The 243,793-nt window shown below is 42.1% G+C and overlaps 5 protein-coding genes across 10 annotated transcripts; 2 read left to right on the top strand and 3 right to left on the bottom strand.

Annotated features, from left to right (window-relative positions):
* The first annotated feature begins 2,053 nt into the window (after window positions 1-2,053).
* Window positions 2,054-37,199, top strand: LOC106826932 (zinc finger protein 709-like). 3 transcript variants are annotated; one of them, XM_070492167.1, is made up of 4 exons: window positions 2,054-2,210; window positions 27,567-27,693; window positions 27,900-27,960; window positions 34,547-37,199. In XM_070492167.1, the coding sequence occupies exons 1-4, from the start codon at window positions 2,208-2,210 to the stop codon at window positions 36,165-36,167; spliced, it is 1,812 nt and encodes a 603-aa protein (XP_070348268.1). In that variant the 5' UTR covers window positions 2,054-2,207; the 3' UTR covers window positions 36,168-37,199. The 3 variants fall into 3 exon arrangements, with proteins under 3 accessions (XP_070348268.1, XP_070348270.1, XP_070348269.1); XM_070492168.1 differs by lacking the exon at window positions 2,054-2,210 and adding an exon at window positions 32,956-33,007 and having other exon boundaries at window positions 27,616-27,693; XM_070492169.1 differs by lacking the exons at window positions 27,567-27,693; window positions 27,900-27,960 and having other exon boundaries at window positions 2,055-2,210.
* A 19,934-nt stretch (window positions 37,200-57,133) lies between these two features.
* On the bottom strand, window positions 57,134-110,250 carry LOC106826931 (zinc finger protein 709-like). Its single transcript, XM_070492170.1, has 4 exons — window positions 109,894-110,250; window positions 72,271-72,397; window positions 72,024-72,084; window positions 57,134-71,391 (listed from the first exon to the last, which is right to left on the bottom strand). Exons 1-4 carry the CDS (start codon window positions 109,894-109,896, stop codon window positions 69,819-69,821), a joined length of 1,764 nt encoding a protein of 587 aa, XP_070348271.1. The 5' UTR covers window positions 109,897-110,250; the 3' UTR covers window positions 57,134-69,818.
* Window positions 110,251-115,018: 4,768 nt separating this feature from the next.
* On the top strand, window positions 115,019-139,069 carry LOC106826937 (zinc finger protein 709-like). 2 transcript variants are annotated; one of them, XM_070492154.1, is made up of 4 exons: window positions 115,019-115,186; window positions 133,398-133,524; window positions 133,735-133,795; window positions 134,184-139,069. In XM_070492154.1, the coding sequence occupies exons 1-4, from the start codon at window positions 115,184-115,186 to the stop codon at window positions 135,661-135,663; spliced, it is 1,671 nt and encodes a 556-aa protein (XP_070348255.1). In that variant the 5' UTR covers window positions 115,019-115,183; the 3' UTR covers window positions 135,664-139,069. The 2 variants fall into 2 exon arrangements, with proteins under 2 accessions (XP_070348255.1, XP_070348256.1); XM_070492155.1 differs by lacking the exon at window positions 133,398-133,524 and having other exon boundaries at window positions 115,051-115,186; window positions 134,184-139,062.
* Window positions 139,070-185,242: 46,173 nt separating this feature from the next.
* On the bottom strand, window positions 185,243-207,481 carry LOC123278742 (zinc finger protein 709-like). 3 transcript variants are annotated; one of them, XM_070492157.1, is made up of 5 exons: window positions 207,360-207,474; window positions 206,547-206,667; window positions 189,412-189,538; window positions 189,141-189,201; window positions 185,243-188,752 (listed from the first exon to the last, which is right to left on the bottom strand). In XM_070492157.1, exons 3-5 carry the CDS (start codon window positions 189,497-189,499, stop codon window positions 187,273-187,275), a joined length of 1,629 nt encoding a protein of 542 aa, XP_070348258.1. In that variant the 5' UTR covers window positions 189,500-189,538; window positions 206,547-206,667; window positions 207,360-207,474; the 3' UTR covers window positions 185,243-187,272. The 3 variants fall into 3 exon arrangements, with proteins under 3 accessions (XP_070348258.1, XP_044608368.2, XP_070348259.1); XM_044752433.2 differs by lacking the exon at window positions 206,547-206,667 and having other exon boundaries at window positions 207,360-207,481; XM_070492158.1 differs by lacking the exons at window positions 189,412-189,538; window positions 206,547-206,667 and having other exon boundaries at window positions 207,360-207,476.
* An 18,342-nt stretch (window positions 207,482-225,823) lies between these two features.
* Window positions 225,824-237,467, bottom strand: LOC106826936 (zinc finger protein 709-like). The gene is made up of 4 exons (XM_044752432.2): window positions 237,287-237,467; window positions 228,967-229,093; window positions 228,701-228,761; window positions 225,824-228,306 (listed from the first exon to the last, which is right to left on the bottom strand). Exons 1-4 carry the CDS (start codon window positions 237,287-237,289, stop codon window positions 226,521-226,523), a joined length of 1,977 nt encoding a protein of 658 aa, XP_044608367.2. The 5' UTR covers window positions 237,290-237,467; the 3' UTR covers window positions 225,824-226,520.
* Window positions 237,468-243,793: the final 6,326 nt, after the last annotated feature.

The following is a 243,793-nucleotide window of genomic DNA, read 5'->3' as shown; positions in this document are numbered from 1 at the left end:
AATCCCTATCAGAATCTTAGTTGACTTCTTTATAGAAATTGGCAATAATTTCTTCATAAAGGCAAAAGAACTTGGATAATATGAACTTCATTGAAATTAATCACTTTTGTGCTTCAAAGGACACCATCAAGAAAGTGAACCCACCCATGGGAACCCCTGTGCACTTCTGGTGGGAATGCAAAATCATGCTGCCATTGTGGAAAACTGTATGACAGTTTTTCAAAAATCACAGAGCGGGTTCATGTGACCCAACAATTCCACTTTTGAGTATATACCCCAAAGATTCAAAACATGGACTCAAACAGATACTTGTACACCTGTATTTATCGGAGCATTAGTCATAGTAGCTAAAAAGTGGAAGCAACCTAAGTGTCCATCACGGATGAATGAGTAAACAGAGGGTGGTATACACATAGAACTGAATCTTATTCAGCTTTAAAAAGAAATGAAATTCTGACACATGCTATAACATGGGTGAACCTTGAGGACGTTATGCTAGATGTAACAAGCCAGTCAAAGAAAGACAAAAACTGTATGATCCTACTAATATGAGATACCTAGAGTAGTTGAATTCATACAGACAGCAGAATGGTGGTTGGGGGCTCCGGGGCAAGAGAGCTGTTCTTTAACATGTACAGAGTTGCAGTTTTGCAGGACGAAGAGTTCTGGAGATTGTTTCCACAATGTCAGTGTACTTCACACTATGAACTATGTACTTAAATATGGACAAGATGTAACTTATATGGAATAAATATAGTAGGTGGTCAAACGTTACACACTTCCTCTTATAAAATAAATACATCATGGGGATGTAATATACAGGATGGTGACTAGAGTTAACTACTACTAAATTGTATATTAAAATTTGCTGAGAGTAGGTCTTAAAAGTTCTCAAAAAAAACTATAGCAATGTGTGGTGACGGATGCTAACCAGACTTATTGTGGTACGCCTATATTAAACGAATATAATGTTGCATGTCAATTATATCTCAATTTAAAAAAAAATGAATGCAGTATTGATACATGCTACAACATGGAATTTCTTGAAAAAGTTATACCATGAATGAAGTCAAACACAAAGACCACATGTTAGATAATTCCATTCATATGAAAGTCAACAAGTACGGAAATGTATACGGACAGACAACAGATTAGTGGTTGTCCGGGGCTGGCACTTGGAGGAGCTAGATGGGAAGATAGGGCAATAGTAGGTTAAGGGTAGAGGGGTTTCTTTTTAGGTGATCGAAATGTTCTGAAATTCACTGTGATAATTGCACGTATCTGTGAATATACTGAAGACCAGTGAGTTGTAGACGTTAAAGGGCTCCACTGTATGGTATGTGTATTGCATCTTTAAAAAAATTGTTTAAAGTGGATAATTCATTAAGAGTATTGCAATGCAAATGAGTTTTGCAATCCAATCTCTTAAGCATATGACTACCTTCCAGGTACATCCCACATTTACATACCCTTTTCTTGTTTTTTGTTGTATCAGTCCAAATAGGAATTGAATCACCTTAGGGATATTATAGCTTTTACATTTCATAGTTCTTTCAGGATACATTAAAAAAAGGGTCTAAAATAAATTTCCCTCCAGGGTAAAATGTACACCTGAGAATTGAACGAACACACCTCAGATCTTGTGGTTAGACTGAGAAAAGTCCTTGAGCGCAGCTAGGGCTGCGGGCTCCAACTTGCCAGCAGAGCTAAGGGTTTGGGAGGTCGCAGGACTCGTTAAAGTCTGATATGAGGGGGTGGGGAAGCGCTGGGTGGAAGACTCAAGACTGTCAACCGTCAGAGATCAAAGTAGAACCAGACTAATTGTTGATATGGTGAAGTGACTTTTTAGTATATGTGTTTGCAAAGGGTCACAGGTCCTGGAGTGGTCTCGCAACATTGCATTTCAATGGAAAAGTCCCCAGAGAGAACAAGGTCCAGCTCCCAGTCAGCTCTGACACAGGATCTCCGTCCCGCTGTCACTCAGGAGCGAGCGGGCGGTGCCTTTTGAATTGTCCAATCAGGGTCGGTTCCCGGGCAGGTGGGCGGGCCAACGCCCCACATCGCTTCCGACTTCCTGTCGCTCCACAGTCCTTCCGATGGCGGCTCGCCTGTTTTTAAAGGCCCCACCTTGCCCCGCTGCGGACTCCGTCGTGCCGTGACCTGTACCGAGTCGTAGGAAGGACTCGGGGGACTCAGGAAACTCAGCAATGGTGAGAGTTCAGCCACGGGCGGAGGACACGGAGGAGTGGCTGGTGGGAAGCGGCGGGGCGGGCCCGGCCTCCCGCGGTCCCCTCCGGGGTCAGCAGCCCAAGTCCGCGGCGGCGCCGCTCGGCCCTCAGGCCCCTCCGGCCGCAGCGTGGGGGCGGGGCCGGCAGCTGGGCCCCGGGCGTCCTGTGGTCCCTGCGCGCGGCGACTTGGGCCGGAGCGTCTCTGGGCCGCTGTGCGGGGCCCGCGGGAGGGCCCGCAGGACAGTCGGGCCTCGGGCTCCGGGGTCCGTGCGCGGAGGGGCTGTGGTCTGTGGGTCCCCAGGGCCTCCTTTCTTCTCAGGGGGGACCTATTTTCTCCTGAGTTTTCTAAGTGTTTGGGGAGCAGGGTCTCCAATCCGCGACCCTGTCCCCCCAGCTCTTCCAGGACTGACAGTAAATCCCTCAATTTCCAGATCCCTCCTCACGTTCCCGAACGCCAGTTTCCGGTCCCCGGTTCACGGCATCGTCATCAAGCACAAACAGACCCAATATTTTAGTTGTTTATCACTTTTCCGTAGTCAGTGGGCGACTCTTTTAAGAGGGTTTATTCCTCGTTGGTGGACGTTTTTGTTGAGAGAAAGTAGCGCATCCCCCTGGAGGCGCGTGGTGCGAGCTCTTCCCGCCTCTCCTCCAGGCTGCGTCCTGGGGGCGGACGCGCAGCTGGCAGTCCTTTGCTGCAGGTTCCTCTTGAGAAACTTTTCCGGGCGATCTGTCCCGTCAGCACCGCCCCTCCCTGGAGTTGTCATCCTGAAAAGATGGGTTCACTTAAATTTGGTCTTAGTTTTTCAATGAATAAAAGTTTACTTAATCAATACAGCTTGAAAAACAATATAAAATAGCTCCAAAGAGGGAGAAAAAGGTAAATTTTGGAAAAAATAAAATATTTCAGTTTTTCATTGCATGATTTAAAAACTTCTTTTCTCCCCTGAGCATGAGAGTAACATTCTGAGGTCTGTTCTTTTATTTTGGGTGAGTTCAAATGGATTTCCACGGTTTAGACTTGCGGACCTGAAGTGTTCAAGTAGGATTGATAGTTGAAAAAAGAATTTTTTGTCATGGACAAAATAGTTATTTAACATCTTTTTTTCTCCAGAATGCAATACATTCTAGTGGGGTTTCCTGTTGAGCCAGCAAAGTGCCATACAATTTTCTTCCCTCATTTCCACATTAAGACTGGTGTGAGTGTTTTAGCTGGACTGTTCAAACACTGGGTTTGTGTATTTAAAATATCAGTGATGGTCCAGAAAAACTCCAGTGGGGGCAGAGCCTGAGGACAGTGAGTCTAAGCTGAGGCCCCCTTGGACCTGCAGAGGGAAGGCCTTGAAGGCCCAGCTGTTCTTCCTGGGGAGCCTCCCCTGCAGGTGTCCTACTGCTCACACCCCATGGAAGGAGCCTTCATCCTGAGAGGAGCTGCAGAGCCCTGGAAAGCTGGGGGTGCACGTGCTCCTGGGGTGGGGAGTGACACCCTTTCTGAGGTTATCCCTGTGGTTCCCTTGGGCCTGTTTCTAGACATAATTGGAGTTTTGCATCCACAGTGTAGGTGCACTCAGAGAGTAACTCGTTTACACTGAGAAAGTCTGTGAGAGTCAGGAGCTCTGTGTCCTGGATTAGGGCCCATTCATCTGGGGTCCATTTGGGTCAGAACCTTAAACTGGATCCAGCTGAGTTTCCTCACTGTGAGAAGGGAGCCTGAGAGAGGGAGCATGTGCACTGTTCCCTGGGGAGGGGAGGGTGTGTGGGGCTCCCAGAGCTCCTTCCTGTGGCTGCTCAGGTGCCCTCCCCTCCTTCTCCAGGGACTGACCCTCTCCAGGGCTCTGTCTCCACCAGGAGAGTCAGGAACACGGGACCTTCTGACTGTGGCTTTCTGTCCTGTGGGAAGCAGGCTGCTCCTCTGAGCTGATTCCAGTATTTGTGTTTCTTTCCTTTGGATTCCTTTATCGATGGACTAGTGCAGCCCTTTGGCTCTAGTTTCCCTTAGCACTTGGGCCCTGAGACTGTAAGTTGATGGAGAGATAGGAGGTGAGCAAAGCAAGAAAATTTTGGAAACAAATAGAATTTTTGTTCCATTTAGGCAAGAGAAACTCAAGATGTGAGTGAATGTTTTGAAGTTCTCAGGTGCATATTTCATTTTTAGACCAATTTTTGTGTGTGCTTGTCCCTTGAGAAGATAGAAATTTAAAAGGCTAAAGCAGTTGAATTCCTGTTTTAATTAATGTGAGGGAGAATACTGAAACCTTATGTAAATCTTTGAAAATCCAATACATTTAAGAGGCTAAAGTCAAATCCCTATTGCATTATAATATGCTGCTTATTCTGAAAACACCCCAGTGTGAGATATAGGGGAAGGACATACTGGGATGCCACATGTCCTTGTAGTTAGAGATTGGAAAATTTTCATTTTGAATGCTTTATACTTTGTCCTTGTAGTGAGCAGTCAGACTCCACATTTTTGGTGACTGCTCACAGCTTAAGCCTCACCCACCCTCTTCCCTTGTGCCCCCACCTGGACAAGCTGAGGAGAAGCCTGGGTGCTCTCTCCTCTAGAGCAGGCAGGAGATTCCCACCACCCCAGCCCCTGCCTGTGTGCAGAGCTCTTGCCCCGGCCCCACCCCCAGGCCCAGTGAAGCCCCAGGCCAGGCTCCATTCCTTGCTTTCTGAGCCCTGTCAGAGCTGCTTGAGAGCCCGGCCCTGCCCTCCCCTCAGACCTCTATTATGTGAGTCCTAAGCCTTTTCCTCTGTGTGTGTGTTAGTGTGTGTGTATGTGCACGCGCGCACACACAGTCTCAGCATCAGTGTCAACAAGGAGCCACCCCTCTGCAGGTGACCACGACAGTTGGTGCCCTGAGCAGCATGTCCAGACGTGACCCCACCCCTGTGGGTCTGTCTTCTCTTGCTCTGACTTGCTCCCCTGCTCTGCCGCCTGGTGGTGACATGCACTGTGGGCTGCTGCTTGCTGGGAGCTCGTGCTGTGAGCTGTGCTGCCCTGTGTTGCATTGTTGACCCACCAACCTCAGTTCTAGGTTCAGCTGAGCAGAGTTGGCAGTTTCGAGAATTTATGTGCCTTTGTGAGCAGGACTATGGGATTGGGGCCTCCTTGAATGAGTCCTGTTCCAGTGTCTTTGCTGGAATTCCTCTGTGTGTTAGGGTGAAGTTGTGACAGAGGCTGGGTTGGCCCCAACATACCCCAGGGATGGAAGTGACACAGGGTGACCATACCCTGTGCAAGAAGAGGGCCCATCACTGGTCACTCCTGAAACAGCTGTCATTTAAAAAGAGAAAGAGAAGAGAGGGGAAGGGAAGCCGGTAGATGGAGGCTGGAGTCCACACTCCTAATGCCAGAGGGCCCACCAGGACTCTCAACTACCTCGGCTGCTGCTCCTGTCCCTGCCTCTACTGTGACAAAGATCCTTCCCCTAGGGTTCTAGGGGACAACACCTATGGCACCCCTGTGGCACAGCAAAGGGATTAGTTCAAACTTGACTTAAGTCCAGGGACCTTAAACTCACTAAAGGACCCAGTTGTCATGAGGGAAGCTCCTAAGCCTGATGGCACTGTTTTGAGGCTCTTGGGTAGAAAAAATATGTAAATACCAGGGTAGACAGGACACTCCTTCCCCCAGTGACCAAGAAAACAAAACAGGGAAGGAACAAAAGAAAAAAGTACTGAAGGAAAGGTCCACAGTTTGCCCCAATTGGAAATCCAGATATACTGCAAGAATTTACATAACAAAACAGATAGAGGTACACTGCTTGAGTTTTGGGCCTCTGCAACATAGTTCTGAATTAATTTTGCGCTCTGATGTAATGCACTAATTCAGAAACCTTCATGCAGATAATCAATACTAGATGTCAAATTGCATTTACACCTGGGATCCGACTAAATTTAAGGAAGGTGCCCCTGATGATCTTAGGGGTGTTAATGAATATACTACAGAAGACAAATGGGACAAATGTTTGATCTTTAGCCATTAGAACTATGGTCTTGCCTAAATTCTCCATGGTCATAACACCCGTTGTCCTAAAATATCCCATAGTGAGCTGGGAAGCCCTGATCCAATGAGCAAGAATTAAAATTAAACGAAGTCTCTGCCACTTACAAATTGACTTGACAAATTGGGACCCAGGGACCTTACCTGCCAAATAAAGTAGTTAACATGGCCGAATGTAAGTTACACAGGGCCTTGAAAGATTGAAAACTGTATAGAAAACCTAGTTAGTGAGGGGTTGATTATTCCCAGTGTTGCTTTTAACAGCCTAATTTGTCCTGTTATTAAACCTGGAAGGAATGACTGACACCTCGGAGTGGTTTACCTCAACTCGAAGCTGTGTTTGCACCACACAGACCTCTATACCCAGTCCCCACAGTGTGGAAATTACTGACCAGAACCAATCAGCAATTGATAAATAGCCTGCTCTCACAGGTTTGGCTAAGTCTGTTCTGTCCAGTCCTGTGTCCACAGCCTCTCAGCTGCACTTGGCCTTCCCCTCTGAAGGGACGTGATGCCCCTTTACTGGGTTGTCCTCATGGATCTTCCACAGCTGTGCCCTCCCACAGTCATTGCAGGCAGGGTCTGAATTGCATCCTGGTGTGTCCAAGAACACAGGTATGATGTTACATTATTGACATCTCCTCTGAGGGCATTCAGGACAAATATTGAAAAAAGGAGTTCACAAAAACTGAATGGGACATTGCCACACATATAATGTGAGGCCCTGACAACTTTGTTAAACTTCTGGAAATTATTTGATAAGCTGAGACCTGCTCCTTCTCTGACACCATGAAGAAATAGTTATTGTTCCTTTCAACACACACAACATCTAGTTGGTTCTTTTGATGTTTGGGAGGGAATATATTCATTGTTTACAAGTTGTACTGGAGCCCATTTGTGTTGTTACTTGTAAATTTGCCACCTTGAATGGGCACCCCCAGTACCAAAGGCTGGAGACTCAAATTGTCTTACAGCCAACACTCCTGTTAGTGCCCTCAGAGACTCCTTCACTATAGAGGCCTCAGTGACCATCTGTCATGCCTCCTGGGGTACCCATGATGGCTTTAAGTTGTCCATGGGCTTCTGATGCAAGAACCAGCCCTAGGCCCCACACTATATGCCGTTAGAGCTGCAATGACCTCTACTTACGGGGCTCTCCTGACAGTAGATGGCTCTGAGCGTGGGACCCTCTATCCAGCAACCCATTCTGACTTGGGACCTGGAAACAGCCCTCCAAGGGCTCAGCATGGCTACTGAGACACCCTGGAGACATGATGGAGCCAAACCTGGGCCCTCTGGGATATCTCCTGCCTGCAGGAGGGGGTAGTCTTCCCTGTCCTCGGTCCTATGCCAGGTGCCATGGTGTTGGAGGAGGTCACCCCTTTCCCACACCCCCAGGCTCCCTGGGGACATCTTTAGGATTCCCTGAGTGAAAAGCAGTGGGAGTTCATCAACTTGAGGATGACATCACCACATTTCTACAGATGGAGCTCAGGCACATTTGCTTCTTTTCATGTCTTAATTGGGGCATCTCTGATGAAGGACTAGACCCAAGGGTCATCACAACTGACCGTACATCAAGCAGTCATCTTAGCACTGACCAGCAGTTGGCTACAGCTGCAGACATTACAGACTCTGGACGATTCCCTGAGAGTTGCCCCTTTGTGGTAAAAGGACTCAGGGAATCTCTTGCCTCACAGTTACCTGCAATATAAATCAAAGTTAATCTTGTTTAAACACTAATGAAGGCCACACACAAAGCCTTTCCAGGACATTCTTCCACATGGGAGTTCCACACACTCCTGATAGTAACAAAGGCACGCATTTCACGTCTTAGAATATACAGTGCTGGGCTCTTAACAAGGTATTCAGTGGAAGTTTCTTCTCTCTTCCAAGTCTCGGGGTGCAGAGCAACATTATGGCTTATTGAAATAAGTTCAAGTTAGTTGAATGAAAGATGGTCTGTTTCTGTCATCAGTCAGTCATCGGGGTGAATGTTAATGTGTCTGTCTTTGTCTTTTTTTTTTCTAGTAGACTTTACTTTTTTTTAAGAGCAGTTTTAGCTTTACAGAAAACTTGATTGGAAAGTACAGAGATTTCCCCCATAACCCCTCTGCCTCCACACAGTTTGCCCTATATTTTGTATCTTGTGTTCCTGTCATACTTTTGTTGCATTTGAGGAGCCAGTTTGATGCATGAAAGCTCATAGTTTACGTTAGTGTTGACTGTGTTGTACAATCTCTGGGCTTTGGCTAATGTCAAATGATATGTCTCCATCATTTCTGTGTCATATGGAACACTTGCACTGTCCTAAAAATCTCCTGTGCTCCATCTATTCATTCTTCCTCCCTCCCACCCCAAATCCCTGGCAACATATGACCTTTCAGTGTCTTATATTTGATATTTTCCAGAATGTCACATGCTTGGAATCATACAGTGTGTAGCCTTGTCATATTGGCTTCTTTCACTTAGCAATATGGTTTTAAGGTTTCTCCATGTCTTTTTGGCTTGATAACCTCATTTCTGTTCATCACTGAAGAATGTTTTACCCTATCGATGCACCAGTGATTGTTTATCCACTCGTCTATTGAGGTTATCTTGGTTGCATCTAGGTCTTGACAGTGTTTTATAAAGCTCCTATAAACGTTAGTATGCAGGGTTTTTGTGAACATCAGTTTTCAACTCATTTGGATAAGTTTGAACAACATGGTTGCTTCATCGTAGAGTAAGTGTAGGCTTACTTTGAAGAAACTGCCTTTCTTTCAGAGTAGACATTCCATTCTCCATTCTCACCAGCAATGAATGAGGGTTCCTGGTGCTCCCCATCTTCACTATTGTTCAGTGTTCTTGGTGTTTTTAATTTTAGCCATCGTAATAAGTGTCTGGTGATACCTCATTCTTCTTCTATTTGCAATTTCCTAGTGACACATAATTTTGAGCATGTTTTCATGTGGTCTTTCCCATCTGTATATCATTACTGAAGTGTGTGTTCAGGTCTTTTGCCCATTTTTAACTGGGTTGTTTGTCTTCTTTTTGTTGACTTTTAGGAGTTCTTTGGATATTTAGGTATCAGTGCTTTATCGGATAAGTGATTTCCAGGGATTATCTGTCAGTGTGTGACTTGTGTTCTCTTTCTCTTACACTGTGTTTCACAAGCTTTTCATTTTAATGAGGTCAAACGTATTTTTTTCTATCTTGGATCTTGCTTTTGGTATTGTATCTAAAAATTAGTCCCCAAATCCAAGGTCACCTAGATTTTCTCCTGTGTTATCTTTTAGGAGAATTGTGGTTTTACATTTTATCCTAAGATCTATAATTCATTTTCAGTTAATTTTTGTGAAAAGTGTAAAATCTGTGTCTAGGTTCTTTTTTTTAGCATGTGAATTTGGTCTGTGGTTTTCTGGCATTGTTTGTTGAAAAGACTGTGTTTTCCCATGGACTTGCCTTTGGTCCTTTGTCAAAGATGAGTTCATTATATGTATGTGGATCTGTAGGAGACAATTGACTTTTGTATATTAACATTTTATCTTTCATCCTTCCTCTGCTCTCATCTTAGTTCAAGCCGTCTTTGTTATTGGAGATTCTTTAAGATTTTCTCCATGGACAATCTTGTGCCACAAGGACAGTTTTATCTCTTCCCAATCTGTGTACCTTTTATTTCCTTTTTGTGTCTAATTGCATTAGCTAATTATTCCAGTACAGGTTGACTAGGAGTGGTGAGAGGGCACATCCTTGCCTTCTTCCTGATGTTACTGGAAAGCATCATTCCTTCAGTGTAGTGCACTAACATTAAAGAAGAGCCCAGTTGATGTGGAGGGAGGTGTGGGCTGAGGGGAAGCATTCTCTAGTCCAGTGATTGGGTCTCAGTTTAGTGAGTCTGTGTCACTGGCCTTGACTTCCTGTGATATAATAAGAAAGATATTTGGTCTTTGTCCTCAGTTCTTAGCAAAAACCTCTTGATGCCCTTGGAATTTCTTGAGTGGTAAGGGTGATAGAGTGTCTTTTGTTTTAATGAAGCACTCTTGGCCAGCTCCTAGATGGCTTCAGGATGGGGGTTGCACGCCAAACACCAAGCCTTGATTAGAGGCTTGGGACTCTCAGCCCAAGCTCCCAGCCTCTGGGGAGAGGAGAGGGGCTGGAGACTGAGTTAATTGCCAATTGCTAATGATTTAATAAATTGTGCTCATGTAATGCAACCTCCATCAGAACCCTTACAGACAGAATTCAGAGCGTTTCTGGGCTGGTGAACACATGCAGGTGCCGGGATGGTGGAGCATCAGAGAGGATGTGGAATCTTTGCAGCCGCGTCCACCTCCACTCCCCTCACCCATGCCACTGCCCTACTTTGCCTTATGCCTCTCTCTCTTTTGTCTGTTCCTGAGTTGTACCTTTTATAGTAAATCAATAATAGTAATTAAAGTGCTTTGCTGAGGTTTCAGAATTGTTTCAGTAAATTTCCAAATGTAATGAGGTGTTGAGAGAGTCTATGAACTTGTAGATGGCTGAGTGGAAGTGCTGGCAGCCTGGGCATTTGTGGTTGGCGTCTAAAGAAGGGGCGGTTTGTGGGACTGAGCTCTTAACCTCTGGAGTCTGATGTGAACTCTGGGTGGTTAGTGTTAGGATTGAACCGAACTGTTGCACACCTCTTTGGTGGTGTAGAGTTAGAGAAGTGGCATTGGAACAGATACCACATATTTGCTGTCAGGAGGGAAAAAACATCCCCATCACCTTCACAATTGCCCCACCTCTGAGAGCAGAAAAGGCTAGAAGAGACTCAAGTTGGCTCTTCCCTCCTCCAGGTCAGTTAGGCTCTGGCAAAATCCCACTCAGTTATGCTCTTGTGAAATAGATTGTTTTTAGGACATGCCTGGCTAAGAACAGAATGTTTTGGGTATATTTTTAAATGGTTACTTTTTGTCTCTCTTTCTAACTGAAGAGGCAGTGGTTTACCCAGTGACCTCAATTCTCTGATGAAAGAGTTGCTGATTTCAAGTTTCTTGGCTTTTTCTTGTGAGGACTGGAACCCAGCTTTAAGCTCCTTACATCACAGACCAGGGACCTGAGGTCTCTGACTCCTTTTTTTCCCCAGTTGTTTTAGAAAAAATTCACATACACTACTGTATAAATTTAGGGTGTACAACATGATGGTTTGATTTACACATATTGTGAAATGATTACCACAGTAGTTCAGCTAACATCCTTCTTCTCATATAGATGCAATAAAAAGAAAAGAAAGAAGAAAAGAATAAAGAAAAAATTTTTTCTTTGTGATGAGAACTCTTAGGATTTGCTCTCTTAACAGCTTTCCTATGTATCATGCATCAGTGTTAGCTATAGCTGTCACATTGTACTTTACATGCCTAGTCCTTAATTATCTTATAACAGGAAGTTTGTGTCCTGACCACCTTTCCCCGACTACCGCCCCCCATCCCTTACCTCTGGTAATCACAAGTCTGATTTCTGTTTCTATGAGGTGTTGCTTTTTTTTAAGATTCCACATATGAATGAGATCATCAAGTATTTGCCTTTCTGTGTCTGACATATTTCATTTAGCATAATGCTTCGAGTTTCATTCATGTTTTTGCAAATGGTAGGATTTCCTTACTTTTTATGGCTAATACTCCATTGTGTGTATATATATGTACCACAACTTCTGTATCCATTCATCATTGATGGATGTGTATCTTCTCTATGGCAGGCAGAGGCCTCAGTGAGTGAGAATGCCTTCATCAATCATTGTCTTCCCACCATCCACTACATCTTAAACACTGTGTTGGGGGCACTGCTTGGGTGTGGATGCAAACAATAGACAGCTATACTGAAAGTCCTGCATTCTTGGGATTACCAGCAGTGGTTCCCCATAGAGATAAAGGCATAGACAGATTTCATCTTCATTTTAGCCATGGTTAAAGGTTTTACTGCATGTGCTATTTAATCACGATCCAGATACATGGGTATCTGGAACTCATGACTTCCATTGCTTTGGGCCATGGGTATTGGTGGTATTTCTGTTTCTGTTTAACATCACTTGAAAGGATTTGAATTTGCCTTTGATTCAGCATATTATTTTGCTGCTGTTCAGACTGAGTGACACAACTTATACCCCACAAGACCTTCGAGTTTCTCCCAGTGTGAGGAAGGGTTCTGGTCATCTACACGGTTGTAGCCCATCACGTATTTTCCTAGGAGTAGAATGATATTTGTGCAAGATCAATATGATTTCCTGGTTAAAATACCAAAAAGACTATGAATGTTTAGAGGGTAATGATGCAAGCAATAATTCTGAGCTGTAGACAGACACACAGAATCATTTTGAGTAATATCCTGTGTTGTGGCAAAGGAGGTAAATTTGACATCCTTAATCTGGGGGATTTTCTATGCCTTTTTATAAGAGGAGTAGCTGGGAGGTTTTTGTTTCAATGATGAACAAAGCCCCAAAGCCCATTTTTGCTGTTTTCATGGATCATTTCCATATGTTTACATTTCCAGGAGATGTTATAGAAGACATGGTAAAATGTGCCAGCTTTTGTTTCATTGAACAACAATGGAAATCCAAACTTTTTATTTATTTATTTATTTATTTTGCTGAAGAAGATTTGCTCTGCAAATCTAACTTCTGCTGTCAATCTTCCTCTCTTTCCTATGTGGATTGCTGCCACAGCATGGCTGCTGATGAGTGGTGTAGGCTTGCACCTGGGATCGGAGCCTGTGAACCTGGTCTACCAAAGTGGAGCATGCTGAGCTTAATCACTAGACCACAGGGTGTGCCCCATTCCTTTTTTCCTTTTTCAGTGCTAGCTTATATTATTTTAGCAGTATAGAGATTATGTGATTTTATAATTGTTAGTATCTCATTTGATCTCCTGCTCCCATGAGGCAGATGAAGAAAGTTAAGCTTGGGGTCTTTCACACATTCACATAACTCATAACAGGAGAATGACTTAGTTTTGAAGGCATAATGTGTACCCGCTCCTGGGCAATGTCAAAAATTTCAAACTCACAAGAACACTGTAAGGTTTGCGTAATTATGCCCTTTTACAAATGTGGCATCAGGGTTTCCAAATGGGACCTGTAACCTGTTCCACTTCTATGACGTTCTGGAAAAGAGAAAAGTACAGGAACCTAAACACATCAGTTCTTAAGGGTGGCAGGGTTCAGTACAAATGGGCACCATGAGAGTGTTCCTTTGGGGTGATGGAGTGTTCTCCATCCTGATGGTGGTGTAACTATACGTTTGTGAAAACTCCCAACTACTCTTAAAATAGTATGTGTACAGGCCTAAAACAATTAATAGAAAGCAACACAAATGTTTTCACATGCTAGGATAATTTTAAACTCTCCTGAACTTTGGTTGCTACGTGTGCAACACCTCCTTCCACCACCTTGGGTTCCTTCTTAGGAAGAAGTGGCAGGACTGGGGAAGAAGGACATAGGTCACTATAGACTATTCCTGGTACCCAGTCTGAAGTTAGAAAGCTCCCTGTAGGGCTACACCTGCCCTCGTGTCATTCACATAACTGGTGAGAAAGTGACAGGGCTCCCGGCCTCCGTCCTTGAGTTGACACCAGGTTTCCTGGGTCATGTCCTGGGAATGCGGTGGTCTGAAACATAAAGAGGCATCTGACACATCTCCACGTGGGATCTGCCTGGGCGCATCCTAATCTAACCCTTGGGCATCAACATCCTGTCTTCCCAGAGCAGCTCTTGAGGCCGTTTCCACCTCTTGAGTTTCCCATCTCAAGCCTACTCTGTGCCTCCTTGCTGGGAAACATGTTTAAATGCAACACCTGTCCCACTCTGGAAGTGTTCTCTGTTACACCCCAGGTGTCTGTGAGGTGAGGCAGTTGCAGAACCCAGAACCCATGTCATGAGGCACAGGCCCCTGGAGCACAGTACTCCCCACTGTCACGTAAACATCATCTCTGCACCAACAAGCACAGTTTCACAATAGTCTCAATACCACCAATAATGTCAAAGAGATGCCCTCCCTTGTCCAAGCTCTGGGAGTCCCTCAGGTGCCCGGCTGTACCTAAATCACTCTACCTGAGATCTCTGGAACATTCCGCCCTGCAGTTTCAGTGCCTGATGGGCCCACCACGGCTGGCTTTTTCACCTCAGGACCCGCCTGCAGAGTGAATTGAGTCATACCCACCAAGCAGAGTTCCAGCCCCGAGCCTGTGGGGAATGGTCATCTCAGCCAGACCCTCTGTAGTCATGGGGTCCCCTCCCTTCACATGGCTCCCAGATTGCAAAGGGTAACACACCAAAGTAAGTGGTGGGAAAAGACAGGTTTCCCACCTCTTCTGGAGTTGCCTGGCACAGGAAGTAGTATCCCCTGGTCCTTTGTCAGAGCCTGCGTCCACTGTTTCCTGAACAGAAGAGGCAGAAATGAGCCAGGCCACATCCCTACATGCTCTTGCAACAACTTCTGGTGCTTTCCTGGGTCCCCAGGGTGATGTCTCTGTGGTGGGAGACCTGGGGTCTGAGGTCCTGAGGCCTCCATGCCCATCAGCAAACATTCCAGGGTGGGGCAGTGATCACAGCCTCAGGGAGGATGGCCACAGGTGGACACATGCGAGCTTTGTGTGCAGGTGAGTAGGTGATGGATGGACCTCAGTGGGTGATAGCTCCCAGAGTGGAGACCACAGTGGAGGACATGGCAGCCGGGTGAGGATGCACAGATGTTTGTTGTCTGCACTGAGCTTCCACTGGGAAAGCAGAGTGAGGAAGGGGCACGTGGTGAGGGGCATGTTTCTGGAAGTGATCGTAGCAGCGTGAGGGGCTGGAACATGGTGATCACTGCAGCCATCGCGGGCCCTGACTCTCCCTCCTCAGGGCCTGGGCTGTGTGTCTGGGCCATTATCTCTGAGGATCTGTGACTTTGTGTGTCTGTGTGTGGGTGTGTGCACATGTGTGTCCAGTGAGAAAGCCTGTATGATTTTGTCTGTCTAGGGGGCTGTGTGTGTATGTCCTTAAAATCTGGGATGCTGTTATGTCATTTGGTGCCTAAGTGTCATTTGGTGCCCTGGTAGCCCCTCCCTCACCGTGTTGAATTGAGCTGACATAAGCAGACAAATCCTTGTCTTCTTTCTGATTGTATTAATCGTGTGATTTATTTTCTGACTCTTAAGATGTTCTCACATCTTGGGTGGCCTCTCAGACATAGGGAGACCCTGCCCCTCCCAGGGGCACCTCATTCCACGTTGGCGGTGGACAACTTGTCTGGAGCAGGCCTCTCATGTGCATACGGCCCGATCCAGTGCCCTGTCCCTACACACCTCCTTATCTGCCTCTCACACGCCAGACAGTATTCCCCACCCAAAACCCACCCAGGGCCAGGAACCAGATGACTGAGGACCGTCTCTAGGCCCCAGAGGCTGCTGGGATTGTTCAAAGCAGCCAGTCCTGAGCTGCTTACTCTGCCCTGACTCACATTTCCTGTGGTCCCAAATGAAGGCTGTGGCCTAGGTTTGTGTCCCCCTCCTGATTCTGCCTCCTGAGCAACCCTCAAGCAGCCCCTGGGAGCTTCCTGGAGTGATGTGCCCCTTATCTTGGGAAATGTAAGTAATAAACTTATTTCAATGACATTGGCCTGTCCGTGTTAGCACTTAGTCACCTCCATAAATTAAAATCTCAGAGGTACAAATTGGACACTGATCCTGAGGAGAAAGTGTTCAGTGAAGATGGTGGAGCCACCGTGGGAGGACGGAGTGAGGTCTGTGGGAATGTGAGTCCACAGCAGAGCTGATGTTTCCCAGGGAGCCTGCAGCAGGGGACATGGGGGCTGAGCGAGGAGATGCTCACCTTTGGTCCCCTCACTGAGCTCACAATAGAAAATCAAAGTGACAAAGGGACAGTTCATGATGAGGGAGTTTCTGGATGCATCTATAGCAGTGAGAGGGTCTGGAACGTCATGATGTCAGCTGTTTTGGACCCTGACTGCCATCCAGTCTCCCATGTTGTGTTTTTTGTAGAGATGTCCTGTTTGTACTGTGTGGTGTCAGGAAGGGTGAAATCCCTTCCCCATCTGGAGGGGCTGAGACCCCCTCTTTGGGGATTGGTTTGGGAGCTGGGAGGCAGCCCTCTATCAGGTGGTATGGGAGTGAGAACAATGCACTTTGTGAAGATCTGGGCGTGTCATGAGGTTTGGGTAGATCTTCTGTATGTATTTGTGGGTGTGTCTCTCTCTCTGAGCCCCAATATGCAAGAAGTGCTAGTGTGACAGGCCTTCTGGTAGGTGTTTTGGTGAACGGAGCAGAGCAAATATGCTTGTTTGCTCTAAAGCTGACATTTTAGGAGAGAAGAAGGAAGATATATAAGTAAAATTATACCATATGTCTAATGATTGGCCCTAAAGAGTAAAGAATAGTGGGGAGGAGTGCAGAGGGCCTGGGCCTGTGTGTCTATGGGAACATCTGTGTGTCTCTGAGCCATTAACTCTGAGGGTTTGTGAGTTTGTGTGTCTGTGTCTGTGTGTGTCCTCCTATATGTGCCATGACAAAGCATGTGTGATTTTGTAAGTCTGTCTGTGGAGCTATGTGTGTCTGTCCTTTGAAATCTGGAGTGGTTGGTTTTCCCATGTTCTTGCCTAACTGCCCTGGTAGCGCCTTTCTCACCACGGTGGGTGGAGCTGGTGAGAGCAGACATCTGTGTCTTCTCTCTGATCTGAGAGAGAAAGCCTGCAGTCCTTCATCATCAAGAGTGACGTCAGCTGTGGGTTCCTCACTGATGCTTTATTTCAGGGTGAGGGAGTTTACTGAGGGAGTTTCTCCTAGTTTATTGGGTGTTTTCCTTGTGAAGGGGCATTGAACTTAGTCTAATGCTTGTTTGTATCTATTGAGATGGTCCTGTAGTTTTTTACCTTTATTCTATTAATGATTTATGTTAATTCGTTTTCGGATGCAAAGCCAACATTTCTTTCGTGAGTTAAATCCCATGTGGTCATGTTGTTTAGGGCATTTTATATATTGCTGGATTCAGTGTATTAGTATTTTGTTTAGGCTTTTTTCATGTATATTAAAAAGAGGTATTGTGTACTATATTATAATGTGGTATATAGTATAAAATTGTCTAATGCTGTATATAGTGTGTTTCTTTGTGTATATATAAAGAGAATGTAGAATGTAGTATATACATATGGATATATATAAAGTTTACTTGGTATATTGTCTGTATATAGTATGCGTAGTGTATGGTATAGTATTATACATAATTAGTATGTATTATATATGTAGAATATGTTATATAATTAACATATAATTAGTTTTGTAGTCTATAGTATAGTTACACTTTTATAGATAGTATTACAGTCTTTGTAAGTCTGAAGCATAGTGGGCATCATTACCATGTCTGTCCACAGAATTATTTAAATAAGCCATTCACATCCTTTCCTGGGAACATGGGGGCCCCTCACTGTCCTGATACCCTGTTTGTTTTCTCTTCTGAGTGCCACTGAGGTGTGGGTGTGAGTTTCAGAAATTGTAACTAATTATCAGCCTGAGGGTTGAAGTGAGGCTCTGCGGTTTGATGTTCAGTAAGTCCAGAGACATGTGTGATCTTCTTATGTATTTGAATAATTATGAGCAAGATTCTCCCAGAGAATCTTCTCCCAAAAGGGTGACCTTGGATAAGGAGCTGATGTTCTTGTTGCCAGGCAGCTGGACCATTGGCAGTGAGCTAAAAGTCTGTAAAAATGTGAAGATGAGGTGGACTCTCGGCCAGGGCATGTTCTAGCATGATTGCCTGGAGTTTGGCTACTCCTGCCGACCCTTAGGGCCGTCTTTGATCAGGGACGGCATGGTTAGGGACAGCAGCAGCAAGTCTTCAGTCTTCTCCATCACACATGCTGGTGGGACACCACCATTGCTATGAAAATAGGTGCAGGATTTATTTTTACATAAACAAGAAAGCAAAGAACCTTCACAATGTAAGCCACGTGGCCTTTGCATATCAAAGGGAAGAAAGAAAAATATGTATGTTAAATTGCTTCCTTGTACATAAATGCTGAAAGACAGGAAATGAATTACATTGTGTCTCCATGGGCATGTGGAGTCTCGATGCCAATGCTAGAAGACGTGCTAGGAGCAGCCTTTGGGCATAGCTCCAAATCTCAGTCCAAGTTTTTGAAACCTGATATTCACAATAAACAATTCATGATAAACAAAAAAATTTGTATTAACCGTATTTTATTCTTAATAGTTTAAAAAAGCAAAAATTCAGCCGAGTAAGTTTTAAAGATCTAATTTGCTTTGTCAAGCAATTCATCAGTTGGGCAGCATCCCAGCTAGCAAGTAGAGACGAGCTCCAAAGTGCTGCAGAAAGGGAAGGGTTTTAAAGGTAGGACAAGGAAGTCATAAACAGAAGAAAAGATTATTCTGGGCAACGTTACCTCCCTTTGGGGACAAAAGGGTCTTATTAGGTGGATGACCTCATCTTCCTTTGGAGGATTGAGGGATCATGTGGCAGATTGCCTCATTGGTGCTGACCAGAAAATCCTACACTGATTACATTCCCGGGGAAGGTTGAAATTGCAGTTAGGGTAGGTGTTAAGCCCTGGTTTGGTGCCCTGGGACTAGCAAAAGTTGTTCCATTTTAGGCCTGTGGTTTTCTTTTTGACAATAGATTGTAATCAAATGACCAATGTATTTTTAATGGGAAGCCACATCCTTATGTATTAATCCTCTAAGCAATTTTATGTGTGTGTGTGTGTGAGGAAGATTGGCCCTGTGCTAACATCTCTTGCCAATCCTCCCCTTTTTGCTTGAGGAAGATTGTTGCTGAGCTGACATCTTGCCAGTCTTCCTCCACTTTGCATGTGGGATGCTGCCACAGCATGGCTTGATGAGCAGTGTGTAGGTCTGTGCCCGGGATCCAAACCCATGAACCCTGGGCTGCTGAAGCACGGAACATGTGAACTTAACCACTATGCCACCAAGTCAGCCCCTGTAAACAATTTTTTGAACTGTGCAATATGTTTTTACAACCATAAAAAATTAATTTTCTCAATTCTGTTTGTCTATAAAATGACAAGTGATATTACAGCCTGTAGTGCCATTGTATGTCAATCTGGAGAGGGTTGCTGATACAGTCAGTGTATTAAGTGCACTAGGCTGGCATAATAATATGAGGAGCTCCACAGACACATTCCCCAGTGAAACTGGAGGAAATTATTTTAAAACAACCATGCGAAGCCTCTGGAAATTGTCCTAAAGGCAAACAGCAAATGAAGTAATCTATTTAAGAAAATACATAGAAATTCAGTGAGAAAGGAGAGTGTGTGGGATTTGAACCATGTCCACTCCCTCCCTGCTCTCAGCTCAGCAAGTGAGCCCTCCTCTCCACAGCGCTGTCCCCCGAACCAGAAGACAAGGTTCTCCCTCCCTAAGCTTCCAGAAGTGGGGCTTTTCCCCAGGAGGAGCAGGACTTCAACATTACCCATCCTGCCTGCAGCTACCTGTTGCTGAATTTCAGTCCCTCATTGGTTCATGTGAATTGTGGGGACCCCTTCTTGCACCAGCCCCTCCTCCTGGTGCAGAGGCTCTGCTGTGCTCATGCTGTGCTGAGAATGCTGGGTCCTGATCCCTCTTTCCCCAGCTCATGAGGTGACTGTAACATGAGACAATCAAGAGGACTCCGGCTGCTGTCTTTCCACTGCACTGATCACTCAGCCCCTAGATTGGGATTGTCACCCAGAGAGAGGCTTCCTCATGTCCCCACCACAGCTCCAGAATCCTGGCACACAGATTTTACCTGAACACAGGGCAGACTTGAGCCGTAAAACACGGAGCTCTTAATTCCTCCCCAAAGAATTAAGTTGACCAGCAAAACATCATGAAATGTTCAAGTCTAAGGGCACTTTCAAGAAAGTAGAGAATGAGGTGAAAGGCAATTAGTTGATTTCCAATTTTTTTTTTTTTATATAAGATTGGCACCTGGGCTAACAACTGTTGCCAACCTTTTTTCTTTTTTTTTTCTTTTTCTGCTTTATTCCGCGCTCCCCCCCCCACGCTCCCTGCCACGCCCCCCCCGGTACATAGTTGTATATCTTAGTTGCAGGTCCTTCTAGTTGTGGGATGTGGGACGCTGCCTCAATGTGGCCTGATGAGCGGTGCCATGTCCGCGCCCAGGATCCGAACCCTGGGCCGCTGCAGCGGAGCGCACGAACTCAACCACTCGGCCACGGAGCCAGCCCCTGATTTCCACATTTAATGAAGATACAGCTTAGACTGTAGGCTGACTAGTTTTCTGGAAAGAACCAGGGAATTAGACTGATGAGAGGACACTTACAAGCAACAGAACGAATCAAACAATGACTTCACAAAGTGTCTCCACAAAGGAGCCAGAATTTCACTGGAGTATTTGATAGAGCAAGTTAAGGCAGGACCTTGATGAAAATAGTAGAGCAATCAGCCAGCAGTTAATCCACTGTAACCATGGAGTGTATCCGTGAAGGAGCAAGAGAGCCCTCCATTGCCACTGCCTCATGACAGTAGACACACCCAAAGCCATGCCGGTGCTAGGAGCTACATCAGAGGTTTCGCTCTGTGTGGAGGACATAGATTTAGCTAAGCTAATCCTCCCAGTCACTGAACAAGAAAATAAGCTAATAACAATAAAAAATCCTAGAAGGAAGAAGACCAGTACCCACAGTTGCTATAATATATTACCTAAGATGTCTGGTTTGCATCAAAAATATGAGACCTGCAAAGATACTGGAATGTAGGAACCATACACTGGGGAGAAAAACAGCAATTGAAAAATTTACCCAGCTTTTACAGGAGAACCCAGTAACATTAACAGGTGACATCTCAGCAGCAAAAAGGAAGATCAGGAGGCAGGGGGATAACATATTCAAAGTGCACGAAGAAAAAACCTGTTAACCAAGAATCCTATATGCACCAAAACTACCTTGTAAAATGTAAAGATGAAATAAAGACTTTCTCGGATAAAGAAAAACTGAGAAAATCTATTAATAGCCAACTGTCTTACGAGATTACTGAAGGAGTTCTTCACTTTCAAAGCAAGTGACCCAGGATGGTAATTGATATCAACATAAAGAAACAAAAACACCAGTAAAGGTAATTATGTAAATATGGAAGAGAATAAATACCAATTTTCTCCTTTCTTCTCTTAGCTGATATCAAAGGAATTGTATAAAATACTATATATTTAATGTGCTGTTGTGCTTATTAAATGTAGAAATGTAGTATCTGTGTAATTTGTTTCTCATTAAAAGCACAAAGGGTTGGTGCAAAGGTGTGTTGGGCTAAACAAGTGAGTACAGATGGAAAAGAAATGAGTGTAACAATGTATTATTGAGTTGTCATTCATAGATATAATCTGCGTAACGATAATACCACAAAAATGGCAAAAGGGAATATAGTTATCTGTGATTAAAATTCTGTGTATCACTGGAATTCAGCTACTATAAAACTGAAGTTCAGGGGCCAGCCCTGTGGCGCAGCAGTTAAGGTGCACGTTCCTCTGGGGTTCGCCGGTTTGGATCCTGGGTGCGGACATGGCACCACTTGGCACGCCATGCTGTGGTAGGTGTCCTACATATAAAGTAGAGGAAGATGGGCACGGATGTGAGCTAAGGGCTAGTCTTCCTGATCAAAAAGAGGAGGATTGGCAGCAGATGTTAGCTCAGGGCTAATCTTCCTCCAAAGGAAGAAACAGAACAAAAAACCCCCCCAAAAACCCTGAAGTTCATTCTTATATATTAAGGTGTGTATATTAAATAGAGCAAACTCTAAAAAAAAATTCAAAAATATAGTGAAGTCACTTAAAAATTAAGATGCTAAAATTGTACTTACTGCAATAGAAGGCCATAAAGCAGGAGAGGAGAAACTAAAAGGAGCATGAGAACTGTAGAAAACAAAAAGTAAAATTGCAGGTGTAATTGCGACTATGTCAGTAACACTAAATGTGAGTGGATTACATTATCACAACTGGAGGAAGACATTGTCACATCAGATTAAAAAATAAATAAAACTGTGATCTAAATATATGCAGTGTACAGGAAACACACTTTAGATTCAAAGATACAAAGAGATTCAAAGTAAATGATGGGAAAATAGACATCTGGAAATAGCACCCACAACAAAGCTGGAGACATGATACAAATATCTAGCAAAATAAACTTTAAAACAAAACATATCACTAGAGATAATGAGGAACATTATCTCATACCTAAAGGGTCAAAGTTTATGGCCTGAATCTAAAACAGTACAAAGAAAGAAATTTATGGCCATTAATGCCTATACTAAGCAAAAAGAGAGATCTCTAATCAATAACCTAAAAGTTGAGGTACCAAATCCAGTGCAAAGAGAAAGAAGATAATAAAAATTAGAGGAGAAATTAATGAATGAGGAAGAGAAAAAGCGCAGAGAAAATCAATGAAACCAAAAATAGTTTTTATGGAAAGATTAACAAATATGACAGTTCTTTAGCTAGATTGATTTAGAGAAAAAGGGGGAAGATTGAAATTCATACAATCAGAAAGAAAGAGGGATATAACAGGTGACGTTACAGAAATAAAAAGGATTATAGAAGAATTCAGTGAACAGTTGTGTGGCAATAAATTAGATAACCGAGATGAAACGGACAAATTCCTCGAAAGACGCAAACTACTGAACCTAAATCAAGAGTAAGTGGAAAATCTGAATAGAAATATAACAAGTGAGGGGGTTGAATTAGTAAACAAACAGCTACCCACAATGAAAGGCTCAGCCTAAATGGCTTTAACTCAGAATTCTCTGAAACATTCAAAGATTCTTTATTACCGATTTTTCGCAAACTCTTTAAGAAATTAAAATGGAGAGAACACTGATTCATTTTGTGCGGCCAATATAATAAATAGCAGCAGAGCAGATCCAGGAATATGTTAGAGACTCACACACCATGACCGAGTGGGATTTGTTCCAGGGATGAACGGTTGGGTTAACATCTCAAAATCCGGTTATGTAATAAAGGATATCGATAGAGTAAAAAGCAAAAATGGCAAGATTTGTATTTTGACCTTGTATTCCATCACTTTGCTAACTCAATTTTCAGTTCTAATAGTTTTTTAGTGGACATTACAGTTTTCTTAAAAGATTTGTGGAATTAGAGATACATTTACATCTTTCTAACCAATGTTTATGTATTTTAGTTTCTTTTTTGCATAATGGTTTTGGTTAAAATCTGCAGTACATTCTCGAATAGAACTAGCTAGAGCAGATACAGTCTTGCATCACTTAACCACGAGGATATGTTTGGGAAATGCGTCATTAGGCTATTTCGTCACTGTGTGAACATCCTAGAGTGCACTTACACAAGCCTACACACGTCGGCTCTATGGTGTGGCCTGTTGCTTCTAGGCTACACACCTGTACAGCATGTTACTGTACTGAATGCTGCAGGCAGTTATAACAATGGTAAGTATTTGTGTATCTAAACATAGAAAGTTATGGTAAAACTTTTGCTGTATAAAAGGTAAAAAATGGTACACTTGTATAGGTCTTTGTTATATGATCTCTGGGTTTTGGCAAATGTACAATAACATATTTATTATTTCTGTATCATAGAGTATAGTTTTGCTCCCTTCAAAGCCCTCTGTGCTCACCTGTCGATTCATCCCTCCCTCCAACCCCCAAATCCTTCACATCTGGAGATCTTTCAACTGGCTCATGCTTTTGTCTTTTCTAGAACATCGTATACTTGGGATCATACAGTATATAACTGTGTCACATTGGCTGCTTTCCCTTAGCAATGTACTTTTAAGGTTCCTGCATGTGTTTTCGTGGCTTGATTCCTCATTTCTGTTTATCACGGAACAGTATTTCATTGTATGGATGCACCACTTGTCTGATCGACTTACTGAAGGACATCTTGCTTAGCTCTGTTGATAATTATAACTAAAGCACCTACAAATATTCATGTACAGGTTTTTATGTGAACATAGGGTTTCAACTCATTTGGAAAAATACCAAAGAGGGTGATTGCTGGATCTTACTATACATAGTAAGAGTATATTTTGCTTTGAAAGAAAGTTCCTGTCTTCCATTGTAGGCCTGCCAAATTCCATTCCCACCAGCAATGAATGATGATTACCTGTAGCTTCACGTCTTCACCAATATTTGATGTTCTGAGTGTTTTGAATTTTAGCCATTAATAAGCAGTGATACTTCATTGTTGTTTTATTTGCAGTTTCCCAGTGACATTTGATGTGGAGCATGTTGTCATTTTGCTTTTCCCACCTGTCTGTCTTCTTTGGTGAGCTGTCTGTTCAGATCTTTTGCCCATTTTTAATTGGGTTGTTTTTCTTCTTACTGTTGTCTTAAGAGTTCTTTAGATATTTTGGATACCAGTCATTTATCAGGCACATGTTTTGCAAAAATTTTCTCCTCCTCTGTGACTTATCTTTTCATTCTTTTAACAGTATCTTTCTCAGAGCAGTTTTTCATTTTAATGAAATGAAATTACCATTTTTTTCTTTTATGGACCTTGCTTTTGGTGTTGTATTTAAAAATTCATCACCAAACCCGAAATAACCTAGATTTTCTCCTCTGGTATCTTCTACGAGTTTATTACTTTTGCATTTTAAATTTAGATCTATAATAATCTGTTTTGAGTTAAAATTTGTGAAAGGTGTCAAGCCTGAGTCTGCATGTTTTGTGTGCATGTGTGTTTGCGGGTGGATTTCCATTATGTCCAACACTGTTTGTTTAAAAGACTTTCCTTTTGAATTGCCTTTTCTCCTTTGTCAAAGACCAGTTAATTATATTTGTGTGGGTCTGTAAGGATTATGCTTCAGTCTTACTATTCTGTCTTATTAATTCCAAGAGTTATCTGTATTTTTGTAGATTCTTTCAGATGTTTCACAGAGACAGTCATGTCCTACAGAACAAATGTTATGAATTTAGCTACAGGATTTGTGAAGATCTTTCTCAAGAAGCAAAAGTTCCCCTCTATTACTAGTTTGTTATCATAAATGGATTTTGGATTTCATAAATTAAAAAATTTTCATTTCCCCCTCCTTTCCTTTCTGATATTAGTAATTTCTGTGTTCCATCTTTTCTTAGTTATTGTCACTAGAGGTTTATCCATTTTATTGGTCTTGTCAAGAAATCAGCTTTTTAAAAACTTTTTCTCCATTGATTTCCCACAATTATGTTAATTTTTTCTTAATTTTTATTATTTCGTATATTGTGCTTGCTTTGGGTTTAATTTGGTCTTCTTTTTATTGTTTTCTAAGGTAGATGCTTACATTGTTGATTGTAAATCCTTGTTTTTTCCGGTGTATTCGTTTGGTTGCATAAATTTCCCTCCGGGCACTGTTTTTGCTGCGTGCAAGACCCTTTGGTGTGTTGTGTTTTTATTTCATTTAGTCTAGAATAATTTTTTATTTCCCTTGAGACTTCTTGTTTAATCCCATTTATTATTTAGAAGTGTGTTTTTGAATCTCCATATATTTGGGGCTTTTCCAACTATTTTGCTGTTATTGATTTCTAGATTAATGCCTGTGCAGTCTAAGAGCATATTTTGTATGCTTTCTGTCAAATTTGTTAAGATGTGTTTTAGGTCCCAGAATATGTTCTGTCTTGGTGAATGTTTCATGTGAACTTGAGAAGAATGTGTACTCTGTTTTTGTTACATTAAGTATTCCATAGATTACAATGAAATCCAGTTGTAGAGTGCTGTTCAGTTAAACTCTGTCCTTCCTCATTTTCTGCCTGCTGGAATTTATAGTTTGTGATAAAGGAGTGTTGAAGTCTACAGCTATAGTAGTGGATTTATCTATTTTTCCTTGTGTTGTATCAGCTCTTGTCTTCCGTGTTTTGCTCCTTTGTTGTCATGCACATACACATCAAGGATGGCTGTGCCCTCTTGAGAATGGACCCCTTGATCATTATGTAATGCCTCTCTTTATCTCTGGGCTTTCTTTGGTTTGAAATCTGTATTGTCTGAAATTCTTATACCTATGCCAGCTTCCTTTAGTGTTAAACTCTTATGTTAATTATAACAAATATAAAAAGTTTTACATTTATTTATTCCTTTTTTAAATCTCCACCTTTACCATTTACATTTTTCCTGATAAATTTTTGAGTGTTTCATTCAAAGTAGGAATACTAATGAAAAATTTCCTCACTTTTTGTCTGTTTTTATTTTTCCTTATTTTTGAAGGATAAATTTGCTTGACAGAGAATTCTAGGAGGTGGTTTTTAAGTTACAAAACATTAAACATTTCTCTCCACTCTGTTCTTGCTTGCATGGTTTCTGAAAACAAGTCCAGTTGAATGCCAGTCTTTGTTTCTCTATACCTAAGGTGTGTTTTCCCCTCTGGCTTCCTTTGATATATTTCTTTGTCTTTGATTTTTGTCTAGTGTGAAGATGCTATTATTGGGCGTGCATTTTTGGTGTTTTCATGTTTAATGTTCAACATGAAATCATTGTGGACTTCGGTGAACTCACTTGCAATCTGTGGCTCTTCACCTGTTCCTCAGGCACAGCAAGGCCCAGGGTCCACTGTTAGGGTTGGCCTGGAAAGAGCTCTTCCGGCACGTTATTATCTCACTCTATGTTCTAAAGATTGGCTGGAGCCCCGAGGCACATGAGTGTACAGATTGTATGGTCTAAGTTGTCATGCCTTCTTCCTGTGTCTGAACTCTAAGTTCCAAATGACTTTCTAGCCCCATCAAGTCATAGAGAGAGAGAAAGGAAGAGCAGAGTCTGTGATAAATATTACACAAGTTAAAAGCTATGCTTCCCCGCAAGAATATTTACATTCAGGCAGCTGCCTCTCATTACTTATAAGGGCCTGAAGTACGTCTTGACAGTATAGCCAGCTGGACCTTGATAAAAGTTTAATTTTTCCGGGCCACCTGGACTCTCATGTTTGGTGATGGGAATAGAAGAGTAACCTTCCCGTTCTTCACTGTGTTTTTATTCACTGAAATGTCATGCAGATTTGGCCCTCTGCCTCATGGAGTGCTGTAAATGGTGGGTAATCAGGAAGAAGATATAAGAATATTCCTCACAAGGAATCAGTCTTAAAATGATAATATTTGGTTCATATGTATAGCATTTCCCAATTTGCTCTGGACCCTGCCATCAGAGAGAAATAAGATGAAATGTGACCACAGCAAAAATGTGTAAATAATTTCCATGTATTCATAATGCTGTTAAGTTGAGGATGAAGTGTGTACAGGAAAACAGTGAGTTTTTTATGATCATGACATAGAATAAATGTTTGCAGAAGAATCATATGTAACCTCCCTACTAACGGAGTGTAGATCCCCAGTGCCGTCAGTCTTATGCATCCTCCTCTACACATGTATGTGGTCTTTTAGGACTCAGTGACCATTGAGGATGTGGCTGTGATCTTCACCCCAGAGGAGTGGGCTTTACTGGAACCTTCACAGAAGAAACTCTACAGAGATGAAATGTGGGAAACCTTGAGGAACCTGGCGTCAGTAGGTAAGATTGAGGACATTCCTTCCCTTAGTCAATTAGAGAACAAGTCTTTCCTGCCCATCAGTGTTGTTCCAAATGTGGAATGTGGAAAGGGAGGATGTTGGTAAATAGACTAGACGTGGTCACAGCTCATCATGGACCTAGAATCTAATAATTTTTCTATAATTTCTAATATTTTGGAATTATTTTTTTCTGGGTTTGCCTTTTAGGAGAACAATGGGAAGATCGTGACATTGAAGATTGGTACAAAACCCAGGGGAGAAAACTAAGGTGAGTCACACTCACAGTAGAAAGCAGTGTCTCAGGTGAGAATCCTGGCATGTTATGAAATTTTTAAAAGTAGCAAACAGAACAAATAATCCCTGCTTCAAGTTTAATTATTATTAGAAAATTTTCAGGAAATATACTTTCTTAAATGTGACATAGTTCAAGGTTTGCAAAACAGTTCACTTGGAAACAATAAACTCTATATGAATATCACTTTTTTTTATTTTATTGAGATCATAATAGTTTATAACATTGTGAAATTTCAATTATACATTATTATTTGTCAGTCACCATATAAATGTTCCCCTTCACCCTTCACCCCTTACTCTCACCTCCCAACCGCCTGCCTTTCTGGTAACCACTAAACTATTCTCTCTGTCCGTGTGTGTGTTTATCTTCAACATATGAGTGGAGTCATACAGTGTTTGTCTTTCTCTGTCTGGCTTATTTCACTTAACATAATACCCTCAAGGTCCCCCCATGTTGTTGTGAATGGGACTATTTTGTCTTTTTTATGGCTGAGTAGTTTTCCATTCTGTATATATATATACCACATCTTTTTTATCCAAACATCAGTTGGTGGGCACTTGGGTTGCTTCCACATCTTGGCTATTGTGAATAGTGCTGCAGTGAACTTAGAGGTGCTTATGTTACTTTGGATTGTTGATTTCAAATTGTTTGGGTAGATACCCAGTAGTGGGATAGCTGGGTCATATGGTAGTTCTATTTTTCATTTTTTGAGAAATCTGCATGCTGTTTTCCATAGTGGCTGCACAGTTTGCATTCCCACCAGCAGTGTGTGAGGGTTCCCTTCTCTCCACACCCTCTCCAATATTTGTTATTTTTAGTCTTATTGATTATAGCCATTTTAACAGGCGTAAGGTGGTATCTTAGTGTAGTTTCGATTTGCGTTTCCATGATGATTAGTGATGCTGAGCATCTTTCATGTGTTTATTGGCCATCTGTATATCTTCCTTGGAGAAATGTCTGTTCATATCCTCTGCCCATTTTTTGATTGGGCTATTTGTTTTTTTATTGTTCAGTTCTGTGAGTTCCTTACATATTATGGAGATTAACTCCTTGTCAGATATGTGATTTGCAAATATTTTCTCCCAATTGGTGCGTTGTCTCTTTGTTTTGATTCTAGTTTCTTTTCACACCTGCCCATTTTTTGATCAGGTTGTTTGTTTTTTTGTTGAGTTCTGTCAGTTCTTTCTTTATTTTAGCTATTAATCCCTTGTTGGGTATATGATTTGCAAATATTTACTCCCAGTTCGTGGGTTGTCTTTTCATTTTGTTCCTGGTTTCCTTTGCCTTGCAGAAGCTCCTTAGTCTGATGAAGTCCCACTTGTTAAATTTTTTCTTTTGTTTCCCTCACCTGAGTAGACATGGTATTTGAAAAGATCCTTCTAAGACTGATGTCAAAGAGTGTAGTGCCTGTATTTTCTTCTAGGAGTTTTATGGTTTTAGAGTCTTACCTTCGAGTCTTTGATCCATCTTGAGTTAATTTTTGTATGTGGTGAAAGATAATGGTCTACTTTCATTCCTTTGCATGTGGCTGACCAGTTTTCCCAACACCATTTATTGAAGAGACTTTCCTTTCTCCATTGTATGTTCTTAGTTTCTTTGTCGAAGATTAGCTGTCCATAGATGTGTGGTTTTATTTCTGGGCTTTCAATTCTGTTCCCCATTGATCTTTGTGCCTGTTTTTTTTGTACCAGTACCATGCTGTTTTGATCACTTTAGCTTTGTAATATGTTTGGAAGTCAGGGATTGTGATGCCGCTAGCTTTGTTCTTTTATCTCAGGATTGCTGTAGCTATTTGGGGGTCTTTTGTTCCCCATATGAATTTTAGGATTCTTTGTACTATTTCCATGAAGATTGTCATTGGGATTCTGAGTGGGATTGCACTGAATCTGTAGATTACTTTAGGTAGTATGGACATTTTAACTATATTTATTCTTCCAATCCATGTTGCGTGGAATATCTTTCCATTTCTTTATGTCATCATGGAGTTCTTTCAATAACATCTTATAGTTTTCATTGTTTAGGTCTTTCACCTCAATAGTTAAATTTATTCCTAGGTATTTTATTATTTTTGTTGCGATTGTAAATGGGATTGTATTTTGAGTTCTTTTTCTGTTAGTTCATTGCTAGAATGTAGAAATGCAGCTGATTTTTGTGGGTTGATTTTGTACCCTGCAAGTTTGCTGTAGTTCTTGATTATTTCTAATAGTTTTCCAATGGATTTTTTACGGTTTTCTATGTATAAAATCATGTCATCTGCAAACAACGAGAGTTTCACTTCTTCCTTGCCAATTTGAATTCCTTTTATTTCTTTTTCTTATCTTATTGCTCTGGCCAAAACCTCCAGTACTATGTTGAGTAAGAGTGGTGACAGTTTTTCCCTGTTGAGTATGATGTTGGCTGTGGGTTTGTCATTTATAGCCTTGATTATGTTGAGGTACTTTCCTTCTATACCCATTTTATTGAGAGTTTTTATCATAAATGGATGTTGGATCTTGGCAAATGCTTTTCCCACACCTATTGAGATGGTCCTGTGGTTTTTATTCCTCATTTTGTTAATGTTGTGTACCACATTGATTGATTTGTGGATGTTGAACCATCCCTGCGTACCTAGTATAAATCCCACTTGATCATGATGTGTGATCTTTTTAATGTATTGCTGTATTTGATTTGCCAATATTTTGTTGATGATTTTTGCATCTATGTGCATCAGCAGTATTTGCCTATAATTTTCCTTCTTTGTTTTGTCCTTGTCTGGCTTTGGGATGAGGGTGATGTTGGCTTTGTAAAATGTGTTAGGAAATATTCCATTTTCTTCATTGTTTTGGAATAGTTTGAGAAGGACAGGTATTAAATCTTCTTTGAATGTTTGGTAGAATTCTCCAGAGAAGCAAACTGATCCTGGGTTTGTATTTTTTGGGAGGTTTTGGATTACTGTTTCAATCTCTTTACTTGTGATTGGTCTATTCCGATTCTCTCTTTCTGTGTGCTTTAGTTTTGGGAGGTTGTATGAGTCTAAGAATTTATCAGTTTCTTCTAGGTTGTCCAATTTGTTGGCATATAGTTTTTCATAGTATTCTCTTATAATCCTTTGTCTTTCTATGGTATCTCTTGTAGTTTCTCCTCTTTGATTTCTAGTTTTATTTATTTGAGCCTTCTCTCTTTTTTTCTTAGTGAGTCTAGCTAAGAGTTTGTCAATTTTGTTTGTCTTCTCAAAGAACCAACTCCTTGTTTCATTGATCCTTTCTGCTGTTTTTGTTGTTGTTCAATTTCATTTATTTCTGCTCTAGTTTTTATTATATCCTCCTTCTGCTGACTTTGGGCTTTCTTCTTTTTCTAATTGTGTTAGGTGTTGTTTAATATTGCTTATTTGAGACTTTTCTTGTTTGTTAAGGTGGGTCTGTATTGCTGTGAATTTCCCTCTTAGGACTGCTTTTGCTGCATCCCATATGAGTTGGTATGGTGTATTTTCATTTTCATTTGTCTCCAGATATTTTTTGATTTCTCCTTTAATTTCTCCAGTGATGCATTGGTTGTTCAGTAGCATGTTGTTTAGTCTCCACATATTTGTCACTATCCCAGCTTTTTCTTGTGGTTGATTTCTAGTTTCATAGCATTACAGTTGGAAAAAATGCTTGATATGATTTCAATCTTCTTAAATTTATTGAGGCTTGCCTTGTTTCCCAACGTATGATCTATCCTTGAGAATGTTCCATGTGCGCTTGAGATGAATGTGTATTCTGTTTTTGGATGGGGTGTTCTCTATATATTAAGTTGATCTGGTCTACTTTTTCATTTAAATCCACTATTTTTTTGTTGACTTTCTGTTTGGATGATCTATCCATTGACATAAGTGTGGTGTTAAGGTCCTCTACTATTATTGTGTTATTGTTAATATCTCCTTTTAGGTCTGTTAATAGTTGCTTTGTGTACTTTAGTGCTCCTCTGTTGGGTGCATATATGTTTATGTGTTCTGTCTTCTTGGTGGAGTGTCCCTTTTATCATTATATACTGCCCCTCTTTGGCTCTCATTGCCTGTTTTGTCTAGAAGTCTAGTTTGTCTGATATAAGCATGGCAACACCTTTCTTTTATTTGCCATTAGCTTGGAGTATCATCTTCCATCCCTTCACTCTGAGCCTGTATTTGTCATTGGAGCTGAGATGTGTTTCCTGGAGGCAGCATATTGTTGGGTCTTGATTTTTAATCCATCCCGGCACTCTGTGTCTTTTCATTGGAGAATTCAATCCATTTGCATTTAGACTGATTATTGATATGTGAGGGTTTGATGCTGCTACTTTATCTCTCATTTTCTGGTTGTTCTGTATTTCTCTTGTTTCTCGTCTCAGGTATTTCAGACTATCAGTTCAGTTTGGTAGTTCTCTATGATGTTTTTCTCAGTTTACTCTTTATTTATTGTTTATGTCTCTGTTCTAATTATTTGTTTAGTGGTTACCATGTGATTTCTATAAAAACACTTGTAGATGAGAAGTCTTTTTTCTGATAGCCTATTTCCTTAGACCAAGCTGACTATGTCCCTTTCCTCTTCCCCTTCTAAATTATTGTTGTCACAACTTATTCCATCTTGTCTTGTGAGTTTGTGGTTAAAATGATGAGATTATATTTATTTTTTGTTTTCCTTCCCTTTATCTTTAATGTTGTAATTAAGTGTTTGCTAACTTGTTCTGATACAGAGCTGCAATTTTCTGATTTTGTCTGCCTATTTATCTCCTTTCTCAAGGCTTTGTAAACTCTTTCTTTTTTTCAGGGTGAGCGCCTTCTTCAGCATTTTGTGTGTGTGGGGTGGGGGGAGGGGGGCGGTCTTATGGCAATGAATTCCCTTAGCTTTTGTTTGTCTGGGAGAGATTTTGTTTCTCCATCGTATCTGAAGGAAATTTTCACTGGATAGAATATTCTTGGCTGAAAGTTTTTGTCTTTCATTATTTTGAATATATCATTCCACTCTCTCCTAGCCTGTAATGTTTCTGCTGAGAAACCTGCTGAAAGCCTGATAGGAGTTCCTTTGTAAGTTATTTTCTTCTGCCTTGCTGCCCTTAATATTCTTTCTTCGTCATTGACCTTGACCAGCTTTACTACTATATGCCTTGGAGAAGGTCTTTTTACATTGATGTAATTTTGTGTTCCATTAGCTTCTTTTGCTTGTATTTCCAGCTCCTTCCCCAGGTTTTGGACGTTCTCAGCTATTATTTGTTTGAACAAGCTTGCTGCTCTCTTTTTCCTCTGGAATTCGTATTATCATTGTGTTGCATTCCCAATTGAGACAGATATTTCTCAGAGAATTTCTTTGTTTCTTTTTAGTCTTATTTCTCTCTCCTCCATTTGAAGCATTTCTATTTCTATCCTCTGGACTGCTCCTTCTGTCCTCCAAAATATCAGCTCTGTTATTCAGGGAGTTCAGGTTTTTATCTGGTTCACTGTATTTTTCATTTCCAACACTTCTGATTTGTTTTTCTTTATAGGTTCAATCTCTTTTTTGAAGAATTCCCTTTCTTCTTTAATTTATCTCCTGATTTCATTGAACTATCTGTATTGTCTTGTAACTCATTTTCTTTTTAATGGTAGCTATTTTGAATTCTCTGTCAGTTAGATAATAAATTTCTGTGACTTCAGGATTGATTTCTGAGTGCTTGTCATTTTCCTTCTGGCCTATTAATTTATTTATTCATATTATTTGATGGCGTGGATTTGTGCCTTAGCATAGTGACAGTATCTGGTCACAGCTTCCACCTGTTGCCATTGGGGTGGGAGTCAAGAGCTCTGTATTTTGAGCCCCCTGTGACAGCTGGTGTCTGTGCCTGTCTTCAGAATCTGTGCTGAGGTCCTGTCTGTGATTGCCAGCTAGGTTGCTGACGCTGCTGCTTTTCTAACCTGTGCATGAGTGCTCTGGTTGACCACCTGAGCCGGAGCACTGGGTGGGGGGAGGGCCGCTTGCTTTTTCCTGTGTGATCCCAGGGTCATTCTTGCTGTGCCCTTGCTATCTGCTCCTAGGGTTTTGGCTTGATGAAGATGCTGCCACAATAGCTTAGCCACCTCTATGTGGGGCCTTCCCAGAGGCTTTGAGGGAACTTGGAAAGTGAAGGTGTTCCTGCGGAGAGCTACCTCTCCCCCCTCTTTTTCCAGAGCCTCATGTGGTCCCATGCCCCAGTCGCTGTTGTTTAGGAGGGAAAGGATATCCCCTTACCCACTTCCACTTGCCCTGGGGGTGTCCAACACTTTCACCTTCAGACATATGGCTGTATGGGTCTCTCAGACGTCTTTTGTGTTGTGTGAATGTCTTCTGTTGGTTTATGAATGTCCTTTTCTTTGTATGTGAGGAGGGAGCGTCTAAGGGAAGAGCTCACTCCAGCATAATGCTGCCATCACTCTTGAATATCACTGTTTTGACAGTAGCAAAGGTGAAGTCTTCTTGCAGAGCATTCAGTATGTTCAATTTCAGGCAATTCAGACAAGGCAGAAAACCTACGTTTTTTCTATAAATCATAATAATAAATATAAAATCATTAATAAAGAAGTCAGCAGTAATGTTCTTCTTGTCTTTTACAGAAGTCATACGATAGAGAGACTCTGTGAAAGTGAAGAGGGTAGTCAACGTGGAGAAAACTTGAGCCTTATTCCAAATCTCAATCTGAACAAGAAAACTACTGGAGTGAAACCACATGAATGCAGTGCATGTGGAAAAGTCTTCATGCGTCATTCATCCTTTCATAGGCACATCAAATGTCACACTGGACGCAAACCATGTGAGTATAAAAAATGTGGAAAGAAGCCATATAAATGTAAGTACTGTGGAAAAACCTTCTGTTATCTCCAATTTTTTGAAACACATGAAAGAATTCACAATGGAGTGAAAACCTGTAAATGTAAGGAATGTGGGAAAACCCTTAGTTGTTCCCGTTTACTTCAGATACATGAAAGAAGTCACACTGTAGAGAAACCCTATAAATGTAAGGAATGTGGGAAAGTATTCATTTATCCCAGTGCATTTCGAATACATGAAAGGAGTCACACTGGAGAGAAACCCTATGAATGTAAAATATGTGGTAAAGCCTTCAAATTTTCCAGTAATGTTCACGTACACGAAAGAACTCATACTGGAGAGAAACCCTATAAATGTAAAAAGTGTAGTAAAGCCTTCACTTGTCCCAGTTCTCTTCAAAGACATGAAAGAACTCACACTGGAGAGAAACCCTATGAATGTAAAAAATGTAGTAAAGCATTCACTTCTTCCGGTTCTCTTCGAAGACATGAAAGAATTCATACTAAAGGGAAATCCTATGAATGTAAGGAATCTGGGAAAGATTGTTTAACTCTCACAAAGCTTGAAGCACACATGGTCACTCACGGTGGAGATGGACCTTATAAATGTAAGGAATGTGAGAAAGCATTCTTTTCTCCCAGTGCCTTTCAACTGCATGGAAGGAGTCACAATAGAGAGAAAGTGTATGAATGTAAAACATGTGGTAAAGCCTTCAGTCGTTCCAGTTCTGTTCAACGACATGAAAGGACTCACACTGGAGAGAAACCCTATGAATGTAAAACATGTGGTAAAGCCTTCAGTTGTTCTAGTTCTGTTCAACGACATGAAATAACTCATACTGGAGAGAAACCTTATGAATGTCAGGAATGTGGGAAAGCCTTCATTTGTCACACAGACTTTCGAAGACACATGAGAGTGCACACTGGAGAGAAACCGTATAAATGTGAAGAATGTGGGAAAGCTTTCAGTGATTACAGTTCCTTAAAAATGCACAAAAGAATTCACACAGGAGAGACACCCTATGTATGTAAGGAATGTGGTAAGGCTTTTGTTTCTCTTCGAGGTTTCCAAATACATGAAAGAAATCACACTGGGGAGAAACCCTATGAGTGTAAGGAATGTGGGGAAGCCTTCAGTTATACCAGTTCTCTTCGAAAACATGAAAGCGCTCATACTGGCAAAAACCCCTATGAGTGTAAAAAATGCAGTAAAGCATTCACTTCTTCCAGTTCTCTTCGAATACATGAAAGAACTCATACAGGAGAAAAACCCTATGATTGTAAGGAATGTGGAAAAGCCTTCATTTCTCTCAGATATCTTCGAAGACATGAAAGAATTCATACTGGAGAGAAACCCTATAAATGTCAGGAAAGTGGCAAAGCCTTTATTTCTCATGAAAAGTTTTGAGGATATGTGAGATGGCACACTAGAATAAAAATCATATAAATGTAAAGAATGTAGGAAAGCTTTTGTCATCCCAGTTCTTTCTGAAGGCATGAAAGGACTCACTTAATAAAAACCTCTTGAATGTAAAGTGTGGGAAAGACTTCAATTGGCCCACATTCTTCTATGTGAAACTCCCACCAGAAAGAAATAATAAATTTAAGTCTTATGAGAAAGGTTGATGGAAATTAACTTGTCGATAATGTTCTAGAAAACTTTCAGCTTGAAAAAGTTGTCATAAAAGTCGTAAATATATTGTTTACCAAGGCTCCTTCTCAAATTGCAGCATTGGATTTTGGATTTCTATTAATTACTTTCAGAAATGAATATTGAGGTGAGAGAATTCTGCAGGTCATCCTTCATCAATAGTACATAAAAATTAATAGGTGGTGGTTTTTCCTTTATCAGTTAATATTTTCTGTTTAATTTTTTCATAAGGTTTTAATTGTTCTATTAAGGCATCATTGAAAAATGACAGTTTGTATTTGTTGAGATTTTCTTACTGGCCTTGTATTGCGGTTCCTGGATATGCCTCGTCCACTGTATGTATCAGACCTTTCTTAGAGAAAGCTCTGTTTTCAGGCTGATGGGTATAGGAGCCTGTTTTTATTTTCCATACTATTAAACAGTTGAAACAAATTTTTATGTGCGGCAAGTTTATCAAAGAGTATAGTTTCCTGGGAATTCTTGTTTTCATATTTGGGCCTTTGCTCTTTGTCCTTCCTTCTGACTGGTATTTGGTGAAGAGGCTTTGAATTAAGTAGAGGCCTGTGAGAGGGCAAGAAAATCTAGAGCTGGGCATATCACTCTATTGTGTTATGTCAGTGAGGGTAATATGAAGAACTAGATCTTTAAGAATGCATCCCCTGGCGCTGGCCCAGTGGCGCAGCGGTTAAGTTTGCATGTTCCGCTTCAGTGGCCTGGGGTTTGCAGGTTCACATTCCGGGTGCCGACATGGCACCACTTGTCAAGCCGGGCTGTGGCAGGCGTCCCACATATAGAGCAGAGGAAGATGGGCACGGATGTTATCTCAGGGCCAGTCTTCCTCAGCAAAAAGAGGAGGATTGGCGGCAGATGTTAGCTCAGGGCTAATCTTCCTCAAAAAAAAAAAAAAAACCAATGCATGAGGTTTCAAAGGCAGAAGCAAACAAGGTGTTAGTCAGATTTTGGAGCCACCACACAGGGAGAGAGACAGTTACGTAGGAGCCTCAAGGAAACCACTTTCCAGCCCATTTTCTTGCCCTTCTAGTCAAGAGTATCTTGAAAACCACCACCAACTGTTTGATTTCCGTTTTCTTACAGATGTATTTTCCACTGATGTTTTCACAAGTTTCACATCAAAGATCCATTAGAGTTAGGATTTTTCTGTAAGGCCTCTTGTGTCCACCAGGAGACTAATCCAGACCTTTGTGGTTGGGAGTGTTCTCTGGTTCCCCTCTTCTCTGGGTGATGTCTAGTTGTATAGGAAACACCTTATGCTGTTAATAGTGCCAGTCAGCATGTTTTCCTGATTCACTGCAATATCTACAATGGGGCATAAAAGGAAAGACCTGCGAGTTTGTTTCTCTGCTGCCTTGTGCTGCCTTGACCCAGTTCTTCTGCGTGAGAACAGTCGCCTCTCTCATGTCAGGAAGATGCTGTGTGTGTTTCCTGTTACTTGTAGCTGAATGTATTCTCTCAATATGTTTTCAGTAATGTTTGAATGTATGTCATTAAACATATGTCCATTTCTTGGTGAAATGAAGACTTCTGTAGTTGTTTCATTGATTATTTTGTCAACTATTCTAATCCATTGTGTGCTAATAAATATTGTGGTTTTCATTTCTTCAGAGAAAATATTAAAATCCATTTTAATTATGGATTTTCAGATACATTTTGCAGTTTTCTTCATTTAAACATACGTTATGAGTCAATTCTATCATGTGCTTACAAATTCAGATCGTTTTTCCTGAGGCAAACTGTATTTTTTATTCTTTACAGCTACAAATTTTGTCATGAAACTAATTTTCATTCTTCACTTAAAACTCATGGTTTTTTCAGTGTCCTCTTGCCAGAGACCTGCAGGATTGCACCTGTAGGCAAAGAGCACTGTGTAATGAAGTCTGTAAAGAATGACACAGACCATAGGGGACTGTGAGGTCTGACAGCAGCAGGGTGCTCAGAAGGACTGCTTACAAGATTGTGGCCTGTGTTTGTGGGTGTGATTGCTGTTCAAGGAGGCAGGCCACTTTCCGTGTTGAATGATGTGAGGAGGTCAACTTAATTCTCTGTCCGGTAATCCTAATTATTGTCTTCTAGAAGGCAGAATCAATGTAGTGGAGCTAAAAATAATTTGTCAGAAGTTCCAGTCAGTCATTTTTGTAAAAAGAAGGGACTATCAGTCATCTTTATGGTTTAGAATTTTATCTTTTACAATTTTTACTGATATGGCTACAAAATGCTTTGAGTTTCGTCTTAGTAACTGTGTACCTTTGATGAAGGATGTGACATTTTTCTCTTCAGCAGGGTAAGACTTGGCCTTGCAGTGGATGCAGCCAGCTCCTGGTCCTCTGGAACAGCTTTGCCTTTCCTACTTACAGTCAAAACATGATGTATTTGCTCTGGTGTATTAGACACTGTTTACCATAAAGTATGTCAGTTAGCATAGATAAATTAACTTCTTAGTAGATTACATAATATTTTTAATATCTTCCTTATGACTTAACTGAGGCCTATGAGTTTAGGTAAATTGTGAGAGGAGACAAGGGAGAGAGACAGGACCACTGTGCCAATCCTCCCTTTCTTTCTCAGCGACTGTGCTCTTGATGCTAGTGTTTCAGCATCCCTCACCTGCCGTGCACTGTAGAGTCTGTACCCAACTTAGCACAAATAAGGCACAGTAGGATTTGGATATAGTGGCATAAAACAAACAAGTTCTTGCAGTCCTGGTGCTTATGTGTTTGTGGATAAAGAGATGATTTATAAATGATAAGCCCTTGTCTTATAAGGTGGAAATAAGGGCTTTGAAGGAAAGTAAAAAATAGCATTGAGCTAATAGGGAGGCTCAGGTGTGTATGTATCTTTTCTATGAGGGTAGGAGTGAGGGAGGATGCCATCATCATTGTTATCTGGGACTGGAGACTTCCTACTGATTTCAGCCACAGATATTTGTGGTATCTTTTTGTGTTTAATGTCATTTGAGAGGATTTTTATTTTTCCTTTAAATATTTAAAATGTTGTAATCTTTGGCATTTTCATGTTGCTGCTGTACAGACTGTGTGCAACACACACCCCATCAAACCATGGAGTTCCTCCCACTTAGAGAAACAGTTGCCTTCATCTACACTGTTCTGGCTCATCCTGAGTGAATTCTATGAGTAGAGTGACATCTATGCAAGTCCACTGTGTTTAGAGGCAGTCAGCCAAGGAATAATTGAGTGAGCTGCAGAGAGAGGATTTCATTTTGAGTAACATCCTAATTTAGTATACAGGGAGAAATGGGAAATTTTCAACATCTTTTCATCACAGGAGTGGCTGGAAGTCTTTAATTTCAATGATCCACAAAGCCCCCGAGCCCAGGTAGCTGATCACAGGTTTCCTTTCCATGTGCTTAGATGTCCAGCACATGGTGTGGGAAAGTGAGAAACAGCAGTCACAGCGTCAAGATTTAATAAAGGAGCAAAACAAATTATTAATTTTTCCCAATTTTTTTAGTGTTAACTTACCTGTTTCAGGGGTGTCGTTTCAGTGGGCACCACAGGACTGTTCTTTTCAGTGATGGCCTTTTTTCCATCTTTTGATGGCAAGATTAATATACATTTGTGAAAATCTACAACTATACTTAAAATATTATATATTTATATAATTAATAGGAAATGAGTAACAGAATCACTTTCATATGTTAGGAGAATGTTGAACTCTCCTGATCCTTGGTTTTTATGCATTCAACACTTCTTTCTAGTACTGGGATCCTTCTTAGGAGAATTGAAGGGCTGAGAAGAAGGACTCAGTCCTCAACAGGCGTTTCTGGCAACCCTGTCTTAATTGAGGAAACACCCCCTAGGGTTGCACCTGCCCTCAGCTCATACTCATAACAGGAGTGAAGTGACAGGGCTCCCAGAATCTTTGAGTTTAAATCAGGTTCTGTGGACGTATCTTGGGAAATTCTGTGGTTCTGAAACAAAAGCTGTCTCCTAAGTGGGACCTATCTGGGAACATCCTCACTCATGTGATTTAGCATCATTTCTTTCCATTATTACCCATAGATCATTTCCAGCCCTTCATTTCCCAACTCAAGCCTACTCTGTGCCTGCTTACTTGCAGACATGTTTAGAAGTTAACACGTCCCACTCTGCAAAATTTCTCTGAGACAATTTCCTGGGCAAGAATCACACTCATTTGCACATTTTTACTGATCCTTTGGCCATTGCCAATGATTTAGCTGTCTCATCCCACCAACAGCAACACCTCCTTACCCAAGGTCACCCCCTTTGCCATAAAGAACTCTGAGATACCTTGCCTCACATACCCAAGTACAAATCAAAGTCACTCCTTTCTCTGCACATGTTACACCTCAGTCTGCAGAGGCTCATTTCCTTGTTCAGGGCTATAAGTCCACTTGAATGTCTGAGACACATACTGATAACTCAGACCTGATGGCATTTATCTCTGCCCATGGGCCCCTGTGATATGGAACCAGTAAGAGGTCTCTAGCCCAAAGGTCTAGGCAGAATTCTAGAGACTTCCCTCCTCTACCCTGGACAACTTAGTGACTGACCAATGCACCTGATACGAAAAAAACGTGTCACAGGTAATAGAATCCATGCACATTAAGTCTTTGGGAAGGAGGGGTCCCTACAGCTGATGGCAGATAGACTTTGTTGGGCTGCTCACCCCCTCTGCTGGGCTGCTTGCTATGCTCAGACCACGGTAGAACCTTTTATACACAAATTACTCCTGTCATATGTGATGCTCCTGAAGCCAGAATCAAGAACTCACAAAGATGCTCTAGAAATTATTGATTTTATCAACAAATGTCACAAAATATAAAACACTGGAGTCTTGAAAAAGGTATTCAGTAGATCGTGTACCTTTCTTATGACTCAGGCTGCAGTCCTCTTGGGATGGCTAATGTCTTACTTAGACACACCTTACTTTCTTCTAATAGCCGTTCCTACTCTTTGCATTACATTCAATCCTCAGTCTTTGGGGCTTATTTGTTCTGATCATCAGGCTCACTGGCTTCTTATAAGTAGAGCCTTTCTATATTAGACATTTCTGTCAGAACGGTCACTCCTACAGGTCTTAGGTTTACTGTAATCATGCCCCCTGGCCACCACTCATATCCCACTCCCAGATCCTCCTCCTAACATCGCCTGTAGCCTGTGCCCTGGGTGTCAGTATTTCATTCTGGGTGTTCTCTCTCAAACTCAGGTCCATTCCACACAAATGTGCTGTTTTCCTATCATTTGCTCCTACGTGCTCATTGTCCTGGGAGTCACTGGTTCTGACCTGGGAACACATGATGTCATTCAACAAACACATCCTCAATGCCAATTAAGAAATGTCCCAAACACTCAAAATGCATGCAGCAGACAGCTAATGTTTGAGATGTTTTACCCAAAGGAAAACCCCCTGGCAGCCATGGTAGCTGCTGACTACTTGGGGTTTGGACTGTTTATTAACTAGCCAGGCAGAGCTTTGTTCCCTAAAAGGGCTGCTTGCTGCATGTGGGCAGGCTATACCAGCAAGGTGCCACCAAGAACACAACAAATGAGACAACAAATTAATATAAACAGTAGCATTACTAAAATATTTGAACAGATTTCTGGAACCACACTGACACACTTTCCTGGATCTCTCCAACATACCGGGATGACTGGAGTCAAAGATTTTTTGAGGCTTTGTGATCCTAACTATAATTTCTTGTGCTTTTCTCATGGCTTTTCAATTAATATTTGGATTCATGTAATGAGACATGTCATCCTTCAGTCAATGAGCCTCAGGAGTGAACTTTAATGAAGACACTGACCTCTCTGTTAATATCTGAGTCTTCATCAGCTTTAGATACCTGCTCACCCTGTGTGGCCCACACTGTGACAATGGATAAAGAAGTCAGGAAGGCTGACACATGCCCGTTTTCTTTTTGTGCCATCAGGTAGGAGGGTCAAACCTTGAAAACCTGCTCCTCTCCCCCTATACACCTTAAAGGCTCAAGCCATTCTCCCTTGCATGAGCCACCCCAACCCACTTACCCTTGCCCTGCTTTCTGCAGAAAGTACATGTAAGTAATATATTGCTATTCCTTTGGTGTGTGTGGTGAGACAGACTTGACATCCAATCCTATTTTATGATAAAACAGAAGGTAGCCAATGGAAAGCATCTTTTGGGTGAAAAACAGGTATTCAGCTTCAGGAATTTCTATAAGATGAGGAAAAGAAATCTGAATACAGAGATTCTGGTATGATAATGTTTTTATTTTTATTTTTCTTATTGCAGTAACATCGGTTTATAACATTATATAAATTTCAGGTATACATCATTATATTCAATTTCTGTGTAGATTACATCATGTTCATCATCCAAAGACTGATTAGAATCCATCACCACACACATGTGCCTAATCACCCCTTGTACCATCCTTCCTCCCCCCTTCCCCTCTGGTAACCACCAATCCAATTTCTGTTTCTCTGTGTTTGCTTGTCATTATTTTTATCTTCTACTTATGAGTGAGATCATATGGTATTTGGCCTTCTCCCTCTGACTTATTTCACTTAGCATAATACCCTCAAGGTCCATCCATGTTGTCACAAATGGCCAGATTTTATCCTTTTTTATGGCTGAGTAGTATTCCATCATGTATATACCACATCCTTTTTATCCATTCGTCCCTTGATGGGCACCTAGGTTGCTTCCAAGTCTTGGCTATTGTGAATAATGCTGTGATGAACATAAAGGTGCATGTATCTTTATACATTTGTGTTTTCATGTTGTTTAGATAAATACCCAGCAGTGGAATAGCTGGATCATATGGTAGATCTACTCTTAATTTTTTGAGGAATCTCCACACTGTTTTCCATAGTGGCTGCACCAGTTTGCACTCCCACCAGCAGTGTACGAGGGTTCCCCTCTCTCTACATTCTCTCCAACACTTGTTGTTTTCTGTCCTGTTAGTTATAGCCATTCTGACACAAGTGAGGTGACATCTCATTGTAGTTTTGATTTGCATTTCCCTGATAGTTAATGATGTTGAACATCTTTTCATGTGCCTGTTGGCCATCTGTATATCTTCTTTGGAGAAATGTCTTATCAGGTCTTTTGCCCATTTTTTAATTGGGTTGTTACGTTTTTGTTGTTGTTGTTGAGATGTAATGTTTTTAGATGTGTTAGTCACAAAAGAGAAACTTTGAAACCACCCACATGGCTCTAATAGTAAAATTAACAATTGAAAAAGGAATAGTCTCACAAGGGAAAACTGAGCAACAGAAGTGAATGGATGGTTTCTGTTCCAATATGTAAAGAGCCCTGAGTGATCATCTCATCTTCCCAATAAGAAAAACCTGAACCTCCTGAAAAGCAACACCTCTTCTTAGATCCAAGAGAGGTTTGAGATGACATGGCAAACAAATGCTCCCAAAATGAGAATTTTGGAGCAAGTATAGAGAGTTACCACTTACCTGGAGAAGAAACACCTGGAGCCAGCAACCTCGAGGAACACATATCCTCTTGATGGTGAATTTTCTGGAGACACAGATTGGACTAGCTTGAGAGTCAAAAGCTTTAGGGAGTCTCAGAGAACCCCCCAAAAGTATGTACTTTTCCACCAGCAACCCAAGGAAGTTCTTGTAATGAAGACTGGAAAAAGTTGTCTCATGCCTCATGCAGCAAATGGTGGGAAAACTTTTTGGTATACACACAAAGCACTCTGTGCTCTGTTACTTGGCCATCCCTCAAAGGAAACTAATTTGCCAAAAGCTCATCTGATTAGGGAAAGGGCAGTCAGACAACTCCTAGACCCTTTAGAATTTCTTTGTGACAAAAGGGGAGGAATAAATGCTAAGATGGTATTGTCAAATTCATGGTCCAGGGATTCTGTCCCATGAAAACTTTACAGGTTTAATCATAGCATGAGAACATTTTCTCACCCTGATACCTTCCCACATATCAACAGGGCTCCAGTATAAAAACAGTGGGTTAAAACAGAGAATTGCAAGACACAGACTATGCAAGACTGAGTTTCGAGGGATGCCTAAGCACACCAGGGGCAGAATATTCCAGGACACTTGTATGCAGCATGAGGTGTCATAAGAGAGAAGTTTATAGCAATAAACACATATTTAAAAAGATATCAAGTTAACAAGGGAACTGGAAAAAGAACAACAAACTAAACCCAAAGTACAAAATGAATACTCTGAAAACTACAAAACGTGGTCCAAAAGAAATTAGGAAATGCATAAATAAATGGGAAAATATCCCAGTTTCATGGTTTTCAAAACTTGTTGAAATGGTACTGCTCCACAAAATGATCTAGAGATTCAATGCAATACCTATCATAACCCCAGCTGTACTCTTTAGTGAAATGGGCAAATTGTTTAATAAATTATATGGAATTGCAAGGGAACCAGAATAGCCCAACCAATCTGGGAAAAGAAAAACAAAGTAGTAGGACTAACTGTTCTGGATTTCAAAACTTTCTACTAAGCAAAGGCAGTGTACTAAGCAAGACAGTGTGGTACTGACTCAAGGATAGACATAGAGACATGTGGAAGATTGAGATTAAAGAAATAGACTCCCACATTAATGATCAACTGATCTTTGACAAAGGTACCAAAAGAGAGGAAAGAATATTCTTTTCATAAATTGATGTTGGGCCAACTGGATAGCCATATGCAAAAGGAAGAGATTGTACCCTTAAAACCCACAAAATACAATGATTTACCAAAAAGATCAAAGACCTAAAGATGAGAATAAAAGCATAATGAAAGTATATAAAACATAGGAAAAAATTCCTGACCTTGGATTTGGCAAAAACATGTTAGATATGACACCACGAGCAATAATGGGGAAACAAAAGGAAATTTGGACTTATGCACTATGGATCAGTACTACGGTACTAGTCTTATGGGGCCACCGTGGTATATGTAGTCAGTCATTGAGCCAAACTTTGGTATGTGAGGCATGACTGTGTATGGATTATATCTCAATAAAGCTGTTCATTTATGTAAATAAATGCATTTAGAGCTTCGAGATGCAAAAGAGTTTTACAATCCCCTCTCTTAGGCTTATTAGAATTTCCAGGTTAATTGACACATCCGTCACCTGATGTGTGTGTGTGATGAGAATGCTTAGTTCACTGTCAACAGTATACATATATCAAACTGTCAGGTTGTAATCTTTACATATAGACAATATTATTAGTCACTTTTCCCTCAATAAAGCTGGGGAAAAAAGTTTCCAGGTGCATCCCACATTTACATAACGATTGATTGGTTTCTTAGATTGGTGAAATTAGGAATCACTGGCCTTAGGGATATCACAACCATTTACCTTTCAAACTTCTGTAGGGACAAAGGCAAAAATTGACCTAAAGGAAATTTCCCTCCAGTGTAAAATGTAAACTTGGGAATTTAATGAGGATGTGTCCTAGCTTGTGGTTGGTCTGAGAAGAGACCTTGCACCCAGCTAGGGCCGCCGGGTTCTTACTTCCCCCAGAGCCAAGGGCCCCAGGATTCTTTATCTTAAGAAGCAAATGAGTGGGGGTGGGGTGGGGATGGGTGGAAGGCTGAACACTGGCAAGGAGGAAAGATCAAAATGGAGCCAGACTCTTGTACTACAGATGGTGAGGTCATGTTACTGCACTAAGGGCACGATCTGCTCACCTGAAGACAAAAGCCAATCGTCAAGAGGCAAGACGGTGGCAGAGAAAGGGCATTTTATCACAGCTTGCTAGCAAGAGGGAAGATGGCCGACTAACGTCCAAAAGAACCATCTTAAGGGGGACACAGAATCTTGAAGCATTTATATAGGCCAGTGGGTTCTACGGGAGGCGGTTAGGAATGGTGCCCCTCTGGTGTTACAGACTGGGAGTTGCCACACCAGATCTTTCAGTTTCCATTGAGGATGGTTGTCAGCATAGACTCTTCTGTTTAGGGGGGGTCATCACGTTCCTAAGGAACACAGAAGAACGAAGTTATCGTCTTACCGCAGCTGGGAGGTATATGTACTAGCAGGGGTCATAAAATCTACAGAGCAGGTGGATCTCCTGGAGGGTGCAAATCGAGCTGCGTTGGTTAGTCAGAGGTCATTCAAAGTTACAACATGGTCTCTTTTCTACAATATGGCTTCCCTTATGTCAACCTTGTGTTGAGCCGGTTTCAGTCACGTTTAGCTGTCTGCATTTCTAAACAAGGGTCAGGGTTCCATGAGTGGCGATGCAGCCTTACCCCAAGCCCTTGACCCCGGGAGGACATGACCCTTTTGTTCCAGTGTGGCCCAGTCCAGGAACTTGTCTGTACTTGCTCCTGCTCCTTCCTGAAACTGACTCAGGAATTCCCTGTGCACGCCTGTTACTACGCGTTCATAAAGCGGTGGCGAAAACAATTGTCAGTCCCAGGCCATGAAAATTTCGGCTTAAACGTGAATGCACAGGCGGCACAGGTTACAGCCCACCTGCAGAAGCTGGTCGGCAGAACCTGGCGTCTTCCTGCTCCGCTGCCACTCAGGCTTCAGGGGGCGCGGCCTTCGGGAACTGTCCAATCAGGGGATCCGCTGGGACAAGTGGGTGGGGCGACGCACCGCCCCTGCGTGGAAGCCCCTGGCTCAGGCCGCGATGGGGGTCAACGGTCGCCTGCCCTAAACGGCCCTTGGTGGCTCTGCTGCAGCCTCTGTCGCGCTGTGTGACCTGCCCTGGCCGTGGGGGTCGTAGGAAAGACTCAGGGAACCCAGGAGCCCTAGAAATGGGGAGTGTGCGGCCCCGGGGTGAGGACGCGGGAGGAGCGGCTGGTGGGAAGCGGCGGGGCGGGCCCGGCCTCCCGCGGTCCCCTCCGGGGTCTGCGGCCCCGAGTCCGCGGTGGCGCCGCTCGGCCCTCAGGCCCCTCCGGCCGCAGCGTGGGGGCGGGGCCGGCAGCCGGGCCCGGGCGTCCTGTGGTCCCTGCGCGCGGCGACTTGGGCCAGAGCGTCTTGGGCGGCTCTGCCCAGATTATATTTAAGGATTATATTTGTCTGGGTATTTTACATTAGAAGACAGCAGAAAATAACCACCTGGAACTACTTGCCGTGAAATCCTGTGCCTCTCCTCCCAGGAGCTTTCTGGGCACAGACATCCTGTAGGAAGTCCTTTGGGTGCAGGTTCCTCTTGAGAAACAGTCTTGGGTGATCCGTCCTGTCAGCACTGTTCCTCTCTGGGTTTGTGGTCTTGAAAAGATTTACTCGCTTATTTAAATCTGTTTTTCAATAGAGGTAAAATGTATTTAATCAATAGAGTTTGAAAGAGTATAAAATACTTGCAAACTAGCAAGAAAGAGGTGAATTTCAAAAAACCTCCACAATTCCTGTATTAATTCCATTTGTTAAGAATTCTGATTTCACTCTTTCTTCCCCCTGAGTGTGTGTATGAGTTTCTGAGGTCTGTATTTACTTTTGGATGTTTTTCAAATGAAATTCCAGGGCTCAGACATGCAGACCATGAGTGTTCAAGTGTGATTTGTTATTTACAAACCAATTTCTTGCCATGGGAATAATAATTAACGACATCGTTTTTTCTGAAAGGAATAGATACTTGGTTTTTCCTGGTTGAACTAGTGAATGTGCCTTACAATTTTCTTCCCTCCTTTTCACGTAAAGGATGAGTTTAAGTGATTTTGCTGGAGTGTTCTAACACTGGGTTTGTGTCATTTAAAATCACTCGTGTTCCAAAGCAACTCCAGTGGGGAGCAGACCCTGTAGTCATTGACCCAAGTTAAGGCCCCCTTGAGCATGCAGAGGGAAGGCCTTGAAGGCCCAGCTATCCTTCCTGGGGAGCCTCCCCCTGCAGGTGTCCTGCTGCTCACACCCCATGGAAGGAGCCTTTATCCTGAGAGGAGCTGCGAAGCCCTGGAAAGCTGGGGGTGCACGTGCTCATGGGGTGGGGAGTGATGCCCTTTCTGAGGTTGTGGTTGTGGTTCCTTAGGGCTGGACATTTTAGACATCGTTTGAGTTTTGCACCCACACTGTAGGTGCACTGAGAGTGTAATCTGTGCACAGTAAGAAAGTCTGTGAAGATCAGGTGTTCCGTCCTGTGGACAAAGGGTTCATGAATTTGGAGTTCATGTGGGTCAGAAGCTTAAACTGAATCCGGCTGAGAGTTTCCTCACTTGTGAGAGTGGGAGCCTGGGGGAGGCAGTGCTTCCATGCTCACAGGAGAGGGAGGGTGTGTGGGACTCGAGTTCACTCCTGTTCTTGCTCAGGGGTCTCCACCCTCTTTCACCAGGGACTGACCCAGTGTAGGGGTTCTATCTCAGCCAAGAGTGTCTGGACCCCAAGTCTGGGAATGTAGTCACTTTCTGAGTATTGGTTTCCTTCTGAACTGCAGGCAAGCAGGCTGCTTCTATGAGCTGATTGGAATATTCGTGTTTCTATCCGTGGATTCCTTTATCACTTGAAGATTGCTGCCCTTTGATTCTAGTCTCCATTAGCACTTGAGGTTTTAAAATATAAGTTAATTAACAGATACCATGTAAGGCAGGAAAATTATAGAACCAAATAGAATTTTTGATCCATTTATGCAAGAGAACCTCAAGATGTGAGATGGGTGTATTCAAGTTCTCAGGTGCTTATTCCATTTTTAGGTCAGTTTTTGTGTGTTCATGTCCCTAGAGATCTTTGACATTTAAATGGCTATAGTAGTCCAGATGCAAATGAATTCTTATTTTAATGGATGTGAGGAAAAGCAATTGAATTTCTATTTTCATTGATATGAACAAAACAACTCAAAGCTTATGGAAATCTTTCCAATTCCTAGTCCAGTTCAGGGTTAAATTTCAGACTGCACTATAGTATGCTACTTATTCCTGAAAACATCCCCAGTGTGAAGTATAGTGGAGGGACAAACTGTCACGCCCCTTGTCCTTTTAGTTAGATAGAGGTGGGTAAATTTTTTATTGTCTGCAGTTTTATATTCATTAGTGTTTAAAGGATTAAATCTTGGAATGGTTTCCTATGTAGAAAAGTAAAAATTAAATTAATTTTAAAAAGCAAAAGTTAATTTACAATAATGATTAAGCATAGAAAAATGTGTATATAAATTTCTCTCCTTATTTTAAATAAATAACGCATGGGAAGGTTAAAAATATTCCTGAGAGGAAACGCCCTTAAGGAGACTCCCCGCCTGCATGTCCTGCCCCGCTCCTCTGCTCTGACTCCAGCCCCCGTCACATGACCAGTTTTGATTAGTGCTTCACTGTCCCATTAGGGTTTCTTTATATGAAAATAAGCCAGTGCACAGCCGGCCCTGGTGGCCTACTGGTCAAATTCAGTGCGCTCCGCTTCAGTGGCCTGGGTTCAGTTTCCGGGTATGGACCTACACCACTGGTCAGAGGCCAGGCTGTGGTGGTAGCTCACAAAATAGAGGAGGATTGGCAACAGATATTAGCTCAGGGTAAATCTTCCTCAGCAAAAAAACCAAAACGAAAACCAAGCCAGTACAAATGCCTGTTTTTCTCACCCATGTCTGTTCTTGTAATGAGTGGCCAGGGTCCACATATTTGCTGTTTGACTTCTGAACACTAAGCCTCGCCCTCCCTTTTCCCCTGGGCCTTCTTCCCTGGACGGGCTGATGAGAAAGCCTGGAGGCTCCTGCACTGTGGGCTGCTGCTTGCTGGGCAGCTCCTCCTGGGCGCCGTGCTGCCCTGTGTTGCACTGTTGACCCCACCAAGCCTGGGTTCTGTGTACAGAGGACTCTGAGTTGGCAGTTTCTGTAACTCCTTGTCTTTTGGGAGCAGGAGGATGAGAATGGACTCATCACAGTGGTCCTGGGTCGATGTCTTGGCTGGAGTCTATCTGTGTCTAGAATGAAACTGTGCTTGAGGCTGTTTGTCCCTACATTAGGGGCATGTCTTAGGGGAGTAGGAGCATGATCGTATCCTGTGAATGAGGCAAGCCCATCAGATGGTCAGTCCTCAAAGAGCGGTTATTGCAGAGGAAAGAGAAGAGACAGGGAAAGGAGCCAGCAGATGGAGGGAGGCATCCACACTCCTAACACCAGAGGGCTCCCCACGCCCCTTCAGTGCCTCTGCTGCTGCTGCTGCCCCTGCCTCTACTGCCACAAAGACCCTGACTTTCAGGGTTTAGGGGACAACAGCCATGGCACCCCTGTGGCACAGCCAAGGGAACAGTCAAACCTGATTTAAGACTGCAGTCTTTAAACTCTATAAAGCAACTGGTTGTTATGCTGGAGGCTCCTAACCGATGGCACTGATGTGAGGACCTCTGGAAGAACAATGTATAAATACCAGGGTTCAGAGGACACCCCATCCCCCAAAGCATATCCAGCGACCTGAAATACAGGACAGGGAAGGACAGCAGAGAGGGAGTAAGAGGAAAAAGCTACTGAAAGAAGGTCCACAATGTGACCCAATTGGAAATCCAAAATACGCTAAAAGAATTTACACAACAACGAAGATAAAAGGGTGCTCTTTGCCTTCTGAGCCTCTAAAACATAGGTTTTGAGTTCGTTGTACCATCTCCTGTGATGCAATAATTCACGGCCCTTCACGCAATTTCTCAATGCTGGGTCTCAAGTTACAGTCACACCTGGCTGGGGTCTCAGTAAATTTAAGCAAAGGACCCCCGATCTCAGGGAAGTTACTGAGTGTAACGCAGAGGCCAGATTGCGATACTTCACCTTAACCAGCAGAACTCTTTGCCAGGCCTCCCAGCCAGGACCCATTGTCCCAAAATATCCCACAGTGAGCAGGAAAGCTCTGAATCAATAATTCACAAATTAAAAGTCAGTTAAATAAACTCTTCACCCCTTCCAAATTGTCTTCCCAAAATGGGGCTCCATGGTCCCTACCCCTTAGTTCAATTAGCTAACATGGCCCAGTGCGAACTGAACAGAACCTTCAAGGACTGAACACTGTTGTAAGAAACCTATTTAGGAAGGAGTGATTGTCCCCAGGATTTCTACCTTGAACAGCTGAATTTGGCCTGTTCTTAAGACTAGAAAGAATGAACGACACCTTACAGTGGGTTACTGCAACCTGGAGGCTGTGGTCACACCAAACACAGCCCTGTACCCAGTGCCCAACATCATGGAAATCACTGACTCCATCCAGTCAGCAACTGGTAAACATTCTGCTCGCACAGATGTGGCTGAGTCTGTTCTGTCCAGTCCTGTGTCCATAGCCTCTCAGCTGCACTTGACCTTCCCCTCTGAGGGGATGGGACTCACCTTCACAGGCGTGCCCTGTCTTACTGCACTTCGCTTTATGTGCTTTGCAGACATTTCATTTTTACAAAGACCCTCCACCAGCAAAAAGATTGAGACTCACTGAAGGCTCAGATGATGGCTAGCCTTTTTTAGCAATAAAGTATTTTTTAATTAAGGAATTACATTGTTTTTTTGGAGATAGTGTTATTGCACACATAATAGACTGCAGGATAGTATAAACACAATTTTTTTTGGACTTTTTTTATTGAGTTAATGATAGGTTACAATCTTGTGAAATTTCAGTTGTACATATTCTCTGTCATTCGTGTTGCACCCCTTCACCCTTTGTGCCCTCCCCCCACCCCACCTTTCCCCTGGTAGCCACTAATCTGTTCTCTTTGTCTATGTTTTTAAATTCCTCATATGAGTGGAGTCATGCAGAGATTGTCCTTCTCTATCTGGCTTATTTCACGTAACATAATTCCCTCAAGGTCCATCCATGTTGTTGCAAATGGGGCGATTTTGTTCTTTTTTATACTGAGTAGTATTCCATTGTGTATATATACCACATCTTTATCCATTCATCTGTTGATGGGCACTTAGGTTGCTTCCACGTCTTGGCTATGGTAAATAATGCTGCTGTGAACATTGGGGTGCCTAGGACTTTTGGAATTGCTGACTTCAAGCTCTTTGGATAGATACCCAGTAGTGGGACAGCTGGATCGTATGGTAGTTCTATTTTAAATTTTTTGAGGAATCTCCATACTGTTTTCCATAGTGGCTGCACCAGTTTGCATTCCCACCAGCAGTGTATGAGGGTTCTTTTTTCTCCACAACCTCTCCAACATTTGTTACTGTTTGTTTTAGTTATTTTTGTCATTCTAACGGGTGTAAGGTGATATCTTAGTGTAGTTCTGATTTGCATTTCCCTGATGATCAGCGATGATGAACATCTTTTCATGTGCCTATTGCGCATCCGTATATCTTCTTTGGAGAAATGTCTGTTCATGTCTCCTGCCCATTTTTTGATCAGGTTGTTTGATTTTTTGTTGTTGAGTTGTGTGAGTTCTTTATATATTATGGATATTAAGCCTTTGTCAGATGTATGACTTGCAAATATTTTTTCCCAGTTAGTGGGTTGGTTTTTTGTTTCAATCCTGTTTTCCTTTGCCTTGAAGAAGCTCTTTAGTCTGATGTAGTCCCATTTGTTTATTCTTTCTGTTGTTTCCCTGGTCTGAGAAGACATGGTGTCCGAAAAGATCCTTTTAATACTGATGTCAAAGAGTGCACTGCCTACATTTTCTTCTAGAAGCCTTATGGTTTCAGGTCTCAGCTTTAGGTCTTTGATCCATTTTGAGTTTACTTTGGTGAATGGTGAAAAAAGAATGGTCAATTTTCATTCTTTTACCTGTGGCTTTCCAGTTTTCCCAGCACCATTTGCTGAAAAGATTTTCTTTTCTCCATTGTATGCCCTCAGCTCCTTTGTCGAAGATGAGCTGTCCATAGAGGTGTGGTTTTATTTCTGGGCTTTCAGTTCTGTTCCATTGATCTGTGCACCTGTTTTTGTACCAGTACAATGCTGTTTTGATTACTGTAGCTTTGTAGTATGTTTTGAAGTCAGGGATTGTGATACCTCCAGCTGTGTTCTTTTTTCTCAGGATTGCTTTAGAAATTCGGGGTCTTTTGTTGCCCCATATGAATTTTAGGATTCTTTGTTCTAATTCTGTAAAGAATGTCATTGGGAGTCTGATTGGGATGGCGTTGAATCTGTAGATTGCTTTAGGTAGAACGGACATTTTAACTAGGTTTATTCTTCCAGTCCACGTGCATGGAATGTCTTTCCATCTCTTTCTGTTGTCATCCATTTCTTTCAGAAAAGCCTTGTAATTTTCATTGTATAGGTCTTTCACTTCCTTAGTTAAATTCACCCCGAGGTATTTTATTCTTTTTGTTGCGATTGTGAATGGTATTGTGTTCTTGAGTTCTTTTTGTGCTAGTTCATTATTAGAGTATAGAAATGCTACTGATTTTATACCCTGCAACTCTGCTGTAGTTGTTGATTACTTCTAAAAGTTTTCCAATGGATTCTTTGGGGTTTTCTATATATAAGATCACGTCGTCTGCAAATAGTGAGAGTTTCACTTCTTCCCTCCCTATTTGGATTCCTTTTATTCCTTTTTCTTGCCTGATTGTTCTGGCCAGGACCTCCAGTACTGTGTTAAATAAGAGTGGTGATAGAGGGCATCCTTGTCTCGTTCCTGTTCTCAGGGGCAGGGTGCTCAGTTTTTGCCCATTGAGTATGATGTTGGCTGTGGGTTTGTCATATATGGCCTTTATTATGTTGAGGTAGTTCCCTTCTATGCCCATTTTGTTGAGAGTTTTTATCATAAATGGCTGTTGGATCTTGTCAAATGCCTTCTCTGCATCTATTGAGATGATCATGTGGTTTTTATTCCTCAGTTTGTTGATGTGATGTATCACATTAGTTGATTTGCGGATGTTGAACCATCCCTGTGTCCCTGGTATGAATCCCACTTGATCATGATGTATGATCCTTTTGATGAATTGCTGAATTCAGGTTGCCAAAATTTTGTTTAGAATTTTTGCATCTATGTTCATCAGTGATATTGGCCTGTAGTTCTCCTTTTTCGCGCTGTCCCTGTCAGGTTTTGGTATCAGCGTGATGTTGGCCTCATAGAATGTGTTAGGAAGTGTTCCATCCTCCCTAATTTTTTGGAATAGCTTGAAAAGGATAGGTATTAAATCCTCTCTGAAAGTTTAGTAGAATTCCCCAGGAAAGCCATCTGGTCCTGAGGTTTTATTCTTTGGGATGCTTTTGATGGCTGTTTCAATCTCTTTCCTTGTGATTGGTCTGTTCAAATTGTCTGCTTTTTCTTGAGTGAGCTTTGGGAGATTGTAGGAGTCCAAGAATTTATCCATATCCTCTAGGTTATCCATTTTGCTGGCATATAGTTTTTCGTAGTATTCTCTTATAATCCGTTGTATTTCTGCAGAGTGTGTTGTTATTACTCCTCTTTCATTTCTGATTTTGTTTATTTGAGCTTTCTCTCTTTTTTTCTTTGTAAGTCTGGCTAGGGGTTTGTCAGTTTTATTTATCTTCTCAAAGAACCAGCTCTTTGTTTCATTGATCCTTTCTACTGCCTTTTTTGTTTCAATAGCATTTATTTCTGCTCTGATTTTTATTATTTCTCTCTTTCTGCTGACTTTGGGCTTTGTTTGTTCTTCTTTCTCTAATTCAGTTAGGTGTAGTTTAAGATTGCTGATTTGGGATTTTTCTTGTTTGTGAAGGTGTGCCTGTATTGTGATGAATTTTCCTCTTAATACAGCTTTTGCTGCATCCCATATGGGTTGGTATGGCATGTTATCATTTTCATTTATCTCCAGGTATTTTTTGATTTCTTCTTTAATTTCTTCAATGATCCATTGCTTGTTCAATAGCATATTGTTTAGTTTCTACATCCTTGTGCCTTTCTCAGCTTTTTTCTTGTAATTAATTTCTAGCTTGATAGCATTCTGATTAGAGAAGACACTTGTTATTATTTCATTTTTTAAAAATTTGTAGAGGCTTGCCTTGTTTCCCAACCTATGGTCTATCCTTGAGAATGTTCCATGCACGCTTGAGAAGAATGTGTATTCTGCTGTTTTTGGATGAAGTGTTCTATATATGTCTATTAAGTCCAACTGTTTTAGCTTTTCTTTTAGCTCCACTGTTTCTTTATTGATTTTCTTTCTGGATGATCTGTCCATTGATGTGAGTGGGGTGTTGAGGTCCCTTATTATTATTGTGTTATTTTTGATATCTTCTTTTAGGTTTGTTAATAGTTGCTTTATGAACTTTGGTGCTCCTGTGTTGGGGGCATAGATATTTATAACCGTTATTTCTTCTTGATGAAGTGTCCCTTTGATCATTATATATTGGCCCTCTCTGTCTCTCTTTACCTGCCTTATCTGGAAGTCTGTTTTGTCTGATATAGGTATTGCGACACCTGATTTCTTTTGTTTGCTATTAGCTTGGAGTATTGTCTTCCACCCCTTCACTCTGAGCCTGTGTTTGTCCTTGGAGCTGAGGCATGTTTCCTGGAGGCAACAAGTTGTTGGATCTTGTTCTTTAATCCATTTTGCCACTCTGTGTCTTTTTATTGGAGAGTTCAATCCGTTTACCTTGAGGGTGAGTATTGATGCATGAGGGCTTAATGCTGTCATTCTGTCACTCATTTTCCGGTTGTCCTGCATTTCCTTTGTTTCTCGTCCTGTGTGTTTTAGCCTACCCATTGACTTCTGCAATTTCTTATGCTGGGTTTCTTAGATTTTTCCTTATTTATGTTTTGTGTGTCTGTTCTGTTTTTTAGTTTAGTGGCTACCCTGAAGTTTGTATTCAGAATCTCGTGTATAACGTAGTCCATTTTCTGGTGGTCTCTTACTTCCTTAGCCTAGACTGTTTCAGTCCCTTTTCTCCTCCCCTCCTAAATTATTATTTTCATCTCTTATTCCAACTTGTGTTGTGAGTTTGTGGTTAGAGTGATAAGATTGTCTTTGCTTTGGTGATTTCCTTCCCTTTATCCTAATGCTATAGTTGAATATTTGCTCTCCTATTCAGATTCTATCTATCTGTCTCCCTACTCTGTTGTTTGTGACCCCTTTCTCCCATTTTTTCTTTTTTCAGGTATGAGAGCCTTCCTGAGGATTTCTTGTAGTGGAGGTCGTGTGACTACAAAGTCCCTCAGCTTTTGTATGTCTGGAAAAGATTTAATTTCTTCCTCATATCTGAAGGATATTTTTGCTGGATAGAGTATTGTTGGCTGAAGATTTTTATCCTTAAAGTTTTGAATATGTCACTCCAATCTCTCCTAGCTTATAAGGTTTCTGTAGAGAAATCTACTGAAAGTCTGATGGGGGTTCCTTTGTAGGTTATTTTCTTCTGCCTTGCTGCCCTGAGTATTCTTTCTTTGTCCTTCATTTTTGCCATTTTTACTACTATGTGCCTTGCAGGAGGTCTTTTTACATTGACAATTCTAGGAGATCTGAAAGCTTCCTCCACACACATTTCTCTCTCAATCCCTAGATTTGGGAAGTTCTCTTCTATTATTTTGTTGAGCACACTTTCTGTTCCATTTTCCTTTTCCACGCCCTCAGGAATTCCGATGATTCTTAAATTGCATTTTCTCATTGAGTCAGCTATTTCTCTGAGATTTTCTTCAGTTTTTTAAATTCTTAGTTCTCTTTCTTCCTCTGTCTGGAGCCATTCAGCCTGTCTGTCTCCGATTATTCTAATTTGCTCCTCTATGGTGTCTGCATGGGCTGACATTCAGGGGATCCGTATTCTGTTTTATCTGATCCATTGTATTTTTCATCTCTACTATTTCTACTTGATTCTTCTTTATAATTTCAATCTCTTTTGTGAAGTAACTCCAGAACTTGTTGACTTGTTTCTCTATATTTCCCTTTACCTCATTGAATATTTTAAGGATAGCTATTTTGAACTCCTATTCACTTAGTTTACCCATTTCCAAGCCCTCAGTACCTACTTCTGTGTTTTTATTGTTTTCCTTTTGGACTGGAGCTTTTATAAATTGCTGGATGGTAGAGGAGCAGTTTTTGCGCATGATGCTATTATTCGGCTGTAATTACAGCCAGCCGCCACTAGATGGGGTTGAGAGCCTTGGTTCTGAGCCCTCCGCCTTCAGCCCGATGGCGGCACCCAGCGTGGGTTGAGGGAGAAGGGGCACTTTCTCTTGCACACCAACCTGGATTGGGATCAGCTCTCACTTTCTGGTCTCCTGGGGCCCTGGCTTGCTGGGGTTCCCCCACATGAAAGCTTTCCCCTGTTAGAGGGTTTCCACTGCACAGGCGGTGGGAGTCCTGGACGATCCCTGGACATGCGGCCCCTCCCCTGCTCCTTTCCGCACCCGCAGCAGCGATCCCAGTCTCTAGGGGAGGGAGCGAAGATCTCTCCTACCCTGTTCCAGCTCCTCCGAGGCCAGCTGCAGCCTCTCCGCCTTCCATGGTTTGGCTGCTGTGGGTCTCTGACGATTTCTGTTATTAGGATTTTTGTTTTGGTTGGAAAGCAGTTGCTCTTTTTGGTTATAATTTGGAGGGGAGAGAGTCCTGGGTGAGCTCACTCTGCCATGTTGCTGACGTCACCTGTTGGGTCTTATTTTTTAACCCATCTAGCCACTCTGTGCCTTTTGATTGGTAATTTCAATCCATTTACATTAGGGTGATTATTCATCTATGAGGACTTACCAGTGCCATTTTATCTTTTGTTTTCCAATTGCTCTATATCTCCATTGTTTCTTTTCCCTTGTGTTTCTGTCTGCCATTTTTGTTTGGTGGTTTTCTATGATGTTTTATCTTCTTTTAAATTTTTCATGTCTCTGCTCCGGATTTTTCTTTTGTGGTTACCATGAGATTTGTATAGAACATGTCATAGATAAAATTGTCCTTTTTCTGCTAATAGCTTATCTTCATTTGTCTACACAGGTTCCATCCTTTTCCTCATTCCTTTTTATGTTTTTGTTGTCACAAATTAGCCTGTTTTATGTTGTGAGTTCATTGCCAAATTGTAGCTATAGTTATTTTTAACTCTTTTATCCTTTAACCTTATGCTGTAATTAAGCTTTGAATACGCTATTATGAAATAGATGTGTAATTTTCTGGTTCTATTTATCACCTCACTCAAAGTTTTGTTTCTTTTTTGTTTCAGGTAGAAAGGCTCCCTTCAACATTTCTTGTGAGGCAGGTCTAGTGATGGTGAACTAATGTAGGTTTTGTTTGTCTGGGAAAGCCTTTATTTCTCCTTCATATCTGAAGGATAACTTTACTGGATAGAATATTCTTGTCTGCCAGTTTTCATCTTTCAATAGTTTGAATATGTCATTCCACTCTCTCCTGGCCTGCAGAGTTTCTGCTGAGAAATCTTCTGATAGCCTAATTGGGCTACCTTTGTAGGTGTCTTTTTTCCTTAAGTACATTTTAAATTCTTTATCATTGGCTTTTGACAGCTTTAATGTGTGTCTTAGAGACAGTCGTTTTGCATTGAGATAATTAGGCATTCTCTTAGCTTTGTGGACTTGAATATCCAGTTTCTTCCCCATGTTTGGGAAGTTCTCAGCTATTATTTCTTTAAATAAGCTCTCTGCTCCCTTCTCCCCATCTTTCCCCTCTGGGATATCCATTATCCTTATGTTGCCTTTCCTAATGGAGTCAGATAGTTCTCATAGAGTGTCTTCATTCAAAACAAATCTTAGTTCTCTTTCCTCTCCCACATGAATCATTTCTAGAGTTCTATCTTTGAGCTTTCTGATTCTCCCTTCCATGTGGTCTATTCCATGTCCAATGATTTCTAATGCATTCTTCATCTCATTTATTGAGTTCTTTGGCTCCAGAATTTGTTTGAGTCTTTTTTTAGAGTTTCAGTCTCTTTAGTAAAGTGCTCCTTCTGTTCATTAATTGTAATCCTGAGCCCATTGAACTGTCTTTCTGAGTTTTCTTATACCTTACTGAGTTTCTTCATGACAGCTATTTTGAATTCTCTATCAGATCACAATCTTCTGAGAATTTAACTTTGGTTTCTGGAGAATTGTCATTTGCTTTTTGTGATACCATGTTACCATGATTTTTTCAGGGTGCTTGATGAGTTGTTCTTCTGCTGCCACATTTGAAGTGATAAACACCTTATTTAGGTAAATCTTTGTTTACTTTGATTCCAACAGTTCAACAGATTGGTATTTAGAGGCGTTTCTTTTGTTTTCCAGTAGATGGAGGTATAGCACAAGTTTTTAGTTCCTCTTCCATGAGCTGCCTCTGCCTGTTTGAGAGCCAGCACTTTCAACCTTCCATTGCTTTGAGAGATGTGTTTCCAGTGCCCTCCTTTTTGTTCTTTGTGCCTCCAAGCTTGCTGGTACCTTGCTTCTGCTGGTGCCACTGTGGTCACAGGTGTCACCACTGCAGTCACTGGGATGGTGGGCACCTCCACTGTGTCCAGGGATGCATGGGTCATGGGCACTGTTGCTGCTGTGGGGGGGAGGCGGTGTGGGGGTGGCATCTGGGGTCATGGGCCCCTCTATCACATCTAGCACTGTTGGGTTTGCAGGCACCACTGCCATGGGTGGGAGGCTGGGGTCACAGGCCCACCACCACCATTGAACAATTCTCTGTGGCCCCTGCAGCAGCTAGGGGCTGAAGTTGCATGTGCCACCTCCACTGCTGCTACTAGTTTCTCTGCGGGTGTGGATACTACCACAGCTTGGGGGGCTGGGATCATGGGTCCTGCCTCTCCCACTGTTGGCTGGTTTGCTGGGGCTGCAGGCTCAGCTGTCATGCCCGGAGGGCTGGGGTTGTTGGCCCCATCTCCACTGTTACCCCTGTTCCACCTCCTCTTTGTGTTCCAATCAAGCCACCATCAAGTGTACAGATATGTGGATCTCTCCAGCATCCTGGTGTGTTAAGCAGAGGAGCCTTTGTTGACTTATGAATGTCTTACTAATTATAGATCAAAAGCAGAGACAAAGGGAGCAGCTCACCTGTCATAATACTGACATCTCTTTTCTTTCTTTAAGGAAATGGCTCACGTCATCATGGAATTTGAGTAAATTGAAAATCTGCAATTTAGATGGGCAGGTTGGAAACCCCAGGAAAAAACTGTAGTCTGAGTCAAAAGGCACTCTAGTGGCAGAATCCTTCTTGTTCAGGGGATTCAGTTTTTGTTCTGTTAAGAACAACAATTGACTGGATGAGGGGCATCCACATTGTGGAGAGTAATCTCACTCACTTAAACTCCACACATTGAAATGATAATCTCAGGAGAAAAACCCTGCCCAGAAATGTCCAGTAGAATGTTTGACTAAATATTTGGGCACGATGGCCAAGTCAAGTTGAAACAGAGATACTAGCTTGTAGTTTTCTTTTCTTGCAATGTCTTCATCTGGCTTTCGTATCAGGTAGATGCTGGCCTCAAAAAAGGGGTTTGGAAGCATCCCTTTTAGTTTTTGGAAGAGTTTCAGAAGGATCAGTATTAATTTGAATTTGTTATTAGTCTGTTCAGGCTTTATATTTTTAAAGTCTACCTTGGTAAGTTGTATGTTTCTAGGAATTTATCCATTTCTTTTAGATTATCCAATTTGTTCACATATAAATGTTCATAATAGTCCCTTTTGATTCTTTTTAGTTTTGAGGCACCTGTTTTAATATGTCCTTTTTCATTTCGGATTTTATATATTTGATTCTTTCCTCCTCTGTTCATCGTCAGTTAAGGGTTTGTCAATTGTGTTTATTATTTCAAAAAAACTGATAGTTTTGAAATTTTTCTGTTTTCCTATATTCGATTTATTTTGGCTCTAATCTTTATTATTTCCTAACTTTGCTAATGTAAGGTTTAGTTTGCTGTTCTTTATCTAGTTCCTTGAGGTGCAATTTTAGGTTGTTATTTTGATCTCTCTTTCTTAATATAGGTGTTTATTGCTATAAGTCTCCCTTTTATTACTCCTTAAACTGCATCCCACAAGTTTTCATAAGTTATTTTCATTTTTGTCACAAGATATTTAAAAAATATTGATTCCCTATTGATTTCTCTTTGACTCAGTGGTTGTCCAAGAGTGTTTTGTTTAATTCCATGTATTTGTGAATTTTCACAATAAGATTAGAGGTAAATAGTCCCTTAGTGTGAGGCTGTATGATTTCTTGAATAGGCCTTAGACTATTAATGTTCGCTTTAGCTGTAGGTGTCAGGGGCTTCACTAGCCTCTAGTGTCCTTGTATTTTTCTCCCCTGGTGTGTTTGCCCATCCCTAGAAACTTAGTCTTAAGTAGTCTGGTCTTGCAATCCTCTACTTTAACCCACTGTTTTTATACTGGGGCCTTGTTGATAGGAGGGAAGACATTAGTGTGGGAAAATGTTCTCTTATGCTATGATTAAACCTGTAAAGGTTTCATGGGACAGAATCCCTGGACTATGAACTTGACAACACCATCTTAGCATTTATTCCTCCCCTTTTGCCAGAGAGAAATCCTGAAGAGTCTGGGAGTTGTCTGACTGCTTTCTCTAATCAGATAAACTTTTGGCAAATTAATTTCCTTTGAGGGATGGTCTAAGTCACAGAGCACAGAATGCTTTGTGTGTACATCAGAATGTTTCCACCTGGAATGCTTTCCAGTCTTCACAATGAGAAGCACCGTGGGCTGCTGGTGGAAAAATACATACATTTTGGAGGTTCCCTAAGACTGGACTCCCCGATGCTTTTAATTCTCAAGTCAGTCCAAACTACGTCTCCAGTAAATCCATCAAGAACAGTTTCTGTGTTCCTAGAGGTTGCTGTCTCCAGTTGTTTCTCCTCCAAGTAAGTGGTAATTCTCTGTATTTGCTGGTCTCTCATTTTGGGAGCATTGGTTTGCCATGTAATCTCAAATCTCTCTTGGATCTAAGAGGTGTTGCTTTTCAGATTATTCACTTTTTTCCATATTGTGAAGATGAGATGATCACTCAGAGTCCTTTGCGTATCATAATGGAAACCACCCTTCACTTGTGTTGCTGTATTTTCCCTTGTGAGACTATTCCATTTTCACTTGGTAATTCTACTGGTAGGGCCATGTGGGTGGTTTTGGAATTTTTCTTTTGTGACTAATGCATCTAAAGACATTATCCTGGAGTCTCTGTATTTGGATTTCTTTTCCTTATAAAAATTCCCTAAACTGAATACGTTTGTCACTCAAAAGACACCTTCCATTGGTTACCTTCTGTTTTATCATCGTCCTTTTGGGGGCCAGGATTAACGCTCTACCTAAAATGGGATTGGATGTCAAGACTATGTCACCACATGCATCAAGTTGATAGAAAGCTATTTATTACTCATCGGTACTTTCTAGGGAGAGTAGGACAAGGGCAAGTGGGTTGGGTTGGGTTGGCTTGTGCAAGGAAGAATGGCTAGAACCATTAACGTGTACAGAAGTAGAGTCTGCAGGTTTTCAAGGTTTTACCCTCCTACCTGTTGGCACAAAAAGAAAATGGGCAAGTGTCAACCTTCCTGACTTATTTACTCATTGTGGGCCAGACAGAAGGAGCAGGTGTCTAAAGCTGATGAAGACCTGAATATTAACAATGACATCAGTGTCTTCATCTAAAGTTCACTCCTGAGGCTTATTAACTGAATGACATGTTTCATTAAATGAATTTGAATTTGAGTATTAATTGAAAAGCCATGTGAAAGCACAAGAAATTATGATTAGGATCACAAAACCTCAAAAAATTTTTTAATCCAGTCATCCCAGGGTGTTGGAGAGATCCAGGAAAGTGTCAGTATGGTTCTAGAACTCTGTTCACATATTCTAGTAATCTTATTGTTTACTTTGATTTGCTGCCTCATTTGTTGTGTTCTTGGTGGCACCCTGCCAGTGCAGCCTGCCCACATGCAGCGAGCAGACATTTTAGGGGAACAGAACTCACCTGCCTGGTTAATAAATAGTCCAAACCCCAAGTAGTCAGCAGCTACCATGGCTGCCAGGGGGTTTTCCTTCGGGTACAACATCCCAAACATAAGCTGTCTGCTCCATGTATTTTGAATGTTTGGGACATTTCTTGATTGGCATTAAAGATGTCTGTTGAATGTTATGTGTGGCCAGGTCAGAAACAGTCACTCCCAGGCCAATGAGCATGTGAGTGTGAGTAGTGGGAAAACTGCATATTTGTGTTGGATGGACTGAAGAGATTTTGAAGGGAGGTGCCCTAAATGAAATATTGACACACACAGCACACAGACTATAGGCGATGTTAGGAGGAAGACCCAGGAGTGGGATATGAGAGTGGTGGCCAGGGGGCACGATTACAAGAAACCAAAGACCTGTAGAAGTGACCATTTAACAGAAATATCTAGTATAGAAAGGCTCTACTTAGCAGGTGCCAGTAAGTTTTATGATCAGAACAAAGTAATAAGCCCCAAAAGCTGAGGATTGGATGCAACTCAAACAGCAGGAACATCTATTTAGAAGAACACAAGTTTTGTCTACGTAAGCCTTAGCTATCCCAAGAGGATTGCAGCCTCGGTCATAAGAGAGGTACAAGGTCCACTGAATCCTTTTCCAGACTCTAGTGTATTATATGTTGAGACATTCGTGAATAATATCAATAATTTCTAGAGCATCTTGGTAAGTCCTTGATTCTGGCTTCAGGAGGATCATGTATGACAGGAGGAGTAATTTGTCTATAAGAGGGTCTACCATGGTCTGAGCGTAGCAAGCAGCCCAGCAGAGGGGGTGAGCAGCCCGACAAAGTCCATCTACCATCAGCTCTAGGGACCCCTCATCTACCTGCACTTAATGCGCATGGATTCTATTACCTGTGACACGTTTTTTTCGTATCAGGTGCATTGGTCAGTCACTAAGTTATCTGGGAAAGGTGAGGGAAGTCCGTTGAATTCTGCCTAGACCTTTGGGTTAGAGACGTCTTAATGGTTCCATATCACAGGGGCCCATGGACCAAGATAAATGCCATCAGGTCTGAGGAGTCAGTATGTGTCTCAGAAATTTGAGTGAATTTATAGCCCTGAGCAAGGAAATGAGCCTCTGCAGACTGAGGTGTAACATGTGCAGAGTAAGGAGTGACTTTAATTCGTACTTGGGTATGTGAGGCAAGGTATCCCAGAGTTCTCCCAGTGACCTTGGGTAAGGAGGTGTTGCTGTTGGTGGGATGAGACAGCTAGATCATTGGCAAAGGGTAAAGGATCAGTAAAAGTGTGCAGATGAGTCTGCTTCTTGCCCACGGAATTCTCTATAGCCAGCATGATTACCTGGAATTTGACTCATCAATCTGATCCAATCTGTGATCAGGGCTGGCCTGTTTGATCTGGGGAAGAACACAGCAACTCTGCAGTGGACCCATCAGGTGGGGTGGTGCACACTGTGCACAAAGTATAAGAACTCCCTGGTCATTCATGTGTCCCCATGTCTCACTTGAAGGGGCCAATGTGTCTAAAAAGGAGGTGATCTCCTCCAGAATGCATTACATCAATCACAGAAGAGGGGAACACACTCCCCTCTGGAGACGTGATATGCCAGAAGTGCCATTTTTGGCTCAATGCTGCAAGTATCCACATCTCTTCAACGAGGAGGCCTCTGGCTAGCAGGCCAGAGGGGTCCTGCATTCATGACCCAAGGCAAATGGGAAGCTGGCTGTGGAGGATCATCAACTCAGGCCCTGGGAGGGCCTCCCTTTATAAAAAGACTCTGTCAGTTGCCATCGGTGGCTTCTCTGAGTGCAGTACTGGAGGAGAATAGTTTGGGTACAAGAATGCCTTGGGTGATTCATGTCCAGCAGGGTAGATTTGGCGACTCTTGGATGCATCATGGGAGGCAGCTGAAGCCTCTATGGTAAGTGGATGTGGGGAGACACTCCTGGAGTGACTGTTATTTTGACAAATTCTAGAGCCATTTGTTTCCCCGTTCAAAGTCAGTCACTTGTAAGTGCTGTGTGAATAAGGAAGCAAGCAGATCTGATGATTATATGACAGCTGGATGGCTGTGACTGACAGAATGTGCCCGTGACATGGTTTCTACCACTGCTTCTGTCACCCTCTCAGCTCACAGCTCCCTCGTGTTGCCTCAGAGAAACTTTCCAGAGGTGGATATGTGTGAACTTCTACAGAAGTTTCCACGTAAGTGTACACAGAGCAGGCTTGAGCTGGGAAACGAGCTGGAAGTGGTCTATGGATGGTAATGGAAAGCAGTGATGCTGATGCACATGAGCAAGGACGTCCCCAGACAGGTCCCACCCAGGAGACACTTTTTTGTTTCAGAACCACAGTATTTCTACAGGTCTGTCCACAGAACCTGATTTAAACTCAAAGATTCTGGGAGCCGTTTCACTTCACTCCTAGTTATGAGTATGAGATGAGGGCAGGTGCAACCCTAGGGGGTTTTTTCACAATTAAGACAGGGTTCCAAGAAAGGCCAGTTGAGGACTGAATTCTTCTTCTCTGTCCTTCAGTTTTTCGTAAGAAGGATCCCAGTGCTAGAAAGAAGTGCTGAATGCATAAAAACCAAGGATCAGAAGAGTTTAATGTTCTCCTAACATGCGAAGGTGATTCTGTTATTCGTTTTCTATTAATTATATAAATGCATATTTTTTAGGTATAGTTGTTAATTTTCACAATTGTATACTAATACTGCCATCAAAAAATGGAAAACATGCCATCACTAAAAAGAACACTCTTGTGCCCATTTGAACGACATCCCTCCAATACATAACGCTAAAAAAAAGTGGAAAAGAGTAATAATTTATTTTGCTTTTTATGAAACCTTGTAGCTGTTACTGTTGTTTCTGACTTTTCCACAACATAGCTGGACACCTAAGCATAAGGAGATGAAACCTGTGAACAGCTAAATGGGCTATGAGACTTTATGGATCATTGAAACTAAAGACTTCCAGCTACTCCTGTAATGAAAAGATGTTGACAATTTCCCATTTCTCCTCTTACACTCAAATAGGATCTTACTCAAAATGACACCCTCTCTCTGCAGCTCACCTCACTTGTTCCTTGGCTGATTGCTGCTAAACACCCAGAGCTCTTTGTGGTATTTCCACTGGGAGATCACAGTGGACTTGCATAGACGTCACCCTACTCACAGAGTACACTCAGGATGAGCTAGAACAGTGCAGATGAAGGCCACTGTTCCTCTAAGTGGGAGGAACTCCATGGTTTAATGGGGTGTATGTTGCACAGTCTATACAGCAGCAACATGAAAATGCCAAATACTACAACATTTTAAGTATTTAAAGGTAAATAAAAATGCTCTCAAATGACATTAAACACAAAAAGACACCACAAACATTTGTGGCTGAAATCAATAGGAAGTCTCAAGTCCCAGATAACAATAATAATGACATTCTCACTTATTGGGGCTCCTACCTTCATAGAAGAGATGTATAAACATCTCAGCAACCCTATTAGCTCAATGTTTTGTTTTGTTTTACTTTCCGTCAGAGCCCTTATTTCCATCTTGTAAGACAAGGGTTTGCCATTTGTTAATCATCTCTCTTTTCCCACAAACACATAAGCACCAGGACTGCAAGAACTTGTATGTCTCATGCTGTTATATCCAAACCCTGCCATGCCTTATTTCTGCTACACTGGGTACACTGACTCTATAGTGCATGGCAGGTGAGGGATGCTGAAACACTAGCATCAAGAGCACAGTCTCTGAGAAAGAAAGGCTTGATTGGCACAGTGGTCCTGTGTCTCTCCCTTGCCAGGTGTGTATTGTTTCACAATTTACCTAAAGTGAAAGACCTCAGTTGAGTCACAAAGAAGATATTAAAAATATCATGTGTATAGTAAGAAGTGAATTTATATAATCTAACTGAGATACTTTATGGTAAACGGTGTCTAAATACACTGTGGGAAATATATCAGTGATTTGATAATAAGTAGGAAAGGCAAAATCTGTTCCAGAGGACCAGGAGCTGGCCTGCATTCACTGCAAGTTCAAGTCTTATCCTGCTGAAGAGACAAACGTCACACCTCCTTCATCAAACATACACAGTTACCAAGACGAAACTAACGGTATCTTGTAACCACCCCAGTAAAACTGGTAAAAGATAAAATTCTAAACCATAAAAATGAGTAATATTTCCTTTTTCTTACTAAAATGACTAACTGGGACTTCTTAAAAATTAATTTTAGTTCCATTACATTGTTTTTGCCTTGCAGAAAACAATGATTATGTTTACCAAAGATAAAATGTTTACCGAGGATAGAATTAAGTTTACCTCCTCACAGCTTCAATACAGAAAGTGACCTGCTTCCTTGAATAGCAGTCAAATCCACAAACACAGGCCAAAATCTTGTAAGAAGTCCTTCTGAGCACCATGTTACTGTTATTCCTCATAGTCCTCTGTGGTCTGTCATCATTCTTACTAGAATTTGTTACACCCCTCTCACTACAGGTGCAATCCTGCAGGTCACTGACAAGAGGGCACTGAAAACACCATGATTTTAAGTTTTGGGTGAAGAATGAATGAGAAATTAGTTTCATGACAAAAATTGTACATATAAAAATAAAAAATAAAGTTAGCCTGAGGAAAAAATAACTGAATTTGAATACACATGATAAAACTGACTCATAATGCATTAAGTAAAGAAAATTGCAATGTATATCAGGAAACCCATAATAAATATGGATTTTAATATCTTCTCTTAGGAAATGAAAACCATGATAATAGTTATTAACATACGATGGCTTAGAAAATAGTTGATAAAATGTATCGTTGAAACAACTACAGAAGTGTTCATTTCAGAAGGAAATGCACATAATTTTAATGACACACAATCATACATTTTTGAAAACATATTGAGGGAATATGTTCAGATACAAGTAACAGGAAACACACAATCTTCCTGACACGAGAAAGGTGACTGTTCTCATGGAAGAACTGGGTCAAGGCAGCCACTGCACAATGCAGGAGAGAAATGGACTCCCACATCCTTCTTTTTATGCCCCATTGTAGACGTCATGGTGAATCAGGAAAATGTGTTCACTAGCACTATTAACAGCATAAGGTCTCTCCTATACACATTAAACCTTATTCAGCTATCATCTAGAGAAGCGGGGACTCAGAGAACACTCTCAACCACAAAGGTCTGAATTAGTTTCCTGGTGAACACAAGAGGCCTTACAGAAAAATCCAAACTCTAATGAATCTTTGACGTGAAACTTGTAAAAACATCAGTGGAAAATACACGTGTAAGAAAATGGAAATCAAATAGGTGTTGGTGGTTTTCAAGATACTCAAAGAATCCAGAAAATGGGCTGGAAAGTGGTTTCCTTGAAGCTCCTACATAACTGTCTCCCTCCCTGTGTCGTGGCTCCCAAATCTGCCTAAGGCCTTGTGTGCTTCTGCCTTCCAAATCTCATGCAAGTGAGGCCATTGGGGAATTCCAACACGGCACCATAAAGGGGATGGATTCTTAAAGATCTGGTTCTTAATATTACCCTCACTGACATAATGCAATATAGGGGTGATGTGTCCAGCTCTAGAATTTGTTGCCCTATCACAGGCCTCTACTTATTTCAAGGTCTGTTCACCAAATCAGTCACCAGTCAGAAGGAAGGACAAAGAACAAAGACCCAAATATGAAAGTAACAATTCACTGAAACTACTCTTTGATAAACTTGCCATACATAAAAATTTATTCCAACTGTTTAATAGTATAAAAAGTAAAAATAGGCTCCTATACCCACCACCCCCAAAAGGAGCTTTCTCTAAGAAAGGAACATATACAATGGGTTAGGCACATCCAGGAACTGCAACACAAGGCCAGTGAAAAAAAAAATCCCAAGAAACACAAACTGTCATTTTTCAGTGATGTCTTAACACAGAACAATTAAAACATGATAAAAAAAATTAGAGAAAATATTGACTGATTTAAGAAAAAAGCACTACCTAGTAATCGTATGTACTCTTTTTTTTTTTGGTGAGGAAGATTGGCCCTGAGCTGACATCTGCTGTGAATCTTCCTCTTTTTGCTTGAGGAAGACGGTCCCTGAGCTAACATCTGTGCCCATCTTCCTCTATTTGTATATGGGATGCATTGACATGGATGGCTCAATGTAGGTCCATGCCTGGCATCTGAACCTGTGAACCCTGGGCATGAACCTAACCACTACACCACTGGGCCGGCCCCTAATCTTCTGTACTATTGTTGATGACTTGTAGAATTACCTCACTTCAATGTTCATTTCTGAAAGTAATTAACATAAATCCACAATACAATGTTGCACTTTAAGAAAGAGGCTTGGTAAACAATATATTTACAACTTTTATGCAAATCTTTCATGTTGAAAACTTCCTGGAGCATTATACATAAGTTAATTTCTGCCAAGTGTTCTCATATTACTTACATTTATATTCTTTTTGGTGGAATTTTCACATATAGTGACGTAGGCCAACTGAAGTCTTTCTCATGCTGTTTACTTTCAAGAGGTTTTTGTCAAGTGAGTCCTTTTATACATTCAGAGAACTGGGATGACAAAACTTTCTCACATTCATTACATTTATATGGTTTTTCCTCTAGTGTGCATTCTCGCATATCCTCCAAAGTTTTCATGAGAAATAAAGTCTTTCCCACTTTTCTGTCAATCACAGTGTTTCTCTCCAATATGAAACTCTTTCGTGTCTTTGCCGAGAACTGAGAAAACTAAATGCTTTACTACATCTTTTTACATTCATATGGTTTCTGTCCAATGATTTCTTTTATGTATTTGGAAATTTTGATGAGAACTGAAGGCTTTCCCACATTCTTTACATTCATAGGGTTTCTCACCAGTGTGACTTCTTTCATGTCTTCGGAGGAATCTGGGATAAACGAATGCTTTCTCACATTCCTTACATTTATAAGGTCTATTTCCAGTGTGAAACATCATATGTGATCGAAGGCTTGAAGAATCTATAAAGGCTTTCCCACATTCCTTACAATCGTAGGGTTTATCTCCAGTATGAGTTCTTTCATGTCTTCGAAGACAACTGGAAGTAGTGAAGGCTTTACTACATTTTTTACATTCATAGGGTTTCTCTCCAGTATGAGTTCTTTCATGTTTTCGAAGAGAACTGGTATAACTGAATGCTTTACTGCATTCTTTACATTCATAGGGTTTCTCTCCAGTGTGAATCCTTTCATGTCTTTGAAGTGAACTGGGAGAAATGAATGCTTTCTGACATTCCTTACATTTATAAGGTCCATCTCCAGTGTGAAAGATCATGTGTGATCGCAGGCTTGAGGGAACTACAAAGGCTTTCCCACATTCCTTACATTCATAGGGTTTCTCTCCAGTATGAGTTCTTTCATGTATTTGAAGAGAACTGGGACAAGTAAATGCTTTATTGCATTTTTTACATTCATAGAATTTCTGTCTATTGTGATTTCTTTCATGTATTTTGAAAACTTGAAGAGAAATAAAAGCCTTACCACATTCCTTACATACATAGGGTGTCCCTCCTGTGTGAGTTCTTTTGTGTTTTTTTAAGTTAGTGTACAAACTGAAGGCTTTCCCACATTCTTTACATTCATAGGGTTTCTCGCCAGTGTGACTCCTTTCATGTATTCGAAATGAACTGGGATAAATGAATACTTTCTCACATTCCTTACATTTATAAGGTCCGTCTCCAGTGTGAGTGACCATGTGTACTCGAAGGTTTGTGAGAGCAATAAAGGCTTTCCCACATTCCTTACATTGATAGGGTTTTTCTAAAGTGTGACGTCTCTCATGTATTCGAAGAGTGCTGGAATGACTGAATGCTTTATGACAATTTTTACATTCATAGGGTTTTTCTCCACTGTGACTCCTTTCGTGTACTCGAAATGCACTGGAAGAAATGAAGGCTTTCCCACATTCCTTACATTCATAGGGTTTCTCTCCAGTATGAATTCTTTCATGTATTCGAAGAGAACTGGAGAAAGTGAAGGCTTTACTACATTTTTTACATTGATAAGGTTTCTCACCAGTGTGAGTTCTTCCATGCATTTGAAGAAAACTAGAAAAAGTGAAGGCTTTCCCACTTTCCTTACATTTATATGGCTTCTCTCCATATCTTTGATACTCATATGATTTGTGTCCAGTGTGATGTCTAATATGCCTATTAAGGGATGAATGATGCATTAAGACTTTTCCACATGCACTACATTCATGTGGTTTAGCTCCAGTGGTTTTCTCATTCAGATTGAGATTTGGAATAAGGCTGAAGTTTTCTCCACATTGACTACCCTCTTCACTTTCACAGAGTCTCAATTCCATATGACTTCTGTAAAAAGTGAGAAGCACATTGTTAATGATTTTTTTTTTTTTTTTTTGAGGAAGAGTAACCCTGAGCTAACATCTGCCACAAATCCTCCTCCTTCTGCTGAGGAAGATTGGCCCTGAGCTAACATCTGTGCTCATCCTCCTCTACTTTATACGTGGGACACCTGCCACAGGATGGCTTGACAAGTGGTACTCAAGTCTGCACCTGGTGAACCCCAGGCCACTGAAGCCAAATGTGCAAACTTAATCACTGTCCCACCAGGCTGGCCCCATTAATGATTTCTTTACTAATGATTTTATATTTGTTATATTTATTGTGATTTATAGGAAAAGTTTAGGTTTTATGCTTTGTCAGAATTCTGTGAAATTGAATATATTGAGTGCTCTGCAAGAGGACTGCACCCCTGCTATTATCCAGTGATATTCACGTATAGGGTTTGTTATTACTGTTTCCGAGTGAGCTATTTCACAAACGCTGATCCTGTACATCACATTTCAGAAAGTATATTTGGTGAAACTTTTCTCATAGCTAAATTTGGCTCATGGGTCATCTTGGTTTGTTTCTTTTTAAAGTTTCATAACCTACCAGGATTCTCATGTGAGAGACCACTTACTATTGTGAGTGTGACTCACCTTTGTTTTCTCCCCTGGTTTTTGTGCTGATCTTCAATATCATGATCTTCCCATGTTTTTCCTGAAATGCAGACCCAGAAAGTTGATATAGAAAAGTTTTTAGATTCTAAGACCATGATAAGCTATGACCATATCTGGTTTATTTACCAACACCCCCCTTTCCACATTCTACATCTTAGAACAATGTTGATGGGCAAGATAGACATGTTCTCTAATTGATGCAGTGAAGGAATGTCCTCATTCTTACCTACTGAGGCCAGGATCCTGAAAGTTTCCCACATCACATCTCTGTAGAGTTTCTTCTGTGAAGGATCCAGTAAAGCCCACTCCTCTGAGGTGAAGCTCACAGCAACGTCCTCAATGACCACTGAGTCCTGAAACACCACAAACGTTTGTATAATAGGATGCATAAGACTGACAGCACTGGACATCCATTCTCCCTTTGTAGGAAGGTTGTGTATGACTGCATCATCTCCAAACATTTATTCTATGATGTGATCATCAAAACTCACTGTTTTTCTGTACACACTTCCTCATCAATTTAACAGCATGATGAACATGGAAATTATTTACACATTTTTACTGTGATCACCTTTCATCATATTTCTCTGTTATGGCAGGTTCAAGAACATTTTGGGAAATGACAAATGCCATACAATGAAGCAAATATTATCATTATCAGACAGAACAAAAAAGGCAGAACACAATATCCATAAAGCCTAGGATAACCCTCTTTAACAGAAGGTCTAAAATACACATAATGGGAATACCTGAAGGAAAAGAAAGAGAAAGAAACAGAAAAAACAAGTGAAGTAATAATCATCAATATATCCTAAAACTATTGATAGCCAGCAAACTGCACATCCAGGAAGCTCAGGGAACACTAAACATGATAAACTACAAAAGTGCACACTCAAGTACATCATATCCAAACTAGAGAAAAATCAAACATAGAGAATATATTGGGAAATGCCAGAGAAGAAACACACCTTAGGTATAAGGAAACAAAGATTTGAATTAAATTGGACTTCTTTTCAAAAACCATGCAACAAGAACAGAGTAGAGTGACATTTTAATGTGCTGAAAATTAAAAAAACCCACTTTCCTGGAATTCTCTGTCAAGCAAAATTATCCTTCAAAAATAATGAAGAAATGAGGACTTTCTGAGACAAAAATTGAGGAAATTTGTCATGAGTCACTTACTTTGAATGAATTGTTCAACAATTTATCAGAAAAGTAAATGATAAAGGTAGAAGATTAGAATAGAAAAAATGAAAGTAAAATATATTTTATATTTTTCCAATTAATATAACAGATGACATTTTGTTTAAAATAATAACAGCAACAATGTGTTTGGTAATGAGAAGCTTATGGACCAGAGAAATAAATGACAGCAATGTGACAAGGCACAGGGAGCAGAATTGGGAACAGTGTGTTATGAAGTGTTCGCAGACAGTGACATGTTATAGTGTTATGTGACAGAAAAGGTGGGTTAGGTGTAAATGTGTACTGAAAACTCAAGGGCAATCAACTAAAAGAATTTTTCAAAAAATATGTAATTGATATGCTAGGAGAGGAAAAAAGGAATCAAGTAAAATGCTCAATTTCAGCAGAGAAGGTAGAAAAAATGTGGAAGACAAAAAAAAGTGAGAAAGATGGTGGCAAAGTCAGACTCTGAACTCACCTCCTCCCACAGACACAACGAATTTACACTGCTCTTGGAACAATTACCCCTCAGAGAGAACTGCAAACTGGAAAAAAGAATCCAACAAGGGACAGTGCAGACTGAGGTGGAAGAGGCAGAAATTCCTTTCTGGAGAGAAAAAGAGCCAACTTGTAGCCATGATGCTTCACAGCTGGCCGGGAGCAACCTTAAGGTATGAAGCCTTCCCTGGAGGGTGAGGGACCTCAGCAGGGGAGTGTTACCACAATAACAGCTTTTGGACTTGGCACAACTGAGACAAGTGTCGTAATACCTGGCTTTTCTGGCTATGAAGTATGATGGAGAATAACCCCAGAAAAGCTATCAGACATAAGGGGGAAAAAAGCCTGCTCTTGAAAGGCCCACACACGAGTTCACCCATCACCAGAAAGAAAGGTGTAGAGTCCTTTGGTAAAAAGAGACTCATGTGATAGACTCTGGGTGCATCTTGGTGAGAGGTGAGACCTCTCTAGGGACTGAGACACTGGTAGGAGCCATTGTTGTGACCTAATATAGGCATGCTGACACAGACGCTGGCAGATGCCACTGGAGTCCTTCCCCTGGCCTGTTAGCCCAGGGTCTGCCCTACCCACTAGAGCACCAATTTAATCCAGCTTAGCTAGGACAGGCAACCCACACTAGGGACTGGCCCCACCCAAGAGCAAGCCCTTGGGCAACTTGTGGGCCCACATAGGTGGGGTGTCTGGAACCTTTGCAATTAGGTGTGTGGGTCTGCCTCTGTGGGGCAGGGCATGTGCGATGGGTGGGCCTGCATTGGTAGACTGTGTGGGGCCTCTGCACTGGGGTGACTGGGTCCACTACAGTGGGTCAGGGCATGTGCATGAGGCAGGACTGTGTTGATGGGGTGTGTCACCCCGTAGGTGGTGGGGCCTGTCAGCTGCAGGAGACTTGTGCTTCTGACACAGCCACATAGGAGATCGGCCCCACCTTCAAAAGTCTGAAACAATTGAGTGCTCCCATGTCTGGGGCTGGCCCCATTCAGCTGCAACCCTAAGAGAGCTGACACCAGCCTTGCAGCCCAGAGGCCTACAGCAATTGTAAGACCGTGAGCCTAGCAATCAGCCACTCTAGGGGCTTACACACTTAAGAGGAAAACTGCAACAGGAGTGTGCTATTAGACCTTGTAGCCAACTGTACTGGGGCTCCCCATGCCCAATAAAGTGCCTGAAATGACCAAGGCAGCCACACACAACTGAGCATTACAACAAGCTGGCCAGCAGGACAGCCTAGCCTCCCTGGGCACTTACAGCAAGAGCAACCATCCCATGACACAAGGACATACATAGCCCACATAGGGGACACTCCTGGAACATTTGGAACTGGTGACAAGAGGGAAGCAAACTACTGGACTGCATAAGGCATCTCTTACATAAGGCCACCTCTTCAAGATCGGGAGACATGGCTGACCCACCAACTACAAAGATATAAGCACAGAGAAAGAGGCAAAATGAAGAGACAAAGGAATACCTTCCAAATAAAGGAACAGGACAAAACCCCAGAGAAAGAACTCAACAAAACAGAAGTAAACAATCTGCATAACAAACAGTTCAAACTAAGAGTTATAAGGATGTTCACTGATCTTGGGAGAAGAATGGATGAATTCAGTGAGAACGTCAACAAAGAATTGGAAATTATAAAAAAAGAAAAAATCAGAAATGAAGAATACAATACTAGAAATGAAAAATTCACCAGAGGGACTCAATAGCAGAGTAGATGTTACAGAAGAACAGATCACTGAGCTGGACAAAAGACTAGAGGAAATCACCCAAGGTGAACAGATAAAAGAATTAAAAAGAACAAGGACAGTCTAAGGGAACTCTGGGACAACATCAAGTGCACTAACATCCATTGTATAGGTGTCCCAGAAGGAGAAGAGAGAGAGAAAGGGGCAGAGAATCTATTTGAAGAAATAATAGCTGTCAATTTTCCTAACCTAAGGAAGGAAACAGACATCCAGGTACAGGAAGCACAGAGAGCACCAAACAAGATAAAACAAAGAGGCCTACACCAAGACACATTATAACTAAAATGTCAACAATTAAAGATAAAAGGAGAATCCTAAAAGCTGTAAGAGAAAGGCGGCAAGTTATATACAAAGGAAACCCTGTTCCTGGCTCTTAATACCAGCTCTGATATCAGTTCCCTTACAGTGAACCCAGTGTATATGGGGTTAAAACTAAAAGCACACATTCCAAGTCCCCTACTTCTTTAGTTACACTCACATGTAAATGTGTCTTTAACCTCTGACTCCCTGAGCTTTACAACCAAATAGAAGTTACAAATTGTTAAAGCCCACGTGGCCTCAAGTTGGGCTGCCACTAAAGTTGTGGCTGATACAGATCCTTGAAGTTCTTTTACAGAGAAACTAGTGCCCAGAGAATATCAAGAAACTGAAGCTTCCCAGAGCTTCCTGGCACCACAATCCACCATCTGCCACAGAGACAAACAGCCAAGGACACCCCTGTGTGAATTCTCTTATCTTGCCCTGCAAATGAGCTCACAAGGCCAAATGCAGAGTGGTGGGAAAACGCCAGCCAAGGCTACATGCCCACCTCCTCTACCTAAAACCCCAAATAAAAACCCCTACCCATTTCTTAACAGGGAGCTAGCAATTCTTGAGGCACTAGGTGCTGCTTTGCTCCCCCTGCCTGGCAAAGTAAAGCTGTCTTTCCTTTTCACTCAAGACTCTGTTCTTGTTATTGGGATTGACATTGGGTTCAGAGACCAAACTTTCAGTAACAACCCCATGAGGCTATCAGCAGACATCTCAGCAGAAACCCTACAGGCCGGAAGGGAGTGGCATGATATATTTAAAGTGCTGAAAAAAAAAAAACCTACAGCTAAGAATACTCTACCTGGCAAGGTTATCATTCAGAATGGAAGGAGAGATAAAAGAGTTTCCCAGACAAGCAAAAACTAAAGGAGTTTAGCACCAAGAAACTAACTTTACAAGAAATGCTAAAGGGACGTATTTAAGTGGAAAAAAGACCACAAATTGGAAAAAGAAAATTATGGGAAAAAAAACTAATAAAATCACTGGTGAAGGCAAATACACAAAGGTAGCAGATCAACCACCTAGGGAGCTAACATGAAAGTCAAAATACAAAAGTACTAAAGCTGTCTATTTCCACAATAAGAGGGTAATGGATACACATGCACAAAAAAAGAGGTTAGATATGATATCAACAACATAAAATGTGGGAGGAGGGGAGTAAAAGAGTAGAGCTTTTAGCAAAAGGTCAAACTAAAGAGACCATCAACTTAACATAGATTGCTATATACATAGATTATTACATATGAACCTCATGGTAATCACAAAATTAAGAGAAAGGAATCCAAACATAATACTAAACAAGCCATCAAACCACAAGGGAAGAGAGCAAGAGAAGAAGAAAGGAACAGAGGAGAACTACTAAAACACCCAGAAAAAAAGTAACAAAATGGCAATAAGTACATACTTATTAGCTACTGTAAAAGTCAATGGACTAAGTGCTCCAATCAAAAGGCACAGGGTTGCTGATTGGATAAAAAAACAAGAGCCATATATATGCTGCATACAAGAGACACGCTTCAGACCTAAAGACACAAACTTAACTGAAGGGATGGACAAAGATACTCCATGCAAATGGCAATGAAACGAAAGCTGGGGTAGCAATACTTATTTCAGAAAAAATACACTTTGAAACAAAAACTGTAACGAGACAAAGCAGGACGCTACATAATGATAAAGGGAACAATCCAACAAGAGGATATAATACTTGTAAATATCTATGCAGCCAATATAGGAGCACCTAAATATATAAAACAATTATTGACAGACATAAAAGGAGAAATAGCAACACAACAACAGCAGGGGACTTTTAATGCTTCACTTACACCAATGGATAGATCAAATTGAAAATCAGTAAGGAAACACTGGCCTTAAATGACACATTAGACCAGCTGGTCTTAGTAGATATACACAAAATATTCCATCCAAAAACCACAGAACACACGTTCTTTTCAAATGCACAGAGAACATTGTCCAGGACAGATGACATATTACGCCATAAAACAAGTCTCAATAAATTTAAGAAGACTGAAATAATAGCATCTTTTCTGAATGCAAAGGTATGAAAGCAGAAATCAAGTACAGGAAGAAAATTAGCCACAATTATGTGGAGATTAAACAAAATACTACTGAACAACGACTGGGTCAACAAAGAAATAAAAGGAGAAATAAAAAAAAAACACCTGGAGACAAATGAAAATACGACATACCAAAATTTATGGGACGCAGCAAATGTGGTTCTAAGAGGAAAGTTTATAGCAATAAAGGCCTACCTCAGCAAACAAGAAAAATCTCAAATAAACAGTCTAACAGTGCACCTAAAGGAACTGAAAAAAGAAGAAAGCCCAAAATCAGTAGAAGGAAAGAAATAATAAAAATCAGAGCAGAAATAAATGAAATAGAAACTAAAAACACCATAGAAAAAGATCAGTGAAACCAAGAGCTGGTTCTTTGAAAAGATAAACAAAATTGACAAGCATTTAGCTAGACTCACCAATAAAAAGGAAGGCTGAAATAAATAAAATCAGAAATGAAAGAAGAGAAATTACAACAGATACTTCAGAAATACAAAAGACTATAAGAGAATACTATGAAAAGCTGTATGCCAACAAACTGGATAATCTAGAGGAAAGGGATAAATTCTTAGAATCATACAACCTTCCAAAATGGAATCAAGAAGAAACAGAGAATTTGAATAGACCAATCACCAGTAAGGAGATCGAAACAGTACTCAAAACCCTCCCCAAAAATAAAAGTCCAGGACCAGACAGCTTCCCTGGTGAATTCTACCAAACATTCAAAGAAAACTTAACACCTATCTTTCTCACACACTTCCCAAAAATTGAAGAGGACGGGAAGCTTCATAACTCATTCTATGAAGCCAACATTACCCTGATACCAAAACCAGACAAGGACCACACACAAAGAAAGAAAATTACAGGCCAATATCACTGATGAAAATCGATGTAAAAATCCTCAACAAAGTACTAGTAAATCAAATACAATGATACATTTAAAAGGTCATACACCATGATCAAGTGGGATTTATTCCAGGGATGGTTCAACATCCACAAATCAATCAATGTGATACACCACATTAATAAAATGAAGTATAAAAATCACATGATCTCAATAGATGCAGAGAAAGCATTTGACAAGATACAGCATCCATTTATGATAAAAACCCTGAATAAAATGGGTATAGAAGGAAGGTACCTCAACATAATAAAGGCCATGTATGACAAACCCACAGCTAATGTCATCCTTTTTTTTCTTTTTTTTTTTTGGAGGAAGATTAGCCCTGAGCTAAGATCTGCCAATCCTCCTCTTTTTGCTGAGGAAGACTGGCCCTGAGCTAACATCCGTGCCCATCTTCCTCTACTTTATATGTGGTACACCTACCACAGCATGGCTTGCCAAGCAGTGCCATGTCCACACCCAGGATCTGAATGGGTGAACCCTGGGCTGCCTAAGCGGAATGCGGGCACTTAACCGCTGTGCCTCCAGGCCGGCCCCTAATGTCATTCTCAGTGGAGAAAAACTGAAAGCTATTCCTCTAAGAACAGGAACCAGACAAGGATGCCCATTTTCACCATTCTTATTTATCATAGTATTGAAAGCCCTACCCAGAGCAATCAGGCAAGAAAAAGAAAAAAAAAGGGATCCAAATCAGAAAGGAAGAAGTGAAGCTGTCACTATTTATAGATGACATGGTTTTATATATAGAAAACCCTAAAGAATCCACCAAAAAACTTTTAGAAATAATGAATATGGTAAAGTTGCAGGATACAAAATCAACATATAAAAATCAGTTGCATTTCTTACACTACCAATGAAGCAGCAGAAATTAAGAATACAATCCCATCTTACAATTCCAACAAAAAGAATAAAATACCTACACACAAACTTAACCAAAGAGGTGAAGGATCTGTACACTGAAAACTATGAAACGTTGTTGAAAGAAATTGAAGAAGATGCAAAGAAATGGAAAGATATTCCATGCTCTTGGATTGGAAGAATTAACATAGTTAAAAGGTCCATACTTCCTAAAGCAATCAACAGATTCAAGGCAATCCCTATCAAAGTTCCAATGACATTTTTCACAGAAATAGTGCAAAGGATCCTAAAATTTATACGGAACAACAAAAGACCCAGAATAGCCAAAGGAATCCTGAGAAAAAAGAACAAAGCTAGAGGTATCACACTCCTTGACTTCAAAATATATAACAAAGCTATAGTAATCAAAACAGCATGGTACTGACACAGACACACAGATCAATGGAACAGAATCAAGAGCCCAGAAATAAACTGACACATCTATGGGCAGCTAATTTTTGACAAGGGAGCCAAGAACATAAAATGGAGAAAGGAAAATCTCTTCAATAAATGGTGTTGGGAAAACTGGACAGCCACATGCAAAAGAATGAAAGTAGACCATTATCTCACACCATACACAAAAATTAAGTCAAAGTGGATTAAAGACTTGAATCAAAGACATGAAACTTCTAGAAGAAAACATAGGCAGTATGCTCTTCAACATTGGTCTTAGCATATTTTCAAGTCCCATGTCTGGGCAAGGGAGACAACAGAAAAAATAAACAAATGGGACTACAACAAACTAAAAAGCTTCTGCACAGCAAAGGAAACCATCAATAAAAGAAAAAGACAACCTAACAATTGGGAGAAGATATTTGCAAGCCATATATCTGGTAAGGAGTTAATATAAAAAACATATAAAGAACTCATATATCTCAACAAAAAAACTGCCAACCCAATTAAAAAATGGGCAAAAGACCTGAACAGACATTTACCTAAAGAAGATATACAGATGGCCAACAGGCACATGAAAAGATGTTCAACATTACTAATTATCAGGGAAATGCAAATCACCTCATGCATGCCAGAATGGCTATAATTAACAAGACAGGAAATAAGTTTCGAGAGGATGTGGAGAGAAGGGAACCCTCATACACAGCTGTTGGAAGTGCAAACTCGTGTAGCCACTATGGAAAACAGTATGGAGATTCCTCAAAAGATTAAGAGTAGAAATACCATATGACCCAGCTATCCCACTACTGGTTATTTATCCAAACAACATGAAAATATGAATGCATAAAGATATATACAACCTTATGTTTGTTGCAGCATTATTCACAATAGCCAAGAATTGCAAGCAACCTAGATGCCCATCAAGGGATGAATGCATAAAGATGTGGTCTGTATACACAATGGAGTACTGCTCAGCCATAAGAAATGATGAAATCTGGCTCTTTGTGACAACATGGATGGACCTTAAGGGTATAATGCTAAGCAAAATAAATCAAAGGGAGAAAGTGAAATACCACATGATCTCACACATAAACAGAAGATAAAAACCACAACAATCTCATAGAGACACAGATTGGATTGGTGGTGACCAGAGGCAAAGGGGGGAGAGAGGAAGGCAAAAGGGGTGATCAGGCATATGTGTATGGTGATGGATTTTAATTAGTCTTTGGGTGGATAACAGGATATAATCTACAAAGAAATCAAAATATAACAACGTACACTTGAAATTTATATAATATTATAAACCAATGTTACCACAATAAAAAAATAGATAAAAATTTTTAAAAATCAACCAGAGGAAGCTATAAAAAACAGTAAAAGTAGTGGTAAATATTAATCCCAATAACCACTTAAATCCAAAATGGTCTCAATATATTTGAAAGGTATAGTGATAGCAGATTTTTAAAAAACAAACAGTTATATACTGTCGACAAGAAACTCACTTTCAGTATAAAGACACAGAAGGATGAAGGGTACAGGGATGGAGAAAAACAGACCATGCCAACACTAATCAAAAGAAAGTTGTCATCCATATATAAATTATAGACAATGCAGATTCCAAACCAAGGAAATATCAGAGATAAAGAGGGGCATTGCATACTGATAAAGGTGTCTATTCTCCAAAAAGTTAGAGCCATCTTTGACGTGTATGTGTATAACAACAGAGGGGCAAAATACATAAGGCAAGAACTGATAGAATGCATGGAAAAAGAGATGAGTCTTGTATAATAGTTCTATATTTCAACACCCCTTTACCAAGAAATATAAATCCCAGTAGGCAGGAAATCAAGGACAGAGGTGAACTGAACAGCACTGTGGAACAACTGGATTTCATTGTAATCTATGGAATACTTCATGCAACAGCAGCAGGATACACATTCTTCTCAAGTTCATGGGGAACACTGACCAAGACAATCCACATTCTGGGACATAAAGCACACCTTAGCAAATCTGAAGGAATAGAAATCATACAAAATATGCTTTCACACCACACAGGCATTCCTCTAGAAGTCAGTAACAGCAAGATAGTTGGAAAATCCCCAACCATGTGGAGATTAAACAACACACCTCTAAATAATACATAGGATCAAAGAAGTCTCGAGAAATGAAAAAATATTTTGAACTAAATAAAATGAAAATGCAACATACCAAAGGTTCTTGGATGCAGCAAAAGCAGTGCCCAGAGGGAAATGTATGTCATCGAAAGAATATACTGGAAACACCAAAGATCTCTAAGCATCTACCTTAGTAAATAATAAAAAGAATAGCAAATTAAACCAAAAGTAAGCACAATAAAAGGAAAAATAAAAATTAGAAAAGAAATCAATGCCACTGGGAAATCAATGGAGAAAATTAAAACAAAAAAGAAACGTGGTTCTTTGAGAAGCCTAATAAAATTTATAAACTTTAATGAAGATAAAGAGGGAAGACAGAAATTACTAATATCAGAAAGGAAAGAATGGTGAAATGAAAATAAAAAAGGATTTGATAAAACCCAACATCCGTTTATGATAACAAACTGGTAATAGAGGGGAACTTTCACTTCTGGAGATGGAACATCTTTATGAATTCTGCAGCTAAATTCATAGCATTTGTTCCATATAGCATGATTGCACCTGTGAAACCTCTGAAAGAACTCACAATAACCAAGAACTCCTAGAATTAATACCAATGTATAGCAAGGTTGAAGGATATGTGAGTCAACTGCCTTCCTTATAGACCATCACAAATAGAGTCAACTGATCTTTGACAAAGAAGGAATTCAAATGAAAAAGAAAGTCTTTGAAACAAATATCGTGGAAGTATGGATATCCACATGCAAACACACACACAGAAAATGAACGTAGACACAGGCCTTACACCTTTCAGAAAAATTAAGTCAAAACACATCAGTGATCTAAATGTAAAATACCAAAGGAATAAACTCCTAGAAGATAACAGAGGAGAAAATTCAGATCACCTTGGGTTTGAAGATGAATTTTTAGATACAAAACCAAAAAGAAACAAACACAAATTTTACATTATTAAAATGAAAAACTCCTCCTTTTACATTATTAAAATGAAAAACTCCTGCTCTGAGAAAGACAGTGTTAAGAGAATAAAAACACAATTAAAGTAAGAGAAAATCTTTGTAAAACATTTATCAGATAAATGACTGGTCATCTGAAATATCCAGAGAACTCTTAAAACTCAAGTCAGAAGACAAAAAACCCAAGTAAAAAATGGGCAAAAGATCTGAACAGACAGCTCACTGAAGAAGATACACAGATGGGAAATAAGCAATATGAAAACCTACTTCTCATCAAATGTCATTGGGAAATTGCAAATAAAACAAGCTATCATTCAACACTTATTAAATGGGTAAAACTCAAAACACTCAGAACACCAAATATCGGTGAAAACGCAAACTATAGGTAATCCTCATTCATTGCTGGTGGAAATGGAATTTGGTATGCCTACAATGGAAGACAGGAATTTTTTAAAAAACAAAATACGCTGTTACTACATAGAGTAAGATCCAGCAATAAGACTCCTTGGTATTTTTCCAAATGAATTGAAACCTTATGTTAACAGAAAACCTACACATGAATGTTTGTAGGTACTGTATTCACAATTGGCAAGAGTTAGAGGTGTTTTTTTTTTTTTTTGAGGAAGATTAGCCCTGAGCTAACATCCACCACCAATCCTCTTCTTTTTGCTGAGGAAGATTGTCCCTGATCTAGCATCTGTGCCCTTTTCCTCTATTTTATATGTGGGACACCTGCCACAGTGTGGCTTGCTAAGTGGTGCGTAGGTCCAGGCCCAGGATCTGATCTGGCGAACCCCAGAATGCTGAAGCAGAACGTGCCAACTTAACCGCTGTGCCACTGGGCCAGCCCCAAGAGTTAGAGTTTTAAGCAAGCTGTCCTTCAAGACTCCAACAGACAAAAACAATCAGTGGTGCATCGACACAATGAAATACTGTTCAGTGATAAACAGAAATGAGGTATCAAGCCACGAAAACACATGGAGGATCCTTAAAAGTATGTTCCTAAGTAAAGAAGCCAATGTGACAAGGCTATGCAGTGTACGATTCCAAGTACATAACATTCTAGAAAAGACAAAAGCATGAGTTACTAGAAAGATCTTTGGTTGTGAAGGATTTGGGGATTGGGGGAGGGATGAGTCGATAGGTGGAGAACAGGGGAGTTTCAGGGAAGTGAAACTACACTCCATGATACAGAAATGATGGGTCCATGTCATTACACATTCGCCAAAACCCATACAGTGTGTAACACACAGAGTCAATGCTAATGTGCACTGTGCACTGTAATGCGTCAATATGGGCCAGAAACTGTAATAAATGGACTATAGTAATACAAAATGAGAAACATAGTGCAAAGTGTATGGATGCAGAGAGAAAGGTTATGTGGGAACTGTATAAATTCTGATCAATAAAGCCTGAAGTCTTTCCAAAGAAGATGAAGACAGACTCAGTACAATTTGCTGGTGATGACTGAAACAGGACATCTGTCATGCAACTGATCTCAATAAGCCAGTATGGTGCTCTACAAGCTGAGACCCCTAAGGGAGGGGAAACTTCCATCGAATGCCTGTTGGAGAGCACGGCACTGTATCGTCTAAGTGCCATGGTCACTATCAGTAGTGTCAGAACTCCAAGGTGGATGATGAGTGTCCTGGTGAGTCCTTGTATTGTAGACCTAGTAACATACAGACAAGTGTTACCTTGATTTCTGTTTTGAGTATCTCTGAGTCAAGAGATTCTCAGAGTTCTTTTACCACAAAGGGGCATCTCAGACAATAATTCAAGAGTTTGTGAACATATGCAGAAGAGGCCAACTTTGGGCCAGTAGGAAGATGACTGCCTTAAGTTTGCTTTGCTGTGGTGACACCTGGGTTTGGTTCTTCATCAGGGATGTCCCAGTTAAGGGATGAAGGGCAGCAGCTCTCCACTGAGCTCCATCATGTACAAATATGTATTGTCCTTACAGTCCATGCACTCCTCAGTGCCGTGCATTCTAAGAAACTGCACAGGGAACCAAGGTGTCTGGGAGAGGGGTGGCCTCCAGCACCACAGCATTTCAATAAACTGAAGAAGGGCCATCCCCTCCTGCAGGTGGCATACGCTGCCTGGCCACGGTTAGCCTCCATCATATCACAAGTAGGTGTCACTAACTGGGCTCAGCCAGCAAGGTGCTGTCTCTAAGGCCAAAGGCATAATAGGTGCCTTGGTAGAGGGTCACATGCTCAGTGCTGTGAGAGCCTCTATTTCAAGAGATCTCAGTACCTGGTGACAACAGCAGCTCTAATGGCATATAGCGTGGGACATGGGGCAGTTTTGATATAGACCCTAATATCAGTTTCCCCACATTCAACCCAGCATATATGGGGTTAAAACCAAAACACTCATTCTCTGCTTACTCCCTGGCTTCCTGGCTCCAGAATCCACTATCCTCTGTGGAGACAGACACCGTCAAGGACAAGCACCTGGATTCACTGTCTCCTCCCAGCAAGGAGATAGAGGCTGGTGGGAAAGCTGATGACCAGCAAGGTCACGGGCTCCCTCCTCTCTGCAAGCCTCTCAAGGCCAAAGACAGGCTGGTGGGAAAGCTCCCACCAGCAAGGCCATATGCTCCCCCTCCCCTACCTAAGACCCCAAAGAAAAACCCTTCCTTTTAGCTTTTTGGGGAGTTTGGGATTTCAGTGTTAGCTGCCCTCTCTCCTTGCTCAGCGCTGTGCAAAAATAAAATTCCTACTTTCTTCCACCACACCCAGTGTCAGATAGTGGCTTGCTGCGCAACGGGTGAGCGAACTCACTTCAGGTTCTGTAACAGTTTCTTCATCAGGAGCCTATGGACAACTTAAGGCCCTCCTCCAGAGAACCTCACACCACTGCCATCAGGGTCAGAGGCCTCCTCCACAACTGGTTGCTTAATGGAGTTTGAGGAACCCAGGCTTAAGTCAGGTTTGACCTAATCCCTTTGCTGTGACAAACTCAGACTGTGGTGTTCTCCACTCTAACCCAGAGGGTCAGGATCTTTGTTGTAATAGATGCAGGGGTGGCACCAACAGAGTTACTTAGGGGTCCTGGTGAGCCCTCTGGAATCTTGCCATCTACTGGCTGCCATTCCCCGTGTCTTCTTTCTCTCTGAAATAACTGCTCTTTAAAGAGTGACCATCTGATGGGCTCACTTCATTTATAGGGTATAATCACCCATGTAACCTCAGACCTCCGCTAATGTTGTGGCAACCGCAGCCTCAGTCTCATCTTCACTCTAATGACAGAGAGTTTCCACCCAAGATAAAGGACTCAGGACCACAGGAAGAACGGCCTCATTTTCATCCTCCTGCTCCCAAAGGAACTGAAACTGCCAACTTGGAGTCCTCTGTAGTTAGAAACCAGTTTGCTGGGTCAACAGTGCAACACAGGGCAGCACAGCGCCCAGGAGGAGCTGCCCAGCAAGCAGCAGCCCACAGTGCAGGAGCCTCCAGGCTTTCTCATCAGCCCGTCCAGGGAAGAAGGCCCAGGGGAAAGGGAGGGTGAGGCTTAAGTTGTCAGCAGTCAAACAGCAAATATGTGGACCCTGGCCACTCATTACAAGAAGAGACAGGGGGAAGAAAAGAGGCATTCACACTGGCTGGGTTTTACAGAAAGAAACACTAACAGGCTGATGAAGCAGTGAGCAACACTGGCCATGTGAGGAAGGTTGGAGTCAGGCAGAGGAGCGGGGCAGGACGAGCAGGCGGGGAGTCTCCTTAAGGGAGTTTCCTCTCAGGAATTTTTTAAACTTTCCCATGCATTATTTATTTAAAATAAGGAGAGAAATTTGTAGACACCACATTTTCCAATGCTTGACCATTATCTTTAATTAACTTCAGTTTTTAAAATTAATTTAAACATTTCTACAAAGGAAACCACTCCAAGATTCAATCCTTTAAACACTAAAGGGTATACAATTGTAAAACATAAAAAAATTACAAACCCGGGGCTGGCCCCGTGGCCGAGTGGTTAAGTTTGCGCGCTCCGCTGCAGGCGGCCCAGTGTTTCGTTGGTTCGAATCCTGGGCGCGGACATGGCACTGCTCATCAGACCACGCTGAGGCAGCGTCCCACATGCCACAACTAGAAGAACCCACAACGAAGAATACACAACTATGTACCGGGGGGCTTTGGGGAGAAAAAGGAAAAAATAAAATCTTTAAAAAAAAAAAAATTACAAACCCCTCTCTAACTAAAAGGACAAGGGCTATTATGGTTGGTCCCTCCACTATCTTTCACACTGGGGAGATTTTCAGGAAGGAGTAGCACAATATTATACATTTGGGGTTTGCAATAAAGCCCTGCAATAAAGTCGGAATTCCAAAGATTTACACAAGCTTTGACTGTTTCCTCATATCATTGAAAATAGAAATTCAAGTGCTTTCTCCTCACATCCATTAAAATACAAATTCATTTGCCTTAGGAATAGCATAGCCTTTCAAATGTCAAAGCTCTCTAGGCACAGGGACACTCAAAACTGACCTAAAAATGGAAAAAGCACCTGAGAACTTAAATACACCCATCTCACATCACGAGGTTCTCTTGCCTAAATGAAACAAGAATTCTATTTGGCTCCACAATGTTCTTGTCTTACTCACATTCTATCACACAGTCACCTTACAGTTTAAAGCCCAAGTGCTAATGGAGACTAGAATCAAAGGGCTGCAACCTTCAATAGATAAAGGAGTCCATGGAGAGAAACACGAATATTCCACTCAGCCCAGAGAAGCAGCCTGCTTGCCTACAGTTCAGAAGGAAAACCCACATTCAGAAAGTGACCATATTCCCAAATTTAGGGTGTAAACACTGTTGGTTGAGATGTCACCCCTAGAGTGGCTTTGGCCTTGTGAAGAAGGGTGGGGACCCCTGAGCAGCCACAGGAATGCACTCTGGGAGTCCCACACACCCTCCCTCTCCTGTGAGCATGGAGGCACTGCCTCCCCCAAGCTCCCATCCTCACAAGTGAGGAAACTCTCAGCTGAATTCAGTTTAAGCTTCTGACCCACATGAACTCCAAATTCATGAACCTTTGTCCACAGAACACCTGATCTTCACAGACTTCTCAACGTGTACAGATTACACTCAGTGCACCTACAGTGTGGGTGCAAAATTCAAACAGTGTCTAAAATGTCCAGCCCTAAGGAACCACAACCACAGCCTCAGAAAGGGCAATACTCCCCACCCCATGAGCACGTGCACCCCCAGCTTTCCAGGGCTCTGCAGCTCCTCTCAGGATAAAGGCTCCTTCCATGGGGGGTGAGCAGTAGGACACCTGCAGGGGGAGGCTCCCCAGGAAGGACAACTGGGCCTTCAAGGCCTTCCATCTGCAGGCCCAAGGGGGCCTTAGCTTAAACTCACTGCCCTCAGGCCTCTACACCCACCGGAGACGCTTTCCAACATCATTGTTATTTTAAATAACATAAATCTATTGTTTGAAGAATCCAGCAATATCACTTAAACTCAGCCTTTCCATGGAAAATAGGGAAGAAAATTATAAGGCACTTTAATGAGCTCAATTAGACAATCCCAAATATCTATTCCTTTCAGAAAAAATGGTCAGTTAATTATTATTTCCATGGCAAGTAATCACACTTGAACACTGTGGTCTGCATGTCTGAGTTCTGGAATTTCTTTTTTTTTTTAAAGATTTTATTTTTTTCCTTTTTCTCCCCAAAGCCCCCTGGTACATAGTTGCATATTCTTCGTTGTGGGTCCTTCTAGTTGTGGCATGTGGGGTGCTGCCTCAGCGTGGTTTGATGAGCAGTGCCATGTCCGCGCCCAGGATTCGAACCAACGAAACACTGGGCCACCTGCAGTGGAGCGCGCGAACTTAACCACTCGGCCATGGGGCCAGCCCCTGGAATTTCATTTAATAACATCCAGAAGTAAAGAACAGGCCTCAGAAACTTACTACACACGTTCAGGGCAAGAAAGAGTAAAGCAAAAATTCTTAATAAGTGGAATGTAACACAGGAATATTTTTTTTCTTCTGAAATTCACCCCTCTGTTGCCTGTTTGTAACTATTTCATACTGTCTTCCAAGCTCTGTTGATTAAATATATTCACCTTTATTGAAAAATGGAGACTTAAATGCATAAATCTTTTGTAGGTCACCAACCTAGGGAGGGGCGGTGCTGACAGGACAGCTCACCCAGGAAAGTTTCTGAAGAGGGACCTCCACCCAAAGGACTTCCCATAGGATGTCTGTGCCCAGAAATATCCTGGGGGAGACGCACAAGGGTTTCGTGCAAGATAGTTCCAGGTGGTTATTCTCTGCTTTCCTCTCGTGTAAAATATCCACAGACAAATATGATCTTTAAAAAAGAGACATCCATGGCTCTGGGGAATCATGATACACAGCTAAAATATGGGGTCAGTTTGATTCACCATGGAGGACGAGCAGTTGATAATGATGCTGTGAACTGGAGAGGGGCAGTTGGGTTTGGGAACATGAGGAGGGATCTGAAAAGTAAGAGACTTATTGGCAGTCCTAGGAGAAGCTAGACTAGGGGGACAGGGTTGTAGATTTGAGACCCAAACATCTGGAAAACTCAGGGAAAATGGGTGCCCCCTGGGGAGGAGGGAGGCACTGGGGACCCCACAGACCAGAGCTCCTCCCAAGCAGGAAGCTCAGAGACTGAGTCACAGTTCTCCCTGATGACCCTCCCCGTGGTCACTGCACAATCTGGGGAGACACAAGGCTGTGGGCACAGAGTCGCCAGAGAGGCTCTGGGGCCAAAGTCACTGTGTGCAGTGATGGACAGGATGCCTGCGGTCCTGGCTGCCAGACCAGCCCCAACACTGAGAGCTGGAGGGGACTGAGGTCCAAGCAGTGCCACTGGTAGACTTGGGTCCACAGACTCTGGAGATGACCATGGGGAGGCCGGGTCCTGCTATGGCCAGTTCCAACCAGCCCCTCCTCCCTGTCTCCTCACCCTGGGGCCTCACACTCACCATTTCTAGGTCTCCTGGGTCCCCTGAGTCCTTCCTATGAAACCCACAACCAGTGCAGGTCTCAGCGTGACAAAGGCTGCAGCAGAGCCCCCAGGGCCCATTTAGGGCAGGTGACTGACAATCCTCAGAGAGACCTCAAGTGTTTCTGGGTAATCTAAACTTGGTTGTTAAGAACAAGCAAATTAAATAGATGAAGGTAAGATAAAAAGCTTAAAGGTCAACTTTTTCTTTAGTCTCCCCAAGTCTTTCTGGTAACCTGTAACCTTAAAGTTAAATGATGAGTTAAGTTAAACTGACTGAATATCCAGATCATTTGCAAATAAGATGCAATACTGAAACATGAACTATCCACTTTTTGCTTCCATCTAGAGAGGAATTAAAGATGTTTCAGTCTATTAGTAAACATGTTGTGTCACGCTGAAAAATTTAGTATGAGGAAGCACCTGTTTCTAGAAATCATAAAAAGCATTTATAATATGCCAATTCACTGAATGCTAATGTAAAAGATAGTTTATAATTGCTCACTTCTTAGCTTTCACTAGAAATTAAAATTTTCTAAGGGTTAAAAACTCTAATATATGTAAATAAAACCACTAAAAATAATAAGGAAAAGGAATTTTATTGTGTGGCCAGGGCTGGCTCAGATTGGAATAAATTTAATTAAGTAAACAAGTTTTAATATCAAAAGGAAGCTGGTGCAAAATTAGCATTTGGTTTTCTCTCTGTTTAAAGGACAAAGTTTTCTTGAACTATTGGTCTGCTCTTGATAATCAGAGATTATAAAAGGTTTGTTTCTTTAGCTTTTTAAGTAAACTGCCTAGAAAAAATAAAGATCTTGCAGTCTCTCAAAATAATCATCTTTGTTCCATGTTGTCTTCATCAGGTCTTTGATTACTTAACCTCAATGCACTCGATATTAAAAGAACTAAAGTTTACTCACAATGATGTAAATTTCTGTATTTGCCTTTAAAATCTTTTATTGTCACTTTGATCAAATAGATAATTGTTGATTCATAATATCTGTGATCCTATTTAGCAAGTATCTAAAACTTTTTGGTATTTTTGACAAACTTCCCCAAAATCCAATTCTAAGTGAAGTCTTTTTGAGTTTGAACTAACTCTGGGCTTTTCCAGAGGGCCCTAGAACATCTCAAAGGATTTGTTCTCTCTCCTTATAAAAAGGGAGAAGTTAAAAAACTAATTAGTTGTATTTGATATGTTAAATCATTGTCATTGGGAAGCATTGTCAAACAAGAAGTAATACTAAGCTTACTTTATATTGTGTTCATATAGGTATGTGTTCTAAGTGTTCCAGAAATTGTGTGAAATTCCTGGAAATCTGATATGCCCTGGTATAATGTCATCAGTCAAAATTCTAGTTATGTTACAAAAATAACCAATTTTCCTGGTCAATTCCATTATAAGGAACTCTCACCAGATCTTTAACCAAGGGCATTTTTAAATCTTTTGTCATTCACAGAGAATTATTGTATTACTCTGATGCTTTTACAAAAGTGCCCCTGGAAAAGTGCTTCATCTTCAAGGAGAGTCAAGAAAAGGACTTTTTTTTTTTTTTTTTACAAGTGGATATACAAGCACTGTTGAAGGCTTACCAAACAGAAATAAAATTCAAAAGGTAATATAAGCATGACATTCCTAAATAGGTCATCTCTGCTATTATAACATCTTCAAATAAGATATTGTACCTTTGTCACCCTTTCTAAATGGTCTGTTTGACAGGTAGTGAAAATAGTGGTAAATTTTAGATATGAATTTTTCTGGTCTAATATACTAGAGTGAGATATTTATTATTCAATAAGCATGGAATGAATTTTGTGAGTATGAAATTAACCAGAAAGTGGAAGAGTCATTGTAGACTAGTATTAGCAAAATAGGCATAGACTGATTGACACGAATCCAGAAGCCTCCAGGATTGATTTGGTCAATTTGGCTGGATGCCCTTAAAGGGACTAGTTAAGATTGAGAAAGTGTTTTTTGTTGTTGTTGTTGTTTTTTAACGTCCCTTTTTTAATTTTTTTTATTAAGGTTATGAAAGTTAACATCCTTGTGAAATTACAGTTGTACATCATTATTAATCATGTTGTAGGTACACGACTTCACCCCTAGTGCCCTCCCCCCACCCCCCTTTCCCCTGGCAACCACCAATCAGTTCTCTTTGTCCATATGTTAACTACCACCTATGAGTGGAGTCATACAGAGTTCGTCTTTCTCTGTCTGGCTTATTTCACTCAACATAATACCCTCAAGGTCTATCCATGTTGTTGTGAATGGGATGACTTTGTCCTTTTTTATGGCTGAGTAGTATTCCATTATATATATATATACCACATCTTCTTTATCCAATCATCAGTTGCTGGGCACTTTGGTTGGTTCCATGACTTGGCTATTGTGAACAATGCTGCGATGAACATAGGTGTGCATGGAACTTTTGGAATTGCTGATTTCAGGTTCTTAGGATAGATACCCAGTAGTGGGATGGCTGGGTCATAAGGTATTTCTATTCTTAACTTTTTGAGGAATCTCCATAAAAGTCCTTTCTTGTTAAGAAAAGGACTTTTTGACAAGTACAAATTTCTGATAACTTTAAGATCATAAAAATGAACTTGTAAGAACAAAGACTGCTCTTAAATCTCTTTGGAAGAAACTACACCAGGTCCTCCTCACCACCCAGATGACAGCCACACTTCAGGGGCTTGAACCTTGGACACACCCCTCCCAGCTGAAGACGCTCCTCCTGACATCTGGTTCTGTGCAGACGCTGGGGACCTCCACATCAGACTGACAAGGGAGAGAAGTAGCTGACATGGAGGTAGACGGCTTCCTCCCCAGATGCCAGATCAACACTTTCTACTTTAGCTAAACCTAAACTCTTCTTTCCTTTCTGTCCCTTAGTCTGGCACTGACCTGGAAGGATAATGCCATCATCTGGATCCCCCCAGCTATTGCTAAGAAGGGTAACCTCTGAAAATTAGACTGACTTTTTATTCCCAAGCTAGGAGAAAATCTAACTGACGCCTGGCTTGAATGGGCAAATGCAACAATCCCTGTGAGTGAATCCATGAACAAGGCCACCTTAGCGGGAGTGGTCTGTGCCCTTACAGGATTGATCCTTGTCTGTAGTGGTGATCCTTCTCCTTGGGTCTGTGAATGCCTGGGTGGCTGGTGCATAGCTGGGCAGGGCCTCTTAGGTTATCTAACTGACCCCTAACTTTTCACAAACGAGACATTTCACTGGTTGACTCCCCTGTATTTACATCATTGAGTTAGAAGAGATGTACCAGGAGGCACTCAGGCCTCGGGATTCACCTCCTTTGACAGGGCCATACTGCCCTGGTTAGGAGGAAAGGTAAATGAGAATATGATCAGAAAACCTCTGCTTAGCTCTTGAAGATTTTGCAAAACCCATTGCTAAGACAAGAGCAGCCCATTAAAGATCCTTAGCCTCTCTGGCCAAAGTTGTCCTTGGCACCAGGACAGCCCTTGATTCTCTTTCAGCTGAGCAAGGAGCTGTCTGTGCTGTGGCCACCACCTGCTGCTCCTGAATGAACACTCCTGGGGAAGGTGAAACTCAATTCACTGAGCAAGCCACTTGGCTTTTATTAAAAGGGGACTCCTTTAATGGTGTCTTTCTTTGACTAATTTTATTGTGATTTGTTTGGGTCTTGGGAACCAGGGCTCCAAAGTGCAGCCCAGATATTGAGAAGTGTCCTGCTTATGTAATCATAACAAACTCCCTGGTGCATTTTATTCTCTTAAAAGCTTTAAATGCAGGTTCGAAGCTGCTAACCACCAAGCAAGTGGTCTCCCTAAGACTGGAACCTCAGAAAAGGAGTGGAGAGATGACCAACTTAAAGACTGTGAACCTGAAGCCTTGATCTGTGAACATCACAGGAGTTAAGGAAAAGAGTCACGACCTCTGGATGCCACCCAAAGGAACAATGAAACCTGAGAGAATTTCACAGCGGTGGCTGAGAGTGGTGCTAACGCCTTAAATGTTGATCACATCTCAGTTAAGCTGGGGGTCTGATCAAAAAGGGGAAAATTGTGAAAAAGATAAAAACAGACCTCAAGTGGAGTCACTTTTGCCAAGCCCATGTCACCAAACCAGGGCTAAATACCTACCCTAACTGCAGCTTCAACCTCCTCCAGGGATGGAGTCTAACCGGTCAGGGTAGGACTGTCTAGTCAGCACCAATGAGGCAATCTGCCACATGGGCCCCTCCATCCCCCAAAGAAGATGAGGGCATCCACCTAATAGGACCCTTGTGTCCCCAAAGGGAGGTAACCTTGCCTAAAATGATCTTTTTTTCTGTTATGACTTCCTTGTCCTGCCTTTAAAGCCTTTCCTTTTCTGTACCCTCTGGAGCTCCTCTCTACTTGCCAGATGGATGCTGCCCATTGAGGAATTGCTCAATAGAGCCAATTAGATCTTTACAACTTACTCGGTTGAATTTTTGCTATTCGACACAAAGAAACTATAGTTCCTACACATTTTTTTTTATCATGAATTGTTTACTGTAAATATCAAGTTTCAAAAACTCAGCCGGAGATTTAAAACCGCCTGACGGCCGCTCCTAGCACGTCTTCTAACATTGACATCTAGAATGCCCAACCATCTGGATAACAATGTAATTAATGTCTTGTAAGTCTTTTCAGCATTTATGTCAAAAGAAGCAATCATGGTACATATTTTTCTTTCTTCCCTTGGATATGCAAGGCCACATGGTTTACACTGTGAAATATGCTTTGCTATCTTGTTCATGTAAAAATAAGTCCTGCACCTATTTCCATATCCACATATTTGAATATCATATGATGGTCCCAACCAGGCCATCTCTGATCAAAGACAGGACCCAACGGTCAGCAGGATTAGTCAGACTCCAGGCAATCATGCTAGGAGATGCCCCGGCTAACAGTCCACCTCATCTTCACATTTTTACAGACTTTTAGCTCATTGCCAATGGTCTAGCTGCCTGGCAACAAGAACATCATGAGCTCCTTATCCAAGGTCACCCTTTGGGAGAAAGCACTCTGGGAGAATCTTGCTCATAGTCACTCAAATACATAAGAAGCTCACACATGTCTCTGCACGTACTGAACATCAAACCGCAGAGCCTCACCTCAACCCTCAGGCTGATAATTAGTTACAATTTCTGAAACACATCCTGTCACCTCAGCTGCACTCAGAAGGAGGGAAAACAAACAGGGGGTGGGAAGGCAGGCTTTGGGGTATCAAGACAGTGAGGGGCCCCTATGTTCCCATGGGAGGATGTGAACGACTTATTTGAATAATTCTGTAGACAGACATAGTAAGGATACTCACTATGCTACAGACCAAGACTGTAATACTACCTGTAAAATATAACACTATACTATGCACTACAAAACTAATTATACATGTTTATATATAATATGTTCTACTCATATATAACATATACTAATTATGTATAATATTATACCATATGCTACCTATACTATATACAGGTAATATACTATATATATATGTGTGTGTATACATAGACATATACTGCATCCTACATTTTCTCTATATACACATACACACAGACGCACACTATATGCAGCATTAGATAACTTTACACTATATACCACATTATAGTATAGTACACAATACCTCTCTTTATTATAGATGCAAAAAGTCTCAACAAAACACTAGGTCATTTTATATAGGACCTAAACACCATAACCAAATGGAATTTAATCCAGGAAAGAAATGTTGGCTTGTATCTGAAAATGAATTAACATAAGACACCATTAGTAGAATCAATGTCAAAAACTACAGGATCATCAAAATAGATACAAACAAGCATGAGACCAAGTTCAACATCCTTCACAAGGAAAACACTCAATAAACCATGAGAACCTCCCTCAGTAAACTCCCTCACCCTGAAATAAAGCATCAGTGAAGAACCCACAGCTGGCGTCACTCTTGAAGGTGAAGGACTGCGGGCTTTCTCTCTCAGATCAGAGAGAAGACAGAGATGTCTGCTCTCACCAGCTCTACCCACCGTGGTGAGAAAGGAGCTACCAGGGCAGTTAGGCAAGAACATGGGAAAAGCAACTGCTCCAGATTTCAAAGGACAAACACACAGCTCCACAGATATCTAAAACCATAGAGACCTTGTCATGGCACGTACTGTAGGACACACGCAGATGCAGACACAGATGTTCCGACAGACACACAGAGCCCAGGCCCTCTGCACTCCTCCCCACTTTTCTTAACTCTTTAGGGCCCATCATCAGACACATGGTATAATTTTACTTATATATCTTCTTTCTTCTCTCCTAGAATGTCAGCTGTAGAGCAAACAGGGATATTTGCTCTTTGTTCACCAAAGCACCTACCAGAAGGCCTGTCACATGAGTACTTTTTGCACATCAGGGCTCAGAGAGAGAGACAGACAGACAGACACACAAACCTCATCACAGACCCAGATCTTCACAAAGTGCGTTGTTCTCACTCCCATCCCTCCTGGTACAGGGGTGTCTCCTGGCACCCAAACCAATCCCCAAAGAGGGGGTCTCAGCTCCTCCAGATGGGGAAGGGGTTTCACCCTTCCTGACACCACACAGTACAAACAGGACATCTCTACAAAAAATACAAAATGGGAGACTGCATGGCAGTCAGGGCCCAAAATGGCTGGAGCCATAACGTTCCAGCCCCTTTCACTGCTATAAATGCATCCAGAAACCCCCTCATCATGAACTGTCCCTTTGTCACTTTGCTTTTCTATTGTGAGCTCAGTGAGGGGACCAAAGGTGAGCATCTCCTCACTCAGCCCCCATGTCCCCTGCTGCAGGCTCCTTGGGAAACATCAGCTCTGCTGTGGACTCACATTCCCACAGACCTCACTCCGTCCTCCCACGGTGGCTCCACCATCTTCACTGAACACTTTCTCTTTAGGATCAGTGTCCAATTTGTACCCTGGAGATTTTAACTTACAGAGGTGACTAAATGACAACACAAACAGGCCAATGCTATTAAAAGATTTTTGTGACTTACATTTCCCAAGATAAGTGGCACACTATGCCAGGCAGGTCACAGAAGATGCATCAGGGTTGCTTATGAGGCAGAATCAGGAGGGGGACACAAACCTAGGCCACAGCCTTCATTTGGGGCCACAGGAAATGTGAGTCAGGGCAGAATGAGCAGCTCAGGACTGGCTGCTTTGAACAATCCCAGCAGCCTTTGGGGCCTAGGGACGGTCCTCAGTCACCTGGTTCCTGGCCCTGGGTGGGTTTAGGGCAGGGAATACTGTCTGGCGTGTGAGAGGCAGATAAGGAGGTCTGTAGGGACAGGGCACTGGATCGGGCGGGATGCACATGAGAGGCCTGCTCCAGACAAGCTGTTCACCGCCAACATGGAATGAGGTGCCCCTAGGAGGGGCAGGGTCTCCCTATGTCTGAGAGGACCCCCAAGATGTGAGAACATCTCAAGAGACAGAAAACAAAACACACGATTAACAATCACAAAGAAGACAAGGATTTGTCTGCTCACGTCAGTTCAATTCAACACGGTGAGGGAGGTGCTACCAGGGCAGTTAGGCACCAAATGACATAACAGCATTCCAGATTTTACCGACCTACACACACAGCCCCCCAGACAGACAGACAAAATCACACAGGCTTCCTCACTGGACACACATGTGCGCATACCCACACAGACACCCAAAGTCACAGACCCTCAGAGATAATGGCCCAGAGACACACAGCCCAGGCCCTGAAGAGGGAGAGTCAGGGCCCGCGATGGCTGCAGTGATCACCGTGTTCCAGCCCCTCACGCTGCTACGATCACTTCCAGAAACACGCCCCTCACCACGTGCCCCTTCCTCACTTTGCTTTCCCAGAGGAAGCTCAGTGCAGACAACAAGGTCTATGCGTCCTCAGCCAGCCACTGCGTCCTGTGCTGTGGTCTCCACAGTCTGGGATCCATCACCCCCTGAGGTCTCACCTGCACAGAGACCTCACACAGGTCAGCCCCATGGCCATCCTCACCGAGGCCTTGATCTCTGTCCCACCCTAGAATATTTGCTGATGGGGGAGTGGAGGCCTCAGGACCTTAGACTCCAGGTCTCCCAGCCACAGAAACATCACTTTGGGGACCCTGGAAAGCACTGTAAGTCGTTGCAAGAGCACACTGGGATGTGGCTTGGCTCATTTCTGCCTCTTCTGTTCAAGAAACAGTGGGCATGGCCTCCAACAAAGGAGAAGCGGGTGCCACCTCCTGTGCCTGTACGCTTCAGCAAAGGTGGAAATCTCTGCCATTTCCGGCCACTGAATTTGGCATGGTGCCCATTACATTCTGGGAGCCATGGTTAGGGAGGGGGCCCTGGGACTGAGGAGGGTCTGGCTGAGATCACCATTCCCCACAGGCCTCAGGGCTGGAACTCTGCAGGGTGAGTCCTGATCCAGAGAAAGTAAGCACCGGCCTTGGGTGGGCTCCAAACTCACTCTGGAGGCGGGTTCTGAGGGAGCTGGGGGTGGTCAGCACATGAGCCACTGAAACCACAGGGTAGAATGTTCCAGAGATCTCAGGGAGAGTGATTTAGGTACAGCCAGGTGCCTGAGGGACTCCCAGAGCTCGGACAAGGCAGGGCATCTCTTGACATTATTGGTGGCATTAAGACTATTGTGGAACTGTGCTTGTTGGTGCAGAGCTGATGTTCATGTGACAGTGGGGAGTATTGTGCTCCGGGGGCCTGTGCCTCATGACATGGGTTCTGGGTTCTGCCACTGCCTCACCTCACAGTCACCTGGGGTTGCAAATGTGAAGACAAATACAGGAAATCTCCTTTAAAATGGAGTCAGGAAGCCCTGAAGGGGGAGATCTCATCACTACTGCTCACCATACATTGTAGACCTCAAACAGGGAGAGGTGTCCCTCCCATCGCCCAATAGTAGGAACCTTACTCTGCAGACCCCAGCGGGAGGAAGGAAGAACTTCTCCTTGCCCAGTAACAGCCCAGCCAATGAGAAGCCAGTGTCACCACCCTGAACTCTCATTCTCCTTCCATGGAGAATGTTCCAAACAGCCCCTCCAGCCTCCTCCTGTCCTCTATGAAAGCATATGCGGCTGTTCTGTTCTCCCTACCTGCCTACGGTTCTCCAGAGTGTGCATGTCCTGAAAGTACTTCCTCTGCTATTCCCAAATGAACTCATTTTACTGCTAAAATACCTTCCTTTTCAAACTTTAAGGTCAACACAACAGAGAACATTTCCAGAGTGGACAGGTGTTGCATTTAAACATGTTTCCCAGCAAGGAGGCACAGAGTAGGCTTGAGATGGGAAACTTAAGAGCTGGAAATGGCCTCAAGACCTGCTCTGGGAAGACAGGATGTTGATGCCCAAGGGTTAGACAAGGATGCGCCCAGGCAGATCCCACGTGGAGATGTGTCAGATGCACCTTTATGTTTCAGACCACCGCATTCCCAGGATATGACCCAGGAAACCTGCTGTCAACTCAAAGATGGAGGCCGGGAGCCCCATCACTTTCTCACCAGTTATGTGAATGACACGAGGGCAGGTGTAGCCCTAGAGGGAGTTTTCTAATTCAGACTGGGTGCCAGGAACAGTCTATAGTGGCCTATGTCCTTCTTCCCCAGTCCTTCCCCTTTTCCCAAGAAGGAACCCAAGGTGGTGGAAGGAATGTTGCACACGTAGCAACCAAAGTTCAGGAGAGTTTAACAATTCTAGCAAGTGGAGACATTTTTGTTGTTTTCTATTAATTGTTTTTAGTTCAGACACATACTATTTTAACAGCAGTCGGGAGTTTTCACAAATGTATAGTTACACCACCATCAGGATGGAGAACGCTCCATCACCCCAAAGGAACACTCTCCTGGTGCCCATTTGTACTGAACCCTGCCACCCTGAAGATCTGATCTGTCTTAGGTTCCTATACATTTGCGTTTTCCAGAATGTCATGTAAGTGGAACACACCATGTTGCCTTATGAGTTCTGTTTGGTGACTTTGATGTCACATTTCTAAAAGTGCATAATTATGCAAAGCTTGCAGTGTTCTGTGCATTTGAAATTTGACATTGCCCAGGAAAGGGGCACACATTATGCCTTCAAAACTAAGAGATTCCCCAGTTATGAGCTCTGTGAATTTCAGAAGGACCCCGAGCTTAACTTTCTTTATTTGCATCATGGGAGGAAGGATGGGGGCAGGGGATAAATTAGATATTAATAATTATAAAAGCACATAATCTCTACACTGCTAAGAAAACATAAATTAGCACTGAAAAAAAGGGGATAAGTTTGGATTTATGTTGTTGTTTAATGAAACAAAAGCTGTCACGTTTTACTCCGTCTTCCATAATATCTCCTGGAAATGTGAACACATGGAAATGATCCCTGAAAACAGTAAAAATGGGCTTTGTGCATCATGGAAACAAAAACCTCCCAGCTACTCCTCTTATAAAAAGGCATAGAAAATTTCCCAGTTTGAGGATGTCAAATTTACCTCCTTTGTCACCATATAGGATATTACTCAAAATGATACTGGGTGTCTGTCTACAGCTCACCTCAATTATTTCTTGGATCATTATCCTCTAAACATTCATAACTCTTTTTAGTGTGTTAACCAGGAAATCACACTGAACTTGCTCAGGTATCACTCTACTCAGAGGAAAACACGTGATGGGCTACAACTGTGCAGATGACCAGAACCCTTCCTCACACTGGGAGAAACTTGAAGGTTTCATGGGGGACAAATTGTGTCACTCACTCTGAAGAGCAGCAAAATGATATGCTGAACCCAAAGACAAATTCAAATATTTTCAACTGATTTTAAACAGAAACACAAATACTACAAATACCCACATGTCTGGATCGTGATCAAATAGCACATGCAGTAAAATGATTAACCATGGCTAAAATGAAGATGAACTCTGTCTATGCCTTTATCTCTATGGGGAACCATTGCTGTTATTCCCAAGAACGCAGAACGTTCGGTATTGCTGTCCATTGTTTACATCCACACCCAAGCAGTTCCTCCAACAGTGTTTAACATGCATTAGATGGTGGGAAAACAATAATCGCTGATGCATCCTCACTCACTGAGGCCCCTACCTACGACAGAGAAGATATACATCCATCAATGGATGAGCAGACACAGAAGTTGTGCTATTTATATATATATATATATATATATACATATACACAATGGAGTATTACTCCACCATAAAAAGCAAGGAAATCCTACCATTTATGAAAACATGGATGAAACTTGAAGGCATTATGCTAAATGAAATAAGTCAGAGAAAGACAAATACTTTATGATCTCAACTTATATGTGGAATCTGAAAAAAAAAAAAAACTCATAGAAAAAGAGATCAGCCTTGTGCTTACTAGGGGTGGGGGTGGGCAGTGGGGGGAGTGGCAACTGGAAGAAAGTGGTTGGAAGGTACAATCTTCCAGTTATGATAAGTACTCGGGACGTAATTTAAGACATGACAGCTATAGCTAACATTGCTGTATGACATATAGGAAAGCTGTTAAGAGAGTAAATCCTAAGACTTCTAATCACAAAGAGAAAATTTCTTTATTCTTCCCTTCTTTCTTTTCTTTTTATTTTATCTATATGAGAAGATGGATGTTAACTGACCTATTGTGGTAATCCTTTCACAATATGTGTAAATCAAACCATGTTATACACCTTAAATTTATACAATCATGTATGTCAATTATTTTTCAATAAAACTGGAAAAAAAAGGACTCAGACACTTCTGGTCTCAGGTCTGTCATGCAAGGAGCTCAGAAGCCAGATTCCAGTTCTCAAAAACACTTGAAATCAACAATTCTTCTATGAGAGAACTGAGGTCACAGTGTAAACCATTGTCTCCACAATGAGAAAGAGAGACAAAAGTAGCAATTTAAAAAATATGAAAGCATTTTGTTCGTAACAAGTCATGTCCTACAAAAACCAATCTATTTCACAAGAGCATAACTGAGCATAACTGAGGTTTTCCCAAAGCCTAAGTGAGGATGCGGCACTGAAATAGCCAACTTGAGCCTCTTCCAGCCTTCTCTGCTCTCAAAGGTAGGGCGATTGTGACGATGATGGGCTTTTTCCCCTCCTGACACCAAATATGTGGTGTCTGTGTTCCAATGCCACTTCTCCAACTCTGCATCACCAAAGAGGTGTCCAACAGTTCAGTTCAATCCTAACACTAACTACGCAGAGTTCACATCAGACTCCACAGGTTAACAGCTCAGTCCCAGAAATGCCCCTTCTTTAGCTGCCAACCACAAATGGAGCGCCCAGGCTGCCAGCATTTCTACTCAGCCATCTACAGATTCATGGATTCTCTCAACACCTCAGTACATTTGGTAATTTACTGAAATGATTCTGAGAACTCAGCAAACTCCTTTACTTACAATTAGTGGTTTACTCTAAAGGATACAACTCAGGAACAGACAAAGGCAGAGATGCGTAGGGCAGTGGTATGGGTGAGGGGAGTGGAGGTGGAGGGGGCTGCAGAGATTCCACATCCTCTCTGGACACTCCACCCTCCCAGCACCTGCATGTGTTCACCCACCCAGGAACTCTGTGAATTCTGTCTGTAAGGATTCTGACGGAGGTTTCACTACGTGGACGCAATTTCTTAAATCATTGGCCATTGGTCTCCTCTCCTCTCCTCTCCACAGGGGCTGGGAGCCGGGGTTGTAATTTCCAAGCCTCTAAACAAGGCTTGGTGTTTCTGGTGCCCAAGCCCCATCCTGAAGCCACCTAGGAGCTGGTCAAGATTTGCCTCATTAAAACAAAAAACACTATATCACTCTTATCACTCAAGTAATTCCTAGGGCTTCAAGTTTCTGCTAGGAAATGAGGACAGAGATCAAATATATTTCTTATTATATCACAGGAAGTCAAGGACAGGGACACAGGCTCACTAAAAGATTGAGACCAAATCATTGGACTAGAGAATGCTTCCGCTCTGCCCACACCTCCCTCTACATCAACTGGGCTCTTGTTTAATGTTAGCGGACTACATTGAAGGAACTAGATGCTTTCCAGTAACATCATGAGGAAGGCAAGGATGTCCCCTCCCACCACTTTGTCAACCCAGTCAACTTTGTACTGAAATTCTTAGTAAACGCAATTAGACATGAAAAGGAAATAAAAGGTGCATAGATTGGGAAGGAGGAAATAAAACTGTCCTTGCCGCACAAAATTGTGTATGGAGAAAATCTCAGAGAATCCCCAATAACAAAGAAAACCCCTTGAACTCAGAAGACAGTAGAGGAAGGCTGAAAGGTAAAATGCTAAGGTGCAAAAGTCATTTGCTTCCTATAGATCCACTTTGACAAGGCACCAAGGTAATTCCATGGGAAAACACAGTCTTTATAACAAATAATATCAGAAAAACTGGCCATCTACATGCAAAAAACAAAACGAAACAAAACTAGATACAGTCTTCACATTTTCACAAAAATTAATTAAAAATGATTGATAGATCTTAGTATAAAATATAAAACTACAACACTCCTAAAAGATAAAATAGGAGAAAATCTAAGTGACCTAGGGTTTGGTGATTAATTTTTAGACACAACACCCAAAACAAGATCTGAGATAGAAAAAAATAAATTTGACTTCATTAAAATGACAAGCCTCCCCTTAGTGAAACACAATGTTTAGAGAATGAAAACACAAGCCACAAACCAGCAGAAAATCTTTTAAAATCACTTAACTGATAAAGGACTGGTAACCAAAACATCCAAAGAACCCATAAAGCTCAAAAAAAGACGACAACCTAGTTAAAAACGGGCAAAAGATTTGAACACACACTTCAAGAATGATATACAGATGGTAAAGAAGCACACGAAAAGATGCTCAAAATCATATGTCACTAGGAAACTGCAAATAAAAGAAGAATGAGATATCACCAGACACTTATTACAATGGCTGAAACACCAAATGACAGTGAAGACGGTGAGCTGGATAGAGGGTCCCGTGCTCAGGGCCATCTACTGGGAGGATAGCCTTGTAAGTAGAGGTCACTGCAGCTCTAATGGCATATCGTGTGGGGCCTAGGGCTGGTTCTTGCATTAGAAGCCCATGGACAACTTAAGGCCACCAATGGGTACCCCAGGAGACCTGACAGAAGGTCACTGAGGCCTCTGTAGTGAAGGAATCTCCGAGGACACTAACAGGAGTGTGGGTTGTATGACAATTTGAAGAGTCTCCAGACTTTCGTGGTAGGGGTGCCCATTCAAGGTGGCAAATTTGCAAGTAAAAGCACAAATGAGGTCAAGTAAAATTTGTAGACATGAAATATGTTAATTCTGGAATAACAAAAGAAACTAGTAGCTGTGTGGGTGCTGAGGGGAACAATACCCATTTCTTTTTCTTTTTTTTTTTATTGCACTCCTAATTTTTAATGCTTCATATGTTACAGATGTTGACATTTTGGTGAAACAGAGCTTGCCTCTAGTGTTATTTTAGTGGTCCGTTCCATGGGGCAGTTACAGATGAGACTGTATGGTAATGAAATGTTTATTAAAATGCTTATACTGTACTGAAAAGTTGGGTGTGTAGCTGTGCTGTACTGAATTCTGTGCTCTAGGAAAACTCTTTTTTTTTTTTTGAGGAAAATTGGCTCTGAGCTAACATCTGTGTCCATCTTCCTCTACTTTCTTGTGGGACATCTGCCACAGCATGGCTTGACAAGTGACAATACCCATTTCTTCATGGTGTCAGAGAAGGAGCGGGTCTCTCATTACCAAATAATTTGCAAAAATTTTAAAAAGTTGTCAGGGCCTTACATCATATGAGTGGCAATGTCCCATTCAATTTTTGTGAGCTCTTTTTTTGTAATATTGGTGTGTCCTGAATGTCCTCAGAGATGTTGTCATTAATGTAATGTCATACATGTGTTCTTGGAGAAACCAGGATGCAGTTCAGATCTTGCCTGCAACGGTGGGGGGGGGGGGGTGGGGGGGTGGGGGGGGTGGAGCGGGTGGGGGGGTGGCAGTGATGACACAGCTGTGGAAGATCCATGAAGATAACCCAGTAAAGGGGCATCATGTCCCTTCAGAGGGGAAGGCCAAGTGCAGCTGAGAGGCTGTGGACACAGGACTGGACAGAACAGACTCAGCCAAACCTGTGAGAGCAGGATATTGATCAATTGCTGATTGGCTGTGGTCAGTAGTTTCCACACTGTGGGGACTGGGTACAGGGGTCTGTGTGGTGCAGCCACAGCCTCGAGTTGAGGTGAACCACTCTGAGGTGTCAGTGGTTCTTTCCAGGTTTAACAATAGGACAAATTGGGCTGTAAAAGAAGCACTGGGAACAATCAACCCTTTACTAGCTAGGTTTTCTATACAGTTCTCAATCCTTCAAGGCCCTGGGTAACTTACATCGCACAATATCAACTACCTGATTTGTGGGGTAAGTTACTTGGGTCCCAATTTGTCAAGCCAATTTTTAAGCGGCAAAGACTTCATTTAATTTTAGTTCTTGAATCATTGGATCAGAGCCTCCCAGCTCACTATGGGATATTTTAGGACAACGGGTGTTATGACCATGGAGAATTTAGGCAAGACCATAGTTCTGATGGTTAAGGAGTAACATTTGTCCTGTTTGTCCTCTATATTATATTCCTTAACATCCTTAAGATCATCAGGGGCACCTGAGTTAAATTTGACACCTGGTATTGATTAACTCCCTGAATGTTTCTGAATTAGTGCATTACATCAAATACGAAAATTAATTCACAACCTATGTTGTAGAGGCCCAGAAGTCAAGCAGTGTACCTTCATCTGTTTTGTTATGCAAATTCTTTTAGTTTATTCTGGATTTCCAATTGGGTCAAATTGCAGACCTTCGTTTCAGTATTTTATCTATCGTTTCCTTCCTCCTGATCTTTCCTGTTTTCTTTTCTTCCTCGTGGGATACACTTCAGGGGAGGGAGTGCCTCTCTACCCTGGTATTTACCAATTTTTTTTCCACCCAAAAGTCTCAAAACAGTACCATCAGGGTTAGGAGCCTCCCCCATGACAACCGGTTACTTTACAGGCTTTAGATCCTGGGCTTAAGTCAGGTGTGAACTAATCCCTTGTGCCACAGGGGAGCCATGAGTGTGTCCCCTCTAACTCTGAAGGTCAGGGTCTTTGTGGCAGTAGAGGCAGGGGCAGCAGCAGAGGTACTGAAGGGGCCTGGGGAGCCCTCTGGTGTTAGGAGTGTGGACTCAGCCCACCACCTGTCTGCCTTTCCCCATCTCTTCTCTTTTTCTTTTAAATGACAGCTCTTTCAGGACTGACCATCTGATGGACCCACCTGTTGCACAGAGTATAGTCCCTGTCTATCCACTCCCTTCCATGGGGTACTTCAGGTCAACACAGCTCCTGTCACAGGTTCACTATAACACACAGAGAAATCCTGACAAAGACACTGACCCAGGACTCATTTAAGGAGGCCCCAATCCCACATTCCTGCTCCCAAATGCCTATACATTCTTCAAACAGCCAACTCTGCTCAGCTGAACCTAGAACTGAGGTTGGTGGGTCAACAATGCAACACGGGGCAGCACAGCTCACAGCACGAGCTCCCAGCAAGCAGCAGCCCACAGCGCATGTCGCCACCAGGCAGCAGAGACGGGGAGCAAGTCAGAGCAAGAGAAGACAGACCCCACGGGTGGGGTCACGTCTGGACATGCTGCTCAGGGCGCCAACTCTTACGGTCACCTGCAGAGGGGTGGCTTCTTGTTGAGACTCTATGTGTGCGCGCACACACACACACACACACACACACACACACACAGGGTAGGAAAAGGCTTAGGACTCATATAACAGAGGTCTGAGGGGAGGGCAGGGCCAGCCTCTCAAGCAGCTCTGACAGGGCTCAGAAAGCAAGGAATGGAGCCTGGCCTGGGGCTTCACTGGGCCTGGGGGTGGGGCCAGGCAAGAGCTCTGCACACAGGCAGGCGCTCGGGTGGTGGGAATCTCCTGCCTGCTCTAGAGGAGAGAGCACCCAGGCTTCCTCCTCAGCTTGTCCAGGTGGGGGCACAAGGGAAGAGGGTGGGTGAGGCTTAAGCTGTGAGCAGGCACCCAAAAATGTGGAGTCTGACTGCTCACTACAGGGACAAAGTGGCTAAGAAAAATATTCAGTCTAAATTGATTAATATAAAGAAACTAACAGGAGACTAAAAAATGATCAAAATGGTATATTTGGGGGTGATTTGAGTAACAGCGCTGAAGGGGACCAGGGTATGTTGGCAGTGAGTCTTAAGTTAGACTTTACTACTTAACAGTTTTATTTCAAATAAACAGAAATTTATATTCTTTAATTTTAACTTTTATACATAGGAAACCATTCTAACATTTAATTCTTTTAAACACTAACAGTTACAAAAGTGTAAACCATGCTAAATAAAAATTTCAAATGTCTTTCTCACTGAAAGGACTAAAAGGCATCCTAGTTTGTCCTTTCCCTCTGTCTCACACTGGGATATTTACAGGAATAAGTGGGATTTTCAAAGATTTACATAAGCTTTCAGAAGATTTCCTCACATCAATTAAAATAGAATTTCAATTATTTTAGCCTTTTAAATTTCTATGTTCTCTAGAAACATGCGCATAGGAAAACTGATGAAAAAAGGAAAAAAATTTCTAGCTTTCCTCACATCTATCTCTCCATCAACTTACAGTTTTGGGCCCAAGTGCTAAGGGAAACTAGAGCCAAAGGGCCGCACTAGTCCATCGATAAAGGAATCCAAAGGGAAGAAACACAAACACTGGAATCAGCTCAGATGAGCAGCCTGCTTCCCACAGGACAGAAGGAAACCACAGTCAGAAGGTCCCGTGTTCCTGACTCTCCTGGTGGAGACAGAACCCTGGAGGGGGTCAGGCCCTGGAGAAGGAGGGGAGGGCACCTGAGCAGCCACAGGAAGGAGCTCTGGAGCCCCACACACCCTCCTCTCCCCAGGGAACAGTGCACATGCTCCCTCTCTCAGGCTCCCTTCTCACAGTGAGGAAACTCAGCTGGATCCAGTTTAAGGTTCTGACCCAAACGGACCCCAGATTAATGGGCCCTAATCCAGGACACAGAGCTCCTGACTCTCACAGACTTTCTCAGTGTAAACAAATTACTCTCTGAGTGGCTACACTCAGGATGCAAAACTCCAATTATGTCTAGAAACAGGCCTAAGGAACCACAACCACAAGCTCAGACAGGGCGTCACTCCCCACCCCATGAGCACGGGCACCCCCAGCTTTCCAGGGCTCTGCAGCTCCTCTCAGGATAAAGGCTCCTTCCATGGGGGTGTGAGCAGTAGGACAGCTGCAGGGGAGGCTCCCCAGGAAGGACAACTGGGCCTGCAAGGCCTTCCCTCTGCAGGCTCAAGGGGGCCTTAGCTTAGATCCAGTGCCCTCAGGCCTCTGCCCCCACTGGAGTTTTTTTTGGACCATCACTGATACCTCAAATGACACAAATCCAGTGTTTGAACAATCCAGTTAAAACACTCAAACCAGTCTTTATGTGGCAATGATGGAAGAAAATTGTGTGGCAATTTGCTGGTTCAACAAGAAACCCCTCAAGAACGTATTGCATTCTGAGAACAAAAATGTTAAAATAGTCTTATTCCCATGACACGAAATTGCTTTATAAACTATTAATATTATGTGAACACTTCACGTCTGCACATCTAAGCCCTGGAAATCCACTTGAACTCACCCAAAATAAAAGAACAGACATCAGAATGTTACTGTCCTTCATGGGAGGCAAAAAGGGAAAGAATTTAGTACAGGCAATGTAAAACTGGAATATTTTGTTTTCTCTGACATTCACCTCTAACTTGTCTCTTTGGAAATATTTTATATTGTGTTTTAAGTCGTATTGATTAAAAATAAATTTTTTCATTGAGACTAAAATGAAGTGAATAAATCTTTTAAAGGTGACTAACTCAGGTAGGGACAGTGCTGACAGGACAGATCACCCAGAAAAGTTTCTCAAGAGGAACCTGCACCCAAAGGACTTCCCACGGGATGTCTGCGCCCAGAAAGATCCTGGGGGAGACGCCCGAGGATTTCACACAACGTAGTTCCAGGTGGTTATAGGCTACTTTTCATTCATGGAAAATATCCACACACATGAAATAAATCTTTTAAGAACAGCCACCCATTTATTGACTGTGAAAAAATAATTAAAATATTGTGTCTGTTTCAAATCCACCAAGGAGGACAAATCGTTGATGATAATGCTGTGAATCCGAGGCAGGAAGATGGCATTTAGGAATGCGAGGAGAGAATGGAAATTTAAGCATTTTTTGCCAGTCCTAGGAACACCTGGACTTGGGGACAGGGTCATGGATTTGAGACCCTGCTCCCCAAATATATGGAATATTCAGAAGAAAACGGGTGCCCTCCAGGTAGAAAGGAGGCCCTGGGGACCCCACAGACCGCAGCCCCTCCGCGCACGGACCCCGGAGACCGAGGCCCGACTGTCCTGCGGGCCCTCCCGCGGGCCCCGCACCGTCTGGGACACGCGGGGCTGCGGGCACACAGCGGCCCAGAGACGCTCCAGCCCAAGTCGCCGCGCGCAGGCACCACAGGACGCCCGGGGCCCGGCTGCCGGCCCCGCCCCCACGCTGCGGCCGGAGGGGCCTGAGGGCCGAGCGGCGCCACCGCGGACTCGGGGCCGCAGACCCCGGAGGGGACCGCGGGAGGCCGGGCCCGCCCCGCCGCTTTCCACCAGCCGCTCCTCCCGCGTCCTCACCCCGGGGCCGCACACTCACCATTTCTAGGGCTCCTGGGTCGCCCGAGTCCTTCCTAGGACCCCCACGGCCAGTGCAGGTCACGGCGGGACAGAGGCTGCGGCAGAGTCATCAGGGACCGTTAACGGCAGTAGCGGGAAGGGAAGTCCACGTTAGGCCAGACACGCCTCCCCCAAACCCTGACTCCGCCAGAACTCTCAGCATTTCTAGGTTTCCTGGGTCCCTTGGCGTCCTTCCTGCAACTCCTGAGGTCGGGGTAGGTTACAGCGCGACAGAACAGGTGACAGAGCCACGTACATCCCTCAATGGCGGGGAGACGCGGTCCCCAGCGCGGCCGGAGCAGCAGCACCTTCCGGGTGGTTGGAGCTTCGCCCCACCCACCTGCCCCGGCGCCGCCTCTGATTGGATAGTTCGCGAGACTCGCCCCCTCGTGTCTGAGTGACAGGCCTCTGAGTTTAACTTGAGTGAGCTGAGCGCCGCCAGAACTCTTCCTCCGCAGGGAAACTTGCGTTGAAAGGTAGTTCTCAGAGGGGACTCCTGGCACTGTGATCCTTCTTTACAAACACGCAGAACTGAGTCACCTCACCATATACGATAATTAGTCTCTCTCCATTTTAATCTTCGTTGACAACTGGAGTCTGACGTAGTTTTACCAGATAGCACACAGAAGCACAGACACTGTGACCAGGGAACTAGGCAAAGAAAGCGGAACCAAGGATCTGATAGACACTAACGTTATCTATTGAGTGTTTGCAGACGGAAAGTTTCAGGAAGAGCCTAACCACAGAAGGGTCCCACAAGCAAGCTGGCTGAAGCCAGTTCCAGCCGCCTCAAACTGCTCTTAAGTGAACTGAAATGAACTGTCCCCATTATAATCTCAATAACATTTTAAATTCTCCTCTTCTGGGAGGAACCAATCAGCCATTTCTAGATCATGCAATGTATGTAGTAGCATGTGCACACGCTACCCATGAACCTTAAAGAAACATGACTGTTAGGCAATAAACCCTGATCTCCGGCCTTTTCCTTAACTGAATATTCATCAACTGTACTATGATGTAACAATTAAAGGACCCCCCAAACGCTTGTATGGGGAGACACTGCTTTGGAAGACATCCCTGGTGTTCTCCATTGATTGTGCAAGTAATAAACGTTTCTTCACCTACTTCTGCCTTGGTTGTGCTTTTTGGCTTCACACTCACCAAGAGATGAACCCATTGAGTTTAGGCACAGCACCAGCGATGCGTTAGGTGGGCATCTTTCGAACACTTCAGTCAGATTCAGAAGAGGAGCATTGGGAGCAAAAACAAGCCATCATTTCTGAAGAAAAGTGACTTCTGGGTACTCAGAATAGTTAACTTTAGAAAATGGTTCTGACATGAAAATATTTGTACCCCATGGACAATATAAGCAGAGAATCTTTCTTGCTGATGGTTAAATCAGTCTTCCTGGTCATGACCCACCCCTTACTTGTGGTTATCCTATTTAATCCATCTATAATGAGACATCAGGATACTGGGTTTTATCTAAATAATCATCTCACTGATTGATGGATACTGGAGAGGAATATTCATCCTGACAAGTTGGAATCACTGCACGACAGGCATCCTCTCTATATAGGATGGACAGATACCATATCTGACCACTTCCTCTCCAAATTCCTTGAGGACCTGCTCACTTCTGATATCATCTGACTTGAACAACCCCACCCAAGTACACCTGAACTTCAGCAATAATTCCGCCATGCTCAGGGACAGAAGGATCCCTGGAGGCCATCTGACAGATGGACACTGAAGGGCAGGGCCAAAGAACCACAAGCGATCTCAATGAAGCTGCATTTTTGCTGAGGCTAATTTCTAATAATAATAACCATTAAACTTTTTTATTGCCAAAAGTTTGATTTTCGCTTTAGGAAATTAAAAGTAAAGGGGTGAGGTTGGAAGGGGATTTGGCTATTTGGACACTGGCGATCTTTAGAACAGCCCCTCCCTACTCTCCCTTTTTCTCTATAAAAGCAGCTCCTTTTCTTGGTTTTCTGGATTTGCCTCTGGTTTGCCATAGCATGCACACCCCAAATTGCAATTCTTTTGCCTATTCTTAAATAAACTCATTTTGAGATAAACTAACAGGCAAATTTGCTTTTTAAGTTGACAAAGGAAATTGACAAGCTTTTTCATAAATTATATAGAATTGCAGGGAAATCAGAACAGCCAAACCAATCTTCAAAAGTAAAACCAAGTAGTAGGATTAACATTTCCTGATTTCAAATCTGACTACTCAGCACAGTAATCAAGCTATGTGGTAACAACACAAGGACAGACCACAGATCAGTGGACTCAATTGAGATTCCAGATACAAACTCATTCATCTCTGGTCAATTGATTTTCAAAAAAGGTGGCAGGAATGAGGAAAGAATATTCTTTTCAAAAGTTGCTGCTGGGACCACTGGATAGCAACATGCAGAAGAAGGAAGTTGGGCCCTTACATTATGCCACACACAATTTACCAAAATAGATTGAAGACCTAAACCTGAGGTAAAACTATAATAATCTCAGGAAAGACAGGGAAAAATATGATCTTGGATTTGGCAAAGAATTATTAGATCTGACACCAAAAGCAAAAACAGAAAAAAAAAAAAAGGATCATCTGAACTTCATTGAAATTAACCACTTTTGTGCTTCAAAGGACGCCATCAGGAAAGTGAAAACATCCATGGGAACCCCTGTGCACTTCTGGTGGGAATGCGAAATCATGCTGCTATTGTGGAAAGCAGGACGGCAGTTTTTCAAAAGTTACAGTGTTACCATGTCATCCAGCATTTCCATTTCTGAGTATATACCCAAAAGAATTCAAAACATGGACTCAAGCAGATATTTGTACACCTGTGTTCATAGGAGCATTATTCACAGTAGCCAAAAAGTGGAAGCAACCCAAGTGTTTATCTATAGCTGGATGGATCAACAAAATGTGGTGCACACATACAACTGAACATTCTTCAGCTTTAAAAAGAAATGAAATTCTGACACATGCTACAACATGGGTGAACCTTGAGGACATTATGCTAGGTGTAACAAACCAGTCAAAAAAAGGAGAAAAACTGTATGATTCCAGTGATATGAGGTGCCTAGAGTGGTCAGATTCATCAAGAAAGCAGAATGGTGGTTGTCAGGGGCTGGGGGGCAAGGGCAGTGGGCTGTCAGTGTCTAATATGGGTAGAGTTGCAGTTTTGCAGGATGAAGAGTTCTGGAGATTGGTTTCACAACGCCAGTGTACTTCACACTGTGAACCATACGCGTAAATGTGGATAAGATGTAACTTGTATGGAATAAATATAGTAGGTGGTCAAGACATACACACTTCCTGTTATAAAATAAATCAGTCACACGGATGTAATGTACAGCATGGTGACTAGAGTTTATACTACTGAATTGTATATTTAAAATATGCTGAGAGTAGATCTTAAAAGTTCTCATCACAAGGAAAAAAATTTATAACTATGTGTGGTGATGGATCTTAACTAGACTTACTATGGTACTCCTGAAATGAATATAATGGTATATGTCAATTATGTCTCAATTTAAAAATAACAAATGAAGCTTTGATACATGCTACAACATGGAATTTCCTGAAAAAATTATGCCAAATGAATGAAGTCAAACACAAAGATCGCATATTATATAACTCCATTCATCTGAAAGTCAACAAATATGGAAATGTATAGAGACTGAAAACAGATTAGTGGCTGTCTTGGGTTGGTGCTTGGAGGAGCTAAGTGGGAAGATAGGGCAGTGGTAGGTTAAGGGTAGAGGGGTGTCTTTTCAGGTGACAGAAATGTTCTGAAATTGACTGTGTTGATAATTGCACGTATCCGTGAATATATAGAAAACCAGTGAGCTGTAGAAATTAAAGGGCTCCGATGTATACTATGTGTATTGTATCTTAAGAAAACTGTTCAAATAAGTGGATAAATGCATTGAGTTTTGCAATGCAAATGAATTTTGCAATCCAATCTCTTAAGCATATGAATACTTTCCAGGTACATCACACATTGACATAACCTTCTCTTGATTTTTGTTCTATCAGTCCAAACAGGAATTGAATTACCTTAGGGATATCATAGCCTTTACATTTCAAAGTTCTCTCAGGATACATTAAAAAAATGATCTAAAATAAATTTCCCTCCAAGGTAAAACGTACACCTGAGAATTGAATGAACACACCTCACACCATGTGTTTAGAGTGTGAGGAGACCTTACGCCCAGTTGAGGCTGCGGTTCCAACTTCCCACCAGAGCTAAGGGGTTGTGAGGCCAGAGGATTCCTTAAAGTCTGATCTGAGGGGTGGGGAAGCGCTGGGTGGAAGACTCAACACTGTCAACAGTCAGAGATCAAAGTGGAGTCAGACTAATCATTACACACAGTAGGGGAGAAAGACATTTCCTCTACCTTCTCTGGGTTCATATGGCCGCAGAACGAATTAAATTCACATGAGACAGAATAGCAGGAGAAAACTAAACAAAGCTTTATAGCATGTATACATGGGAGAGGTCAGGCAAGCTGAGCAACTCGCCAAAATGGCTGAAGCCCCCACTTTAAATATCATCTTCAGCTAATGACAAAGGAGGATGTTGGGGGTGGGGGTAGTCAGTTACCGGAGGTTACCAGAAACAGGAATAAGATTATTATGCAGATCCAAGTCCTTGCCTTCCCCATTGATCAAGAGTTTCTAGAGATAAGGTCATCTCCCCTTCTTCTTGGTAGAGAGGGAGATATCTTTACAGATAAGAGTTCCTTTGCAATGTAAATGTCTCTTACAAAGGGTAAGTAAATTCTACTTTTCAGTTGCTTTCCTGTCTGCAAAGTAATGAGCCCCAAATAATCATCATGCCAAAGAGACATATCTTGGGGTGGGCAACTCCAGGCCCCTACAACACCATGAGGTGACTTTGAAGTGTCTGTGTTTGCAAAGGGTTACAGTTCCTCGAGTGGCCTTACAGCATTGCATTTCAATGGAAAAGTCCCCAGAGAGGACATAGTCCACCTCCCAGTCAGCTCAAACACAGAATCTCCATCCTGCTGCCACTCAGGAGCGAGGGGGCGGGGTGTTTTGAACTGTCCAATCAGGGTTGGTTCCCGGGCAGGTGGGCGGGGCGACGCTCCGCAACCACCCCCGGCTTCCTGTCGCTCCACAGTCCTTCCGAAGGCGGGTCGTCTGCACTTAAGGACCCCACGTTGCTCCGCCGCGGACTCTGTCGCTCCGTGACCTGTACCGAGTCCTAGGGAGGACGCCGGGGAACCCACGAGCCTCAGCAATGGTGAGAGTTCATTCCCGGGGTGAGGACGCGGGAGGAGGGGCTGGTGGGAAGCGGCGGGGCGGGCCCGGCCTCCCGCGGTCCCCTCCGGGGTCTGCGGCCCCGAGTCCGCGGTGGCGCCGCTCGGCCTTCAGGCCCTTCCGGCCGCAGCGTGGGGGCGGGGCCGGCAGCCGGGCCCCGGGCGTCCTGTGGTCCCTGCGCGCGGCGACTTGGGCCGGAGCGTCTCTGGGCCGCTGTGCGCCCACAGCCCCGCGTGTCCCAGACGGTGCTGGGCCCGCGGGAGGGCCCGCAGGGCAGTCGGGCCTCGGTCTCCGGGGTCCGTGCGCGGAGGGGCTGCGGTCTGTGGGTCCCCAGGGCCTCCTTTCTCCTCGGAGGGGACCCGTTTTCTCCTGAGTTTCCTAAACGTTTGGGGAGCAGGGTCTCCAATCCACGACCCTGTCCCCCCAGCTCTTCCAGGACCGACAATAAATCCCTCAATTTCCAGATCCCTCCTCACGTTCCCGAACGCCAACTTCCGGTCCCCGATTCACAGCATCATTATCAACCGCAAACAGACCCGATATTTTAGTTGTTTATCACTTTTCCACAGTCAGTGGGCGGCTCTTTTAAGAGGGTTTATTCCTCGTTCGTGGATGTTTTTCTTGAGAGAAAGTAGCGCATCCCCCCGTTAGGCGCGTGGTGCGAGCTCCTCCCGCCTCTCCTCCAGGCTGCGACCTGGGCGCGGACGCGCAGCTGGCAGTCCTTTGCTGCAGGTTCCTCTTGAGAAACTTTTCCGGGCCATCTGTCCTGTCAGCGCTGCCCCTCCCTGGGGTTGTCACCTTGAAAAGATAGGTTCACTTTTAGTCTCAGTTTTTCAATGAATAAAAATTTACTTAATCAATACAGCTTGAAAGGCAATATAAAATATCTCCAAAGAGGGAGAAAGAGGTAAATTTCGGAAAAAAGAGACTATTCCAGTTTTACATTCCACGATTTAAACATTGTTTTTCTTTTTTCCTCCCCCGAGTGTAACAGTAACATTCTGAGGGCTGTTCTTGTATTTTCGGTGAGTTCAAATGGATTTCTAGGCTTAGACTTGCAGACCTGCAGTGTTCAAGTAAGATTAATAATTTATAAAGAAATTTCTTGTCATAGAAATAATAATTAACATCTTTTTTCCCAGAATGCAATACATTCTTGTGGGGTTTCTTGTTGAGCCAGCAAAGTGCCGTACAATTTTCTTCCCTCATTTCCATGTAAAGACTGGTTTGAGTGTTATAGTTGGACTGTTCAAACACAGGGTTTGTGTATTTAAAATATCAGTGATGGTCCAAAAAAGCTCCAGTGTGGCCAGAGGCCTGAGGGCACTGGATCTAAGCTAAGGCCCCTTGGAGCTGCAGAGGGAAGGCCTTGAAGGCCCCGCAGTTCTTCTTGGGGAGCCTCCCCTGCAGGTGTCCTACTGCTCACGCCCCCATGGAAGGAGCTTTTATCCTGAGAGGAGCTGCAGAGCCCTGGAAAGCTGGGGGTGCACGTGCTCCTGGGGTGAGGAGTGACGCCATTTCTGAGGTTGTCGCTGTGGTTCCCTTGGGCCTGTTTCTAGACGTAATTGGAGTTTTGCATCCACAGTGTTGGTGCGCTTAGAGAGTAATTTGTTTACACTGAGAAAGTTTGTGAGAGTCAGGAGCTCTGTGTCCTGGATGAGGGCCCATTAATCTGGGGGTCCATTTGGGTCAGAACCTTAAACTGAATCCAGCTGAGTTTCCTCACTGTGAGAACGGAGCCTGAGAGAGGGAGCATGTGCACTGTTCCCTGGGGAGAGGAGGGTGTGTGGGGCTCCCAGAGCTCCTTCCTGTGGCTGCTCAGGTGCCCTCCCCTCCTTCTCCAGGGACTGACCCCCTCCAGGGCTCTGTCTCCACCAGGAGAGTCAGGAGCATGGGACCTTCTGAGTGTGGCTTTCCTTCTGTCCTGTGGGAAGCAGGCTGCTCATCTGAGCTGATTCCAGTGTTTGTGTTTCCTTTCTTTGGATTCCTTACTCAATGGACTAGTGCAGCCCTTTGACTCCTAGTTTCCCTTAGCACTCGGGTCCTGAGACTGTAAGTTGATGGAGAGATAGGAGGTGAGCAAAGCAAGAAAATTCTGGAAACAATTAGAATTTCTATTCCATTTAGGCCAGAGAACCTCAAGATGTGAGATGAATGTTTTGAAGTTCTCAGGTGCATGTGTCATTTTTTGATCAGTTTTTGTATGTACATATTCCTAGAGAACAAACGAAGTTAAAAGGCTAAAGCAATGAAATGCCTGTTTTGATTGACTTGAGGGACTCTTCTGAAAGCTTATGTAAATCTTCCAAAATCCTTCTGTGTTTCAGTGGCAAACCTCAAATCCCTATTGCATTATAATATCCTGCTTATTCCTGGAAACACCCCAGTGGGAGATAGAGGGGCCGGAACCTCGGATGCTGCATGTCCTTATGTCTAGAAAGAGATTTAAAAATTTTCGTTTTCAATAATTTACACTTTTGTAACTGATAGTGTTTAAAGGAATTAAATGTTAGAATGGTTTCCGATGTACAAAAGTTTAAATAAAAGACTGTTAAATAGTAAAATACAGTATACTTAGATTTCTCTTTATTTGAAATAAATCTGTAAGATTCATTGCCTCATATATCTTGGTCCCCTCCAGCACTGTTACTCCAGCCACCCTCAAGTACAGTTTTGGTTATTTTTGAGTCTCCTGTTAGTGTTTCTTTATAAATTGATCGAGAATGCCTGTTTTTCTTAGCCACTTTGTCCTCATAATGAGCAGTCAGACTCCACATGTTGGGTGACTGCTCACAGCTTAAGCCTCACCCACCCTCTTCCCTTGTGCCCCCACCTGGACAAGCTGAGGAGGAAGCCTGGGTGCTCTCTCCTCTAGAGCAGGCAGGAGATTCCCACCACCCGAGCGCCTGCCTGTGTGCAGAGCTCTTGCCTGGCCCCACCCCCAGGCCCAGTGAAGCCCCAGGCCAGGCTCCATTCCTTGCTTTCTGAGCCCTGTCAGAGCTGCTTGAGAGGCCGGCCCTGCCCTCCCCTCAGACCTCTATGATGTGAGTCCTAAGCCTTTTCCTCCCCTCTGTGTGTTTGTGCCACCCTGACATCAGCCTCAACAAGGGAACCACCTCTCTGCAGGTGACCATAACGGTTGGTGCCCTGAGCAGCATGTCTAGACATGACCCCCACCCGTGGGTCTGTTTTCTCTTGCTCTGACTTGCTCCCCTGCTCTGCTGCCTGGTGGTGGCATGCGCTGTGGGCTGCTGCTTGCTGGGAGCTCGTGCTGGGAGCTGTTCTGCTCGGTGTTGCTTTGTTGATCCACCAACCTCAGTTCTAGGTTCAGCTGAGCAGAGTTGGCAGTTTTGAAAATTCGTAGGCATTTGGGAGCATAGTTATGGGATTGGGTCCTCCTTAAAGCCTTTGTGGGTCAATGTCTTTGCTGGAATTTATCTGTGACAGAGGCTGGGTTGGCCCTAACACACCCTGGAGTTGGGGGTGGCACAGGCAGGCCCATTGCGGGGTCACTCCTGAAACAGCTGTCATTTAATAAGAGAGAAGTGAGGAGGAAAGGCGCTCAGTAGATAGTGGGGTGAGTCCTCACTCCGAATACCAGAGGGTCCCCATGACCCTCAGTACCTGTGCTGCTAACCCTGCCTCTACTGTAATAAAGATCCTGACCCTCGGGTTATAAGAGACAGCACCTTTGGCTCCCCTGTGGCACAGCAAAGGGATTAGTTCAAACCTGACTGAAGTCCAGGGACCTTAAAACCTAGAGGGCAGCCGGTTGTCGTGGGGGCACCTCCCAACGCGGACGGCACTGTTTTGAGGCTCTTGGGAGGTAAAAATTCCTAAATACCAGGGAGTACAGAGGTGCTCCCTCCCCTGAAGTATATCAAGTGACTAAGAAAACAGAGAAGGGCAGGAGGAAGGATACAGCAGATAAAGTACTGAAACAACGGTCCACAGTTTGCCCCGTTGGTAGTCAAAAATATACTGTCAGAGTCTATGGAACAAAACAGAGAAAGGTACACTGCTTGGCTTTTGAGCCTCTACACCCTGGGTTCTGAATGAATTTTGCTCTCTGATGTGATGCACTAATTCAGAAACCTTCAAGCAGTCAACCAATACCTGGTCTCAAATGACGTTTACACCTGGGATCCCATTAAATGTAAGTAACGTGCCCCTGCTGATCTTAGGGGTATTAATGCATGTAGGACAAATAGGACAAAGGTTTCTCCTTAACCATCAGAAGCACGGTTTTGCCTAAACTCTCCAGGGTCATAACACCCATTGTCCTCAAATATCCCATAGTGAGCTGGGAAGCTCTGATCCAATGATTCAGAATTAAAATTATATGAAGTCTTTGCTACTTACAAATTGGTTTGAGAAAATGGAAGCCCAGGGACCTTCCCCCACAAAGAAAGTAGTTAACGTGGCCCAATGTAAATTTCCCAGGGCCTGGAAGGATTGAGAAGGGTAGAGGAAACCTGGTTAGTGAGGGGCTGATTATTCCTAGTGTGCTTTTTTTTTTTTTTTAGGATTTTATTTTTTTCCTTTTTCTCCCCAAAACCCCCCAGTACATAGTTGTATCTTCTTCGTTGTGGGTCCTTCTAGTTGTGGCATGTGGGACGCTGCCTCAGCGTGGTTTGATGAGCAGTGCCATGTCCACGCCCAGGATACGAACCAACGAAACACTGGGCCGCATGCAGCGGAGCGCACGAACTTAACCACTCGGCCATGGGGCCAGCCCCCCTAGTGTGCTTTTAACAGCCCAATTTTTCCTGTTGTTAAACCTGGAGAGAACGACTGACACCTGAGAGTGGTTTACCTCAACTCGAGGCTGTGGCTGCACCAGACAGACCCCTGTACCCAGTCCCCATAGTGTGGAAATTACTGACCACAGTCAATCAGCAAGTGATCAATATCCTGCCATCGCAGATTTGGCTGAGTCTGTTCTGTCCAGTCCTGTGTCCACAGTCTCTCAGCTGCACTTGGCCTTCCCCTCTGAAGGGACATGATGCCCCTTTACTGGGTTATCCTCATGGATCTTCCACAGCTGTGCCCTCCCACAGTCACTGCAGACGGGGTCTGAGCTGCATCCTAGTTCCTCCAAGAACACAGGGACGATGTTACATTAATGACACATCCTCTGAGGACATTCAGGACATGCAAATATTGAAAAAGGGAGCTCAGAAAAGTGGATGGGACATTGCCACACATATAATATGAGGCCCTGACAACTTTGTTAAATTTCTGGAAATTATTTGATAAGCAGAGACCCGCTCCCTCCCTGACACTATGAAGAAACAGCAGTTGTCCCTCAGCACCCACCGCATCTACTAGGTTCTTTTGTTGTTCTAGAGATAACATTTTTGTGTAGAGATTTTACTTGAACTTATTTGTGCTGTTAATTGCAAATCAGCCCGCCAGAATGGGCACCAGTACCACAAAACACTGGAGACTCTTTAAATTGCCGTACAACAGGCAGTCCTGACGGTGCCCTCAGAGTCTCCTGCACTGGAGAGGCTTCAGCAAAAGAGCCGCAGTGACCTCTACTCACCGGGTGATCCTGGCAGTACATGGCTCTGAGCATGGGACCACCTAGCCAGCAGTCCATTTTGACTTGCAGCCTGGAAACAGCACCCCAGGGGCTCAGCATGGCTCTGGAGACCCCCTTAAGACACCATGGGGCCAAACCTGCGGTTTCTACGATATCCTGCCTATGGGAGTAGGTGGCCTTCCATGTCCTCAGTCCATTGCCAGGTGCCATGGTGCTAAAGGAGGTCACCCCTTTCCCAGATCCCCAGGCTGCCTGGGGAGCTCCTTAGGACTCCCGGAGTGAAAACCGATGGGCATTTCATAGACTTTAGGGATGACATCACCACATATGTTCATGATGGAGCTCAGGTAGAGTTGCTGGCTTTCATGTCTTAATTGGGACATCTCTGATGAAGGACCAAACCCAAGGGTCATCACAGTGACCATACATCAAGCAGTCATCCTAGTGCTGACCAACACTTGTCCCCACGTGCACGTGTTTACGGCTCCTGAGTGATTCTCTAAGAGTTGCCCCTTTGTGGTAAAAGAACTCTGGGAATCTCTTGCTTCATTTGTCCTCAATATAAATCATAGTAACACTTGTCTCTGCATAGAATAGGCCACAAAAAAGGCCTTTTTATCCACTGGAGTTGAGACACTACTGATAGAAACGGAGGTTCTCATTTCACGTCTCAGAACATACGGTGCTGGGCTCTTAACAAGGCACTCAGAGGAAGTTTCTCCTCTCTTCCAAGCCTCAGGCTGCAGGCCTCATAGAGCACCATAATGGCTTGTTGAAATAAGGTCAAATTAATTGAATGAAAGATGGCCTGTTTTTGTCATCAGTCAGTCATCAGGGATGAATATTAGCACATCTTTCTTCATCTTTTTTTTCCTAGTAGGGTTTAGCTCTTTTTTAAGAGCAGTTAGGTTTAGAGAAACCTTGATCAGAAACTGCAGAGACTTCCGCCATAACCCACTGCCTCCACACAGTTTGCCCTGTGTTGTGTGTCTTGTGTTACTGTGGTACCCGTTACTGTGGTTCCATCCGATGAGCCAGTTTTGATTCACAGAAGTCCATAAGCTTCAGTAGGTTGACTCTTTGTGTTGTATAGTCTCTGGTCTTCGGCTAATGTGAATTGACGTGACTCCATCATTTCTGTATCATATGCGATAGTCCCCCCTTCTCCTCGGGATACATTCCAAGACCCCCAGTAGATGCCTGAAACTGGGTCGGGTAGTACAGAGCCCCATGTGTACTATGTTTTTTCCTGTCCATACGCACCTATGGGGAAACACGTTGCAGTCAATTGGAACACATTTTCTGTTCATGTCTTCCACCCACAAATTTAGTGCCTCATCTTAACTGAGCACTTACCATGCTCTGTAGCCGTAACTTTTGTAGATGAAGGAACAACAGCAAAACCAGCATGAATTTCTTTTTCCTTCACAATTTTATGTATAGAAGATTCATTCTTACCATAGATCTTCCAACTTCAGCATACATTTTTTTTCCTGTTTTTAAGTTGAGAACTGTCCACCTTTTCCTTAAAGGAAATACTTTACAGCTTCTCTTTGGTTTATTTGAATTGCCAGCATCACTAAATTTGCACTTTGGGGCCATTATCAAGTAAAATAAGGGTTAGTTGAACACAAGCATTGTGACACTGCGACAGTCAGTCTGATAACCAAGGTGGCTGCTAAGTGACTGGCGGGCAGGTGGCATGTACAGCGTGGATGTGTCCGACAAAGGGATGAGTCACGTCCTGGTCGGGACGGAGCAGGATGGTGCCGGATTACATCATGCTGCTTAGAATGGCATGCAATTTAAAACTCATGAATTGTTTATTTCTGGAATTTTCCATTTAATATTTTTGGATCTCACTTGACTGTGGGTAACTGAAACCACGGAGTGTGAAACCATGAATAAGGGGGGACTACTGTGGAACATGTGCACTGTCCTAAGAAGCTCCTGTGCTCCACCTGTTCATCCTCCCTCCTCCCACCCCACATCGCTGGAGACCAAGAACCTTTTCCCGCATACTTGGAATCACACAGCGTAGCCTTGTCCTGTTGGCTGCTTTCACTTAGCAATATGATTTTAAGGTTTCTCCATAGCATTTTGGCTTCATAATCTCATTTCTTTTCATCTCTGAAGAATATTTCGTCCTATGATGTACCAGTGATTTTTTATTCATTTGTGTATAAGACATATATGGTTACATTTAATTCTTGGCAGTTATACATAAATCTCTCCAAAATGTTCACATGCAGGATTTTTTGTGGATGTAAGTTTTCAACTCATTTGGGTAAACTTGAAGAAGCATGATTGCTCCATCGTATGGGAAGAGCAGGCTTAGTTTGAAGAAACTGACTTTCTTCCAAAGTAGGGATCCCATTCTCCATTCCCACTGGCAATGGATGCGGGTTTTTCTTGCCCTCCGTCTTTGCCATTGTTTGGTATTCTCAGTGTCGTGAATTTCAGCCATTGTAAAGAGTGTGTGGTGATATTTCATTCTTCTTCTATTTGCAGTTCCCTGATGATATACAATTTTGAGGACCTTTTCATGTGCTTATTTACCATCTGTATATCATCATTAAAGTGTGTGTTTAGATCTTTTGCCCATTTTTAATTGGGTTGTTTATTGTAATTTTGTTGAGTTTTAAGAATTCTTTGGATGTTTTGGGTCCTAGTCCTTTGTCAGATAAGTGATTTCCAAAGATTGCCTGCCAGTCTATGGCTTGTTTCTAAATTCTCTTAACACTGTTCCACTGAGCAGCAAGTTTTCATTTTAATGTAGTCAGACCTGTCGTTTTTTCTTTCTTGGACCTTGCCTGTGTTGTTCCATCTCAAAATTAATGACCAAAACCCAGGTCACCTAGACTTTTGCCTGTGTTATCTTCTAGAAGTTTTGTAGTTTTGCATTTTACACTAAATCTATGATCCACTTTGTTAATTTATGTGAAAGGTGTGAAATCTGTGTGTAGATTTTTTTTTGCTTTTAGATGTCCGGTTTTCCCTACACTATTTTTTGTAAATAGTTTCCCATTCACTATGTTCCCCATTGACTTCCCTTTGGTCCTTTGTCAAAGGTCAGTATATTTGCGTGGATTTATAGAGCATAGTGGACTTTTGTATATTAACCTTTTATCCTTCATCCTTTCTCTAATGTCTTATTTGTTTAGGAGGTTTTCGTTGTTATTTGGGATTCTTTGAGATTTTCTTTGTAGACAATCTTGTCATATGCCCCCAAAACATTTTTATTTCTTGTTTCCCAATTTCTATACTTCTTGTCTTCTTTTCCTATCTAATTGCATTGGCTAGTTATTCCAGTACAATGTTGACTAGGAGTGGTGAGACGGGACATGCTTGCTGTCTTCCTGATGTTACTGGAAAGCATCTAGTTCCTTCAGTGTAGTGCACTAACATTAAACAGGAGCCCAGTTGATGTAGAGGGAGGTGTGGGCAGAGTGATTGTGGCCAGTCCAGTGATTGGGTCTCAATCTTTAAGTGAGGCTGTGTCCCTGGGCTTGACTTTCTGTGATATAATAAGAAAGATATTTGACCTTTGTTCTCAGGTCCTAGCAAAAATCTCCTGAATCCCTTGGAATTACTCAAGTAATAAGTGTGATAGAGTGTCTTTTTTTTGTTTGGCAACAAAAAACATCTGTTGCCAATCTTCTTCTTTTTGCCTGAGGAAGATGGTTGCTGAGCTAACATCTGTGCCAATCTTTCTGTGTTTTGTGTGTGGGACGATGCTACAACATGGCTTGATGGGTTGTGTGTAGGTCTACACTGAGATGTGAACCCACAAATTCTGGGCCACTGAAGCAGAGTACGAGAACTTAACCACTACACCAGTGCACTGGTCCTGAGTGTCTTTTGTTTAGATGAGACAACTCTTGGCCAGCTCCTGGATAGCTTCAGGATAGGAGTTGGACACCAGAACCACTGATCTTTGATTAGAGACGTGGAACTCTCAGCCTCAGCTCCCAGCCTCTGGGGAGCAGAGAGGGGCTGGAGACTGAGTTAATCACCAATGGCTAATTATTTAATAAATTATGCCCATGTAGTGAAACCTGCATCAGAAACGTTAAAGGCAGAATTCAGAGGGTGTCAGGGTTGGTGAACACATCTAGCCGCTGGGAGGGTAACATATCTAGAGAGCAGAGGTGCCCTACATCCACCACCCTCACCCCTACCCTTGGCCTACTTTGCCCCATGCCTCTATTCCATGTAGCTGTTTCTGAACTGTATCCTTTATATTAAACCAAGAAGAGCAAGTAAATGGCTTTACTGAGTTCTCAGATTTGTTTTAGCAAATTGCCAAGCCTGACAGGGTGTGGAGAGAATCTGTGAATTTGTAGATGTCTGAGGAGAATTGTTGGTAGCAATGGTGACACCCCATTTGTGGTTGGCATCTGAAGTTGAGGCATTGTGTGCGACTGAGCTCTTCAATTGTACAGTCTGATGGGAACTCTCAGTGGTTAGTGTTAGGATTGAACTGAACTGTTGGACACCTCTTTGATGATGTAGAGTTGGAGAAGTGGCATTGGGACAGACACCACATATTTGTTGTCAGGAGGGGAAAAGCCTATTATCTTCACAACTGCCCCACTCTTGAAAGCAGAAAAGGCTAGAAGAGATTAAAATTGGCTATTTCCATCCCCCCCAGGTCAGTTAGGCTCTGGGAAAATCCCAGTCAGTTATGCTCTTGTGAAACAGGTTGTTTTGAGGACATGCCTTGTCAAGAAGAACAGAATATTCTGGGCACATTTTTAAATGGCTACTTTTTTGGTCTCTCTTCCTAATTGTATACACAGCGGTTTACCCTGTGCCTTCAGTTCTCTGAATGAAGAGTTGATGATTTTAAGTTTCTTGGCTTTTTTCTTCTGAGGAGTGGAAGCTGGTTTCTAAGCTCCTTACATGCCAGACCAGAGGCCAGAAGTGTCTGACTCCTTTTTTTGATGTTTGACTGCCGAGAGAGCTTTAAATCTTCATCCCCTTGTGCCCCACATCTGTACACAGTGAAAAGAAAGCCTGGGTGCTCCTCCTTTTAGTTATGGCAAGTGATTCATCCACAGAAGGCCCTGCCCTGGTACCTGAACTTTCACCCTAGCCCACCCCCTCACCTCTCCTGGGAAACACCCAGGCAGTCTCCTCTCCTTGCTCTCTCAAGCCATTTCCCACCTGCTTCAGAGGCCTGCCCTCCCCTCCCCTGACAGTTTCATTATGGAAGTAATACACCTTTTCATACCTTCTAGGCATGTGTGTTTTGTCATCGTAGACATCTGAATCAGATCATGGGTTGCAGTCCACCTGCCTGTGCAAGGTGACCATAACTGTTATACAGTAGATAATGATAATGGTTATTGATATATGTTTTGGAATACTCTTTGTGGTTCTATTGGTAGATCCTCTAGATGTTTTGCTAATAGCATATGCCACCCTTGTATGAGTCTCCAAGCGCAAATACACAATAAATTCTGTGGACATTGTTAAAAAATTGCTGGGCTAGGCCACAAAACAAGTCTCAGTAAATTTAAGAAGATTGAAATAATACCAAGCATCTTTTCTGATCACAAAGGTATGAAACTAGAAATCAACTACAGAAAGAAAATTAAATAAGCCACAAATATGTAGAGATTAAACAAAATGCTACTGAACAATGATTGGGTTAATGAAGAAATCAAAAAATATCAGCAGACAAATGAAAATGAAAACACGACATGCCAAAATCTATGTGATACAGCAAAAGTGGTTCTAAGAGGAAAGTTGATAGCAATATAGGCCTACCTCAACAAAGAAGAAAGATCCCCAATAAACAATCTAATAGTGCAGCTAAAGGAACTGGGAAAAGATGAACAAACAAAGCCCAAAATCTGTAGGAGGAGGAAAATAATAAAAACAGAGCAGAAATACATGAAATAGAGACAAAAAAAAAAAAATCAATGAAACCAAGAGCTGGTTCTTTGAAAAGATAAACAAAATTGGCAAACCCTAGCTAGACTACCAAGAAAAAAGAGAGAAGGCTGAAATAAATTAGAAATGAAAGAGGAGTAATTACAACAGACACCTCAGAAACACAAAAGAGTATAAGAGAATACTACGAAAAGCTATACACCAACAAATTGGATAATCTAGAGAAACAGATAAGTTCTTAGAATCATACAGCCTTCCAAAATGGAATCAAGAGAGAAATAGAGAATTTGAATAGCCCAATAAGGAGATTGAAACAGTAATCAGAAACCTCCCCCCAAAAAAGGTCCAGGATCACATGGCTTCCATGGTGAATTCTATGAAACATTCAAAGAAGACTTAATACCTATCCTTCTCAGACTCTTCCAAAAAATTGAAGAGGAGAGGAAGCTTCCTACCTCATTCTACGAAGCCAACATTACCCTGATACCAAAACCAGACAAGGACAACACAAAAAAAGAAAATTACAGGCCAATATCCTGATGAACATTGGTACAAAAATCCTCAAGAAAATACTAGCAAATTCAGTACAACAGTACATTATAAAGATCATACACCATGATCAAGTGGGATTTATTCCAGGGTGGCAGGGATGGTTCAACATCTGCAAATCAATAAACATGATACACCACATTAATAAAATGAATAAAAATCACATGATCAACTCAATAGATGCACAGAAGGCATTTGACAGGATACAGCATCCATTTATGATAAAAACTCTGAATAAAATGGGCATAGAAGCATATGTCGACATAATAAAGGCCATATATGACAAACCCACAGCTAATATTCTCAGTGGAGAAAAACTGAAAGCTCTCCCTGTAAGAACAGGAACCAGACAAGGATGCCCAGTTTCACCACTCTTATTTAACATAGTATTGGACGGCTTAGCCGGAGCAATCAGGCAAGAAAAAAAAAAGGGATCCAAATTGGAAAGGAAGAAGTGAAATTATTACTATTTGAAGATGACATGATACAGAAAACCATAAAGAATCCGCTAAAAAAACTTTTAGAAATAATAAATATGGTCAAGTTACAGGATACAAAGTCCACATCTGAAAATCAGTTGCATCTCTATACACTAACAATGAAGTAGCAGAAAGAGAAATTAAGAATACAATCCCATCTTACAATTGTAACAAAAAGAATAAAATACCTAGGAATAAACTTAACCAAAAAGAGCTGAAAGACCAGTACACGGAAAACTATAATACATCCTTGAGAGAAGTTGAAGAAGACACAAAAAAATGGAAAAATATTCCGTGCTCTTGGATTGGAAGAATTAACATAGTTAAAATGTCCATACTTCCTAAAGCAATCTACAGATTCAAGGCAATCCCTATCAAAGTTCCAACAACAATTTTGACAGAAATGGGACAAAGGATCCTAAAATTTATATCAAACAACAGAATACCCTGAGGAGCCAAAGGAATACTGAGAAAAAAGAACAGCTGGAGGTATCACACTCCCTGACTACAAAATATATGACAAAGCTATAGTAACCACAACAGCATGGTACTGGCACCAAAACAGTCACACAGATCAATGGAACAGAATTGAGAGCCCAGAAAGGAACCCACATATCTATGGACAACTAATTTTTGACAAGGGAGGCAAGAACGTACAATGGAGAAAGCTAAGTCTCTTCAATAAACGGTGTTGGGAAAACTGGACAGCCACATGGCCAAAGAATGAAAGTAGACCATTATCTCACGCCATACACAAAAATTAACTCAAAATGGATTAAAGACTTGAATGTGAGACTGGAACCATGAAACTTCCTGAAGAAAACATAGGCAGTATGCTCTTCGACATTAGTCTTGGCAGCATATTTTCAAGTACCATGTCTGACTGGGCAAGGGACGCAATAGAAAAAATAAGCAAATGGGACTTTTATCAAACTGAAAACCTTCTGCACAGCAAAGGAAACCATCAATAAAATGAAAAGACAACCTAACAACTGGGAGAAGATATTTCCAAACCATGTGTCTGATAAGGAGTTAATATCCAAAATATATAAAGAACTCATACATCTCAACAACAAAAAACTGACAACCTAATTAAAAAATGGACAGAAGATCTGAACAGATATTTGTCCAAAGAAGGTATACAGATGGCCAACAGGCATATGAAAAGATGTTCAACATCAGTCTCAGGGAAATGCAAATCAGAACTACAGTGAGGTATCACCTCACTCCCGTCAGAATGACTATAATTAACAAGACAGGAAACAATAAGTGTTGGAGAGGATGTGGAGAGAGGGGACCCCTCATACACTGCTGGTGGGAGTGCAAACTGGTGCAGCCACTATGGAAAACAGTATGGAGATTCCTCAAAGAATTAAAATTAGATCTATCCTATGATCCAGCTATTCCACTGCTGCGTATTTATCCAAAGAACTTGAAGACACAAATGCATAAAGATACATGTACCCCTGTGTTCACTGCAGCATTATCCACAATAGCCAAGACCTGGAAGCAACCTAGGTGCCCATGAAGGGACGAATGCATAAGAAGATGTGGTATACGTACACGATGGAATTGCTACTCAGCCATGAGAAATGATGAAATCTGGCCATTTGTGACAACATGGATAGACCCGGAGGGTATTATGCTGAGAGAAATTAGTCAGTGGGAGAAAGTTCCATACTGTATGATCTCACTCATAAGTAGAACATAAAAACAATGACAAACACACACATAGAAACAGATTGGATTGGGGGTTAGCAGAGTGGAAGTGGGGAGGAAGGAGAGCAAAAGGGGTGATTAGGCACATGCGTGTGGTAATGGATTATATTCAGTCTTTGGGTGGTGAACATGTAATCTACACAGAAATCGAAATGTATAACGATGTACACCTGAAATCTATATAATGTTATAAACCACTCTTACTGCAATAAAAATAGAATAAAACATAAGAAAAAAATTACTGGGCTGTAGCTAGTGATTGGGTTCAAATTTACAGGAAATGGTAATGGAGTGTATCATTGGAGCCCTCCACTATTTGTGCATAATTTATTGATTTGTTGACAATGGTCTTCAATACTTGGGGTTATTAAATTGATGAATTTTTGTTCTAATCACTGTGAAATGGGGACTTGACATTTTATTTGCCTCTTACCTCATTACAAGGTGACGGTCATTTTTCATGCGTGGTATTTCATCTTCTGATGAGTGTTTTGCTTCTTTTACCATTTTAAAATTATGCATCTGTCCGTGTTTACTCTGCAAACTAACCCTTTTGTACTGCTGATTTTTTTCCCTTTTGTTTGTCTAATTACCTTGATTTTAGTATATTTGAATTTGTCAGTCTCTGGCTTTATGGCTTACTCTTTTTCTTCTATGAGAATTTTCTCCCTATTGTTGTGTCAATGAATCACTTACCTGTGACTTCTGAAGGTGGCCCCGTTTTATCTTTAACATTTAGATCTATGATGAATTGACTATTGTCCATGGAACAGAGGGGAATATAATGCATTTTTCCGCTTAGATCACAGTGTGTCCCTGCCCCGGGTATTAAAGCGCTCATGGTACTTGGCACTGCTCTCCAGTGCCCACTCTGTCCTTCACCGACTTTCCATGTTAAATCCCAACCCACGGAAGACACTTTTCCTTTCCCTTGTTCTGTCTGTCTGTCTGCTAATACTGTATCATGTGGCATCCTGTAGCTTAAAAGTTCTTGATATGTGTTGGGTGGACCGCCACTTTATTCTTCAGAACACTTTGTTCATTTTTTGACAATTGTTCCTCTTATTAGGTTTGGAGGAGTAGTTTTTGTTGACTCCTAAAGAGTGTGTTTTGAGGATTTATAGGATGTTCTAAAGATCTGATTTGGGAGAGGTGACACAGGTTGGTTCTTTCTGAGAAGATGTGCCATCCTTTCACTTACTTTGACATACTACCCCCAATTTAAAAATTTTCCATGAAGGGGGTGGCCCCGTGGGCGAGTGGTTAAGTCCGCACACTCCATGGCAGGTGGCCCAGTGTTTCGTTGGTTTGAATCCTGGGCGTGGATGTGGCACTGCTCATGAAACCATGCTGAGGCAGCGTCCCACATGCCACAACTAGAAGGACCCACAACGAAGAATATACAACTATGTACTGGGGCCTTTGGGGAGAAAAAGGAAAAAAATAAAATCTTTAAAAAAAAATTTCCATGAAGATCATTAAATATCCTTTATTAGTCTTGTTTGGTACTGAATTGAATTTGGTCTGGAGGAAACAAGGAGTCAGCTTCCAAATGTCTCTCATTGTAGTCACATATGCTGGGCTCAGTTCTCCAAGCAACAAAGTTGTGAGTACAGGTGTGGATTATTGTCTCCCAGGGTAGCCCAGTAGAGACTCAGTGGCCAGGGTGTTTTCTGGGGGTTGATCACATAGGCATCCTCTGCCTAACATGTGACAAAATTACAGACTCTCAAAGGGAAATAGGAGTTTACTATAGACCAAATTGTTTGCACAGACACTTTAGACACACTGAGGCCTCTTATCTGTAAGGTTGGCAGAGTCACTCTGAAAATCCCAGTTCGAGGATACCAGCAACAGATGAACTCTGTGAGCCAGAATTTCGAAGGATAACCAGTCTCGAGCCTGCTCGTGTTCACTCTGTTCTGTAAACTAGATAGTGGGGCTTGATTATGATCGAGCTCTACACTTCCGCTGTAGAAAGAGTACAGAAGTTTCCACTTGTCTGTGGTTTTGCTCTCCCCCATTTCAGTTACCCATGGTCAACTGTGGTCCAAAATATTAAATGGAAAATTCCAGAAATAAACAATTGATAAGTTTTAAATTACATGCTGTTCTGAGTAGCCTGATGAACTCTCATGCCGTCATGCTTTGTCCCACCTGGAATGTAAATCATCCCTTTGTCCAGAGTATCCACACTGTATGTGGTACCCACCCATTAGTCACCTGGTATCATCTAAGTCATCAGATTGACCGGCACAGTATTGCAGTGCTTGTGTTCAAGTAACCCTTATGTTACTCTATAGTGGCCCCAAACCACAAGCGTAGGGGTGCTAGCAATTCGGATGTGCCAAAGAGAAGCCATAAAGTGCTTCCTTTAAGTGAAAAGGTGGAAGTTCTCAAATTAATAAAGAAAGGAAAAGAATTGTATGCTGAGGTTGCTAACATCTATGGTAACTTTTATCACACTGCATTTTTATGACCTGTTCTATTTTATTATTAGTTATTGTTGTTAGTCTCTACTATGCCTAAGTTGTAAATTATCATATTCATGTATGTATGGGACAAAGCATAGTATGTGTGGGGTTTGGTCCTATCTGCAGTTTCAGGCATCCACTGAGGATCTTAGAACATATCCCCTGGGAACTAGGGGTAGCAGTGTAATGAGGGCTGAGCAGGCAGCGCCTCTTACCCTCTGGACCCACAACAAGAGAGGGGTTCCTATTTTGCTGTTCCTCTCCTGAATAGGTCAATTCCAGCCTCAGAATTGCTATCGGGAACTTTTCTCTGTTTCCTGCACATGGACGTCAGTGGATTATTGATCTCTTTCCGGGACCAGCATTTAGGGGAATTATGCCACTGAGGGGTTCCTATGCTTGGGATGGGCTGTCATGCTGCTGTGCCTCACAGGGGAACTCAGAAAAGAGAAATTGAGAGGCCAGCCTCTAGAGTGGCTGGTTGGGTATTGCTGAAATTAGAGAAAGGAGATTTTATGTTCTTTTGGAGGAAAGCACTGTTGAACTCTTTGTGTAGTTTTAATCATGTGCAAATTCATCATCAAACCATCGTGGACCTCAATGAAATTTCCTGCAAATTCCACGTCTTAACCTGTTCCTCAAGGTCACCAAGGCCCAGGTTACACTATTATGATTCTGCCAGGAAAACCTCTTATGCGAGCTCATCATCAGTGTGCATTCCTATGTGTCTAAAAATTGATGGGAACTAACCGTGAGGCTCATGAGTGGAGGGATTTTGTGCAGGTCTATGTTACATGCCTTCTTCCACATGCCTGAGCTATAGCTTCTGAATAACTTCCTAGCCCCATGAAAGGAGATAGAGAAGAGAAGATAAAATTGAGTCTGTGGAAATATTTTATAAACTAATTATAAATCATTTTCCTCCACAAGAATATTTTCATTCAGCCAGCTGGATGTGACTACTTCTCATGGCCTGGACTAGGTCAGGACAATATGGCCAGCTGGATCTTGTTACAGGTTGGATTTCCACAGGCCTTCTGGTGTCTCCTGTTTGGGGATGGGAATAGAAGAGAAAGCTTGCAGTTCTTTGCTTTGTTTTTATTCACTAAACCCTCATGTAGATGTGACCCTATGCTTTATGCAGTACTGTGTGATATGGTGGGTGTTAAAGAAGGATATGAAGGAGTTTATCTCATGAGGAATTGCAGTGCTTAATATGGTAATATTTATGTCATTTGTATAGCATTTCTTTCTTTTCTCCAAGGGGCTCTCGTATCCTGACACTACAGAGCAATGAAGACTTGAAGTGATCAGAATAAAAATGTACAATAAATTCCATGTGTTCGTGATGCTGTTAAATTTATGAGGAAGTGAGTGTGCCAGAGAATGAGTTCTGAAGACCAGGTTATAGAATAAATATACGGAGACAACAGAGTCATATGTAAACTTCTTATGACTTGAGTATAGCTCCACACTGCTGTTTGTCTCACTCATCCTCCTATATATGTATTTGGGATGTTTTAGGATTCAGTGACCTTTGAGGATGTGAGTGTAAAGTTCACCATGGAAGAGTGGGCTCTGCTGGGTCCATCCCAGAAGAAACTCTACAGAGATGTGATGAAGGAAACCTTCAGGAATCTGGCCTCAATAGGTAGGGATGACAACATTCTTACTTAATTACGTAGTCAGTTAGAAAACTAGTGTTGCTTGCTCATCAGTGCTGTTTCAGGAGGTGAAATGTAGAAAGGGAATAGATTGTAAATAAACTAGGCATGGTCACAGCTCATCATCGACCTAGAATCTAACGATTTTTCTATAGTCTTTTACAATTTCCGATGACTTTTCCTGGTCTGCATTTTAGGAGGAAAATGGGAAGACCATAACATTGAAGATCACTATGAAAATCACAGGACAGATCTAAGGTGAGTTGCACTCACATGAGAAAGCAATATCCCATGCGAGAATCTTCCTGTGTCATGACATTTTAAAAACAGCATATAGAACAAATCAGCACAGTTTCATATTGATTCATTCCTAGAATATTTTTATCAAAATATTTTTCTCAAATGTGGTAGATAGTGTTTGAAAAGTAGTAGACTTGGAAACACTATTTAGAAACCTCAGTTATGCATATCACTGTTTTGGTAATAGCTACGATGGAGCCCTCTTGCACAGCATTCAACATTCAATCAGAGTGCTGGAATTTACACATTCCTTGATTACAGTAAAAAAGTCATTGTCGTAACTATTGATAGGTATGAAATCATTAGTAAATAAGCCATTAATAGTGTGCTTCTCTTTGTTTTACAGCAGTCATATGCTTGAGAGACTTGTTAAGAGTAAAGAAGGTAGTCAGTATGGGGAAACCTTCAGCCAGATTCCAATTCATAATCAGACAAAGAAAACTCCCATTGGAATAAAGCTTTGTAAATGCAGTTTTTGTGGAGAAGTCTTCATGGATCATTCATCCTTTAGTAGGCACCTTAGATCTCACACTACATCCAAATCATGCGTGTATCAGGAATGCGAAGAGAAGCCATATAAATGTCGGGAATGTGGGAAGGCCTTCAAGTATCGCCAATCCTTTCGAAAGCATGAAAGGATTCACACTGGAGAGAAACCCTATAGATGTAAGCACTGTGGTAAAGCCCTGAGTTGTTTCAGTTACTGTCGAGTTCATGAAAAATCTCACACAGGAGAGAAACCGTATGAATGTAAGCAATGTGGTAAAGCTTTCAGTTGCCCCACTTACTTTAGAAAACATGAAAGAATTCATACTGGAGAGAAACCATATAAATGTAAGCAATGTGGTAAAGCCTTCAGTTGTCACAGATCCTTTCGAAGTCATGAAAGGGGACACAGTGGAGAAAAGCCTTATGAATGTATGAAATGTGGTAAAGCCTTCAGTTGTCCAAATTACTTTCAAAAACATAAAAGAATTCATACTGGAGAAAAACCGTATAAATGTAAGCAATGTGGTAAAGCCTTCCTTTGGCCAAGTTATGTCCGAAAACATGAAAGAATTCATAGTGGAGAGAAACCCTATGAATGTAGGCCATGTGGTAAAGCATTTAGTTGTCGCAAATCCGTTCAAATTCATGAAAGGAGACACAGTGGAGAAAAGCCCTACGAATGTAAAAAATGTGGAAAAGCCCTCAGTTCTCTCACTAACCTTGAAAGACATGTGATGAAGCACACTGGAGATGGGCCTTATAAATGTAAGGACTGTGGGAAAGTCTTTAATTGTCACAATTACTTACAATGCCACGAAAGTACACACAGTGGAGAAAAGCCCTATGAATGTAAGGGATGTGGTAAAGCCTTCAGTACTCCCAGGTCCCTTGAAAATCATGAAAGAATTCATACTAGGAAAAAACCTCATAAATGTAAGGAATGTGGCAAAGCCTTCAGTTTTCCCTGTTCCCTTCAAAAACATGAAAGAAGTCATACTGGGGAAAAGCCGTATGAATGTAAGCAATGTGGTAAAACCTTTGCCTATCTCAGTTCCATTCAGAAACATGAAAGAACTCATAGTGGAGAGAAGCCCTATGAATGTAAGGAATGTGGGAAAGCCTTCATTTATCTCTCAAATGTTCAAAGACACATGATAAAGCACACTGGAGATGGACCTTATAAATGTAAGGAATGTGGGAAAGCCTTTGATTGTCCCAGTTCATTACGAACACATGAAAGAACACATACTGGAGAGAAACCCTATCAGTGTAAAAGCTGTAGTAAAGCTTTCACTCGTCCCAATTCTTTACGAAATCACGAAAGAACTCATACCTGAAAGTTTATGAACATAAGGAATGGGGGAGAGCCTTCTTTGTTGCACAAACTTTCATGGACACGTGAAACATAAGTAGGCACACTGGAGAGAAACTATGAATGTAAAGAATGTGGGAAGGCCTTCAGCTGTCTCATTTCTTTGGGAACCATGAAAAAAACTCATAGTAGAGAGAATTCTCCTGAATGTAAACAATGTACGAAAAGTTTCACTTGCCCCACAAAACCATGTGAGAATGTGCAGTGGATGCATACTATATGACTAAAAAATAGAGAAACTTTGTAATTTCAGCAAGTACTTTTTGAGTAGTATTGAAAACTGTACTGGCAAGAAATCATGTTAATATAAGTAAAAGCATACCTTGTTGCATTGCACTTCACTTTATTGTGCTTTTGAGGTGCTTTTTTTTTTTAAATTGAAGATTTTGGCAGCCCCACATTGAGCAAGTATATTGAGCAAATAAATCAGTGTCACTTATCCAACAGCATTTGCTCACTTTGTGTCTTGGTGTCACGTTTGGGGAATTCTCGGACTTTTTCATTATTACTCTATTATGGTAATCTGTGGTCAGTGATCTTTGATGTTACCATTGTAATTGTTTATGTTTTTGGGGCCCCACACCATGCCCGTATAAGATAGCAAGCTTAATCAATAGCATGTGATCTGACTGCTCCACTGACTGGCCATTCCCCCATCTCTCTCTCCGTCTCCTAGGGCCTCTCTATTCCCTGAGACACCATAGTGAAATTAGGCCAATTAATAACTGTACAGTGGCGTAAGGGTTTAAGTAAAAGGCAGAGTCACAAATCTCTCACTTTAAGTCAAGTTAGAAATGATTAAGTTTACTGAGGTAGGCATGTTGAAAGCCAAAACAGGCTGAAACTTAGCCCTCTTGTGCCAGTTAGTCAAGTTGTGAATGCAAAGGAAAAGTTCTTGAAGGAAACTTGAAGTGCTGCTGTAGTGAACACATGAATGATAAAGTGAACTGGCCTTATTGCTGATACGGGGAAGGTTTTAGTGGTCTGGATAGAAGATCAAACCAGTCACAATATTCCCTTAAGGCAAAGCTTAATCCAGAGCAAGACCCTAACTCTCTTCAATTCTGTGAAGGCTGAGAGAACTGAGTCACTTGCAGAAGAAACAGTTGAGGCTAGCAATGGTTGGTTCATGAGGTCTATGGAAAGAAGCTATCTCCGTAACAGAAAAGTGCAAGATGAAGCAGCAAGTGCTGATGGAGAAGCTGCAGCAGTTATGCAGTAGATCTAGTTAAGATAATTAATGAAGGTGTGCCCAGCAGACAACAGACAAAATGGCCTTATATGGGAAGAAGATGCCATCTAGTGCTTTCGTAGCTAGGGAGAAGTCAGTGCCTGGCTTCAAAGCTTCAAAGGACAGGCTGGCTCCTGTTAGGGGCTAACGAGCTGGTGACTTTTAAGTTGAAGCCACCCTTATTTATCATTCTGAGAAGTCTAGGGCCCCTAAGAATTAGGGTAAATCTACTCTGCCTTTGCTCTATGAATGGGAAAACAAAGCCTAGAAGACAGCACATCTCTTTACAGCATGATTTACTGAGTATTTTAAGCCCACTGTTGAGAGCTACTACTACTCAGAAAAAGATTCCTTTCAAAATATTACTGCTCATTGATAGTGCATCTTGTCATCCAGGAGCTCTGGTGGAGATGTACAATGAGATTACTGTTGTCTGCTCAGGCAACCTCCATTCTGCAGCCCGTGGATCAAGGAGAAATTTTGACTTTCAAGTCATTATTTAAGAAAGACATTTTGTAAGGCTGTATCTGCCATAGATAGTGATTCTTCTGATGGATCTGGGAAAAGTTAATTGAAATCCTTGCCTTCTGGAAAGGGTTCACAATGATAGATGACTTTACGAACATTTATGATTCATGGGAAGAGGTCAAAATATCAACATTAACATGAGTTTGGAAGAAGTTGATTCCAACCCTCGTTCAGAGGTTCAAACTTCAACAGAGGAAGTAACTGCAGGTGTGATGGCAATAGCAAGACAACTTGAAGTAGAAATGGTGCCTGAAGATGTGCCTGAGTTGGTGCAGTCTCATGAACAAACTTTAACAAATGAGGAATTGCTTCTTATGAATGACCTGAGAAAGTGGTTTCTTGAGATGGAATCTACTCCTGGTGAAGATGCTGTGAAGATTGTTGAAATTATGAGAAAGGATTTAGAATATGACATAAACTTAGTTGATGAAGCAGTGGCAGAGGTTGAGAGGACCGACTGGAATTTTGAAGGAAGTTCTGTGGGTGAAATGCTATCAAACAGCATTACATGCTATAGAGAAATCATTCGTGAAAGGGAGAGCCCATCAATGTGGGAGACTTCATTGTTGTCTTAATGTAAGACATTTCTGTGGCCATCCCAGGATTCAGTGACCATCACCCTGATTAGTTAGCATTGAGGCAAGACCCTCCACCAGCAAAAAGATTAGGATTCACTTAAGGCTGAGGTGATGGTTAGCATTTCTTAGCAATAAAGTATTTTTAAATTTAGGTATGTGCATTGATTTTTTAAATACATAACGCTGTTGCACATTTAATAAACTGTAGTGTAAACATTTATATGCACTTGGAAACCACAAAATTCATGTGACTCACTTTATTGTTATGTTTGCTTTATTGTGGTGGTCTGACACTGAGCCCACAATATGTGACGGTATGCCTGTGATACGGGTAAGCCTGGTGCAAATTAATTCATGTAGAGTACTCTCAAAACTTCACAACGTGGAAGAAGTGTTATAATTATTCTAATATGGCCTTTCTCAGTGACTCCTTTTTCAAGTGAGTCTCTGTAGTATGGAGTTCTACTTACTTTTGCAAGTAAATATTGGAGTGAGATACTCTGTATGTATTCCTTAAGCCAGAGTTCTTAAATTTAATAGGTAATTTTTTTCCCTTTAGTCAGTAAGATTTCTGTGTTTATATTTTGAAGTCTGTTGGTTTCATGGCTGAATTGAAGTGTATTTCTACTATGCAAATAGCTTTAATTTTTATATAATTTCATAATTCTGTTAAGAAAAGAAACATTGAAAAATTACACTTTGGTATTTGTTGGTTGTTTCCTACTGATCTCCTGTGGCAAGTCCTGGATAAGCCTTACCCATTATATGCATATATATGTATATATTCCACCTTTTGTTCTTAGAGAAATCTTCGATTTCATTGGCCTGAAGAGCCTTATTCCATTTTCCTTGCCAATAAACATTTTCTATATATTTGCCTGTATGCAAAGTTCATCGTATAGTCTCACGTGAACTATTATTTTTATCTTTTGTCCTTTGCTCTTTGTCACTGCTTCTGGCTGGGATTTGGGCTATAGAGTTTGCATTAAGAAGAGAGACCTGTGATAGGACAATAAAATACAGAGTTGGAGATGATTCTTCTTGACTGTGTTATGTCGACGTGAGTAGTGTTGTGAACTACATTTTCTAGAATCTATTATCCTTATGGTTCTGTGAATTCATCAAAACAGGAAATTTGGAATGCAGACATGAAATGGGATTAGGCAAGTTTTGGAGCCATCTGTATAGACAGATGACAGACAGAAGCCAAGGGCCTTCTCAGACTTGTCCTTCCAGTCTGTTTTCCTCATTCTTGCCCTGCTAATCAAGAATATCCTCAAAACCAGGACGGTTTGATTTCCATTTGACCCAAGCTGTAGGGTTCTACAGTTGCCTCCAAAATCCAACATGAAGGATCCAGCCCAGGTTGGACTTGTCTGCATCCCTTCATGTGTCCACCAGGCAACAAATTTAGACTGTTGTGATTGAGAAGATTCTCTGTACCGCTGCTCCCCTCTTCTCTAGATATATTCTTTTGTTTTTAGTTTTTTCCTTTTTTCTGAGGAAGATTGGCCCTGAGCTGACATCTTGCCAGTCTTTTCTTTGCTGGAAGAAGACTTGCTGAGCTAGCATCTGTACCAATCTTCTGCTATTTTGTATGTGGGACACTGCCACAGCATGGCTTGATGAGCAGTGTGTAGGTCTGTGCCTGGTATTCAAAGCTGTGAACCCTGGGCTGCTGAAGCAGAGCATGAGAACTTAACCACTGTGCACCAGGCCTACCCTTGTTTTCACTTTCTTGACAGTGTCCTTTGAAGCACAAAAGTGACTAATTTTAAGGAAGTTCAAATCATCTTTTTTTTTTTTTTTTTTTTTTTTTTACTGGTTTTCTTTTGGTGACATGTTTAATAATTGTTTGCCAAATCCAAGGTCATATTTTCTTCTATGTTTTTCCTAAGAGTATCAGTTTTGCCTCAGATTTAGATCTTTGATCAAATTTGGTAAATTATTGTATGTGGTGTAATGTAAGGCTCCAACTTCATTCTTCTGCAGTTATTATCCAGGTGTCCCAGCACCAATTTTTGAAATAAATATTCTTTCCTTGTTCTTGGTACCTTTTTTGAAAATCAGTTGACCATAATTGAATGGGTTTATATCTGGCCTCTCAATTGAATCCATTGATCTGTTTGTCCTTGTGTCATCACCACATTCCTTGATTACCATGCTGAGTAGTCAGATTTGAAATAAGGAAATGTTAATCCTACTACTGTGTTTTACTTTTGAAGATTGCTTTGACTCTTCTGGTTTCCCTGCAATTCCATATAATTTATGAAACAGCTTGTCAATTTCTACTGTCAATTTAAAAAGCAAACTTGCCCATTATTTTATCTCAAATGAGTTGATTCAAGAATAGCCAAAAGAATTGCAATTTGGGGTGTGCACACTAGGGCAAACCATAGGCAAATCTAGAAAACAAAGAAAAGGAGCTGCTTTTATAGAGAAAAAGAGAGAGTAGGCAGGGTATGTTCTAAATGAAAATCCATTGTTGGAAAGTAACAGCTCAGGGCAGCAATGGCCCCTCACTGGCTGAGCTGCAGCGTTTCTCATTGGCTGGGCCATTGCCTGGTGAGAAGAGAAATCTTCCTTCAGCAGTAAAGTAGTTTTACTTATGTAAGATGGAAGCCACCCTCTGTTCGTGTTTCGTGTAATTGAGGGTGCATGGTAGGGTGTGAGAGCTCCCCCTACAGGCCTTCCCAACTCCATTTTAGTTAAGGTTTCTTTTATGAACTATCTACAGCATAAAAAAGTCAGCTGAGATTCTGATACAGATTTAGTTGAAAATCTACATTATTCTAGGAAGTATTGCCATTTCAACAATGTTAAATCTAAGGTTCCGTGAACATGGGCTATTTTCCCATTTATTTATTTATTTATTTTTAGGCTTCATTCTTTTTTTTCTTGCCTCTATTGGTTAGGGAGAAATAAAGAGCAAGAAAAGGGATGGCATCACTTCAAGGCCTTCACTCATCTTTATTAAAGATCGCCAGTTTCCAAATAGCCAAATCCCCTTCCAACCTCACCCCTTTACTTTTAATTTCCTAAACTGAAAATCAAACTTTTGGCAGTAAAAAAGTTTAATGGTTATTATTATTAGAAATTAGCCTCAGCGAAAATGTAGCTAGAAGAGGGTTTTTCTCCACACCCCCTCAGAATGCTTGCAGCTCTGTAACTGATACCCCTTTGCATGTGTGTACATTCACTGATGGCCATCCAGTAGCAATGGTGGGTAGTTTGTAAGTTTAGATTAAAGTTTATAATCATTTTTCTGTCAGTATACGATTATAAATATGCATTTTTTGGTACAACTCCCTTTCTTTTGTTTTGTTTTTCCTTTTACCTTTTGACCCCCTTCAGCCATGTCTCTCACTCCCCACCTCCACCTCTGGCATCCACCAACTTGTTCTCTGTATCCATGAGCTTGGTGTTTTCAATTGTTTTTGGGTTTTCTTTTCTTAAGATTCCACATATAAAAGAGATCATCCAATAGTTATCTTTCTCTATCTGACTTATTTCAGTTAGTATAATGCCATCAAGATGCATCCATGTCACAAATGGCAAGATGCATCCTTTTATATGGCTGAATAATATTCCGTTGTATAGTATACCACACTTTCTTTTTTTTTTTGAGGAAGATTAGCCCTGAGCTAACTACCGCCAGTCCGCTTTTTGCTGATGAATCCTGGCCCTTCCTCCACTTTTTATATGTCGGACACCTACCACAGCATGGCTTGCCAAGCGGTGCCATGTCCGCACCCAGGATTCTAACTGACGAACCTCAAGCTGCCGAGAAGCAGAACGTGCGAACTTTACTGCTGTGCCACCAGGCCAGCCCCGTACCACAATTTCCTTATCCATTTATTTATTTTTGGACACTTAGGTTGTTTCCATATCTTGGCTATTGTAAATAGAGGGGCAGTGAACATAGGGATGCATATATCTTTTTGAGTGAGGATTTTTGCTTCTTTGGATAAATACCCATAAGCGGAATTGCTGAATAACATGGTAAGTCTATTTTAACTTTTTGATGAGCCTCCATACTCTTTTCTATAGTGGCTGCACCAATTTACATGCCCAGCACACAAGAGTTACCTTTTCTTCATATTCTCACCAACACTTCATATTTCACACTTACAGATCTTTATTAACCTTTTAATGATGTTTTGCAGTTTTCAGAGTATTTTCTAATTTATTAAATTTTTCCTACTTTATTCGTCTTGATGCTATCATAAATAGATTTCTTTTGAAATAGATTTATTTTGTTAATTTCACTATCAGATTGTTCATTGCAGTGTATAAAATATAATTTACTTTTATATTCATATCTTGTACCATACAAATTTGCTGTACTCGATGATCAGGTCTAAGAGATTTTTTTTAGTGGATTCCTTAGCGTTTTCCATTTACAAGATAAGTCACACGCAAGTAAATATAGTTTTACTTCCTCCTACTCAGTCTGGATGTGTTTTGTTTCCTCTTCTTGCAAAACTGTTCCAGCTAAAACCTCCAGTACTTTGTCAAATAGAAGTGGCAAAAGCAGAGATTCTTGTGTCCTTCCTCATTTTGGGGAGAAAATATTCAGCCTTTCACCATGAAATATAATATTAGCTGTGGGTGTCCCACACTTGCTCAGTATCAGATTCAGGAAATTTCCTTCCAATCCTGTTTGCTGAGTGTTTCTATCATGAAAGGATGTTGGATTTTGTCAAGTATTTCCTCTGAGTCTATTGAGAAGACCAGGCCATTTTTGCTCTTTACTCTGCTAATAGGACGTACTTCCTTAATGGGTTTTGAGAGGTTAACCCGACCCTGCACCCCTGGAGTAAATCCCCCCTGGTCACGGTGTGTGATTCCTTCAGGTTGTTGCTGGATCAGGTACAGGTATGAGTTGGTTTTTTGGATCCATATGCACAAGGGAAAGAGGTTTGTAGTTCCTTTGTGATACTTGTGTCTGATTTTGGTATCCGGCTAACACTGGCTTCGCAAATGCATTTGAAGTGTGTTGATTCTGTTTTGGGGAGGCTTTGTGAGGAATCACTATCAAACCTTAATTGGATGTTTTGGAGAATTCTGCTGAGAAACCCTCTAGGGCTTTGCTTTCTGGGTAGTTTGCTTACTAATTCAACCACTTCACTTCCTATAATTCTATTCAGATTTTCTGTTTCTTCTTGAGTCACTTTTGGTAGTTTGTGTATTTCTAGGAATTTGCTCATTCATCTAAGTTATCTAATTTGTTTGCAAGCAATTGTTCATTGAATTCCTTCATGATCCTTTTTATTTCTATAATCTCAGTAGTAATATCATTTCTCTCATTCTGATTCTAGGAATTTGAGTTGACTCTCTTTTTCTTTAAGTCGATCTAGCTAAATTGTCTGTTAGTTCTCTATTTTCAGTCTTGTTTATCTTTTCAACAATAATAAAATGTACACCTTAGACTTTAAGGAGCACATGTGACACCCTGTGGTGAGACTGAGAAGAGTCCTTGCTCCCAGGCTGGGGCTGTGGGATGCAAACTTCCCACCAGAGCCAAGAGCTCTGGGAATCTTTATGTTGAGTGCTACATGAGTGGGGTGGGGAGGGATGGGCGGAAGGCTCATCGCTAGCAAGGATCACAGATTAAAATGGAGCCTGACTCTTTATTATAGATAGTGAGGTCACAGTTAAGTGTCTGCATTTCTAAATAAGGGTCACAGTTCCATGATTGGCCTCACAGCCTATGGCAAGCCCTTGACCCCTAGAGGACGCCAGACCCTCTTGCTCCAGTGTGGCCTGGCCTGGACCATCCTCTTGTCTGTACTTGCTCCATTTGGAAACTCAGTCAGGTTCCAGCTACCTGCCTAGGCTGCTTCTCTGAGCCACACACTTTGCCACCAGCTTTTACTCTGGGTGAGGGGCCAGGGCCTCCTGGACTGTCCAGTCAGGGAGCTGCTAGGTTAGGTAGGTTGGGTGATGCAGAGCCCCAAAGGGGACGTCCCTTCATGCTCCTGCCATCCTCTGGATTGTCGCCTACCATTAATGGTCCCTGGTGGCTCTGCAGCAGCCTGTCACCCTGTGACCTGCATTGGCCGTGGGGGTCCTAGGAAGGACACCAGGAGACGCAGGAGACATAGCAACGGTGACAGTTCAGCCCTGGGGTCAGAGACAGGGAGGAGGGCCTAGTCGGGCCGGCCTCCCACGGTCCCCTCTGGGGTCTGTGGCTCCGAGTCCACGGTGGGGCCGATCGGCCCTCAGGTCCCTCCGGCCCGCAGCGTTGGGCGGAGCTGGCAGCCGGGCCCTGGGCGTCCTGTGGTCCCTGCGCGCGGCGACTTGGGCCGGAGCCTCTCTGGGCCGCTGTGCGCCTGCAGCCCTGCGTGTCCCAGACGGTGCAGGGCCCGCGGGAGGGTGCGCAGGACAGTCAGGCCTCGGTCTCCGGGGTCCGTGCGCGGAGGGGCTGCGGTCTGTGGGGTCCCCAGGGCCTCCTTTCTTCTCAGAGGGCACCCGTTGTCTCCTGAGTTTTCCAAATATTTGGGGAACAGGGTCTCAAATCCACGACCCTGTGCCCCCAGCTCTTCCAGGGCTGCCAATAAGTCTCAATTTTCACATCGCTCCTTGTGTTCCCAAAGCCACCTGCCCCTCGGATTCACAGCATCCTTATCAACTATTCGTCCTCTGTGGTGTAGCTGTTTATCGTTATTCCCCAGATCCCTGGATGGCTCTTTCTTAATGATGATATTTGTCTGTGGATATTTTACGAGAGGAAAGCAGAGACTAACCACCTGGAAGTACAAGGCATGAAATCCTTGTCTCTCCCCCAGGGTCTTTCTGGGCACAGACATGCAGTTGTCACTCCTTTGGGTGGAGGTTCCTCTTGAGAAACTTTTCTGGGTGAGCTGTCCTGTCAGCACCGCCCCTCCTTAGGTTTGTGACCTAGAAAAGATTCACTAAGTCATGTGTCTCCATTTTTCAATAAACGTAGATATATTTAATCAATAAACCTTGGAAGACAATATAAAATAGTTAAAAACAGAGAATAAAGCTGAATTTCAGGAAAAAAAATATTACATTCCATTTGTTAAGAATTCTTATTTCACTCTTTCTTCCCCTAAACGTGTGTAGTAAGTTTCTAAAGTCTGTTCTTTGCTTTTGCATGTTATTAAATAAAGCTCCAGGCCTTAGACATGCAGACCCCAAGGGTTCAAGTGTGACTTCTTGCCATGGAGATAATAATTAACTGATGTTTTTTCCTGGTTTTCCAGCTGAACTAGTAAAACTGCCTTATAACACTCTGCCCTATTTTCCACATAAAGACTGAGTTTAAGTGATTTTGCTGGATTATTCAAAAACTGGGTTTGTGTCATTTGAAATAACAATGCTGTTCCAAAGCATCTCCAGTGAGGGCAGAGGCCTGCAGTCAGAGACCCAAGCTAAGGCCCCCTTGAGCCTGCAGAAGGAAGGCCTTGAAGGCCTAGTTGTCCTTCCTGGGGAGCCACCCCTTGCAGGTGTCCTACTGCTCACACCCCCATGGAAGGAGCCTTTATCCTGAGAGGAGCAGCAGAGCCCTGGAAAGCTGGGGGTGCACGTGCTCATGGGGTGGGGAGTGATGCCCTTTCTGAGGTTGTGGTTGTGGTTCCTTAGGCCTGGACATTTTAATGTTATGTTTGAATTTTGCACCCACACTGTAGGTGCACTGAGAGTGTAATCTGTGCACAGTGAGAAAGTCTGTGAAGATCAGGTGTTATGTCCTGTGGACAAAGAGTTCATGAATTTGGAGTTCATATGGGCCAGAAGCCTAAACTGAATGCGGCTGAGAGTTTCCTCACTTGAGAGAGTGGGAGCCTGGGGGAGGCAGTGCTTCTATGCTCACAGGAGAGGGAGGGTGTGTCGGGCTCCAGAGTTCACTCCTGTGGCTGCTCAGGGGTCCCCACCCTCCTTCACCAGCCACAAGGCCACTCTAGGGCTTACATCTCAGGTGGGAGTGTTTAGACTTCAAGTCTGGCAACATGGTCACTTTCTGAATGTGGGTTTCCTTCTGAACTGTAGACAAGCAGGCTGCTTCTATGAGCTGATTCGAATATTCCTGTTTCTGTCCTTGGATTCCTTTATCCATCGAAGGTTGCAGCCCTTTGATTCTAGTCTCCTTTAGCACTTGGCTTTAAACTGTAAGTTGACTGTGAGATAGGATGTGAGTGAGGCAAGAACATTGTGGAGCCAAATAGAATTCTTGTTCATTTAGGCGAGAGAATCTGGTGATGTGAGGTGGGTTTGCTTAACTTCTCAGGTGCATTTTCCACTTTTATGTCAGCTTCTGTGTGTCCATATTCTGAGGGAACTTTGACATTTAAAAGGCTATACTATTCCTAAGGCAAATGAATTCCTATTTTAATGGATCTGAGGAAAACACTTGAATTTCTATTTTCATTGATATAAGGAGTCATGTAAAGCTTACATAAATCTTTGGAATTCCGACTATATTGCAGGGCTTAATTGCAAACCCCTAGCGTACTCCTTCCTGAAAATATCAGCACTGTGAAATGTAGTGGAGGGACAAACTATAATGCCCCTTGTCCTTTTGGAAATGAATTTGTAAGTTGTTTTTTACTGTTTTGTGTTTATTGGGGCTTAAAGCATAAAATCTTGGTGTGCTTTTCTATGTAGAAATGTTAAAATTTAATTTTCAAATGCAAAAGTTAATTGAAAATAATGATCAAGCTTAGGAAAATGTGGTGTACATAAATTTCTCTCCTTATCTCAAATAAATCACGCGTGGGAAGGTTAAAATCTTCCTAAGAGAGGAAACGCCCTTAAGGGGACTCCCCACCTGCACGTCCTGCCCCGCTCCTCTGCTCTTACTCCAGCCTCCCTCACGTGACCAGTGTTGCTCACTGCTTCACCATCCTGTTAGTGCTTCTTTATGTGAAAACAAGCCAGTGCGAATGCCTAGTTTTCTCACCCGTGTTTGTTCTTGTAATGAGTGACCTGGGTCCACATATTTGCTGTTTGACTGCTGACAACTTAAGCCCTTTTTCCCCGGGCCTTCTTCCCTGGACAGGCTGATGAGAAAGCCTGGAGGCTCCTGCACTGTGGGCTGCTGCTTGCTGCGCAGCTCCTCCTGGGTGCTGTGCTGCCCTGTGCTGCACTGTTGACCCCACCAAGCCTGGGTTCTAGGTACGGAGGACTCCAAGGTGGCAGTTTGGGTAATTCCTCGTCCTTCAGGAGCAGGAGTCTGGGAATGAGGCCCCCCTTATGTGGCCTCAGTCAGTGACTTCATGGGATCTGTCTGTGTGTCTAGAGTGAGTGTGACACTGAGGTTGGGGTTGCCTTGATACTGGGATTGTGGGGGGACGATTATACCCTGTCAGTGAGGTGAGCCCATCAAGGGTCACTGCTTACAGAGCAATCATTTCACAGAGAAAGAGAAGAGAGGAAAATGCAGCCGGTAGGTGGTGAGAGCTCAAAGGGCTCAGAAGGACCCCTAGGGAACTCTGCTGCTGCTGCCCGAGTGTCTTTTGCAACATAGGTCCTGACCCTCCGGGTTATGGTGGACAATACCCACAGTCTGCGTCTGTCACAGCAAAGGGATTAATTTAAACCCATCTTCATCCTGGGTTCCTTAAACTCTGTAAACCAACCAGTTGTCATGGAGGAGGCGTCTGACCCTGATGGCGGCAGTGATGTGAGGCTCTCTGGAGGAGGGCCTTAAGTTGTCTGTAGGCTTCTGATGCAGGAAACTGCCCCACGTCCTGCACTATATGCCACTAGAGCTGCTTTTTCATCTCATACTGAGATCTCTTGAAAACAGAGGCTCTCGTAAGTAATGAGCATGAGACCCTCTACCAGGGCATCTGTTATGCCTTTGGCCTTGGAAACAGGACCCTGCCTGCTCAGCTCGGCTACTGACACCTACTTGTCATATAATATAGCCTAACCTTGGCCCTGCAGTGTATGCCACATGCAGCAGGGGCATGGCCCCTCTTCAGTTTATTGAAAGATGCTGTGGTGATGGAGGAGGCCACCCCTCTCCCAGACCCCTTGGTTCCCTGGGTAGTTCCTCGGGATTAACTGAATGCACAGCACTGGGGAGTGCATAGAATTTGATGACAATACACATTTGTACATGATGGAGCTCAGTGCGGCACCGATGCTCTTCATCCCTTAATTGGGACATCCGTGATGAAGAACCAAATCGAAGGATCGTTAGAGCTAACCAAGCAGCAGGCAGTAATCTTACCACAGGCCCAAAGTTGGCCTAATCTGCACATGTTCACAAACTCTTGGATGATTGTCTATGAGATGCCACTTTGTGGCAAAGAACTCTGGGAATCTCTTGACTCGGAGATCCTCAAAGTAGAAATCAAGGTAACATTTGTCTATACATTGCTGGGTGTACAATACAAGGACTCACCCAGGACACTCGTCATCCACCTTGGGGTTCTGACACTACTGATAGTGACCCTGGCGCTTCTCAGAGGATACAGTGCTGTGCTCCCCAACAAGGCACTCGATGGAAGTTTCCCCTTCCGTATGGGTCTCAGGCTCATAGAGCGCTGTACTGGCTTACTGAGATCAGTTGAAATCAGTTGAATAAGAGATGTCCTCTTTCAGTCATCAGGGGTGAACTGTAATGAGTCTGTCTTCATGTTTTTTTGAAGGACTTAAGTGTTTCTTAGAACAGTTTCAGGTTTACAGAAAAATTGATCAGAATTTAGATATTTTCCACAGAACCCTCCTCTCTGCATCCACACAGTTTGCACGACTTGTCTCATTTTGTATTACTCTGGTAGGTTTCTGGCCCATGTTGATGCATTACAGTGCACATTAGCACTGACACTGTGTGGGTTTTGGCAAACGTATAAATACATGGATACCCATCCATTTCTGTGTCATGGAGTGTAGTTTCACTTCCCTGAAACTCCTCTGTGCTCCACCTATCGACTCATCTCTTCCTCCAGCCTCCAAGTTCTTCACATCGAAAGGTCTTTCTACAGGTTCATGCTTTTGTCTTTTCCAGAATGTCATGTACTTGGAATCATACTCTACATACCTTTGTCACATTGGCTTCTTTCCCTTAGCAGTATACTTCTAAGTTTCCTCCCTGTGTTTTCATGGCTTGATACCTCATTTCTTTCATTGCTGAACAGTATTTCATGGTACGGATACACCACTGATTGTCTATTCAACACTTGAAGGACGTCGTGCTTAAAACTCTAACTCTTGCCAATTATGCACAAAGCGTCTATGAACATTCAAGTGTAGCTTTTGTGTGAACATAAGGTTTCAACTCATTTAGAAAAATACCAAGGTGCCTTATTGGTGGATCTTCCTCTATGTAGCAACAGTGTAGTTCGTTTTCAAAGAAAGTTCCTGTCTTCCATTGTAGGCACACCAAATTCCATTCCCGCCAACTGAATGAGGATTACCTGTAGCTTTGCATCTTCAACAGTATTTAGCGTTCTGACTGTTTTGAGTTTTCCCCATTTAGTAAGTGTTTAATGTTCCCTCATTGTTTTATTTGCAATTTCCTAATGACATTTGATGCGAAGCATGTTTTTATATTGCTTATTTCCTATCTGTATATCTTGTTCAGTGAGCTGTCTTTTCACATCTTTTGCCCATTTTTTTATTGGGTTGTTTGTCTTCTGACTGTTGAGTTTTAAGAGTTCTTTGGATATTTCTGATAGCAATTATTTATCAGATAAGTGTTTTACAAAGATTTTCTCTTACTCTGTAAATTGTGTTTTTATTCTCTTAACACTCTTTCTCAGAGCAGGAGATTTTCATTTTAAGGAAGTACAATTTTGTTTTTTTCTTTTCCGGACCTTGCTTTTTGGTTTGTATCTAAAAATTCATCTCCAAACCCAAAGTCAGCTAGATTTTCTCCTATGTTATATCCTAGGAGTTTATTCCTTTGGAATTTTACATTTAGATCTGTGATGTGTTTTCAGTTAATTTTTGTGAAAGGTGTAAGGCCTGTGTCTACATTCATTTTATGTATGTGTGTTTGCATGTGGGTATCCATTATTTCCACCACTGTTTGTTTAAAAAACTTGCTTTTTCATGTGAATTGCCTTTCCTTCTTTGTCAAAGATCAGTTGACTATATTTGTGTGGGTCTATAAGGAAAGCCGTTGACTCATGTACCTTTCAACCTTGCTGTACTCCCTTATGAATTCCAGGAGTTATTTCTGTTGTGAATCCTTTCTCAGGTTTCACGGACACAGTCATGCCATATGGAAAAAACGTTATGAGTTTAGCTGCAAAATTCGAAAAGGTGTTCCTTCTCAAGTAGTGAAAGTTCCCCTCTATTACTAGTTTATCATAAATGGACATTGGATTTTATTAAATCCTTTTTTATTTTCGTTTCCCCCTGTTTTCCTTTTTTTGTATTAGTAATATGTCTTCCCTCTTTATCTTGACTAGATGTTTAGCAATTTTGTTAGTCTTGTCTAAGAGCTAGCTTTTTCTGTTTTAATTTTATCCTGATTTCCCACAATGACATTGCTTTCTTTTCTAATTTTTATTTTTTTTTTATTGTGCTTACTTTGGGTTTTATTTGCTCTTTCTTTTATTGTTTCCTAAGGTAGATGGGTACATTTTTGATTATAGATCTTAGGTTTTCCCAGTGTGATTGTTCAATGGCATAAATTTCCCTCTAGGCACTGCTGTTGCTGCATCCAAGAACCCTTGGTATCTTCTGTTTTCATTTCATTTACTTCAAAATAATTTTTCACTTTCTTGAGACTTTTTGTTCGATCCTATGTATTTAGAAAGATATTGTTGAATCTCCACTTATTTGGGAATTTTCCAGCTATCTTCTTGTTATTGACCTCTAGATGAATGCCTGTGTGGTCTGAGAGCATATTTTATGTGATTTCTGTTCTTTCAGATGTGCCAAGGTGTGCTTTATGTCCCAGAATGTGGTTTGTCTTAGTGAATGTTCCATGTGACCTTGAGAAGAATGTATATTTTGCTGTTGTTGCATGAACTATTCCATAGATTATAATGAAATCCACTTGTTTCACAGTGCTGTTCTGTTCACCTCTGTCCTTTCTCCATTCTGCCTACTGGAATTTCTAATTCATAATAAGAGAGTGTTGAATTCTCCAACTATTAAACTCAATTCCTCTATTTTACTTGCATTCTATCAGCTCTTTGTCTTATGTATTTTGTTCCTCTGTTGTTATGCTCATACACATGAAGGATGGCTGTGCGTTCTTGGAGAAGACTCCTTTATCATTATGTAATGTCCCTCTTTATCTCTGAATTTCCCTTGGTTTGAAATCTGCATTATTTATACTTCATATACATATGCCAACTTTCTTTTGACCTGTGTTGGCATGGGATACTTTTCTCCATCCTTTTACCCCTCATGTATTTGTGTCTTTATATTGAAAGTGGATTTCTTGTAGACACTATGTAACTCAGTTTGTTTTTTGTAAATCTGATATTACTGTATCTCTCAATTATATTGAGACCATTGATGATTAAGGTGGTTATTAATACACTGGATTGATACTAATATTCTTATAGCTTGCTCTTGTCATTTGTTTCTTTTTGTCTTCCACCTTCTCTGGCTGAAATTCAGCATTTTATCTGATTCTTTTTTTTCTCCTCTCTTAGTATATCTTTTACACATTTTTTTAAAAGCTTGCCCTTGAGTTTTCAATACACATTTATAACTAACCCACCTTTTCTGCCAAATAATACTATACCTCTTCACCGTGTGCAAGTACTTCATAACAGAGTATTCCCTATTTCCCCTTTCTATGCCTTGTCATGTTACTGTCATTCATTTCAGTTGTCCCTAAGCTTCTCTTTACCAAATACATTGTTGCTAATATTATATGAAACAAAGTGTCATTCGTTATATTAATTATAAACATATAAAAGATATTTTACCTTCATTTCTTCCTTTTCTAGTCTTCTACCTTTATCATTTACATTCTTTCCAATAAATTTTTGATCGTTTCAAAGTAGGTGTACTAATGACAAATTTCCTCAGTTTTTGTCTCAGAAAGCCGTTACTTTTCCTTTATTTTAGAAGGATAATTTTCCTTGACTGGAATTCTAAGAGCGGTTTTTTATTCTCAACATTTCGCTGTACTTTTTAAATATTTCACTCTGCTCTGTACTTGTTGCATGTTTTTTGAAAAGAAGTCCAGTTTAATTTGAATTTTTCTTTCTTTATACCTAAGGTATGTTTCTTCTCTGGCATTTTTCAATATATTCTCTGTCTTCGATTTTTCTCTAGTTTGAATAGGATAATCTTGGGTGTGCACTTTTGTAGCTTATCATGTTTAGTGTTCTCTGAGCTTCCTAGAGGTACACTTTGCCAGCTCTCATTTATTTTAGGATATTTTGGTAATTATTATTTCAATTGTTTCTTCTATTACTTTCTGCCTTTTCTTTTTTCGTTCAAGTATTCCTGTTATGGGTAGCTTAAGCCTGTGTTAAAGAGGGTTGTCCTAGGCTTCATGGATATTGTGTTCTGTCTTTTTTGTTCTTTTTGTCTCATAATGATAATATTTGTTTCATTGGATAGCATTTATATAATTTCCCAACATGCTCTTGACCCTGCCATTACAGAGAAATATGATTTAATATGGTCACAGTAAAAGTGAATAAATAATTTTCGTGTGTTCTTGATGATGTTCAATTGATGAGGAAATATGTACAGAAAACCAGTGAGTTTTCGATGATCACATTGTGACAGAATCGTATGTAACCTTCCTACTCATGGAGTGTAGATGCCTAGTGCTGTTAATCTCATGCATCCTCCTCTACAAATATTTGTAATGTTTTAGGACTCAGTGGCCATTGAGGACGTGGCTGTGAACTTCACTCTGGAGGAGTGGGCTTTACTGGATCCTTCACAGAGGAAACTCTACAGAGATGTGATGTGGGAAACCTTCAGGAACCTGGCCTCAGTAGGTAAGAACGAGGACATTCCTTCACTACATCAATGAGAGTACAAGTGTTTCTGGCCTGTCAATGTTGTTCCAAGATGTAGAATGTGGAAAGGAGAGATAGTGGTAAATAAAATAGAGCTGATCATAGCTTATCATGGTCTTAGAATCTAGAATTTTTTCTATAATTTCTAATACTTTGTAATCAACTTTCAGGGTCTGCATTTCAGGGAAAACATGGGAAGATCATGATATTGAAGAAAAGTATCAAAACTGGGAGAGAAAACCAAGGTGAGTCACATTCACAATAGAAAGCAGTGTTTCAGGTGAGAATCCTGGTATATTATGAAATATTAAAAAGATGAAAAGAAAACAAATAACTGTTGTTTCAAATTTAGATATTCTTAGAAAATTTTCACTCAATAGACTTTCTGAAATGTGATGTAGAGGTTCAGCTTTTGCAAAATCGCTCTCTTGGAAACAGTATTAATAAACCCTATATGTGAATATCACTGTTTGGATAATAGCAGGGGTGAGGTCCTCTTGCAGAGAATTCAGTTTATTCAAGTTCCGAGCATTCAGACAAGGCAGAAAACCTAAGCTTTTCCTATAAATCACAATAAATATGACAAATACAAAATTCTTGTAAAGAAGTCATTTATAATGTGCTTCTCATTTTTTACAGAAGTCATATGGTAGGGAGACTCTCTGAAAGTGAAGAGGGTGGTCAATGTGGAGAAAACTTCAGCCTTATTCCAAATCTCAAACTGAGCAAGAAAACTACAGCAAAACCATATAAATGCAGTGCATGTGGAAAAGTCTTCATGCATCATTCATCCCTTAATAGGCACATAAGGTGTCACACCGAACACAAAACGTATGCCTATCAAAAATATGCAGAGAAGCCATATAAATGTAAGGAATGTGGGAAAGCCTTCCCTTTTCCCAGTTCTCTTCAAATACATGAAAGAACTCATACTGGAGAGAAACCCTATGAATGTAGAAATTGTGGTCAAGCATTCACTTTTTCCAAGTCTCTTCAAATACATGAAAGAATTCATATGGGAGAGAAACCATATGAATGTAAGGAATGTGGGAAAACGTTCTCAGCTCCCTCAAGTCTTTGATCACACATGATCTCTCACACTGGAGATGGACTGTACAAATGTAAGGAACGTAAGAAACTATTCGTTTCTCCCAGTGCTTTTCGAATACATGAAAGGAGTCACACTGGAGAGAAACCCTATGAATGTAAAATTGTGGTAAAGCATTCATTTCTTCCAGGTCTCTTCAAATACATGAAAGGAGACACACTGGGGAGAAACCCTATGAATGTAAAAATTGTGGTAAAGCATTCATTTATTCCAGGTCTCTTCAAATACATGAAAGGAGACACACTGGGGAGAAACCCTATGAATGTAAAAATTGTGGTTAAAGCATTCAGTCATCCTAATATTTTTCGAATGCATGAAAGACGTCACACTGGAAAGAGACCCTATGAATGTAAGGAATGTGGGAAAGCCTTTATTGCTGTCACAAACCTTCAAGTACACTTGATCACTCACACTGGAGACGGACCTTATAAATGTAAGGAATGTGGAAAACTTTTCATTCATCCCAGTTCATTTCAAATACATGAAAGGAGTCACACTGGAGAGAAACCCTATGAATGCAAAGATTGTGGGAAAGCCTTCAGTTTATACGCTAACTTAAAAAGACACAAAAGAACTCACACAGGAGGGACACCCTTTGTATGTAAGGAATGTAGTAAGGCTTTTATTTCTCTTCAAGTTTTCCAAATACATGAAAGAAATCACACTAGTGAGAAATTCTATGAATGCAAAAAATGCAATAAAGCACTTACTTCTTTCAGTTCTCTTGAAAGACATGAAAGAAATCACAGTAGAGAGAAACGGTATGAATGTAAAAAATGCAGTAAGGCATCCTATTATCCCAGGTCTCTTCGAGTACACGAAGTAACTCACACTGGAGAGAAACCCTTTGAATATAAGAAATGTGGGAAAGCCTTTATAGCTCGCTCAAGCCTTCAATCACACATGATCTCTCACACTGGAGATAGAACTTATAAATGTAATGAATGTGAGAAAGCATTTATTTCCCTCAGTGCCTTTTGAGTACATAAAAGGAGTCACACTGGAGAGAAACCATATGAATGTAAAGAATGCAGTAAGGCATTCAGTTGTAGCAGTTCTCTTCAAAAACATGAAAGAATTCATACAGGAGAGAAACCCTATGAATGTAAAGAATGCAGTAAATCATTCACTCGTTCCAGTTCTCTTCAAGTACATGAAAGAACTCATACAGGAGAGAAACCCTATGAATGTAAAGAATGCAGTAAAGCCTTCATTTCTTCCAGTTCTCTTAGAGAACATGAAATAGTTCATACGAGAAAGAAACTGTATGAATTTGAAAAATGTAGTAAAGCACTTAGTTTCCCCAGTTCTCTTTGAAGACATGAAAGAACTCATATTGAAGAGAAACCCTATACTTGTCAGGAAGGTGGGAAAGCCTTTCTTTCTCATACAAACTTTTGAGGATATGTGAGAAGGCACAGTAGAGCAAAAACATGTAAATATAAAGAATGCAAGAAAGCCTTTTGTCATCCTAGTTCTTTCTGAAGGCATAAAAGGAGTCACTTGATAAAACCTCTGTAATGTAAACAGTGTGAGAAAGACGTCAAATGTCCTACATCCTTCTATGTGAAACTCCCACCAAAAAGAAATATAAATGTAAGTCATGAAAAAGCTTGATGGAAATATACTGTGTTTACGCAGCCTCTTTCCTAAAGTGCAGCATTGGATTGTGGGTTTCTATTAATTACTTTCAGAAATGAATATTGAAGTGAGATAATTCTGAAAGTCATCCTTCATCAATAGCATATAAGATTACTAGGTAGTGCTTTTTCCTTAAATCTGTTAGTATTTTCTCTTTCATTTTTTAAATAATGTTTTAAATGTTCTGTGTTAAGGGGACATTGAAAAATGACATTTTGTGTTTGTTGGGATTTTCTTACTGGCCTTGTATCACAGTTCCGGGATATGCCTCATCCATTGTGTATATTGTTCTTTTCTCAGAGAAAACTCTTTTTGGAGGGTGCTGAGTACAGGAGCCTGTTTTTATTTTCCATGCTATTAAACATTTGGAACAAAGTTTCATGTATGGCAAGTTTATCAAAGAGTATAGTTTGCTGGGAATTCTTATTTTCATATTTGGGCCTTTCCTCTTTGTCCTTCCTTCTGACTGGTATTTGGTGAATAGGGTTTGAATCTTGTAGAGGCCTGTGAGAGGGCAACAAAATCTAGACCTGGACGCATCACCCTTGTGTTATTTGTGTTGATGAGGGTAATATTAAGAACCAGATCTTTAAGAATCTATCCCCTTTATGGTTCCATGTTGGAGTTCACCAGTAGCTTCACTTGCATGAGATTTGGACGGCAGAAGCAAACAAGGCATTATGCAGATTTTGGAGCCACCACACAGGAAGAGAGACAGCTACATAGGAGCACTGAGGACACAACCTTCCATCCCATTTTCTGGGTTCTTTAGCCGTTAGTCAAGAGTAACTTGAAAACCACATCAAGGTCCTGGGGGGGTTATCATAACATGCTCTACCAAATTCTCCAGTGAAATTCTGGCTCCTTTGTAGAAATACTTTCTGAAGTCAGCGTTTCACATTTGTTCTGACCCTTGGAAGTATCCTACCAGTAGTCTGATTCCCTTGCTCTTTCCAGAAAACTGTTCAGCCTATGGTGTAAGCTGTATCTTCATTAAATACAGAAATCTACTAATTGCCTTCACCTTATTCTTCACTTTCTTGAGAGTGTCCTCTGACTTGAACTTATATGATGTTTTGTTGGCCAAGTGAATTCCTTTGGAAGGAATTAAGAGCTTTGTGTTTTATGGCTGGCTGTTCCCCATGTTCAGGTAAAATCTTTGTGCTAGGACTCTGGAGCTGTGGTGGGGACAATAGAAAGCCTCTCTCTGGGTGACAATCCCATTCTAGGGGCTGAGTGATCAGTGCAGTGGAGAGACAGCAGCCAGAGTCCTCTTGATTGTCTCATGTTACAGCCACCTCATGAGCTGGGGAAAGAGGGAGCAGTACCCAGCATTCTCAGCACAGCATAAGCACAGCAGAGCCTCTGCACCAGGAGGAGAGGCTGGTGCAAGAAGGGTGTCCCCACTTTTCATGTGAACCAACAATGGCCTGAAATTCAGCCACAGGTGAGGGCAGGATGGCTAACGTTGAACCCCTGCTCCTCCTGTGAAAAAGCCCCCCTTCTGGAAGCTTAGGGAGGGAGAACCTTGCCTTCTGGTTTGGGGGGCAACGCTATGGAGAGGAGGGCTCACTTGCTGAGCTGAGAGCAAGGAGGGAGTGGACACGGTGCAAATCCCACACTCCCCTTTCTCACAGAATTTCCATTGGTTTTCTTGAGTAGATGTTCCTCGTTTGCTGTTTGCCTTTAGGACAATTTCCAGAGGCTTTAAATGGTTGTTTTAAAATAATATCCACCAGTTTCGCTGGGGAGTGGTCAGTGGAGCTCCTCATATTATTATACCCCCTAGTGCATTTAATACAGTGCCCATATCAGCAAACCCTCTCCAGATTGACATACAATGGTAATACACTGTAATCTTAAGTGGTCATTCTGGGATTGTCTGGTCAGCATCAATGAGGTAATCTGCCACATGGGCCCTCTTTATCCCCCAAAGAAGATGAGGTTATCTAACTAATAAGACCTTTTTGTCCCCAAAGTGAGGTAACCTTGCCCAAAATAATCCTTTTTTCTGTTTACGACTTCTTTCTGCCTTTAAAACCTTTCCTTTTCTGTATCCTTTGGACCTCCTCTCTACTTGCTAGATGGGATGCTGCCCAATTGAGGAATTGCTCAATAGAGCCAATTAGATCTAACAACTTACTAGGTTGAGTTTTTGTTATGTCACAGATTTGGTGGCAGCAATGTGATGCAAAGCAAACTTCTGACAGTATTTGGGGACACTGAGAAACACAGACAAGGTACTGATGAACCCTCTTTGAGTTGTCTGTCTTTCAAACCATTTCTGAGGGCCATGGAGAAGTTCCATCTTGGTTCTGAGCTCCACTGTCTTGCCAAAACCTCTCAATCTAATTGGCTTTCCCATCAGTTCCCCATTTTTCTGGAAGCACTAGTTCACATTGAGAACTGCTGGTAGTTCAGACCACAATTCTCCATTTGATTGGAAGACCAAGTTCTTGGATTTGTCCCCAGATTCTGTGTTGAAAACTGCCAGTGACATCTGCAGTTTCCCATCTGTGTGGCATCAGTCCATAGTCCCTATTGGTTGAGGTTCATTGGTTCAATCCATTCCCCACTCCGAGGTTCCATGTTGGGAATTGCTGATGTGTACGGGGCCTTTTCCTGGCCAGTCACAGTAACATCTTTTGGTTACTGCTGGTGTGTCAAGGTGCACATGTTTGTTTTTCTTGTTTTATGTAAATAAAGGCTATTGCTAAAGATGATCTCACAGACCAAAACGCTGCAAAAGTGGTAGGCACGGGTGGGGCATTTAAAGGCTGCTGGAGTGCTCACCACCTAAATCAAAGGCTCCCAGGTGAGGATAAGTTGGTCAAGGATTGGGTTAGATTGACACTAGGTCACCTACCAACCTCAAGAAAATTTCTGTGCAACGAGATACACTGTGAAACATCACACAGTCTCCACCCGAGTGGCACAAACATTTTAGGTATTAATTTGGATCTGAGAGGCTCAAAGTAATAGAATCCTTAAAATTGAAACAGTTAAGCGCGCCACTTTTGGGCACAACTGCAGTGGATGTTTTTGCAAGAGCACGTTGGGACATGGCTTGGCTCATGTTTTCCCCTTCCCTTCAAGAAACGGTGTGGCCTCCAACAAAGGACCAGGTATCACCTGTGCCTGTGCACTTCAGGAAAAGCAGAAATCCCCGCCATTTCCTGCCACTTCCTTTGGTGCCGTGCCCCGTTGCATTCTGGGAGCCATGTGATGCGAGAGGCCTTGTGCCTGCAGCGGTTTTGGGTGAGATCGCCGTTTCCCACAGGCCTTGGGGCTGGAACTCTGCAGGGTGAGTCCTGATCCAGAGAAAGTAAGCACTGGCCTTTTGAGTGGGCTCCAAACTCACTCTGGAGGCGGGTTCTGAGATGAGCTGGTGGTGTCAGCACATGAACCACTGAAACGGCAGGATGGAATGTTCCAGAGATCTCAGGAGTGTGATGAAGGTACAGCCAGGCACCTGAGGGACTCCCAGAGCTAGGACAAGACAGGGCATCTCGTTGACATTGTTGGTGGTACTGAGACTATTGTGAAACTGTGCTTGTTGGTGCAGAGGTGATGTGTATGTGACAGCATGGAGTATTGTGTTCCAGGGGCCTGTGCCTCAGGACATGGGCTCTGGGTCTGCTAGTGCCACACCTCACAGTCACCTGGGGTTGCAAATGTGAAAACAAATACAGGAAACCTCATTTAAAATGGAGTCAGGAAGCCCTGAAGCTCGTGTACTACTATCCACCATACCTTGCAGACCCCAAAATGGAAGAAGTGTCCTTCCCATTCACCAGCAGGAGGAAGGATTTCTCCTTGCTCAGCAACAACCCAGCCAATGAGAAACCACCACAGTCAGTCACTGTCAACACAGCAGGATTCAGTTTAAGGTTGTGACCCAAAAGAACTCCCAAATTATTGAACCCATAATCCAGGACACAGAAATCCTGACTTTCAAAGACTTTCTCAATGTGCTCAAATTACACTCCGTGTGCACATACACTGTGAAGAAAAGGGAAACCTGTATCTCAAAATAGGCCCAAGGAAACCACACAACTGGGCCTTCAAGGCCTTCCCTCTGTAGGCTCAAGGGGGCCTTAGCTTGTAGTCACTGGCTTCAGGCCTCTTCTCCCCACCTGAGTTGCTTTGCACCACACTGACATATTAAATAACACATACCCAGTTTTTGAACAATCCAACAAACCCACTGAAACCCAGTGTTCATGTAGGAAGGAGGGAAGAAGATTGTTAGACACTTTGCTAGGTCAACAAGGAAACTCACAAATATATAGAGCATGCTGAAAAACATGTTAATTAGTTACTTCCATGGCAAGAAATTACTTTGTAAACTATTATCATACTTGAGAACTTCTGACGTGGGAGCAGAATATCGGCCATAATTTGTCTTCTGCACAGACATTTGCTTGAAACAGTGCTGTGAGGTGACACTAGAACCGTGAGCCTTCCCTATAAACACACACGATGAAAAGTCCTGTCACCATGAATAATAATTAGTGTCTCTCCATTTTGATCTTTGTTGACAACTGGGGTCTGACCTCGTTTTGCCAAATAGTTACACAGGCACAGACACCAGGGATGCATTACGTGGGCATCCTTCCAGAACTTTAGTCAGGTTCAGAAAAAGCAATGGAAGTAAAAACAAGCCATCATTTCAGAAGAAAAGTGACTTCTGGGTCTTCAGAATGGTTCTTTAGAAAATGTTCTGATATGAAAATATCTGTATCCCATGGAGAATATGAGCAGGGGCTCTTTCTCACTGGTGGTTAAGTCACTCTCCGTGGTTATGACCCTCCCCTTACCTGTGGTTACACTATTTAATCCATCTGTAATGAGACATCAGAAAGCTGGGTTTCATCTAGATAATCATCTCACTGATTGGTGCGTCCATGATGCTAGAGAGTAACGTTCATTCTGACGACATTGGAATCACTTCATGACAGGCACCCTCTCCACACAGTCTGTACAGATACCATTTCTGACTCTCCCAGTTTCCTGAGGAAATGCTCACCTTTGATATCATCTCAAACAGCCCCACCCAAGTCCACCTGAACTTCATCAGTAACTCCGCCATGCCCAGGGACAGAAGGTTCCCTGGAGGCCATCTGATGGATGGACACTGAAGAGCAGAGCCAAAGAACCACAAGTGATCTCAATGAAGAGAGAAAAGAAGGGCCCAGTTTGCAGCCATTGCTCATCATACAAGGGGGACACTGCTGGGCAGTAGCATCACTGATCAGTCACCCATGCAGTGTAGGAAGAAAAGTTCTCTGGGTATTCAGCATCAAGCATTGAGTGATGGAGAAGATACTTCCACTTCATTATGTGTTTTTCATCTTCCCTTTAAGAACTACCTGGAAAATAATAGCCTAGAAGCAGGTTTTCTGAAAATAACTCTGATTTCCTAAAGTCAGGAATGCCTCTGGGGTTTGGTTTGTTTGTTTTATCTCCTAACTCCTCGTCTCCACCTCAAATAAAGGACACACCATCCTAAGGAAGTGCATGCACTGGGCAAAATGCACAAGTCTGGCTCCCCTCTCTCACCCTGTTGAGCTGCAGGAACATGGCGCTGAGGAAACTGTATTTCATCACTGCCCTTGCCCTGTGGGAAGGGGTTTGCGCCTGTGGGAATTGTACAGTTGCAATAGGGGCCCCATCTCGGCAGATGCTGGGGATGTGGTTCCTGAACTGATGAATTGATAAATTGTCCTGCTTCTCACAGGTAGCAACAGGGACAGTCTGGCTCTGTCTTGAGGTCACATCATGGTGCTCTCAAAGGTCCTTTAATCACTGTGGTTGGCACAGTAGACATGACATCTTAAAGCTGTGTTTGGTAACATCAGGTGGTTATTTATTGCCATCATGGCAAACATGAGGGCCAGAATATACTTAGAGTGTTGGTGCATCTACCCTCGCTGAGGGACGCCCATGAGAGCTCAGGAATATCCTTCATACAAGATGGTCTTCTAAGCCAAACAAAGAGCTCCACTGAAGAAGCACAGGGACTTATTTGTAGGTATGGAGAGAGAGATTTTCCCCATGACTTTGAAAAACGGACCTAATGGAAGAGTTACCCTAGTTTCAAGAAGCTCCTATGTTGGAGGAGGTAATTCAGAGGATGCAACCACTGGTACCCTCAGGCAATCAGAGGCTCCATACGACCCCATCCTCAGAATGTACGTCCTACCCACCCTTTCTGAACTAGAAGCCATTTCAAGGATGCAGCCTGGAGAGAATACTGTATTGTTGAGACCATCTGGACTTTAGACAGTACTGAGCCCCATTAAAGCCTCTATGTAAATGATTAAGACTCTAGCGGGCAGACGTGGAGATCTACTCATCTTGCACCACCTAAGACAAGCCTCATATAGAAGTTCCTAGCCTACTAAAACTGCCACCTCCCCATCTGGAGGGATCTGCCTCTTTCTTCAGTCTCTCCTTGCCCTCCATGGACAGGAGCCAGTTTCAGATGTCACCCAGAGACCTCTAGAGGGTGTGAACCAAGACGCTCTTAGCTCTGAAGAAGAATAAGAGAGTAATTGATCCTTCTTGTGCTGGGAAGCATGAAGTACCTTAAATGGTAAAACATCAGGATATATGTTTGCACTTTAAAAAATATTTTTCTTCATGTTCTGCTGAAATATTGACGTTGTGTTTGAGGTCGTGGTGGGAGGGAAAATCAATCAAATTGTTCTGTCTAGTGGGGAAGGCATGAATTATCAAAAACTAATTATCACAGCATTTATTGAGTGAAGATTTCAAAGTATGGGAAAGTAGCCACCCACAGAAGAAATGAAAAGAGTCATCACAGAACTTTATTAAAAGCATTAGTTCTCTGTAATCTTACAGGCCAGGTGCAGCTCTACGTGTCAAGGAAGCATTGAGTCACCTGCAGTGTAAAATGTAGATTCCACAGAGAGAATTCTGCTTTCTAAGTCGTTAGCAAGATGATGATAATGACAGTGAGATTAGGTACAGGAATGCTGACAGTGATGATAAAGGCACTTTGGGGAGGCTTACTAAGTGTGGGGCACTGCACTCAGCACCATGGGGGGACTGGCTCATTACTTTCCATCTTCACAGACTTCTAACAGGGAAGCACTGGTATGATCCTATTTGATAAGAGAGGAAACCGAGGGGCTGGCCCCGTGGCCGAGCGGTTAAGTTCGCGCGCTCCGCTGCAGGCGGCCCAGTGTTTCGTTGGTTCGAATCCTGGGCGCGGACATGACACTGCTCATCAAACCACGCTGAGGCAGCGTCCCACATGCCACAACTAGCAGGACCCACAACAAAGAATATACAACTATGTACCGGGGGGCTTTGGGAAGAAAAAGGAAAAAATAAAGTCTTTAAAAAAAAAAAAAAAAAGAGAGGAAACCGAGCCTCAGGGGAGCTGAGTGACTTGTGTAACTTTACACAGGCAGTCAGGAGGGCACTCGAATCATCACCAGGCTGCCTGACTCAACCTAAGCTTTGCTACTGAGCTCCCTTCACCTCTTATTATGAAATTAGGACAAATGGTTCATTAAGTAGGATGTATTCCTTTCTGTGAATCAGAAACAACTTTATTCTTCCCCACAGGCCTTATTCAAATCCCCACTGTGGAGTAGATTGCCCTTGCCGTTGGTTGAAGTGTGAAGAGGGTGCCACAGTATTTTTGGTCACTTTTTGGTGCTAAAATCCTGTGGTCACTGTCAGGCACAGTGACTGCCAGGCCAGCCTAGTACTCATGGAAGATGTTTGGGAGCAGAGCATGAAGAGGAACTGCTGTGTGAGAGGCATACGATCGAAAGGAGGAACCAATCAAACAACAACCAAAGATGTTTCTTCTCACTCCATTTATCATTGCTTTCATCTACAACTTCATGTCAGAAAACACACTGATCAATCTGATGAATAAGATGGAAGAAGCAAATATTGTTATTGGAGATACAACAAACTAAAGATAAAATAACTAGAAAGTTACTACAACTGATGGAGTCGATTTTCTGAACATTGTGTAAATACATACATTATACATAACAACACACATTATTGAATTAAAATTACATATCCGGAAAAATCTATATGAAATTTGGAGGTTTAGGGTGAAAACCAAGTGTGGGATCTATGTGCACACAAGTCCGAGTGTTCCCTGATGTGGCGACAGAGGCATCACTCCCATGAAAATATAATTAACTTTCAGGCATGGAAGACTCCTGAAGTCAAAGATGCAGCTCTCTCTACACACCGCCACATTTTTAAAAACATTTCCACTCAACTTTGCATCAGGACCTTTGTTTCTGCCTCATAATACAGTAATTCTAAAGTATATCTCTGAAAATAAGTCAAAAGGATACTCAGGAAATTATTGCAAATAAAAAATGAACAACAAGTTTCACCAGATGCATCAATTACAAAAATTAATGAGTTGTGATCATTTAATGGTCTGTTGCTGCCATAAGAACTGACCAGTTGTTTGTCATAGTGGTGGTTTTGCCTCTCAGGGAACATTTGGCAACATCTGGAGGCATTTCTGGCTGTCATGACTGTGGGAGGTGGGGAGCACTGCTACAGACATCTAGGGACCCTGTGATGCACAGAATCGTCCCCTTGACAAAGAGTATTATCTTGCCAAAAATGTCAGTTGTGTCAGTGTTGAGAAACTATAGTACTCAGATGAACCCTGGATGGTCTCTAAACAGACAGAAGGATGTAACCCAAGAGATGATGAATTGTGCAATCTATTACTCTCCTGTCTACTCCACCCAAATAAATTCTATATAGAGAAAAGAGTTAAACATTTAAAAAGATATAATGAAAATTGTGAAAGTAAACATCAGAAAGTACTTCTGTATACCTAGGCAGTGGAAGTCATGACATCCGAAGAAAACTATTAATAAAAGTTAAATACATTTAATAATCTAAAACATGTAAATATATCATTAATAATAATAAAAGATATAGAAACACCACCTGGGAGAATTTTTTCAATATTAATGTACAGAAAAATATAATATCATTAACAATTTAAATAGCTCTCAGTAAACAAAAATAAATTATGAATGTTCCAATAAACATCTTCAAAGGCCATGCACACACCTTACAAAATTATAAATTATAAATGCCTGACAAAGTTGTGAAAATAGATTAGCTCATTAGGCCCAAGTTATAGAATGAAAATCAATGTACTTATTAATGTGCAAAATACCTATGTTGGTTTCCTAACACTTGTAATGAGGAATATTCTGGTGGGAAAGACCAAGTGGGTGCTTATTGATGCGTTCCCCAACAAAGACAGTAACACAGAAATAGCACCTTATCCATAGACGAACTGCAGAAACAAATTCTATCATCAAAGATCTGAGAGATACAGGTGCAATTTTTGCCAACTTCCTCTCTAATTTGCATGTTTGTTACAAATCTATGGAGAGTGAGTTTAGAATATCACAAACTTAAAGAGGTCAGGATGTTCATTATAGCTGCTTTCCAAATGTGGAATCATTACTGGGGCATATGAACAAGGTTTGTGACATCTGGGGTGCAACTTCTTGCACATTCTTACACAACATAATACATATTCTTCTCAACCACACAGGGAACTTTCTCTAGGCTAGATCATATCCTTCCATACAGAACACCTCATTAAATTTAAAATACTAGGAAGTTTAAAATTCAAAATACAAAGTAACATCTCTGACCACAATGGAATGAAATTGGAAATCAATATCTTGGGATATTTAGGGAAACACAAATATGAGGAAATAAAAAAAGACACTCCTAAATAACAATGAGTCAAATAAATCAATAGGGAAATCAGAAAACATTTTTAATGAATGAAAATGAGGAGCCAATATACGAAAGTTAATGTGCTACATCAAAAAACACTATATAGACAAAAATTATATCCATACATGCCTAAACTAACAAAGAAGAAAGGTCTCAAATCAATAACTTAACCTTTTACCAAACACATTCAAAAGGATCAGAAATAAAACCAAAAGTAAGGAGAAAAGAAATAATAACAATTAGAGCAGAAATTAAGAAAATAGAGAATAGAAAACCCACAAAAAAATCAAAGAAACCAAAAGTGGATTCTGTGAAAAGATCAACAAGATTGAAAATAGAGAACTAACAGACAATTTAGCTAGATCGACTTAAAGAAAAAGAGAGTCAACTCAAATTCCTAGAATCAGAATGAGAGAAGTGATATTACTACTGAGATTATAGAAATAAAAAGGATCATGAAGGGATTCAATGAACAATTGCTTGCAAACAAATTAGATAACTTAGATGAATGAGCAAATTCTTAGAAATACACAAACTACCAAAAGTGACTCAAGAAGAAACAGAAAATCTGAATAGAATTATAGGAAGTGAAGTGGTTGAATTAGTAAGCAAACTACCCAGAAAGCAAAGCCCTAGAGGGTTTCTCAGCAGAATTCTCCAAAACATCCAATTAAGGTTTGATAGTGATTCCTCACAAAGCCTCCCCAAAACAGAATCAACACACTTCAAACGCATTTGCGAAGCCAGTGTTAGCCGGATACCAAAATCAGACACAAGTATCACAAAGGAACTACAAACCTCTTTCCCTTGTGAATATGGATCCAAAAAACCAACTCATACCTGTACCTGATCCAGCAACAACCTGAAGGAATCACACACCGTGACCAGGGGGGATTTACTCCAGGGGTGCAGGGTCGGGTTAACCTCTCAAAACCCATTAAGGAAGTACGTCCTATTAGCAGAGTAAAGAGCAAAAATGGCCTGGTCTTCTCAATAGACTCAGAGGAAATACTTGACAAAATCCAACATCCTTTCATGATAGAAACACTCAGCAAACAGGATTGGAAGGAAATTTCCTGAATCTGATACTGAGCAAGTGTGGGACACCCACAGCTAATATTATATTTCATGGTGAAAGGCTGAATATTTTCTCCCCAAAATGAGGAAGGACACAAGAATCTCTGCTTTTGCCACTTCTATTTGACAAAGTACTGGAGGTTTTAGCTGGAACAGTTTTGCAAGAAGAGGAAACAAAACACATCCAGACTGAGTAGGAGGAAGTAAAACTATATTTACTTGCGTGTGACTTATCTTGTAAATGGAGAACTCTAAGGAATCCACTAAAAAAATCTCTTAGACCTGATCATCGAGTACAGCAAATTTGTATGGTACAAGATATGAATATAAAAATAAATTATATTTTATACACTGCAATGAACAATCTGATAGTGAAATTAACAAAATAAATCTATTTCAAAAGAAATCTATTTATGATAGCATCAAGACGAATAAAGTAGGAAAAATTTAATAAATTAGAAAATACTCTGAAAACTGCAAAACATCATTAAAAGGTTAATAAGGATCTGTAAGTGTGAAATATGAAGTGTTGGTGAGAATATGAAGAAAAGGTAACTCTTGTGTGCTGGGCATGTAAATTGGTGCAGCCACTATGGAAAAGAGTATGGAGGCTCACCAAAAAATTAAAATAGACCTACCATGTGATTCAGCAATTCCACTTCTGGGTATTTATCCAAAGAAAGCAAAAATGCTAACTGAAAAAGATATGTGCATCCCTATGTTCACTGCCCCATTATTTACAATAGCCAAGATATGGAAACAACCTAAGTGTCCAAAAATAAATAAATGGATAAAGAAATTGTGGTATGGGGCTGGCCTGGTTGCGCAGTGGTTAAGTGCGCACGTTCCGCTTCTCGGCAGCCTGAGGTTCGCCAGTTAGGATCCTGGGTGCGGACATGGCACTGCTTGGCAAAAGCCATGCTGTGGCAGGTGTCCCACATATAAAGTAGAGGAAATGGGCACAGATGTTAGCTCAGGGCCAGGCTTCCTCAGGAATAAGAGGAGGACTGACAGTAGTTAGCTCAGGGCTAATCTTCCTCAAAAAAAACAAAGAAAGAAATTGTGGTATACTAGTACAACGGAATATTATTCAGCCATATACAAGAATGAATCTTGCCATTTGTGACAACATGGATGGATCTTGATGGCATTATACTAACTGAAATAAGTCAGATAGAAAAAGACAAATATTGTATGATCTCTTTTATATGTGGAATCTTAAAAAAAACAACAACAACAACAAAAAACAAGTGAAAACACCAAGCTCATGGATACAGAGAACAAGCTGGTGGATGCCAGAGGTGGAGGTGGGGAGTGAGAGACATGGCTGAAGGGGGTCAAAAGGTAAAAGGAAAAACAAAAGAAAGGGAGTTGTACCAAAAAATGCATATTTATAATCATATAGTGACAGAAAAATGATTATAAACTTTAATCTAAACTTACAAACTACCCACCATTGCTACTGGATGGCCATCAGTGAATGTACACACATGCAAAGGGGTATCAGTTACAGAGCTGCAAGCATTCTGAGGGGGTGTGGAGAAAAACCCTCTTCTAGCTACATTTTCGCTGAGGCTAATTTCTAATAATAATAACCATTAAACTTTTTTACTGCCAAAAGTTTGATTTTCAGTTTAGGAAATTAAAAGTAAAGGGGTGAGGTTGGAAGGGGATTTGGCTATTTGGAAACTGGCGATCTTTAATAAAGATGAGTGAAGGCCTTGGAGTGATGCCATCCCTTTTCTTGCTCTTTATTTCTCCCTAACCAATAGAGGCAAGAAAAAAAAGAATGAAGCCTAAAAATAAATAAATAAATAAATGGGAAAATAGCCCATGTTCATGGATCCTTAGATTTAACACTGTTGAGATGGCAATGCTTCCTAGAATAATGTAGATTTTCAACTAAATCTCTATCAGAACCTCAGTTGACTTTTTATGCTGTCGATAGTCATCAAGGAAACCTGAACTAAACTGGAGTCGGGAAGGCCTGTAGGGGGAGCTCTCACACCCTACCATACACCCTCAATTACACGAAACAGGAAGAGAGGGTGGCTTCCATCTTACATAAGAAGTAAAACTAGGAGAAGAGCCAAGATGGCGCCGTGAGTAGTCCTCTTTGTCTCTCGCCCTTCGAGTCTACAATTATTTGGACACTTATCGCTTGACAAAGGATATCCAGACAGCATCTCAGGACGTCTGAGACACCCACGCGACTATACATCGGAAGGCGGATGGACTTTCCTCCGGGAGGATGTGGAAATAGGTGAAAACTCTCCGACCCCAACCGAGCAGCCTAGTACCCGCAAGCGGCTTTCTTCCAACGGACGCCCCCAGAGGATCCACACACATCTAGGGCAGGAGCGAGAACACAACAGAGCAGCGACGGTGGAAACAGGTGACCAGAACCCTACCTAAACCCCCTGCAATTACTCCTAAATGCAGAGGGAAACTTTGGAGTTGCACACCTGAGCCCGCGGGGAGAGTCTCTCCCCGCCATTGGCGGGGAGACCCAGCCTGGTGCTCGGGGCACCCGGAGGGTCCCAGAGAGAGACATGGAGGGCACGGAGATCTCCCAGCTGCCGTTGCCCGCCCCGTGGGTCTAGGGATTGCCGGAGATCTCGGAGAGGACCGGGGCGGGGGGAACTTTCAAAGGCTGGTTCTGCGACCTGGAGGGGAAGCGCCGGAGCTCCGCCTGGGCAGCAGACAAAACTCTCTGTCTGCCGTTAGCAGAGGGGCCACACTGAACATTCACGGCTCTGGGAGAGGCCCGGAGAGAATCCCAGAGGGCGGGGCAACCCCCAGCTGCCGTTGCCCGCCCCGTGGGGCTAGGGATTGCCAGAGATCTCGGAGAGGACCGGGGCGGGGGGAACTTTCAAAGGCTGGTCCTGCGACCCGGAGGGGAAGCGCCGGAGCTCCGCCAGGCAGCAGACAAAACTCTCTGTCTGCCATTAGCAGAGGGGCCACGCCCTGCATTCACGGCTCCGGCAGAGGCCCGGAGAGAAGCCCTGAGGGCGGGGCGACCCCCAGCTGCCGTTGCCCGCCCCGTGGGGCTAGGGATTGCCAGAGATCTCGGAGAGGACCGGGATGGGGGGAACTTTCAAAGGCCGGTTCTGCCACCCGGAGGGGAAGCGCCGGAGCTCCGCCCGGGCAGCAGACAAAACTCTCTGTCTGCTGTTAGCAGAGGGGCCACGCTGAGCATTCACGGCTCCGGGAGAGGCCCGGAGAGAATCCCAGAGGGCGGGGCGACCCCCAGCTGCCGTTGCCCACCCCGTGAGGCTAGGGATTGCCGGAGATCTCAGAGAGGACTGGGGCTGGAGAGAGTTCCAGAGACCCAGCTTAGTAGCCTAGGGGGAAACCCTACAGGCTCACAGCAGCCTTAGGGAAAGCCTCTGCACAGCACCAGTAGAAGGCACCCAGCCGCCAGCCACAAGGCTGGAAGACCCCAGGGAGAAAGCAGCATAGCTAGGTGTACTAACCACAGACTGTAGAAGATGCCAATAGCTCTCCTGCGACCCATAGAGGACAAGTGAGATTTGGTGGGTGCCGACAGCAACGGAGCAACAAATATAAGTGATCCCACCCCTGGCCGCTGGAAAAGCCCATAACACCGTTGCAGACCCCAAGGAGAGAGCACATCTAGGTGGGCTGCAACAGTAGGCACCTGCAGCCTGAAGCCCCCCTGTGACGGCCCCCACGGCAGAGGAGGGAATCCAAAGGGCCACTGTGGCTACGAAGAGGGGCCCAGGCCCAGTTAGCAACTACGGACAGGGTTCCTGGTTGGTGAAGTATAAACAGCTGCTCACCCCACCGCAGCAGCTGAAACAAGTGAAAGGAGCAACTAAACTCTATCTCCATGCGGAGGCACAAATCAACAACATCAAGCAATATGAAAAAATACATTAAATCTCCAGAACAGAAAGAAAGCAACAAATACACAGAAAACAATCCCAAAGAAAATGAGATATATAACCTAAATGACGATGACTTCAAAACAGCCATCATTAAGATTCTCAATGAGTTAAGAGAGAATTCTGACCGACAACTCAACGAGTTCAGGAGCTATGTCACAAAAGAGTTTGATACGATAAAGAAGAACCAAACAGAAATATTGGAAATGAAGAACACAATAGAGGAGATTAAGAAAAATCTAGATGCTCTGAACAGTAGGGCCGATAATATGGAGGAAACAATTAGCAATTTGGAAGATGGCAATATAGAATTGCTGCAGGCAGAGGAGGAGAGAGAAGCAAGACTAAAAAGAAATGAAGAAACTCTCCGAGAATTATCAGACACAATTAGGAGATGCAACGTAAGGATTATAGGTATACCAGAGGGAGAAGAGAAGGAGAAAGGGGCAGAAAGCCTATTCAAAGAAATAATGGCTGAGAACTTCCCAAATCTGGTGAGAGAGATGGATCTTCAGGTGACAGAAGCCAATAGATCTCCAAACTTTATCAATGCAAGAAGACCAACTCCACGGCATATAGTAGTGAAGCTAGCAAAAGTCAACGACAAGGAGAAAATACTAAGGACAGCCAGGCAAAAGAAACTAACCTACAAAGGAACCTCCATCAGGCTATCAGCAGATTTCTCAGCAGAAACTTTACAGGCTAGAAGAGAGTGGAATGATATATTCAAAAATCTGAAGGACAAAAATCTACAGCCGAGAATTCTCTACCCAGCGAAAATATCCTTCAAATACGATGGAGAAATAAAAACTTTCCAAGATAAACAAAAATTAAGGGAGTTCATTGCCACAAAACCTCCTCTACAGGAAATCCTCAGGAAAACCCTCATTCCTGAAAAATCCAAAAAAGGAAAGGGGCTACAAAACCAAGAGCAGAGGAGATAAGTAGAAGGACAACAACAGAGAGTAGCAGCTCTATATCAGAACAGATTAAACCATGGGACGAGAAACAAAGGAAACTGAAGAAAACCGGAAAACAAGACACAAAATGGGAGTGGTAGGCCCCCACGTCTCAATAATCACTCTAAATGTAAATGGATTGAACTCCCCAATCAAAAGACACAGAGTGGCAGGATGGATCAAAGAACAAGATCCAACAATATGCTGCCTCCAGGAAACACACCTCAGCCCCAAAGACAAACACAGACTCAGAGTGAAGGGATGGAGAACAATACTCCAAGCTAATAATGAACAAAAGAAAGCAGGTGTCGCTATACTAATATCAGACAAGGTAGATTTCAAAGCAAAACAGATAAAGAAAGATAAAGAGGGACAGTATACAATGATAAAAGGGACTCTCCACCAAGAAGACATAACACTTATAAATATATACGCACCCAACACAGGAGCACCAAAATTTGTAAAGCAACTCTTAATAGAACTAAAAGAAGACATCAACAACAATACAATAATAGTAGGGGACCTCAACACACCATTAACACCAATGGACAGAACATCCAGACAGAAAATCAACAAGGAAATAATAGAATTAAATGAAAAATTAGACCAGATGGACTTAATAGATATATATAGAACACTTCATCCAAAAACAGCAGGTTACACATTCTTCTCAAGTGCACATGGAACATTCTCAAGGATTGACCATATTTTGGGAACCAAAGCAAACATCAATAAATACAAGAGAGTTGAAATAATATCAAGCATCTTTTCTGATCATAACGCTATTAAACTAGAAATCAACTACAAGAAAAAAGCAGAGAAAGGTGCAAAAATGTGGAGACTAAACAACACGCTTCTCAACAAACAATGGATCATTGAAGAAATTAAAGAAGAAATCAAATATTATCTGGAGACAAATGAAAATGAGAACACGACATACCAAATCATTTGGGATGCAGCAAAAGCAGTCCTAAGAGGGAAATTCTTCGCAATACAGGCTCACCTCACTAAACAAGAAAAAGCTCACGTAAGCAACCTCAAACGACACCTAACGGAACTAGAAAAAGAAGAACAAACAAAGCCCAGAGTCAGTAGAAGGAGGGAAATAATAAAAATAAGAGCAGAAATAAACGATATTGAAACAAAAAAGACAATAGAAAGGATCAATGAAACAAAGAGTTGGTTCTTCGAAAGAATTAACAAAATTGACAAACCCCTAGCCAGACTCACCAAGAAAAGAAGAGAGAAAGTGCAAATTAATAAAATCAGGAATGACAGAGGAGAAATCACAACAGATACCAATGAAATACAAGAGATCATAAGAGAATACTATGAAAAACTATATGCCAACAAATTGAACAACTTGGAAGAAATGGACAAATTCCTAGACTCCTACAATCTCCCCAAACTGAATCAGGAAGAAATGGAGAATCTGAATAGACCAATCACAAGTAAGGAAATAGAAACGGTAATCAAAAACCTCCCCCAAAACAAGAGTCCAGGACCAGACGGCTTCTCTGGAGAATTCTACCAAACATTCAAAGAAGACTTAATACCTATTCTCCTCAAACTGTTCCAGAAAATTGAGAAAGATGGAGAACTCCCTAACACATTCTATGAAGCCAACATCACTCTGATCCCCAAACCTGACAAGGACAACACAAAGAAGGAGAACTACAGGCCGATATCACTGATGAACATAGATGCAAAAATCCTCAACAAAATTTTGGCAAACCGATTACAGCAATACATCAAAAAGATTATACACCAGGATCAAGTGGGATTTATACCAGGGACACAGGGATGGTTCAACATCCGCAAGTCAATCAACGTGATACACTACATCAACAAAATGAAAAACAAAAACCACATGATCATCTCAACAGACGCAGAGAAAGCATTCGACAAGATCCAACACCCATTTATGATAAAAACCCTCATTAAAATGGGTATAGAAGGAAAGTACCTCAACATAATAAAGGCCATATATGATAGACCCACAGCCAACATCATACTCAATGGACAAAAGCTGAAAGCCATCCCTCTGAGGACAGGAACAAGACAAGGGTGCCCACTTTCACCACTCCTATTCAACATAGTACTGGAGGTGCTGGCCAGAGCAATTCGGCAGGAAAAAAAAATTAAAGGAATCCAAATAGGTAACGAAGAAGTAAAACTCGCGTTGTTTGCAGACGACATGATCTTATACATAGAAAACCCCAAAGAATCCACAGAAAAACTATTAGAAATAATCAACAACTACAGCAAAGTAGCAGGGTATAAAATTAACGTGCATAAATCAGTAGCATTTCTATACACTAACAATAAACTAACAGAAAAAGAACTCAAGAACTCTATCCCATTCACAATCGCAACGAAAAGAATAAAATACCTTGGGATAAACTTAAGCAAGGAAGTGAAGGATCTATACAATGAAAACTACAAGACTTTCTTGAAAGAAATAGGCGATGACATAAAGAGATGGAAAAACATTCCTTGCACATGGATTGGAAGAATAAACATAGTTAAAATGTCCATACTACCTAAAGCAATATACAGATTCAATGCTATCCCAATCAGAATCCCAAGAACATTCTTCACAGAAATTGAACAAACAATCCTAAAATTCATATGGGGGAACAAAAGACCACGAATTGCTAAAGCAATCCTGAGCAAGAAAAACAAAGCCGGCGGAATCACAATCCCAGATTTCAAAACATACTACAAAGCTACAGTGATCAAAACAGCATGGTACTGGTACAAAAACAGGTCCACGGATCAATGGAACAGAATTGAAAGCCCAGAGATAAAACCACACATCTATGGACAGCTAATCTTCGACAAAGGAGCAGAGGGCCTACAATGGAGAAAAGAAAGTCTCTTCAACAAATGGTGCTGGGAAAACTGGACAGCCACATGCAAAAGATTGAAAATTGACCAGTCTTTTTCACCACACACCAAAATAAACTCAAAATGGATCAAAGACCTAAAGATTAGGCCTGAGACAATAAATCTTTTGGAAGAGAATATAGGCAGTACACTCTTTGACATCAGTTTCAAAAGAATCTTTTCGGACACTGTAACTCCTCAGTTGAGGGAAACAATAGAAAGAATAAACAAATGGGACTTCATCAGACTAAAGAGCTTCTTCAAGGCAAGGGAAAACAGAATTGAAACAAAAAAACAGCTCACTAATTGGGAAAAAATATTTACAAGCCACTTATCTGACAAAGGGTTAATCTCCATAATATACAAAGAACTCACACTGCTTAACAACAAAAAAAAACCCGATCACAAAATGGGCAGAGGACATGAACAGACGTTTTTCAAAAGAAGATATGAATATGGCCAATAGACACATGAAAAGATGTTCATCATCGCTAATCATCAGGGAAATGCAAATCAAAACTACACTAAGATATCACCTTACCCCCGTTAGATTGGCAAAAACATCCAAAACCAAGAACGACAAATGTTGGAGAGGTTGTGGAGAAAGAGGAACCCTCATACACTGTTGGTGGGAATGCAAACTGGTACAGCCACTATGGAAAACAGTATGGAGATTTCTCAAAAAGTTAAAAATAGAAATACCCTATGACCCAGCCATCCCATTACTGGGTATCTATCCTAAGAACCTGATATCAGATATCTCAAGAGTCCGTTGCACCCCTATGTTCATCGCAGCATTATTTACAATAGCCAAGACGTGGAACCAGCCTACATGCCCAGAAACTGATGATTGGATAAAGAAGATGTGGTATATATACACAATGGAATACTACTCAGCCATAAAAAAAGACGAAATTGGCCCATTCACAACAATGTGGATGGACCTCGAGGGCATTATGTTAAGCGAAATAAGTCAGTCAGAGAAAGACGAACTCTATATGACTCCACTCATAGGTGGAAATTAGTATATTGAGAAGGAGATCTGATCGGTGGTTACCAGGGAAAAGGGGGGGGTGGGGGGAGGGTACGGAGGGGGAAGTGGTGTACCCACAACATGACTAACAAAAATGTACAACTGAAATTTCACAAGCTTGTAATCCATCATAACATTAATAAAAAAAAAAAAAAAAAAGAAAGTAAAACTACTTTACTGCTGAAGGAAGATTTCTCTTCTCACCAGGCAGTGGCCCAGCCAATGAGAAATGCTGCAGCTCAGCCAATGAGGGGCCATTGCTGCCCTGAGCTGTTACTTTCCAACAATGGATTTTCATTTAGAACAGACCCTGCCTACTCTCTCTTTTTCTCTATAAAAGAAGCTCCTTTTCTTGGTTTTCTGGATTTGCCATAGGATTCACACCGCAAATTGCAATTGTATTGGCTATTCTTAAGTAAACTCATTTGAGATAAAATAATGGGCAAGTTTCCTTTTTAAATTGACAGTAGAAAATGACAAGGTGTTTTATAAATTATATGGAATTGCAGGGAAACCAGAATAGTCAAACCAATCTTCAAAAGTAAAACCAAGTAGTAGGATTAACTTTTCCTCATTTCAAATCTGACTACTCAGCATGGTAATCAAGGAGTGTGGTGATGACACAAGGACTAACAGATCAATGGATTCAATTGAGAGTCCAGATATAAACCCATTCAACTATGGTCAATTGATTTTCAAAAAAGGTACCTAGAACGAGGAAAGAATATTTTTTTCAAAAATTGGTGCTGGGACACCTGGATAACAACAGCAGAAGAATGAAGTTGGAGCCTCACATTACACCACATACAATAATTTACCAAAATGGATTGAAGACCTAAGTCTGAGTCAAAACTATGATACTCTTAGAAAAAACATATGACCTTGGATTTGGCAAAGAATTATTAAATATGACACCAAAAGAAAACCAGTAAAAAAAAAAAAAACGATGATTTGAACTTCCTTAAAATTAGTCACTTTTGTGCTTCAAAGGATACCGTCAAGAAAGTGAAAACAAGGGTAGGCCTGGTGCACAGTGGTTAAGTTCTCATGCTCTGCTTCAGCAGCCCAGGGTTCACAGCTTTGAATCCCAGGCACAGACTTACACACTGCTCATCAAGCCATGCTGTGGCAGTGTCCCACATACAAAATAGAGGAAGATTGGTACAGATGTTAGCTCAGCAACAGTCTTCTTCAGGCAAAAAGAAGAAGACTGGCCAGAGATGTCAGCTCAGGGCCAATCTTCCTCACAGAAAAAAAAAAAAAAACACAACCCAAAAACAAAAGAAAGTGAAGCACCCATTGGAAACCCTGTACACTCCTGGTGGGAATGTAAAATCATGTCACCATTCTGGAAAATACTATGGGACTTCTTCAAAAGTTACAGAGAGTTTTACCATATGATCCAACAATTCCATTTCTGAGTATTTACCCAAAAGAGTTCAAAACATAGACTCAAACAGATATTTGTACACGTGTTCATAGGAGCATCATTCACAGTAGCCAAAAGGTGGAAGCAACCCAAGTGTCCATCAAGAGATGAACGGATCAACAAAATGTAGATACACATGGAACAGAATATTATTTCTCCCGTTATCTTTTAGGAGGGTTGCATTTTTACATTTTACACTAAGATCTATGATCCTTTTTGAGTTAATTTTTATGAAAAGTATAAAGTCCATGTCCAGAATCTTTTTTTGGCATGTGGATGTCCAGTTTTTCTGGCATGATTTGTTGAAAACACTACGTTTCCCCATTGAATTGCCTTTGCTTCTTTGCAAAGATGAGTTCACTTTATTTGTGTGGATCTATAGGAAACAACTGACTTTTATATATTAACCTTTTATCCTTCAACCTTCCTCTACTCTCTTATTTGTTCACGGGGTTTTCTTTGTTATTGGGATTTCTTCGAGATTTTCTCTGTAGACAACCTTGTCGTATGCTACAAAGACATTTATCTCTTGCTTCCCAATCAGCATATCTCTTATTTCTTTTTTGTGTCTAATTGCATTAGCTAAGAATTCCAGTACAGGGTTGACTAGGAGTGGTGGGAGGGGACTTTCTTGCCTTCTTCCTGATGTTACCAGAAAGCATCTAGTTCCTTCAGCGTAGTCCACTAACATTAAAGAAGAGCACAGTTAATGGAAAGGTAGGCATGGGCTGAGGGGAAGCATTCTCCAGTCCAGTGATTGGCTCTCAATCTTCTAGTGAGCTTTTGATATAATGAGAAAGATATTTGATCTTTGTCCTCAGTTCCTAGCAAAAACCTCTTGAAGCCCTTGGAATTACTTGAGTGACAAGGGTGATAGAATGTCTTTGTTGTTTTACTTGAGTTCATAATAGTTTACATCATTGCAAAATTTCAGTTGTACATTATTTCTTGTCTGTCACCACATAAGTGCTCCCCTTCACCTCCTGTACCCACCCCCTCCCCTTTCCCTGGTAAGCACTGAAGTGTTTTCTTTGTCCATGTGTGTGTTTATATTCCACATATAAGTGAAATCATCTGGTGTTTGTCTTTCTCAGTCTGGCTTATTTCACTTAGCATAATTCCCTCCAGATCCATCCATGTTGTTGTGGGAATGATTTTGTATATTTTTCTGGCTGAGGAGTATTCCATTGTGTATATATACCACATCTTCTTTACTCAATCATCAGTCGATGGGCACTTGGGTTGCTTCCATGTCTTGGCTATTGTGAATAGTGCTGCGATGAACATAGGGGTGCATGTTACTTTGGATTGTTGATTTCAAATTGTTTGGGTAGATACCCAGTAGTGGGATAGCTGGTTCTATTTTTAGGTTTTGAGGAATCTCCATACTGTTTTTCATAGTGGCTGCACCAGTTTGCATTCCCACCAGAGGTGTATGAGGGTTCCCACACCCTCTCCAACATTTGGTATTTTGTCTTAGTGATTATAGCCATTTTAACAGGTGTAAGGTGGTATCTTAGTGTAGTTTTGATTTGCATTTCCCTGATGATTAGTGATGTTGAACATCTTTTCATGTGTTCATTGGCCCTCTGTATATCTTCTTTGGAAAAATGTCTGTTCATATCCTCTGCCCATTTTTTTGATCGGGCTGTTTTGTTGTTGTTCAGTTGTGTGAGTTCCTTATATATTATGGAGATTAACCCCTTGTCAGATGTATGATTTCCAACAATTTTCTCCCAATTGGCGAGTTATCTTTTTGTTTTGATCCTAGTTTCTTTTGCCTTGCAGAAGCTCTTTAGTCTGATGAACTCCGACTTATTTTTTCTTTTCTTTCCCTTGTCTGAGAAGACATGGTATTCAAAAAGATCCTTTTAAGTTCGATGTCAAAGAGTGTACTACCTATATTATCTTCCAGAATTTTTATGGTTTCAGGACTTATCTTCAAGTTTTTGATCCATTTTGAGTTTATTCTTGTGTATGGCGTGAGATAATGGTCTACTTTCATTATTTTGCATGTAGCTGATCAGTTTTCTCAACAGCATTTATTGAAGAGACTGTCTTTTCTCCATTGTATGTTCCTGGCACCTTTGTCAGAGATTAGCTGTCTGTGTATGTGTGGTTTTATTTCTGGGCTTTCAGTTCTGTTCCATTGACCTGTGTGTCTGTTTTTGTACCAGTACCATGCTGTTTTGATCACTATGGCTTTGTACTACATTTTGAAGTCAGGGATTTTGATGCCTCCAGCTTTGTTCTTCTCAGGATTGCTTTAGCATTTCGGGGTCTTTTGTTGCCCCATATGAATTTTAGGATTCTTTGCTCTATTTCTGTGAAGAATGTCATTGGGATTCTGATTGTGATTGCATTGAATCTGTAGATTGCTTTGGGTAGGATGGACATTTTAACTATGTTTGTTCTTCCAATCCATGCTCATGGAATCTCTTTCCATCTCTTTGTCATTATCTATTTCTTGCAATAATGTCTTAGAGTTTTCATTGTATAAGTCCTTGGCCTCCTTAGTTAAATTTATTCCTAGGTACTTTATTCTTTTTGTTGCAATTGTAAATGGTATTGTATTCTTGAGTTCTCCTTCTCTAAGTTTGTTATTAGAGTATAGAAATGCAACTGATTTTTGTAAGTTGATTTTTACCCTGCAACTTTACTATAATTGTTAATTATTAACAATGAGGACATGTTGTGAGAAATGTGTCATTAGGCCATTCTGTTGTGCAAACATCACAGAGTGCACTTGCACAAACCTAGTGGTATAACCTACTACACACCTGGGCTATGTGGCACTAATCTTATGGGACCACCGTAATGCATGCAGTCTGTCATGGACCAAAACATTGAGGTGCATGACTGTAGTCATGAAAAGGTTCATCAGGTTTTTGTGCACAAGCCTTAGTTTTGTTCCCATCAACAGGCTTTGGAAAAGCCCTAAGAATTGCTTGATGAAGTCGTCTAGCGATTGCACAAGCCTGATCATACAGCAGGGCAGCAGGTTGGTCTCCTGGTTGTAATTCTAGAGACCTTTCAGGATTTTCCCAATTAGAAGTTTTCATCCAGTGCTGGGCCTGACCTTTACCAACAAGCATACGAACCATTTGATATGTCAGAGAAATCAGGTTGCTAAGTTTGAATTACTATATTAAACCCCTCAGCAAATCTGTGAGAATCTTCGGTTACTCTGTGAAAATCTTTGACTATGGCTTGCAGTTCAGCTTTAGTCCAGGGAATATAAGGAATGAAAGGTTTAGCCTTTGGATCCTCAGGCAGCTTAATTTTAAAGGCACAGGTTCAGGAAAAGGGGAAGTTCAGTGAGGGAGTTAGTATGGGGAAACTGAGGGACTAGAGGAGGTATAAATGGTATCAAAGGGAAGGAGAAAGATGGCGCCAGAGGTGAGGCTAGAGCCTGAGGAGAGAGGGTAGAACGTGCTGATGTTGAAGGCAGAGCCTGAGACAGAGAAGCTGGGGAAGAGGAAAAGGAGGCTTTGGAAGACATCTTATCTTTCTTTACTCATTTATTTGCTTCAGTTAATCTTGAAATTTTATTTTGCAAAGAGGTGATTGTAGAATCTTGATAATGTTTGGAAGCCTCAAGATACCAAGCCAATTAGGAGTTCCATTCCGTTTTGGAAATTACAGAGAAAAGCAAGTTTGGGGAGCTCAAAAGTTCCCATGATGCCCTTTAGTATTCTAAATTACTTTTGGTTAAGTTGGTCCATTTAGTTAGAAAAGCACATGAGGAATGACCATGGTTTTAAAACATAAAATTGGCCAGGGTCCCTGGAGGTGGGGACCCTCAAAATATTTAGATAACTGGGTCCCATTTCTCAGAGGTTTTTCTCTAGAGTAAAAGGATAATTTTCAAACAGCCTCAAGAGCTCAAACAGCCAGCAGGCTTGATACCAGCAGTTCTAAGAAAGCAGTCTAATCCAGAAGGAGTTAGACCAAAGGCAGAACAGCACAGTCCTAATAGAACAGCCTAATTCCAAAGGAGTTAGTCCAAAGAATAAAGAACACTTCCAACAGAACAGCCTGGTTCCAAAGGAATGGGGTCGAAGGCTGAATGACACAGTTCCAATGAAACAGCCTGATTCCAGAGGAATAGGACTGAAGTCCAAGCAACCAGTTCCAAAGGATCTGACTGATTCAAATGGGTCAGGCCAAAGTGCCAACCAAGTACTCATAGAGGAAACAAGGCTTAACAAGACCAGAAAAGAACAAAGCCTCAGATATACTCCACATAGAGCCTGGGAGCTCACAAACAGAGTGGACGCTCAGATCCAGGAGAACACCTACCCTAAAGCTTCAGGGTCGGTGAGAAAAGTAGCAAGCTCAACGGGCTCCTTTGTAGGTAGAACCCATTTCCTCACCAGCCAAGGAGTCCTCAAGGGTCTTCTCTGGATCCCCTATGGGTCACCAAAATGTTGACCTTAAACAGACAGCCAGTGATTTCTCCAGCAAAAATAGGTTTATTTGGCAAAGCAAAGAATTGCAATTTGAGGTCTGCAAACATGGCGAGCCACGTGCAAGTCTCAAGCAACAAGTGTAGGGAAGAGGGAGTTGGGAGGGCTATTGTAAACAGAGTGTGCTGGAGGAGACTGGGAGTTCAAAGTGCAGTGGCTTTCCATTGGCTGATTCTGACAGTTTCTCACTGGCTGAGTGGCTGCTGGGCAGGAAGAGGAAGCCTTTCTTCTTCCCGTTGGGTCTGCAATCACTGCAGGGTGTGAGAGATCCCCCTTCTGACCTCCTGACTCTATTTAAATAAGGTTTCTGTTGATTATTTTTCACATTATGTGCATTATATCTCAATAAAACTGTTGAAATAAATAAAAGTATTAAGAGCTTTGCAATGCAAAATAGTTTTCCAATCCAGTCTCTTGGGCAAATTACAGTTTCCAGGTTAATTAACACCTCCATCACCTCAGTTACCTTTTGTGGGTGTGGTGAGAATGCTTAATCCACTGTGTTAGCAAATTTCAAGTATAAAACAAAGCATATGTATATCAAATCATCACACTGTAGTCTTTAAATATGAACTATTTTATTGATCAATTACAATACACCTGAGGAGAAAAAAAAGAGTCTTCAGGCACATCCCAAATTTATTTAATGATTTATTTTTTTCTTATATCACTGAAAATAGGAATCTGTCAAAACCCAATGCTTCATCCCAGAGGTGAAAAAATATTTGGAAAAGGAAGGGTTGGAATTTAAAGTCCTATTAATAATAGCCAATGCACCTGGCCATCCTGAATCTGTTTGCTATGAAAATGAAAATTTTGAGGTTGTATTTTTACTTCCAAATACAACCTCATTGCTTCAGCTCATTGACCAAGGCATCGTTTGGTTTGTCAAGGCCACATACACCCACTTGGCATTTGATCATCAATTGATGCAGACCCCTTTCTGGACAGAATTCAGTGCTGGAAATCGTTCACTACTGCTGACACAAAATTGCAATGGATGAATTAAAACTAGAAACTGTACATGCCTTCTGGGAGAATTTACGAAGTTGTGAATGATTTTAAAGCTTCCTGGGGATTGATAAAGAAGTTAGGAAAACCATTTATGTAGCAAGACAAGTTGGTGGAGGATTTGCTGATATGTTTGATGAAAAAGTGAAAGAAAATGCTGAAGGCCACTGAGAAGTTTTAACAAAGGAGGAATTAGAAGAATTTGTTGTGTAGGCTATAGAGGAAGAAGAAGATAAAGAAGAAACAAGCAAAACCAACAATGTGGACATTACTGAAATTTGCCCAAGGGTTTCAAATCTCACAGACATTAAAGGACAAGATTATGTAATACAATCCTCAGATAGAACACAACATTAAAGTCACCCATATGATCACTGAACAATGATCATTTCTGCAGCAACATTTGGGTGTTAAAAAAAAAAAAGACAACTTCTGATTACTATCTTCTTCCAAAAGGTTTCAGCAAAAAAACTTTCAACTATTGATGATCCCCATCTACTGACATCATCTGCTCCTGACATCCAACCGTCAACATCATCATGGCTCGATCCAAGATCACCTGAAGCAGATGAGCCTTCTTCTGCTGTATCATCAGGTCAACGGCACCCGAACACTACATGACAATGCCTGTGTCACTCAGCTCACTTCATCTCATCACACAGGCATTTCAGCATCTCACATCATCACAAAAAGACCGAGTGCAGCACAATAAGATCTTTTCAGAAAGACCACATTCACATAACATGTATTACACAATATTGTTATAATTGTTCTATTTTATTATTAGTTATTCTGCATCTTTTATAGTGCCTGATTTATAAATTAAACTTTATCATAGGCATGAATGTATTTTAAAAACACAGTATATAGACTTCAGTACTATCCATTTTCAGGTATCCACTGAAGGTCTTGGAACATATCCTGCATGGATCGGGGGGAACTCTTCTACTAGAATTTATACTCCCCTCTCTTTGACTGCTGGTGGGACACTGGTGGCCTTTGGCAGGAGGGGACTGAAAAAAACATGATTTAAATTTTGGTATTACAAATGAATAAGAAATTAATCCCATGACTAAAGTTATAAGGTATAAAAATTCATTAAAGTATAAAAATTTATGAGAATAAAAAATAAAATCTGCCTGAGGAAAAATATCTGAATTTGTACACACATGGTAATACTGGCTCAGAATGTATAAGGATTAAATGGAGAAAATTACAAGTTGATCTAAAAATCCATAATTACAATGGGAAATTTCAATATATCTTCTCAGGAAATGAGAAATATAATATTTCTTAGCAAACAAGTACTTGAAGCAGTTAATAAAAGTTTTCTAAGAAAAAACTACAGAAGCATTCATTAGAGAAAAAATGCACATACTTTGAATCACATACAAAAGTAACTGAAAACATTGAGGGACTACACTCAACTATAAGCAACAGGAAACATCCAGAATCTGCCTGACATGAGGACGATGCCAATTCTCACATGCAAGCACTTAGTCAGAGCAGTCACTGCACACTTCACTGAAGGAACAAACTCTCAAACTTTTTTTGACAGCACCAATGTTATTGTCATAGTGGAATCAGTAACACATGGTCACTAGCAGTATTAACAGGACAAGATGTCTACTATACAAATCAGACTTCATAGGAATACATCTAGAGAAGAGGGGAGTAGTGCTACAGAGAATCTTCTCAATCACGACAGTCTAAATTTGTTGCCTGGTAGACACGAGGGGATGCAGACAAGTCCAACCTGGGCTGGATCCTTCATGTTGGATTTTGGAGGCAACTGTAGAAGCCTACAGCTTGGGTCAAATGGAAATGAAACCGTCCTGGTTTTGAGGATATTCTTGATTAGCAGGGCAAGAATGAGGAAAACAGACTGGAAGGACAAGTCTGAGAAGGCCCTTGGCTTCTGTCTGTCTTCTATCTATACAGATGGCTCCAAAACTTGCCTAATCCCATTTCATGTCTGCATTCCAAATTTCCTGTTTTGATGAATTCACAGAACCACAAGGATAATAGATTCTAGAAAATGTAGTTCACAACACTACTCACGTCGACATAACACAGTCAAGAAGAATCATCTCCGACTCTAGATTTTATTGTCCTATCACAGGTCTCTCTTCTTAATGCAAACTCTATAGCCCAAATCCCAGCCAGAAGCAGTGACAAAGAGCAAAGGACAAAAGATAAAAATAATAGTTCACGTGAGACTATATGATGAACTTTGCATACTTGCAAATATATAGAAAATGTTTATTGGCAAGAAAAATGGAATAAGGCTCTTCAGGCCAATGAAATCGAAGATTTCTCTAAGAACAAAAGGTGGAATATATATATATATATATGCATATAATGGGTAAGGCTTATCCAGGACTGGCCACAGGAGATCAGTAGGAAACAACCAACAAATACCAAAGTGTAATTTTTCAATGTTTCTTTCCTTAACAAATTAATTACAAAATTATATAAAAACTAAACCTATTTGCATATTAGAAATACACTTCAATTCAGCCATGAAGCCAACAGACTTCAAAATACAAACACAAAAATTTTACTGACTAAAGGGAAAAAAAATTACCTATTACATTTAAGAACTCTGGCTTAAGGAATACATACAGAGTATCTCACTCCAATATTTACTTGCAAAAGTAAGTAGAACTCCACACTACAGAGACTCACTTGAAAAAGGAGTCACTGAGAAAGGCCATATTAGAATAATTATAACACTTCTTCCACGTTGTGAAGTTTTGAGAGTACTCTACATGAATTAATTTGCACCAGGCTTACCCGTATCACAGGCATACCGTCACATATTGTGGGCTCAGTGTCAGACCACCACAATAAAGCAAACATAATAAAGTGAGTCACACGAATTCTGTGGTTTCCAAGTGCATATAAATGTTTACGCTATAGTCTATTAAGTGTGCAACAGCGCTATGTATTAAAAAAATCAATGCACATACCTAAAATTTTATTAAAAATACTTTATTGCTAAGAAATGCTAACCATCACCTCAGCCTTAAGTGAATCCTAATCTTTTTGCAGATGGAGGGTCTTGCCTCAATGCTGACTAATCAGGGTGATGGTCACTGAAGCCTGGGATGGCCACAGAAATGTCTTAAATTAACACAACAATGAAGTCTCCCACATCGATGGGCTCTCCCTTTCATGAATGATTTCTCTGTAGCATGTAATGCTGTTTGATAACATTTCACCCACAGAACTTCCTTCAAAATTCCAGTTAGTTCTCTCAAACTCTGCCACTGCTTCATCAACTAAGTTTATGTCATATTCTAAATCCTTTCTCATAATTTCAACAATCTTCACAGCATCTTCACCAGGAGTAGATTCCATCTCAAGAAACCACTTTCTCGGGTCATCCATAAGAAGCAATTCCTCATTTGTTAAAGTTTGTTCATGAGACTGCACCAACTCAGGCACATCTTCAGGCACCATTTCTACTTCAAGTTGTCTTGCTATTTCCATCACACCTGCAGTTACTTCCTCTGTTGAAATCTCGAATCTCTGAACGAGGGTTGGAATCAACTTCTTCCAAACTCATGTTAATGTTGATATTTTGACCTCTTCCCATGAATCATAAATGTTCGTAGTCATATATCATTGTGAACCCTTTCCAGAAGGCAAGGATTTCAATTAACTTTTCCCAGATCCATCAGAAGAATCACTATCTATGGCAGATACAGCCTTACAAAATGTCTTTCTTAAATAATAAGACTTGAAAGTCAAAATTTCTCCATGATCCACGGGCTGCAGAATGGAGGCTGCCTGAGCAGACAACAGTAATCTCATTGTACATCTCCACCAGAGCTCCTGGGTGACAAGGTGCACTATCAATGAGCAGTAATATTTTGAAAGGAATCTTTTTCTGAGTAGTAGCTCTCAACAGTGGGCTTAAAATAGGGTCTTGCTCTGGATTAGGCTTTGGCTTAAGGGAATATTGTGACTGGTTTGATCTTCTATCCAGACCACTAAAACCTTCCCCGTATCAGCAATAAGGCCAGTTCACTTTATCATTCATGTGTTCACTACAGCAGCACTTCAAGTTTCCTTCAAGAACTTTTCCTTTGCATTCACAACTTGACTAACTGGCACAAGAGGGCTAAGTTTCAGCCTGTTTTGGTTTTCAACGTGCCTACCTCACTAAACTTAATCATTTCTAACTTGACTTAAAGTGAGAGATTTGTGACTCTGCCTTTTACTTAAACCCTTACGCCACTGTACGGTTATTAATTGGCCTAATTTCACTATGGTGTCTCAGGGAATAGAGAGGCCCTAGGAGACGGAGAGAGAGATGGGGGAATGGCCAGTCAGTGGAGCAGTCAGATCACATGCTATTGCTTAAGCTTGCTATCTTATACTGGCATGGTGTGTGGGGCCCCAATCACATAAACAATTACAATGGTAACATCAAAGATCACTGACCACAGATTACCATAATAGACTAATAATGAAAAAGTCCGAGAATTCCCCAAACGTGACACCAAGACACAAAGTGAGCAAATGCTGTTGGATAAGTGACACTTATTTGCTCAATGTGGGGCTGCCAAAATCTGCAATTTGTAAAAAAAAAAAAAAAAAAGTACCTCAAAAGCACAATAAAGTGAAGTGCAATAAAACAAGGTATGCCTTTACTTATATTAATATGATTTCTTGCCAGTACAGTTTTCAATACTACTCAAAAAGTACTTGCTGAAATTACAAAGTTTCTCTATTTTTTAGTCATATAGTATGTATCCACTGCACATTCTAGCATGGTTTTGTGGGGCAAGTGAAAGTTTTCCTACATTGTTTACATTCAGGAGAATTCTACTATGAGTCTTTTCATGGTTCCCAAAGAAATGAGACAGCTGAAGGCCTTCCCACATTCTTTACATTTATAGTTTCTCTCCAGTGTGCATACTTAATGTTTCATGTGTCCATGAAAGTTTGTGCAACAAAGAAGGCTTTCCCCCATTCCTTATGTTCATAGACTTTCAGGTATGAGTTCTTTCATGATTTTGTAAAGAACTGGGACGAGTGAAGGCTTTACCACAGCTTCTACACTGATAGGGTTTCTCTCCAGTATGACTTCTTTCATGTTTTCGTAATGAACTGGGACAATCAAAGGCTTTCCCACATTCCTTACATTTATAAGGTCCATCTCCAGTGTGCGTTATCATGTGTCTTTGAACATATGAGAGATAAACGAAGGCTTTCCCACATTCCTTACATTCATAGGGTTTCTCTCCACTATGAGTTCTTTCATGTTTCTGAATGGAACTGAGATAGGCAAAGGTTTTACCACATTGCTTACATTCATATGGCTTTTCCCCAGTATGACTTCTTTCATGTTTTTGAAGGGAACAGGGAAAACTGAAGGCTTTGCCACATTCCTTACATTTATGAGGTTTTTTCCTAGTATGAATTCTTTCATGATTTTCAAGGGACCTGGGAGTAATGAAGCCTTTACCACATCCCTTACATTCATAGGGCTTTTCTCCACTGTGTGTGCTTTCATGACATTGTAAGTAATTGGGACAATTAAAGACTTTCCCACAGTCCTTACATTTATAAGGTCCATCTCCAGTGTGCTTCATCACATGTCTTTCAAGGCTGGTGAGAGAACTGAGGGATTTTCCACATTTTTTACATTCATAAGGCTTTTCTCCACTGTGTCTCCTTTCATGAATTTGAACGGATTTGCGACAACTAAATGCTTTACCACATGGCCTACAGTTATAGGGTTTCTCTCCATTATGAACTCTTTCATGTTTTCGAACATAACTTGGCCAAAGGAAGGCTTTACCACATTGCTTACATTTATAGGGTTTCTCTCCAGTATGAACTCTTTTATGTTTTTGAAAGTTATTTGGACAACCGAAGGCTTTACCACATTTCATACATTCATAAGGCTTTTCTCCACTGTGTCCCCTTTCATGACTTCGAAAAGATGTGAGACAACTGAAGGCTTTATCACATTGCTTACATTTATATGGTTTCTCTCCAGTATGAATTCTTTCATGTTTTCTAAAGTAAGTGGGGCAACTGAAAGCTTTACCACATTGCTTACATTCATACGGTTTCTCTCCTGTGTGAGATTTTTCATGAAGTCGACAGGAACTGAAACAACTCAGGGCTTTACCACAGTGCTTACATCTATAGGGTTTCTCTCCAGTGTGAATCCTTTCATGCCTTCGAATGGATCGGCGATACTTCAAGGCCTTCCCACATTCCCGACATTTATATGGCTTCTCTTCACATTCCTGATACACGTATGATTTGGATGTAGTGTGAGATCTCAGGTGCCTACTAAAGGATGAATGATCCATGAAGACTTCTCCACAAAAACTGCATTTACAAAGCTTTATTCCAATAGGAGTTTTCTTTGTCTGATTATGAATTGGAATCTGGCTGAAGGTTTCCCCATACTGACTACCTTCTTTACTCTTAACAAGTCTCTCAAGCATATGACTGCTGTAAAACAAAGAGAAGCACACTATTAATGGCTTATTTACTAATGATTTCATACCTATCAATAGTTACGACAATGACTTTTTTACTGTAATCAAGGAATGTGTAAATTCCAGCACTCTGATTGAATGTTGAATGCTGTGCAAGAGGGCTCCATCGTAGCTATTACCAAAACAGTGATATGCATAACTGAGGTTTCTAAATAGTGTTTCCAAGTCTACTACTTTTCAAACACTATCTACCACATTTGAGAAAAATATTTTGATAAAAATATTCTAGGAATGAATCAATATGAAACTGTGCTGATTTGTTCTATATGCTGTTTTTAAAATGTCATGACACAGGAAGATTCTCGCATGGGATATTGCTTTCTCATGTGAGTGCAACTCACCTTAGATCTGTCCTGTGATTTTCATAGTGATCTTCAATGTTATGGTCTTCCCATTTTCCTCCTAAAATGCAGACCAGGAAAAGTCATCGGAAATTGTAAAAGACTATAGAAAAATCGTTAGATTCTAGGTCGATGATGAGCTGTGACCATGCCTAGTTTATTTACAATCTATTCCCTTTCTACATTTCACCTCCTGAAACAGCACTGATAAGCAAGCAACACTAGTTTTCTAACTGACTACGTAATTAAGTAAGAATGTTGTCATCCCTACCTATTGAGGCCAGATTCCTGAAGGTTTCCTTCATCACATCTCTGTAGAGTTTCTTCTGGGATGGACCCAGCAGAGCCCACTCTTCCATGGTGAACTTTACACTCACATCCTCAAAGGTCACTGAATCCTAAAACATCCCAAATACATATATAGGAGGATGAGTGAGACAAACAGCAGTGTGGAGCTATACTCAAGTCATAAGAAGTTTACATATGACTCTGTTGTCTCCGTATATTTATTCTATAACCTGGTCTTCAGAACTCATTCTCTGGCACACTCACTTCCTCATAAATTTAACAGCATCACGAACACATGGAATTTATTGTACATTTTTATTCTGATCACTTCAAGTCTTCATTGCTCTGTAGTGTCAGGATACGAGAGCCCCTTGGAGAAAAGAAAGAAATGCTATACAAATGACATAAATATTACCATATTAAGCACTGCAATTCCTCATGAGATAAACTCCTTCATATCCTTCTTTAACACCCACCATATCACACAGTACTGCATAAAGCATAGGGTCACATCTACATGAGGGTTTAGTGAATAAAAACAAAGCAAAGAACTGCAAGCTTTCTCTTCTATTCCCATCCCCAAACAGGAGACACCAGAAGGCCTGTGGAAATCCAACCTGTAACAAGATCCAGCTGGCCATATTGTCCTGACCTAGTCCAGGCCATGAGAAGTAGTCACATCCAGCTGGCTGAATGAAAATATTCTTGTGGAGGAAAATGATTTATAATTAGTTTATAAAATATTTCCACAGACTCAATTTTATCTTCTCTTCTCTATCTCCTTTCATGGGGCTAGGAAGTTATTCAGAAGCTATAGCTCAGGCATGTGGAAGAAGGCATGTAACATAGACCTGCACAAAATCCCTCCACTCATGAGCCTCACGGTTAGTTCCCATCAATTTTTAGACACATAGGAATGCACACTGATGATGAGCTCGCATAAGAGGTTTTCCTGGCAGAATCATAATAGTGTAACCTGGGCCTTGGTGACCTTGAGGAACAGGTTAAGACGTGGAATTTGCAGGAAATTTCATTGAGGTCCACGATGGTTTGATGATGAATTTGCACATGATTAAAACTACACAAAGAGTTCAACAGTGCTTTCCTCCAAAAGAACATAAAATCTCCTTTCTCTAATTTCAGCAATACCCAACCAGCCACTCTAGAGGCTGGCCTCTCAATTTCTCTTTTCTGAGTTCCCCTGTGAGGCACAGCAGCATGACAGCCCATCCCAAGCATAGGAACCCCTCAGTGGCATAATTCCCCTAAATGCTGGTCCCGGAAAGAGATCAATAATCCACTGACGTCCATGTGCAGGAAACAGAGAAAAGTTCCCGATAGCAATTCTGAGGCTGGAATTGACCTATTCAGGAGAGGAACAGCAAAATAGGAACCCCTCTCTTGTTGTGGGTCCAGAGGGTAAGAGGCGCTGCCTGCTCAGCCCTCATTACACTGCTACCCCTAGTTCCCAGGGGATATGTTCTAAGATCCTCAGTGGATGCCTGAAACTGCAGATAGGACCAAACCCCACACATACTATGCTTTGTCCCATACATACATGAATATGATAATTTACAACTTAGGCATAGTAGAGACTAACAACAATAACTAATAATAAAATAGAACAGGTCATAAAAATGCAGTGTGATAAAAGTTACCATAGATGTTAGCAACCTCAGCATACAATTCTTGTCCTTTCTTTATTAATTTGAGAACTTCCACCTTTTCACTTAAAGGAAGCACTTTATGGCTTCTCTTTGGCACATCCGAATTGCTAGCACCCCTACGCTTGTGGTTTGGGGCCACTATAGAGTAAAATAAGGGTTACTTGAACACAAGCACTGCAATACTGTGCCGGTCAATCTGATGACTTAGATGATACCAGGTGACTAATGGGTGGGTACCACATACAGTGTGGATACTCTGGACAAAGGGATGATTTACATTCCAGGTGGGACAAAGCATGACGGCATGAGAGTTCATCAGGCTACTCAGAACAGCATGTAATTTAAAACTTATCAATTGTTTATTTCTGGAATTTTCCATTTAATATTTTGGACCACAGTTGACCATGGGTAACTGAAATGGGGGAGAGCAAAACCACAGACAAGTGGAAACTTCTGTACTCTTTCTACAGCGGAAGTGTAGAGCTCGATCATAATCAAGCCCCACTATCTAGTTTACAGAACAGAGTGAACACGAGCAGGCTCGAGACTGGTTATCCTTCGAAATTCTGGCTCACAGAGTTCATCTGTTGCTGGTATCCTCGAACTGGGATTTTCAGAGTGACTCTGCCAACCTTACAGATAAGAGGCCTCAGTGTGTCTAAAGTGTCTGTGCAAACAATTTGGTCTATAGTAAACTCCTATTTCCCTTTGAGAGTCTGTAATTTTGTCACATGTTAGGCAGAGGATGCCTATGTGATCAACCCCCAGAAAACACCCTGGCCACTGAGTCTCTACTGGGCTACCCTGGGAGACAATAATCCACACCTGTACTCACAACTTTGTTGCTTGGAGAACTGAGCCCAGCATATGTGACTACAATGAGAGACATTTGGAAGCTGACTCCTTGTTTCCTCCAGACCAAATTCAATTCAGTACCAAACAAGACTAATAAAGGATATTTAATGATCTTCATGGAAATTTTTTTTTAAAGATTTTATTTTTTTCCTTTTTCTCCCCAAAGGCCCCAGTACATAGTTGTATATTCTTCGTTGTGGGTCCTTCTAGTTGTGGCATGTGGGACGCTGCCTCAGCATGGTTTCATGAGCAGTGCCACATCCACGCCCAGGATTCAAACCAACGAAACACTGGGCCACCTGCCATGGAGTGTGCGGACTTAACCACTCGCCCACGGGGCCACCCCCTTCATGGAAAATTTTTAAATTGGGGGTAGTATGTCAAAGTAAGTGAAAGGATGGCACATCTTCTCAGAAAGAACCAACCTGTGTCACCTCTCCCAAATCAGATCTTTAGAACATCCTATAAATCCTCAAAACACACTCTTTAGGAGTCAACAAAAACTACTCCTCCAAACCTAATAAGAGGAACAATTGTCAAAAAATGAACAAAGTGTTCTGAAGAATAAAGTGGCGGTCCACCCAACACATATCAAGAACTTTTAAGCTACAGGATGCCACATGATACAGTATTAGCAGACAGACAGACAGAACAAGGGAAAGGAAAAGTGTCTTCCGTGGGTTGGGATTTAACATGGAAAGTCGGTGAAGGACAGAGTGGGCACTGGAGAGCAGTGCCAAGTACCATGAGCGCTTTAATACCCGGGGCAGGGACACACTGTGATCTAAGCGGAAAAATGCATTATATTCCCCTCTGTTCCATGGACAATAGTCAATTCATCATAGATCTAAATGTTAAAGATAAAACGGGGCCACCTTCAGAAGTCACAGGTAAGTGATTCATTGACACAACAATAGGGAGAAAATTCTCATAGAAGAAAAAGAGTAAGCCATAAAGCCAGAGACTGACAAATATACTAAAATTAAGGTAATTAGACAAACAAAAGGGAAAAAATCAGCAGTACAAAAGGGTTAGTTTGCAGAGTAAACACGAACAGACGCATAATTTTAAAATGGTAAAAGAAGCAAAACACTCATCAGAAGATGAAATACCACGCATGAAAAATGACCGTCACCTTGTAATGAGGTAAGAGGCAAATAAAATGTCAAGTCCCCATTTCACAGTGATTAGAACAAAAATTCATCAATTTAATAACCCCAAGTATTGAAGACCATTGTCAACAAATCAATAAATTATGCACAAATAGTGGAGGGCTCCAATGATACACTCCATTACCATTTCCTGTAAATTTGAACCCAATCACTAGCTACAGCCCAGTAATTTTTTTCTTATGTTTTATTCTATTTTTATTGCAGTAAGAGTGGTTTATAACATTATATAGATTTCAGGTGTACATCGTTATACATTTCGATTTCTGTGTAGATTACATGTTCACCACCCAAAGACTGAATATAATCCATTACCACACGCATGTGCCTAATCACCCCTTTCGCTCTCCTTCCTCCCCCCTTCCACTCTGCTAACCCCCAATCCAATCTGTTTCTATGTGTGTGTTTGTCATTGGTTTTATCTTCTACTTATGAGTGAGATCATACAGTATGGAACTTTCTCCCACTGACTAATTTCTCTCAGCATAATACCCTCCGGGTCTATCCATGTTGTCACAAATGGCCAGATTTCATCATTTCTCATGGCTGAGTAGCAATTCCATTGTGTACGTATACCACATCTTCTTATGCATTCGTCCCTTCATGGACACCTAGGTTGCTTCCAGGTCTTGGCTATTGTGGATAATGCTGCAGTGAACACAGGGGTACATGTATCTTTATGCATTTGTGTCTTCAAGTTCTTTGGATAAATACGCAGCAGTGGAATAGCTGGATCATAGGATAGATCTAATTTTAATTCTTTGAGGAATCTCCATACTGTTTTCCATAGTGGCTGCACCAGTTTGCACTCCCACCAGCAGTGTATGAGGGGTCCCCTCTCTCCACATCCTCTCCAACACTTATTGTTTCCTGTCTTGTTAATTATAGTCATTCTGACGGGAGTGAGGTGATACCTCACTGTAGTTCTGATTTGCATTTCCCTGAGACTGATGTTGAACATGTTTTCATATGCCTGTTGGCCATCTGTATACCTTCTTTGGACAAATGTCTGTTCAGATCTTCTGTCCATTTTTTAATTAGGTTGTCAGTTTTTTGTTGTTGAGATGTATGAGTTCTTTATATATTTTGGATATTAACTCCTTATCAGATACATGGTTTGGAAATATCTTCTCCCAGTTGTTAGGTTGTCTTTTCATTTTATTGATGGTTTCCTTTGCTGTGCAGAAGGTTTTCAGTTTGATAAAAGTCCCATTTGCTTATTTTTTCTATTGCGTCCCTTGCCCAGTCAGACATGGTACTTGAAAATATGCTGCCAAGACTAATGTCGAAGAGCATACTGCCTATGTTTTCTTCAGGAAGTTTCATGGTTCCAGTCTCACATTCAAGTCTTTAATCCATTTTGAGTTAATTTTTGTGTATGGCGTGAGATAATGGTCTACTTTCATTCTTTGGCCATGTGGCTGTCCAGTTTTCCCAACACCGTTTATTGAAGAGACTTAGCTTTCTCCATTGTACGTTCTTGCCTCCCTTGTCAAAAATTAGTTGTCCATAGATATGTGGGTTCCTTTCTGGGCTCTCAATTCTGTTCCATTGATCTGTGTGACTGTTTTGGTGCCAGTACCATGCTGTTGTGGTTACTATAGCTTTGTCATATATTTTGTAGTCAGGGAGTGTGATACCTCCAGCTGTTCTTTTTTCTCAGTATTCCTTTGGCTCCTCAGGGTATTCTGTTGTTTGATATAAATTTTAGGATCCTTTGTCCCATTTCTGTCAAAATTGTTGTTGGAACTTTGATAGGGATTGCCTTGAATCTGTAGATTGCTTTAGGAAGTATGGACATTTTAACTATGTTAATTCTTCCAATCCAAGAGCACGGAATATTTTTCCATTTTTTTGTGTCTTCTTCAACTTCTCTCAAGGATGTATTATAGTTTTCCGTGTACTGGTCTTTCAGCTCTTTTTGGTTAAGTTTATTCCTAGGTATTTTATTCTTTTTGTTACAATTGTAAGATGGGATTGTATTCTTAATTTCTCTTTCTGCTACTTCATTGTTAGTGTATAGAGATGCAACTGATTTTCAGATGTGGACTTTGTATCCTGTAACTTGACCATATTTATTATTTCTAAAAGTTTTTTTAGCGGATTCTTTATGGTTTTCTGTATCATGTCATCTTCAAATAGTAATAATTTCACTTCTTCCTTTCCAATTTGGATCCCTTTTTTTTTTCTTGCCTGATTGCTCCGGCTAAGCCGTCCAATACTATGTTAAATAAGAGTGGTGAAACTGGGCATCCTTGTCTGGTTCCTGTTCTTACAGGGAGAGCTTTCAGTTTTTCTCCACTGAGAATATTAGCTGTGGGTTTGTCATATATGGCCTTTATTATGTCGACATATGCTTCTATGCCCATTTTATTCAGAGTTTTTATCATAAATGGATGCTGTATCCTGTCAAATGCCTTCTGTGCATCTATTGAGTTGATCATGTGATTTTTATTCATTTTATTAATGTGGTGTATCATGTTTATTGATTTGCAGATGTTGAACCATCCCTGCCACCCTGGAATAAATCCCACTTGATCATGGTGTATGATCTTTATAATGTACTGTTGTACTGAATTTGCTAGTATTTTCTTGAGGATTTTTGTACCAATGTTCATCAGGATATTGGCCTGTAATTTTCTTTTTTTGTGTTGTCCTTGTCTGGTTTTGGTATCAGGGTAATGTTGGCTTCGTAGAATGAGGTAGGAAGCTTCCTCTCCTCTTCAATTTTTTGGAAGAGTCTGAGAAGGATAGGTATTAAGTCTTCTTTGAATGTTTCATAGAATTCACCATGGAAGCCATGTGATCCTGGACCTTTTTTGGGGGGAGGTTTCTGATTACTGTTTCAATCTCCTTATTGGTCTATTCAAATTCTCTATTTCTCTCTTGATTCCATTTTGGAAGGCTGTATGATTCTAAGAACTTATCTGTTTCTCTAGATTATCCAATTTGTTGGTGTATAGCTTTTCGTAGTATTCTCTTATACTCTTTTGTGTTTCTGAGGTGTCTGTTGTAATTACTCCTCTTTCATTTCTAATTTATTTCAGCCTTCTCTCTTTTTTCTTGGTAGTCTAGCTAGGGTTTGCCAATTTTGTTTATCTTTTCAAAGAACCAGCTCTTGGTTTCATTGATTTTTTTTTTTTTGTCTCTATTTCATGCATTTCTGCTCTGTTTTTATTATTTTCCTCCTCCTACAGATTTTGGGCTTTGTTTGTTCATCTTTTCCCAGTTCCTTTAGCTGCACTATTAGATTATTTATTGGGGATCTTTCTTCTTTGTTGAGGTAGGCCTATATTGCTATCAACTTTCCTCTTAGAACCACTTTTGCTGTATCACATAGATTTTGGCATGTCGTGTTTTCATTTTCATTTGTCTGCTGATATTTTTTGATTTCTTCATTAACCCAATCATTGTTCAGTAGCATTTTGTTTAATCTCTACATATTTGTGGCTTATTTGATTGTCTTTCTGTAGTTGATTTCTAGTTTCATACCTTTGTGATCAGAAAAGATGCTTGGTATTATTTCAATTTTCTTAAATTTACTGAGACTTGTTTTGTGGCCTAGCCCAGCAATTTTTTAACAATGTCCACAGAATTTATTGTGTATTTGCGCTTGGAGACTCATACAAGGGTGGCATATGCTATTAGCAAAACATCTAGAGGATCTACCAATAGAACCACAAAGAGTATTCCAAAACATATATCAATAACCATTATCATTATCTACTGTATAACAGTTATGGTCACCTTGCACAGGCAGGTGGACTGCAACCCATGATCTGATTCAGATGTCTACGATGACAAAACACACATGCCTAGAAGATATGAAAAGGTGTATTACTTCCATAATGAAACTGTCAGGGGAGGGGAGGGCAGGCCTCTCAAGCAGGTGGGAAATGGCTTGAGAGAGCAAGGAGAGGAGACTGCCTGGGTGTTTCCCAGGAGAGGTGAGGGGGTGGGCTAGGGTGAAAGTTCAGGTACCAGGGCAGGGCCTTCTGTGGATGAATCACTTGCCATAACTAGAAGAAGGAGCACCCAGGCTTTCTTTTCACTGTGTACAGATGTGGGGCACAAGGGGATGAAGATTTAAAGCTCTCTTGGCAGTCAAACATCAAAAAAAGGAGTCAGACACTTCTGGCCTCTGGTCTGGCATGTAAGGAGCTTAGAAACCAGCTTCCACTCCTCAGAAGAAAAAAGCCAAGAAACTTAAAATCATCAACTCTTCATTCAGAGAACTGAAGGCACAGGGTAAACCGCTGTGTATACAATTAGGAAGAGAGACCAAAAAAGTAGCCATTTAAAAATGTGCCCAGAATATTCTGTTCTTCTTGACAAGGCATGTCCTCAAAACAACCTGTTTCACAAGAGCATAACTGACTGGGATTTTCCCAGAGCCTAACTGACCTGGGGGGGATGGAAATAGCCAATTTTAATCTCTTCTAGCCTTTTCTGCTTTCAAGAGTGGGGCAGTTGTGAAGATAACAGGCTTTTCCCCTCCTGACAACAAATATGTGGTGTCTGTCCCAATGCCACTTCTCCAACTCTACATCATCAAAGAGGTGTCCAACAGTTCAGTTCAATCCTAACACTAACCACCGAGAGTTCCCATCAGACTGTACAATTGAAGAGCTCAGTCGCACACAATGCCTCAACTTCAGATGCCAACCACAAATGGGGTGTCACCATTGCTACCAACAATTCTCCTCAGACATCTACAAATTCACAGATTCTCTCCACACCCTGTCAGGCTTGGCAATTTGCTAAAACAAATCCGAGAACTCAGTAAAGCCATTTACTTGCTATTCTTGGTTTAATATAAAGGATACAGTTCAGGAACAGCTACATGGAATAGAGGCATGGGGCAAAGTAGGCCAAGGGTAGGGGTGAGGGTGGTGGACGTAGGGCACCTCTGCTCTCTAGATATGTTACCCTCCCAGCGGCTAGATGTGTTCACCAACCCTGACACCCTCTGAATTCTGTCTTTAACGTTTCTGATGCAGGTTTCACTACATGGGCACAATTTATTAAATAATTAGCCACTGGTGATTAACTCAGTCTCCAGCCCCTCTCCGTTCCCCAGAGGCTGGGAGCTGAGGCTGAGAGTTCCACGTCTCTAATCAAAGCTCGGTGGTTCTGGTGTCCAACTCCTATTCTGAAGCTATCCAGGAGCTGGCCAAGAGTTGTCTCATCTAAACAAAAGACACTCAGGGCCAGCGCACTGGTGTAGTGGTTAAGTTCTCGCACTCTGCTTCAGTGGCCCAGAATTTGTGGGTTCAGATCCCAGTGTAGACCTACACACCACCCATCAAGCCATGCTGTAGCATTGTCCCACACACAAAACAGAGAAAGGTTGGCACAGATGTTAGCTCAGCAACAATTTTCCTCAAGCAAAAAGAAGAAGATTGGCAACAGATGTTTTTTGTTGCCAAACAAAAAAAAGACACTCTATCACACTTATTACTCAAGTAATTCCAAGGGATTCAGGAGATTTTTGCTAGGACCTGAGAACAAAGGTCAAATATCTTTCTTATTATATCACAGAAAGTCAAGCCCAGGGACACAGCCTCACTTAAAGATTGAGACCCAATCACTGGACTGGCCACAATCACTCTGCCCACACCTCCCTCTACATCAACTGGGCTCCTGTTTAATGTTAGTGCACTACACTGAAGGAACTAGATGCTTTCCAGTAACATCAGGAAGACAGCAAGCATGTCCCGTCTCACCACTCCTAGTCAACATTGTACTGGAATAACTAGCCAATGCAATTAGATAGGAAAAGAAGACAAGAAGTATAGAAATTGGGAAACAAGAAATAAAAATGTTTTTGTGGCATATGACAAGATTGTCTACAAAGAAAATCTCAAAGAATCCCAAATAACAACGAAAACCTCCTAAACAAATAAGACATTAGAGAAAGGATGAAGGATAAAAGGTTAATATACAAAAGTCCACTATGCTCTATAAATCCACGCAAATATACTGACCTTTGACAAAGGACCAAAGGGAAGTCAATGGGGAACATAGTGAATGGGAAACTATTTACAAAAAATAGTGTAGGGAAAACCGGACATCTAAAAGCAAAAAAAAATCTACACACAGATTTCACACCTTTCACATAAATTAACAAAGTGGATCATAGATTTAGTATAAAATGCAAAACTACAAAACTTCTAGAAGATAACACAGGCAAAAGTCTAGGTGACCTGGGTTTTGGTCATTAATTTTGAGATGGAACAACACAGGCAAGGTCCAAGAAAGAAAAAACGACAGGTCTGACTACATTAAAATGAAAACTTGCTGCTCAGTGGAACAGTGTTAAGAGAATTTAGAAACAAGCCATAGACTGGCAGGCAATCTTTGGAAATCACTTATCTGACAAAGGACTAGGACCCAAAACATCCAAAGAATTCTTAAAACTCAACAAAATTACAATAAACAACCCAATTAAAAATGGGCAAAAGATCTAAACACACACTTTAATGATGATATACAGATGGTAAATAAGCACATGAAAAGGTCCTCAAAATTGTATATCATCAGGGAACTGCAAATAGAAGAAGAATGAAATATCACCACACACTCTTTACAATGGCTGAAATTCACGACACTGAGAATACCAAACAATGGCAAAGACGGAGGGCAAGAAAAACCCGCATCCATTGCCAGTGGGAATGGAGAATGGGATCCCTACTTTGGAAGAAAGTCAGTTTCTTCAAACTAAGCCTGCTCTTCCCATACGATGGAGCAATCATGCTTCTTCAAGTTTACCCAAATGAGTTGAAAACTTACATCCACAAAAAATCCTGCATGTGAACATTTTGGAGAGATTTATGTATAACTGCCAAGAATTAAATGTAACCATATATGTCTTATACACAAATGAATAAAAAATCACTGGTACATCATAGGACGAAATATTCTTCAGAGATGAAAAGAAATGAGATTATGAAGCCAAAATGCTATGGAGAAACCTTAAAATCATATTGCTAAGTGAAAGCAGCCAACAGGACAAGGCTACGCTGTGTGATTCCAAGTATGCGGGAAAAGGTTCTTGGTCTCCAGCGATGTGGGGTGGGAGGAGGGAGGATGAACAGGTGGAGCACAGGAGCTTCTTAGGACAGTGCACATGTTCCACAGTAGTCCCCCCTTATTCATGGTTTCACACTCCGTGGTTTCAGTTACCCACAGTCAAGTGAGATCCAAAAATATTAAATGGAAAATTCCAGAAATAAACAATTCATGAGTTTTAAATTGCATGCCATTCTAAGCAGCATGATGTAATCCGGCACCATCCTGCTCCGTCCCGACCAGGACGTGACTCATCCCTTTGTCGGACACATCCACGCTGTACATGCCACCTGCCCGCCAGTCACTTAGCAGCCACCTTGGTTATCAGACTGACTGTCGCAGTGTCACAATGCTTGTGTTCAACTAACCCTTATTTTACTTGATAATGGCCCCAAAGTGCAAATTTAGTGATGCTGGCAATTCAAATAAACCAAAGAGAAGCTGTAAAGTATTTCCTTTAAGGAAAAGGTGGACAGTTCTCAACTTAAAAACAGGAAAAAAAATGTATGCTGAAGTTGGAAGATCTATGGTAAGAATGAATCTTCTATACATAAAATTGTGAAGGAAAAAGAAATTCATGCTGGTTTTGCTGTTGTTCCTTCATCTACAAAAGTTACGGCTACAGAGCATGGTAAGTGCTCAGTTAAGATGAGGCACTAAATTTGTGGGTGGAAGACATGAACAGAAAATGTGTTCCAATTGACTGCAACGTGTTTCCCCATAGGTGCGTATGGACAGGAAAAAACATAGTACACATGGGGCTCTGTACTACCCGACCCAGTTTCAGGCATCTACTGGGGGTCTTGGAATGTATCCCGAGGAGAAGGGGGGACTATCGCATATGATACAGAAATGATGGAGTCACGTCAATTCACATTAGCCGAAGACCAGAGACTATACAACACAAAGAGTCAACCTACTGAAGCTTATGGACTTCTGTGAATCAAAACTGGCTCATCGGATGGAACCACAGTAACGGGTACCACAGTAACACAAGACACACAACACAGGGCAAACTGTGTGGAGGCAGTGGGTTATGGCGGAAGTCTCTGCAGTTTCTGATCAAGGTTTCTCTAAACCTAACTGCTCTTAAAAAAGAGCTAAACCCTACTAGGAAAAAAAAGATGAAGAAAGATGTGCTAATATTCATCCCTGATGACTGACTGATGACAAAAACAGGCCATCTTTCATTCAATTAATTTGACCTTATTTCAACAAGCCATTATGGTGCTCTATGAGGCCTGCAGCCTGAGGCTTGGAAGAGAGGAGAAACTTCCTCTGAGTGCCTTGTTAAGAGCCCAGCACCGTATGTTCTGAGACGTGAAATGAGAACCTCCGTTTCTATCAGTAGTGTCTCAACTCCAGTGGATAAAAAGGCCTTTTTTGTGGCCTATTCTATGCAGAGACAAGTGTTACTATGATTTATATTGAGGACAAATGAAGCAAGAGATTCCCAGAGTTCTTTTACCACAAAGGGGCAACTCTTAGAGAATCACTCAGGAGCCGTAAACACGTGCACGTGGGGACAAGTGTTGGTCAGCACTAGGATGACTGCTTGATGTATGGTCACTGTGATGACCCTTGGGTTTGGTCCTTCATCAGAGATGTCCCAATTAAGACATGAAAGCCAGCAACTCTACCTGAGCTCCATCATGAACATATGTGGTGATGTCATCCCTAAAGTCTATGAAATGCCCATCGGTTTTCACTCCGGGAGTCCTAAGGAGCTCCCCAGGCAGCCTGGGGATCTGGGAAAGGGGTGACCTCCTTTAGCACCATGGCACCTGGCAATGGACTGAGGACATGGAAGGCCACCTACTCCCATAGGCAGGATATCGTAGAAACCGCAGGTTTGGCCCCATGGTGTCTTAAGGGGGTCTCCAGAGCCATGCTGAGCCCCTGGGGTGCTGTTTCCAGGCTGCAAGTCAAAATGGACTGCTGGCTAGGTGGTCCCATGCTCAGAGCCATGTACTGCCAGGATCACCCGGTGAGTAGAGGTCACTGCGGCTCTTTTGCTGAAGCCTCTCCAGTGCAGGAGACTCTGAGGGCACCGTCAGGACTGCCTGTTGTACGGCAATTTAAAGAGTCTCCAGTGTTTTGTGGTACTGGTGCCCATTCTGGCGGGCTGATTTGCAATTAACAGCACAAATAAGTTCAAGTAAAATCTCTACACAAAAATGTTATCTCTAGAACAACAAAAGAACCTAGTAGATGCGGTGGGTGCTGAGGGACAACTGCTGTTTCTTCATAGTGTCAGGGAGGGAGCGGGTCTCTGCTTATCAAATAATTTCCAGAAATTTAACAAAGTTGTCAGGGCCTCATATTATATGTGTGGCAATGTCCCATCCACTTTTCTGAGCTCCCTTTTTCAATATTTGCATGTCCTGAATGTCCTCAGAGGATGTGTCATTAATGTAACATCGTCCATGTGTTCTTGGACACACCAGGATGCAGTTCAGACCCCGCCTGCGGTGGTTGTGGGAGGGCACAGCTGTGGAAGATCCATGAGGACAACCCAGTAAAGGGGCATCATGTCCCTTCAGAGGGGAAGGCCAAGTGCAGCTGAGAGGCTGTGGACACAGGACTGGACAGAACAGACTCAGCCAAATCTGTGACAGCAGGATATTGATCACTTGCTGATTGGCTGTGGTCAGTAATTTCCACACTGTGGGGACTGGGGACAGAGGTCTGTGTGGTGCAGCCCCAGTCTCCAGTTGAGGTGAACCACTCTGAGGGGTCATTCATTCTCTCCAGGTTTAACGACAGGACAAATTGGGCTGTTAAAAGCACGCTAGGAATAATCAGCCCCTCACTAACCAGGTTTCCTCTACCCTTCTCAATCCTTCCAGGCCCTGGGAAATTTACATTGGGCCACGTTAACTACTTTCTTTGTGGGGGAAGGTCCCTGGGCTTCCATTTTCTCAAGCCAATTTGTAAGTGGCAAAGACTTCATATAATTTTAATTCTTGAATAATTGGATCAGAGCTTCCCAGCTCACTATGGGATATTTCAGGACAATGCGTATTATGACCATGGAGAGTTTAGGCAAAATCGTGCTTCTGATGGTTAAGGAGAAACCTTTGTCCTATTTGTCCTATATGCATTAATGCCCCTAAGATCAGCAGGGGCACGTTACTTACGTTTAATGGGATCCCAGGTGTAAACGTCATTTGAGACCAGGTATTGGTTAACTGCTTGAAGGTTTCTGAATTAGTGCATCACATCAGAGAGCAAAATTCATTCAGAACCCAGGGTGTAGAGGCCCAAAATCCAAGCAGTGTACCTTTCTCTGTTTTGTTCCATAGACTCTGACAGTATATTTTTGACTATCAACGGGGCAAACTGTGGACCGTTGTTTCAGTACTTTACTGTATCCTTCCTCCTCACTTCTCTCTTTTTAAATGACAGCTGTTTCAGGAGCGACCCTGCAATGGGCCTGCCTGTGCCCCAACTCCAGGGTGTGTTAGGGCCAACCCAGCCTCTGTCACAGACAAATTCCAGCAAAGACATTGACCCACAACGGCTTTAAGGAGGACCCAATCCCATAACTCTGCTCCCAAATGCCTACGAATTTTCAAAACTGCCAACTCTGCTCAGCTGAACCTAGAACTGAGGTTGGTGGATCAACAAAGCAACACCGAGCAACACAGCTCCCAGCACGAGCTCCCAGCAAGCAGCAGCCCACAGTGCATGCCACCACCAGGCAGCAGAGCAGGGGAGCAAGTCAGAGCAAGAGAAGACAGACCCTTTGTGGCCGGCCGGTGGCACAGCAGTTAAGTTCGCACGTTCCACTTCAGCGGCCAGGGATTCACCAGTTCGGAAGCCGAGTGCGGTTCGGAAGCCAAGAGTGGACCCACACATCACTTATGTAACCATGCTGTGGCAGGCGTCCCATATATAGAGTAGAGGAAGATGGGCACGGATGTTAGCTCAGGGCTAATCTTCCTCAGGAAAAAAATAGAGAGAGAGAAGACAGACCCACGGGTGGGGGTCATGTCTGGACATGCTGCTCAGGGCACCAACTGTCATGGTCACCTGCAGAGAGGTGGTTCCCTTGTTGGGACTGATGCCAGGATGGCACACACACACAGAGTAGGACAAGGCTTAGGACTCACATCATAGAGGTCTGAGGGGAGGGCAGGGCCAGCCTCTCAAGCAGCTCTGAAAGGACTCAGAAAGCAAGGAATGGAGCCTGGCCTGGGGCTTCACTGGGGCTGGGAGTGGGGCCGGGGCAAGAGCTCTGCACACAGGCAGGGGCTGGGGTGGCGGGAATCTCCTGCCTGCTCTAGAGGAGAGAGCACCCAGGCTTCCTCCTCAGCTTGTCCAGGTCGGGGCACAAGGGGAAGAGGGTGAGTGAGGCTTAAGCTGTGAGCAGTCACCCAAAAATGTGGAGTCTGACTGCTCACTACAAGGACAAAGTGGGTAAGAAAAACATGCATTCTCGATCAATTTATAAAGAAACACTAACAGGAGACTCAAAAATAACCAAAACTGTACTTGAGGGTGGCTGGAGTACCAGTGCTGGAGGGGACCAGGATATATGAGGCAATGAATCTTACACATTTATTTCAAATAAACAGAGAACTTTAAGTATACTGTATTTTACTATTTAACAGTCTTTTATTTAAACTTTTGTACATAGGAAACCATTCTAACATTTAATTCCTTTAAACATTATCAGTTACAAAAGTGTAAATTATTGAAAACGAAAATATTTAAATGTCTTTCTAGATATAAGGACATGCAGCATCCAGGTTTCCGGGCCCTCTCCCACTGGGGTGTTTCCAGGAATAAGCAGGATATTATAATGCAATAGGGGTTTGAGGTTTGCCACTTAAATACAGGAGGATTTTGGAAGATTTACATAAGCTTTCAGAAGAGTCCCTCAAGTCAATCAAAACAGGCATTTCATTGCTTTAGCCTTTTAACTTCGTTTGTTCTCTAGGAATATGTACATACAAAAACTGATCAAAAAATGACACATGCACCTGAGAACTTCAAAACATTCATCTCACATCTTGAGGTTCTCTGGCCTAAATGGAATAGAAATTCTATTTGTTTCCAGAATTTTCTTGCTTTGCTCACCTCCTATCTCTCCATCAACTTACAGTCTCAGGGCCCAAGTACTAAGGGAAACTACAGCCAAAGGGCTGCACTAGTCCATGGAGAAAGGAATCCAAAGGGAAGAAACACAAACACTGGAATCAGCGTAGATGAGCAGCCTGCTTCCCACAGGACAGAAGGAAAGCCACGGTCAGAAGGTCCCACGTTCCTGACTCTCCTGGTGGAGACAGAGCCCTGGAGGGGGTCTGGCCCTGGAGAAGGAGGGGAGGGCACGTGAGCAGCCACAGGAAGGAGCTCTGGGAGCCCCACACACCCTCCTCTCCCCAGGGAACAGTGCACATGCTTCCTCTCTCAGGCTCCATTCTCACAGTGAGGAAACTTGGCTGGATCCAGTTTAAGGTTCTGACCCAAATGGACCCCAGATTAATGGGCCCTCATCCAGGACACAGAGCTCCTGACTCTCACAGACTTTCTCAGTGTAAACAAATTACTCTGAGTGCACCTACACTGTGGATGCAAAACTCCAACTATGTCTAGAAACAGGCCCAAGGAATCCACAGTGACAACCTCAGAAAGGGCGTCACTCCCCACCCCATGAGCACGTGCACCCCCAGCTTTCCAGGGCTCTGCAGCTCCTCTCAGGATAAAGGCTCCTTCCATGGGGGTTTGAGCAGTAGGACACCTGCAGGGGGAGGCTCCCCAGGAAGGACAACTGGGCCTTCAAGGCCTTCCATCTGCAGGCCCAAGGGGTCCTTAGCTTAGACTCACTGCCCTCAGGCCTCTGTCCCCACTGGAGTTTTTCTGGACCATCACTCATATTTTAAATACACAAACCCAGTGGTTGAACAATCCAACTATAACACTCAAACCAGTGTTGATGTGGAAATGAGGGAAGACAATTGCATGGCACTTTGCTGGCTCAACAAAAAACCCCACAAGAATGTATTGCATTGTGGGAAAAAAAGATGTTAATTGTTATTTCTATGACAAGAAATTTCTTTATAAATTATTAATCTTACTTGAACACTGCAGGTCTGCAAGTCTAAACCCTAGAAATCCATTTGAACTCACCGAAAATAAAAGAACAGTCCTCAGAATGTTACTGTCACACTCAGGGGAGGAAAAAAGAAAAACAATGTTTAAATCGTGGAATGTAAAACTGGAATATGATTTTTCTTCTGAAATTTACCTCTTTCTGCCACTTTGGAGATATTTTATATCGTCTTCCAAGCTGTATTCATTAAATAAATTTTTATTCATGGCAAACTGAGACTAAATTTAAGTGAATATACCTTTTCAAGGTGACAACCCCAGGGAGGGGCAGCACTGACAGGACAGATCGCCCGGAGAAGTTTCTCAAGAGGAACCTGCAGCGAAGGACTGCCAGCTGCGCGTCCGCGCCCAGGTCGCAGCCTGGAGGAGAGGCGGGAGGAGCTCGCACCACGCGCCTAACGGGGGGATGCGCTACTTTCTCTCAAGAAAAACATCCACGAACGAGGAATAAACCCTCTTAAAAGAGCCGCCCACTGACTACGGAAAGGTGATAAACAACTAAAATATTGGGTCTGTTTGTGGTTGATAATGATGCGGGGAATCAGGAACCGGAAGTTGGCGTTCGGGAACGCGAGGAGGGATCTGGAAATTTAGGGATTTACTGTCGGTCCTGGAAGAGCTGGGGGGACAGGGTCGCGGATTGGAGACCCTGCTCCCCAAACACTTAGAAAACTCAGGAGAAAACGGGTCCCCTCCGAGGAGAAAGGAGGCCCTGGGGACCCACAGACCGCAGCCCCTCCGCGCACGGACCCCGGAGCCCGAGGCCCGACTGTCCTGCGGGCCCTCCCGCGGGCCCCGCACCGTCTGGGACACGCGGGGCTGCGGGCGCACAGCGGCCCAGAGACGCTCCGGCCCAAGTCGCCGCGCGCAGGGACCACAGGACGCCCGGGGCCCGGCTGCCGGCCCCGCCCCCACGCTGCGGCCGGAGGGGCCTGAGGGCCGAGCGCCGCCACCGCGGACTCGGGGCCGCAGACCCCGGAGGGGACCGCGGGAGGCCGGGCCCGCCCCGCCGCTTCCCACCAGCCCCTCCTCCTCCGGGGCTGAACTCTCACCATTGCTGAGGCTCGTGGGGCCCCCGGCGTCCTCCCCACGACTCGGTACAGGTCACAGCGCCACGGAATCCGCGGCGGAGCAACGTGGCGTCCTTACGAGAAGCGACCCGCCATCGGAAAGACTGCGGAATGACAGGAAGTCGGGGGTGGTTGCGGACGTCGCCCCGCCCACCTGCCCGGGAACCAACCCTGATTGGACATTTCAAAAGACCCCGCCCCCTCACTCGGGAGTGACAGCAGGATGGAGATCCTGTGTCTGAGCTGACCTGGCGCTGTACCTTGTCCTCTCCGGGGACTTTTCCATTGAAACGCGGTGCTGTGAGGCCACTCGAGGAACTGTAAACCTTTGCAAACACAGACACTCAAAAGTCACCTCATGGTGTGTAATGATTAATCTGACTCCACTTTGATCTCTGACTGTTGACAGTGTTGCGTCTTCCACCCAGCGCTTCCCCACCCCCTCAGATCAGACTTTAAGGAATCCTATGGCCTCACAAACCTTGGCTCTGATGGGACATTGGAACCGCAGCCCCAGCTGGGCGCAAGGTCTCCTCGCACTCTAAACACATGGTGTGAGGCGTGTTCATTCAATTCTCAGGTGTATGTTTTACCCTGGAGGGAAATTTATATTAGATCATTTTTTTAATGTATCCTGAGAGAACTTTGAAGTGTGAAGGCTATAATATCCCTAAGGTAATTCAATTCCTGTTTGGACTGATAGAACAAAAAACCAGAAAAGATTATGTAAATGTGGGATGTACATGGAAAATATTCATAGGCTTAAAAGATTAGATTGCAAAACTCATTTGCATTGCAAAACTCAATGCATTTATCCACTTATTTGAACAGTTTTCTTTTTTTTTTTTATTAATGTTATGATAGATTACAACCTTTTGAAATTTCAGTTGTACATTTTTGTTAGTCATATTGTGGGTACACCACTTCCCCCTCCGTACCCTCCCCCCACCCCCCCCTTTTCCCTGGTAACCACCGATCAGATCTCCTTCTCAATATACTAATTTCCACCTATGAGTGGAGTCATATAGAGTTCGTCTTTCTCTGACTGACTTATTTCGCTTAACATAATGCCCTCGAGGTCCATCCACATTGTTGTGAATGGGCCAATTTCGTCTTTTTTTATGGCTGAGTAGTATTCCATTGTGTATATATACCACATCTTCTTTATCCAATCATCAGTTTCTGGGCATGTAGGCTGGTTCCACGTCTTGGCTATTGTAAATAATGCTGCGATGAACATAGGGGTGCAACGGACTCTTGAGATATCTGATATCAGGTTCTTAGGATAGATACCCAGTAATGGGATGGCTGGGTCATAGGGTATTTCTATTTTTAACTTTTTGAGAAATCTCCATACTGTTTTCCATAGTGGCTGTACCAGTTTGCATTCCCACCAACAGTGTATGAGGGTTCCTCTTTCTCCACAACCTCTCCAACATTTGTCGTTCTTGGTTTTGGATGTTTTTGCCAATCTAACGGGGGTAAGGTGATATCTTAGTGTAGTTTTGATTTGCATTTCCCTGATGATTAGCGATGATGAACATCTTTTCATGTGTCTATTGGCCATATTCATATCTTCTTTTGAGAAATGTCTGTTCATGTCCTCTGCCCATTTTGTGATCGGGTTGTTTGTTTTTTTGTTGTTAAGCAGTGTGAGTTCTTTGTATATTATGGAGATTAACCCTTTGTCAGATAAGTGGCTTGTAAATATTTTTTCCCAATTAGTGAGCTGTTTTTTTGTTTCAATTCTGTTTTCCCTTGCCTTGAAGAAGCTCTTTAGTCTGATGAAGTCCCATTTGTTTATTCTTTCTATTGTTTCCCTCAACTGAGGAGTTACAGTGTCCGAAAAGATTCTTTTGAAACTGATGTCAAAGAGTGTACTGCCTATATTCTCTTCCAAAAGATTTATTGTCTCAGGCCTAATCTTTAGGTCTTTGATCCATTTTGAGTTTATTTTGGTGTGTGGTGAAAAAGACTGGTCAATTTTCAATCTTTTGCATGTGGCTGTCCAGTTTTCCCAGCACCATTTGTTGAAGAGACTTTCTTTTCTCCATTGTAGGCCCTCTGCTCCTTTGTCGAAGATTAGCTGTCCATAGATGTGTGGTTTTATCTCTGGGCTTTCAATTCTGTTCCATTGATCCGTGGACCTGTTTTTGTACCAGTACCATGCTGTTTTGATCACTGTAGCTTTGTAGTATGTTTTGAAATCGGGGATTGTGATTCCGCCAGCTTTGTTTTTCTTGCTCAGGATTGCTTTAGCAATTCGTGGTCTTTTGTTCCCCCATATGAATTTTAGGATTCTTTGTTCAATTTCTGTGAAGAGTGTTCTTGGGATTCTGATTGGGATAGCATTGAATCTGTATATTGCTTTAGGTAGTATGGACATTTTAACTATGTTTATTCTTCCAATCCATGTGCAAGGAATGTTTTTCCATCTCTTTATGTCATCGCCTATTTCTTTCAAGAAAGTCTTGTAGTTTTCATTGTATAGATCCTTCACTTCCTTGCTTAAGTTTATCCCAAGGTATTTTATTCTTTTTGTTGCGATTGTGAATGGGATAGAGTTCTTGAGTTCTTTTTCTGTTAGTTTATTGTTAGTGTATAGAAATGCTACTGATTTATGCACGTTAATTTTATACCCTGCTACTTTGCTGTAGTTGTTGATTATTTCTAATAGTTTTTCTGTGGATTCTTTGGGGTTTTCTATGTATAAGATCATGTCGTCTGCAAACAACGCGAGTTTTACTTCTTCGTTACCTATTTGGATTCCTTTTATTTTTTTTTCCTGCCGAATTGCTCTGGCCAGCACCTCCAGTACTATGTTGAATAGGAGTGGTGAAAGTGGGCACCCTTGTCTTGTTCCTGTCCTCAGAGGGATGGCTTTCAGCTTTTGTCCATTGAGTATGATGTTGGCTGTGGGTCTATCATATATGGCCTTTATTATGTTGAGGTACTTTCCTTCTATACCCATTTTAATGAGGGTTTTTATCATAAATGGGTGTTGGATCTTGTCGAATGCTTTCTCTGCGTCTATTGAGATGATCATGTGGTTTTTGTTTTTCATTTTGTTGATGTAGTGTATCACGTTGACTGACTTGCGGATGTTGAACCATCCCTGTGTCCCTGGTATAAATCCCACTTGATCCTGGTGTATAATCTTTTTGATGTATTGCTGTAATCGGTTTGCCAAAATTTTGTTGAGGATTTTTGCAGCTATGTTCATCAGTGATATCGGCCTGTAGTTCTCCTTCTTTGTGTTGTCCTTGTCAGGTTTGGGGATCAGAGTGATGTTGGCTTCATAGAATGTGTTAGGGAGTTCTCCATCTTTCTCAATTTTCTGGAACAGTTTGAGGAGAATAGGTATTAAGTCTTCTTTGAATGTTTGGTAGAATTCTCCAGAGAAGCCGTCTGGTCCTGGACTCTTGTTTTTGGGGAGGTTTTTGATTACCGTTTCTATTTCCTTACTTGTGATTGGTCTATTCAGATTCTCCATTTCTTCCTGATTCAGTTTGGGGAGATTGTAGGAGTCTAGGAATTTGTCCATTTCTTCCAAGTTGTTCAATTTGTTGGCATATAGTTTTTCATAGTATTCTCTTATGATCTCTTGTATTTCATTGGTATCTGTTGTGATTTCTCCTCTGTCATTCCTGATTTTATTAATTTGCGCTTTCTCTCTTCTTTTCTTGGTGAGTCTGGCTAGGGGTTTGTCAATTTTGTTAATTCTTTCGAAGAACCAACTCTTTGTTTCATTGATCCTTTCTATTGTCTTTTTTGTTTCAATATCGTTTATTTCTGCTCTTATTTTTATTATTTCCCTCCTTCTACTGACTCTGGGCTTTGTTTGTTCTTCTTTTTCTAGTTCCGTTAGGTGTCGTTTGAGGTTGCTTACGTGAGCTTTTTCTTGTTTAGTGAGGTGAGCCTGTATTGCAATGAATTTCCCTCTTAGGACTGCTTTTGCTGCATCCCAAATGATTTGGTATGTCGTGTTCTCATTTTCATTTGTCTCCAGATAATATTTGATTTCTTCTTTAATTTCTTCAATGATCCATTGTTTGTTGAGAAGCGTGCTGTTTAGTCTCCACATTTTTGCACCTTTCTCTGCTTTTTTCTTGTAGTTGATTTCTAGTTTAATAGCGTTATGATCAGAAAAGATGCTTGATATTATTTCAACTCTCTTGTATTTATTGATGTTTGCTTTGGTTCCCAAAATATGGTCAATCCTTGAGAATGTTCCATGTGCACTTGAGAAGAATGTGTAACCTGCTGTTTTTGGAGGAAGTGTTCTATATATATCTATTAAGTCCATCTGTTCTAATTTTTCATTTAATTCTATTATTTCCTTGTTGATTTTCTGTCTGGATGTTCTGTCCATTGGTGTTAATGGTGTGTTGAGGTCCCTACTATTATTGTATTGTTGTTGATGTCTTCTTTTAGTTCTATTAAGAGTTTCTTTACAAATTTTGGTGCTCCTGTGTTGGGTGCGTATATATTTATAAGTGTTATGTCTTCTTGGTGGAGAGTCCCTTTTATCATTATATACTGTCCCTCTTTATCTTTCTTTATCTGTTTTGCTTTGAAATCTACCTTGTCTGATATTAGTATAGCGACACCTGCTTTCTTTTGTTCATTATTAGCTTGGAGTATTGTTCTCCATCCCTTCACTCTGAGTCTGTGTTTGTCTTTGGGGCTGAGGTGTGTTTCCTGGAGGCAGCATATTGTTGGATCTTGTTCTTTGATCCATCCTGCCACTCTGTGTCTTTTGATTGGGGAGTTCAATCCATTTACATTTAGAGTGATTATTGAGACGTGGGGGCCTACCACTCCCATTTTGTGTCTTGTTTTCCGGTTTTCTTCAGTTTCCTTTGTTTCTCGTCCCATGGTTTAATCTGTTCTGATGTAGAGCTGCTACTCTCTGTTGTTGTCCTTCTACTTATCTCCTCTGATCTTGGTTTTGTAGCCCCTTTCCTTTTTTGGATTTTTCAGGAATGAGGGTTTTCCTGAGGATTTCCTGTAGAGGAGGTTTTGTGGCAATGAACTCCCTTAATTTTTGTTTATCTTGGAAAGTTTTTATTTCTCCATCGTATTTGAAGGATATTTTCGCTGGGTAGAGAATTCTCGGCTGTAGATTTTTGTCCTTCAGATTTTTGAATATATCATTCCACTCTCTTCTAGCCTGTAAAGTTTCTGCTGAGAAATCTGCTGATAGCCTGATGGGGGTTCCTTTGTAGGTTAGTTTCTTTTGCCTGGCTGTCCTTAGTATTTTCTCCTTGTCGTTGACTTTTGCTAGCTTCACTACTATATGCCGTGGAGTTGGTCTTCTTGCATTGATAAAGTTTGGAGATCTATTGGCTTCTGTCACCTGAAGATCCATCTCTCTCACCAGATTTGGGAAGTTCTCAGCCATTATTTCTTTGAATAGGCTTTCTGCCCCTTTCTCCTTCTCTTCTCCCTCTGGTATACCTATAATCCTTACGTTGCATCTCCTAATTGTGTCTGATAATTCTCGGAGAGTTTCTTCATTTCTTTTTAGTCTTGCTTCTCTCTCCTCCTCTGCCTGCAGCAATTCTATATTGCCATCTTCCAAATTGCTAATTGTTTCCTCCATATTATCGGCCCTACTGTTCAGAGCATCTAGATTTTTCTTAATCTCCTCTATTGTGTTCTTCATTTCCAATATTTCTGTTTGGTTCTTCTTTATCGTATCAAACTCTTTTGTGACATAGCTCCTGAACTCGTTGAGTTGTCGGTCAGAATTCTCTCTTAACTCATTGAGAATCTTAATGATGGCTGTTTTGAAGTCATCGTCATTTAGGTTATATATCTCATTTTCTTTGGGATTGTTTTCTGTGTATTTGTTACTTTCTTTCTCTTCTGGAGATTTAATGTATTTTTTCATATTGCTTGATGTTGTTGATTTGTGCCTCCGCATGGAGATAGAGTTTAGTTGCTCCTTTCACTTGTTTCAGCTGCTGCGGTGGGGGAGCAGCTGTTTATACTTCACCAACCAGGAACCCTGTCCGCAATTGCTAACTGGGCCTGGGCCCCTCCTCGTAGCCACAGTGGCCCTTTGGATTCCCTCCTGTGCCGTGGGGGCCGTCACAGGGGGGCTTCAGGCTGCTGGTGCCTACTGTTGCAGCCCACCTAGATGTGCTCTCTCCTTGGGGTCTGCAACGGTGTTATGGGCTTTTCCAGCGGCCAGGGGTGGGATCACTTATATTTGTCGCTCCGCTGCTGTCGGCACCCACCAAATCTCACTTGTCCTCTATGGGTCACAGGAGAGCTATTGGCATCTTCTACAGTCTGTGGTTAGCTCACCTAGCTATGCTGCTTTCTCCCTGGGGTCTTCCAGCCTTGTGGCTGCTGGCTGGGTGCCTTCTACTGGTGCTGTGCAGAGGCTTTCCCTAAGGCTGCTGTGAGCCTGTAGGGTTTCCCCCTAGGCTACGAAGCTGGGTCTCTGGAACTCCCCCCAGCCCTAGTCCTCTCCGAGATCTCCGGCTATCCCTAGTCCCACGGGGCAGGCAATGGCAGCTGGGGGTCGCCCCGCCCTCTGGGATTCTCTCCGGGACTCTCCCGGAGCTGTGAATGCTGGGAGTGGCCCCTCTGCTAATGGCAGGTGGAGAGTTTTGTCTGCTGCCTGGGCAGAACTCCGGAGCTTCCCCTCTGGGTCGCAGAGCCAGCCTTTGAAACTTCCCCCAGCCCCAGTCCTCTCAGAGATCTCCGGCAATCCCTAGTCCCACGGGGTGGGCAACGGCAGCTGGAGGTCGCCCCGCCCTCTGGGATTCTCTCCAGGGCTTTCCCGGAGTTGAGTGCTAGGCGTGGCCCCTTTGCTAATGGCAGACAGAGAGTTTTGTCTGCTGCCCGGGCAGAATTCTGTAACGTCCCCTCCGGGGCGCAGAGCGGGCCTATGGAACTTCCCCCAGCCCCAGTCCTCTCCGAGATCTCCGGCAATTCCTACTCCCATGGGGCGGGCTACGGCAGCTGGGGTTGCCCCGCCCTCTGGGATTCTCTCCTGGACTCTCCCGGAGCCGTGAATGCTGGGCGTGGCCCCTCTGCTAATGGCAGACAGAGAGTTTTGTCTGCTGCCCGGGTGGAACTCCGGAGCTTCCCCTCCGGGTCGCAGAGCTGGCCTTTGAAACTTCCCCCAGCCCCGGTCCTCTCCGAGATCTCCGGCAATCCCTACTCCCACGGGGCGGGCAACGGCAGCTGGGAGACCTCCGTACCCTCAGCAACTCTCTCTGGGACTCTCCGGGCACCACGAACACCAGGTGGGGTCTCCCCGCCAATGGCGGGGAGAGACTTCCCCACGGGCTCAGGTGTGCAACTCCAAAGTTTCCCTCTGCATTTAGGAGTAATTGCGGGGGGTTTAGGTAGGGTTCTGGTCACCTGTTTCCACCGTCGCTCCTCTGTTGTGTGCTCGCTCCTGCCCTAGATGTGTGTAGATCCTCTGGGGGCGTCCGTTGGAAGAAAGCCGCTTGCGGGTACTAGGCTGCTCGGTCGGTGTCGGAGAGTTTTCACCTATTTCCACATCCTCCTGGAGGAAAGTCCGTCCGCCTTCCGATGCATAGTCGCGTGGGTATCTCAGACGTCCTGAGATGCTGTCTGGATATCCTTTGTCAAGCGATAAGTGTCCAAATAATTGTAGACTTGAAGGGGGAGAAACCAAGAGGACTACTCACGGCGCCATCTTGGATCTTCCCTAGAAAAGGAGCTGCTTTTATAGAGAAAAAGAGAGAGTAGGGAGGATCTGTTCTAAATGAAAAATCCATTGTTGGAAAGTAACAGCTCAGGGCAGCAATGGCCCCTCATTGGCTGAGCTGCAGCGTTTCTCATTGGCTGGGCCATTGTCTGGTGAGAAGAGAAATCTTCCTTCAGCAGTAAAGTAGTTTTACTTCTTATGTAGAATGGAAGCCACCCTCTCTTCCTGTTTCGTGTAATTGAGGGTGTATGGTAGGGTGTGAGAGCTCCCCCTACAGGCCTTCTTGACTCCAGTTTAGTTCAGGTTTCCTTTATGACTTCATGCTTTATGACAGAATAAAAAGTCAACTGAGGTTCTGATAGAGATTTAATTGAAAATCTACATTATTCTAGGAAGCATTGCCATCTCAACAGTGTTAAATCTAAGGATCCATGAACATGGGCTATTTTCCCATTTATTTATTTATTTATTTTTAGGCTTCATTCTTTTTTTTCTTGCCTCTATTGGTTAGGGAGAAATAACAAGAAAAGGGATGGCATCACTCCAAGGCCTTCACTCATCTTTATTAAAGATCGCCAGTGTCGAAATAGCCAAATCCCCTTCCAACCTCACCCCTTTACTTTTAATTTCCTAAACTGAAAATCAAATTTTTGGCAATAAAAAAGTTTAATGGTTATTATTATCAGAAATTAGCCTCAGCAAAAATGTAGCTAGAAGAGCGTTTTTCTCCACACCCCCTCAGAATGCTTGCAGCTCTGTAACTCATAGCCCTTTGCATGTGTGTACATTCACTGATGGCCATCCAGTAGCAATGGTGGGTAGTTTGTGAGTTTAGATTAAAGTTTATAATCATTTTTCTGTCACTATATGATTATAAATGTGCAGTTTTTGGTACAACTCCCTTTCTTTTGTTTTCTTTATCATTTTACCTCTTCAGCCATGTCTCTCACTCCCCACCTCCACCTCTGGCATCCACCAACTTGTTCTCTGTATCCATGAGCTTGGTGTTGTCATTTGTTTTTTGTTTTTTTTTTAAGATTACACATATAAAAGAGATCATGCAATATTTATCTTTCTCTATCTGACTTATTTCAGTTAGTATAATGCCATCAAGATCCATCCATGTTGTCACAAATGGCAAGATTCATTCTTATATATGGCTGAATAATATTCCGTTGTACTAGTATACCACAATTTCTTTCTTTCTTTCTTTCTTTCTTTTTTTTGAGGAAGATTAGCCCTGAGCTAACTACTGCCAGTCCTCCTCTTTTTCCTGAGGAAGCCTGGCCCTGAGCTAACATCTGTGCCCATTTCCTCTACTTTATATGTGGGACACCTGCCACAGCATGGCTTTTGCCAAGTGGTGCCATGTCCACACCAAGGATCCAAACTGGCGAACCTCAGGCTGCCGAGAGGCGGAACGTGCGCACTTAACCACTGCGCCACCAGGCTGGCCCTATACCACAATTTCTTTATCCATTTATTTATTGATGGGCAGCTAGGTTGTTTCCATATCTTGGCTATTGTAAATAATGGGGCAGTGAACATAGGGATGCACATATCTTTTTCAGTTAGCATTTTTGCTTTCTTTGGATAAATACCCAGAAGTGGAATTGCTGAATCACATGGTAGGTCTATTTTACTTTTTTGATGAACCTCCATACTCTTTTCCATGGTGGCTGTACCAATTTACATGCCCAGTACACAAGAGTTACCTTTTCTTCATATTCTCACCAACACTTGATATTTCACACTTACAGATCCTTATTAACCTTTTAATGATGTTTTGCAGTTTTCAGAGTATTTTCTAATTTATTAAATTTTTCCTACTTTATTCGTCTTGATGCTATCATAAATAGATTTCTTTTGAAATAGATTTATTTTGTTAATTTCACTATCAGATTGTTCATTGCAGTGTATAAAATATAATTTACTTTTATATTCATATCTTGTACCATACAAATTTGCTGTACTCGATGATCAGGTCTAAGAGATTTTTTTTAGTGGATTCCTTAGCGTTTTCCATTTACAAGATAAGTCACACGCAAGTAAATATAGTTTTACTTCCTCCTACTCAGTCTGGATGTGTTTTGTTTCCTCTTCTTGCAAAACTGTTCCAGCTAAAACCTCCAGTACTTTGTCAAATAGAAGTGGCAAAAGCAGAGATTCTTGTGTCCTTCCTCATTTTGGGGAGAAAATATTCAGCCTTTCACCATGAAATATAATATTAGCTGTGGGTGTCCCACACTTGCTCAGTATCAGATTCAGGAAATTTCCTTCCAATCCTGTTTGCTGAGTGTTTCTATCATGAAAGGATGTTGGATTTTGTCAAGTATTTCCTCTGAGTCTATTGAGAAGACCAGGCCATTTTTGCTCTTTACTCTGCTAATAGGACGTACTTCCTTAATGGGTTTTGAGAGGTTAACCCGACCCTGCACCCCTGGAGTAAATCCCCCCTGGTCACGGTGTGTGATTCCTTCAGGTTGTTGCTGGATCAGGTACAGGTATGAGTTGGTTTTTTGGATCCATATTCACAAGGGAAAGAGGTTTGTAGTTCCTTTGTGATACTTGTGTCTGATTTTGGTATCCGGCTAACACTGGCTTCGCAAATGCGTTTGAAGTGTGTTGATTCTGTTTTGGGGAGGCTTTGTGAGGAATCACTATCAAACCTTAATTGGATGTTTTGGAGAATTCTGCTGAGAAACCCCCTAGGGCTTTGCTTTCTGGGTAGTTTGCTTACTAATTCAACCACTTCACTTCCTATAATTCTATTCAGATTTTCTGTTTCTTCTTGAGTCACTTTTGGTAGTTTGTGTATTTCTAGGAATTTGCTCATTCATCTAAGTTACCTAATTTGTTTGCAAGCAATTGTTCATTGAATTCCTTCATGATCCTTTTTATTTCTGTAATCTCAGTAATATCACTTCTCTCATTCTGATTCTAGGAATTTGAGTTAACTCTCTTTTTCTTTAAGTCGATCTAGCTAAATTGTCTGTTAGTTCTCTATTTTCAATCTTGTTGATCTTTTCACAGAATCCACTTTTGGTTTCTTTGATTTTTTTGTGGGTTTTCTATTCTCTATTTTCTTAATTTCTGCTCTAATTGTTATTATTTCCTTTTCTCCTTACTTTGGGTTTTATTTCTGATCCTTTTGAATGTGTTAGGTAAAAGGTTAAGTTATTGATTTGAGACCTTTCTTCTTTGTTAGTTTAGGTGTTTATGGATATAATTTTTGTCTATATAGTGTTTTTGATGTAGCCCATTAACTTTGGTATATTTGTTCCTCATTTTCATTCATTAAAAATGTTTTCTGATTTCCCTATTGATTTATTTGAGTCACTGTTATTTAGGAGTGTCTTTTTTTATTTCCTCATACTTGTGTTTCCCCAAATATCCCAAGATATTGATTTCTAATTTCATTCCATTGTGGTCAGAGATGTTACTTTGTATTTTGAATTTTATATTTCCTAGTATTTTAAATTTAATGAGGTGTTTTTTATGGTGAGGATTTCACTTACCCTAGAGAAAGTTCCACGTGTGAACACATAGAGAAAGTATGTATTCTGTTGTGTAACAATGTGCAAGAAGTTGCACCCCAGATGCAACAAGCCTTGTTCATATGTGCTTCCCTGTTAGAAGTCTGTGAAGATGGAAAGTAATGAGCCAGTGCCCCTATGGTGCTGAGTGCAGTGCCCCACACTTAGTAAGCCTCCCTAAAGTGCCTTTATCATCAGTGTCAGCATTCATGTTCCTAATCTCACTGTCATTGTCATCATCATCTTGATAACGACTTAGAAAGCAGAATTCTCTCTGTGGAATCTACATTTTACACTACAGGTGACTCAATGCTTCCTTGACACGTAGAGCTGCACCTGGCCTGTAAGATTACAGAGAACTAATGCTTTTAATAAAGTTCTGTGATGACTCTTTTCATTTCTTCTGTGGGTGGTTACTTTCCCATACTTTGAAATCTTCACTCAATAAATGCTGTGATAATTAGTTTTTGATAATTCATGCCTTCCCCACTAGACAGAACAATTTGATTGGTTTTCCCTCCCACCACGACCTCAAACACAATGTCAATATTTCAGCAGAACATGAAGAAAAATATTTTTTAAAGTGCAAACATATATCTAGATATTCTACCATTTAAAGGTACTTCATGCTTCCCAGCACAAGAAGGATCAATTACTTTCTTATTCTTCTTCAGAGCTAAGAGCGTCTTGGTTCACACCCTCTAGAGGTCTCTGGGTGACATCTGAAACTGGCTCCTGTCCATGGAGGGCAAGGAGAGACTGAAGAAAGAGGCAGATCCCTCAAGATGGGGAGATGGCAGTTTTAATAGGCTAGGAACTTCTATATGAGGCTTGTCTTAGGTGGTGCAAGATGAGTACACCTCCCTCTCTGCCCGCTAGAGTCTTAATCATTTACATAGAGGCTATAATGGGGCTCAGTACTGTCTAAAGTCCAGATGGTCTCAACAATACAGTATTCTCTCCAGGCTGCATCCTTGAAATGGCTTCTAGTTCAGAAAGGGTGGGTAGGACGTACATTCTGAGGATGGGGTCGTATGGAGCCTCTGATTGCCTGAGGGTACCAGTGGTTGCATCCTCTGAATTACCTCCTCCAACATAGGAGCTTCTTGAAACTAGGGTAACTCTTCCATTAGGTCCGTTTTTCAAAGTCATGGGGAAAATCTCTCTCTCCATACCTACAAATAAGTCCCTGTGCTTCTTCAGTGGAGCTCTTTGTTTGGCTTAGAAGACCATCTTGTATGAAGGATATTCCTGAGCTCTCATGGGCTTCCCTCAGCGAGGGTGGATGCACCAACACTCTAAGTATATTCTGGCCCTCATGTTTGCCATGATGGCAATAAATAACCACCTGATGTTACCAAACACAGCTTTAAGATGTCATGTCTACTGTGCCAACCACAGTGATTAAAGGACCTTTGAGAGCACCATGATGTGACCTCAAGACAGAGCCAGACTGTCCCTGTTGCCACCTGTGAGAAGCAGGACAATTTATCAATTCATCAGTTCAGGAACCACATCCCCAGCATCTGCCGAGATGGGGCCCCTATTGCAACTGTACAATTCCCACAGGCGCAAACCCCTTCCCACAGGGCAAGGGCAGTGATGAAATACAGTTTCCTCAGCGCCATGTTCCTGCAGCTCAACAGTGTGAGAGAGGGGAGCCAGACTTGTGCATTTTGCCCAGTGCATGCACTTCCTTAGGATGGTGTGTCCTTTATTTGAGGTGGAGATGAGGAGTTAGGAGATAAAACAAACAAACCAAACCCCAGAGGCATTCCTGACTTTAGGAAATCAGAGCTATTTCCAGAAAAACTGCTTCTAGGCTATTATTTTCCAGGTAGTTCTTAAAGGGAAGATGAGAAACAGATAATGAAGTGGAAATATCTTCTCCATCACTCAATGCTTGATGCTGAATACCCAGAGAACTTTTCTTCCCACACTGCATGGGCGACTGATCAGTGATGCTACTGCCCAGCAGTGTCCCCCTTGTATGATGAGCAATGGCTGCAAACTGGGCCCTTCTTTTCTCTCTTCATTGAGATCACTTGTGGTTCTTTGGCTCTGCCCCTCAGTGTCCATCCGTCAGATGGCCTCCAGGCATGCTTCTGTCCCTGGGCATGGCGGAGTTACTGATGAAGTTCAGGGGGACTTGGGTGGGCTGCTTGAGATGATATCAAAGGTGAGCATTTCCTCAGGAAACTGGGAGAGTCAGAAATGGTATCTGTACAGACTGTGTGGAGAGGGTGCCTGTCATGAAGTGATTCCAATGTAGTCAGAATGAATGTTACTCTCTAGCATCATGGACGCACCAATCAGTGAGATGATTATCTAGATGAAACCCAGCTTTCTGATGTCTCATTACAGATGGATTAAACAGTGTAACCACAGGTAAGGGGTGGGTCATAACCACGGAGAGTGACTTAACCACCAGTGAGAAAGAGCCCCTGCTCATATTCTCCATGGGATACAGATATTTTCATTCAGAATATTTTCTAAAGAACCATTCTGAAGACCTAGAAGTTATTTTTCTTCTGAACTGATGGCTTGTTTTTACTTCCATTGCTTTTTCTGAACCTGACTAAAGTTCTGGAAGGATACCCACCTAATGCATCCCTGGTGTATGTGCCTGTGTAACTATTTGGCAAAAGTATGTCAGACCCCAGTTGTCAACAAAGATGAAAATGGAGAGACACTAAGTATTATTCATGGTGACGGGACTTTTCATCGTGTGTGTTTATAGGGAAGGCTCACGGTTCTAGTGTCACCTCACAGCACTGTTTCAAGGCAAATGCCCCTGCAGAAGACAAGTTGTGGCCGATATTCTGCTCCCATGTCAGAAGTTCTCAAGTATGATCGATAGTTTATAAAATAATTTCTTGCCATGGAAATAACAACTAATTAACTTTTTTTCCAGCATGTTCTATATACTTGTGAGTTTCCTTCTTGACCTAGCAAAGTGCCTTACAATCTTCTTCCCTCCTTCCTACATGAACACTGGGTTTCAGTGATTTTGTTGGATTGTCCAAAAACTGGGTATGTGTTATTTAATATGTCAGTGTGGTGCAAAGCAACTCAGGTGGGGAGCAGAGGCCTGAAGCCAATGACTACAAGCTAAGGCCCCCTTGAACCTGCAAATGGAGGGACTTGAAGGCCCAGTTGTCCTTCCTGGGGAGCCTCCCCCTGCAAGTGTCCTGCTACTCACACCCCCATGGAAGGAGCCTTTATCCTGAGAGGAGCTGCTGAGCCCTGGAAAGCTGGGGGTGCACATGCTCATGGGGTGGGGAGTGACGCTCTTTCTGAGGTTGTAACTGTGGTTTCCTTGAGCCTATTTTTTTTTTTTTCCTTTTCTCCCCAAAGCCATGCGGTACATAGTTGTATATTCTTCGTTGTGGATCCTTCTGGTTGTGGCATGTGGGACGCTGCCTCAGCATGGCTTGTTGAGCAGTGCCATGTCCGCGCCCAGCATTCGAACCAACGAAACACTGGGCACCCTGCAGCGGAGCCCGCGAACTTAACCACTCGGCCACGGGGTCAGCCCCTCCTTGGGCCTATTTTGAGATACAGGTTTCCCTTTTCTTCAGTGTAGGTGCACACGGAGCATAATTTGTGCACATTGAGAAAGTCTTTGAAAGTCAGGATTTCTGTGTCCTGGATTATGGGTTCAATAATTTGGGAGTTCATTTGGGAGTTCTTTTGGGTCACAACCTTAAACAATCCTGCTGTGTTGACAGTGACTGACTGTGGTGGTTTCTCATTGGCTGGGTTGTTGCTGAGCAAGGAGAAATCCTTCCTCCTGCTGGTGAATGGGAAGGACACTTCTTCCATTTTGGGGTCTGCAAGGTATGGTGGATAGTAGTACACGAGCTTCAGGGCTTCCTGACTCCATTTTAAATGAGGTTTCCTGTATTTGTTTTCACATTTGCAACCCCAGGTGACTGTGAGGTGTGGCACTAGCAGACCCAGAGCCCATGTCCTGAGGCACAGGCCCCTGGAACACAATACTCCATGCTGTCACATACACATCACCTCTGCACCAACAAGCACAGTTTCACAATAGTCTCAGTACCACCAACAATGTCAAAGAGATGCCCCGTCTTGTCCTACCTCTGGGAGTCCCTCAGGCACCTCCTGTACCTTCATCACTCTGAGATCTCTGGAACATTCCACCCTGCCATTTCAGCGGCTCATGTGCTGACGCCAACAGCTCATCTCAGAACCCGCCTCCAGAGTGAGTTTGGAGCCCACTCAAAAGGCCAATGCTTACTTTCTTTGGATCAGGACTCACCCTGCAGAGTTCCAGCCCCAAGGCCTGTGGGAAACGGCAATCTCAGCCAGACCCTCTGCAGGCACAAGGCCTTTCGCGTCACATGGCTCCCAGAATGCAACGGGGCACGCCACCAAAGTAAATGGCAGGAAATGGCAGGGATTTCTGCTTTTCCTGAAGCGCGCAGGCGCAAGTGATACCTGGTCCTTTGTTGGAGGCCACACCGTTCCTTGAAGGGGCAAACATGAGCCAAGCCATGTCCCAACGTTCTCCTGCAACATCCACTGCAGTTTTGCCCAAAAGTGGCACGCTTAACTGTTTAGATTTTAAGTATTCTATTACTTTGAGCCTCTCAGACCCAAACTAATACCTAAAATGTTTGTGCCACTCGGGTGGAGACTGTGTGATGTTTCACAGTGTATCTCGTTGCACAGAAATTTTCTTGAGGTTGGTGGGTGACCTCGTGTCAATCTAACCCAATCCTTGACCAACTTATCCTCACCTGGGAGCCTTTGATTTAGGTGGTGAGCACTCCAGCAGCCTTTAAATGCCCCACCCGTGCCTACCACTTTTGCAGCTTTTTGGTCTGTGAGATCCTCTTTAGCAATAGCCTTTATTTACATAAAACAAGAAAAACAAACATGTGCACCTTGACACACCAGCAGTAACCAAAAGATGTTACTGCGACTGGCCAGGAAAAGGCCCCATACACATGGTCAATTCCCCACATGGAACCTCGGAGTGGGGAATGGATTGAACCAATGGACCTCAACAAATAGGGACTGCGGACTGATGCCACGCAGATGGGAAACTGCAGCTGTCACTGGCAGTTTTCAACACAGAATCTGGGGACAAATCCAAGAACTTGGTCTTCCAATCAAATGGAGAATTGTGGTCTGAACTACCAGCAGTTCTCAATGTGAACTAGTGCTTCCAGACAAACGGGGAACTGACGGGAAAGCCAATTAGATTGAGAGGTTTTAGCAAGACAGTGGAGGTCAGAACCAAGATGGAACTTCTCCATGGCCCTCAGAAATGGTTCGAAAGACAGACAACTCAAAAAGGGTTCATCAGTACCTTGTCTGTGTTTCTCACTGTCCCCAAATACTGTCAGAAGTTTGCTTTGCATCACATTGCTGCCACCAAACCTGTGACATAACAAAAACTCAACCTAGTAAGTTGTTAGATCTAATTGGCTTTATTGAGCAATTCCTCAATTGGGCAGCATCCCATCTAGCAGTAGAGAGGAGGTCCAAAGGGTACAGAAAAGGAAAGGTTTTAAAGGCAGAAAGAAGTCGTAAACAGAAAAAAGGATTATTTTGGGCAAGGTTACCTCACTTTGGGGACAAAAAGGTCTTATTAGTCAGATAACCTCATCTTCCTTTGGGGGATAAAGAGGGCCCATGTGGCAGATTACCTCATTGATGCTGACCAGACAATCCCAGAATGACCACTTAAGATTACAGTGTATTACCATTGTATGTCAATCTGGAGAGGGTTTGCTGATATGGGCACTGTACTAAATGCACTAGGGGGTATAATAATATGAGGAGCTCCACTGACCACTCCCCAGTGAAACTGGTGGATATTATTTTAAACCAACCATTTAAAGCCTCTGGAAATTGTCCTAAAGGCAAACAGCAAACGAGGAACATCTACTCAAGAAAACCAATGGAAATTCAGTGAGAAGGGGAGTGTGGGATTTGAACCATGTCCTCTCCCTCCTTGCTCTCAGCTCAGCAAGTGAGCCCTCCTCTCCACAGTGCTGCCCCCCAAACCAGAAGACAAGGTTCTCCCTCCCTAAGCTTCCAGAAGGGGGTTGTTTCACAGGAGGATCAGGACTTCAACATTACCCATCCTGCCCTCACCTGTTGCTGAATTTCAGGCCATTGTTGGTTCACATGAAAAGTGGGGACACCCTGCTTGCACCCAGCCCCTTCTCATGGTGCAGAGGCTCTGATGTGCTTATGCTGTGCTGAGAATTCTGGGTACTGACCACTCTTTCCCCAGCTCATGAGGTGGCTGTAACATGAGACAATCAAGAGCATTCTGGCTGCTCTCTCTCCACTGCACTGATCACTCAGCCCCTCGAATGGGACTGTCACCCAGAGAGAGGCTTTCTATTGTCCCCACCACAGCTCCAGAGTCCTGGCACAAAGATTTTACCTGAACATGGGGAAAAGCCAGCCATAAAACACAAAGCTCTTAATTCCTTCCAAAGGAATTCACTTGGCCAGCAAAACATCATATAAGTTCAAGTCAGAAGACACTCTCAAGAAAGTGGAGAATGAGGTGAAGGCAATTAGTAGATTTCTGTATTTAATGAAGATACAGCTTACACCATAGGCTGAACAGTTTTCTGGAAAGAGCAAGGGAATCAGACTACTGGTAGGATACTTCCAAGGGTCAGAACAAATGTGAAATGCTGATTTCAGAAAGTATTTCTACAAAGGAGCCAGAATTTCACTGGAGAATTTGGTAGAGCATGTTATGATACCCCCCACCCCCCCAGGACCTTGATGTGGTTTTCAAGTTACTCTTGACTAACGGGTAAAGAACCCAGAAAATGGGATGGAAGGTTGTGTCCTTAGTGCTCCTAAGTAGCTGTCTCTCTCCCTGTGTGGTGGCTCCAAAATCTGAGTAATCCCTTGTTTGCTTCTGCCGTCCAAATCTCATGCAAGTGAAGCTACTGGTGAATTCCAACATGGAACCATAAAGGGGATAGATTCTTAAAGATCTGGTTCTTAATATCATCCTCATCAACACAACATAATACAAGGGTGATGTGTCCACATCTAGATTTTGTTGCCCTCTCACAGGCCTCTACAAGATTCAAACCCTATTCACCAAATACCAGTCAGAAGGAAGGACAAAGAGAAAAGGCCCAAATACGAAAATAAGAATTCCCAGCAAACTATACTCTTTGATAAACTTGCCACACATAAAACTTTGTTCCAAATGTTTAATAGCATGGAAAATAAAAACAGGCTCCTATACTCAGCACCCCCCAAAAAGAGCTTACTCTGAGAAAAGAACAATGTACACAATGGATGAGGCGTATCCAGGAACTGCAATACATGGCCAGTAAGAAAATCCCAACAAATACAAACTGTCATTTTTCAATGGCCCCTTAACATGGAACATTTAAAACATTATAAAATAAATGAAAGAGAAAATACTATTAACAGATTTAAGGAAAAAGCACTACCTAGTAATCGAATATATTATTGATGAAGGATGACTTTCAGAATTATCTCACTTCAATATTCATTTCTGAAAGTAATTAATAGAAACCTACAATCCAATGCTGCACTTTAGGAAAGAGGCTGCATAAACACAGTATATTTCCATCAAGCTTTTTCATGACTTATATTTATATTTTTTGGTGGGAGTTTCACATAGAAGGATGTAGGCCATGTGACATCTTTCCAACATTGTTTACATTCAAGAGGTTTTATTAAATGACTCCTCTTATGCCTTCAGAAAGAACTGGGATGACAAAAGGCTTTCTTGCATTCTTTATATTTACATGTTTTTGCTCTACTGTGCCTTCTCACATATCCTCAAAAGTTTGTATGAGAAAGAAAGGCTTTTCTACTTTCCTGACATGTATAGGGTTTCTCTTCAATATGAGTTCTTTCATGTCTTCAAAGAGAACTGGGAAAAGTAAATGCTTTACTACATTTTTCACATTCATACAGTTTCTCTCTCGTATGAAGTCTTTCATGTTCTCTAAGAGAACTGGAAGAAATGAAGGCTTTACTGCATTCTTTACATTCATAGGGTTTCTCTCCTGTATGAGTTCTTTCATGTACTTGAAGAGAACTGGAACGAGTGAATGATTTACTGCATTCTTTACATTCATATGGTTTCTCTCCTGTATGAATTCTTTCATGTTTTCGAAGAGAACTGCTACAACTGAATGCCTTACTGCATTCTTTACATTCATATGGTTTCTCTCCAGTGTGACTCCTTTTATGTACTCGAAAGGCACTGAGAGAAATAAATGCTTTCTCACATTCCTTACATTTATAAGGTCTATCTCCAGTGTGAGAGATCATGTGTGATCGAAGGCTTGAGCGAGCTATAAAGGCTTTCCCACATTCCTTACATTCAAAGGGTTTCTCTCCAGTGTGAGTTATTTCATGTACTCGAAGAGAACTGGGATAACAGAATGCCTTACTGCATTTTTTACATTCATACGGTTTCTCTCTACTGTGATTTCTTTCATGTCTTTCAAGAGAACTGAAAGAAGTAAGTGCTTTATTGCATTTTTTACATTCGTAGAATTTCTCACTAGTGTGATTTCTTTCGTGTATTTGGAAAAGTTGAAGAGAAATAAAAGCCTTACTACATTCCTTACATACAAAGGGTGTCCCTCCTGTGTGAGTTCTTTTGTGTCTTTTTAAGTTAGCATACAAACTGAAGGCTTTCCCACATTCTTTACATTCATAGGGTTTCTCTCCAGTGTGACTCCTTTCATGTATTTGAAATGAACTGGGATGAATGAAAAGTTTTCCACATTCCTTACATTTATAAGGTCCGTCTCCAGTGTGAGTGATCATGTGCACTTGAAGGTTTGTGACAGCAATAAAGGCTTTCCCACATTCCTTACACTTATAGGGTCTCTTTCCAGTGTGACGTCTTTCATGCATTCGAAAAGTATTAGGATGACTGAATGCTTTACCACAATTTTTACATTCATAGGGTTTCTCCCCAGTGTGTCTCCTTTCATGTATCTGAAGAGACCTGGAATAAATGAATGCTTTACCACAATGTTTACATTCATAAGGTTTCTCCCCAGTGTGTCTCCTTTCATGTATTTGAAGAGACCTGGAAGAAATGAATGCTTTACCACAATTTTTACATTCATAGGGTTTCTCTCCAGTGTGACTCCTTTCATGTATTCGAAAAGAACTGTGAGAAACGAATACTTTCTTACATTCCTTACATTTGTACGGTCCATCTCCAGTGTGAGAGATCATGTGTGATGGAAGACTTGAGGGAGCTGAGAACGCTTTCCCACATTCCTTACAGTCATACGGTTTCTCTCCCATATGAATTCTTTCATGTATTCGAAGAGACTTGGAAAAAGTGAATGCTTGATCACAATTTCTACATTCATAGGGTCTCTCTCCAGTATGAGTTCTTTCATGTATTTGAAGAGAACTGGGAAAAGGGAAGGCTTTCCCACATTCCTTACATTTATATGGCTTCTCTGCACATTTTTGATAGGCATATGGTTTGTGTTCGGTGTGACATCTAATGTGCCTATTAAGCGATGAATGATGCATGAAGACTTTTCCATATGCACTGCATTTATACGGTTTTGCTGTAGTTTTCTTTTTCAGTTTGAGATTGGGAAGAAGGCTGAAGTTTTCTCCACATTGACCACCCTCTTCACTTTCAAAGAGTCTCCCTACCATATGACTTCTGTAAAAAATGAGAAGCACATTATAAATGGTTTCTTGCTAACAATTTTGTATTTGTCATATTTATTGTGATTTATAGGAAAAGCTTAGGTTTTCTGCCTTGTCTGAATGCTCAGAAATTGAATAAACTGAATTCTCTGCAAGAGTACCTCACCCCTGCTATTATCCAAACAGTGATATTCACATATAGGGTTTATTAATACTGTTTCCAAGAGAGCAATTTTGCAAAAGCTGAACCTCTACATCACATTTCAGAAAGTCTATTGAGTGAAAATTTTCTAAGAATATCTAAATTTGAAACAACAGTTATTTGTTTTGTTTGCATCTTTTTAATATTTCATAACATACCAGGATTCTCACCTGAGACACTGCTTTCTATTGTGAATGTGACTCACCTTAGTTTTCTCTCCCAGTTTTGATACTTTTCTTCAATATCATGATCTTCCCATGTTTTCCCTGAAACTCAGACCCCGAAAGTTGATTACAAAGTATTAGAAATTATAAAAAGAATTCTAGATTCTAAGACCATGATGAGCTATGACCAGTTCTATTCTATTTAGCAATATCTCACCTTTCCACAGTCTACATCTTGGAACAACACTGAGAGACCAGAAACACTTGTTCTCTCATTGATGCAGTGAAGGAATGTCCTCATTCTTACCTACTGAGGCCAGGTTCCTGAAGGTTTCCCGCATCACATCTCTGTAGAGTTTCTTCTGGGAAGGATCCAGTAAAGCCCACTCCTCTGGGGTGAAGTTCACAGCCACATCCTCAATGGCCACTGAGTCCTAAAACATTACAAATATTTGTAGAGGAGGATGCATGAGATTAACAGCACTAGGCATCTACACTCCATGAGTAGGAAGGTTACATACGATTCTGTCATGATGTGATCATCGAAAACTCACTGGTTTTCTGTACACACTTCTTCATCAATTGAACATCATCAAGAACACATGGAAATTATTTATTTGTTTTTAGTGTGACCATGCTAAGTCATACTTCTCTGTAATGGCAGGGTCAAGAGCATGTTGGGAAATTATATAAATGCTATCCAATGAAACAAATATTATCATTATGAGACAAAAAGAACAAAAAAGACAGAACACAATATCCATGAAGCCTAGGACAACCCTCTTTAACACAGGCTTAAGCTACCCATAACTGGAATACCTGAATGAAAAAAGAAAAGGCAGAAAGTAAAAGAAGAAACAATTGAAATAATAATTACCAAAATATTCTAAAATTAATGAGAGCTGGCAAAGTGTACCTCTAGGAAGCTCAGAGAACACTAAACATGATAAGCTACAAAAGTGCACACCCAAGATTATCCTATTCAAACTAGAGAAAAATCGAAGACAGAGAATATATTGAAAAACACCATAGAAGAAACACACCTTACGTATAAAGAAACAAAAATTCAAATTAAACTGGACTTCTTTTCAAAAAACATGCAACAAGTACAGAGCAGAGTGAAATATTTAAATGTAGAGTGAAATGTTGAGAATAAAAAACCGCCCTTAGAATTACACTCAAGGAAAATTATCCTTCTAAAATAAAGGAAAAGTAGCGGGTTTCTGAGACAAAAACTGAGGAAATTTGTCATTAGTACACCTACTTTGATACAATCAAAAATTTATTGGAAAGAATGTAAATGATAAAGATAGAAGACTAGAAAAGGAAGAAATGAAGGTAAAATATCTGTTATAAGTTTGTAATTAATATAACAAATGACACTTTCACATAATATTAGCAACAATGTATTTAGTAATGAGAAGCTTATGGACAACTGAAATAAATGACAGCAACGTGACAAGGCATAGGAAGGGGAAATAGGGAATACTCTGTTATGAAGTACTTGCACACGGTGAAGAGGTATAGTATTATTTGGCAGAAAAGGTGGGTTAGTTATAAATGTGTATTGAAAACTCAAGGGCAAGTTTTTAAAAAAATGTGTAAAAGATATACTAAGAGAGGAGAAAAAAAAGAATCAGATAAAATGCTGAATTTCAGCCAGAGAAGGTGGAAGACAAAAAGAAACAAATGACAAGAGCAAGATATAAGAATATTAGCATCAATCCAGTGTATTAATAACCACCTTAATCATCAATGGTCTCAATATAATTGAGAGATACAGTAATATCAGATTTACAAAAAACAAACTGAGTTACATAGTGTCTACAAGAAATCCACTTTCAATATAAAGACACAAATACATGAGGGGTAAAAGGATGGAGAAAAATATCCCATGCCAACACAGGTGAAAAGATAAGTTGGCATACAAATATGAAATATAGATAATGCGGATTTCAAACCAAGGAAAATTCAGAGATAAAGAGGGACATTACATAATGATAAAGGAGTCTTCTCCAAGAACGCACAGCCATCCTTTATGTATATGAGCATAACAACAGAGGAACAAAATACATAAGACAAAGAGCTGATAGAATGCAAGTAAAATAAAGGAATTGAGTTTAACAGTTGGAGAATTCAACACCCTCTTATTATGAATTATAAATTCCAGTAGGCAGAAATGGTGAAAGGACAGAGGTGAATGGAACAGCACTGTGAAACAAGTGGATTTCATTGTAATCTATGGAATACGTCATGCAACAATAGCAAAATACACATTCTTCTCAAGGTCACGTGGAACATTCACTAAGACAAACCACATTCTGGGACATAAAGCACACCTTGGCACATCTGAAAGAACAGAAATCACACAAAATATGCTCTCAGACCACACAGGTATTCATCTAGAGGTCAATAACAAGAAGATAGTTGGAAAATTCCCAAATAAGTGGAGATTCAACAATATATTTCTAAATAATACATAGGATCGAACAAAAAGTCTCAAGAAAGTGAAAAATTATTTTGAAGTAAATGAAATGAAAACAGAAGATACCAAGGGTTCTTGGATGCAGCAACAGCAGTGCCTAGAGGGAAATTTATGCCATTGAACAATTACACTGGGAAAACCAAAGATCCATAATCAAAAATGTACCCATCTACCTTAGGAAACAATAAAGGGAAGAGCAAATAAAACCCAAAGTAAGCACAATAAAAAAATAAAAATAAAAATTAGAAAAGAAAGCAATGTCATTGTGGGAAATCAGGAGAGAATTAAAACAGAAAAAGCTGGCTGTTAGACAAGACTAACAAAATTGTTAAACATGTAGTCAAGATAAAGAAAAGAAGGAAGACATATTACTAATACAAAAAAAGGAAAGCAGGGGGAAACGAAAATAAAAAAGGATTTGATAAAATCCAATATCCATTTATGATAAACTAGTAATAGAGGGGAACTTTCACTACTTGAGAAGGAACACCTTTTTGAATTTTGCAGCTAAACTCATAACGTTTTTTCCATATGGCATGACTGTGTCCGTGAAACCTGAGAAAGGATTCACAACAGAAATAACTCCTGGAATTCATAAGGGAGTACAGCAAGGTTGAAAGGTACATGAGTCAACGGCTTTCCTTACAGACCCACACAAATATAGTCAACTGACCTTTGACAAAGAAGGAAAGGCAATTCACATGAAAAAGCAAGTTTTTTAAACAAACAGTGGTGGAAATAATGGATACCCACATGCAAACACACATACATAAAATGAATGTAGACACGGGCCTTACACCTTTCACAAAAATTAAGTGAAAACACATCACAGATCTAAATGTAAAATTCCAAAGGAATAAACTCCTAGCATATAACATAGGAGAAAATCTAGCTGACTTTGGGTTTGGAGATGAATTTTTAGATACAAACCAAAAAGCAAGGTCCGGAAAAGAAAAAAACAAAATTGTACTTCCTTAAAATGAAAATCTCCTGCTCTGAGAAAGAGTGTTAAGAGAATAAAAACACAATTTACAGAGTAAGAGAAAATCTTTGTAAAACACTTATCTGATAAATAATTGCTATCAGAAATATCCAAAGAACTCTTAAAACTCAACAGTCAGAAGACAAACAACCCAATAAAAAAATGGGCAAAAGATGTGAAAAGACAGCTCACTGAATAAGATATACAGATAGGAAATAAGCAATATAAAAACATGCTTCGCATCAAATGTCATTAGGAAATTGCAAATAAAACAATGAGGGAACATTAAACACTTACTAAATGGGGAAAACTCAAAACAGTCAGAACGCTAAATACTGTTGAAGATGCAAAGCTACAGGTAATCCTCATTCACTGTTGGCGGGAATGGAATTTGGTGTGCCTACAATGGAAGACAGGAACTTTCTTTGAAAACGAACTACACTGTTGCTACATAGAGGAAGATCCACCAATAAGGCACCTTGGTATTTTTCTAAATGAGTTGAAACCTTATGTTCACACAAAAGCTACACTTGAATGTTCATAGACGCTTTGTGCATAATTGGCAAGAGTTAGAGTTTTAAGCACGACGTCCTTCAAGTGTTGAATAGACAATCAGTGGTGTATCCGTACCGTGAAATACTGTTCAGCAATAAAAGAAATGAGGTATCAAGCCATGAAAACACAGGGAGGAAACTTAGAAGTATACTGCTAAGGGAAAGAAGCCAATGTGACAAAGGTATGTAGAGTATGATTCCAAGTACATGACATTCTGGAAAAGACAAAAGCATGAACCTGTAGAAAGACCTTTCGATGTGAAGAACTTGGAGGCTGGAGGGAGAGATGAGTCGATAGGTGGAGCACAGAGGAGTTTCAGGGAAGTGAAACTACACTCCATGACACAGAAATGGATGGGTCCATGTATTTATACGTTTGCCAAAACCCACACAGTGTATAACAGGCAGGTCAATGCTAATGTGCACTGTAATGCATCAACATGGGCCAGAAACCTACCAGAGTAATACAAAATGAGACAAGTCGTGCAAACTGTGTGGATGCAGAGAGGAGGGTTCTGTGGAAAATATCTAAATTCTGATGAATTTTTCTGTAAACATGAAACTGTTCTAAGAAACACTTAAGTCTTTCAAAAAAACATGAAGACAGACTCATTACAGTTCACCCCTGATGAGTGAAAGAGGACATCTCTTATTCAACTGATTTCCACTGATCTCAGTAAGCCAGTACAGTGCTCTATGAGCCTGAGACCCATACGGAAGGGGAAACTTCCATCGAGTGCCTTGTTGGGGAGCACAGCACTGTATCCTCTGAGAAGCGCCAGGGTCACTATCAGTAGTGTCAGAACCCCAAGGTGGATGACGAGTGTCCTGGGTGAGTCCTTGTATTGTACACCCAGCAATGTATAGACAAATGTTACCTTGATTTCTACTTTGAGGATCTCCGAGTCAAGAGATTCCCAGAGTTCTTTGCCACAGTGGCATCTCATAGACAATCATCCAAGAGTTTGTGAACATGTGCAGATTAGGCCAACTTTGGGCCTGTGGTAAGATTACTGCCTGCTGCTTGGTTAGCTCTAACGATCCTTCGATTTGGTTCTTCATCACGGATGTCCCACTTAAGGGATGAAGAGCATCAGCGCCGCACTGAGCTCCATCATGTACAAATGTGTATTGTCATCAAACTCTATGCACTCCCCAGTGCTGTGCATTCAGTTAATCCCGAGGAACTACCCAGGGAACCAAGGGGTCTGGGAGAGGGGTGGCCTCCTCCATCACCACAGCATCTTTCAATAAACTGAAGAGGGGCCATGCCCCTGCTGCACGTGGCATACACTGCAGGGCCAAGGTAAGGCTATATTATATGACAAGTAGGTGTCAGTAGCCGAGCTGAGCTGGCAGGATGCTGTTTCCAAGGCCAAAGGCATAACAGGTGCCCTGGTAGAGGGTCTCATGCTCATTACTTACGAGAGCCTCCATTTTCAAGAGATCTCAGTATGAGATGAAAAAGCAGCTCTAGTGGCATATAGTGCGGGACGTGGGGCAGTTTCCTGCATCAGAAGCCTACAGACAACTTAAGGCCCTCCTCCAGAGAGCCTCACATCACTGCCGCCATCAGGGTCAGACGCCTCCTCCATGACAACTGGTTGGTTTACAGAGTTTAAGGAACCCAGGATGAAGATGGGTTCAAATTAGTCCCTTTGCTGTGACAGACGCAGACTGTGGGTGTTGTCCACCATAACCCAGAGGGTCAGGACCTATGTTGCAAAAGACACTCGGGCAGCAGCAGAGTTCCCTAGGGGTCCTGCTGAGCCCTCTGCGCTCTCACCACCTACTGGCTGCATTTTCCTCTCTTCTCTTTCTCTGTGAAATGATTGCTCTGTAAGGAGTGACCCTTGATGGGCTCAGCTCACTGCCAGGGTATAATCGTCCCCTCACAATCCCAGTATCAAGGCAACCCCAACCTCAGTGTCACACTCACTCTAGACACACAGATAGATCCCACCAAATCATTGACTGAGGCCACATAAGGAGGGCCTCATTCCCAGACTCCTGCTCCTGAAGGACGAGGAATTACCCAAACTGCCACCTGGGAGTTCTCCGCACCTAGAACCCAGGCTTGGTGGGGTCAACAGTGCAGCACAGGGCAACACAGCGCCCAGGAGGAGCTGCCCCGCAATCAGCAGCCCACAGTGCAGGAGCCTCCAGGCTTTCTCATCAGCCTGTCCAGGGAAGAAGTTCCCAGGGGAAAAGGGAGGGTGAGGCTTAAGTTGTCAGCAGTCAAACAGCAAATATGTGGACCCAGGTCACTCATTACAAGAACAAACACGGGTGAGAAAACTAGGCATTCGCACTGGCTTGTTTTCACATAAAGATGTACTAACAGACTGATGAAGCAGTGATCAACATTGGTCATGGGAGGGAGGCTGGAGTCAGGTAGAGAAGCGGGGCAGGACGTGTAGGCGGGGAGTCTCCTTAAGGGAGTCCTCTCTTAGGAATATTTTAACCTTCCCACTCATGATTTATTTGAGATGAGAGAACTTTACACACACCATATTTTCCTATGCTTGATGATTATTTTTAATTAACTTTTGCATTTTAAAATTAATTAAATTTTAACATTTCTACATAGAAAAACACACCAAGATTTAATCCTTTAAACCGTAATAAACATAGAACAGTAAAAAACAACTTACAAATTCGTTTCCAAAAGGACAAGGGGCATTATAGTTTGTCCCTGCACTATGTTTCACAGTGCCAATATTTTCAGGAAGGAGTACGCTAGGGGTTTGCGATTAAGCCCTGCAATAAAGTCGGAATTCCAAAGATATACGTAAGCTTTACATGAATCCTTATATCAACGAAAATAGAAATTCAAGGGCTTTTTCCTCACATCCATTAAAACAGAGCACCGTACTGGCTTACTGAGATCAGTTGAAATCAGTTGAATAAGAGATGTCCTCTTTCAGTCATCAGGGGTGAATTGTAATGAGTCGGTCTTCATGTTTTTTTCACAGACTTCCTCACTGTGCACAGATTACACTCTCAGTGCACCTACAGTGTGGGTGCAAAACTCAAACATAACATTAAAATCTACAGGCCTAAGGAACCAGAACCAGAGCCTCAGAAAGGGCGTCACTCCCCACCCCATGAGCATGTGCACCCCCAGCTTTCCAGGGCTCTGCAGCTCCTCTCAGGATAAAGGCTCCTTCCATGGGGGTGTGAGCAGCAGGACACCTGCAGGGGAGGCTCCCCAGGAAGGACAACTGGGCCTTCAAGGCCCTCCCTCTGCAGGTCCAAGGGGGCCTTAGCTTAGACTCACTGCCCTCAGGCCTCTGCCCCCACTGGAGATGCTTTGGAACATCACTGTCATTTCAAATGACACAAACCCAGTTTTTGAATAATTCAGCGAAATCACTTAAACTCAGTCGTTATGTGGAAAATAGGGCAGAGTGTTATAAGGCAGTTCTACTAGTTCAGCTGGAAAACTCTAAAGATCTATCACTTTCAGGAAAAAAAGTCAGTTATTATTTCCATGGCAAGAAGTCACACTTGAACGCTTGTGGTCTGCATGTCTAAGGCCTGGAACTTCATTTAATAACATCCAAAAGCAAAGAACAGGCCTCAGAAACTGACTACACACGTTCAAGGGAAGAAAGAGTGAAATGAGAATTCTTAACAAATGGAATGTAATTTTTTTTTTCTGAAATTCAGCTTTGTTGTTTGTTTTTAACTATTTTATATTGTCTTCCAAGGATTATTGATTAAATATATCTACGGTTATTGAAAAATGGAGACACATGAGTTAGTGAATCTTTTCTAGGTCACAAACCTAAGGAGGGGCAGTGCTGACAGGACAGCTCACCCAGGAAAGTTTCTCAAGAGGAGCCTCCACCCTCCAAAGGAGTGACAACTGCATGTCTGTCTCCAGAAAGACCCTGGAGGGGAGACAAGGATTTCATGCTTTGTAGTTGCAGGTGGTTATTCTCTGCTTTCCTCTCATGTAAAATATCCACAGACAAATTTCATCTTTAAAGAAGAGCCACCCATGGCTCTGGGGAATAACGATAAACAGCTAAAAACGGGTCTCTTTGATGCACCGCGGAGGGCGAATAGTTGATAAGGATGCTGTGAATCCGAGAGGGGCAGGTGGCTTTGGGAACACAAGGAGCGATCTGAAAATTGAGACTTATTGGCAGCCCAGGAAAAGCTATTCTGGGGACACAGGGTTGTGGATTTGAGACCCTGCTCCCCAAATATTTGGAAAACTCAGGAAAAACTGGGCGCCTCCTGGGGAAAAAGGAAGCACTAGAGACCCACAGACCGCAGCCCCTCCGCGCACGGACCCCGGAGCCCGAGGCCCGACTGTCCTGCGGGCCCTCCCGCGGGCCCCTCACCGTCTGGGACACGCTGGGCTGCGGGGGCACCGCGGCCCAGAGACGCTCCGGCCCAAGTCGCCGCGCGGAGGAACCACAGGACGCCCGGGGCCCGGCTGCCGGCCCCGCCCCCACGCTGCGGCCGGAGGGGCCTGAGGGCCAAGCGGCGCCACCGGGGACTCGGGGCCGCAGACCCCGCAGGGGACCGCGGGAGACCGGGCCCGCCCCGCCGCTTCCCACCAGCCCCTCCTCCTCCGGGGCTGAACTCTCACCATTGCTGAGGCTCGTGGGACCCCCGGCGTCCTCCCTACGACTCGGTACAGGTCACGGCGCCACGGAGTCCGCGGCAGAGCACCGTGGACACTTTAAGGGCAGGCGGCCAGCCATCGGAAGGATTGTGGAGCGAGAGGAAGCCGGAGATGGCTGCGGAGCGTCGCGCCGCCCACCTGCCCCAGAGCCGGCTCTGATTGGACAGTCCTGAAGGCCCCTCCCTCTCGCTCCTGAGTGACAGCCGGTCGGAGGTTAGGCGTCTGAGCTGACCCGGAGCTGAACGTTGTCCTCTCGGGGACTTTTGCATTGAAATGGCGATGCCACGAGGCCACTCGAGGAACTGTGACCCTTTGCAAACACAGACACTTCATAGTCAACTCACGGTGCGTAATGATTACTCTGGCTCCACTTTGATCTCTGACTGTTGACAGCCTTGAGTCTTCCACCCTGCGCTTCCCCAACCCCACTCGTGTCAGACTTTAAGGAATCCTCTGGCCTCCCAACCCCTTAGCTCTGATGGGAAGTTGGAACCTCAGCCCCAGCTGGGCGCAAGGTCTCTTCTCAGTCTAACCACACGGTGGGAGGTGTGTTCATTCAATTCTCAGGTGTACCTTTTACCCTGGAGGGAAATTTATTTTAGATCATTGTTAGAATGTATCCTGAGAGAACTTTGAAGTGTGAAGGCTATAGTATCCCTAAGGTAATTCAATTCCTGTTTGGACTGATACAACAAAAAACCATAAAAGGTTATGTAAATGTGGGATGTACCTGAAAAGTATTCATGTGCTTAATTAAGAGATTGGATTGCAAAACTCATTTGCGTTTCAAAACTCTTAATGCATTTATTCACTTATTTGAATTTTTTTTGGAAAAACAATACACATCCGATACAATGGGCCCCTTTAATGTCTACAACTCATGGTCTTCAGTGCAATCATCACCACAGTCAATTTCACAACATTTCCATCACCTAAAAAGAAACCCCTATGCCCTTAACCCACCACTGCCCTATCTTCCTGCTTAGCTCCTCCAAGTGTCAGCCCCAGGGAACCACTAATCTATTTTCTGTCTTTATAAATTTCTGTATTTGTTGACTTTCAGGTGAATGGAAATATATAGTATGTGGTCTTTGTGTTTGATTTCATTCACTTGGCATAATTTTTTCAGGGAATTCCATGTTGTAGCATGTATCAATACTTCATTCTTTTTTTAACTTGAGATTTTGTAACCGAAAGTTTGGTCCCTGAACCCGATGCCAATCCAAATAACGAGAACAGAGTCTTGAGTGGAAGAGGAAAGGTTTTTACAATGCCAGGCAAAGGGAGCAAAGCAAGGGCTCATGCCTCAAAAATTGCTAGCTCCCCGATGAGGAACGGGTAGGGATTTTTATTTGGGGTTTTGGGTAGGGGAGGGGGGAACATGTAGCTTGTGCAGCTCGGTGCCTTCCCACCAGCCTGCGTTTGTCCTTGAGAGGCTGCTTGCAGCGAGGCGGGGGGGACTAGTGAGAGAGGAGATGGCAGGTGCGCGTCCTTCGCTGGTGTCTCGTCTTCCTGTTTGAGGTGGGTTCCAGCGCCAGAAGTTGAGGAGTTGAGGTCTGGGAAGCCTCCGCTCCTTGATACTCTTGAGACAGCGGCTTTTCTGGCAAACTTCAAGGACACATGATTAGCTAAACTTTAGTGTGCCTCCAACTCCAGGCCACCTGGGCTTTTAATGATTTGTAACTCCCACTTAGTTGTAAAGCTCAAGGAATCCAAGTTTAAAGAAACAGGTATTTACATATGAGTGGAGCTAGAGAAGCAGGAAAGGGGGTGGTGGGTTTTAGTTTTAACCCCATATACGCTGGGTTCAATGTGGGGAACTGATATCAGGGCTGATGTTAAGAGCTTGTAACACATTCATTTGAGAGCCCAAATAGGGAAAGCTACAGAGTCAGAAGTAGATTAGCGGTTCCTACATCTGGGGGGATTGGAGGAGGAAGATGGGAATATTGGGAGTGATAGATAACGTGTAGGTGAGTTTCTTTTTGAGGTGATGAAAATGTGCAAAAGTTGCCTGGGGGGATGATTGCACGTATTTGTGAGTATACTGAACTGCTAAATTGTACACTTTAAGGGAGTGCACTGTATAATAGTTGTGTTGAGAAGCTGGAGCTGGTGCATTAAATTCAGTGTGGGCAGATTATGACCTGCTGAATGGGGAGGTACAAGCCACCCACATGGGGTCAGCAGGGAGCTCCCTCAGCACCTGAGCTCCCACTTTGGGGAAATGAAATCCCCGGGGTCATTTTGATTGAAGGGGCAGTTTCAATACATCCACACAGAGGAAGTACAGTCACAAGATTTGTTACTTATAGATCCCAGAAATAGGCAGAGGTGCAATAAACCGGGGGAAGGGAAGTCCTCTGTGCCAGGTCATGAGTGAACGGGAGACAGACAGCAGGGTAGCAAGCACCTGTTACTTATAAGGCGGTTGGGGCAGAGGTCACTAACTTTTTGCAGACTCACCTCTGAGTGGTTATTTTAAAAAGTCTCCCAGGAAGAGCAAAGGGGGGACTTATGGCGGAAATCCTAAGCCCAGGTCCTTATCTAAATGTCCAGACTCTGGGTGTGAACAGGGTCATCATACTGTAACATACCTAGGTAGCAAACCAACATAGTTACTTTTCTCATCAACATTGACCCCATGATGCCTAGGCATTAGCCTTTAGGGAAAATTGTGGGCACTGTCTGGATGGTGGAGATATTAAAAGCCATTGGCAGGGTCTTGGTCACCCAGCGGATGAAACATTTGAGCAAAGCAAAATGTCAATCAACAATTTTAACAGATGAATGATAGTTTCAAATCCTGTCCATAACCCTCTGGCCCTTTTTCGGGGTCCAGCCAAGAAAATAAATCAAAGCCCTTGGATGAGGTTAAGGTAAGTATTTGATTAAAAGCTACAGTGAGATTATGGAATCCTTGTACCTGTTGGGCCATCCTTTTTAAATTTGTCCAGAATTATTAACATACATGCAGCAGGTGGTGCCCTTTACAGCACATCCCCCTCCTTTCTTGGCCAATAAGTAATCTAGAGCTAAACGGTTATGGAAACCATCTGCACTAAAGAATCCTGTTGTTGTAGTAAGGCCTGGCTTTGGTGTAATATCCCTGTGCGTCAAGCCAGGTGGCTGACAGGTTGGTGTTTGCCTTAATATTGTGTTGTTGTGAGCCCAGTGTGGCTGCATCTAGTCCAGTCTGGGTGAGGGATGGTAGCAGACCTACTCCCAATGTAATGGGGATTAAAGCTTAATGCTTTTGATGTGAGGGGGCAGAAAGAGAAATGGATTGAAGTTCCTGTCCAGTAGGAACAGACAGGACTCCGGAGGCCATCAAGGAGAAAAGTGCATCGGAGGTGGAGGGAAGGAGAAGTGCACATATGGAGAACCACATATGTGTGATGGCCACAGGGCACTGGACCCACAGTGGACACCAACTGCTTGATCGGGGAAGAGGAAGTAAATAGTGGTTCCCCCCAGATGCCTGAGCCTCAAGGCCCAAGACCATAGGGATTGTGCTCCTTGGGAGGGGGTGTAGGTCATATTCATCCAAGTGGTGTTGGTCCTGGGCAGATGTAGGGGGTTATAAAAGGCATGTTGGGGGTCCTGCCAGGTGCTGCATAGTCAATTGTAAAGTGACCTGCCTGGCTGCAGTTGAGAACCATAGAGAGCAGCTGGGCAAGCCACAGGGATGCATGGGGTGCCTTCTGTTGTGCAAATTGGGCAGGGTCAATAAGTCAGTCCTGTGGGCCACTTACTCAGGATAAAGCTGTTGTTGAGCCTCGTAACATGCCTAGCAATTCCAGTGCTCCTTCCCAGATGAGCTCCAGTTTCTGCTCATCATATAAAAATATTAAGACTATTGGAAGGTTTGACCAAGAGGACTGTGGAGTCCTGAGTGGTAACCATTGGAAAGGGTCCCCTCAGGGTGGTGTAGGGAGGTGACCGTGCAGCTGTGGTCCTGGAGGGTGTAGGGGGATGCTGTGGTGGTGGTAGCATCTGAATTCAGGGAAATATTCTCCCGACAGAAATTAAGTTCACTACCTCCCAGTAGGACTCATAATGTGGACTAATGTAAAGTGTGTGGTGAAGGCAAGGAATTGAGTGAAGTGTTTAAAGGGGCCCCTGTAAGGTTGTGAGATTCGACACATACCCTGGCCTTTCAAAGCTCAAAGGTGGACCTGGCAGGCAGAGTATCGCCTCACCCTTGAGCAGCAAGCATTGTAGTGAGCAGGAGGGCCTTGGGTAAACATGTAATTTTGCAAAATGCAACCTATGGGGGCCATCAGCAGGGAATTTAGATAAACAAGCATTCAGTTCAGCAACCAAGTCCCAGGGAGTGCTCACCATGATCAGCTGCCAAGTCTTCCTTGCTGTCATCTCTGCTACAGAGGAAGGTTACAAAAAATTTTAGTTATATGCTCCTGACAATGTAATGCTTCACCTTGTATTACCAGAGATGGTATATACTGGTTGAACTGCATAAGCCTGTCAGCCAATTAGGATTGAAATTAGGGCAGTGCAAGGGCCAGTGTCTGAAGGTCAGGACGTCAGTGACTGTTTTGGCGGGGTTGGTGGCCTTTGAGCATTTGTGCCATTGATCCCATTTAAGATAGAGGGCTTGAATCACCCAGCCAGCATCCACACCTGGTAGCCTTTGGGGCACAGCCCCTCTAGGCCTGACTTCTATCACACACCACCCTGCATCCTGGGTTGCAATTATGGGAGAGTGCTGTGCAGTTCCAGCAACTTTCCAGTGTTGCCTCTCTAGGGTTGAGGAGAAGCCCCATGGCCCAGATGGCACAAAGGCACAGAGTAAGGCCAGCAGCAGTGAGCATCCACATTTTATAGTTTTGCTTCTGCCCACTGACTACCCCACGAGAAGATTTATTATGGGGCCACTGTGGGTCAGCAGCTCATTGGTGGCCTCCTCCAAAGTGGGATAGGGCCACATGTTGTGACCATATTGCCATCTTGTCATTTTCTAGTGTTGCTGGTGTTAACCAACCTGAGTGCCTCTTCCCCCTTTTAGAGATCCACATGGCTCCTTCAGTGGGTCCGGGTACAATTATTTCCACTTCCTGTGGGGAGGGATGGTTAGGAGAAATGAACCACCCACTAAAGCTACTAAACACTGGACTTTCAGCTGGTATTTGCAGATCAAGTAGGGAAGTGCGGTCCAGCAGCAGCATGTGGGTTTGTGTTTTTCTAATGGGCCAGGACTGTATATGACCAGGGGGTCATAGCTAACCACCTGTCCCAGAGCGGGTTGCCAATGAATATTAGAAAGTGAGACAATCAATGTTTGAAATATGTAAGGGGACACAAAATTGTTGGGAAAATGTACATAATGTTTTCCCATAAGCTGGAGGCCTTAGATTCCCCCATGATAATCATCTGCAGCATGGCTGGGGGAGCTCAGTTGGTGTGAGGAGAACGATGGCCATATGGCCTAGAGTTTAAAGTGGTGAGTGCCCCTGGCAGCAAGGAAGCCCATTTAGGAGTCCATTTACCCCCTGGAAACTTAAGCAGCCAGGATTTTCCAAGACCATGGTGGCATTCAGTAACGCCAGAGGCCTGTGGCTGGTATGGGAGATGAAAGTTCAGACGCCCTGTTGGAGAGCCCAGAGTTGGGTTACATGGGCCGTAAAATGAGATGTTTGGTCTGAGTCAATGATGTCAGGAGGGACAAATGGGGGCAGGATATAATTAGCAAAAAAAAAGAGATTACCTGCTCCCCAGAGGGGTTCCTGGTGGGTGGAGCAAGAAGTAGGCTGCTAAAAGTAACCACACATAATGGCAAAGTGGGTAGTGCCTGCAGATGGAGGAAGCAGCCTTATGAAATCATCCTGCCAGAGGGTAAAAGGGCAGTCCTCTCAAGGAACCAAAGCGTATGGGGCAGTTTCCAGTTTTTGGTTTGAGTGCATAGTTTCCAATTCAAATCAATGCATTTTGCAAGGGCTGCCATACAGGAAACACCCCTGCTGTGGGCCCAGGCCAGTGTGGCAGCAGCTCCCCCATGACCCAAAGAGAAATGGGACCATCTGGCCAGGGAATAAGGAGTAAGGAAGTGGTGACTAAGAAAGGCCGGAATAGGGGAGCTGAGGGTTGATTGACCGGGGGGAATCTGCAGTTTTGTGGTAGTGAGTGGAGTCCACATTTCTTGGGAAAGAGTCGGTGGTTGAGAGCCCTGAACAGGTGGTGACTTGGATTCAGGCAAAGGCATCTACCTTAGCATTAAAGACAGCCTCTGGTGTGGTAGCATTTGTATGTTCTGAAATGTGAGTAACCTTAACTGTGACTGGTGCCTGGGGAATGTCCTTCCAAATTGGGGCACTCCAAATGGGATGGCCTTGAATGTGAAAATTGTCCCACTGCCATTGGCCTCACCAAACCACTAGCCTGTTAGCAATTGCCCATGGGTTAGTAGAAAGGCGGACGAGAGACTTGTCATGGGCATCAGTGCTCTGCACA

This window comes from Equus asinus, chromosome 20 (assembly GCF_041296235.1).
Source record: "Equus asinus isolate D_3611 breed Donkey chromosome 20, EquAss-T2T_v2, whole genome shotgun sequence".
Taxonomy (NCBI): Eukaryota; Metazoa; Chordata; class Mammalia; order Perissodactyla; family Equidae; genus Equus; species Equus asinus.
The sequence above is the reverse complement of the archived record's forward strand: the minus strand, read 5'-3'. Positions and strand labels throughout refer to the sequence as shown.

Coding starts and splice junctions, on each gene's coding strand:
- LOC106826936 (XM_044752432.2), bottom strand. Junction 228,762..228,966: donor CAGGAACCTGGCCTCAGTAG/GTAAGAATGAGG, acceptor TCTGAGTTTCAG/GGAAAACATGGGAAGATCAT. Junction 228,307..228,700: donor AACTGGGAGAGAAAACTAAG/GTGAGTCACATT, acceptor CATTTTTTACAG/AAGTCATATGGTAGGGAGAC.
- LOC106826932 (XM_070492167.1), top strand. Junction 27,694..27,899: donor GAGGAACCTGGCGTCAGTAG/GTAAGATTGAGG, acceptor TTTGCCTTTTAG/GAGAACAATGGGAAGATCGT. Junction 27,961..34,546: donor ACCCAGGGGAGAAAACTAAG/GTGAGTCACACT, acceptor TGTCTTTTACAG/AAGTCATACGATAGAGAGAC.
- LOC106826931 (XM_070492170.1), bottom strand. Junction 72,085..72,270: donor CAGGATCCTGGCCTCAGTAG/GTAAGAATGAGG, acceptor TCTGCATTTCAG/GAAAAACATGGGAAGATCAT. Junction 71,392..72,023: donor AACCAGGGGAGAAAACAAAG/GTGAGTCACACT, acceptor CACTTTTTACAG/AAGTCATATGGAATTGAGAC.
- LOC123278742 (XM_044752433.2), bottom strand. Junction 189,202..189,411: donor CAGGAATCTGGCCTCAATAG/GTAGGGATGACA, acceptor TCTGCATTTTAG/GAGGAAAATGGGAAGACCAT. Junction 188,753..189,140: donor AATCACAGGACAGATCTAAG/GTGAGTTGCACT, acceptor TTTGTTTTACAG/CAGTCATATGCTTGAGAGAC.
- LOC106826937 (XM_070492154.1), top strand. Junction 133,525..133,734: donor CAGGAATCTGGCCTCAATAG/GTAGGGATGACA, acceptor TCTGCATTTTAG/GAGGAAAATGGGAAGACCAT. Junction 133,796..134,183: donor AATCACAGGACAGATCTAAG/GTGAGTTGCACT, acceptor TTTGTTTTACAG/CAGTCATATGCTTGAGAGAC.